Here is a 239,343-nt window from a genome sequence, read left to right as displayed (position 1 = left end):
GCTTTTGTATTCCCGGCGAAATAAAACTCATATAAGATTCTTCTCTACAAGTCTATGGTGAACAGAATTTCTTCTGAGTAAACGTGCTACATTCTAAGTCCTGACATAATTCTCCACCAGATGAGGCCAAGGGGCCATTTATAGACCCATTTGTACCAATAAAAAAAATTGTGAATGTCGTGGTAATGTTCATATAATATACGTTTACCACCTACCATTAGATTGAACATCAGCTTTTTAGCTATGCCAGTTGGTACATAAAAATAAATTCAATCATTTGAAAATTTTCCAATCGGCTCATGACGTGTTGTTACCTATACAACGCATCATCATTATTGTTAGAGCAATCTACATTGCACAACAATTAGTTACGTCTCAGGTATTAAGCATCGTGACGTCATTGTTTCATTGTCCGTCACACACAAATGTCTTATTTCCTCTTTATAATATTGGTTCGTGCCAGAGACCCGTATATTTTTTCATTTGCAACCTCTGACTTCTTATGATGTACTTGATAAAACAATAGTTAATCATCATCATTACATAGTATAAAACAAAGTCGCTGTTGCTGTCTATCCGTCCCTATGTATGCTTAAATCTTTAAAACTACGCAACGGATTTTGAAGCGGTTTTTTTTAATATATAGAGTGATTCTAGAGGAAGGTTTATATGTATAATACATGTACACCCGCGCGAAGCCGGGACGAGTACCTAGTAATTTATAAAAGGTAAGTAACACATTAGTATATAAATATAAAATATATGTGTGTATATCAACTATGTAATATATAAATAATATAAATATGTGCATACATATTTCCTTCCAGTGAAACACAATTAGCCCTAAGAAAACTTCTGTTGTATCAAATCGCAGCTGAAGTCAATATGTTAATAGTAAATAATAACCTCAGTAAAACAAATAAAGGATAAAAAACGATTCGAGAATAGAACCACACAATTTTAGATAAAGCTTACCACAATACATTAGTGAAAACCGCATCGAAATCGGTTTGCTTATTTCTGAGATTAGCGCGCACAAACACACATACAGACAAACATTCTAATAAATTATTGTTGTGTAGTATCTAACATTCATTTTGGGTTGTCTTACGTTTATAAAGTCTCTCAATAATATTATAGTTTTTCTCACATATATATACAGTTATATACCTAGATGACAAATAAAATTGGATTCTCGCGCGTTAATGCTTGGTAGGTGATAGGTATGTAATATTATGTTATCCGTGCTATAGGTTATAGGCATACGATCAATCACAAGAATTTAATACCTAGTTCTGTTTTATTTCATAGCATAGTTATTTATTTCATTATTTTAGAAATTAAAACAGGTTATAATAAAATCAGCGATGATTCAACAATTGATCTGGTCTTCTAAGTTCTCGATACTGTTATTTTACAGTCAAAGATGCTTTTTTTCGGACTACTCTATTGCCAAGAGCATTTTTATTTGTTATTGTTCTATGTATGTGTCACTCACGAACGACGTTCTAAAATAGTCTTATTTTCCTCCTTTCATGGAAAGCTAAAGATGGGGGTGTTTTCGGTCTACTCTAATGCTGTTGGCCTTTACAGCTTCACCGAACGCTAGGGAGTGAGTGCAGATGGCACTCCAAACCCGCGAGGACTTATGGAGTGGCTGAAGGCCAACTCCCGCCTGACGGATACGTGTTAAAGGTGATGTCAACTATAACTGGAGTTTTATGTGCCGTTCAACACACATAGTAAAACTTAATTATACTTGAAAACAATAAACCATTCATAATAGATACGAAGTTGTTAAACAATCTCTGCTTCATAAATGTCTGCTTCATATCCCGGCTCATTTGTCTGGTTTCGTCCACTATTCTTTCGCCGTTCAATATCAAACTTTGGAACGACTTACCCCTTGATATCAGAACCGCCACGAGTAGATTTTCTTTAAAACGTAAATTGCGAGAATATTATTCCAATATGTAACCTTTCTGTTATGTATATAATGGAATGTATATTATCTTATATATTGCTCGTTAGTGTGTACATTTTCTAAGTTATAACTGATCTTTTTTTTTTTCTTTCTTTCGTATCTATTTCCTATCTTTTGTTACGTTTACTCACACTTTTTCATTGTCAGACTATGTTATATGATATGTATATGGTATATTTGATTTATATATTTTATTTTATATTTATTTATAGATTGATATATATTATATGTATATATATATATATATGTATTTGTGTATGTATGTGCATGTGTTTACATGTATTTACTTTTAGTATATGTATAATTTTTTTTCTTTTTTTGACCTATTGTTTTTATTAATTATATTTGCACCGCCTACAGTTTTTCTCTGCACAGCCTATGGTTGAAGAAAATGCCTTAAGGCGTTAAGTCTATGTACTTTTACCTTGGTATTTTGTGCATTAAAGTTATATAAATAAATAAATAAATAAATAAATCTAGATTTTACCTCTAGTACTACCTACACTGACTGCCTACGTACACGCAGAACTGACTATTGAAGTTATTTGTATGTATTTTCTCAGTAAGCAAAGTCTATTAACAAATCTGACGAAAGTGTTTGGTTTTTATTTTTATTTCACTCTCTTAATAACTTCTTTCAGTAAAACTAATATATTTCAGTCAACAATGTTTCCTTTTATTACTTACCTTGAGATTAATCATATTTAATATTGTAGAATAAATTAGAAAGATATTAGTTTACTCCTTTGAAGTTGGGTAAATATATAAGGTAACATTGTTCGCCAAAAACACACTTCGTGAATATTTAGTTTTATATATTCTTAACTAGCGACCAGGAGGGGTCGCTAGTTAACAATATATAAAACTTTTCACGGATCATTACAAATCTTTAAATTTCTCGGCATATTCTATACTATAATATGCGTGTATTATACATATTAACCTTCTTCTTGAATCACTCTATCTATTGCTGAACTGCATTAAAATCTGTTGGGTAATTTAAAAGATATAAGCGAACACACTTCTTTATATACCACTATGCCCGCGGTTCCACTTGCAATATATTTAAATAAAAAATGTAACGTATATGTTATTCTGATGCATAAGCTGTATTACTGTAGTTTCATCAAAATCCGTTCAGTAGTTTTTGCGTGAAAGAGTAATAAACATACTTACAAACTCTCGCATTTATAATATTATTATTATTATATATTAGTATGTTAAGTTATTTTTTTTATTGTCAAGGAATCGAATATGGTATACATTACGTTCTAAACTGAAACCGTGTAATATTTAAAGTGCCTCCATTGTGCCGATATTCAAATGACGTGCGAGGCATGTACTTATGTTGAAATTGTATGTACTTCTTACTTCAGTTCAATTATACGTAGCGGAAAATTGCGAAGACCTCAGTTTCCTACAACTGCAAGGTTAGTTTTTACTTTTAAGCAATATCTCTTTACATGTTTATTATTGGCTAATATCGTTGCAAGTTAGCAAAATCTGTATGAACATTTGAAAATGATCATTTTAGTTCCAGTTCCACGCCAGTTCTTAGCCGACAATTTTTTTAACTACTATAAAAGATAAGACAGGACAGTAACCTACTAATACTTAATGGAAATAAATAAAAAATAACCCTGAACAATTAACAGAGCGTCATCTAGTCCCACGACAAGCAGAACTTGTGTTATGTGTACTAGACAACTGATATAAATATTTAGATATTTTTTTGTAAATGAATTGTAAATTTCTATGTATATTATGTAATACCTAGAAAATACCCAGATACTTGTACTTATGTTTGCATAAAACATGTAAATTGTTTTTCAGACTTAACAGTGTCACAACAAGAATTTGCAATCAACGTTGACATGTCGACAATAAAATCTGCGAGTATATATCAGAAATCTCATATATTTGATAATAAACTCGAAAAATTGTTAATAATAAATAAAAACTATATTAAAAAATTTATAAAACACGTCCACTAAAATATATATGTTACAAAGACATACATAATATGGAAGATGAATCAGCTTATCAGGACATCATCCGTCAACGTTATTACTAGGAAAGTCAATTTCGCTGGAGTGCCCCTTCCTCTCCAGAATACGGTTACTGATACAGCGAAAGGTGATTTCAATCAAATATAACTCTGGCGGAACGTTGCTTAGTCTAGATACAGCTATAATTTTGGTTGTATAGCTTATATCTTATAGTATTTGAATACAGGTACAGATGTAGACTACATAGAGGGCGCAGAATAGAAAAGAAGCCCATAGTCTCGAGTAGAGTAGAGCCAAACCGTATGTTTGTCATTCTCATTGTTAAAAATAAAGGTGACTGTAGAAGGCTGAAGTAGGTGTTATGAATTTTATTATAATACACATACTACATTCATAGACCTGTTATACAATAATCGATTCCCATTAGAGGATAAGACGGATATTTAAATCTAAATTTAAACGTGATATCGACATTTCGAGGCAATAATTATGTATTGATTGTTTTTTAATTACATATAATTATTTATGTAGATACAGTAAAACTGTTGGCCCTAGTGTGATGTGACTAATACTTGAGAAACGTGGTTCAAATTGCCTACTAGTGATTTATTGTTTTTCTGTTATCGATTTATAATTCTTGTACACTTAAAACAGGATATTTACAACAACCATGTTTGGAATATCTGTTTTTTTTTTATAATGGAATTTTGTGCACCAGTTCCGCCTGCGCTGACCTTATACGTTGGCAGGGCTCTAGTACAGGATGATAAGATGAGCATGAGGAGCAAGGAGTTTCCAGGGGGAACCATGTAAAGCTCAACCTGACATGGTACATTGTTAGCAATATCATCAATCCACATTACAACTTCAACTTCTACTGTTGGGTCGGTGGTGGCGTGGTGGACCGAGTCATTGGGCTCCTTAAAATATGGTCGAGCGCAGTGATGGCTGGCTCATCCGTCATAATCGTGAACGAGTGCTGCTTGTAAGGACTGGTCTGCTCTTATCACTACGACTGATTTATTCTTATTGTATATTTATATTTGACCCAAAAAAAATTGTGCTGGTTGGTAGTTTGTATTCACACGTTTCGACTTGTAAATGTAAACTTACAAGGATTATTTAAAATAGCAACATACAAGTTTCTTGTTCGTTCTTCTTGTGATGAGTCAGCTTTCCGAACGAGTGGTAGATAAAAAAATGTTATGACTATTCAAAAGTGCTTAAATTAAGTTAATTTGAATAAATTATTTTCTATTCTATTCTATTATATTCTACTAACAATTCCCTTCCCCCCAATTACCTGGAACACTAAACATACTAGTTATTACCAAGCAGCTTAATTTGTTGTGTTACGGTTAGAGGGTGAGATATGGCAGTAAAATTACAGGGTATAAAGGCATTGCAGGGTGACATCTATCAAAACATTAGAGAGGTACCGCGGATGTTTCATAATGACGTGATGTATGTAGTTATATATTAGGTATAGGTGGCCTGGGTGATCTAGTGGTTTAGCACACCGCTTTACCTCAGACGGAGGCGGTTTCGATTCCTCTCATATGAGTTTTTGCATTGGTCTTAGTGTTTTCTATTACATTATATATGATTGTACAAAAAAATACAAGTATTAGTGTCAGTTCTCTAGTACCCATATAACCACATATGCTTAACTAGGGACTAGATGGTGTAAATTGTCTAGGGTTGTTATTTTTTGAGACGGCAGCTGCCGCTTACCGTCAGGTGGGACGTCAGATTGTTTACCATTCCATTTATTTAAAATAAAGAACATTGTTTATCGAAAATTCAATACAGAGAATCCACAGTTCAGTAGTTGACCAAAATAATCAGTGAAAAGCTAACACAAGCCGTTACAATGGGTTCAAAGTACTTGTTCCAACCAACAGTATGTACCTGTAACCACTAAAACTATGCTGAACGAAGCAGCACTTGATGACTTAAGCATAATAAGTTCAATGTCAAGTGGACTGGTGGTTGGTATTTATATAATATGAACATATGTATATTGAATTATTTAATAAATGTATTTCTTAGAATAATTTATAATATTCCAAATGGGAGATTGACTTTGATTGATATTGAACTATCGGTGTTATTTTTAACCGAGTCCAAAAAAGGAGGATGATGTTCACAATTCGGGCGTATATTTTTAATATTTGTTACTCAAGTATGTTAAGTACAGTGAACTTTAAGGGGTCTGGTGGTTGGTATATAATAAAAACATATATTAAATTGTTTAGTAAATTTGTCTTACTTAGAATAATGTTTAATCTCCGAGAGAGGCCTTATGAACTGTAGGAGTTATTTTTAACAGACTGCAAAAGAGGAGGATTATGTTCACAAATCTGGCTAGTTTTTTTAAAATATTTGTTACTTCATAACTCCGGCATTTAGAAACCGATTTTTAATCGAAAGAGTCTGTTTGGTCCCATTTGGTTTTGAGTTTTCGGAGTCGCTTTTTTTAAGAAAATTATATTTCATAAATTCTTACGGGAGTTGGTATATAATAGTATACGACTATTAGAGAGACTATTGTAGTGAGCAATAAAGTACAAATAATAAAATATTCGTACCTACGTTACACTATTATAAATAACATAAGGCGTATTTTTTACGATACTTCATATTTTTGCAGATTGTATTTTAAGACAAAAGTACTTCCTATATCCTTTCTGCGTTACTTTTCTGCCAATCAATCAATATGTTATTTGTATTGTATGATATTTCTTTTAGGCATTACTTTGCATAAATGTGCCTAACAAAAGGCGGCTAGCCTTTTGTTTCTACAATGCTCTTATTGTAATATTTTATCAGTGCGTAATTATTTGTCCTCGTAGCGCAAACGACATTCTGGGCACTAATTTGCTATTTATTTAACTAATATATACATATTAGTTAAATACAATCGTCATTCTGAAGAAAATAATATAACATTTACGGTTACTGAGTCATTTCATTACCTCCTGATATTTAGGAAAACAAACACACATACAGGAAAACAGTCAAATACGTGCTACATATGACGTAGTAACAATGACGTTATATGTAAAGAATTTATACTCGAATAACAATGCTTTATTGTTTAGTCTCCGTGCTCTGTGAAACCGTTAGTGATTCTTACAACTGATTCTTGACTTGTGAATAATGATGCCTTCACACCTGAACAAGCGTAATGAACCTATTAAAATTCTTTAGAACGCTTATGCTTATATTTGGGTTTCTTATAGCCCCTATTATAAGAAACCGACTTATAAGCATATTCAGTTTCACACTGGCTATTATACATAAATTTATTGTTAGAACCTTTTGTTCATTTTTAGCTGGTTAATATTTTGAGAGTACGTCTATAATTCTACAATTTGGAATTCCTTAACATCATTATTAATTTAAAAAAATAAAAATCCGTTACTGTTATTTTTTTTATTACTGAAAATTCTAGCAAATTTGTAAATAGAACATACCATGAGCATGAAATCAATTATCGCAATGGCAACTTGATACAAAGGAATTTGAACCTTTTTTGATCCGTCAGGGATCAATTGAAAGGTATTCTTATGGGTTATGGTTTTTATCTCCTCAGGATTGAGTGTAAACTTTCCAAAGGAGATATTTAGTTTATGCAAGAGTCGGTTACAACCACATAGGATAGGTATGCAGTGGCGTTTTCTCTTCAGTTTGGCTAAATCTACAAGGTTATACCTTACATCCATCTTATTACTTATACCATCGTAACGAATTTATCAGAAATTAACCGCGACAGTTTCAACCTGAAACCTGACGCGGTATATTGTTAACAATGAATAATTATTCCCCATAATTAAAAATCCCCTTCTTCACCTAAATAACATTATGTAAATCAATAATTTGATTTATATAATAATACTTGTTTTAATATAGCCAACAGGCAAATTCATACATTCATACGTGCCTACAAAGAGAACGTGCATGCGTATACAATTTCATATCAGGCATATGGTATTTGTATGATGTATATGTACGTTTAAATACATTTGCAATATGATTGAAAGAACATTTGGTTGCTATTCATACGGTAAATACTTTACCAGCAGGGTCTGTAATAGTTTATAATCAAGTAGAAATATTTTTTTTAGTATGAATGATATAGTTAATTTTAAACTTTCGTGTTTAATATACAGTATTTAAATTATTAACCGGGTCTTAACACGAATAATTTTATGGCAAATAAAGGTATTTACCTCTTTGGACTAGGTTGCACTAGCCGTCGAAACGTCGCGAGAGGTAAATACCTTTATTTGCCATAAAATTATTCGTATAATATGAATGATATAGTTACAAGCTTACTTATTTCATAAAGTCACTTTAGTTTAAATATTATAGACAGTCAAATTAAATTTCAATTACTTTATTTTAAAGTATACCAGTATATTTTAACATAATTTAAATGGCAGACAAGCAACCATTAAATACTAAACCATTAAATACCATATCAAGCAACTACCGTCTAGAGGCAAAAATACATTCACCCGCATGAAATTTGTAGCATTATATTAGCATTAGATTACAGTTAAATTTCATCAAAATCCGTTCAGTAGTTTTTGCGTGAATGAGTAACAAACATCAATCCACGCATCTATCCATATTTACAAACTTTCGCATGTACAATATTAGTAAAATGACGCCCGTAATATACCTCTCATACATTGCCATTCCAAAGGACTAAGATATCATACCTCTTCTCCTGTAGTACCTAGTTCATTGTCTTCTCATACCTCTGAACTGAAACACATCTTAAAATGCTATCGAACTGGCGGCTGAACTTGGTGACATTGAGGTTTCCACGCAAAGTACTTATGATATAAAATACTTTAGTAAAGGTAGTACAATAAACACAGGTAAAAATACCTATGTTTATATAAAACATACCATATTACAATACATTAAGTGTTTTATTAGAATTATGTAAAAGCGGGAAGTATCATTCATAGTGGCCACATAACAATACAGTAATCCAATACAATATGCTCTACTTTGGCCAAATATATTAATTATAACAAATAATACTGCTTTGTTGTGTAACCGGTTTGTTTTAAACTGCCGCTGCGCCTTATCGCTAAGTACTCTTTTAAAAGAGGCCACTTGTATCGTTAGGCGTTGCCAGATGAATGTCTTGGTTTCCCTCCAAGTTTCCCTTAAATTTTCCCAAAATTTCTGAGACTGTAAAAAAATTGTATGTCTAAATTACCAATTTTCAATTTATTAGTACTACTCTCATTTTTTTTAATACACCAGCATCTTTCTCTCTATCTTGGCTGCGTACTTGATTCTTAAGCTTCATTAATAATAAAAAAAAAACTACAAACCTCCCCAACTTTCAGTTTACAAATTTTTTCACCTATCATCACTAAATCCCCCCAAATTTAGGGCCAAGCCCTATCTGGTATTACAGTTTTTATACAATGTAGTTTTTATTACCAAGTATAGACGATAAGAAGAGAACCATGAACATTTCATAGTACACCAAACCACTAACAAACTAAATTTGTTAAATAAAATTAGCAAAAAATAAGATTAAACACATATATTATGCCATAGCACTCATACAAAAAATAATCATCTACTTTATTAAGCGTATTCTTTCATCTTCGTCATTCTTTCATTAATATAGCACATCGCTTTAATACCGATGATCGATGATTCGATTCCTCGTACGGTGCAAACATTTCTATTCATGAGTACATTGTTTGTTGTTTGTTTGGTCTGGCTATTTTCTATGTATATTATGTATGTATTTACAAAAAAAAAACTAAGTATTATATATCAGTTGTCATATAGTACCTATAACACAAGCTCTATTTACCGTGGGATTAGACGGCACTGTGTTTATTGTCCAGCGTTATTTATTTTTTATTTATATATATCTTTAGAAGACAAAGTTATGTACTTCTCTCAAAAATATCCTTTCATTTTAGTCCGTGACAAGAGTAAGTAGCTTACTCTAAACAAGGCAAGCATAATGGATCTCCGAAGCACGCAATGCTAGGTTACCTTATATATAAACCTGGTATTATTAGTATTGGTGGGGGAAAATGCGATTTTTAGTAATATGGACAAATAAGCCTATTACTAGCAATGTACCATGTCAGATAAACCTCCATGAAGTTTCATTTGGAAACCACCGTGATAAGTTCCTGGTGATTTTGTCACGATGGGCTGCCTGAACTGACTCATCTTATCATGTCCACTTTTCCCCCGCCAGCGTAAGCCGTGTGCATACACAATACCAATTTTATCATCAATTAATATATATGTATATAGGTATAACATAATCATATAAACCTATTTCACTTTGCGGTCTTGAATCAACACTGACGTCATCGCACAAATAATTGCAACAATGGCGTCAATAATTTCTTATTCATCCTTGAGTCATTATACAATCAAGTTTCATTAGTGAATACTATGACGAATTGGCTTTTCTTTCTGTTCGTAATTGTCAAATCGGTACGTCATCAAACCATTAAATATTGTAATACACTTCAATGAATTGTATATCCCAGGTCTTGTTTAATAATTATTGTAGTTGACTTAAATATCACAAATATATCAAATTCACAGACACTATACACACATACATACATTATATGTATGTGTTTATAGTTTCTGTGAATTTGATAAACCCGCACGTCTATAATGTTCTTTTTGATGAGTAATGGAGGCTGCCTGAAAACCGGAGCAGTACAGGTATATCTCATTGAGATTGTGCTTATATCGGCAACAGCTGAGGCGGCTTCTATTGCCAACTTTGTACATTTTTTTCTTTTTATTTTATATGTTCGGTGTAATTTGTTCAATCATGACAATACATATTTTATGTATCTATATAAATGAATATATTGATACGTTATTTGTATATCATACCGCGGGTAAAGGGGGATTCATACTAGGGGGACTAGTGACCCCTTCGCAATGTATTATGTCATGTCCTTCTGGAAACCATCGTGACTAATTCCTGGAGAGTTTATCACGAAAGGCTAACTGTCTTGACCTCGTGCTCCTTTTATATTCATTTGATGCCCCGCCAGCATATACCTACCGTCAACGCCGGCTGGTGCACCTTTCGATTATAATCCACTGAAAAAAGTATTGCATACCTCCTTATTATTTTCATTTTTTTAATATAACATATCTAACATTCACAACTTATGACTTTACATTTAAAACATATTAATAATAGTTATTTTTAAACTTTCGTGTTTAACATATCTACATTATTTATATTATTAACCGGGTCTGATCTGATCCGGGCTAACCGGTAAGCTGAATAACAATTTTGATAGAAACTCAATGCAGCGCATCGCTAGTGGGCAAGGTAGTAGTAACTAACCGCACTAGTGAGACTCAATCTACCACATATGTACCACATATGTTACATGGCAAATTGGCGCAGCGTATAAGTTTATATGAGGATGGTTATATGAACTAAGGAAATTCTTATAATAAATGGACGTATCAGAGAGAATATTGCTAAAATGGAATAAATATTAGGAAGAATGCTAATAGAGACGATTGAAAAAGAAAAACCACGAGGAGGTAGAGGCAAGAAGATGATATAAGTGTAAGTGCCTACAACACTAACAAAAACTATTTTCCCTTAAGGTGACCTACGCCCTTCAACACAAACAAATAGGAAGTCATAACAACCGTCATAAAATAAATACGGTACACTACTCAAGTTGTGGAAGATCTGTAGACTTTATTGCAACGTAATAAAGTCGAAGATGTACTAAAGATATTTTATCTTCAACTTTATGCACATTGAATCTTAAACGCTCATTGTTCCAATCCCGAGTGGCTGAGTCATCAGCGTTACGACACTTCCTAGACGACATTATTCCAATTTGCACCTTTTGCTCTTGACATAAAGGTAGAATTCAGAGACTCATAAAATATCAAAGCATTATCAATTTGGTATACAATCATTCAAAATAATATCATAATTACTTTATAAATACATTTCAAGTTCAATCGTTGAATATAAAGAAGACAATTTAATATTCAAATAAAGAACCCGTATTTTTTTGTAACCGGTCTGTAGAAGTATGTGTAATATCGCAGATAACATAATATTACATAGTAATATTAAGAAGTTGATAATATCAGTAGTAGATAATTGTTTTATGTAATTAAAAAGGCAAATAACCTGACGACCCACCTGATAATAAGTGACAATTGTCGCGTAGAACAGCATCATGGACATTACATCATACGATGCTCGTGGTAGCCTTAGTAGTTCTAATTTCGAAGAACTGAGGAGACAAGCTTCTGTACCCTGTAATTTCACAGCCACATCTAAACTGACCTTTACAACTTCACTAGACGAAACTTGTGACGAGTACAGAAGACACTTTAAATCTGCAGAAGGACATATGAAGAAGCTAACTCATGCCAAAAGGGGGTGAAGAAGATTATAAATAATGTTGATTGTTATTCCATTGCGAGCAACGTATCACGTGCGTGAAGGTCAACGTATCAGGTTGACCTTCACGCAATTCCCCCCGGAAGCCAAGTGATATCATCACGATAGACTTAACTTTATGCTCGTCGTATCGTCCTCCACTCGTACCCTCCCTTCGCGCAGACGAGTGGACTATTCCATTAAAACACTCATGCCAAAAGCAAGTAGCCTATGATCACTGCTAGGGATTCGAACGTAGACTCAAGCTGTTGTAATGGCAATCTCAACCTGAATAGGACAGGACATACAGGTCAGTGGGGGCGTGATTGCTGATGTCTTAAAATTATTTAATAAATGTGTTATTATATTGCATATTGGATTGAGTGGTGATAGAGTTAGAAAAACTGTTGTTTTAGGCGTCTATAGGCTACGATAACCGCTTACTATCAGACCGGGTGTATCCATGTTTGGCCAACACCAATGTGGTATAAAAAATTGTTATAATTAGTTCTTGAAGTCAGCAGGATAATCCATCTACAGCATTCCCGTCATTCCTCCGATACACAACACACAACACCTTTTAAAAAAATAATTCGCTACTGATGCGATGTCTATCTCAGTTATTTTAGGAACGACAAAAAGAGATAGCTTGTGTAGCAACATAATGTATCTCGAATTGCGTAGACACGCTAGTTGTGTTTGGTACACTGGTTTTAATGAACGATATGACTGACATCCTCAGTACTGCCTGTTCTAGTGGGGACATTTTTAATGTTGTAAAATCGTCTTTCAATTCAATCTCCGTCGGCGGTTGTATATACCTATATACACATAATAAAAACATTACTGATCGCTGTCTGTGCAGGTAAGATATACGATTTGTGTACAAACAAAAAAGTTATATAGTACAAAGTTGTGGGATCATCTAGTTAACAATAAAATATTACTATATGTATATGGGTCATATCAGTGACGAAATGACACTTTCCATTAGCAATATTTATATTTAATTACTCCATCGCTAGCATACAAAGTGTTTGAAAAAACCAGCAATTTGGGTTAAACGATGACATGATGTCAGTGACAGCTTGTCTGCCATCATTAAAATAAAAAGTTACATTACATAAAAAGAAACCATCAATTTATCCAGAAAAAAGTATGCCTAACGTTCATCATCGTCTGCTTCTTCCTTATCCTTACGTTTATTAATCCAGGAAGTAAAGTATGCCTAACGTTCATCATCGTCTACTTCTTCCTTATCCCGTTTATTGAGGCTCCTTAGCTCACTTTTAAGGTATTAATCCAGGAAGTAAAGTATGCCTAACGTTCATCATCGTCTGCTTCTTCCTTATCCCGTTTATTGAGGCTCCTTAGCTCACTTTTAAGGTATTAATCCAGGAAGTAAAGTATGCCTAACGTTCGTCATCGTCTGCTTCTTCCTTATCCCGTTTATTAAGGCTCCTTAGCTCACTTTTAAGGTATTAATCCAGGAAGTAAAGTATGCTTAACGTTCATCATCGTCTGCTTCTTCCTTATCCTGTTTATTGAGGCTCCTTAGCTCACTTTTAAGGTATTAATCCAAGAAGTAAAGTATGCCTAACGTTCATCATCATCTGCTTTTCCTTATCCCATTCGTTTGAGGTCGTTAGCTCACTAATAAGGAATTTATCCAGGAAGTAAATATGCGTAACGTTATTCAGTTAATTATCCAATTACTACTGTACTATTCTTTTTATAATTTAATCAGGTTCCGTCTTCTATTTTCCACATAACTTACTCTCTATCATTGTATGCACAATGCGCTCCGGACATGCAAATACAAACTTTAAATATCCGTTTCATTTATTAAAAATAAACTTATTACTTACTGGAAATAATTTTATTGGCCAAATTGTGTAACAAAATACTACAAAGTATTTGATATCAAACAATAGTTAGATATACAGTGGTTTATTACATTTGACCGTGAACAGAATTACAAAATTATACGAGACTCTACCTACACATCGACAAAAACGAGTGGCACAGAAAAAGTATTTATGTGTTCTTTATGTGAATAGCAACAAGTTTATCAAAATAAAACTTATGCAAAATAATCTATAAAATTGAAGTGTCTGTTTGAAATTTCAAAATACTAAGCATTTTACTAAATAATACATATGAAAGTATATACGGTACTTACATCAATAATTTTATTTAAAAAATTGCCTGTTTGTTCTCGCTATTCTCTGAAACGGCTGGACTCGAATTTGGTGGGACTTAATACGCAGATAGTTAATGTTATAAGGAATAAGTTAACTAATTTTATTTTAGAAATTTTATGTATTTTAATTCCACGTGAATGAAGTCGTGGGTACAGGTAGTCAATAATAAAACATTAATTAATACATAATATACCATAGATAAATGTAGCACAGCTTGGACTACTAAATATTTACATCACTAGGCAACTGCTAGAAACATTTAAATATATATTTATATAAATACGTACATAAAAAACTTGCCGGTCTACAAACAGTCATAGTAATGAATTCAATGTTTGTACTGTGAGGGCATCGAACCCGCATCCATCGAAGGTGAAAATAAATCAATATGACGGAAGTTGTATCGTAATAGACTATAGACAAAACGTCGAATGGCGTGAGGTTATGGTGTACTGGTCAGACTTAGGTCGATAGATCAAATCGTACAGATTTTCTGTATTAATTAATACAGAAGTGAAGCGTAAACTTTACACACCTTTTTACGAAAATTACACGGACGGAGAATGAAATTTAGCACACTTGTACTTTATATAGAGAATGAGTGCAGAATGTTAATATAAATATTATTATAAATATACTAATACCACTAATTTTATTTATTTATTAATAAATATATACTATAAATATAAATAAAATTTAGTGGTCGCCCTGTGTGAGGGCGACCACTAATTTTATTTATTTCCTCTTTCATATACCACAAACAAAATAATATAAATCTATTAAGTAATAAAATGGACTTAATGGATTAAAGGCCTTATCTATTTAACTTTCGGACTATTTGGTGACATAAAACATCAAGCAATAAACCAAAACTAATCTTTAATGATATTAATAACTTTATATATTTTTTTTGACATTTATATTAGTGCATCGCCAACAATCTTGCTCTGTACGACTCATGGTTGACTGATAGATATCGCCGCTAGATGTTTAGTCCGCCATATGTACACTTTATTTTTGTGCATTGAAGTTAAATAAATAAATAAAATTAGTAACACAGACGACAGTAGACTTACTTTCCCCCGTATTGGATACAAATATTGCGTGTGAGGAATCGAACCCGAAAATTGGAAGTAAAGCGTTATGCCAAACCGCTAGACCACTGGGGCAGAAGATGTCAAACGATATCTCTGATTACCCTATATTAAATAACAGTCGTGATAATATACAACAGCTTCTTGCCGTAATGTATAAATAACAAACTCAAGTCAGCCATTTTCTTTACCATAATATATAATACAAACAAGAGTCAGCCATTTTTAGAATTTCTGGGAATTTATGTATCTAAATAGAAAATTCACGAGGAGCATTGTTGCCAAATATTTAATCTTCTAAGAAGAAATAAAAATCTGATAAAGTGCAGTTCATTATGGTCACCTTTTACTATCAGGTTAGTTTGTCATTCGAATTGCATAAATAAAATCAACCTAGTATGTGGTGGATAATATTATATATATGTATTGATATGTATTGATATTATGTTTGTATGTCGGTTTATGTGCAGAAAGCTATTGCATCTACTCGCTAACTATATAAAATAAATCGATGCAAAAAAAGGAGTAAAAAAAATCATATATTTTCGTATGACAAAACTAACAACTCTATTAAATTATACATCCTTTTTAAAGGTAAAAAAATGGCTTTTAAGTGGCCAGTAATAAACTATGAAGTCCAAACATACGAATTTGTACAAAATTGTGTGTCGTGATACCGAAGCCAAAACTCTCGTACTTGGACGAGGTCGTTCGTATAGTTGACATATATGTGTAGACCACCCATGAGGACAGAATTCGATTGGGGCTTCCCCGATTTCATTGCATCGTTATACCGTAGCTGTCTACCGGGTGAAGTGTCAAGATCAAATTATGTCATCACCACGACAATAGGGTACAAGGGCACGTTTCAGTGGCCAAGATCGAAGCTCGAAGCGATTCATTGCAGTGTCTCGACCTTGATGTCTCTTGAACGTGAACGTTCCAATACGACGCTACAATATTTTCCTCCTATGGTTCACGATTAATACAAATATTAAGAACAAGTAGCATGGTAATACAGAAAGTAATAATGCGTGTAGGCATTATATAAATAAATGTATCTTTCTACTCTACTTTCTACTTTATAAAATATCTATTATAAAGTATCACATTGCCCAAGAAATCAAGCGGTGATACTTTATAATAGGTTACCGAAGGAACTTAAATTATTGATCAAATTAAGTTTCTTTAAGAAAAAAAAACACTACTAATAGAGAAATGCCTACTCAATTGACGATTTTTGATATTTTTTATTATTAATAACATTCTTTATGACAATCTGTAAATTTATCAATCTATCATATCAACTTTCGAATACAATGTACATTGTTCATGAATAAATAAATGAAAATATCAAATATGTAATTGATAAACATACTGAATTTAGTGTTATGCAAATTGTTTTTTTATTTTCTCTTATTTTGTTGGTATCGAATTGGTAAACGTAGTATAGGGCGCTTTGCAGCTAGGTGGAGCGACGACATACGTAGGGTTGCGGGCAATAACTGGAAGAGAAGGGCTGAAGGTCATGCCCAGTGGCGTGCCTTGGAAAAGACCTATGTCCAGCAGTGGACTGCAATTAATGATAATGTTGATGATCTTGTAGGTACTGTTTCATTTTTTTGTTTAATTCGACAGCCTCGATGGTTATAACCGATTTAGCGCCTTACAATGGTCGCGGGTTCGATTCCTCATACGATAGAAATTTTTATATTAATGTATGATATTTTGTATCTGTCTGAGCGTTTTCTCAGTATTATGTATGGTATAAGGATTTACAAAAAAAACTATTTATTTATATTAGTTGTCTAGAATTCATAACACAATGCTTAGTTTGGGACTAGATGCCGATTGGTATACATTTCATTACTAAATCTGTATTAAAATATATAATCTCTAGGTCGACAACCAGATCTGTGTGTCATTACAACCTCATGTGACTGATTTGATTACATACGTGCGACCTCGAAATTTGGCACAAACTTGACTTTAACTAGCTTACAATGTTACTACATAAACTATGCAAGGTAATGGTTGCTTCGTCATCCTTAATTTGTATTTAATTCCTTTATCGAAGTTCATCTTAAGATTATTTTAAAATGTTGACGACTGTAATTCCGGTTGGAGTAGCCAAAACTGTTTTCAACTCTTGATGTCGAAGCAAACTAGTAATATAACGAAGTATTATATAAGTAATTTGCTTATTTACAGCGATGGTTCTGATATCTAAAAGGGGTGAACGTACCGTTATCTTTCGGATTGAAATAAAATAAAAAATGTTGTTTAATATTAATATACGACGGACTCGGTGGTCTAGCGGTTTACCACACCGCTTTACTTCCGATGGTCGTGGGTTCGATTTTTTACACTCTGCAAAAATGTTTGCATTTATGAGTGTGATTGCGTGTATCGGTCTGGATGTTTTCTATGTATATTATTTATGTATTTACAAAAAAAATGTATGTATTTATATCAGTTGTCAAGTATCTATAACACAAGCTCTGCTTAACATGGGGCTATATAGCGTTGTCTTAATTGTCCTGGGTTATTTATGATTATTAACATTATTTACTTATTTTTTAGTATTGGCTAGTTTTAAACACAGTAAACCACTGGATCGCGACTCATTTGTAGAACAAATAAACAAGTAAAATTGTAAACAAGATGTTTGAACTTTACTTTTAAACAAATCACTGTGTAGAGAATCATCAAACTTCACTACAAGGGCAACATAAAATGAAAGAATAGAATCATAAAATTTACGAGTATATATTGTCATTCTACAAAAATTGTCATAAAGCTAATACATATAAATTAAAAATTGGCAGTTATTCGATCTATGTACCTACCTAATACATGTAGATATAGCAATTTTAGCATTGTTCATGTACCCATTGTACAAAAATTACTAAACACTCTATAAATACTTGGTAGGTACCTCAATACGTTTATTTTTAATTGATAAAAATGTTTTACGTATTAGGTTACATATATCATAGAAAATAATTACTTATTTATCTTTACAATATGTAAACAATAACATGTAATCTATTAAATAGAATTTTGTGACAAAATTATCACACTAATAAATAGGTATAGCAATAATTATCAAAATAGCAATCTAAAAATCACAATTTAAATACAAACACACAACCTCGTTATTATTCCATATCTAACATTGTGGTATTTATGTTTCCACATTCATTTTCCAAAATTAAAGTGTACGTTCTTTAAAGGAAAATTATTGTACAAATTTTAAATTGTACTCAAAATACAATACACACTCAAAATGTAATTCATAAAACTAATTGAAGTTCGTTTTCATTTTAATTTCCTTATAATTTGGAATACATTCGCTAAATTAGAATTACAAAATAATACTAATTCAAATTACATTAAAAATATGATAACGCATCATATTTTATATTATTATTGCTGTAATTATAGTAATTATAATACCTTTATATTCTTAATAGCATCATTTTGTTATACCAGTTGTGACATCAAGTTAATTAAGTATATTAAAATATTTTTTATCACATCGCTACAACATATTTAGATCACTATCCAACTTTCAAGATTCAAGAGAAAACGTTAAAATACAGCCTTCAAATGTTGTCAATATCAACATTGCAATAAAAGTATTACATGTAATGAGCAAACGTATTCTTTATAAATTGTATAAGTTTGCACAGGTAGGTAAGTACTGTCTAAAATCTATAGAAATAATAATTGTCAATAGTTTGTATTGTAAATGCATGCTTTATCAAAGATCCTGCAGGTATGTCTCATGGGTCCGCTCGGGTAGGCTTGAATCCTGCGGAGGTTTTGTTAAAAGACATTGGCTACTTTTCAAGAACGAAAAGAGCATACTGCATGCGTTGTACCTACATCTTCGGTGCACCCTTTGTTATTTATGACATCCACACCTACGACTTTAGCCATCACTTTCCACCAGATGTTTTGTGCGATTTGTTATACGAACATATTTGTATTGTGACTGTTATTAATAAAATAACAAGTCAAGTTTTAAAGAATCATCATTCAATGCATTAAATTGATCGTTATATTAATACAAAAGTACCTATATATTTTTTTCTCTGAAAGTAGCTAATTACAATAATAGATTGTCAAATTTTTTTCTTATCAACGTACACTTCACAAATGTTGCAGGCTAATCCGAATCTCAAAAATAACATTTGTAATATCACTCATGTTTGAGTAAATTAAAATTTATTATTTTTCATGACCATATGCATACACTTAGTTGGCCTAAGTAACGAGTATTTCTTCAAAGTTTCTAATAATTCACTGTTCTTAACTTTACTTTTTTTATATCTATTGAAGACAAATTGAATCTTTCACTCCCAACATCGGCATCACCATTTATTTCACATCCGATTGGTGCAATTTTTTATATTGTGACATCACATTTTGGGTTGCATAGTTTAACACACGCTTTGAGTTGCATACTTTAACACACACTTTGAGTCTATCCTAATTATAACCTTACAATAAAATAAGTAGTAATAAAAAGTTTCACGTATTAATGCAAAAGAAATAATTCTACAGGAATTACAGAAAACAAGCTCACGGTTAGTTTATTTGGTATGTCAAAATTTTAAAATTTGCACTGATGATTTTACTTATATTGACGTTAATATTATCTATGTAAATCCACTGGATTAATTTCAGTCATATTTCTATTATTTAGGATATAATCAGACTTACGAATAAAACCCTAATATATTACGTATATAATTCAAGAAAACTGGTGTCTGTATACAGGTAAGAACATGGCCTGGACACGTTTAGTTTTAGTACGAAAAATATCACTGGATTAGAGTTGAAGATTTGATTGAAATCATTGGCATGATTTATATCTTAAATAATATCACCATTAATACTTTGGCAAGGTAGCTGTAGGCGCTGTTGGAGTGGCCAAGAGAGAGTCATCAGCAGCCGCATAAATTCCTTCTCGGATAGACATTGAATGCCTTAGGGACATCTTTCGTTTTTCTCTAATGGCGTGTGCTAAAAAGAACGTACAGAAGATGCCTGAACTCTGTAACAATAGAAACAATTTTTTTATGTCAGCGATAGTAATGGGACAACATTAAGTACCTCTTCTATAATTCTATACTAATTATTTATAATATATTGCTTATAATTTATACTTATTATTACCATAGAGCAAGAATAAAAGAAAGAAGAAAGTAAAAGTGAAGAAGAATAGAATAAAGAATAAGTTGCTCAGTCTGCAGGACAGAAATTGGCGATACAGAATAATAAAGTTCTGTATAAAGTCTGCCTCTGAGAAAAGAGAGCATTACAAATATTCTCAATTATATTCGTGAAAAAATATGTAGGTATTTTTGCTTTTGTTTTATTCGTTACAATTTTTTCATTAGTCTAATACTTTTCAACAGCTATACAGCACGTTTTGTACGTACTCATTCTTTTAGTGCAAATCCACCTTAATAAATCTCTAACCTGTTTCAATATTTTTATCTACTCACCTTATGCAATATCTCAGTTATCGACAAAAAAGGTATCAGCAAATAAAAACCACTCTCGCTAACTATTAAGCATATCATAAATCTACATTTATGGTCACTGACCATACCCAGTTCCTGTGCGCATCGGATCACCATTGATTATGACCCCACCAACGCCCCTTCTTTTGTATGAAACAAAGCCGATGTAAGGCCTATTAAATTGTTTTGAGAGGTCTCAATATGGTGATGTATACGTTGGTTTTACTTTCTATAATTGTATAACGAACAGTGAAGACTATAGTAGGAATAGTATTGTTAGCTTTCGAAAACAGACTAGAAAGTTCTATATTAACAGTGAAATATTAGTTGATCAAACAGAACAATACCAGTACGTTACGATTCGTGAATGTCAATTTATACGTTTTCGTGAATCTGTTAAAAATATCATTTCTTTCGTTTCGATTATTTGTCTTATTATACCTATGTTATTGTCACTAAATCTAACCAATTTTTTAATCATTTTACAAACCCAAATTCTGATTGTAAATCTAATCTTGTCGCTAAAAAAGCTCTTCTTTTACTGAAATGATAATTAAAAAAAATGTTACCGAATGAAGTAGAGCTCCTGAAGAGTCATAATCGGTCAGTTCTCGAATAGCTCGGGACAGTAACGCGAAAAAATAAATGCATATGTATTTATATGTTACGCTTCCATAAACAAATGACTACAAAATTATGATTCATGAAATAAAAAGTAATCACCGGTTTTTACGCTGTTCTGTTTTAAACAGACGTGCCACGTTATAGAACTGTGGCTAACTAAAAAAAAGTTAGTGTACTGTAGTTTAGTTTAGGTGGATAAGAAATGATTAATCCTGCATCTTTTTTTTTTCACACATTTAATGTATAGGTTGTTTAAGTATGTCATTTAAATAATTGTCAGGTCAAGTAAATAAACTCTACCTACCTAAAATTTCGTCGCAGTTACTTATAACTATGAAATATAAATTTATACAAGGAGGTTACTCAAAATAATTGAGTGACACATAATTATATAATTTTCTTTGACATTAATTGTTTTATGTTTCCTGTTAAATGTTAACAGGAAAACTAAACTAAATTATATATCAAGTAGTATATTTAGACTGAATAGGTACGAAATATATTATTATTTTGTATCAGTATTATGTACTCAAACGAGTGTTAATTTATTTCTTGTGATGAGAAGAACATTTATAAATAGATATTACGTAGTGCTATCTACACGGGATTTTAGTGTTATACCGAATAGCAAAATTTACACTCCTGTATTAATGATTCACTTCTATTTATTAAGAGGTAATATGCGTATACTTTGGCATTCCGTATTGTAGGGAATGTACTAACAAATGAGTTCGGAACAGCTCTAATTAATATAACTGCTATAGTTCACTTGAGTACTTTGAACCTACAGCAGAATATTATAACTTCATTTAAGTTTCAAGATGGATTGTAGAAGACTGCTAGATCGCTGACATACCCATCCATGGCGTTTGTTGTTAAAGTACGGGTTTTCTATATATAAAATATTAGTTGACCCGCGTAACTTCATTTGCATTACATTTCCCATGTTTGTCATTCATTTTTCATTGTATATCTGCTCTTATAGGTCGTAGTGAGATGTTATATAATCCTTAGCCTTAATCGATAATCTACCAAATCAAACAAGTATTTTCGAAATCGATTCAGTTGATCCAGACATTACCAATACAACTTCACAAACTTTACAATATTTATTAAAATAAATGTTAGATATTCCTTGCACAGTACAAACTATACAACAATATACAAACATTTGTATTATTATTAGCATAATTGTTTTATTTGGACTATTCGAGTCCAATGTATATTATGTATGTAATTATAAAAATGTATTTAAGTATTTATTTCAGCTATCTAGCACCCATAACATAAACTCTGCTTAGCTTGGAACTAGATGGCACTCTGTGACTTGCCTAGGATTATTATTATTAATTATAATTTTCCCCAGGGCGCCTGGTAAATATGATCGCAGCTGGATAAATGTAGCCATTCAATGTTAATTAATTTGATAATAAAATTATCATATTAAATCCCCAATGGCTAGTAGCCTTCGAACTATGTGTCACTGTAATTAATATTCAGGGAACAAAACATTGTAATGTGGAGGTCAATAAGGCCTAAAGGGATCAGACGTAACGCCATGCTTGTCTATAACTCACAATGGAGTAATAATTAGTTACGTATTGTATTTTGTGATGTAGATGGTGCATTTCATGGATATAGGCGATGGTTATAATTACATGGTCGTGACATATTTAACTCATTTGCATTAAAAAAAACTTATTACATGAGATCACGCATCTACGAGCTATATGTTTATTATGATTTTAAGTACCCATGCTCACTAAAATGTCCAGACATGACAGACGGCGTGGTGAGCTCCTTAAAATGTGCTCGAGCACAGTGGTGGCTGGCTCATATATCATACTCGTGAACATGTGCTGCTTGTAAGGACTGACTCCTCTATTCAATATGACTGACTTATTCTTATTGTGTATTCACACGTTTCGACTTAAGAATATAAAGTTACAACGATTATTAGATAGAGCAACACTAAAATTTCTTGCTCATTCTTCTTGTGATGAGATAGCTTTCCGAATGAGCGATAGATTAAAAGAAGGATAATTATGTATGACTATTCAAAAGTATTTAAATTAAGTTTATTTGAATAAATTATTTTATATTGCATTCTATTGTAGAATTAACTACCTGCTGATATATTCTCAAGAAACAACAGCCCTATGTTTTTCAAACAGAGTATATTAAGGCTTCTTAAGGTTCATAGATTACAGTAACCTTTACCTTTCACACCTTTACCTTTACCTTTTACAACAGATAGGCCGTATGCTTGATTACCATCAGATAGGCAAACATGGATTGGTAATCTCTCGAGAAAACCTCGGCAAGCAGTTCATTCCACAATTCAAGTGTACACAGGGGAAAACATCTCTGAAACCGCACTATCCGCGACCATTTAGCTTCCAGCGTGCGAGCATGAATTCCCTGTCGATGGCAAATGGTGCGATGGTAAAAGGTAGCCGTGGGCATCATGTCGAACAATTCTTCAGAACACAGTTCGTGTATAACCAGTAGAACACACACGCTATAGGCATTCTCTACCAGCCAACCTTCGGGAAGTGCAGATTTACTCGGTAGTGCCTTAATATTAAATATATAAATTACATATAAATATTAGGCGTTAAATAAAGTACACATGTTTGACATATATACCTAGGTTAGGTATATATAGTATGCCTTTTCCCATTACTGTCCATCAACCGCTTTCTGTTTTTACCTCTCTAGAGAGAATAGGTAGAGAATGCCACTCCAATTGTACATTATTATAGATAGTGCAATAAAGGATAAATAAATAAATAAATAAACATCTTTACATAGTATAAAATGCCTCAGCAATGTGTTCGCTTAGAGCTTCGCAACGGATTTTAATGCAGTTTTTACCTATTTATTGGTGATTCAAGAGGAAGGTTTATATGTATAATACATGTAGACCCGTAAGAAGTCGGAGCGAATAGTTATTAATATAATTTGTACACAACAATATATACATTATCTAAGGTTGCTATTGCCTTCATTACAATTTCATAGTCATATATCTTTATAGCCTTCCAAACTAACAGTTGTTTACAAAGATTCAGAATACACTTTACAAAACCAGCTGCTTAGCTACATGTGTGTTGCTCTGTTAAATAAAAAAAATGAGATAGAAGTACACAGACAACTATACAAAATCTATCTCGGTAAGAGTGAGTATAATCAATAATGTTAATGTTTGTATTGTGAGAGGAATCGAACTCGCAGCCATCGAAGTAGAGCGATGTATTAAACCCCTAGACCAACGAGAACATCAATTCTACAACCGGCCTATTCTTACCGAGATAGATTTTGTGTAGTTGTCTGTGTACTGTGTCATTTTTTTTATTTAACAGAGCAATCTGGGTATTTTTTATATATACATAAAAATGTATTTAAGTACTTCTATCACTTGTTTAGTACATATTATTGTATAATACATACTAAACAACTGCGCTGTTATGTACTAATCAGAGCTTAAGTTGAGAACAGATCGAGCAGTGTAAATGTTCTGGGTTATAAAAAAATTGCGAATTTAAAGTATAACGTCACAAACGGTGTGCCTGTGACATTAAAGAATGCCGTGTCACGTTCGTTCACGGTAATCTCTAAAACCGCTCAACTGATTTAATAGTATTTTATAAAGGTGTATTGTTTACTCGAAGTCTTGTTAAAAAAACTTTAAAAGTAAAGTAATTTTGATGTGGAACGTCTAATCAGTCGAGTATTGGAATGTCGACGCGTCTCTCTAGCGGACTCGCTACGCTGTGTTTTTTTTTTATTTAGCATAGAGGTCAAAACAGCTTGCAGCTCAGATAATTTTAAATCATTACTGCCGCCCATGAGCACCCGCAGCACCAGAGGAATTGCAAGTGAGTTGCCGGCTTTTTAAGAAGGAATAAGTTCTTTTCTTGAAATTATCAATATCGTATCGGTTCGAAAATATTATTACTGGAAGGTGATTCGTGGTAAAAAGTTTCTGGTAGGAAACATGAAACGAACATGAAAAAAATATGAAACGTATAATACAGGGTAGAATTGTAAGTCTCGTCTTTATTTTATGAATATTTCATACTAGTGGTCCCTGCGACTATATGTATGCGTGTACAGTTGTAATTATCCATCTATTGACAATAATTATAATCAAACGACATCAATAAAAATAAAATGGAGCATCTATAGAAACCATATTTTATTAATAAATTTAATGAATAAAATTGTAGCTGGCGTATTAATAATATTCATACAACGGCGTATTTAACAAACATTTCGAACATTATAAATTTTAATACATATACACCTTCGGTATTAATTTCCTCTATAAAACTATAGCAAAGTGATCCTATCGATAGAGCAAAGGATGTATGTACACTTTGCTCTATCGACAATAGTTTAGCATACGCGATATATTTTTTTTTTGTATTTTTAACAGGTTGGGTTATGTTAATTTTTCATACATCCATAACGTCATCAGGCATAATGTAGAAATCTAATTGTGAAACTATTTTTCAAATGGGTACAATAGTTTCCGAACCTATTCAATCCCAACATTCCCAACAAACAAGCAAATATTTTTTTTCTTTATAATATTCGTATAGCTTATTGCATTCACATATCTACATATTCCACATATGGGTGGGGGCTGTGTTTTTCTGAGGTTTATTTAGCCTATATATTTAATAATATTTAACATAATAATTTGTTGGTGTTGTGAAAATTTTATCCTAATTATGAAGCAGGAGTAATTGCTCCTGCCTTTTTCCAGACAAGGCAACGACAGGCAGTGACATTTGTCACGATGGACGAACTCACCTAACCTAACCATGTCAGGTTGACCTCCACGCGGTTCCCCCTGGAAACTATCGTGATAAATTACTGGTGAATTTGTCACGATGGGCTAACTGGCCTGACCTCACGCTCATCTTATCATCCTCCACTAGTGCCCCTCCAGCGTAAACCGTTAGCGCAGGCGGGTGTACCATTCCACTCTCATTCCCAAAAAAAACTGACCTGACCTCATGCTCATCTTATCTGGTGCCCCGCCAGCGGAAACCTTTAGCGCAGATAGGCCTACTATTCCATTGTCATCCATTAAAAAATGACAGGCAATTTTTGTCTCTTCAAGATTGTATAAATTTATTCTATGTAAAGATGAAGACTTTCTGTACGTAATAATTTCAACAGTTTTCATGTGCAGATGTCCAGTCATAAACCACTTTTTTTACTAACCTGCAATATGGACGCACACAGCGCCGTCATCGCTACAAGTACCAACTGTTCTTTTGCGTAGTCGTGCACCGGCTTCCCGCAACCTCTCTGGTACAGCGTTGAACAGTCAGATGCGTATGGTTTGTGGATCTCGTCTAATGGCCCCTGGCCACAGCACGAGAGTGGCACACGACCTAACGCTGTGTAGTCACTTGGACCATGCACCCCGCAGCATTCAAACTGAAAATTACAAAATATATAACAGTCAGATTTGTAATATTCTTTTTTTAAATAGTGAAACCGTTATTTGCTGTTAAACAGCAAAAAGATTTAAAGGAGTTGACCTCTCTCAGCGTCAGCATTCCCCTTCTCTTACAAGTTGTAGTTTATGATGACAGGAGAGTGAATAAGCACTATTTCATTTACCAGAGGTAGACTGGAAAGTCGTCTGCTTGGGGTACCATTTCAGCTATGAACATCTATTTCAGCCACCTAGCAGGTTGCTTTGAAAGCTGTGTTTCGATTGTAGGGTGCAGATTTGGAGGTGAAATTAAAGGATAAGAGACAAGACATCTTATCCTAATAATGATAATATTAGGACAATTCACACACACATACACTTTTGGACCCAAGTTAAATTAGCTAAAGCTTGTGTTATGTGTACTAGATAACTGATACTAATATATATTTTTTATAAATACTGTATGTATAATACATAGAAAACACTCAGACTGATACAAACAATCATACTCATGAATACAAACTTCTGATGGTTCGGTTCCGAACCCGCGACCATTAGAAGTAAGGCAGTGTGCTAAACAGCTAAACCACCAAGGCCGTCTATCCTATGGAATAGCAACTTATTAAAGATATCGTCGGTGTCACATGGCAACTTGATTTGTTTATAGAAAAACCTAGTAGAAGCTATTAGTGCCACCAATAATAAAAAATATAACTTCGGAAGTATAAATTAAAATGTACCTTAACATGTAAATTGTCCCATCTAATCGTAGCAGCAGAGTTGGGATCCTCTGTTGCAATGGACTCCGCGAAGTAGTTCGTCATGGTGCTCTTTATGTCGATTTCCATGTTATCCCAGACCACCATAGCCCACACGAAGCAGGAGAACTCTATTATCACCACGAGGACTACGAGGAGGCCAGTCTGAAAACGGAGATTTCAAGAAATTAGGACTATAGAAATAATAATTTTGAATAATTCACACAGCACCATCCAGTCCCAAGCTAAGCAGAGCTTATACTATGTACACTGAACAAGTGATAAAAATACTAAAATACATTTTTTTTACACACAAATTGGTACTAATTAATATAAATATTTGCATAGTACGAGGAATCAAACCAGCGGACATTGGAAGAAAGGCTGTGAGCTACCCGCCAGAAAAATTACCATCCTGATTATCTGGATGAATAACGGAGCGTTTTTCCAAAAAAAAATTCTATGCACAACCACAAATTGGAATCACTTTCCAGTGATGGTATTTTAGAACCGATATGATATTGAAACCTTCAAGAAAAGAGCTTATCCCTTCTTAAAAGGCCGGGAACGCACTTGCAATTCCCATGACGTTGCGGTTGCTCATTTACCATCTGGTGAGCAGCAAGATCGTCCCTTATGCTTTAAAAATAAAATCAATATGTGGAGTTTATCGAGGGAAACAAAAATATAGTGTTCTAGTGCTAGCTGTGCTCGTTATATTTAATGCATGAATGAAGATGGAATTATTTTTTTTTGTGCTTCATAATGAAATGGTGGCGCTAACAGTTCGCGGCAGCCCATCGTGACAAATTCACATAGAAATTTATCACGATGGTTTCCAGGAGGAGCCGCGTGGAGGTCGACCTAACATGATACATTGCTAACAATGGGTATTACTAGTGGCCCTTCCTTTCCCTTACCCTTCCCCCCTATGGAATGGATTACTTGTCTTATTTTCATTATCAGGTAGGTATTCCGAAATCCGTAGCCGAGTATCAGTTGAGGATGATACGATAATGATGATGCATTTCGGTATGTCAACTGTGGCTTATTTATTTAGCAGGAATTAACCAAGAAGGATTTCAGGGTTTCTTCTCTAAACTCAATACTAGTAGGATACATTGATAACAATGAATCTTGTCCGTTAGTTCCCATTATTTTGTACATATTGACTTTTTATTATGGCTAAAAAAGACTGTGTTTTTGTTATGTAATATTAATTGCTATAAAGTATAAATTATGTATAATTGCTATACGTGAGAATAACCAGGTAATTATAATTTTAATTTGAACAATCGGTATAAAAATTACTGATTAAGATGTTATTATATTACCAAAAATAATTGTACTTTTTATGTAATTGTAATGACAAACAAGCTACAGTCCAGCTGATGGTAGGCGATAACTATCGTATATTATAAAAGAATACTTCAGATATCACGTTATCGTTTGACGCCTTCTTTACCACTCATGCGTTGCCATTCCGGAGCACCAAAATGTCGTCTCTCTATCCTATCTTCATTGCCTAATCTCATCCTTCCACCGAAAAACAGATACCAAAGCAATGCTGCTTAGCAGCTCAAATGGATGAGACTGGGTACCCACGCCGACTACTTTTTGCAAAATCGAATATATAAAATTAATCTATTACTACATTTTTAAAAAACCAGGTCGACCTCGTAACTACCTCGGTGGTTTAGTGGTTTAGCACACCGCTTTACGTCCAATGGTCGCGGGTTCGATTCCTCGCACGGCACAATATTTGTATTCATGAGTATGATTGTTTGTGTCGGTCTGGGATTTTTCTATGTACATTATGTATGTATTTACGAAAAAATAAATATCTATGTATTTGTATCAGTTGTCTAGTACCCATAACACAAGCTTTAGCTAGCTTAACTTGGGTCTAGATGGCGCTGTGTGAATTGTCTTGAGATTATTATATTATATATGATATTATTATTATTATTTTTATTACTATTATCACAGATAAGATAATAGTACAAACTATTATATAGTTGTATAACATTTTGTATTGCTTAGTAATGATTTAGTTATATAAATTTGGTTTTACTCTGTATTGATGGACTAGTGGTTTAGCAAATCGCTTTAATAGATAATAAATTAATCATATCAGTTATAATATTATTTATCTACTGTTTTGTTGTTCATATATATATATAAGACTGTTGAATAATAAAAGAATCAACAATCATACTGAGGAGTACAATATCATAAATTTAAAATATGTTCAATCAGTTATATGGTTATAATAGAGTTCCCAACCGTCCTGTTTTCCCTGGACATGTCCTAGTTTTTGAAGTGTCCTGGGAAGTCCTGAATAGTTATTTGGCAGCGTCCTGGGTTTTTAAAATATGCGCGCCTCTTAATTATTGATTTTCAACAATATAATTTTATCAAACACGTTTTATTAAAAACCTGATTATATGAATTACTTGACTTTTATTACGTATACAACACTATTACTGCGTTTTTTAAACTGTCTGTTTTTAAATAGGATAATCCTGGTTTTTTGAACTTGCAATCGTGGTTTTTTAAATTTGGTCTTGGAAACCCTAGTTTATACCATTACACAGATTAAATAAAATCAAATTATCATTTAGTCACCCTCAATACTGTGATTGCTGATCGACTAATTTGAAGCTTAGCATACGTACTGTACTCTATTTAATCATATGATTAGAACGACAAAAACTAATTACTATTTTTTTATATAGAAATAAATAGATAACAATAGATTCTAGGAAACATAATAATGAATGTACATAGATATAAAATGATATTAAAATCATCAGAGCCGAACGGACGTCGTCTTACTCATTCTCATAGTCACTGATGGTAACGGTAAGCAATAACATACAAGGCTGATATTTCCTCATAAAATAGTATTAAATCGATAACCGCCCCGGCTTTAAATGGATGCACTGACATGCAGAAAAAGATTAATTGTAATCTATTAATCGATTTGATCATTCAGAATTAGTCAGATATTACACCGGCACACAATATTTCTACGAAATCATACATATAGTATAAATAATATGGTAGTTACTAATTAATTATTAGTATTTATGAGAATTGCTCTCAAAAAATTGCATAAAAATCATACATTTACAGTATTCAATAGTAAAGAATAAATTTGTGGAAATTGAATTCGTCACTATCCGATAGCACAGATAACATAATATTACATACCGATAGTAAGGTACTGTAAACACAAGTAAATACTTGTATTTACATGTTTTGTATTGGGTGGCCAATACATATATTTACTTGTTCGCGAGTATGTATGCACTTACAGATATATTTATTAATATTGATTGATCTCTGTATATTATATTCTATTTATACAAATTTATATAGAAATATATTTAGAACCCATAGGGCTGCTTAGTTTGCGACTAGATGGCGCTTTACGAGCAGTGTAGTGTAATAATAATTGATATCTCGTGAATATGAATAAATTTCGAATATTACTAGAAAGTTATATGTAGCGATACTTACTATTATAATATGGATCTGATGCAGCGACTTTGCCGTCCTCCAGCCTATCCAAGCAATAGAACATGTGATTATAGCCATCATGAGTAGCAGTATAACTGGGTATTCCACATTCACTCCTAGGAAGTGACGGTATACGAAAAGCCGATACAATAGAAAGCCGCTGACTCCAAACAGGACAACAGCCGACATCTGTCGAGAAAATACGGAAACTTTAATAGAAAAGCATTGACTATATTACCCGACCAGATGAAAACGCGCTCAACTTTTACTATTTTCTCAGTAAGAAAATGTCAACTCTATGTATTTCCTATTCTGTATGCTTAGAACTGCTAGCGCCATCGAATTCTGATGTGTGGCCAACAGAATTTAATTCTTTATACTTGAACGTTCAATGCACTCAATAGAAATCATCTAACTAAGAAATCTGACTCATAAAGTCAAAGCTAGTGTTAAAAGTTAAAGGTCATAAACTTCTAATGTTGTAGAAAAATATACACTTTATATTTTATTTACAAAGAGTTGTTATGACAACGGCGTTGAATAGCCACTGTTTTGAGAATAACTATCAAAATAATTATAATATTCAATGAAAACATAGAAAGTAATACTCACTGCGAACAAAATATTAAAGATTAAGACGAGATATTTCCAGCAATTTGTAGATATAGCCATTGTTGCGGTATTTCGTGTTCACATGTCCGAGAATTCGCATGAAACGAGTATCAAAACAAAGGAACGGTGTGGTAGGTGCTCGTTCTGTTCCACAACAGAGAATGTTTTGTGTGTTATGTCGTCTCGTTCGACCGCGTAAGTCTCCTCGCCACTGATGCAATATAGTAACCGCGGTACAGAATTAAACACTCGGCGACTTGTAGCATTCGACAATATTTTATCTATAATTGGACCACTTATCACTTTATCTTTTTGTTTTTTAAAAAATGACTAAATTTCGTGTGTGTACGTATTATAAATAATATGTTTCTTTCTAATTGGCTGAAACGAATTGTTTAGCTATCAGCTTATCATTTTTATCTTTGTATAGATAATGATAGGTATAGTGAGTATGTAACAAGAATCTAACCTACATAAGACGAGCGGTAAACAACAAGTACTATATTCTGATGCACTGTTCATGAGTAATAGAGTCGTAGAGTGAAAAATGATCTATTTATAGGACAGAGACACTTCTATTTGTGTGATACAGGTCCGTTTCGTAGTCACAACCTGTAACTAACTACTAGCAAATATAATTAGAAGTAAGAATTTAAACTTGCTAAGTATCTTCAGATCTATTTGACTCAAAGCGTACTAACTTAAAGTCGTCTCTTCGACCGCATGGAACCCGTTTTGCGGTAATTCCCAGAATCTTCTAATGAATATCTATAGCCACCTTCATTATAGTCATCACTATCACTGAGAAAGTAATCACTACGTTTAATAGTAATATCACTCCTCCATGCAGTTTTATCTCGCTAAAGGTTTTCGCCATCCCAAATTTTCCAGTATGAATTTATATACTTATAATTTCATTATCACATTATCACACATATTAACTACTATAAAATATACGTCTATAGAAGAACAAATATAAGTAATCACTACTGTATAATAATAATGCCACTCCTTGCAGTCCAATGTCACAAAAGTTTTTCGCCACCTTGAATTTAGCAGTAAGGTTTATTAAAATAATTAATGTAATTTATTAAAAGAATAATAATATTACTAATTTCTTCCTCATCCATTCACCATTTCATGATGCACCACTAGCGTACACCGATATTACCTACTATACCTAATATAACTATCCATTAAAAAAAATCTGTATTAATAACAATTTTCAGCATTTTGCATATGTGTTCTTAATTGAAATTTATTAAATTACGTAGTAAATATTATAATTAATTATTATTAGGCACTTTTAACGATATCACATTTATGAATATAATCTACATAATGAATTTTATATACTTAAATATAGGTAATTAAAGTTGAAATTTCAACTTTTGTGGGGTCAACATATAATTTCACTGACATATGATTTTTGAACCGAAATAATGTTTATAAAGCAAACTTCGTCATACTCATGAACGTGTGTGGGTTATGTATGGCCAGCGATTAAACTATTTGCTTTTGACAAAAATACATATAATTTTTTTTAGAAAGTTTCGCGAAATATTTGTAGTTTTCTTTAATGTTTACTATATATAATGCGGTAACTCAATATTCATAGTAAAGACAGGACAACATCCGTCGGGTCTACTAGTATAAGATACATAGATATTTAACAATTTTACAAAACACTGCTTCGTATGTTTATCTGTCTTTTAAGGAAAGAATATTAATTCATAAAATTTTAGGTTCCTAAACAGCTAAAATGTCCTACATGACTAAATAATTTTTGATTTGCTATATTCAACTAGTAAGAACTAATACGTAGATTTACTAACTAGGTATTTTATTTATATCGATTTGTTTTGTTTCTTTAAACAGTACTTAAAAAAAATTAATTAATTAATTCTCATATTAGTGAACAGAATATACTTGTATAAAACAGTAATTATTTTTTAATAGCGTCTTTTCGAAACAAAAAATATAATCTTATTTTATATAAGTTACCTATAATATATATATTTAAATAGTATAAAACAAAGTCGCCTTTGCTGTCTGTTCGGTTAATCTTTTAAACTTCGCAACGGATTTTAATGCAGTTTTTAGCAATAATTAGAGTATACTAAGTACACCCGTGCGAAGCCGGAGTGGGTAACAAGTATATATGTCTGTTAATTTTTTTGCGTGTATAAACATATATAGGTTACAATTGCATTATATTGCTCTATATGCAACTAATAACATCTAGGTAAACATCACAAGAAAGAGGTCGCGGATGCAGATATTCTATTAATAAACAACGAGAATGTACGAGTCTCACACATCGAGAAGTTCCGAATGAACTACTACTTTTTATTTTAATTTACTTAGGATTAAAATATTTATTGATGATGGGATATCAAAGTATACGCTATCAATAACGATTATATTAGATTTTTACTACTAACTTTGAAGGTAAGATTAGTAGTTGATGATAAGTAAAATAGTAAGCTAAAAATAAGAAATTTTGAAAAAGTAATCTCTTTAATCAAATGACACCTTACTATAGTACATTTATTTAAAAGTCCATATCAAACTTTGGGTTCTTTAAATAATTAAATATAGATATGCAAAAGATATGCATACACGAATGGACAAAGTGCTTCAATCAAAAATATTCACAGAAACAAATTTTTTTTTGCAATGCTTCTGGCAAAGTTTCTAATTTAGTAATCTCGATAACTTTATTCACTTCTTCTTGTATATCTGAACTGATAAACCCGACCTGCTTTGCAGTTCGCAACATAGCCCTAGCTTTGTCTAAATTCCTTTGGTACATTGCTAGTAGAGCCAAAACTGCCCAACCATCTGATAGCAGTGGTTCAAATTTCACAGCGGCTGAAGCCCAGCGCTCTGATAATATTTCCTCACCAAGTTTCATATATATTCGACTTATTATCAATCCAGAATGTGCACATGGGGCTATTTTATGAGCACGGGCAGCTCGTTGAAGAGATACCTTGAGGTCTATCTTAAAATTACCAATAGCTGCCCTTAAAAGGACAGCGGGACATAGCTCTGCACCAGCTTTTTCTGCCTCTAATAACGCTTTTTCACACTCACCATCCCACCCTCGTTTACAAGTCAAACATGAGAGACGCATCTGAGACAGTACAGCACTAGGTCCAAATCTCTTTATCCCCTCATTTGTAACTTCTAAAGCCTTGTCTAACTCATGCCTTAAGAGAAACGAAGCAGCTCGAATGTAATATAAGTCAGGGCTAATTATCGAGATCAGTCCAAATCGAGAACCACGGGTGGCACAGCCCATTTCAACACATTGTAAAAGTCGTTCACTAAACACGTAGCAACGTAAACAAAGAAACAAAGTTGCTGCAAGCAGCAAAGGATTATTTGGTGCTACCACCGCAGGTATCCAAAACACTTCTTCTTCTCCGCTAGTTTCCAGCCACCGCTGGAGAAATTTCTTCCATTCCCTTGGTAGTTCATATGACTTCCTCATTTTCTGTATTGCTACAAAGGCTGCATAAGGATTTTCATTAAAATGATAGAAAGTGTGTAATGCTGCCCATCCAATAGCATTTGTAGTACCTTCAGAAAAATCACCTTTTACAGCAAGTCTAAAAGCTGCAGCAGCCGCATTAGTAGCCTCAGGCCCTTTGTCAAATTCCTGAGCTCCAAAAAGCCATAACAAAAATCTATTCCTTGATTGGCCACTTAAAGCTTGAAGTATATAATTCCGAGCATCTGTATCATTTTTTTTCTCTAAACACCTTAAAGCCTTTGATAGTAGAGACCTGGGGTGAGATCCTGCTACTTTTAAATTCGTTTTCATGTGTTCATCTGCCATTGTATTGTCCCCTGCTAATCGACATCTCGCTGCAGCTACACGCGAGGGAAGTCGTAATGGTGGGGGCTGAGGCTCAAAAGAAGAAGTCACAGCACGTCTACATGCTGCATGTTGAGCTGTAACTGTATCTTGCCAATCTATATACGAACATTCACCAGGGGGAAACTGTTTAATCATTGCTCTCACTCGCATCAGCAAACGATTAGCTGCTGTTCTTTTAATACCTTGATTCATAGGGACTACACCTCTACATGCTAAGCCACTTAATTCTTTATGAACAGCTAATGCACCGCATTCTTTGCATACTCGTTTTACATCCACCATAGTATCTTCAGAAATTGCATTACATTCTAAATCATTCATTGGTACTAACGGACCTTCGGGAGGTATAAATCCAATACTTTCATATAGCCATGCAATCTTTGATTTAGGCGTAAGAGGTTCTATTAAATCAAATCTAAGTACAATGTATGCATTGTGGCCAAAGGCATCAATAACGATATCTGTTTCTCGAGCACTGATTTTGGCACTTGTTGGTGGTAATTCTAATAATGGACGAACATTTCCCGGGAGTTCATTTTCTTTAAAAAATAGTAGCTTAGCACAAATAGTAACACCACACTGACCTGGTTCTAGTAGTACCCTAGCGTCAATAAACCCCATATACCGGCCACGAACATCTACTTTTCCAGAACGAGGCACGCCAGCCACTTCGATTAGTAATGGCCTAGATAATCTTTCTCGTAATACCGAAGGATTTACAAGAACTCGTTTCATAGCATTCCAATACGCAGAATTACATTCTTCGTTATTCGATGCCTCAAAATCCGGAGGTATAAATTTGTCTTGATTTGAAATATTAAATAATGTGTTAGCTGCCTGGCCACCATTGCTAGCTGATGCCCACATAATTTTCGTAGCGGCAGAAGTGCTCAGCGATAAGCCAAAATTAACTGCTGATTGGTCTAGAAGACCATCTAGACCAATTGCTGCTACATAAACAGTACCATCTTTGGATATAGGGATACAATGTGCAGATATCAATGTAAGAATCAACGGAACTTTATGAATAGTTTCAATATTTCCTTTAACCTTAGCATGAACCTGTACTTTACAGCTTGTACTTTCTCCTGTTGTTAAGAAAACCAGTGGAACAGTAATGAATATTTCATCCTCTCCTAATATTAATGGGAACATATCCACTGTAGCACCTGCACGATTATCCAAGTTTAACAAAGGATCTGGATCTTTAGCTCCTTTTCCACTAACTGTACGAAGCAAAAGAACAAGAGGTTTATCCGCTGCAGTATCTTGAAAATAAGGATTATTGATATCTGCAAGAAAACTATCCGTTTCAAGAACTAGTCCATCACTCCATTTACATTCCAATACTATATGTCCATTATATATTGCTATAAAGGGCCAATCTCCTGGACCTGGACTCCCTCCTTCCAAAACTAAAGTGAGACTCACACTCCGAGGAGAAGTATCAATATCTTCAATCTCTCCATAAATACTTGACAAATTTTCCAATGTTGTTGGAGTTTTTTTTCCTTTTCTTGCATCTTTTGGAGGCATTTTTAAATAAACTTATTGCTATTCAACTTTATAACAAATTGTTAACATTTGACTCTATTTTTTAAGCTGTCAATTATATTTTTAATTACCAAATTACACATAGGTATACTCTGTAGTAACATCATAAAATTACTATCGAATTAGTGATGCAACGTATGCTATTTAAACTATTTAAAAAACACATCTTAATCATTCATATAGATCATTATAGCAATATTATAAGGACCTAGGTATGAACTTCCTGACCTGTCGGAATACTGAAGACACAAATTATTTTTCTAATGTAAATATTAATCAGTTTCTGCGTTCATGTAGATACGCTGTTCTCTTCAACGGCTTAACCAATGATGATTGTGATTTTCTCCAATATACTGATAGCTTTTCTGTAAAATTTTATGATGTTTCATTTTATTTTTATGTAACGGAAATGGAAAGCAAGCTGACGACCTACTCAATGGTAAGTAGCAATCGTCATATGCCTCCATACCCTGTGATATTACTATCATATCTCACGAAACTCGACTTACAAAGCAAACTGCTTGAGAAAAGAAATAAGGCATTCCAACCAATTTGAACTTACAATGAAAAAATACCGAGCATTAACATTCGTTGTTCTTTCAATAATCGTTTAGAGTGCAATACTAATAACATTACTTAACAAATATTTTGCATTAACTGAAAGATAGGCGCAAAATAGCATTCGATATTATTAATAAAATTTAATACCAAGCCCAGAAATTATCTTAATGTTAGAAATGCGAAATAGAATAACACATAGGCTAAATTTATTATGTAAATTGGGCTATATATATTGATAAGTGTGTTGCAGAAGCTCCACAGGTCAGCTAAAAGAATTATCAAAATCGTCCTATATAAAATTAACTAGCTACTCGGCCCGGCTTCGCACAGGTGTACAAGTATCATATATATAAACCTTTCTTTTGAATCACTCTTTCTGTTTAAAAAAACGGCTTGAAAATCCGTTGCGTAGTTTTAAAGATTTTAGCATACACAGGGACGGAGAGACAGCGACGACTTTGTTTTATACCATGTAATGATAATAAAATGTTAACGTAATAATTTCAATTTCATAACATAAAAATATTTCATTTGTAATAAATTATCCATTAAATTCAGTATGCAAAAAAGTCAATTTTAATTTTAATTTCAAATGTTTAATAACTGAGCAAGGTTTCACTACAATAAGTATCATACAGAGAGTATTCTTTTAGAAAGAGACATACTTCGCAATAAGTTTATCTCTTCCAGTTCGCTGTACTTCTATGTCATTAAGCTTTTCTATAGTACATGAAAGAACCGATTAGTCTATGGCTAACGACAACACAAATCACCGCTACGCGCCGCACCTGGGCGCCGGGGCAAAATTATGAAAAAAAGCCGAATAATATTGAGACATAACTCTTTGATGCTGGTATATACTCTGTGTACACCATAAGATCTGTGTTCGACGTCTGTACTCTATGGTAATATAATTAGAGATGTGCCAACACCAACCAGGTATCGATACCCACTTATACTAAATTTATTTAGAAAAAAGACCCCAAATACTTTTAAAATTATTTGAGTTAAATACTTGTGCTTTTGTTTATCGAATGACCATTTATTTTTATGTCATCAGAGCCTAAATTACATAATGCTGTTAAGAATAATTCTCAATGGTGATGGATTAAGTATAACAGGTTTAAGAGTTAAAGATACAGGGTAAGTTGTATAATTGCAAATGATTCTTGTAATACCTGTAAAAATATAGATTTTAATCCTCTTGAAATTATTAATATAAGTATGTATCATTGTACAACAATAAGGTCCCAGGTATACTATCTAAATAAATATAATACATCTATACATATAAATAAAATTGGAGTGTCTGTTTGTAATATTGAAATAACCGTTTTTTACTACATGCATATGAATATAAATACGGTACATATACCAAAATAACAATAACTTTTTACAATTTTTGTCTGTCTATCTGTCGGTCTGTTTGTTCTGGCTAATCTCTGAAATGGCTGGACCGATTTTGACGGGACTTTTTTTGGTAGGTAGCTGATGCAATAAGGAGTAACTTAGGCTACTTTTATTTTAGTATGTAATATTATCTTATCTGTGATTTTAGTCAAATTAAATTAAATTCCACGCGGACGAAGGCGCAGGAACAGCTAGGCTATAAAATTAATAAATCTATAAATACTTTAAATTCAATATAAGTACTTACGATTCGATACCAATACTTTTGTTTAGATACCAACAAAGTATATAAAGTAATAAACAAGGAATAAAGGATTGACTCGATAACAAAAGTTCTTGATATCGAACACGAAAGTATCGAATATGACTTATATCCGACATCCCTAGCTATACATATAATGTCAATAAATTGTGCTGATTTTCACTTTGTTTATTTTTATTTAAAAAAAATGTTATAAAATGTACACATTAGTTCATGGATTTTATAAGTATTTGATACAGAAAGACGAATACTGTGTATTAATTTTAGGTCTTGACAATGCAGGCAAAACGGTAAAAATACAATATTCCAACAATATAAAGTTGATGACAAAGTAAAAGTACTACAAAACATATATTTCTTTTAAATTTCAGACGTATTTGGAAGCAACTAAAACAAAATTTACTAAGAAATATAAAGCGATGAACCCTAACAGAATAACAACAACTGTTGGATTAAATATTGGCAAAATAGATGTTGACGGAGTCTTACTAAATTTTTGGGATCTGGGTGGACAACAAGAACTTCAATCCTTATGGGACAAAGTATAGTAACAAATTAATTATTATCACCTCATATTTATTTTAGTTTTCTACACTATCACAGATAACTTCAAATACGATTCATATTATATTTCTACAAAAGAAAGAACACCTTTTCACAAAACATAATATTTTTATACATAAACCGATCTTAGAAAAATTGGATAATTTAAATAATATTGTGATAATGAACGAAATATTTACTACATTTACCAAAATAATTCTACAAATAAGAACTGGCTGAAGTTATAGGTTTATTTATTTTTCTTTTATAGTAAAAAATCCACAGTTTATGTAATAATTATTAACATAAGTCATTTCAGAACAATAGTAATATGAAAAAAAAATTACCACTACCATCTTCACTATCCAAGTTGTGCTGGAAGAGATTAGTTATATGACAAGACCAGATTCTGCACCTTATTTCTGTAAATTTATTTTGTAATGTATTTCAAATGTAATAAGAGATAAATTTCTTAGCTGTCCATTGATGCACCGTGAGGAAGCTGCTGTACTTACATATATTATTATATACATTATCAAATAAACTGCTATTATTAAAAAAAATATGCAGTACATAAAATAATTTGGCATTTAAATTATTTTAACTAATTTTAGTGTAAAGATAGAGTATGGATGAACACAGATGTTATCTTTAATTTCAAAATGCATCAGCATGTCAAATTTCATAAGAGACTGAACATAAATCAATTTCCATAGGGGGTGATGGTGGGAGTCAACAATTTGGGAGGGATCCTAAATTTTATTATTTTATTTTAGACTTTGTAATTTCAATATCTAATATATCTAAGTATTACAACACAAAGTTTAAACTAACAAGAAAAATAGTTCAAATTTGAAAGTGTGATGTCATATGAGGGAGGAGTAATCTCATGAATCTGAACAACTATAACAAGGTTAGGGGAGGGGTCAAAAATGAATGACATGCATGAGAGATAAATGATGGATGATTACTAATGATCTGTTTTAGCCACAATTATGTAACAAACAGACAGTCACAATCTTACAGCTTACTAATATATACTACTTATAAACACAAAAGTTTGGATGGACATCCATCCATACTCACTATTGATGGATGTTTGTTACTTTTTCATGCAAAAACTACTGAACGGATTTTGACGAAACTTAACAATTTAAAAAGATATTATGTAAATTGTACTGAATATAATGATAAATGTCAAGTTAGTGTAGGTGTTCTCAAGTTCTGTGGATCAGCTAGTTTATAATATTTGTATAGATTTGCAATTATTTTTAAAAGTGACTGCATATGTTGCTTAAACAGTATATGTTTTTATTGCAGTACTATGCTGAGTGTCATGCTGTCATCTACATTGTCGATTCCTCAGACAGAGACCGAGTTTCAGAATCAAAAGAAACATTCGGTGAGGATATTTGGTCTTATAGTTCAGTGCACTCAATATCAGAAAATATTTTTGTGCTATAGGTAGCACTAAAAATATTTCCTGGTATTTCTAAGGTGCACAAAATAATAGATTGACTTAAAATTTACTATCTTCATATACTTTTAATAACTAAGCTTAAACAAATATTTGTTGACTTTTTAGAATTTATACCTCAATATTTAACTAAGATTAACAAAAATAATACCCAGATTAACCATGGATAATTTCAGACAGGATGATAGCATCTGAACACCTCTCTGGGGTACCACTGCTGGTACTGGCCAACAAACAAGACATTCCAGACTGCATGGGTGTGCACACTGTCAAGCCAATCTTCAACCAGAATGCACACCTTATTGGTGCACGAGACATCATGTTAATGGCAACATCAGCTTTAAATGGGTAAGTTATAAATTATATTAATATATTATTTTTAAGTTGTATAAAATATAAAAAAAGTATATTATATTTCATAAACAGTGTTGCCATTTGTAATCTCAAAAATCCCATACAATATAAGCAATAAAAATTATATGTAATAAAGTAAATATCAATGAATCAGGGTAGAGTTAATCCTTCTAATTGAGCAGCAAAAGTATGAGTACTGGTTATTGATAATGTTATTTGCCATAGAGATAACACTTGTTATTCTAACTAACGTGATTCAGTAAATTTATGTAATAGAGTAATTTTTAATTACAGTGACGGTGTGGATGAAGGCATTCGGTGGCTAGTGGACTGCATAAAAAGAAATAGCGTCGACCGACCGCCGCGAAATCACGAAGACAACTTATAGCCGACGGTACGAGCTATATGCACGTATCATACACTAAATACAATGAATAATAATGAGTTTTCCAATTTAGATAATGATGTGACACGTCCCATTGTTTGTACATACCATATTGACATTTAAAAATAAAATTTTATTTGAAACTGTGTTGCTGTCCTTTTTTACTGATAAATAATACCTTTTGATAAGAGATACGCAATTACTGGATATATTTGAGCTGGAGCCTACACCTGATAAAACACTTCTGATAACAGTCTAGTTTGTACCGTCGTGCAATGCTGTGGATTCAGTGTAAAATGTTTTTATGAACAATAATTAGTTTTTAAACGTGTAAAGTTATATTTCTTTATAATTATGGCATATCCAATGTATGAAGTGGATTGGAGTGTTTTGCCTCCAGAACAGAATAGAAGGTAGGTCGTAAATTAGTCATAGAACTAAAAACTAACGTGTAATATGCCCATATTTGAAACAAAAAAGAATTAATGATGCAAAACAAATTAAAACATATTTTAATACAGAAAATAGGAAAAGCGGATATTTCGAAATAAAACTTGTGTAAAATCCGTTCAGAAATTCGACTTGTTTTTTTTTCCACTACAATCAAAACAATTCTTTTTAACCTAATTTGATAAAAAAAGGAGTAATTTAAACAGTTAGATGTATAATGCTATTTATAAATTTACCTATTATTAAATTTGTTTAGACTATTCATGAACGAGACGTGAATAGATAAGAATTTGACTAAAATTTAGCAAACGTCACACAAGAGTTGTCGGCCATGTTGAATTTCCTGCAACGCACCACGGAAATGTCAGCTGGCGGCTGTCGTATTATTTCTTTATAAATTTGAGTTCTGTGATAAAATATTTATTGGACTAATTTACTGTGATACGTCAATAAATACGAAATTACACAAATATAATGTTTCCGTTTGAATCTGAAGTAAAAATATGACACAAGTTTTAAGAGGTGGTGTGCGATTTCTCTTAAATTTCTATGGTTTGTGACCAATAAAATGCCTTTAGACTTGGTTAAACACTTATAATTTTTCTTCAGTTCCTCCTGATATGATTTGAGTGTGATACCGTGATAAATAACTCGGTTTTAAGTGTTTTTTGTTCAATGGTTTTTGACCCTTCTACACCTGCCCCGATCAAGAACGTTTACCTGTAATCGTGTTGTCAAAAGGACATCTGTTCATATTAAAAAGGAATACTTTACGTGGACAAGATGAACGGCTCCGAATCCGGGTAACATATTCTTGACTTTTATTTACTTCATAAAATTAGATTGATAAACAAACTTCTGTGACCGTTACAAACCTTATAACATACATTTTGTTTAAATAATAGAACTCTAACTACTTCTTGCTGTTGTAATAAAAATCAACAACTTGTTTTATTAAACATTGTCAGCTCCATTTTTCATAACTTTGTCTATTTTAATTTACCCCTAATACTCGTTAATAGTTGAGCATCCATCTTCAAAATAATTATAATAGTTAGGTTTCCTAATCATTTATTTTAGATAAGTATCAACTTTAGTGATGATTTTATATAAGGAAAAAGTGTAAAACAGATTAGAGTTTTATGTTATTTCTTGAAAACCTTCTGTTATGCAATTTGACCTGAAAATGCAAATATAAAGAACTGGAAATACACTGTTATAATAGGCAAGTGTGATCATACCTACAAACAAGAGTTGTGTTTGTGGTTAGTGATTATTTTTACTATGTCTGTATGGCTTGTAGACAGCAAAGGTCATAGAACATACAGCTTATTTTTATTACTTCATGTTTGTAGAGATGTGCAAGGATTATAATATAATATATATATTATATAGATTAAGCAAAGGAATAACTTGAATTATGACATTATTTCCTTTAAAATATAGGAAATATAAATAAATAGTTTTTGCTAAGGCCATGTCAATTATTGATAATATGATATAGATTCAATTAAAAGAAATTACAAAAACATTACAGTAGTCACTACAATTTTCGGAAGATAAAAAAAACTAATGATATTTGTTACAAAAATCTACTGTGGATAATATAAAAGTTACTAAGTTAGTATCTACTTACATTTTTATCTAATCAGTGTTATCTTTTATCATATCATAAGATTACTCTCCATAAACACATATTTCTTAATAATACAGATGAAAGTGTTTGTTTATTTGTTTGTTTTACTTTTGATGTTCTTGCAATACGCTATTTTTAGGAAATTTTCAAATAAGGTTATTTCACTATTTCCTGATCATTCAAAATAATCAGGGAATAGTGAAATAATCTTATAATCTTAATTAATCTAGAAGATTCATTTCAAATCTGAATGATTTGTGTGTTACAGTAAACAAACAATATGATAATATATAGCAAGCTTCTAGAAAAGCAGTAAGATATTGTGTATGTGTGCGAGATAGCTTCAATATGAATGGAAATGTAATTATTTTAAAAGATAAAAAAAATATTCTGAACATGCTTTTGTGTCATTATTTGTTTTCTGTATCTGGTGCAATGAAGAATATAAATAAAAGAATAAAGAATGAGAAACAATAGAATCATAGTACAAATTATATACCAGTACCATCATATTTTCTCCTACTAGGTTCATTAAAGAATGTAATCATAAAATAATAATTATGGCATGCTACCAACATGGAAGACATTGTATTTACAAACATATACTTACTCCATAATAAAAGGAATATTTGATAGAATTTAATTCTTGATTAAATTGATTGTGATATTGTAATAAATGAATTTTGATTTATATTGAATAATAAAAATGATTTTTTATTTATGTTGAATGAATTGTTACGAACATTTAATTAAAATAAAAAATAATTTATTCATCTACAACATTTCAGCCGCTTATGAACATCAAGTTTTTTGTATTAATATTTTTTCACTAATGAATATGTTAAATAAGACTTTGATCAACTTGGAGTTATTTTTATAGTGCAATATATATTTAAACTAGCTACTTGCTCCAACTTCGCACGGGTATACATGTATAATATATATAAACCTTCCTCTTGAACCACTCGTTCTATTAAAAAAACTATCAAAATCCGTTGTATAGTTTTAAAGATACCTACTACACCAACTTTGTTTTATACTATGTACTGATGAAGAGTCATTAAGAACTCTAATAACTAAAGTATTTATGTGTGTACACACCTACATATTTAATTATTTATAATATTGTGTTTACTTAATACAATGATCAAATTATATTGATTTATTGTAGGGTGATCGTCATACACATAAGACTAGCATCAAGTTATGTGCCATACAAATCTAATGTACAAACAAAGCAAAATATTAAATTCCTTTTGTGATACTGTATAATGGCATGCTAATTGGTCATACAAGAACATTGGTATTGAAAATAAATTCATCAAATGATTATCTATTCTATGACAATCCAAAAATTTACTATTATTTAAAAAAAAAAACTCATGAAACATTTATAAGTAATAATAATATAATAATTTGCATAGTATTAACAATCCAAACAATGTAGATTTCTAAATTATGTGGTCCACATGATAGTGTGGTAAGTCAGCTAACACCTTATGACCTGTACCTTCACCACTTTATTTAGTTCTGGATGTCATCCTCATAAATCTTGTGATCTATCATATCCGTAATCTCTTCATCCCTTCATTCTATACATTTCCATGCCTTTACTTCTTCGTCCAGGGATGCTAATAATGGCAATACTCATACATAGTCCAGCGGGAACAGTGTGTAGTGTCCATTATTTTAGGAAAAATAAAAAACGCATTAGATAGGTATAAAAATTATCCTAGATAACACAGTATAATCAACTAAGATAGTAGATCATTTGTTTTATAATGTATGCATAAATAATATTGTTTTATATGAGTAATACCTATTAATGAAACTGATAAACAACCTGAAATCCACCTGCGGAGTAATGAATATAAGGCCACAATTAATGTGTTGTTTTAAGTAAGTGACAAAAGTAAACAATTTTGTTATGTAAGGAATGAAATAATATATACGTAGTTCAAATGGCCACAGGGTCACAATAAGGCCCTATAGATAAATATTGCCATAGATTAGATTTACCTAGAATAATGCAGTGAAATTATCGTATTATAAATAAATTTAGAATTTTAAATAATTGTATTTGAATGGTAAATTTCGAAATACTATTTTACCTTTCGAATAAATACATGATTTTAAAGTTACTGCATGTTTAACTTGTTGGGAAACAAGCATACGGCCTATCTGATGGTAAAAGGTTATTGTAGCCAATGGACGCCTAAGTCATGTGTCACATCACCAATTTGCTACACAAGCACTCTATAAGTAATATCCATATGTTACTACTTCGTTACTGAACAGTTTTAATAATTGAAATTTTAATATTTCTACTACTTTAACAGTTAAATTGTATATGTATAATGTATATCAGTGTATACATTTATCTGTGATTGAAGTTGATTTTATTGTTAAAGAAAAACTTCAATAAAGATGTGCTGAATTGATTAACTCCCCTAGAGATTTTTGTACCAGCGCTTTTTTAATTCCTCTTTGACAATATGGGATCAGCCAATTAGCTTTTATCAGATTTAATTGCTTTCGTTATCTATCGCTTAAGTTTACCACATCCAGTAATATAGTCCTCCCTTTATGTTAAATCGTGACTTGATTGAATTGAAGTGACCAGGGAATGGGCACCGGGACTTCCTTTTCTTTGTCATTATCTACTCTTCCTTTAACCCATACATCCTTATAAGAAAAGAATTCAGCCACCACAATAGAGAGAATAGGTAGCCCCCGTGTAAATCATTCCGAATTTTTATTCTCCTCTGAGAATTTCGATAATAATCTAATTTTATGTTACTAAAAATGAATGTCACTACAAACATCACGTGATAATATGAAATTGTGATGTCCATATAAATAATACGATGCCATTACGGAGGACTATGATATCATACATACATACACTGTAAATTGTCTTCAACCGAAAAATTTCTTACAATGACAGCTACTTGACGGCCGAAATGGTGACACAAAGATACCCACGCAGACGTCGTCTATATACAAAGTCTATTGTATTTGTATATCTAGTCGCAATTTATGATATCCTGGTATGAGGACTTAAGAACAATACCTATAATGTAATACTAGTAGCATCTTATGATACCCTGGTATGGAACATGATCTATAATAGTATTTTATAATATCCTGTTATGAGAAGCACTTAACAACATGATCCATAATGTTGCAATCTAGTAGCATCTTATGATATCCTGGTATGGAACATGACCTATAATGTGGTAATAAATCTTTGCAGGTTCAACCCAGCGTTTAATATTGCCACAATAAAACAGGTTGTAAATGAGGCCATCGAAAGAGGTGAGTAATATATTACATACTACTATTATACATAGTTAATAGTAATTAGAGTTCACACTTCACTTTGCAATTTTTAGCATCATTGTAATTTTGACAATTCACTCACACTATGTTTATATTTTGTATCGTTTATTATCTATACTTATATATAAAACTATCTGATAACAAATGTCATACACGTTTATAGTCTGTTAGAAGGAAGTTATAGCAACTGTAATGATAAATTGACATGATTCCTTGTACGATGATACTACTATTATTGTATTAAAAAGTAATAAACCTTTTTCACCTATCGAACAATAGGTAAATATGTATCCTTTGTCCATCGGGATCATAGTAGTAATCAGTCCACACACTAATACACAAGTCGAATAAATGCAGTACTCATTTGTTTATCCAAGGAATTTATAAGAAGTATAAATTCCATTTATTATTTGTATATAATGAATGTACACAATGCTATCTATGAGTATTAGGTATATGCTATATTTTATTTCGAAATATATGTTTATGTTATTAATGCAAAACATACTGGCAATTTCCTGTTTACTTACTATTTTTTTTAAATTCAATTATGTACATAACATGCCGCTACATAGCATTATAGTAATTACTGCTTGCAGGTAAAACTAGGTCATTAGAAAGTGACTAATATACATGTTAATTGTTCAAACTTAGAAATGCTTCAAAATGTATTTCCTAATTATTTTCCAATGCTAACTACTAATAATATAGACTTTGAACTAATACTCTGACGTCTATTTAAAATAACTCTTATTCGATGTATTTTCTTTAACACATTAGTATGTAGTGGCAAAAAGTAACGTATAGTTTTAATTTTTATATTGTTTTAACTTAACCTTCACTTTCACTATAATTTTCGAAACATTTGCACAACATATATTAAAATCATGAAATAATTATCAAATCAAATTTCCAAAAATTATAATTGAATATGTAAAGAAATTTCTTCTTCGAACTATTCTAATGCTCTTTGCCGCTGCTAACCTTTAAATCTTCACCGAACAATAGGAGACGAGTGCAAATGACACTCCAAACCCGCGGAAGGACTTATGGACCGCCTGGAGGCGAACTCTAGTCTTAGGGCACCGCTAGGGGCTCGAACCTTAAAGTCGACTTAATTTTGATACCCGTTAGAAATCGACGGGGCATGGATTGGAGATCTTTATCTAATTTTTAAAATTCATTACCACCCTTTGTACTGTCATAATGTAGTCTATGATACAACCTGCCACAAATACTAAAAGCCTAACGATACCTCACGCATTAAAATCCGCTTAAATGATGTTCTCTCTTATTAAGTAGTTTTAGCTACTGTTTATTAATCAAACTATTTTTTTTCTATGCACAACGCTCTTCTGAAGCGATATTTTTTTTAAATATCGTCACTATTTCCTACGCTTGTATTTCTATAATTTTTAATCTAGTCGCTTAGCTTTAAGTTGCTCACTCAAACAAATGCACTGATCTCTGCTTTCTATGTGTGTGTGCCGTCCGTAAACAGTCGCGCCGGTTTCAGTGCGGATGCCCACGCCTACCCGTCTCCGGGATCTCATTAGACAGATCAGGGCAGCTAGGACCGCTGCTGAAGAACGAAGTGTTGTCAACAAAGAGTGTGCCTACATACGGTCCACGTTCAGAGAAGAAGACAGCGTTTGGAGGTGAGTACTTTCTCTCTCTATGTTTTTAAACATAATGTGAGAAAGAATCTTTCATAAAATTAACAGATTACTAAAATATAAAGTGTTATCATATTATTATATTTCCACGTACCCTCAAATGGGTTGAATCTGAAAATCAGTTTTTATTGCCGGAAGAATCTCTGAGACTGAACTTACGACCTTTTTATGTTGCTGCGGATACTCACATAATTACTCCAACTTAAGTTAATGTTCTGTCGAACTGTATATTGTCCTCATTTATGTAAGTGCAATTGTGTGTAATTTGTATTAAATTAAAGATTTATCTGTCTAAACGATAAAGGAAATTTCATGCGGTTGAAGTCGCAGGTAACTGCTAGTCAATAATATAACAATATTCTTTTCTTTTTCTGATTACTCTAATGCTGTTAGCCGTAGCTTCACCTGACGATAAGGGGCAAGTGCAGATGGCGCTCCAAACCCGCGGAAAGAGTTATGGAGCGGTTAAAGGCCGACTCCAGCCTGACATATAACAATATGTGTATGATTGTAGTATTATTTAATTTAAAAAGTAATAGCTCCATGAACTTGCAGATGTCGCAACATTGCAAAACTGCTTTACATCCACATGCTGGGCTACCCGGCCCATTTCGGGCAGCTGGAGTGTCTCAAGTTGATCGCGAGTCCAAGATTCACGGACAAACGGGTCGGGTACTTGGGCGCCATGTTGCTACTCGATGAACGTCAGGATGTTCACCTTCTCATCACGAATTGTCTGAAAAAGTAAGTGCTTATTTGTAGTTTTATTATTATATTTAACTTTTGAAATATCTGACATATATAAATTTCCGAAACATGCTAAGTCAAGGAAGGTGACTTAGTAATAGGAACTGGTGACTATTGCTGGCAAAGACTTTTAGATCTAATAGTAATCTTTAGTCTGAGGGGTGCCCTCAGTGTTAGAGATTTCAACTTCGGCTCAGACCATCGTACTTTGGATCCCCGTTTGAATTAGACGGGTGATCGATCAGAGATCCTTCAATAGTTTTCCGCCAGCGTATGTATGAAACTTAATGCACAAGGCACTTAACCAAAACTGTAAAACAAACAATAATTTAATTTTAAGACTCGACCCCGATATGGACTGGTAATACAAAGCATGGTTCCGTAGTACTGAACTGAACGCCTATAACTGCCGTAATCCGGGCGTGACCCGCTATGGAACAAAAGATGGCACCTACTTTATGTATTTCTAAAGCTGTAAATGTCATTGTGCCGCCCAGAGCGAGCCTTCGGAACGGTTTGTTTTGTAATACATTTAAGTGTATATTATACTCCCCGTAATAATAGCCTAGGTGCTGGTGACACCTGACATTTTAGGATAAATTTATTGTACACAAGAAAAGTTACAAAATTAAATTCTAGATAGATGTACAAGGGCGAACTTGATGTAAATATATATATAACAATGATAACGATGTTATACGATAGGGTTTTTGACTAGAATTGAGATACATACGTGTACAATTTACATGAGTTTAATAGGATTTATGTAATAAAGTGAATTATTATTGTTATTTCCTATAATCTACCGATGACATTGATTATATCTTTTCCTACACTAACTATATAGCACAATTAAGAAATGGCTTAAAAGCGTAACAAACATAAAGTACACTTTCGTGAATATACACTGCAAAACATGAAATTTGTTAATTTAATATATATTGGAATAGCAAACAAGCTGGCAGTCCTAATAAAAGTAGTAAAAGGTCAAACTGAATGGCACAGATTAGAATTCGTTTAGAAGCAACTATGCCACGGACAGACAAACTTATAACAATTGAAGTCGCGGGTTACAGAAAGTCGATTGTTAAACACTGAAACTCCGTTATCAGCGGCAAGTAATAAATGCATAAGATACCTGCTTTTCGTGAATAGCAACAGCGAGGAGTAAACATAAAATGTAAGACTTTAACATAAATTAACCGATAAACTCGTACACTTGACATATTTATCGGTACTACTTCGCAATTAGCGATTCACTAATTTTAGTGTTTCGAATACTCGTATAAGTTGCAAAACTAAGTAACTGTAGAGAACTGTTTGCTACCTCATATAAAATCCCTTTAATTTTATAGTTGTATTTTTTTTGTTCAGATATTTTTATTACTTGTTACTTTTAGTAGTAAAATATTGCATTAATTTTTTTTAACTTCGAATAACCTCACATTTTGTCATTTATTGTCACAATCAGTACTTTCACTTGAGTAGTTTGGACTAAAATTAAAGTATTGGAACTTCTATTAAAAGTTCGTGCATAAATCCACAAATATTCTAACCACGCTTTTTTATAATCTTCCTAATATCATAGAGGCGAAAGTATGTGTGCATGGTTGGATGGATGGATGTTTGTTTTGTTACTCTTTCACGCAAATACTATTGAAGGTATTTAGATGAAATTTTACATTTACTTAACTCAACTTATAATTTAACCCATACATCAGATTAACACATAGGCTATAATTGAAAAATAAATTATATAAATTGGGCTAAATATAATGATAGTAAGTGTTGTTCAGTATATTACATAACTGATTTCAAAAAGATTTTTCTTATTATTCACATAAACAATCAGATTTTTCTTAATTAGACTGTTTCGGAGTACTTGCATCATTGTAATTTTTTCACTAAAGCATATAAACTTAACACTATAAACATAAATAGCACACGTCGAAAATTTCCTATACAGTATTTAATTGAAAATAAAATATGTCTATGGATGCATGGATATATATAATATTAAGCATATGTCTATTGAATTTACTTATATTATTTATGGTGTTACGTGCGTCATCTGCTCCTCTCAGATCTTTACATTCGTTCCCAAGGACACTTGGAAAAGATCGCTTAGAGATACGTCTTTTGTACTAGTTTACTTAAATCGTCCATATTATTACGTTGCCATATTCGTTGCAATAAAGGTATAATTAAATTAATAACATACATATTTCTTACACAGTGACCTCAACAGCAACACGCAATTCGTAGTCGGACTAGCATTATGCACTCTAGGAGCAATTGCGTCCCCTGAAATGGCGCGAGATTTAGCCTCAGAAGTGGAGCGTCTAATTAAATCACCAAACGCATATATCAAGAAGAAAGCGGCCTTGTGCGCGTTCCGAATCATAAGAAGAGTACCCGATCTTATGGAAATGTTTCTACCAGCCACGAGAAGCTTATTGACGGAGAAAAATCATGGTAAGTTTCTGTCAATATTAATATTACTTAATTAATAATTTTTATATTACTGGAAAGCCTATCTGATAACACTCATGCGGTGCCATATCTGAGGACTAAGATAGGCCTTGATACCCTATAATTTATTTCACCTTTTTAATCCGAAACAAAGATTTACAAATCAAGCTGCTTAGTATCAAAAACTGTTAATACAGAGCTACCCATCATTATCTGCTTCTTCCTTATCCCATTGATTTGGGATCGGCGTAATGTTTTCTCTCCCATTCATCCCTGTTCGCAGTCATCTCTTTATTTACTCCCCATTTTTGCCATATCATCTTTCAAACAGTCCACCCATCTCTTTTTCGGCCTTCTTCTGCCCTTCTAACCATCCACATTCATATGTAACCCCTTCCTTAAAATATTCTCTTCAACCTCTCCGACATCGGCGCCACGTTCACTACTACTACACTACTTCTAATGTATTTTTCTTTATCTTATCAAAATAAAGGTAAAGGCATCTTCTGTAAAAATAATCATAAAAGTAACTTGATTTGTCTGTATACAATTGTATATAACTTTTCTATTATCAGTAAAGGCACCATAGAGACATTAGGACCGGCAATTATATGTAGGTACATTTTTAGTATAATGCGTGTTTTAGTCTTTTAACCTGTGCCTTGCGTGACACACTCATTTCTATCGCATAACAAAGTTATTACAGCCCCGTCAATTGTATTATATTTATATATATATTCTGTAATATGTGCCTATACTTGTAATATTTCTGTCAACACTTAAGTCCCTTCCATTAGTACCTCTGCAGATAACATAGATTAATGTTAGTCTATGTCACGAATCCACGTCAAATATACACGTTACTAATAAGCCATATAGCACACTATCCAATAAACTTACTAATGCACAATAAATAGTACAATTATTACATCTGTGTACTCACATACTATAATAAACAAATAATTCATCAACATTTTATATTACTAATAGTTGTTATTGTACCAAATTCGAAACTAGAAATCTTTATGAAAACTAAGTACCATATATAACTTGCCTTTCTATAGGTAAAAGTTTTCTCAATATTGATTCAGTATATGTGAGATTACCATCTACAACCTCACAAACTTTACCTCTTTGTAATAAATGAATAAATAACCCTGCACAATTGCCACAGTTGTATCTAGTCCCACGGTAAGCAGAGCTAGTATTATGGGTACTAGACAACTGATATAAATACTTAGATACTTTTTTTAAATACATACATAATATACATAGAATACCTTTACATATTTATAATATTAGTAGATTAAAGGTAAAATGTTATGTGAACTGACTTACACAATTATTACAAATTTTCGTCACCATTCTCTCAAAACATGTAGCCTATACTGGAAGGTGTAATGATTTTATTGATTTATTCTTATCTAATCTATACATCAGGAGTTTGACTATGTAACACTTGCAATTGTATTTTTATGGTAAACAGAAATAAAATTAATGTTTAATATTATTAATGTATGATATTTATAGATATTAGTAGTATGGTTTGTTACTGCAACTGCTAAATGTTACATAATGATGACACATATTCCTTAAGGGACCTCGTTGGTCTAGCGGTTTAGCACATCGCCTTACCTCCGGTGGTCAGGGTTTCTATTGCTGAGACGGTACAAATATTTGTATTCATGAATATGATTGTTTGTATTAGTCTGGGTGTTTTCTATGTATATTATGTATGTATTTAAGAAAAAAATCTCTATGTCTTTACATTAGTTGTCTAGTACCTATAACACGAGCTGTGCTTGGCTTGAAAATATAGTGCGAATTGTACTGGGATATTATTATTATTATATTACTACCAACCTCCACGGTGCCCTGACATATATAGTTATCGCATGCAGATGCCAATATATTCAATATATCTTATTATTATTAAAAAAATAATGAAAGAGTTAGCACACAACTTTATACAGAGTCTTAAGTTAGAATAATAAATTAAATAAAATAAATTGTAGTCCAATAAATATATAATTTATCTTATGTCAACAGGTGTCCTTATCACGGGCGTGACACTCATCACCGAGATGTGTGAAAACAGTCCCGACACACTCAATCACTTCAAGAAGGTGAGTACTCCATCACGTTACAGTTCAAAAAATATCTCTGTGCATTAAGTGCTATGGTTCATTTTGGTGAACAAGATTTTCTAGGTTATGTATGATTAAACTGATTGCGTACGATAAGATTTTTAACAACTAATATGGTTTTCGTAGTGTACATAGAATACACAGTACGTGTAATGAATTGTCTGTTTATAAAGAGAAATATTACATTTATATATTTTTTCATAAAAACGATAATACTGTCTTTCTCTATCAAGCTCTTTTCCTCATTTGAAAGAATCTGATTACACTCCTAAAATGCATTTAGAAGTAGCTTTGATTTTTTTTTAATGAAAAATGATAAGTATTTGAATATTAACAATATTTACCAACGCCAAATGCCGAACGAACTAGTTATAAATATTCATAACCTAAGAATTACATATGTTTACAGCTACAAACAATTTAGTAACACCCTGTACATTATTTTTTTTTATCAGCATATTAAATAAAAATACGCATATAATGTCCTTATATTCATGAAGTCCTAAGAGATCTAAGAGACATCGCTATGGGTGTTATAATGCAGAAATGCAGGTAGCATTTCAATTTTATGCTGACATGCAAAACATTGCACGCAATTGACATGCAAAATTGCAATCATATTGTAACATTTTGCATTATTACCTATCATAATAGATCAGTATGGACATCATTCGATAAATGCGTCCTTTATTTTTCGCATGTGAATTTTTAAATCAATGAATTGCCAGCCGTGGCCAGCTCTAGTTATGGTATAATTATAGACACGAATAATTGGTGACTCATATTTCTACATGTAAATTATAAGTCGAAACAGATTCGTACACATCTTGATAACGTTGCCATCGACCAGTCGGCGAGTCGGGCAATGACCTCGTAGACGAAAATGTTGCCATGTAAAAAAAATGTTTACATATTGGATATTTACAATCTTAATACGTCACTATAAAGCTAGGAATTGTCAACATGAATGTTTTTTTTTATCGATGATAATGGAATAATACACCCGGCGAGGCGTCAGTAGAGGGTGATAAAATGATCGTGAAGTCAGGTCAGTTAGCCCATCTTGCCAAATGGCAATTTAACATATATATATATGATAATGTACATTGTATTGGCCTTCAGTTTAGAAAAAAAAAAGTTAGCGTCAAAGGCTAAACCGAAAGCCTGAGACTAACTACTTTTATGCAGTAGCGCAGTAGATATTAGATGATCTATTTGTTAACTAAAACGATCACACGATTTCACTGTCTATATGAAAGTTTGTAATGAAAGTAAGTTCAAAAACGACAATGAGTGCCGAACATCACCATAACGCCCTTAAAGGTGTGAAACAGGAAAATTCTCGTCTGAAACTGTTTTGTACAAATAATGCAATATAAATTATCTATTTATGAAACAATTTCCAAATGATTTTAATGTGTGGGTATTTTACGTGTCCATATATGAGATTATACGACCACGGTTATAGTCTGAACATAAATTTAATTAATATATATTCAATATAAACTACTTCTACTATTAATTTAATATAAATCAACATACAGAATATTATTTTATAATATTTTCTATATTAATTCTATACAGTACATATACGCGTAGAGTCGTAGACCCATGTAACAATATTCCGCGATGGAGTTTTTCGATAATCATTGTGTTTACATTTCTTATTTGTAGAGTAATGTTAAGTTTTGTTTCTTTTAAGAAATTACTCATATCAACTGTACTATTGTAATAATTGCACCATGAGATAGAGATTGTCTATATGTTAATTACTAGCTGTGCCCGCGGTTTCACCCGCATAAAATTTGTAACCGGTGTTATTCTGATGTAGACGCTATATTACTGTAAAGTTTCATAAATCCGTTCAGTAGTTTTTGCGTGAAAGAGTAACAAGCATCCTTTCTTCATACTCACAAACATTCAGATATATAATATTAGTAAGATTCTCCTAAACCTTATAATAGTATATCGAAACAACTTTAACGTCGTCGCCCTTTTAATTAATACTTTAGTAGTTTTTATCTTTTAATTCACAATACGTAGGCGTAATAAGATAGCAATAAATTGGTGAAACTATTTATTTATATTAATTAATCCGGAATCTGCATAGGGTTATAATTTATGAAGACTTCAACACAGATGACTTGTAGTCACCTTCTGACCCCTCACGCAAAAAGAGGGGTGTTAAATGTTTGACGGTCTATGTATTTGTGTACCTAGCCGTATCGAGTTCCTAAACGAACAGGCCGATTATGATGCGATTTTTATATTTGAAAGCAAACGTGATTGGTACGGATGTTCGCTATGATTTATTATACCTTATTTTTTCGGAGGTTAATTATTTCTTAAGGTATTTTAAGGTGTTATTTTTATTTAGGGTTTCACTCATGTAAATTTACGTGCATTGAATTACTTGTATTATTAAATTACTCTAATTATTTTAATAAGAGATTTTGATTTGTAGTAGTTATTAGTTTGATAACAATAAAAAAAATATTTTACGCAAAATTATCACTGTCATGTTTAATTTTTTCAAGGAAGGAAATCATCTTATCTGAAAGTAAACAAATTGATCCGTTCAAACGTGATCACAAATAATCGTCTTAATGTGTAATAAAAAATATTATTATTTCAACCTTTTATAAAGTTATTTACTTTCAACAATGTTAATGCACTATATTTTAAGTCGTATGATGTATAGTATATACATATAAAAACAACTCGAAAACTAATTATTTGTTTGTGTTGTCCCGTAGGAGAGCGGACAGCGCGAGGTAATCACATACCGCTGATCCAAGCACTTTATTATGCAGCCTGTTAACATTGTGTATATCTCGTATAGAATCTAAACAACATTACTGTGGATATTATGTTACTTTTAAGAAGTAATTGAAGTTTGCCACAGAATCGTAGGATTTTGTAATTCCTACTCAACGTATAAAAAAACACAAAAGTTTACGTTATTACTAAAAGTTTTATTTGTACTATGTCTATATACACACTAAAGGATTTATTTATTTAGGAACTTAGTGTCTTTGGATATGTAACTATATAATTTTATGTAATATTTGTAAACTAATTAAATAGTTCAAAGTAATGTTGTACTTGTAATTACGTATATTTATTTAACACAGTAATGAAACTAGAATGGATAATAAAATTTGATTTTCTGACCGCGTATGATGTCAACAGACTGCAAACGAGCATGAATGTAATGTAATGTGTTGGTTATACATTATTTATGTATAATATATTCGAGTGATTTTATAACAATCTCATACCCATAATGCATAAAAAACTATACAAATAGTCATATATTTAGTAATAGAAGAAAGGAAAGATACGGTATCCGATAATTGAGTATGGACCTACAAAAATAACTATAGACACCGCTCCTGTTTGACATAAGTTCGTCACAGTCTACGATAGAAGTACATGTATAGAGAGTCTAGTATCATTCGAACTCCTATAAATAATATAATTTGTTGAAGTCGATTGCCTTATACTCTGTCACTTATCTCGGCAAATAAAATAAATTTAAATAATGCAATTCAGTTTATAACTCCAATTGTGACACAGATTTGATTATGTATGGACAATTTAACAGTTTGTATTTGCAACTATAACAATTGTTAGTGTCATAAATCCCCAAAGCCTTTTTCAGTTACTGATATATAAAAATTTATCATATCTTTCCCATTTTTAAAGCAATATTTAAATGAAATTACTATTATGCTTTAGTTTATAAAGTCGAAAATTCTGTAATATGACTGTATTATGTGTATGAGATTTAGTGGTAACATTATTGGGGAGGTACGCAACACTCAGACTTAATTTATCATCTGAGTAGTAATAGTGCAGTATGTTTAGCGTGATATAGCACTTGGATTTCATACAATTGTCTTAGGTAGATAGTTCTATCATTTCCCAAAATTTCACACGAACTTAACTATTGTATGAACAGTTCACGAGGTTGAATAAGCACATTCTGTGACTAATCCGAGGTGGGGTTGCAAGCAGTTTTATTTTTATTTCACATTATATATACAGTGTTAGTTTTACAAGTATGGCAAGGCAAAAGTCATGTAGATTACTCATGAAACTGAACCTGAAAATAAGAAGAAAAGTGAAAATTTTAAATAAATTTTGAACTGCCAGAGATAAAAAAGTCTCACTTATTTAAGCCTCTTTGTAAGCTGTTTTGGTTGCACCCAGCATATAAGGCAGTGAAATTACAGGATGAGAGGCATGTCATCTTAGACTATTGGAATGACGGTACATGTAATGTTTTGGCGACGGTTGTTGCTTATCATGCCGTCAGCTTGTTTGCCATTACGAAAAAAAATACTATAAATTTATTATATTATACAGAGTTGTTATTATTATTGTATATGTATTAAAAAGTATATTTTTTTATTTTCACTTTACTTTTACAGGAAACTTGTTCAGTATCATGAATTCTATCACTGGCTTTTGGCTTAGTTTATACCCCTTATAACTAGCCCTGTATACCTTTTGAATTATCTTAAATATCATGTAATTGCTGTTGTATTCTTATCTGTTATATCGCCTTATAGGTTCATATTAAAAAGTATATAGAAAGTAAATTGAAATGCATATGTGCCTGAGGTTATTGTACAGTTGAGACGTTTATATTTCTCTATTATTTTTCTTTTGGCTTTGCAAATATATTTTGTGTGTGCATTTGGGCAACGTTTAACGAAATTTGTAATTTGTTGCGGTGCTTTAAAACAACATTTTGCTTGTAGATCGTTCCGAATTTGGTGAGAATATTGAAAAACCTTATACTGGCTGGATATTCGCCAGAGCATGACGTCAGCGGTGTATCCGATCCTTTCCTACAGGTAATAAATATTTTAATATAATGATTTTTTTAATGAATTCTATAAAATAAATAAATAAATCATAACTCTATTCTATTTATAAATATCGTATTTAATCAAGTTTAAGAGACCAGTTTATTTGTTATTTATGTCTCATTTTATAAATTGAACAGCTTTATCCCACATCATTCTGTGATTTGCGCTAGGTGTAATATACAATATCTTCTTGCATGGATAAAGCAGTAAATATCAAAAATACATATTATTAAAGCAAAGACATCAATTCATCAGTGCATATCCTTTTGGGGTAGGCCTAGATATTTTGATTCATATATCACTACCTAATTCGTAATCTCTAGATTTATCAGTCTATTCATACACACTCTCCAAATAAGTCTCTGCCGTTTCCACTAGTAAAAAATCTTATTCTGCATTCCAGGTGAAAATCCTTCGTCTCCTGAGAATACTAGGCAAGAATGATGCGGAAGCATCAGAAGCTATGAACGACATTCTCGCTCAAGTCGCTACCAACACGGAGACGAGTAAAAACGTTGGCAACACAATATTGTACGAAACTGTACTCTCCATCATGGACATTAAGTCTGAAAGTAGTTTGCGGGTGTTGGCCATTAATATTCTCGGCCGATTTCTGCTAAACAATGATAAAAATATAAGATACGTGGCACTGAATACTCTACTACGGACGGTGCACGTGGACACATCGGCCGTACAGAGGCATAGGACCACTATATTGGAATGTCTCAAGGTAAATAATATTTATAAAATAATCATTAAGGACTTATAAACATCATTCTCTTTCTCCCAAAATTTCTTTGCGTTTACATAAAAAAAATACACTACGTTACGGTCTTGAGTTTACTTTTACTGGCTCTACTTTTAGAACTCACGATCTTTTGTAGTCTGGTTAATAAACCACGGATATTATTATGTATTTTGATATTTATTTTTATTTAGAACATCAACAGACAATGCTACGTTATAAAGCTAGGAAATATTTGAAAAAAAATTATATTTCTTAACATAATTCATTCACTCATGTCATTTACCAGGACCCGGACGTGTCGATCCGGCGGCGAGCCATGGAGCTGTCGTTCGCGCTGGTGAACGGTCAGAACATCCGCAGCATGATGAAGGAACTGCTCACATTCTTGGAGCGGTCGGACGCGGAGTTCAAAGCGCACTGTTCCAGCGCCATGGTCCTCGCTGCAGAGAGATACGCTCCGTCCAACAAGTGGCATCTAGACACGCTATTCCGGGTATTCCTGAAGGTATAGTTTCGTTAATTTTTATATTTTTTTAAACTTCAAAGCGCAAATAAAGGTGCACAAACAATGGTAGACTTAACATTTGTGACATTCTCCCAATCAACCATAAGGCGAACATGTATGATACAGAGACAGGAGATGGACTGTTCTAACAACAAAATGATCGGGTGATATTGACAGTCCATATTTTTTTCTTCCTAATAATGTCGGAAAAAGATTGGATATTAATTGCCATGGATAGACAGGATTGGCAGAGGATGACGCTTTTACACATGAACCACATAACAAGAAAAAAGAAATAAACCAGAAATATTACAAATATATGTGATATGTGAAAGAATAAAGCTATAATAATAATAAAAAAACTGATAAATTTGTCCACAGGCGGGCAACTATCTCCGAGACGATACGGTGTCGTCCACCATCCAAATAGTATCGTCAGCACCGATGGAACGGCAGGCGTACGCTAGCATGCGCCTATGGACCGCGCTCGAACGGTCTGCAGTCTCCGGAGACGCCACTGAGAAACAACCACTCGTGCAGGTAAAGTAAATCAAATCTACTGTCAAGTCTGAACTTAGTAACAACCCCAACTATCGTTCCCCCACCCAATTCAATCTGGGATTGAAATTACGACACCCTGAGCCAAGATTCGAATCTCCTAGCGGTGCCTTTAGACTAAAGTCGTCTGTCGTCCATAGCCATTCAATGCACAGCTGGCCATGAGTCCTTTCAGCCGCTCCATGAGTCCTTCCGCGGGTTAGGAATGCATCTGCACTCAGTTATGTGGTGTAATATCGGGGGTGTTACTGCTGTATATTGTGTATTTATGAAAATTTAAGTGTAATAAGATAAATTATTAGTTTTAATAATTAGTTTAAGAATATTAGTGCCGCTTGGATCTAAACAAGGCCATGCCCGATTTTTAGATGCAAGTTCACCCTACTATTTAATTTTTATTATTACAGGTTGCCGCATGGACGATTGGAGAGTATGGAGATTTACTGGTATCAGAGGCCAGTAATGCCATATCAATGGTCGACGAAGATGGCGTCGGTATGTATTAATAAACCCAACGCATTCTGCATTGCGTTGTCTGGCCATAAATTCTGTTATCTGTATGGTTACGATAAAAAATATGACGTTTAAATTTCAAACATTGATTCTCATGAATGATTATCTATTTCATCATCATAACTTCAACATATTTCTGATACTCTACAAAAGTAAACCCCATATCTCATAAAGTTTGCACAATTTACATAACCATAATAAATGAAATGACACTAGATGATTAGATGTACGGTAATCAAATAAAGTTACGGTAGGTTTTAATAAACTATTTTAGTTGTCATTCATTATACTTGTTAGTTACCATTAAATACGATAAAAAATATTATATTTAAATTTAGAACATTCATTTTTACAGGAATATTATTTTCTATTATTTTTTTCTTCTCAATCTATGCTTTAGTAATTGTTCTGGTATCAAAGTTACAAAATATACAGATTATATAATGCTACTGACATGTAATACTTATATGAGCACAATGTACTATGCTGAGTGTTCAGAAGAATGTTAATATTTGTGATTAAGGTTAATCCCTTATTAAGGAACACATTCTCCTATGTAGTGTAATGAACATAGAGTAATTGGTATTAGTCTGTGGTAAACAGTAATCTACTCTGTATTGTTTTACTCTTCAATAAATAAACACATTCACTAGATACTGGTTTAATTTGTAATAGTAATAAATTGAAAGGTATATTTAATTTTGTTGTTGTTTCTATTCTATATTTATATAGTATTGAATTTTAAAAAATCGGATACCGAAAACAGTATTCTTATAATAGTATTAAAGTATATAGATATTTAGCCATATGTAATATATATGTATTAATGTTTTGATATCTAACGAACCTGTGCATTTCAGATGACTTCACTCGTCCATCTGAGGAGTATGTGATTGACATATACCAGAAGTTGCTTTGGTCTACCCAACTATCCATCACCACCAAGGAGTACTTGCTGCTGTCACTCGCCAAGCTCTCCACCAGATTCACCACGCAACCCAGTCAAGAGTAAGTACACAAACAATATTATTATAAGTATGCTTAATGCTTAAGTCGGGGGGGAAAGGGTGTCATTAGTAATGTGGACTGATGACCCCATTGCTAGCAATACACTATGTCAGGTTGATTCGTGAACCCTCCTGAAAACAATCGTGATAAATTCCTGGTGAATTTGTTATGATAGGCTAACTAACTTGACCTCATCATTCAACTTATCAACTTGACTTGAGCTGAGCTGAACTTGAGCTCATCTTATCAACTTCCATTGGTGCCCCGCAAGCGTAAACCGTTAACGCAGGCGGGCGCACCTTTTTATTATCATACATAAAAAAATGATCAAATGAAATGTTTTGTAACTTCTTTATATTTGCTAAACAATAGCTTCATATACTATTTCAATTCAAGATACGTATTTAGAATGATGTCCCAATACCCAGACTCTTCTATTTGTAATTGTAACTTTAAAGCGTTACAATAGACACAAATTCTTGTTTCATTGTGCCTGCAACTTGAGCAGAATGCAACAATGTAGTCTGAACTTGAAAATGTGTCATGTAAGTAAGAGTGAATTTAATGTGTTCCTATTTTATTTTCCAGCAAAATTCGCGTAATCATAGATACATTTGGATCTCATATCCACATAGAATTACAACAGCGAGGAGTAGAGCTTTCACAATTGTACAGGTAAGTTATTGACGTAAGTTATATAAACTGTTATTGCTAATATTAAATTAGCAATAACAGTCTATTCTATTATATTTTATTCTATTCATCATAATAACCTAGGACTGTTCCCACCGCTAAAGCTAATCCTACACAGAACTTATACTGTGATCATGATGTAGTATATGATTGCACTAAAGACCCAATAGAAACATTGATATATGTTCTTTTTTATTCACTGCATAACGAAACAAAGAGTGTTCGATAAAGAGACTAATAATTTACTTTTACACGACTATTATAAATATATACAAAAGTAAAATTTATTCTTTCACTTGTTTTCTCTGATATTCTAATTTAGTTACTCATTTTTCTACACTGATTCGGTTGAAATATTCTTGATTAAACCTAGGTACATTTGAAATGAAATGAAGTGAAAAAACTCCTTATTGTTCCTCTCGCACAAAAAAAAATACATTATGAAAAACAGCAGCAACAAATATAAAAAACATAATTTCAATAAGATACAGACGTAACAACGGGTGGCCTTATCGCTAAATAGCGATTTCTTCCAAGCAACTCTAGGCGACAAGTCATTTGATATCTAATTTTGAGGAACAACGACTAGACTGTATGCGCTATTGTCTGACACTTATTAAAAAGAGACATGTGTATGTATTATATTTTAAAAAAATGTAGGCAGCACGCACACCTGCGACCCGCGCTGCTGGAGCGAATGCCAGCATTGGAAGCACCGGGCCCCACGGGACGAGAAGACGACTCCGAACCCGGACATATCAGCCCCACCAGTCTCCCCGGCAGCCCCACGCGCCCCGTGCCTGATCAGGTAAAAATTACTGTCCCCATGTCTAGTGCACCATTTTCGCTAATCCAATCATCCGTTGCTTGTACCACGCAATCTTGGTAATCTAACCCAGGCGTCAGGTCACGTAGAAACCCGTTGCAAATCCTTCCGTAAAAAAGTAAAGAGTAAGAGTTTATTTTTAATATTTCATTCGTCAACTCTAACCGTTACCATTTTGACCGTAATTCCGAGGTTAGGTTTTTATTGTGTTATAGCAGACTGAATATGATAGTGTTGTAATAAAGATGAATGAAATGTTGACCCAACGAAGATATTTTTATTTAATACTAGCTGTACCTGTACCCGCGGTTTTACCAGCGGGAAATTGGTACCATATGTTTTATTCTGATGTAACTTTCGCGTTATATTATTAGTAAGATATATATTAGCGATATTAATTTGTATATATGGTTATTATAATGATAATGGTGTTTATACTTTAAGGATGCGCTGTTAGATCTTATCATAGGCTCCGAGTCTTTGACGAACGGCGACGTGGAGCACACGCCCGCGCAAGCGGCGCCCACAAACAACAACACCAGCAGCAACGTATGTATATACAGTGTGTTACATTAACAGATAAGATTAGATTAAGAACAAGAACAGTTTAATAAAAAAGAAAAGATTTAAGGGACTTGTTTTTAAGTAGCGCATATTAACTAAAAAATTTATAGTGAAATTTTATCATTTTTTTCTGCTAAACTAAAGGATTTCATAGATTATTTGATTGATAATGGAATGTACCTCCTGAGCTAACTGTTTACGCTAGCGGGACTTCAGTGGAGGATGGTATGATAAGAATGAGATGGTATGGTCAGTTAGAAAATTATTAAATTCTCTAGGAATTTTTAACGATGGAAACTGCATAGAGTCAACCTGATTTGGTAAATTGCTAGCAATAGGGTAATTAGCCCAAATTACGAACAAACCCTTCTCCCCTTCTCTATATATGTACCAACAATGAATCTATGTATTTAATAGTTGTCTAGTGTCCATATCACAAGCTCAGCTTAACTTGGGACTAGGTGACGGTGCGTGAATTGTCCTAAGTGTAAGTAAGTAAGTCCTAGTGATATTATATTATTGTTTTAGCATAACAACGTTGAACAATTGTTAAAATTATTGGTCGTTAGGACATCCTGGACTTACTAAGCGGTTTAGACCTGTCATCGCCTGCGCCTGCGCCTGCGCCTGCAGTCAGCATCGCCAACAATAACGCGCCACCGCCCGCCGCCAGTCTGCTTCTCGACGGACTCTTCTCAGCGCACCAACCAGAGCAGATACCACAAGGTACCGCCACATCTACCTTGTTGAACTCGATTCGTGGCAATTTACGCCCTAAACTATATATTAATACGTGAATCAAAAACTTTGTTCCACTTTTAACGAAAATCGAGTATGAAATTTCATACACTTATTGTTTATATAGAAGAGGAGAACAGAATGATAATAGTTTTTTTTTAATATGAATGTTCTACTCTCCTACATACATTAAATCAATAAAAAAACATTACACAACACCATGTATTTGATACACACGCACGCATATATACTCTTTTCTTTTCTGTATCTATCTCTAATCTATCGCTCATCTTTCTGATAAGCTATATTATTGTAATGTTTCATCAAAGTCAGTTCAGTAGTTTTGTGTGAAAGAGTAACAAACATCCATCCATACTAACAAACTTTCGCGTATACTAACGATTAGTAAGATTTCTGTGTATATTGACATCAGATCTCCCGTCGGTGCTGGCACTGGACAAGAACGGTCTCCGCATCTCGCTGGGAGTACAGCGGGCGGCCGGCGGCGACGCAGCGTTAACGATGCGTGCCGCCAACAGCACCGGCTCCACGCTCACAGACTTCCTCTTCCAGGCTGCAGTGCCTAGGGTAAGTAGTCTTCATAGTCATCAGCCCACTGCAGTCCACTGTTGGACATAGGCCTTTCTCACGTTACGCCATTGGGCACAATCTTCAGCATTTCTTATCCAGTTATTACCCGAAACTCTACGTATGTCGTCGCTCCACCTAGCTGCGGTGCGTCTTACACTATGATTGCCAATTCGCGGTCTCCAATTTAAAATACGTCTACTCAAGCGAGAATCGGTTCTGCGACGGATATGACAAGCCCACTGCCACTTCAACAAATACTAAGAGCTATGTCGGTGACCTTAGTTCTCTGGCGAATTACTTCGTTTCGAATTTGATCCCTCAGAGAAATTACTTCTTTCCTTAGCTCCTTGAGCGACTTTGAGTTTAAAAATATTGAATATAATTTATGTCAGTAGTCTAGTTCAAAGACTAGATGGCGCTGTGTGAATTGTCCTAATATATTACTATTGTTATATAACATACTCTTGTATTTGGGATCGTTCAAGTATTACGTAAGCAGATTTATTACAATTATTTACCCCCCCATCCCCCTTGTCAGCAAAAGTAAGCAAAGCTCTTACCCCCTACCCCCATGCTTACGTAAACATTTTGCAATTAATGTATTGTTTTTTTAAATATTGTAATTATTAGGTTATAATTATAATTTTAAAAATAAGAAAATAGATTTAGGATGTAGAGATTTTACTGATATGGTATTCAACATAGAGTAACAAAATTATTATAATCTTACGAACATAACAAACTTATGTTCAATTTTTGGTACACATATTAAATTCAAATTAACAGTCTTCAGTCCATGAAACCCGAATCCATGATTCTAAGTTTTCGATGACATTGGATTGCTTGGATTGCTGCTCAGTGTTGTAAGTCTGCTCACTTTCATCCGATTTTGGAATGTCTACGTCGTTCTCATCGAGCCATTCAACATCATGGTGCTCTAAATTTTGAATAATGCACATCAGTTCATTAGCACGACGAGCAGCGACTCTTACAGGTCTAACTTTCCTATCAGTGTGCGTGTTTACTTTTTTATGGATCTTCTCGATGTGACGATTTAGTGACTTGACGGAAGCATGATAAAGACCACACGTTTTGCATGTTCGACTTGATAGCCTCAATTTTACCGTTGGACAAAAATAATCGTAGGGCATTTGCAGGAAATCTTTGAGTGAAGCATTTAAGCGTAGAGCTAAATTGATTGAAAGATTAAGAAATTGTCCTCCTTCATCCAAAACCAAGTCATTAACTGTTTGTTTTACTTTTACAGGTGGTGGAAGAAACCTGTTGTCTAGTAATCTAAATAGGCCACTTCTTGGATGACAGCATTCTGTATTTTTACATTTTACAATTTGAAGCAAGTATTGGCTTTCACGTACATGTTCTGAATACCATTTAATGTCTGGAAAATCAGGAAGATCTTGTTCACCTGCCTCAACATATTTTGCAGTAACATTATAGCCATCAATTTCCATTGAACTCCATACTTCAGCTAATACATTTCCTGCGAATTCGAAATTAGATCTTTCTAAATGTTCATCAATTGTAACGCCACGTTCATCCAAATGAGACCCAAAATGGTCATGAGGCAAAATTAAACCAGCCAGTTCCCGACTAAGAGGAGCCATTCTGCGCTCTACTCTGTTATACGCACTTCTTCCAGGAGCATTGGTAGCTAAAAACAATGCATCGAGATTATGTCGCTTAAAGTGTTGTATAGCAAACCCTATGACTTTTTGATAACGCGGATTTTCATCTGGCCCTCCATCAACCGTCATGATTACCACTGGTTTTACTAGTCCATTGTCAGTTTTAGCTAATGGTCGAAACTCTTCAAGTTCGAGAGGCGTCTCGAAATCCTGAGCATGAGTATTAGCAGTAGATGAACTATGCTTTCCACTTCGAATAGCGATATATGTTGGTCCAGAATATCCAACGGCTTGCGGTTGTCCAAGCATACTGGAAGTGATTTTGATACCAGCATAAACAGATGGTATTAATTTATGACGCTCAGCGATTACCCAATCGTGATCAGGCAATTTGATTCTATATTCCATGTGCATTAGAAGAGGTGCTTGCTTATTTGCCGCAATTACGCCAATAGGGACTCGAGCTTTATCATCTTGAGATATGAAAAATACTTGATCTGGTCGAAGTATGGATGCTATGTTCTCTAAATAATGAATTGATGTTTCAGCGAACTTGCTATCTAAGTGGCTCTTGTGATGATCAGTTTGAGCCCGAATGAGCTTAACAGGGACTGTCGATACATGTCTTCGTCCCTCAGCAGAATCAGATTTTCTGGGAATCAAACGAAGATATGTCCCACTGCGACTAATATCAAATCCTATTTTACGTAATTCTTGTGTGAGTTCGTCAAGAGTTTTTACGCTGCGTATAGATTCCGTTCGTCTTCTATCATCTGCTGCACTCCCAAATAAAGCTATATCCGCAATTGTTTTCAATAGTGATGGTTGATTGCTTTCAAGATTAGGACGTCCCACTGAATCCCTCAGAGATAGTCTTTTTTTTATTTCTGGATTTTCATGACAAATATCTTCTAACTTTCTTTTCATACCATCCCTGTGTTTCTTCTGGGCAACTGCGTTTTGAACCTTCCTGTTTAAAGACTGTTTTGCTGTTTTTATTTCGTCGCGCAACTTAACGATCTGTTTATCAACTTCAGCACGGCTTGGCATAGTATCTCTGGCAGAAAACAAAGCATTCAGATTTTTTTCGAGTAAAGCAATCTTATTTTTCATAGCTTCCTGAGAAGGTTTTGCTCTCTGTTTATCTGCATTTTCATTATTTTCGCATTGCTGTTGTGATTCATTACCGGGTTTTATTTTATCTTCTTCCTGTTTTTTGATATTTGAAGCTGGCTGTATAATTTGTGTTTTTTCTGCAGGTTTACAGGTAGTCGTTGCCTAAAAATAAAAACTTTCTATTAATTTTCTTATTAAGCTGCATAAATATAAAGTATGAAATAAAAAACAGCATTTAAAGATTATTTAAAGACCTATGGCTTTAAATAATCTAATCGAATCGAACCCATCACATACAGAAAATTAACACCCTGTATTTTGTGACCAATTGACGGAATCAATCATAAGAAATAAATCTATACAATGAACATTACCTCTATACTTCGAGATAGGCCATAATATTTTCTAATCATAAAACGTCTAAATTATTGTTACAAAATGTAAAAAGAAACTTCTTGGCAACTTTTAATATTTCTAGTACTCAAAGGTACGTAAAATGATTTCGTCACTCACCTTAGAAAAAAAATGTAGTAGATTGGCTTTATTCTTAGTCGCCGCTTGCAATTCTTCTTCAATTCTCTTAGATACAATAATATCTAGTTCATTGTCGGACTTTGCTTGTAATTTATAATTTCGCCACACTTCGTTAACTAATTTTTGTACATTTTGTACTTTCGTACTTGTATGAGATTTCTTAAAACTTTCAAACAATTTTTGGTATAACTTGGATTTGTCTATTTGAAACGACATCTTATTTAAACATTAAACTTTGGCTAATGGAATCAACAGTAACACGAATGTTAACTTGCTTTGCTATGCTTACAATACGTCTACTCGCTATAGGATCCAAACGAAACAATACACTGACAGAGGAAATTTAGACAAGTGAATAGCGCGCGGTAATTCCCCTACTCGGTTCTAAAGCGAGTGCCTAACCGTATGCATTATTTGCGGGAATCCCCGAAAATGCGTTTCGATTTCAAGCAAAGACAATGTAAGGTTGCCATTCGGTAAAAAAATAAAAATACTACCTATGACGTAATCATCATCTAGACTCCCCTGCCCCCATGTCACCCAAAATAAGCAAATCAATAACCCCCCCGCCCCCCTATAGTGCTTACGTAATACTTGAACGGCCCCTTTAGTGGCGTAGGCATTACGTGTTTTACTTATTAGCCTAACCTACTGTCCATATACCCTTCAATTGAACCATTCTAGCAATCTATGAATGTAATAGCGTATATAAAGATATAGGCACTGAAAGTACCAATGATTATTATTGACAATTATTATTGCAGACTTTCCGATTAGACATGATGTCACCGTCAGCTACCGTGCTACCACCGCAGGGCGAAATCACACAAGTGTTGAAAATCAACAATCCCACAAGAGTAAGTTACATTTTACTTTATACTTAATAAAAAAAATTAATCGACACTTATCATAATTACGTACACTGTTGATGTAGTATATTTTGTTTACGTTTATCATGCACTGCCAACAATTATTCTATGCACCACCTATGGTTGACTGGTAGAAAATGCCGCATTGTGTTAAGTACGCTAAATGTACTGTACTATATATTGTATTGTGTACATTAAAGTTAAATAAATAAATAATAGAAAACTGATCTCTTATTCATAAGAACATTAAACATTTCATACTAATAAATGATTGAACTTATTGGTCCTTTTTGTTTGTTTGTTTGAGTAGTAATAGGTTTGTATATATAGATATTTTTTACAAAAACGAAGCTTATGTAAATATATAACAGAACATGTATGTGTTTAAATTAGCAAAATATCTGATTCAACTGTACTTTTATTGGATACTACAGCTTTGACTACACAGAATGGTCTTGATAATATGTTTTTGGAAAAGGCTTCCTCAAGGGTCTGCAACGTGCATGTGACCCCTAGTGTTTCAGGCGTCCATAGGCTAAGGTAACGGTTCATAATCAGATGGGCCGTATACTTATTTGACACCAACATAGTATATTAAAAAATATAACTTTAAATTATTATGTTTACAGTCGGCTCTCCGATTAAGGATACGCGTGTCGTACAACGTGGATGGGAACCCAGTACTGGAGCAGGCGGAGGTGAACAACTTCCCGGCGGATCTGTTCAACTGACGAGTGGCCAACCCGCCCGGCTACTGTCTGTAGCCACGTGACCAACGCGGCCAACAGTGACCCTACCAGCGGCTAGTACACGCCAATAGCTACCTTTACACGTACACTCTTACACGCGGGAATGAATAAACATGGAAATGTGCCGCGTACTGCGATCTTGCGTGCTTAAGCGCCTTTTTGTAAAAAATTATTCTCATTGCAAAAATACTAAACGTGTCTTTGGAAATTAAAATCTGTGGACTAAAAAATATAATTTTAAAAGAAAGAGATAGACTTGAATAATCACACGCGAAAGAGTAAACACAAAAAGTGATTAAATTCAATCCCTCACAGTTGCGTGCACTGGCCGTCCCACGCTACATCGCGCGCGCAAGAACGTGTCATGTAAAGGCAGCAATTGTGTCAATACAATGCGATTAAAATAATAATGGCCACGCCAATTATGACTTGTTAACCATCACTAGAAAATACTGTTTATTTGCTTTAACGTACATAACTTACTGATATAAGTTTTGATACTTTGCATCAATAGTGTAAATGTATTCAAAATTATAACCCCCAAATGTATGAAATGAACCACAGCGTCGTTTTGTCCAATTGAAAAATAAAACAAATAATACTATTTTAAAGAACAGCATTCAGGTTCAAAAGTCTTTTTGTCAATCTCAAAAGATTGCCAAGTATAAAAATATTACAGCACATTAAGTAAAAATATATATATCAAAGTTATATAATTACCTACTTGTTTCGACGGTTAATACGTCTCAATATGGCGAAGTCGGTCCTATTATTATTATGAGCGTATATTATTGAATAATCGCTACAATTGGCAAACGTCACTATCGTATTGATCATGGACTGGAACGGTAATATCGAATATCACTCGTGTTAATTATTTTCTACTTGACGATATATGTGTGAAGTATGGTACTGTTTATAAGAACCCTACGACTTAGATGACTGGAGTTTATGACTATGTCTGGATGACTATTGTCAATAGACTGATGAGGAACATGAGAATTATTAGTTATTAATAAAGTCTTGTTGGCTGCTTATATATTGATGAATTATAGAATATTCTTGGACATGACTCCAGCTGATTGACGGCTATACTTTTCTTTGCCTGATTATAAAGACTGACGATCGGTGACTCGTATTCTAACAGCAATAAGTCGCGAGTGGGGCATCCGTTGAGATGAACATGTATTAACCGGCGTAGATTGAGAGATTTGTAAACATTCCAATTTGTTAGATTCGTTGCTAATGAAATATTACAGACTTAAGCTATCGTGAGATGTATACCTGACCATAAAAATAAAAATACGCATCAAATATTGAAAATGTTCTAGAACATTTAATACAAGTAATTGTGTGCAATCTGTGAAATTACAATTCCAATGGACTTTTTGCTATAAAATTCCATTCGAATTGTATACATCAAAAATTTTACAACAATATCTTAGTAAAAATAGATCTAAGTCACTTTTCGTACTACAGAATAGTAATTAACAATATCTTTTTAGCGATAATTTTTGTCTGTTGCAACAGGGTTACCAAGTCACGATTGGGACTCTTAAAATATTTTTATCTCCTTTAGAACTTCCATATTTAGAGAAAAATGTTGAAAACTACTACTGTAAGGTACAGTGATCGACTTATGCTTTATTCTAAACTTTGGTAAACTGGTTGTGATTGATAGGGAAAAAAAGAGTTCAGTAGTAAAACGCCTTCAGTTAGTTTATATTATTATTAAGAAAGATGATCAAATCATAGGAAAGAATAAAAATATTCCGTATTTTTTATTTTTCTGGTCAGTTTAAAAATATTGTCTGATATGACCACAATATTAGTTAAATCCCATTAAAATAAAATATGTTATGTATTTATATTTCAAATAAATTAATGAAGTTTAGATCTTGGACCCTTAATCGAAATATCGTACAATATTCTATTATATTTTCTATTTTCTTAGCACATAGCTTTAAATGCAATACTGAACATTGAAAATCTAAAACCGACATTCTTTTTTTAACTATAATCAAATGTGGCCTTTATTAAACGCGGGATAGCTTATTTAAGAAATAAATACAATGAATCGCTCCATACGAGAATTATACTGATTTTATCAGTCGGGGTTTTAAAAATGTAAGCTAAATTATAAAAGTTTCGTGTTTTGTCGCTTGTAAATAAATTGAGAATGTGAATGTAAGATAACGATGTATAGGAAGACGCAAGGGCCTGTACGGAATGTACTTAATATGAATAAAATCACTATTATAATGTAATTGATGTGTGATAAACCACTAATGTGTGTCGAAAGTTTCTCTGTTGTATAAACTTTCGGTTGGGATATATAGATACCTGCCACTCGTCGCAAATGACCACAGTTGTATGCTGAGTCAGCAACATGCTTTAATTTTTCAAATATAAATGTATAATTTAAATTAGAAGTCTGTAAAATATTTCTAGTATGCTATTGGGTACACAATTCTTACTTATTTCTAATAATGTGGCTGACTCGGCATATAGTCAAGTGCTTGACTGGCAAACTCTATTTTAATTTATTAACGAAACCATTTCAATGTAATTCTAGTTTTATAGTAAACAATATTCCCTATGCATTTGGTTAAGAGTAGTTATTTATGTATTAATTGTTGACTATTACAAATATCAGGCACGTAGCTTATGATTTCTTTTAAGTCATCAGATTTTTGTATTGAGCATGTGTAAATAAATTCTTATATACAAGTGTATTCTAACGTTTTTACTCCAATTTTGATGTCTAAGACATTTTAACACTTAGGTATTAATTTTACTTTTATTTCGCTCTATTTATGTTTAGGTTACACTAACCGGCACATTGTAATGAATATAGACATGTAAATTAGATAGCATTGGAAACCACAGATGGATTAGCCACACAGCTCTTGCACTTTTTTTTTATATGATATATATACTGTGAGAACAGCGTTCATATAATCATGAATATATATATAATTTATATAAAGAGCTTGGCGATATATATAATAATTTGGTGCTTGTTTTATCATAAAATATCTGATTAAATAGAAGGCCCTCCACAATGTGAGATGTTATGATTTTGTGTATAACTAGCTATGAGAAAGATGTACATAATGATTATAATGATTTTATGTAAATTGGTTAATAAATATTTGAAAATGTTTATATAATCAATTGATTGTTTTATTTGTTTCATCATACTAATATTCATTACATTAATACAGGATACCATACATTATATATATATATAGATTGATATGTTGCGATATTAAAATAAAAGACTTGAAGAGTTACTTAAATATCTATTAGCTTACAATTTCTTATGACATTCTCGTACTTAGTTATAAGGAAAATATGCAATTACTCGATCATGGGTGTAGCAGGTGCTGGTCTGCCACTAACACTATTAAATAACCTATCCTTGATCATTTGTGCCATCAAACCGTGGATCACTTCTATGGTGGTTTTGCAAGCATCCTTGGTAGCCTTGCCAAGTTTATCTTCTGTACGTTTTTCATGGGGATCAGCACCAGCAACTATGAAACAGCCACGGCCTGTCGGTAATAGTATTCTTTCAACAAACGGTTATAATTGTCACAAGAGATTTAGCAAATAGGATCACAGCAGCTACCTTGATTATATGATGTCTTATCTTTTATATATTTCACAGTCTGGGTGATTTGCGATTTAGCACATAGCTTTACAATCAATGGTCGCGGGTTCGATTCCTCGCACGATAACAAACATTTGTATTCATGATTATGATTATTGGTAGCAATTGGATGTTTTCTATGTATATTATATAAGTATTATCAGTTATCTAGTACACAAAAGACGAGCTGTGCTTACCTGGGGACTAGAATAACGTTGTGTGATTTGTCCAGGGGTATTATTATGTTATACATTCATTTTACCTGTCACAAACTATTGAAACGAAATCAAGCCTATTTAAAAGGAAATCGGTATGTAAATTGCTTGTAAATTATAACTAAAAAGAAAATAATGTGTCTACTCACCCAATGACACCTCACTTTGTTCCAACTTATCAGAGAGATCAAAAATCTGTCCAGTGGTATAATCAGCATTTGTAATAAGACTAGAGCTGCTCAGAGTGTTCACCCAATATTTGTTCCATAGTGAATCCAATAGCCTCCTATCTAATGATGACTTGAAATAGGAGACTTCAAGAGAATAGTACTGTTTGCAGTGAACACCAAAGTCTTCTATCTTGTTTAGAGGTATGGTTTGGTATTCAGAAGGTTCCTCATTGGCTGGCTTGTAACCCTGAAAAATCCAAAATATACATATAAATAACTTTGTCCATGATAATTAAAAACTGTCCTATTGAGTACATACCCATTATAAATGTAGTTAAAAGAGGATTATTAAGGGATAAGGAAAAGGGGGTTATTAGTAATGTCGACTGACGATCTTATTGCTAGCAATGTACCTTGTCAGTTTAACTATTTAAAACCATTGTAATAAATTCTCGGTGAATTTGTCACGATGGGCTAACTGACATTATCTCATACTTGTCGTCTTTCACTGGTGCCACATCAGCATAAGCCATTAGCGCAGGCAGGTACACCATTCCATTATCGTCCATAAAAAAAACAGGTCTAAACACCTAGTTAAAATGTTAGGAGAGGTCAACACCTTATTTATATTATTAACTACATTAATAATGTGACTTTTTCATTACCTTAGGATATGTTCTGAAAGCTCCCAGGCAAACTTTTCCAGCCGAGATGGTTCTAACTGGATCTATGACAATTGCCACAAATGGCTCTTGGAAGTTCTGGTTAAGCATTTGTGTAGAGACATCAATTCCGGACAGCCAACAACCATAACCAGGATGGCTGTGGTACCAACCAATTGCATTCTCATGACGACCAACCTTCAAAATACAGTAATAAGTAGAAGTTTCATTGAATATACAAAATTTTAATCCTTTTTTCATAATTATTGGCATGGTGGTCTAGTGTTTTAGCATACTGCGTTAGTTACAATGAACCCGCAACATTCAATTCCACACTCAATGCAACATTTGTATTCATGAGTATGATTTTAAGGATTGGCCTGGGTGTTATCAATGTATATTATGATGTAATTACAAACATATATACATAATAATAAGTATTTCTATCAGTTGTCTAGTACCAGATTGGATGGCATTGTGTGAATTGTCTATAGAAAATTTGGTATCAATTCAAATACATAAAAGAATAACACACAGATGTGGCAATACAAGGATTATTAGAAATTGAGATAATATACAATTTAGTATATAGGGCTAGTCTAGTCAGTAGATAATTTAGAACATTACCAAATACCTATAGAACCCTATTTAAGATATGAAAACTACTGTAGTCTTAGTTACCTGCTTTGCTGCCTCAATATAAGCCGTCATATATTCATAAGCTTGGGCCTGTGCATTTACTCGAGTTTCAGTCCCTTCTACAGGCAAGGCGAAAGAATCCATTACAATCATTGTGTTTGCATCTACCTTTCCTAAAAATTAAAAAAAATATTAACCTAGAAATTTGTATAATTTATAAACAGGATCAGTTTAGTTGTAATTACATACCTAATAATAATCCCATAACTTCAAGAGTTCCACCAGAACGAGCGTGCATTACCATTTTCAGCAATGCTAATGCAGAAATTTTAATGTCTTTAAAGAAATGTGGACTGAAACAATTATTTTTGAATTAGCATAGAATGGAGATAATTACGAAATATAAAAACAAGTTTAATACTAACTCTTTCTCCCATGGTTTTGCCGCAAGGATGTCTTGTTGCTGTTTTTTATCGTATCGGTAAATATCATCAACACTGGAAACAGTTTCTATATTGTTTGCCATTGCCCATGTCTTTTGAGCTATTGTGGATTGTGAATCTGCACTCGTTGAAGCCATGATAAAAGGTATTATAATAATATTATTCGATATAAAAGAGTCGGTGTCTGGTATACAACTAATAATATTGAATTATTTATTTTCAATTTTCTCCTTGTTTCTTATATTCATAGAAAAAAATATTACAATACAATGCAATGTCAAAATCGAAAATACTTGTATTGACGACTGTCAGTCTTCAGTAGATTCCATGGAATTACTGTCAGTCCCACAACGATTTAGTTATCACTCATAATTGTTTCTTTTTAAAATCATCAGACTACGCAAAGAAAATAAAATTATACAGATATACCTACCTATTTCATATCAAACATCAATGTGGCTCTTAATTAAAAGTCACAGTTGAATCATTAAAATAGTTCATAATGTGAGTTCACCGGTATATTTTATAAGTATACCCTTCTTCGTTGGCTTGGGCAAAGAACAATATAGTATAATAATAGTGTTGTCTGTATAGTTTGTCAGACCTAAAAAAAACATAATTTTTTGCGTCGTTTTGAAAATTAACTTTTCATTTATTTAACAATAAGATAGCAAAGCCAAAATTTTGCGTTACTCACTATTTTTTTATTTACTTACAGAATCGTGCAGGCGCATAATCTAACGATATACGCTGGATTTATCTAATGATTAGATGAAGTTGAAAACAGATCAGTTAGAAGTAGCTGTGGTACTACCACAGCTACTTCTTCAACTAGATAATTTCCAGGGAATTGATGAAGATCATTTCCTCTATTTGGAGGTCGTCCTAATTAGTACATTATTCGGTAATAGTGTTACTAGTCCTTATTATTAATAATCCCCTCCCATATTACTACTTGTTTGATTTAATTGCACTGGTATAAGTGTAGCATAAAGAGTAGTAAATAAAAGATACCTAATTCCTTACATAGACTAAGTAGACTGTGATAGATGAACTTATAAGCACATGGTTCCCTCTGCCTATCCTGACTTAAAGTAGCTGATACTGCTTTATTTAATATAATTTCACCTCTACCCTTTAACAACAAGCAGAGTGTCTGAGGATGAGAAGAAATATTTAGAAATAGAGAAAATAGAAACTTCACTAAAACACTCAAAAGGATTTATGACACGGAGATTAAGCTCAAAACTAGGTAGGAAAGTATGATCACCTTGAACTGTGGCCTTTATAACCTACATAATAATATAAGTACCTATGTAAGTATGTATCGATCAATGTGCTGTCTTGTACATACCTAGGTATGTAGTATGTATTATATTCTAGTTAGTTACTTTTTCATTAGGAGATATCTATTTATTCAGACAAAATGTCACTTTTTTTTTGTAAAATTTGATTTCCAGAGAAAAACGATTATGTATGTAGATATTCATTTTGGAGAGGAGGTACAACGCACATTGCCAGTCATTTCGTGCTAATTTCTTATTCCTAAACGCTAAGGAGAGTTTTGATTTCGAATTAAATGATTAATAATAACAATCCTGGACAATTCACAGATATCTGATGTAATTACTTAGATTTTTTTGTCATATATGTAAAACACCCCGACCGATACAAACAATAATAATCAAGAATACCTAAAAATGTTTGCACCGTGTAAGGAATCGAACTCGTGGCCGTCGGAAGTAAAACGGTGTGTTAAACCACAAGAGGCCGTAAAATGGTATCGAAATTCGATGTATTTTTTTAATTTCCATAATGAAAGTTTTATTTTATTTTATATAAATAAAAATAAGAAAATACATCTAGTCAATCAAGCACATTTAATTTTATATGGTAATGATTTCATGGTCCAGTGTGCGGGTCAACCTACATTCTTGAGGTATTGATTCCTGATACGATAAACCTTGGTAGGTTGGCTTGGTAGGTGTCCTACATTAGTTCAATAACAAGGTCCATCTCAATAAATAAAAAAAAAATGTTTTCTAATATCTATATATCTAAATCACGCCAGTTTAGGTATTTTACAATATAGATAGAGAGTTACATCATTCTAATATTGAGACATCTGTTATAGATGTACTTATGTATAGGTACCTACCAATTGCACAAACTTTTAAATGAATGAGGCAATGTTTGACGTAATCAACTGGATAATAGTTTTCTAGCAATGACCTGCCTACTCTCAGAGTAAACCGATGAGTACAATAAATATGCTAACTACGCGTTTGAAATCGTTTCACATATTGCATCATTGTTTTTATTTTACTTACAAGCCGGTAGACAGTTAGGTATACCTGCCTTACTTTATCAAAGAGCAATTGACACACACCTGTGTTTCACACGGTTCATGAATTATAAATAGATGATGACTTATAGATTAATGCTTCATCGCTTTTTTAATATTACTTAATATATTATTTCGACAAAAATAACTTCCCATATACAGTAATTATTTAAAGCTGTACTGTACTCGTATTTTAGAACTGAGAAGCAATGAAATAATATTAAATGTATAAATATAACTTTAGGACTGCAACTTTATTTCTTTTCATTATTGATTCTTTTCATTCACAACGTCATTGGTAATCAACTTATGTTAAATTGATTTTCCCGCCATATTCAGTGAAGGGCAAGAAATGACGTCAATAGCCTGTCTTATTTTATCTCACCGCAATAGTATAGCTGGTCTTGTCTAACAGAGAAGGGGGGACTATCCGCCCAACATATTGATCCGCCAATCACATCGCACCACATACACCGTACGAGAAAAATTCTAGACCCTTCAATACGCAAGTTGTGCTTGATAATGTATAACGCAATCGTTTGTTATTCACTCGAGGAAATATATCGCAGTAAAACGCTTTAGCAAATGGTGGATACGGAAAATACAAAGTTAGCATGCGATCGTTAAGACACTAAAAACAGTCTTTCAAGTGATGTGTGGAGTGTTTATTTGTTTTTTAAAGTATTATCACGGATATCACTATGAGTGCGCCGATCATTATCACTGTCCCAAATAACTACTTGGCGGTGGAGGAGATGGACTCCGATGTTGTTGTCGACGTCAGCTCTGCTCCACCGTCCAGGAAGCGACGACTGGATCATTTAACATGGGAAGAGAAGATGCAGAGAAAGTGAGTCATGCTTGCGTCTTGGTTTTGTACACAATAACGGTACTAGAGTTCATGTTAGAATGGTTTTTATTGTAGTAGTTTGGTTGTTTAGCGTTCGTTGACCTATAGAGTTTAGGACAAAATAAAAATAAAATGTAACATACTGTGTTAATTTAAGTTATGGTGTTGGAATATCCAAAATTATTGTGTGGTAAATACTTGGAGCTACTAAATATCACATAATTATAATAAAACACAAAATAGGTACAGTCGGCTTCATAAAGCTCATAATGTTAACATTGGTCCACATTTTCTTTGGTGGCACAAATTCAGATTATGTAAATAAGTATTGTATCAGAATAACCATATTACTGTTAGTTATAAATTTTCAATAGGTAAACTGCTTACAATTCCTCTTACCTATTCAGTCGAAGAATTTTCAGTTAAAGAAGTAGATCTATCACTACCTATTCGTCAATACGTTGTTAATATTATTTAATACTAGTAATATATTTATGAAGCTGACTGTACTAACACAAACATTGTAATCCGCTGTATAAGGAAAATAACATACAAAATGTTATGTGCATGTTAATTATTTGTTATATCACATTTGATATAATTGTAACATTAAATTATAATCTATACTATAAATTAAAGTGAAGTGTCTGTTTGTTATATTGAAATAACAGTTTTTTACTACATGCATATATAATATAAATACGGTACATATACCAAAAACACATTTTTTTTTTTCATTTAATTTAATTAAAATTTAATTTTAGAAAAATAAAGTTAAATTCCACGCGGACGAAGTCGCGGGAACAACTAGTATGTATTAATAATAGAGCGTTATGGTCTACTTGCTTACTAACCCAACGAATTAGGCTGGAAGGTCAGGAGTTCAAATTTGGTGATGAAAATATTGATCAAATCAAAGTAATCCGAGAATCGGCGATAGACTCGCCGCCTGCTACGTTGAAAGAAAATGAAGTTAATAAATTACGGTTAATAAAAATGTATGTTATTATTTAAACAGGAAACTGAAGAACCGCGTGGCAGCACAAACGTCACGCGACAGGAAGAAAGCCAAAATGGACGAGATGGAACAGCGTCTACATGAATTTATGGAAATGAACAAGCGGTTGGCGAGCGAGGTGGAAAGTTTGAAGGCGTTGAATGAGCGTTTGCTCAGCGAGAACGCAACGTTACGCAGCGATGCCGCGGCGCGGACCGTCGCGGGGGCCCAAGGACCAGCAGAGTCTCCTCAGCAGAAGGACGGGCCCCCGCCGGCGATCCGCGCGGCGCGCCTGCTGCTGACGATGTGTCTCCTCTCGCAGACATCCTCGCACACTTCGACTCTGAAGAGTACCTCGACAGCCTCCATCAACTTGCAGACTCCTTATTACAAGAAATTGGCGCAAGTGTTGCAGGAGCGGCTGAACATGTAAGTTTAATACCATGTTTAGAGTTCGCCTATAATACGTCATTTATGTGAATATGACAATAATTGAAATCCTAACAAGAATTTGAACTGGGATAGAAATAATTATTTTTTACTTACAAACAAATCACTTGTTATCATTTTCATTCTATAATACCAAGTTCAAGTTGTGCATTATCCAAAACCAATCATTAAAGTCGAACCATCACATCAGTAACAGGCGTAAATTTTACGCCTGTTATCCCACTAGGATCAATATAACCTATACTAGTAGTACTAGACAGTATCAATATAAAATAGATCCAATCTAGCTATCTATTTTACATATAGCCAAGACGTACCTAAGTTTTAAAATCGCCAAATCTTATTAAATATCATTTTAATAAATAGTTGTTTGTCAACATTTAACTTGCCTCTTATTTTTATGAACTTAGAATATAGAAACTGATGGAAGTGTTTACATTGTTACAGGTCCCAGTCGGGAAAACTGCAGAATGCCCTAAAGGAACTGAAGTGGTGGGGACCGCAGCAGAGCAATTGGAATCCGGTGAAGGTGCAGTCGTAGACATCAAACACGATGTCGACAGAATACTGTCCCAGCACTCTTATGCTCATCCCTACACACCCGACATTGTCATAACAGAACCTAAAGAAACAGTACAAATAAAGGAAGAAAACGGAAATGATAAAGGAGATATATTCTATGCTAGTTTCGATGAAGCCAACGACTGCATCACCATCGAAGTGCCATGCGAAGACCAAGTGGAGGAGGTGACACCGATACAAGTTGATACCGACTTTAAGTTGACGACAGAAGAATTTAAATTAGATAACGAAATGAAAATGTTATCACCGATGAGTTTATCTCCCAGCTCGGCTGACGAGAACTTGTTAGGACTGTCGCCGACGCACACAAGTCTCAGTTCCGACTTAGGTTATGAGTCACATGCGTCGCCACTCAGTGAATCAGAATCGTTAGACCTATCAGATTTTTGGTGTGAATCATTTTCAGAATTGTTTCCTGGATTAGCTTAGGGCACATTCTGAACTTTCGCCAAAGACTGATTAGGCCTATATTTGAATCTAATAGAGTCATTTATGTTAAGTTGTACAGTTTATTTAGGTTAATTTTATGACTTGTCATTAGGGATGTACATAATAAGTAATTAATTCACATTGACTTAATATATTAAACAGTGTTCTGTCAATAAGTACACGTCTTTTCTTTCTTACCAGTCCCAAGGTTATATGAATTTGCATTATTATGAAACCCCGTTCTAGTTGACATTTAAATACAGATGTGTCCAGAATTGCTTGAAATTGAACTCCAAAACTAGCAGTGATTATAAAACTTAATGAATAATAATAATAGTTCCAATAGTTTTTGACCCGGCACTACATTTCCGCCTTACCCACGCGTAATTGCATGTACATGTGCGCTGTGGCCTACAATTTGTGTTCTATGATAACAAAATAGGCCAAAAATTTTCTCGCAGTCGTACCTCGTAGCCTCTTAGTCTTTTGGAGAAATAACTAAATAACCTATACAAATAAACAAAACTGAAGACTTGTTTATCAAATTAGCCGGTTTTCCCTAAATGTATATGAAAGTATATACCTACAGTACTTCATTAAAAAAATAAATATAAACATTTGTGTGTGCCTGTTCTTGCTAATCTCTTGAATTATCTGCTAAGTGCTGGATCGATTTTAACGAGACTCACTCCCAGATATCTAGTTATAATGAGAAACATAAGTTACATTTATCTTATGATTTTTATTTATTTTATTAAAAAATGGCAAAATTCACATGGACACTGTCGCGGGTACCAGCTAGTCAATAACATATATGCGTATTGGATTTCCCTGATTTGATAACGAATGATCGGAGAATTATTCCTATGAATTTTATCACAAGTAACTGTTCACTGAATTTAAAATACGATAATTTAGTAATTATCGATATACAATAGCGATAAGACATTCTAGATAGGTACGTCAATAACAAACAAACATTTTATACAAATAGTTAGTTAGGTACCTACCATTAGTTGTATATTATACATATTATATATATAATTATACATATATGTACATTATTGTCTGAAACGCAATCCGTTACCACCGTAACGCAAATGCCAAACATAGGTATTACAGAACTACAGAATCAAAATACATATTTGCTAGTACAATAAATACACGTGTTTTTCAAAGATAACAAGTTCGATTCCTTTTATTTTATTTTTTAAGCGAAATCTATAACTAAGAAATATCATAAATGATAAAACTACAAAATCAATATATCTATCAATAGTTGAATAAATATACTTACGTATTTTATTCAAATTAAACGTGCTCGACTCCTGTATAATAAAAAGAAATTTACTTTTTAGCGAAAACTGTATCTAAGCAATATCGCAAATGCTAAGATGGGAAGGTTCTATTGCAATATTAAAACTACCGAATAAAAAAACATTAAATATATTTGTTAAAATATTACAGATTCAATAAAATCATGTCTCTTATATATTAAATACATAATTTACTGGCTATCTACCATCATTTTGACTCGCGGTTAATGTAACCCACACTTGTTTCAACGTGTTATCAAGCCAACCAAGCGATAAACATGAAAACTGTTCACGGCCATCTGAACAAATAATGAGTACCGATACAACTATAAGTACCAAATGTACACATACGGGTTGCCAACTTTAACATTTTATTTCTTGTACAAATAAGCCGTAATAAGTAATACGGGCTCTCTAACTTCGTCATAAATTTATTTTTGTCACGGATAGGGCAAATAAAAAAAATAGGTACTTCCTACTGATTTTTTTTACAATTTATTGATTTCGCATTTATGCAACACTAACATTTTGGCTGCAGTAAGAAAACTATTCACGAACCGTAAGTGAGCACATCGATTCTTGTGTTGTAATGTATATTGTTGTTTTTTTTAATTGTTTCATCATAATACAACATAATTTAACACGATCTATTTCATCTACAAAACGTCCTCGTAATGATCAACAAAAATCTTGTACCCATAAGATAATCCGCGTACGTTTGGCAACCCTGGCGTATATTTACAATATAAGTACCAAATGTAGACATCAAAAATTCATATTGATTTACAATTCTACATTTGCCTGTGAACAGAAGTCAATCGTAGAACTCTGCCTTAAACTTTGGCACTAATACATAACGAGCTGACTGCAAGCGATAACTACAAAATAATTGGAGTAATAATATTTATATAACAATGTAGCAAATAACTGTACAGCGGGAACAATTAATCTAATGGAAGAATATAGTTCAACTTAACCATTAAATCGAGAATCTGAACGAAGCATACAGCAAGTCAAAAAGCTTATATCTTAATGGGGAACAATTTATGACCACAGAATAGTGGTCATAAATTTTTGAAGTTAAAATTAATGAATTTGTGTCTCCACATATAAACGAATATACATGTAAATGTATGCAATTCAATGTAGGTACTTTGTATGTAAATTGGTCCTAAATTAGACGTTGCATCCAATTATCTACAACAATATAAGTTTGCGTAATATAAAACAAATATAAATATATATAAAATAACTAAGTATATTTCGATTTTATGATAATATTTATTGAAAAACAAAAGTGAATAGATAAAACAAGTACTACAGATAGTATTTTAGTGAAGTAGTTTGTTGTCAATAGATTTCGTGACACAAAAGCAAGTACTTTATTTACGTTCAAATTTGCATGAAATAACGAATGTACTTGCGTCGTCTATCTCTATCCGTCTGTAACATTTCCATAATCTTCTATCTTGCTTACACTCTTATGACAGTAGCAGATAACAACAACTGTAAGTTGTTAGCAATTTTGTGTTAGCTTCTTATTGTAAATGAATTGCATACAAAACATAATAGTCACATTAGCAGATAGGGGTTTTATTCTCACAGTCATATTTGTAATATCTTAACCTTTTAACCTATCTTTTCCTATACAATATATAGCATTTGGAGGCTGAACTTTGCTACTTACTGATAAATGTGACGACATTGGATCTCTGTTTTCTAAATCCAAATAAAATTATTTTTTGACATATCTATATGTAGTAAAGCCGATATGATATCTAATTGTGGTGACGCATCCAGAAATACAAAGTAGGCTTCCGACGATAACAACTTTATATTACAATACACAAACATAATGATTTTAGAAATCTTACCAACTCTTAACAGCTACGTTTTAATTGTCTGCGACACTTAATACTAATTGCACATCACGTAATTCATTGAGAAAACTTCTCAGCTATCTAACCGTAGAACAATTTTAGTACAAACATTTTAATAATTAGTCCATCACATGCACTAGTTAGACATATTAAGTCACAGATAACTATGGGACCTCTAAATCGTCCCAAAGGCCTACTTGAGAAATCTTAACCTTTATAATAATTTATAGGGCTTAAAACTTGTATCATTCTATACATTTTTTGTAAACATAGACATACTTTTTTTTTAATCCAAGTTGCCTTTCTTACATAGACGCTGCGAAATTCTGGCCGTAAAGGTGCTTAATAAATTATTTATTCTTCAAGGTAAACAAAATAAACGTGGTACTAATACAATATTAAATATACGATATATTTCGCATGTCTCTATATCGTAACAGATAAAGCGCGGGGACCGTAGAAATCGCTTTGTCGTTAGGCTCATCCGGCACCGAGGACGAATAGTAATTTACTGCAGGATAGGAAATATAAATTGACAAAATCATATTATGTATTATACAAAGAATAAGAAACTAAAATAACTTAATATCAAAAATATAGAATTACAAAATAAAATACTAATGTCGTGCTATAAGAACGAATAAAACATAAGCGAAACATTATTATTACCTTTTCTAATGTGTCGGTAAAAAAAACTATTATAATGCGTTATAGCATGGGCGGGTATGGCAGGTTTCGTTTTGCCATTGTAGAAGCTTAATTGAGAATTATAATTTGTAAATGACAGCTCATAACTGAAATGATATAATTTTTTCTAAGCACTGAAGGGAAATGACGTTAAGGTGAGTAATAACCACAAATACCACCATAAATACTACACTTTACCCAAATTTTTGGTAGGAAAATGCTTTTAATTTGACTAACAACCAATGAATTTCGTATCTGGTATCCATTCCAACAAATTAATTTCCACAGTGAATCATTAATTTAAATTTAAAAATCATTTATTCATATAGGACAGTCACTTATCAAAATTGGGTATTTTGAATTAATATTTTTCTCTACCATCAATTTCAGTTCAGATTTAATTCAGAAGAACGGGCAACAAACTTAACTAAATAAGTTTTCATTGCAAATTACATTCATTATAATGACCTATAGATTTAATGGGAAAAAAATATTAATACATGACTTTCATAAATGACTAAAGTTCTATAAACATTTACTTAATTGGCAACCATTAATTAAGTAAACATTATTTACACCTGAACTTCTTTATTAATTAGGAAAAATCCCGAGACCTTACCACGTTTTATTTATTTTTATTGAGTTCCCGATATCGGGTTCTTGGAATAATAATTATTGTAAACATAGTGAATGTCTTGTTTATTAAAAAACAATAAAAATAAATCTACATGAATAAATGATATTTTATTTAATTTCATTGGTGTCCCTGTCATTTCACGCTATAACGTGCGGAGTATGTAATAAAAAGTAACTTAAATGATAACGCGACCTGTAATAATTATAGTTTCTAAGTAATAATATCGTTATTACTTACAAGTAATTACAGATACAGTAGACACGACTGTGATTACATGGTTGATAACAAGTAACGAAGCATCACGTAACAAAGACAACGTGAACAGATATAACTGATAAAATAAATTGATTTATCATATCAGTACTAAAATAAACATGACAACTGCTAATTGTATTTTAAATTTGTGTCACCTTTTATGTGTATTAAATTGATAAAGTATACTGCTAGTAATTACTTTATTCATAAAAAAACCTCTTATAAACCAATTTTAACTAACTCTTTAGTCAATTTCTTTCAAAGAATTTATTAGTTAAAATAGGTTTATTAGACGTCTGTCATTTTTATAAAATGTACTGCGTTATTTTTAAACAATGACAATTCAGGTTGTCTTTAAACGATAAAAAAATTCAAAATGGGGTTCTAGATAATAATAATTTGTGTAGTCTATAATTAAATATTTAGTCAATATTTCGATATTTATCAATCGATCGATTGTTTGTCAAATAGCGCCATCTCGTGTCAAATCAACACATTACTGAAAGTTTTATCCGAACAGCTTGTCAAAGCAAATGTGGCAGTATGGTTTGTCGTTTTGTTCCTTGAATGTCCCTTTATTAAGTTGTTTGAGACAAAATGCGCATACAAAATGTTCTGGATGGAACTTCCTGAACATGGCTGTGATGCACCGGCCCGCGATTGGTTTGTGACAACCGGCGCAGAGAGAGCCGCGCTTGCCGTGATAGTGGGTTTCGCAATAGGGCTGCCCTTCGTGCTCGAAGAATGAACCACCGTGGAATGGCTCCCGGCATTCCTGGAAAGATATTACGTATTTCAGTTACTTTTATAGTTACACTTTTATTTTTATTTCATTCAATTAGGAAATAACAAAATCTTTGTGGCAATATTTCTGACTGACTCAGCGGTGAAAGAAAGACTTATAATAAACTAAAAAGTATTCCAATGACAACAGGAGGCTCGGCCTCTGTCACTTTAGATTAAAATATACCGAAATGTAGGAAAGTATTGCTTTCACCATGAGATAATAAACCAAAAATTATTCAATGACGGCAGCAGACTCTGCCACTTTACATTAAAATATACAGAGTGAAATGTGGGCAAGTTAAGTATTGCGTGCACTATGTCGTCGACAGTCGACAATGACTTACTACCCCATTGGGCACAATAGTTGTTAAGGTATGTATGTTAGCACATACATATTTTTATTATTAATATATAATGATGGAATAGCTTCCATCATTATATATTAATAATAAAAATAATAAGATGTGAAAAAGAGACAATAACAATAATAATCTCAAGATAATTCACACAGCGCCATCTAGACCCAAGTTCAGCTAGCTAAACCTTGTGTTATGGGTACTAACTAGATAATTGATACATATCTCTATAATTGTTTTTCATAAATACATACATATTATATATAGAAAACACCCAGACTGATACAAACAATCATACTAATGAATACAAATGTTTGTGCCGCGCGAGGAATCGAAACCGCAACCATCGGAAGTAAGGCGATATGCTAAACCGCTAGACCACCGAGGCTGTCATTAATAAGAACTCAAGCATTTATATTAGTTTATTTTCTGCTAGTACACGATACGTGTATTTGTAGAAATTACTCCAGTATTCGAGTATTTGCAGAAATTACTCAACCGCAGAAGTAGATGGAAAGAAAAACTATCTGACTAATGTTACTAATGTGAAAGTGTGTAAGGTGTTGAGTTGTTTTGACGTTTGTTAGATTACGCGTAAACGAATCAAGGCAAGTGAATGAAATTTGGTGAACAGAAAATTTTAATTAATACAAATAAATTTTTTTTTCTCCGTCTACGGATTCTACTGTGTAGGTAGGCAAACGTATGGCCATCAGACAGGTTAGGACAGGTATACGTCTGTATATGTACGAAAAGGCCATATAAAAAGCAAACGTAACTGGCGGATTTGTATGAATGAGTAAGAGATATAAGAATAGTCTCGATAGAAGACAGGTGTAACGGTATGTATGTGTATTTTGTAATAATTCCAGTAGTATTTATTGGTCGCGTGACAACATTGTATTTATAGTGCATAGTGCGTCAAAAATAACGTTTAATACCCTGTCCCATAAACAAAGCGGCCTGATTTACGGCAGCCGGTGTGGCTACAGACGCCTGCGACGTCACTCCTACTCCTATTTATAGCGGCCGAGTTCGGGAGTCGCTCGGGAAACCCTATACGCCTAGCACTTGACCTCGTTTACGTTTTGGTTACGTTTTTTAGATCTGTCCTTCATGGAAACATAACAATGATATGATAAAAGGTCAATGCCACGGGGGTTATAGCGACCTTGACAGACTCCCGACGTCGGCTGACAGGTCCAGATGACCTGACGCGACTGTGTTTTGCTATATTTATTGTTTTTTTTGTTTGTTGTTGTTTTTTTTTATTTTATTTTTGTTCTCTTTATTATAAATCTTAGCATTACAATAATATTACAAAAATATATTACATACATTACTATACCTATTAATTAATCTATAATACGATGGTCGTGTATTGTGTCTGTGTGTGTTTTGTGTGTAGAATAACATCTGTGTGTATTGTATATATTTCATTCCTTGGTGGTATCATTCGACGGGCATTGCTGAAAAAGAATATGGGGAGGGCATCCATTTGTAGGGGGATTGAAGTAGCATTCCTTATTCATCTTCATCTACTCCCACGCATTTTGGGCATACTGGTTTTCCTTCCATAGCATAGAACGATTTGCCTTTGACAGGGTTTTGACAGTCCTGTGATCGAAACATCAAGTTATAGACATTTAAATCACATGAATGCTCAAAGGCTTTACTATTCAGCATTTAGGGTATACTTTACCTGGCGTACACGCTTTCCTAGATTAGGTAGTTTAAAACAAACCTTTTACCGGTGTTAGCCATCAGCTATCCGTTGTACAGAGACACCTTTGAAAATTCAATACTGACCTTGCATACGAAGCAATCTGGATGCCATTGTGTGTTGAGCGCTGATATATAATTCTCCATGATGGGCTTATTGCAGCCACCGCATTTTGGCGCGAACATGTCGAAGTAATCAGCACGGCAATAAGGCTTGCCGTCTCTTTCATGGAATCCGTCTTCGCCGAACTGCTGACCGCATTGGGCGCAGAAGAAATGCTCTGTATGCCATGTCTTCTCGAGAGCTGTTACACATTTCTGAAACAGAAAATGCACTTTAGAATTAAGTACACAAAATCCAAAATGCCAATGAACACTTTCCAAAACTAACATCGAGGATCGGGCCGTTGCAGTACGCGCATCTTGGCGAGAACAAGTTGTGGTAGTCCGGTTCACAGTAAGGTCTGCCTTCGCGCTCGAAGAAGTTCCTTGTGCCCAACTCCTGGTTGCAATGAGCGCAGGTGAAGTGCTCAGGATGCCAAGTGCGGCCCAAAGCGGTGATGACCTGCGCCAGAAAACCGTATATTTGTCACTTGCTTATAATGTAACACTTATTTATGAGACTCGATTTACACTTCAATCCAATTATCTTCGAATGTCGTGAAAACCCAGTTTCTACTCTAAACAAGGTCCATTTAACCACCTGTCCGACGATGGGCTTTTCGCACGCATTGCAGCATCCCTTTTGGGGGGTTTGTACTCCTTGACGGCTCATGTCTGCCCGGAGAGATCCGAGCATATGCTCGAGAGAGGCGGATTCGGGTTGCCGCGGGCTACTGCGGTAGTGTTCCTGCCACGCGCGTTTCTCCCGATATACGTGAGTTCCGCCTTCTCCACCAGTGCCGCTCACCTGAGAATTGTAAAAGAAATCTATAAATATGATGTCAATATTGCTTTACCATCATAAGTTTTGATGACAAAGCAATAATATCAAAGGAAGATTGATTCGCTTTGCATCTTTGACTCAAATCAAACAGCAGAAGCATTAAAGGCAAAGATCGTAAGTTGGAGCATAACGTACAGAAGGTACCACCGTCCGCTCGAGGTGGACTGAAGCGAATGCGGTCCGAGTAAAATGTTTGACTAAGTACTCTAATATTATAAGCTCGCGGCCCCACCACGCCTGTGATGTAACGCTTCGAACTATCTTTAGATATGGGTGTTGCCGTGAGTGCGAGGAAGACAACGATACCGCTGGAGTGATGCCTGTTTGCGTGGCTGGAAATAGCCGTGGACCAAGAAAGGAGACTAGTAAATATTATAATAAACGGAAAATGCTGTGGTGCAGTGTGCCGAGTGGCCGTGACAGCTGCCGTCCGATACTGGCCCTTAGGGTGGCTGATGACTCAGACCAGGTTAGGACACCACGTTATCTCGGACTCGTAAAATCGAGTAAAGCTACTCAGACCACCGAATTATAAATACGGCGGTTTATTCAGTAAATACGATTTTATGAATGAAGAAACACTTTAATGCAGGCCTGTGTATATGTAGTGTAAAACTCAGGTTTTATGTTGATAATATTATTAGGTCATGTACTTGGCATGATTATTTTCTTGTTATGTTTTGCAGGGAATTGCGTGTAAGTACGCGAAAACTGACAGACAAACGGACTAATAATATGTATTTTAATATTTAGCGCGATTTAGATGTTGAGTTTAGTAGCAAAATAAATAAACAATGGAGTCTTACTTTGAAATCAGATAGTGATGCCATCAAGTCATCGAGCTCTTTAGTAGCGTTGGAGGCGTGGTAGTGATGGCGAATAGGCGCCACAGTCGTCGGGGGTTGCTGCTGCGCTTGCGCAGGCTCCACCACCGTCTCCTGGACGGTGACTGTCACCTGTTTCGTGCCCGGCCGTGGTAGTGTTCCGGAAGATGGTGGAACTGGCGATGTTGATGAGCGACTGTAAAAAATTAAACATAAATAGCAATAAGGATCTCCAGGATCAACTCTCGGATACGGTGTATAGACTTATGACTTGTATCAATTGTAAGTAAAATATGGTATGAATGAAGTTATGACTTCTATTCACAGTCAAAACTATTGCCACACTCTTAGACCTCGCAGTTATTTGTGAAAGGTAGAGTTGAATAAATCTCTGTGATGGGATAACTTCGTACTATTTCCTAGTACCTATTGTACTAATTTATTTTTAATTTCCTATATGTATTGTATAGTGTTTTTTACTGTAGAATTAAGTACATATATTTGTACCGAGTTAGAATTTGTAGTAAAAAGTCGTCTGGGTGGGTACCGCAGTATCACCTATTTCAGCTGCCAAGAAGCTTGATTTTGAATATCAGCATTGCTGGCTTTGTGTCGGTTGAAGGGTTGAGCATGGCATTGAAATTACAAGATATAGATATGGAGCGTCAGCTTATTTGCCATTTCAGTAATAAAAATGTAATAACATACCTTTGCTCAGTGAATATATTATTATTTACTGAGCATAGATATGTTATTACATTTTTATCAAGGAAATGGTATACATATATATTGCTCAATAGTTTTTTTATTATTACGTACCACCACAAATAAATGGGCTAAGGAAGAAGCAGATGATGATGATGATGTTTGGTATACATAATAGCGAATAACCTATTCAGCACCTTTCGATTTCTACCTAAAGGTTAGCTGGTAGAGAATGTCATATGGCATTAAGCTCGTCTTTTGTACAATAAAGAATAAAAGAGAAACAATTACTAATCCAGTAGTAATTACAAATCACACTCGCACACACCTGGCTAGCCAAATAGTCAATGATTTTCTTATCGGAGTCTATAGCGAATATTATAATTTTCCTATGTTGAGAAACATTTGTCAAAATATTATTCACAAACGGATGATCGTTAATATAATACAAGGAACACATAATTAGTCTACCCTACGCAAGTATGCATATACATATATCGTTCTTACAAGCCAAGACAATTTATAAATGTCTTACAAATCTTTGTTCCTATACATACAGTTCAGGCCCTAATGTGTACAAACGCAATAAATCTTAACCGCCGAGTCGTCAAACAAATTAAACACAGACGTAAGTGACATAATTTCAAAACAGATACAGGTATAAATAAAGATTTATTATTCTGTTTAATTCTTGTCGAATTTTTTTTAGCAAGGTTCTTACGTCCTTTTTCTATGATATAGCTAAATTTGGGAAATATTGACGTATTGGAGTATTAATTTTGTTTGATTCTTCAATTAAAGTTAATTTCTTCTAAGTGCGTTATGTACGTTTTTAATTCTTAACTAAATATTAGAGACGTAAGAAGTTTAAATTGTCTGCGGGTCGGTAATATCATATTCACAGATCCAAACGTATGAGCCGATGATGAGGCACTTATTAAATCTTACGTGATCGTGATTCAGGCGTTTTACTATCATCTTGAAGGATTTTAACCACTTTTTCATGTCCGATTTTTTATTCTATTTTAATTTAATTGTATTTGTTGTTTACAACAATTGTAGACTTGTATTTGAGATGTGCGGGCAGGTGCTAGAATTATTCGTGAAGTACACTAATTACAGGGCGGAAACATGCGCAAACGCCGCTGGGCTATGCCAAGAACAATTATACTACGCGTTATGCATACACTGTTATTCATAACCAGGGCTGTATTTAACCCATCAGAGGCCCTGGGGACTTTAAGATAGTGGGGCTACACTACAAGGAACTATTACTGCCATAGTGCTACGAGTGGTAAAGTTTTAATAATCGTCTCATTAAACTTTTGGTTATAATAGAATAGAATAAAATAGAAAATTATTTAAACATATAAATTTAAGCACTTTTAAATGGTCATACAATTTTTTCGAAACTATCTCTCACAAGAAGAAAGAGCAAGATCAAGTATCTTGCTCGTTTTTCTTCTTCTTCGAGTTGCTATTTTAAATAATTGTTGTAACTTTACATATTTAGGTTGAAATGTGTGAATAATAAGCTACGTTAAAAACTATTTATATTAATTTACATTTAATATAGATGATTGTTAAAAAAATACTTTTAGAGAATATGTTAAATCTATTTTGTTGTATGGATGTATCCTTTAAGTCCAATCGCAAGAAAACGGTGACGTCATAGTGACGCAAAGACGATTAGTATGTCAGCAATATAGACGATGATAACAACCACATTTACTGTCTATACTGATGTATCTATGGCGCCTAAAAATAATGGCAACTGAAATGATGAGAATATTTTTTAAACCAACAACAACTTTTAGATAAACCATCGAGTAGTGTTTTTAGTTAGAAGAAAATTAGTCACTGTACTAGTTAATAAATCCAGCCTAAATGAGTTCTCTCAAAAACAATGTATCTCTACTTTCTGTATGGATTATGACATTTAAGAACTTTAAAATTAAAAAAGAAAAAAAAAACTAAACAGGATACCCTAAAACTCTTTTGTAATTAAATTAAAAATACGTACAATTCCAATACAATAATGATAAAAAAATAATGATTGTGATATATTTGAAACATCAAACTAAATCTTATGGAGTTTCAAATAAGATGATGGTGAAGTCTATATAAGCCACAGTAGGAAAAGGGAATTATTAGTAATGTGGACTGATGACCTCATTGCTACAAATATGCCATGTTAGGTTCACGTCTACGCGATTCCCCTGGAAACCAACGTGACAAATTCCTGGTTAATTCGTCACTAAGGGCTCACTGATCTGCCCTTAAGTTCATCTTATCATCCTCCACTGGTGTCCCAACAGCGTAAACAGCGCAGATGGATGCATCCTTATATTATCATCCATTAAAAATGAATTATAGGCCACTAAAGGATAGCAATATGTATCATTGTATTTTACCTCAAGAAACTAGGCTCTATCGCTACAGTGGAAAACAGAATGTGACAGGTCAAAATTGCAGATATACTGGTAGCCTTGTAAAGAATATATATTATGAGGAAACTATATGAAAAATATGTTAATATTTCTCTTCATTTCAATGTCCGATAAGAATTAGACCCAATTTTCTGGTTGCCAACAAAGTTTTTCGTTCGCTCACACACATCAATAAATAATCCAGTCATCGAGGGACAAACAACTATCAAGGAAATATGACGACAATAGTCAGAAAATTATTTTTGATCGGGAATGAACAGATTTATATCGTTGTATTCTAAGTAGCAAGTGGGGAAAGTGTTGTGTTGTTCTGTTCACGCGCAAGTATCCATGCTTTGATGGAAATATGACATTAATTTTGTGTGCATAGTTATGAACTACATAAGTACTACAGAGAATTTAACATTCATTGTTAATATTTGTGAAACTGGCCACTTGTGTTGAAGAAATGTGTATCTAACTGAAAATATTTTTTATTAAAAAAGTCACATAACTCTACATTTTCCATCAATATTAATGCATTATTTTTATACTAATTGTATCCTGCTGGCTTATCCGAATAAACCAGGTTAAAAAATTCTAGAAATAGTCTAGAAAGCCATCTGAATTAAAGAACAATATAAAAACAAAATGGGACATCAAGGGAATCTCTGTCACTTAGGTACTGTAATTATTGAAACAATATCTATACAAAAAACATAAACCACTATTTAGATTTCTATAGCATTCTTTATGTATATTTTATACACGAGTACATTTTTGTCTGTTATAAAAAAAAGCTAAGTTTTAATACTATATAAGATAAATAAAGTATAGGCTAGAATCTTCATTAGATAGATCCATATTTAGATTTCTGTACCATTATTTAAGTATATATTTTATGTACAAGTACATAAACAATTGTATACAAATGAAAGACAACTTTCATAAACAGACATAATTTCCAATGCTAAAATAACCAAAGGTTGATATCGGGACGTCCTGTATGCACAGTATAGTGTGGCAACACTATGTATAGGCGATTATTACAACAAAACTAACATAACTGACGTCGCGATCTATTTGCGTGCGCGCACAAAAATACGGCGTTTCACACGGCCCGCGCGGCCCACGGTGCCATAGGTACGGCGAGCGGTCACGCCAAAATATCTTTATGGACCACCCTAATGTATCAATTGTGTAAGACACAAGTGGATCAATATTTCGTTATTGTTATTTATATCTGATGAAAATATTTATTAGAGTTAGACTGATCAGTATCATACAAAACGGCTGCGTATACCTCTATCTCATCATTCCGAACTGGCGCTGGATTTGGCATATCGTAACAGTCTGTCATAGAATGAATAAAGTAAATATTTCGAATTTTGAGTCTCAGCTGATTCTGACATATAGCAGTTCTCTGTGGAAGCACGGAAGCTGTGTTCTAGAAAGGCAGAATATTGATATTGCAGAGTTACAGATTACAAGCAGAGTTACAGACACAAATTATCCTACAGATATAGCAATTAGTTATATCATTACAGATAGCACGGGTGTCACAATGTATATACAATACAATTGTAGTTATTAAAACAACAAGTAACGTTGTATTACTTGCGAAGGACTTTCTTATTTTGAAAGAAAATTACAAGACACTAAAAGATAATGACTAGAATGACATGTAGTATTCCTTTTTAGGCCCTTTAAAAATAGTAGCAGCTAGAACCCGCGATTTAACGTGCCTATTTGGGTGAAATAGGCTCGTGATCAATATCGAGTGATAATCTTCAAAATTATTTATTTACATGAATGCCTATTTACGTCCTTAAATTTACCACGTCAAATTTTATTAACATACATTCAGTTGTTGAATCGAAAGAGTAATAAACACAGACATACTGTCGAATTTTGAGTACAATGTTATTCTGTATATTTTATAGAGTTGTGTCTGAAATACTAACAAAAATTTGATTAAGTCTGACGCAGATGTTTTATAAGTAATATGTTTAATTGTTATGCTTTATATTGTACATTTATTAACAACATTGTGTTTTTGTTCTGTAATATTACGTTATTACAATTGTTTATTCCAGATACGGAGTTTATACAACATATATTTAATTATTAATTATTAAACTTTAATTACTATCGTATAATACTTATCCTTACATCGTATAAAATTAAGTCCTTTCCGCTGTCTGTTTGCTTAGATCTTTTAAACTCCGCCACGGATTATAATGCAGTTTTTAGCAATAGATAGAGAGATTCAAGAGAAAGTTTTATATGTATAGTATAATACAAGTACTCCCAAGCAAAGCCGGGGCGGGTAGTTAGTAATTTATAATTAATAAATATACAGTTCACTCTCAAATCTCGAAACATGTTAATTTAATAATGTAAATTATATGTTTTATTATTTCAAATGTTGGCAATGAAAGAATATTTGCTGTGTAAAATACTACTCCCTCAAACTTTGTTAAGAAATATAAATAATTTGTGATGTTTCTAAAAATATATATACAGAATTTAGGGGAAATAGCCCGCGACCTCGTCACTCACTCGACATTGGGCCTGTCATCAAGGCGATGAACTTCATTTAATGATCTATGTTATTATTTTCTATTTAAACTTATTATTTTCTTTTCCAATTTAAACCGTGTACTTAATATTATAAAGAATAGATTTTGTGAGTTTTGATATTCGGAGTAACTCCGGTATTACTGACCGATCCGAGAAAATTCTCTAATATTGGATATCCAATTTATCGAAGCTATATAAATATAACATCACGCTATGACCAATAGGAACAGAGTTGCAAAGACTAACGTTTCATACCCGAGATAATGTGACGCCGACTTTAGACTGAGTTTACTGCCATATATCATACTTCAAACTAAAACACAGCTTACAAAGAAAACTGTTTGCAAGCGACAGGAAAAGGGAAAGCAAAGGTATCACGACACTACTTAATACAAAGTTTATCTCGAGAAATTTTAGGCCATCTTAGCTTTGTAACACCGAAAGACCCAGAATAGTAATTTTTATTATTAAGACAGACATAAAATAAAGAGATACAAAACAATAATGCGTTACGGAAGCGGTATTAAAAAGCGTTGCCAACATCTGGACACTGGTGGCAACAAGAACATCTAATTCTAAATTTCATTTGATTTAAAGTAATAACAAAGTAGATAAATTGCTCTGCGGAATACTGAAGTGCTCGTTTGATCAATGTAATCAGGTTTATTATAGTGTGTACATCACGTTGCCTTATATAAATATGTGGACGAGTATGAATTCATCGTATCAATTTATATCTCTATTTACTACTAGTGTATGTTACAAATCAAAGATATTGTACCTACATTTTTTAATCAGGCATCGTATCGCTGTATTTATTACACAATCTACAGAGAAATGAAGTTACTTTATAATTACATATTCTACATTTTTTTGCTAACGATAGATAGACGATGACTAATTAAAAAAATATATAAATGTTGCTAAATTATTTAGTATTGTAACAACAAAGACAATATATTTACTAACTAACCCAAATGTTGATGAAAAGAGGGTAATGTGTGTGTGTTAATTACCATAAGGCTTAAACTTTATTTACTGTACGCAGTTTTTAATGATGCTATTATAAAGTATTTTTTAGGGGATCAAAACAGGTGTAAACTCGATGATTGACAAAATAATCATTAAAATCCATCTAGCCTAACATTATTCAAACAAAAATACAGTCGAACTGAGAAATCTGTCCGTTTCGTAGAGGGTTGCAAAAAAATAGACAGCGAATTTCTAATGGAATTATAAAAATGGTGCCTACACTAATGATATGAGCTTACGGGGCATTAATAGAGGATGACAGCATGAGCTAAGAGAAAGAGAAATAAGGTTAGTTAGCCTATCGTGGTGAATTCACCAGAAATTAAACACGATAATTGAGGTCACCTGAAACAGTGTATTGTTAGTAATGTGGGAAGGGACTTGTTGTAACTGGCTAATCAGATATGTATTTTAATATTAATATATTTTCTCCGTTTTACCAAGTCTTTTTTCTTATTACTACAACAGGACTGTTAGTACTAAATAATTACTAACAATCCCTTCCCTTCCAATATGTTGTATACGGGTGTAGAGGACCATTGCTAGCAATGTACCAAGTAACGTTGACCCTCACTAATTTCCCCTGGAAACCATTATGATTAATTCCTAGTGAATTTTACCATTAGCACAGGTGGGGAAACTCCATTATTATCCTTAAAAAATATATGCTGTGTATCAAATAACGTTGCGTAGTAGATACTCACCCATTGGGTATGTCTGTGCTAAGTTGATCGAGAAGCGAATCCACGGTCGGCCGGGACGAGGCGGGACTTGCGGCGCCATTGGTCCGTGCATAACCATCTATCACTGCAACAATACATCAGAAATATATATAAATAACATATTCAGGACTGTTATCCCAAAAGTGGTCAGAAGCATTGTCAATTGTGGACTTGCTCGATTTTATGTTGTGTTTCTAATTGAACCTATTTTTTTTTCGAACTATTCTAATGCTGTTAGCCGCACATAATTTTTACAGCTTCACCGAACTATAGGAGGCGAATGTAGATGGCACACCAAACCATCGGAAAGACTCATGGAGCGGCTGAAAGCCAACTCCTGCCTGACGAATACGTGTAATTGCCACACCAAGATTTGAAAGCGAAACAAGTCGCTTTAAAAAAAATCTGAACTAACAAATACTAGTATTTTATTGTACTTTTATTCCATTACATGGTCGTACTATTCCTTTTACATTTGCTTTAATTTTCAGAGTTAGTAGACACTCTCAGCGAAATCGGAGCAGGCAACTACTTTATATAACATTTAAATATATATATATCATATTAAAATAAACATTATATGTAATATTTAAATATATCTAAATAATGATACCATGATATACGTTAAATTTAACCAATTCAATTCAACTAAAGCGGTTTGGGGTAAAATTTCCCTCTTTTATTTTTTACAAGAGCCACTTTTGCCAGAGACAGTTTTAATAAAATCAGGCTATTAAAAATGTGTCTTATATACTCCTATTATTGAACGTGACTGTACAATACGATTGTAGAGTATTAAAGCTTTTAACGTGCCGACTTTGTCGTCTCTTTGACAAGGGCATTTTTTAGTGTAAATAATAATAATTCCTAGGAATAACGCGTATAATTATAAATGTAATTCATTGTGCCAAATAAATAAGTGGATAGTGCCATTAATTTATTTAATTGGCACAGAGAACATGACATGTACATTTACCCACATTACAATGCAAGAATGGAATTTTTCTTATTACAATATTGAGGCCATTTGAAATATTTTCAGGGAATTTTTATATATTGACGTTCCTGTTTCTTAATTTATCAATGGCAATAATTATAACAATTTATATAACACGTTGCACGCGGATTCGCCTGCATACATTTTTAATAGCTTATTTCACTTCCAGATGTTTTTCGTAACCACAGAGACAATTTATACATATATGTTACTTATGTTACTCCATAAGGTATTTATAATAAGAGTCCTTAATAGCTTGATCTAGATAAATAAATATAATAATTTTAATATAATCAGCGTAGTAACAATAATGTGAAGAAAAAAAAACAAAGGACGCACGATTGTCTTTTGTTTTTTCTTCTCGAAAATACACAGTTCACAGTTCTTTATTTGAAAATTAAAAATATAAAAATACTAAAAAGATTTAAAACATTATTTTTGTTGGAGTTTTGAACAGTAGTCTATAATCAATATGTTATAAAAAGTGGACTCTGTATTAAAGAGAATCTCTGTAATAAATGGAGATTTACCTAGCAATAGAACATTAATCAGCTTCAAGAACTAATAAGTAGCTTTCATCAATGTAGTGACACTCATGAGCAAGCCTTGAGGCGTATCACTGAATTGGAGCTTGAGTTAAAGCAGGCATATTCTAAAATCAATGATCTAGACACAAGATTGGAATCTCAACAAAATAATGAGATTAGTAATTTATATGAGGAACTTATTAGTGTTGACTGTGTGCCTCCTTCTACTACAGTTCCATGCACCCATCCTGTTGTAATTGACCTTACTAGTGATACATCACCTAAATTAGGCAACTATAACAGTAACATTTGTATGTTGAGTAATAATAAATTAAAAAAATATTTAAAACTAAAAAAGTTTATAATTAAGAATCGGAATATATTAAATAAGCGTTGCAAAAAGGGACAGTTATTGAAAAAAAACACTTTAAATAATTTAAAATTGCATGATTACATTAATATATGTAATAATAAGTTAGTGGAAAGCCAAAAGTTATATGACATTGATACAGACTACCTAACTTCAAAAATCAATAGTTTAGAATCTTCGCTTCATGATTTAAATACAAAGTATATTATCTCTCAGAAACAAATCCAGGAGCATATTTTAGCAATGGATGATCTGATTGATGTCAGTAAATACAATGCTGACCGTTTTGAGTCGTTGACTAAGCATTGTACATGTAATCACACAAATATATCAAATAATAATTCAGTTGTAACTGTGCTGGAAAATGAAGTTCAGGGTGTTTGTGCCAGTGACTGTAACCCTAAGAGTAGCACAATGGTGTTCTCTGACAGAATAGGCTGTAACTTTGGGTCTATTTTGAAGTATCATCTTAAGGGTGATTTATTAAACTACTGTATGCCAGAAGCATCATTTACACAAATAATAAATAAAATAAAGTCTACGAAAATGAACAATATGACCACAATTGTGTTATTTTTTGGTAATAGTATTCAATTAAATAGGCAGGATGTAATTAAAGGAATTGAATATTTATTACAATTAAATGTGTATAAGATTGTATTGTGCGCTTTTCCTTACACAAAAGGACATCTTCATAAAAAAATTAACAGTAAGGTACATTACCTGAACAACTTATTACATACATTGACATGTCGTCATAGTGACATTTTTACATTTTTTGATACTAATAGTTTTATTAGTGATTTTTATTTGACAAAAGATACAATGTATCTCTCTAAATTATCTAAAAATAAAATAGCCACTTTAGTGGCTTATAATATTGACTACATGAACAGTTTACATGGTAAACTTAAACATAAAAATACTGACATAACAAATAATTCTATTAATATTTGTGACATAAATACTATGACTGCAGATTTAAACTGCTCACAAAGACAAAGGGAAAGCAATCAGAATTAATAATTGTTCATCAGAACATACAAAGTTTTCCCGGCAGCGAGTTAATTATACAATTATTTTTAGAAAAGTATAATATTGATATTGTCTGTTTCACAGAACATTGGCTTAAAGAGAGCAATATGATGTTCAATTTAAATAATTATAACGTTGTCAGCTGCTTCAATAGAAAGTCAGTTAACAGAGGCGGGTCTATGATAATTGCAAGAAATAATATTAAAGTAAAGGAACGTGCTGACATTGTTAGACTTTCTATTGAGTGTTGTATAGAATTATCTTGTATAGAACTAGAAAATTATATCCTTATATGTGTGTACAGGCCTCCTAATAGTGATTACAATGTATTTGAAGGGGTGATGGAGGATATATTAAAAAAAAATATTTAATAGTATTAAAAAAATTATTGTATGTGGAGATTTTAACGTTGATATTCTTTGTAACACACCCACATGTACAAAAATTATTAGTTTATTTCAATCATTTGATTTAAGTCATGTCTTTCATGAACCCACTCGTGTAACTGTCACGTCTGCTACTTGTCTTGACAATGTTTTTTGTAACTGTGAGTATACAGAAAAATTCATAATAAATAAACTTCCTTCAGATCACTGTGGTCAAGTTGTTAAGTTTAACAGTCAGATCAATAAAGTCAACAATAATAAAAAATCAAAAAGACAAATAATGTTTACAATATTAACAAATACAAAAGCGCGATTAAAAATAAATTGGATTTGCTGTTACAATCTAGTAATAATCCTGATTATCTTTACACCAAGCTAATTACTATTCTATCAGGAGAATATGAACAATTTTTCAAGAAAAAAGAAGTTTATGTTAAATCTAAATTCACGGAATGGGCAACAGTAGGTATACTTAAAAGTAGAAATATTTTGTTTGATTTATACGATCAAAAAAAATATCGATTTGATGACAAATTCACCACTTATGTGAAAAATTATTCGAAAATTTTTAAAAAAGTTTGTATTACGGCTAAATCTAATTATATTAATAAACAAATTAACCAGTCTTCTGACAAAATTAAAACCATCTGGGGCATTATAAATAAAGAAACCGGAAGATCTAAATTAGCCTATAATCAATTTGCATTAAATTATGATAATAAATTAATAACAGCAACAAAAGATGTAGTTAATGTTTTTGAAGATTTTTTTGCTAACATTCCGATTAACATTACATCTTCTCTGGACTCATCTCCATCTCGAGCAAAAGTATTACTAGAGTCTAATATCGGTTGTTGTGCTTTAAGATTTAAATTTTCACATGTTAGCCCCGTTCATATCATAAAAATATTCAAACATCTAAATTTAAAAAATACAGAAGACCTTTGGGGCATGTCTGTAAAAGTAGTTAGTTCTTTCATAGATATTGTTGCTCCATATCTAGCTACTATTTTTAATAAATGTATTGATAATGGCATTTTTCCACAATTAATGAAATTTAGCAAATTAATCCCACTATTTAAATCAGGTGATAAATTTGAGCCAGGGAACTATAGACCTATGTCTATTTTGCCAGTTCTAAGTAAGGTGTTTGAAAAGATAATGTTAAATCAAATGTTACAACACTTTAGGGATAACCGACTGCTTCACAGTCAACAATATGGTTTCACCGCCGGCAAGTCTACCACTGACGCAGGTGTAGCGCTGATAACACATATTTTCCAATCATGGGAGAAGTCACAGGATGCACTCGGAGTTTTTTGTGACCTATCAAAGGCATTTGATTGCGTGGATCATAAAACACTTTTGTACAAGCTCGAACATTATGGTATAAAAGATAATGATCTAAAATTAATGAGAACTTATTTAGAGGATAGGGTTCAAACTGTAGATATTGACGGTATAAAATCTAAGGGAGCTAATATTGGGATGGGCGTTCCACAAGGGTCAATCTTAGGCCCCTTTCTCTTTTTAATTTACATAAATGACCTTCCCTTTATGGTAGAGAAAATTGCAGATATAGTGCTGTTTGCGGATGATACTTCGTTATTGTTTAAAATTGGACGTCAAACTAATCAATTAGACGATGTAAATTGTGCTATGTCTGCTATATTAAATTGGTTTACATGTAATAACCTATTATTAAATTCCAGCAAAACAAAGTGTATAAAATTTACACTTCCTAATGTAAGACCAATAAATACACAGTTATTGCTTAATGATGAAATAGTAAATTTTGTTAATGATACAGTTTTTTTAGGTATAACAGTGGACTCGAAATTACAATGGGGGCCCCATATTTCAAAATTGGCCAATAGACTCAGTTCAGCTGCATATGCAATTAGAAGAATTAGGCAATTAACAGACGTGGCGACGGCTAAACTTGTATACTTTAGTTATTTCCATAGCATTATGTCATATGGTATACTACTGTGGGGTAAAGCAGCCGATATAAATACTATATTTATTTTACAAAAGAGAGCCATACGTTCTATTTATGGTATGGGTTCAAGAGAGTCATTACGTCAGTGTTTTAAAGATTCAAATATCCTCACCGTTACTTCACAATACATTTATGAGAATATCATGTATACACGGAAGAATTTAGAGAGTTTTAGAAAACTTAAAGACTGTACAAATAGAAACTTACGCAATAAAAATAAGCTAATTTTACCTAAATGCCGCCTGCACAAAGTCAGTAATTCATTCTATGGTAATTGCGTAAGATTTTATAATAAACTGCCAGATTCTGCACTAAATCTGACAGAGAGGCAATTCAAATCTTATATTAAACAATTTTTGTGTAAGAAAGCCTATTACAGGATAGACGAATTCATAGACGACAACATATCAAGTAAATAACTAGTTTATTAGCATACAACGTTATAATTTAATTTTCTCATTGCTTTCTTGATTTAATTGATTGATTTTAGAAATATGAAAGCGTAGCGGTTTTTGTATTGATTGCCGCATGCATTCTTATGTAAAATGTGAATACTATAACTATCAGATAGCAATTGTAAGTAGCTTTGACGTAGTCTAGTGTTTTGAGTAGTCATGCTCACTAAAATGTCCAGACTTGTGGCGGCGTGGTGGGCCGGGTCATTGGGCTCCCTAAAATATGGTCGAGCGCAGTGATGGCTGGCTCATCCGTCATACTCGTGAACGGGTGCTGCTTGTAGGGACTGGTCTGCTCTAATCACTATGACTGATTTCCTCTTATTAATTGTTTAACCAGTTGGTTATATATTCAATATTATTTCTATTTGAGTATTTAATAGAATTAGTGCTAATTGGTGGTTTGTATTCACACACTTAAACTTAAAAATGTAAAGTAATAATAAATTATTTAAAAGAGCAACACGCAAGTTTCTTGCTCGTTCTTCTTGTGATGAGACAGCTTTCCGAACGAGTGGTAGATTAAAAAATGTAATGACTATTCAAAAGTGCTTCAATGTAAGTTTATTTGAATAAATGATTTTCTATTCTATTCTATTCTATTAATTGAATGTCGCTTTTGGTACTTTAAAACAAGTATCAGCCAAATTAGTTATTTCCACTAATTAGGACTGCAGCCAAATATAAATGAGGATTGTTCATATTTCCGACGTGGAAAATAAACTAAGGAGTCGAACAGGTGGTATCTGCACAGGGTTGCGTATTATCAAACAAAGATACTGACTAAATATTTATGAAATTAAATATACTGTGTCAAAGAACAATAGTTATCAATAATAGAAAGTCATACTATACCGTAGTCATATTAATTAAAGCTTATATGGATATGCTTTTTCTTGAAAGTTATTTTTTTTTATATTACTGTTGTTGAGTTTGTTCTTAGTATTTTATTCACATGGATATTGATAATTATTTTTTCAATTTGTTTCAACATTTATTCGATTTATTTTATATATTAGTAACTTTAAAAAACAATTCGTTAATTAAAAATAAAAATATACCGTAACATTACCATGTCATTTCAAAAAAATAAAAGACAATTATTGTTATCACATATACAATTTAAATTCAAATGAATTGACTTTAGTTTCACTGAAACTTGAGAACGTATGAACCGATATGTCTAAATTTGATTTTGATATATTTATAGAAGTCCAAGAAAGATTTGCAAAGTGAAAAATATGAACAAATTGAAGTAATATAGAAAAAATCACATATTTATATTCCCATACACCATTAAATTCTGAAATGGTATGAAGTTCGCCGGGTCAGCTAACAACCAATGAACTACAAACTAACTAACTATTGCCAAGTAACGTAAAAAGGAAAGCAACAACCCATTGAGACAATATCAATTAACTAGTAGGAATTTGTGGTAACCCTGAATGGGTTGACAGCTAAATTCCAACTGCGGTCCATTGTGAAACCAAGAACCATCAATGATGTAAACACGTGCCTCAATGTACTACTAGAGGATTAGTCTAATGAAAAATTATAGGCAAACATACATTTAGACTGAGTAACAGATGAAACTGGACTTGAGTAGGCGGTCTTAGATATAATAAATATTGAATTTATTAGATTATTTCAATTGTTTTGTTGATTTTCCATTGAATCTTTAATAGAGTCATTAACGCAATTTATATATGTATAATTAAATACATTATGTGACATTTCAAAAATAAAGTTTTTATTTAACTAGAAGAACTATATTTTAATTGGCCTCTATATTAATTACTATCATAAAGAAGAGATATTGAATTCATTGTTTGCATTAACAAGGCTCCGTAACAACTGGACTGAATCAAAAATTTATTAATGACTTTTCATAATTTCTTTGCTACGCATCGGTACGCATTTTTGAAGGACTTTATTTTAAATTCTGCTTCTCATGGCTTTTCCCCACGCTTCACTACGTTTTGAAGATGACAAAGAGTGAAGTCCACTCTTACTCCAACACTATTTGAAGAGAGAGATTGTAACATGTTTATACTACAGATATCTGCCTACTCATATGCGGGACTAAATCTCAAAGAAAAATACAAAATAAAGTCTGGAATAGTTAATGATTACTTATAGATAGTTATTGACATTTTAAAATGATCTGCCTGTGCTTTATCTAACAAATGTATTTTATCTGGAAATTAAACGACTGTAAGATTGATAAATCTTCTTAGTTAACTATGGAACACGTTACAGATAAGAGTAAAGCATACTCATTAATACAACTCTAGATGCATGAATACATCCATTTTGTATGAATTATAACTTTGATATGTACCAACACTATCCAATGTCAGACGAGTAAATACGTACATCAAAACTGTTGCCAGAGATCATTAACACATCAATAAATTTAAGAGTAGTGAAGTTAGCAATGTACTCATTAGACGAACACAAAGGAAATCATTTAAAACAGAAAAGAGTTTTGGGATTAGCGTGAAACCAGATTGAAAGAGATAGGTCTAAACGTTGTGGAATTAGTAAGGACGGATGTTGTGTATAAAAATAGGCAGATACGAATGCGTACTGTAGTAATAACATGTCACCAGTTACGAGAGGTAATAAATCATTATAAATTATTTAAAAACGCTCACGACAATGTTATTGAATGTATCTTTAGCATTGGACAGCGTACAGTTCATATGATAAAGAATTGTTCAGAATGTTTGGGAACATATCATGACAATTCCCAAATATCTTGCTTACAATTATTATTTAGATGTTAGAGATTCAAGCATTGTGCATGTCTATGTACCTACAACGTATCATGAACTGTACAAAAGATCGGAAATATCACAGAAAAGAGAACTAACATTTTTAGCTGTGATAGGAATTATATTATTTAAAAAAATATGTGATTTCTACATAAATTCGTATATTTCTAGATATTGTGTTATACTTGCCTCTTACAAACTTTTTACAGTTTTACATTGTTACAAAAATAAATTAAGAAAAAATATATTAATCAATTGATTGATAGCTGATATACTTTGGATAGACAAATTTACTATGGTTAATAGAATTAATTCACCAATATATAGAGATATATGTAAATGATCCAATATATAAAAATAGATATATATGCTATAAACTTTAGAGTATACTTTTGGTGAACGGTTACAGACTTCAAACTAGCAACATGAGGACTACCTTATCTTTGAGGGATCTCTGAGATACTCCACGATAACAAAGACCAGGGAAAAGTGAGGTTGGCTTTGCTGTCTGGCGCTGGCTATTCCTGAGGATCCATTCTCTACATTTGACGGACTTTAGAAAGAATGCTTCACAGGCCGTTAACGTTTCAGTTGGGTACGAGTTAAATGATCGTGATTGAAAAAAATCTGAGTTAGCTATTAACTTTTATGTTATTTTAAATTGTATTACTTAAAAAACTGAAGGATATTCAATGAAATACGATCTTAGGGTCTCCCAACTCCCAACATGAATAAACAAGCATTCCCCATGAGATGACATAGTTTTTCTTTTTATGAAAACTAGTGTAATCGCATTTAGGAAACCAAACAAACATAATGTGTATGTATTTACGACGATCTATTTCTGTGAGGTCGGGGGAAATGTCGGCCTTGCCAACGCTAACATTTGCCGATTATTTACCATTGCGATGAACACGCTATTTATCATAATATGAAGACGTCTTTTGTAACGTAAACACAATTATTTATTTCATTATATTATATATCATTTTCCTTATAAACTATAATGCAAAATAAATAATAGAGCAAACGTACTTCTTGTGTCGTAATGTATCTTTATATGAATATATTATTGACTAAAAAATAGTCATTAACTGATACCTAAATTAAATAATAATACAACAAAAGCATAAGTATATATATACGAATAGTAACCAATAGTCTTACTACCGATGGTCGTGGGTTCAATCGGATTCCTGCGTCTAAAGTTTTACCCCCGTCAACCCGAGACTGAATTTAAAGTCTTAAAAACTATTACTGAAAAAAACAGCTTTCTAGGTCCAACTGTTTAGATCGGCCGTTGATTAGTGACTGAGTAAGGCCTTGCCTTGTTATAGTTATATATAAGTACATAAAATTAGTCCTTAGAAAATGTATACCGAGGTAGACTGCGAAAAGTCATCTGCGTGAATACCTCAGTCTCAACTAAATCTGCAGTCAGGCAATATATCGGTTGAAGTGAGATAAGGAAATGAAATTATAAGATAAGAGGCATGACATCTTTGTCCTCCGAAATGGCAACGCATGCGTAGTATACCACAAGCGTCACATGATAACGTCATATCTGTATTGCTATTCAGTATAAAGGCTCGCTATCCACCTTATTTGTCATTTCAATTGCATAAAAAAATGCGTCATAATAAACTCTCTGGCGTTGGTTGTATTTATAAATATAACTTACATTTTTTTGGAAAAGTTACACACAGCGCCATCTAGTCTCAACCTAAGCAGACTAAGTTTGTGTTATGGATACTAGACAATTGATACAAATACTTAAATGCATTTATGTATGCATTTACAAAAAATGTATTTTTGTAAATGCATACATATTATACATAGAATAGCCCCTATTCTATGTATAATATGTATGCATTTAAGGAAGGGGATTGTTAGTAATGTAGACTAAAGACCTAAATTTTTCATAGAATTTCCAAAAGAATACACCCAGATCGATACTGCCAATCATACTGGATCCTGGATGCAAATGTTTGTACCGTGCGAGGAATCGAATTTGCATTTATAAGATATGAACAATGATTTACTTACCGGACTTTTCACTATACGGGGACGTTTTATCTCCGTAGTTTCCGTATCGGGCGTTACTGAGATCGTCGAGCAAGGTGTCCAACTCAGACATGTTGCCGCGGCCGCCCGTCGTCCGACCGTACCCGGGCGACTGTCCGACATTGTATCCGGGCGAATGTATGGTATTATAACCGGGTGATTGCCCGGCATTGTATCCGGGCGATTGGTTCCCGTAACTGGACTGTGAGCCGGTATACTTCACTGGGATCACCTTTTCGTGGACTGCACTTGCATTTTGATAGGTGGGCTGAGGACAAATGAATAATTACATTATTAATCTGAATATTACTGAATATTATTAACCATTAAGTCCCAAATTAAGAGAATTTGTACTTTATACCATAGACAACTAGAAAACTAACTTAAACTTCTTAAATATCTTAATACACATATATAATATATGTATATAGAAAATATCTATCTATCAATAAATAAAACTCATTTGTATAAAATAACTTTTTATAATAATCGAACCCGCAACCAATTGTAGGTGAGAAAGAGAGTGTTAAATTGCTAGACCATCAAGTTCATAAAAACACTTATTGTTTATTTCATACCAGATACTAGTAATCTAAATAGGAATTGCTTTCTAACAGGTGATATTATGATGAAAGAGCGGAGGGGATTGTTAGTAATACAGATTAAGAATGAAAGAAAGAAAATATGTTTTTTAGATTCACATAATTAATAAAAAAAACTAAAATAAAAAGATTATCAAATACAATTGGAGCACTAATATGTTGTATCGAAAAGGTCTCTAGTCATAAATTACTGGCCAATTTCTAGCAATATACCCTATGACATCGACCTCAATGCATGGCTAATTCCTATAAATTCGTCACGATGAGTTAACTATCTGATTTCATGCTAATTCTATCATCCTCCACAGGTCATGCCCGCGTGAACTTTATATACTTTTCTTTTGTACCTCAGTGGACTAGTGGTTTAGCACACCGTCTATCTACCGATAGTATTCATGAGTGTAATTGTTTATATAGATCTGGGTCTTTTCTATACATATATTATATATATCTTTACAAAAAGGTAAAAAATATTTGTATGATGATGATTGTGTTAGTTGTCTAATACCCATAACACAAGATCTGCTTAGTCTGGGACTTGTCCTAACAGTACTGTTGTTCTGTTTATCCTATTCATATATTTTAACATTCCACATCAATAGCGTGGTGACATCTGTAACACCAATCTGCTAACTTTATTGGACAAATAGATTTCGCGCCAAGACACGAATGTTCTAGTTTTTATGAATGTTATAAGATGGCGTTACTATAATATATAAATTCTGTACTGAATTATTTACTAAAACTTGTAGTGTAAATAGTTTTTTGTAATTTTACTTTTCTTTAAAGAACGCCATATCGTCTAACCACGGCAAAATTCATATATACTAGGGATATGGGACTAACAAAACATTTTGATGAAAATAAGAGTAAGTCAGTAAGGCACTTAACCCGACGCGTAAAGGTTTACAGTATTTTTGTCTTGTGTTTGTTACAAAGATATCGCCTTTGCTGATTTAGCAAAGGCTTATACTATATATATTTAAAAAGTGGGACAACAATAATATATTTGAACTACAACAGTGTCGTTTTAATCTAATAAATAAAATCAATATTTGTCTGTTTGTTCGTCACTTAGGTCGTTTGTCCTATTGTGATAAAACTTAGACAGCTTATTGTTTACACTTGTCTGAATCTTGGAGATATTCGTACAGTTGGTTTTGTAAGTGTTACGTGAAACGTATTCGATTGTAAATGTATTGTAATATAAGTGTGACTCCGTTCCCCGCATTTGGCGAGCTATGAGTGTAGAGCCGACTCTACTAAAGTAGTCAGACAAGCTCATTCCAGAAGTGTAGAAGCTTTCATAAAAAGAAAGAAAATATACATTTACAGGCTTCTCAGTGCGACCTCGCTGTTTCTAATATATGTGTACGATGTGAGCCACTGTTACGTACTTTACAATTACGTGGACAGTCGTTTATTCTGCTTCGATGCAGGCTTATCATAGAACAATATCCTATTGTATACAAGTGTTTAAGGAATAGTGGGTATTATCCCTATCATTATATTGGGGTTATTCTTATGTAGGCTTAAAGGTAGTTTTGTTAACCATTGAAATATAGATGATATATATTAGTAGAATAGTCGAGTTTATATGTATTTATTCTGTGTATATTTATCAATAGCTATACAAGGTAAATCGTAATACACGTACAGCAATAGTGATAGTAGGTATACATAAAACTGATCAACGTATCCCAAAACAGTGTATTAATTGGGTGGTAACATTTATCTGTTCTACTAAACACAAGTTCATTAAACAAACAAATGAGTAATGCTAAGACTTCATCAAGGATAACTAATTAAAGCGGCTAATGGTATCACTGACTCAATAATTAGATCTAGTCCAAGCTAATTTCATTATAGTCCGAGACCACGTTTTTGCGTGTGGGGATGAATTCCCTGTCGATGGTGAGCGGTGCGATGGTAAAAGGCATCTAGGAACTTCATTACCTGAGTTGGAATTAGCGATATACCAATCGAGGCACTACGACAATAGTTTTATTACAATACCGATTTTATAATGTCAACGTTGTTTTATTTACATTCAATAAGGAAAATATGTACTGTAAAATCATAATTATTCATTTATTAGGTTAAAATAATAGTCCTCAATTTATATACTACTACCTATGTTCCGGACTGCGTCCGCGTGGAATAGTGACCTTGGATAGCATTTTAAATTATTTAGGCTAATTATAAAAAGCCAAAGAAAAAAGTTTTATCGTTCTAGCTTCAAAAATAATGATTTTCTGTATATTTTCATCCCCTATTTTAATTTACCTCTTAAGGGTAAAATGTTTATAAACTTTGAACGACATATTTATTTATATTTAACCATCAGCCTAAAAATAAGTAAACATCTGTATTAATAAATGACGATATTACGTTAAAACAATAAAAAAAACCATTTTACACACTACCATGTATTTGATACAAACACACATATACTCTTTTTTTTATTGTTAAAGTCAGTGGTCAAACTGAGTCTAGATTGATATTGTTTGTCTAATCTTACCGAATGTTAAATTATGGTCGCCTATCAACCACTGGGCGACCACTAGTAATAATAAAAGCAATACAGTGACATCATTCATTGAAAAGTTTGAAGTATGAGGGAGATCCATCAACTGTAGTCCTGTGCTACACTCGAGTACATCTGTGAGGTCTTACCTCCTAACTTCCAGTAATGGATTGCGAACCTGGTTACCTACGATATAATCGAATGTGTCTGCTCTGAACTGTAAATTCTGCTCAAACTTCTGGACTATATATGATTTAAATACGATTATCGATATTAGTGCTACATTCGTATTTTTATATTCATTGTTACACTTTCATTGTTTCATTGTTAGACTAAACAAGTCTAGGATAGCAGTCTAAATTAGTATTCCCTCTTCCAATTCATCAACAAAGAATTTCGTTTCATGTTCGTTTTTATACTGTGGCTAAGTGATCTGGTTTATGCTCGTCAAATTTTACTGGTTGCTCCACTATAACGTAAGGTTTTAGTCAACCGCAGGCAATTCGAGTACCGAAACTATAACGACAATTAAGAAGACAATGTTTGACCCCGAACTCGACTTCATAATTTCGCCATAGACATCCACATACCTCACTAATATCAACATAAAAATATGCTGGAACTTACTGAAGAAGGCTTAATATAATCTGAGCTGATATTCCTCGATCCATTAATAGATCCATATCCGGTGGAAGTTGGTGAACTGAGGCTGCCGCCTGGCGAACTCAATCGTCCTGGGGAGCTCCTGCCGCCTGGTGAACTAGTCCTGCCAGGGGAAGCAGTACGCCCTCCTGGTGATCCAGTACGACCTCCCGGACTGCCCACTCGACCGCCAGAGTTACTGATAGAGTTCTGGAGATCAGCGAGTAGGGCATCTGTAATGAAGAAAACAATAAAGGTTAGACCTATAAGGATAAAAGGTAAGATTTTTGCAACGTCGTTCCTAAGATATTAAAATTTTACATCTATTATTAAATCTCGCATCATAAAGAAATCTCGCCCAATAAAGGGTAACAATACCATAAACAGAAAATCTATAGCATATTAAATTATTCAATTCATAGCACCACATAGCATATTCAATCTATCTATCTATATCTAGCATATTCTATATAATCGAACCGTTTTCGCAATCACACATCTAGCAGCTCTGAAAAAGAACATAAAGCTCATTGGGAAAGTAATTTCATTAGAATAAACCGCCAAAATATGATAAGCAATAATAAAATGTACATTATTATCTCTTACAACAGACCTTAATATATTTTTTTAAAGTTGAACAGATATCCTTCGACATCTTTACAACAACAACAACAATAACAATAGGTATATGTATTAATGAATAGAATATAGAGGTTACGTTTTAGACCACAAAAGCATTAGAGCGATGTATAAAATGAATATATTGAATATTGCAATTTTCCTTCAGCATGTCTCAGTTTACTCAATGACATCATGTGTATTTAATGTGTCGTTTTAATTGGCTGCAATAGAGGCGACGCCGGTATCATTCAATACGGCTTATATTTATTTAGTTATATATCATAATTTCCTTCAATGAACCTTCAGGGAATGAAAATAAAATTCATTTTAATGTATCGCATACTGCATAAACAATCACATAACCTCACGTTCAGTATTCCGAGAAAGCATTGACATGAGTCTGAACTCATTGATGATTTTGCTGTTTTGTCTATTGCATGCAGAATGAACATAGTATTGGCATTTTATTGGGTGTTACTACAAAATTGGTGTATTCAAATTCTCTATTCTATTCTCTAAAAGTCACCTAGTCTCTTTTAAAGGAAGAAATTACAATTTTTATGTAATCTATTTAGACAAGGTCTCTTATTGATAACGCTTGTGGTAGCAATATACGTAAGTATCTGGAGTACATAAGGTATACTTATTTCTTATTGAGCATTTCATGCAGGTAAACACATGTTATTAGCGAACTGACCAGCAAACGAACAATTTCAACATACCTATTAGATATTATTAGTCATAACAACCTACATTACAAAACGGCTCTAGGATATGACCACATGATAGGATTTTCCAAAAGTTGAGAACTTTCATTGACAAACTTCTTAGCTTTTGGGAACACCCAGAATTTTACATGATACAAACGTATGGTATGAAACTCTAAAAACTTCAAAGTGGAACACGCTATACACTTTTATTTCTTACAACCTTTTAGCTTAGATCTATAATAAAACGAATTAGCTATCAACCATCTTAGGTTATTATCATCCTTAATTCAATGGATTAGGCGTTATGAAACTATCAAGTTTAGAACACAGTCAGTAAAATATTCTCTCAAAATTTATCATTATTAGTAGCCAAGGCTTTCTAAATTATCATCGTGGAATACGGTATTAATAAACGTGTAAACATCAAGGTTCACAGATACTAAACAAACATTGAATTATGTTTTCAGATACGATTCATTTAGCTCCTTGCTAGAGCCTATCCGCAAATTCATTACGAATGAAACTCTACAAGAATATACCTGGCTCTAAAACTGGTTTAAGATTATTCAATGAACTTAAATGTATAATAACCGAATCTTATTTGAATTTGTATTACCTACCATCCTTGAATACATTTGTCAAAACTAGTTTCCTTTTTTGGAGGGTTCATTGACTTCCATTATTGGTGTTCATCCAGGTAGCAATTTTATCAGAATCTAAATGAACAGCGACTTCATTCACCATAGACAAAACACACTTATCGGTCATTAACATTGTTGACATAATAGACTAATACATGGATAAGATAATGTACCAAAGATATTTTATTTCATGGGATGTGATGAATTCATTTTATATAAAGTAATAAGATCCTATTTGTACTGTATACATGATAAGTTAATTGTCATTAAAAGTACAAAGGATGATTCACTTCGACACAGGTCTCATACAAAATAACCATATTAAGAAACAAAACAAAGAAGATGAAATTAAATTATTAACATGACTTTTACAATGTGACAATAAGAAATTTTGCAATATGATATATATATACGGGAAGACGAAATTAGATACAAACAAGAGTAAATACGAAATAAGTAAATCAAGGGCACAAAAATACCTAGTCCTTCAACAGCTTCATAAACATCTTCATAATCTGACTGCCGAGGCCGGCTCGAAACCTTAGGTGTTTTCAATATCTTCCCGTAAATAGCATCGTTCACTGTATAATGAGTTTTCGACAATCTTGACATATTGGTTTTCAATTGTAAATCACTACAATAATTATCCAAAATCGTTGAGTGTGCAAACTGGTTCGAAAGAGAGACTATAACCTCGAGCAATTCGCGAGAAACGCTTGTAAAAAAAAACAAGTCTCACTCAAGGGCGGAGGAAGGGATTCTAAATTTAAATATATTTTATCCTTTGAGGATAGGCGCGCGCGGCTCTGTTATGGACTAATACAGTACTGATTCGCCCGTAGAGAGCGCAGTCAAAACCGCACACAACCTAACTCATTGTTCACATAAATATTTGCGATTCTTTAAACGTATTTGTTTAAGTTAAAACATAACAGCGGTTAATGCGCTTAAAATATATAAATCATTATCCTTACTACTTTTATGCACAACTTAAATCTTAAACGATTCTAATATATAGCTTGCTTATATATTAGAATCGTTTAAGATTTAAGTAACATAAGATGCGCAAAATATTTCCATATTTAAAATTAAACAATATTCAAGTGAAGATGTTTAAATTTTATAATAATTAGATAGTGACAGTCGATTTAATGTAAATGTAATTACGTCACACGATGACTTTATTATCTTATGTAATTTCTCTCGATTGCTTTCTTATTCGTGTTCAATTACGATTTCGTAATTGAACACGAATAAGAAAGTAATCTAGAATAGATATATCTAGAATAGATAATAATCTAGACAGTACATTTGTACTAATTGGTAAATTTTACAGATGAAAGTCAAGGCTTTTGTAGTGAAACTAAAATAACGGAATCAACAAAAGATTGGAATCTCGTACACTGTGACATAACATAACATAACATGATGATTACCTACCATATTTGCATATATAATTTGTCTCGCTTACTGTCATTACAGTGAAATCAATAACATTACTTCTACGCGTACATCATTAAATAAATCAATAGACATAATTCTATAGCGTACATACTTGTGTTTTTAGGTTCATGTACAAAAGCTAGTTAATTTCAATAGCTAAAACTGTAGTTTAAGAGTTTCTTTATTGTCAATTTATTTATTTTTATGTATTTTGTAGTCTATATCAAATTTAATTCTGTTTACAGTACAAATATAATAAAGTTATACATGAAATAACCAAAGTGGGAATTATATATACATTGCGCCTACAAATTGTATGCTAGCAAAATCACGTTACAATGAGTAAATGCTATGAATATCACAGTAGGCGTTCATTGCTAAAGTAAAGCAATCAGGATGTCTAGAATTACCAAACAATAATAATTATGATGATCATGACAGCTAGTTTTCTAACATAATTGCTTTTATTTTGTTATGCAGTTCTTGTTATTTTTTTTTTATATAAATAAAAACAGTTTTCTTATTGTTTTAAATTTGGTTTCATATATAGTTGTTTATAATGAAATAGGAAATAATTATTAATGCATTAAATGCACAATATTAAATAACTTGAAAAATTAGTAGTTCACAGTGATAGAATTGTCGTCAGAATATATGTACATGCTTTCCACCGCCTTATACCTACTAAAATCTAAGTACGCTTTTTGTTACAGATAAAGTGCTATAAAGGTAATTTGGAGGATTCATGAATTGAAATAACTATTATTGCCACCAACAAATTGGACTTTCGTTTTTATACTATTAAGTAACATAGAATCAATAACCATAATTAATTACGTTGAACTCAGAAACCTCGTTATTTTGTAATTATGATAGTTCTGCTATATAGAAGCCTATAGTTCTACGGTTCAAACCGTAGAACTATAGGCTATTTTCATTGAACATTTTAATGGCCTACTAAGCTTAGAAGGCATTACGTAAGACAATTATTATTGGCAGAATTACTGGCGAGCATGAGTATGAGTGGTAACTGTAAATAATACAATGCTGTAACATTTTGCGGTTCCAACACGCAAGGTTATCTGTGAGGTGACACTGGGCTCTAATGATACGCAATAGGTATACTTCTGCAGATAGAACTAACGTATCTAGAAATAAAGCTAGTGATTTAAGGGCTGACTTGACTATTTACAAAAAAAAATTAGACTTCTATTTCGTAGGGATAAATATTTTTACTCTTTAACACGATCACTGGAAAATTTAATTATTAAGTTATATTGCAGTTTATAAATGATTATAGAAGCTATTAATTTTTGGCAAAGTAATTTAATTTCATCTAATGTATAAATATATACTTGAATATTCAACTTAGAAAATTTGTTATAATATCTAATTTTATGTAGAGTACAAAATGTATTTAAAATAATTTACATATTTATTCATAATTTGTAATTGTACGTAGCATTCTCTAAATTAAAGCATTTTAATAACAGTGGTCAATTGAGAACTGGGATAAAATAATTATTAAAACTGCACTATCTTCTAAACATTACGAATAGTAGATAAAGAACAGACGTGTGTGTCTTGAAAAAAAATATTATTTATTTAGCACTTTTTATATGTCTCTTATATAGGCAGTTGTGCGTGAACGTGTCTGTTTTAACTCTTAATGAGCATACATATCTAAATGGAGTCTGAATTGCATTAAGCATATTATCAAACAAAAAGCGTTACAGTAATACCATTACATGTAATTACGCAACATTTGTTTACGGACTCGTCTGGCGAATGCTCCACTAACACGAAACCGATATAGCGCAAGGCCACACAATAAAAGCTACTTGACTCATTCATGATGATCACAACTCCTGGACGCTACTCACCAAGGTATGCACTGAAGTCCGTGAAGTAGTTCCTCCAATCTGTGGAGGTCAGCTCCGGCGGATTCGAGGGTCCCCTATCGGCACTGTATTTACGTTCTAGAACGGGTGAGAACGACACAGTCTTAGGGGATGCGGAGCGCGTGCGCACGGACGCCATCCCTCTACACTGGGGTATATAAGGCGCAGCGGGTCAAATTCGCGGGCAGTCGTGGTTGTACCACGGCTGGGTGAAGACTGGTTATTTTCGGAGACGTGAGTTATCTACGGCACGAGCGACGACGGGTGATAGCGCGGTCACACTGGGACTAGCGGTTGAGTTACGCGACGTGCTATTCCCGTCAGGTGGTCATTTCCGCCGTTGTTTCCCAATAGATCGCGAACTGACTTCATTAACCTCATTACGTACATTGTGACAGTAGCAAGAAAAAATAAAACACAGGTGCTCGAGTGGATCCATAAAATAAATGGACTTTTAAGTTATATCACCAATATCCACTTTATTTTAGTACGTAGTAACTAATAATAAAAAAATCCCTGGACAATTCACACAGCGTCATCTAGTCACGCTAAGCAGGGTTTGTGTTACAGGTACTAGACAAATGATAGATATATTTAGATACATTTTTTTACAACTACTGTATATAGAAAACGCCCAGACCAATACAAATACTTATGAATACAAATGTTTGCGAAGATCGAACCAGCGATCATTAGAAGTAAAGCGCTGTGCTAAGCCGATAGACCACCGAGGCCGTATTATATCTGAAGCATAAACCGTGCGTATACGAAAAGTAAGGAGTCTTGATCAAATAAAATTCCCTATTTAGCAAAATAGTTACTGACTGCAAATATACGCAATTTACACCATCGATTAGTTACTGCATTAGCACGATTTGCACCATCTATTAACAACATAGTAGATAATCAATAGTTGAGTAGACAGCTTAAAATAGAATATAGGTACTACTGTTATTTTATTAATCTCTTACTAATATTATAAACACGAAAGTTTGTGAGTACGGATGGATGGATGTTTACGGTTACGGAAAAACCGTATGACTTTACGGTTTTTCATGATCCTTTACAGTAATATATTACTGTAAAGCTTAGACATCAGAATAACAGATACGCTATAAATTTTAAGCTGGTGAAACCGCGGGTACACCTAGTATTAAATATTATTAACAGAATATAAACTGAGAGTAATGTGTTAATAATATACATATATGGTTTGTCAGACAATGTATTTTTTTGCTACTAGCATGTATTTCTGATGCAGAATGGTATGGTAATGGTAATAGTGAAAATTAAAAAATAACTGTGGTAGTTGAAAGAGTTATGTCGTGACAGAGTCCGAATGATAAGGTAAGGAAGAAAGGCAAACCTCAAATGACATATTAGAAATTTGCTTATTGCCTTTTTATACTTTGTCAATTAAATTGAAATACATATTTCTAATGTATATAATGAGTACTCTAATGTATATGTATATAAATTATTTTATTTATTTTTGGAAAAGAGGCGCAAATAAAAAAGTATTTTAGTACTGAAGAAATTTTCTTTCAACACACACACTTAGCAGTGCAATACACGCGAAATAATGCAAAGTGTACACCTATAACTTTCGCGTAAGTAAAAAAGTATACAAGGTTTCATCACAATGGATTTAACTGTACTAAAGCTAATAAAATACGAATACATATTGAGTTTTATATTATACTAGCTGACACGTGCAACTTCGTCTCACACTTACTTGAACATTTATTATTACATATATCGCCCAATTCACATATTATTGTTACAAATACATAGGTATTCTAATGTATAAACTATATTACTGTAAAGTTCGTTCATCAAAATCCGTTCATTAGTTTTTGTATGAAAGAGTAACAAACATCTATTCATTCATCCACCCATACTCACAAATTTTCGCGTTTATAATATTAATAAGATGTAATAGCAAGAAATTTAGTGATAGGCACTCCACACGTGACTATATTAAACGATTGTTGCTACGTTGTCATCAAACTTATGCTTGTGTATATAACATTCTAAATTACATAAACCGACCCAAGTGTTAATGACGTGAAGAACCTACACGTGATAATGAATTGTTGGAACAAACGTTGGACGAGACACCTGCTCGACGTTACATAAGCGGCGCGGACGTGGGCGGGCGGCGCCCTACAGCCCAGCAAGTCATCATTATAGACTCACGCGGCTCTAAATAAAATTAATGTATTTGACGACAGATATACCTAATTTTGGTTTATAATTTTTCAGTAGAATGTATGAGAAACTTTGTAAATATATGAATGTTTGTTACACAATAATATACTTGAAGTAAAAAGTAGGATCACTGTAATGTAACTGTTTGTAAGTTGGATGCATGAACTAATTCTTTGTAATATATGAATGATAAATAAATGAGAATAGATATTACATTATCTTTTAAATCAAATCTAATTTATTTTGCTATAAACAATAGGGCTACATAAGTTATAATTGTGAAATATTTATTATGATTTACCTCAAGTTTAATCATAAGTACGCAAAATTTTAAAATTATTAAAAAATTAATTCATTATCCAGAACATTGTCGTCAGATCAATAGATACATACATCATCACATTATTAGGTACTTAAAAAGTCTTTAAGGAGTAGAAACATTTGTGCAGTAACCAATTATTTAATTAATTTATCAATTGTCCTCATGAAAGTTCCTTTATATCGTCAGGTATTTTTATTATAAATTCGTATCGTAAACAACAAGAAACTGAATATTAAAAAAAAAAAGGATTACATAAACAAATACTTTTTAAGTTCATATCCGTTAAATTTCAATACATTAAAACACTAACCAGTAGCAATAACATAAGATCGATCATAGTGTGATGGCATCTGTTTTTTGTTATCACTGCTCGGTGAGTAAAATGGTTAAGGGATGTTGTTTAGAATCGATTCTAAAAATTGGATCGAGGTTAATAGATAATAAAAAAATCATATAATTAAAGCACGTTGGTATCAGAAAATAGAACACCTTGAGTTACATGATATACGAAGCCTCTCGTTGCGTGTCTGTTTGCACGAGCTGATCTTGAAAACACTGAATGGGTAATGCATTCTTCCCATATTACTCATATTTTGCAGAATTATTTTTAAAGAATTGTTAGTACAAAATTTAGGTTGGCAATGGATTCGATCCCGGATACAGTACACTATCCCATCATGAGTCCCCACGACTCATTTATAAGTTATAATATTTCTTTTCTAAATATTCTTTAAAGAAATGATATTTTAGTATGAAAATGAAACCTTTCGAAAATTCTATAGTACGATTTGAAACAGCGAATGCATGGGTGTACCTTAGATAATACATACACAAAACCACATTGCGGTAGGGAAAAATATTCCTACCTCAATGTGGTTCAAATAATAGAGTCAATTGGATTCAAATGAAATTGAGAATGCTGATGCTGTCATAGAGTCAAAATAACCAAATATTCATTAGTCATAGTGCAAATTTATTATGTATGTATTTTATATAAAACAGAAGATACACGTGTCATATATGAAGAGATAATGGTGACTTCAGTTTATATGTTTTTTTTTAATATTCATATATCATAATATCTAATGTCAAATACTACTATTTTCTCTGCATACTGATGGCCTCGGTGCTCTAGCGATCTAGCCCACTGCTTTAACTCTGATGGTCGCGGGTTTGATTCCTTGCAAGATGCAAACATTTATATTAATGAGTAAGATTGTACATTATATATTATTGTATATTATATATTTACGAAAAAATGTATTTAGGTATTTCTATCAGCTGTCTATCACCCATACTTTGCTTACCTTGAGACTAGACAACGCTGCATGAATTATCCAGGGTTATAATTATTATTAGACCTAACGCAACTGACAAAGTTAAAGGTACACAAAATGGTTTCATTTATATGGTAAAGGTGTTAACCACATTCAAGCGAAGCCGCGGAAATGGCTAGTCTAGTTATATAATACATAATCTTAAATTCATGTTTTCCTTTGTTCTACATTCTTATTCTTGACATTGGTTGTAGGTGGCGATCATTTAGGTGGGTGGAACATGAGGCACCGACTAGGGCTGTCAAATATAATTTATAATAATATACCTCGCTTTAGATATTTTATTTAATGTCATATAATGCTTTTGTGATTAGATCACACATATTTTCATATTGTTGTATACTAAACAAACTTTACCTACAATAAAAATAAATACTTGCCTGTTATTATTATTAAAATCATTCTTTCAGCAGTCTCTTGTTTTTTTTTTAAATTTTACATGATATATTCTTGACTCGTTAACCAGTTACATTCACTTTTATTTGAAAGATACTAGATATGCCATAATAATTTTATTAGTTTACATTTTGTCAAAACAATTCATTGTCCAATTATAAACTTATAAATGTCAATTACAGACATATCCAAAATGCGAAAGTTTTGAACTGTCATTAGTCATTGGCTTGTAATACTAAAAACATAGAGAACATTAAATAAATTCAACTTACGCAAAATCCATAAAAAAATATTTTTAAAGTTGGTATTTATATTATATTTTAAAAGAAAAAGTAAAAGAATATGTGACATCCCTATTTGTGACAGAAGGTCACAATGGTGCTTAGTAGGTAGCTAAAATGGTAAACGATATCTGTGTAATCTAAATGTGTTTTTAATAAAAAAAAATCCATCATCGACACCAAAATCGCGTTCTTTACGCTTCAATAGCCTATAAATAAAATAAAATTATTATTCTCTAATTGTAGGTTCCTTATAACTTTGTGAGTATTGTATGTAGTGATTGAAGATATATATAATGTTAATATTACAATATAAATTGCTTATATTACTCGGAATCTTGCTTATATGAATCTGATATTGATTAATATACCTTTCAAACAATGAAAGAATTTCAAATCCGTTTTCTCTCTTAGCAATAATAATATGGATTTAATCAAAAATGGTTCAAATATTTTTGTTTTTATCTATAAAGTTTTAAGATTTTTTCACTTTTTAAGAGCTACAGATACCAAGAAACTAAATTGTCCTAAAATACAAACGAATAAACAGGACTTTTCTTCATTTGAAGTGAGTCAGAAAGGATTAGAAAATAAGAACCTCCGGCCAATATTGCTGCGCAAATATTTACCTACCAATTATTCATACATATTGATGATGGATTTATTTAACACATGGATCTATTATATTAAACACATCTGTGTTTACCATTCATAAAAGCGGCAAGTACTTTGTCGCTAGAACAAAATATATCCCATCTGACATTGACGGGAAATATTAAATTGATCACCTACCGGAAAGCAGATGGCACTGAAGTCACAGTTCAATAGACAAATAAAATACCAAACGCAAATGTAATAATGTAACTACTAATTAAATATACAAAGACTATTTTGCAATATCTCTTCACGAGGTTATGTACCCACAATGTACGAGTTGAAACATTGCATGTAGGTTTTAAATATTCTAAACTATTAACAGGGGTTACGCTGTCAACATTCAATGTTACAACTAGTTCCCGTAACTCTGTGAGATAATTTAACGAAGTGGTCTCTTGACGGAGTAAAAATTTAACATTTTATAACGCTCCTATTCTATTTTATAATATTAACCCGTATTGTTCAACTACTCAGAAAGGCAATACAATACAAAGTTATGATGAATAAGGCGTACCTCTACTTCTTATATTTAAAAAAAAGTATGATGAGTAAGGTACTCATCAAACCTTTTTTAATAACTATTTGATAAAGTATTTGGAAAATCAAAAGCAATACCTATTTGCCATAAACATTTGTAACATACACTAGCTGTTACCCCCCTAAGTTGCTCCATGCAACATTAGACCGAGTGAAAGTACTGTTATAATCGATCCAGTCCTTAGCAAGAACAAACAGACAGACAGAGAAACATTTTTAAAATTAAAATAACGATGTGAGTACCACATATATCTTCATTTGCATCTAATGAAAAAATGTTAATTAGAAATTACAAACATTCTTCAATTTGTATAGATTGAAGACATGATGGTGTAGTACGTAGAAGTATCAAAACTTGAATGTTTAGCTTAAGAGAGGGAATACTACAATGTACCTTTTTATACATACTTTGGAAAAAAACTTTTTTGTTTGACAAAGGAACAGTGCCTAACATTTAAATAATTATAAAACAATAAAGTTGTCGTTTCCAGATTACTTCTGACAGAACATATCAAATCTAAACTGAACATCCGGTTATGGTTATCTTCCTGATTATAACATCTTTTCATTAACCAGAAAGAGCTATATTATTTAACTTTGCTCCTAAGAATTAGTTTTTGTACAATGCTTGACTTTTACTTGACATTTCCAATCTATACTTACAAATTGTAAATCAAACTGACACATTTGTCAGTCACATACATAATCACTAATCTGTCAATCTCATTCTGTTGCAAACGAGAATTGTTAGCAGCGGCGTTACATAATGCAACTACATTTATTTATGTTACAATGTTTCGATTGCAACTGGTATGTTGATAACAATCTACATTTAGAAACATGTTTATTATAGGTACCACATATGTCACCGTAGTGAAGTTTGAATTCAATGATTGATTTCAAAATTACCTGTTTGACAGGTAGCGTATTTTCGATATGTACTGTATTTCTGGCAGGAACTGTCTATAGAGTTTGGATTGAGTATAGTGAAGGTTTAAAAAAAATAACTTTGTGTATTTTGGAATATTACAATATGATACAATTACTAGCTCTAAAAAGTGGGGTTGTCTTTAACGGCGAAGTTAAAGACGACCTCGATGGTCTAGCGGTTAAAACATCGTATTACGTCCGATGGTCGCGGGATCCAGTACGGTACATACATTTATATTCATGAGTATGATTGTTTATATCTGTGGGTGTTTTTTATGTATATTATGTTTGTATTTAAAAAAAATGTATATATATCAGTTGTTTAGTACCCATAACACAAGCTCTACTTAGCTTGGCGTGACGCTGTGTTAATTATACTGAGATATTATTGTTATTATTATTAAGTAGCGTTGATAAATCGTAAAGTTATTAAAAAAAATCTTAGTACATTTTAAAATAACTATTATCTATACCAGATTCTGTCCATGAGAGTTTTAATATCTAAATAATGTATTTTTAGAGCTGCCTCACAAACGGGGGTGTCTTATAATCTTGTTAAGGTAGAGTTAGCAGCGATCACTTCTTGTATCTTACTAATATTATAAACGCGAAAGTTTGTGAGTATGGATATGGATAGATGGATGGATGTTGGTTACACTGTCACGTAAAAGCTACAGAATGGCTTTTGATGAAACTTTTCAGTAAGGAAACTTACATATTAGAATAATACATAGGCTATAAATTTTATACGGGTGAAACCGCGGGTACAGCTAGTATTCAATATATACTCTTATAGGAGTACATTAGGATCATTCCTATATTCACTGATGGTAGAGTCAAACTATATTGACAAGTTTAGTATGTACCTCTTCATATGACAAAGTAATCGGTACAAAGATATGACGACACCATTTGTGACGAAACTAATACAAGCTATTTAGATCAAACTTTTAAATTATTTAGGTTAAAAAAACTTTAAACTCCGCCATACTGTGCCATCCAGACGGCAAACAGCGATTCTAAAATAGAAACTAGAAATGACAAAACAACGTCATTACAGTTTAAGAGTTAAAATTTTACGGCCAAATGAACAAAAGATCTTCGGAGGTATTTTGTGAAGCAACAAGGAGCGTTAATAAACCGTGGACCACAGCATTCACGCAAATGTTTGAAGACAAAAAATGTTGTTTTGCTAAGGCGCAAATTTTCTATGGGAAACATTACAACATCGCTGGGTCGAGTCGAGCGTTGTTAAGACCCTGTTAAATAACTTTTTGCGCATGCGTGCTGTTAAATATGTTGTGGTTAATAACTCTTGCACATTACACTGGTGAATTGTTTGCATATAATGGTAGGCCGTCTTTGAAGTTAGTTACAGGGTCATAAATAAAGACCTTTTCTCCTCAGTTTTTGTTTCGCTTATATGAGAAACATTGGAGAAAGTTGCATCGCGGTACTTACATTCTTGGTTTCATAGCGTTTATAGGCAGAAATATATATATAGACGAATGATGTCTGTTTACAATATCTAATAATATCACCTTAATTTTGCATAGATTGAAATTTTTCACATTTTGACATCTAGTGTTGTCTGAAACGCAATAGACAATAGGATATTATGAACACCGAAATGATCTCATCTGCTTGAACAACAGTTCACTTTTTTGCTTCACAACAAAGTATCCGTTATGAATTAAATAATCATTCTTGGTCTAGCCAATCATCTGCTATAAACATAAGCCTCCCTATAGTAACTTTTAATAAGAATTAAATAATAATAAAAAATAATTTAATGTCTCAGCACAATAGGTTCATAATAGGATTATCTGCCCACATCTACCACACAACTCTAACATAATGACTGCCTCTAATTAATCATAGTTTCATATTTTCTCCACAGTTTCGAGTTGACGTCTCTGATTGATATTTATTGTTTTCTATTTTGAACCACACGTCCAGAAAAGTAATTGTGTTTATTAATTTATTATTGTGTTACTTATTGGAGACTTCATCGCTATATAGAACACAGTATGACATCACGATACGAGGCCTAAATATCTCTATAATATACAAACTAACTGAACAGATAATATCCAATAATATTAATTTTAGCATCTGCGTTGTAATTATTATTCTATGCTTTTTTGAAGGATATATCACCTTGTGCATCGTTTTTTACTATATTAATATCATAAATAAGAAATCCAAACCGAGATGGTATTTAAATTGGTTTTCACTGAAAATATTCATATTTGTTATAAGTACGTATATATTTACAAAATGTTACATTTAGTTTAAATTTAATAAGCAACTACATACATATGTGAATTTTATTAAATACTTTCTACTAAGAAAAGCAACTCCACTTTTGACAAAATTAGTAGAGAAGGTATGATCTCTTAAAATAATTAAAAAAAAAACTTTATTTTCATTAAGTTCTAATATATTAAAATATATAACAATTTTTAAGTTCTATTATAATACATTAACTACTGGAGATTTACTATATTTAGAAGTCACTAAAAAGTAACACTGCTACTCAAATGAAGCTGAGTAAATACACTATGTGAAATAACATGGGGTGACATGTTCATTGCGCTCTGTCGCGCCGCCGCGACATGTTGTATCGAACACCATACATATTTCATGTGTGCCCGATATAGAACAAATTACATGTCAACAAGCATCTATTAGTTTAATGACAAATAATTCTATAGAAGGAATACTATGAAAAAAACTGACTGTCTATAATTTATTTACTTAACTTTAATTCATATATATACATACACGAGGCGGTCTCCACACACACACACACACACACCTAATTATATACTTTCTATAAAGAAAAGCAACTTCAATTTTGACATATCTTATTCGATAATGAAAAAATATGAAAATCAGTTCAGAGTGTTCAAAGCATCGCGTAACATAGCACGTTTATAAAACTAGTTTAAAATTAAGGAGCCAAGTATCCTTTGAAAAACTAAATAGTATCAAATTACAGACTTTTATTATAATAAGCAGATACTAGTGCACCTAATCCAACATTAATTTATTTTATTTAGGATATATTGTTGTCCGCTTTCGGTTTTGTTTTTATTTTATTAATTAATTATCACTGGTATAATATCGACAAGAGAAAAAGAGCCCATATCATTCTTTATAACAAGCATTATTAGACGAGTATGCCAAATTTCATATAATTTACACTATGAAAAGACACAAAAAAAAAACTCGCATTCATAATATTAATAAGGATTACACTACGTATATTTGAATAATAGTGAAGTCATAATAATACTAGCAGAATTACAGTACACTAAAAGCGGAAACCAAACTGTGTAGAGTAACCCGTTAATTTCAAAAGGCACCAATTTAAATAGATCTCTTTTAATTGGTGTGCAATTACAATTTATAGGGTTGCCGCCCCAGACCCAGTTACATTCGCAGCTCTACATAGTGTAGACAGTATATTGGCCCTGTTTTATTTATAGGCTATTAACACTGATGCCTTGCGGCGCCAACACTGGCTTCATGTTCTTTTGATTGACTGTGGACATTTTGTGACGCAGCTCAAGTGTTTCATCATGTCGCGACACGCTATACACTAAGATCGAAGCACTCTAATATAAACAATGTTACACAAACTATCCGCTGTCTAATTGAATTGAAATTCGAGATAAAATCAAATCAATATGTAAACACAACGTAAACGTCTCAAGTCAGTCGTGATGCTTATAAAAAAATACTGAAGCCGTATGAAGTAATTAATAAATTATTCATATTTATTTACGTAATTAATTACTAAAAACCACAAAGAGAATCACGTAAATAAGCCGCCCACAGTGTGACGCGCTAACGAACACAAATTGCCGGATTCGTCTCGCACCCGTACGAGGCTACCATCGTACACATACCGTAAAAAATCGATTCACAACGATGTCGCACTAAATCACTATCTAAATCGTATTTGTTTCGAATATGTATCGAGTTGAAATCGGGGATCGCTGCGCGCGCTGCAGCGGTTAGGTCGGATGGATGTCGTCGCGGCGACTGACAGCCTGGCCGCAACACCAGTGGGACGACTGTAATGACCATCGTCTTTGTGGTGAGGAATTGCGCGTTTAATGGGGACGTGTAGGCGGTAATCGTAACGAGCAGCATGCAGGGAAGCGGACTGGTGTCTAGCGGATCCGATGCTTCTGGGAAGCCTCGCCTCCACGGATGGGAATGCAGGACGCGGTCGACTACTTGTGGAATGCTGACCATTTGCATCAAGACGTTTCCTGAGTGTGATATATTCGCAGAGAATCATGAACTAACGTTATCTAGTTTACAACAAGCTTCACTACACGTCCAGATAAAAGGTTAGATATAGTTGAACTTATATTACTGTTAATAGAGGTGCATGAATCATTCAATCAACAAAAATAAAACTAGTCTTAATATAGGAGAAATGTTTTTAAACTACATAGTTAACAATCCTAATGGAGTCGTGTATGAAAGCCAAAAAAGTTAAAACTGATAATCTGGCACCACAAACCACGAGAACGTGGCCAAGGAAACCAAAACAACAAAGACAGCTAATGACGATGACGAACAACAAACCGTAACGAAACGCGTGGCCATTGCCGTACTCTTGTTCATCAGCCATGACGCCAAACTATAAGGTAATGTTATACTAAAAGCAGTAGAACAGGAGCTACTAATTGCATATCAGTGGATACGGATATCCACTAATGGACCATTTATACTGGCAAAGGCGCGGTTACCCTATATGCTATATCCAGCAAAGTGGCATTTGCTTGAAGCTCTATTCATTCCGTTCAAAACCTTCCAGTACACAACGTAATAATAGGCTATAATTACATAGCATGTAGGTTGTACAAATTCCTTTGTACTCCATTGAATTACGGAAAACAATATTTATTGTATATATACTGCAGTATACTTAGTAGTAAGAAATTGTGTTGTTTGTGTGTTAGAACGCGTGATTGAGAATATTGGAATGAATTAGAGCTGACCATTTGATAATAATTGCTAGTAATTGATGATATAACACTCATCTCACTCGTATTCACTCCCCAATGACAAAAAATCATTGAAGTGAACCCTTCAATGATACTCCTACCTCAACTTTACGAAAATATGATAGAAAAACAACAAGATTCTGCTCCTTTAGATCCCTTTAATTGCATTGGTTAAGAAAATTCAAAGTTAATAAATTAATCCCCTCGACTGTGAACGTAGCCCAATGCTCTCGTATTCTTGTATCGTATATAATAAATAATTAGGTATTATCTACACTTAATTAGAATATGAGCTTCCGGGTAGTTCATTTTAGTGGGCGAACACTATTTTTGGTAACTTGTATTAAGTTGGCTTCACTACCCGACATGTGGTCAATATATTCAACGCGAGTATACACGACGCCGTTAAAAATATAAAATAACAGTATAATAGTAACGTGGTAACGTTAATACTACTTATATATACTTTAAATCCTAGATTATTTAAATATTAAAAATAGGTTCTTCCATCTCTCTTCACAAACCCAATTTATACAAATTAATCAGCCATAAATGCAATTAGGTAAGCGCCATTTAAATCTCATAAAATACTATATCAAAAAGCACTTATGTTTTTAAAAGCATCAAGTCATAAAATGCATTTACGGTAAAGATAGTTAAAGTAAGCAAGCAAACGATAACACTAGTGCGAGAATATTTTGTAAAACAAAAATCAATCGACTCCCAATCAAGCCGTCTGATGAGTGGGTATATCTGTCTCGCCTATTAAAACATCCAGTACGTTACCGTTGCCGTGGCAGTAATATAAATTCTATCGATTGAAAAAAGATTTATTAAAAATCAGGCTTAACACAGATACCTACCGCGTTTATATATTAAAATATATGTCAAATTATCAACCTCCTAACCTCCTTACAAAATAGGTTCATAACTGATACAAAGACAACTAAACAACAAAAGTATAATCAGTCTATAAAACGCATTTTGATCGAAATACAAGTCTCCTAATAAAGAATACAATCGTTTGTTTACAGAAGACCGCCGTCTAATAATATGATTATTTTTTTATAGTATTCTATTACTGATGCAATTAACATTAAATTACCAGATGGAACTCTTCAAGAGGTCCTTCCCCTACGGTCGGAAAAGGAGCAAACCATTCCTTTTGTAAATACATTTAAGGTTTAATTGTATCAAAGTGAATTTACCTTTATTCCTTTATGGTTAGAAATGAGAAATGATTACTGATTGCGGAAAAGACAATAAAATGAAAAGAGACGTCCCCCTGCTTCATTCTTTTTGTCGATTGTGTAAAAGCATTGAAATAGAAATGTTAGTTATCTTGGTAGTTTAGTAATCCATAGGTCACCTTTATTATGTGTGGAAAAATGTCAATAGACTTACTTATGGTAGGACGTACGTTACACACTAGAACTTCTCAACGATTGGTACATTATTCGTATTTTTCGATAAATTGGCTACTTTTAACAACTGAAAACCTTGAGCAGTAATTAGATCCATTAATAAACGACAACCAATTCAGACATTAAGTCGTTAAATAATTAACCGTCTTTGTTCTACTCATTGTCTGACAACGGACATATTGCCAAACGCAGGCAGTATCTTTAGGAGTATGTTTTTTAGAAAAGCATTTCAACTGTTGCCTAGTAAGATATTTATTTGTTTGTCTATTTTGTGTGTATCTACAGGTATACGTCTAAAAGGAAAATTTAACACAGTAAATTATAATCAGAGATAAAAAAATTTGGTTTTTATTAAACCGTTAGGAGCGTTCATGAAAATTAATTGATTATTAATAATATAAATATAAAAACATATATATTATATACCATGTTCAACACTCTCTTTTGTCTTTTTTAACTCACTCTTTTTTTATCTAAACGTGCAGCAATTCCACTATTCGTGATCGTGATTTTATGTCAATATCTCGAAGTCAGGAGAAAAAATAATACAAGTGTAATTTAATGAGCAACCACACACACTAAAATTGTTTGTAAAACTGACCCTAAATGTGCGTAATACTTCATAGGAATGTTTTTTCTACTTATTGAACGAGAGCAGTCATACCAGTTAGTAGGCTACAAAATAAACAAAACACAATAAAAGTTTAATAGTACTATAAGTGAAACATTAACGTCGTTCCAACAACATACAAGCGTGCCAAATAGACCAAATACAGACAAAATCTGGGACAACGTGAGGTGAAATACTAGTGTTTACAAGGCTTGAGTACGAGTAAAAAGAAAATTACGACATTGTTTTCTTACATTTTTTAAATATTAATTGAAGATTATTTCTACCTCATGAATGTAAAAACAAAGAAGTTATGCTAAAAAACTAGTCTTGAAACCGAGACTTAAAAATGCCTCAGTTAATAGCAGTACATAATATACATATGTACTCTTTAAATAAAGCAAAAACGTTAAGGACGCTCAGTAAATAGGAAGTAGGTAATAAAATTGGAAATTAGAGAGATACGGCCTGAATGCCTATAGCAAGAAATCATAACGATGGGTGCTTATAAATATATATTTTTAATGACACACATTATTTAGTTTAGAAGTAGTTATTTCGTTATAATTTAAAAGAAATGATAATGAAAGGGGTACTTATAAACATTTATTTCTTAAACAATTAGATAAGGCGAGAATATGCAATCAGACTGTTCACTCTTATATACACATAAAACGCTCGGCACTTCTAATTCGCACCATACACGACAGGTACTATTTTCCCGCATAGGCATTTGGTACCAGCGCGGTCCAAACTTGGAGAGACAGTAGAGATCGTCAACTCGACACGAATGTCATAGTGATTGCTTAGATGTATGTACTCACTTATCAAAGGGCCCCCTGCCGCCAAGAGTTGTCTAATGCCGCCTATTGCTACAGGCAATTAAACTTTCCGTATATTGGATTTTACTTTTTATGCCGATTAATGTCTATATTATCATTAATTAATGTTTACAAACTGGTTTTAAAAGCGAATAATATACTAATTTTAGAATATAAAATACAAGTTTCTTCTTTGTCGTTACATAATATGGCTATTTACTTTTTATATCACCGTATCACTCATGTTAATTTTCTTGCTTTATCTACCAAGATACAGGCATAACCTGGAGTCGATTGATAGATAGATATACATATATTAAGTTAGGTTAATGCATAAAGTTATTATTATTATGTTCCTAAAACTGATGTTTCTCTTCGTTTGAATTGTCTAACACATTCCTATAACAATTCGTGGAAACGTGTCCGATAGCCAATATTTGTAATATTCATTAATATGTCAAGGTTTTCTATATATACATCCGTCTAATTATAAAACTATAAATATGTATGTAAACAAAAAAAATCGAAATATATTTTAACATCACTTATTTTAGGTCAGCACTAAAGGAAGAGTCTGAACTCCTTACACCATAATTGAGGTAAAAAGAACTTTAAAAACAGGCAACAAATAAAGCCAAGAAACTTATTCCCTCGCTATCCGTTTTCAATAACTAGTATCAGAAATTTGTTATAACAAAAAATAATAGAAATTGGTTAATAATTGGTAGATAACGCTGTATGCTAATTTGATATCTTTATGTAACAAATAGTTTTTTATGACATAATAATATACATTATCAACGCCGATCAACACCTGCAACACCAGAGGAAATGGAGACCTTTTTCTGACAGAAAATATGCTTTTTTCCTTAAGATTGTTGTATGTTAGCTCCACTGGTTGAGAAATATTTCTTCTGAGAATGGGGGCGTCTATTAACTACAAAATTATAAACAACTTTATTTAGTTAGTGTCGGTTTTAGTTTTAGCCACGAAAATAACAAATAGATGTAAATACATACTTGCTTATTTTAGTAAACATATCGTAGTTTACAAAATTGGAAGCAACAAAAGAAGGAAATTTCAACTATCCAATTTTGGAACTACTAAACATGTTAGCCACTTATTTAGGTACCTGATACAAAACAGGCTCGCCTCAAACACTAATAAGAGCAACCACCACTGAAACACATTAGGAATATGATATCTATAGCTGTCGTAAATCTACTTATATTACTATATCTGTTAGATACTCACCAGTCATTTTAGGAGTTGATCACACTAATATAGAAAACAGTTCGAAACGCGTTCCTGAACGGGTATCACAGCAAAACTGAGTGGTTATTCCAGAATGTGAGTTGGATTGGAATGCGCGCTCCCGACATATGTTTCTTATTGAGTTCAGATTACTAGTACCTATTGGCAAACGATTGCTTCTGTACTGTACGGAGAATTCTCGATACTTACAAGATATCTAATGTAGTTTCTATTTCTTCTATCAAAAACGCTTCTGTTACAACAACTTATACTTCAATGTTTTGTATTAATCTGTTTACGCGGCAAGTGATTACGATGCTAGTATTCCCAAAACACACCGGTACCGCCAAAATAGCACAGAACACTTAAAATTGCATTAATCTATTTAGTAAATAAATCTATCTAAAGTTTACAAGTAGCAGTGCAATACTGACGCCAGCAAATATTCGTGGTTCAAGGACTGCGGTGAAGTGACATTGGCAATTTCCCGAGACGTGGGCGGGCGGGTGCGATTGCAGCGGTTAATGCACCCGTGACGTCATGGTATGCAATACAGACATCGATCGGGGTTTTGGGGGATGAGGGATAATAATTACACCAATCTTCCGAATAATATAAAATTAATTAGTACTAAAAAACATAGGGAGACTATTTGAAAAAAAAAAATTAAAAACATATTTTAATGTATACATATTTATAAATCCTTAAAATGGGTAAATGAAAAAATAATAATAATATTTTCAGCGCCATCTATGAGCTGTACGCAGTAGTTGCAGACTGTCACAGACACGTATGAAGGTCGGCAGTTCGCGCTCACTTCGTGTTAAAAGAACGACTCGATAGATGGCACTGTATTCGTATAAATGGTTAAAGAAATACATACAAATGGTTTTCAGTAATTACTGTAAATGTAATAAAAAAATAATCAGAATTTTAGCTAAGATAATTAATTATTTAAATATATATATAATGAACCGACATACGAACGGATGACAGCACTGCATCTAAAACTTTTCTAAAAACTTCAGGTAGGTGAGGTACTGTTAAATAGTGCTACGTATATAGCGATGATACATTTAATTAAGAAAAAAGTACCTAATAACAAAATAAAAGTCTCTTTTTGTTCACAAAAAACCGTAGATAATAAACATGTTTAAATCGTAAAGTATAATATAAAATACAAACTTAAATAAAAAAGTGATTCATCAAAGAAAATACTTATAGAAAACAGTAAAAAGTCTAGAATATGATAAATTGTGTTTTTTATAATTTTAATACGATACGTGGGCATTCAACTAATGCTTCGCGACCAAAATAAAGGTTAGAGTGGAATAATATTTGGCTTCAGAGCGAATCTTAATGAGGCCGTTCACCGAATTGGAGCATCACTTTACAAGATTTTACACTGTTGTTATAAAAAGAAAGTGCCTTGATGATAACAAGAATCTGAAATTATCATGTCACAAATAATTTAAAATACACTTTTATGCACTTTTTTTTAAGAAATTTTAATATTGTCTAAACTAAATATTTTCTTTTCTTTTTTCGTTCTTTAAATATTCGCATTTAATTAAAAAATATATAGCTTTAAATGTTAGATGGCGCATTGAAAAAATATATAACTATTGACATAAGCATTTTAATTAAAATTATATATATTTATAAATTAATACAAACTTGAACAAACTATAACTATTGACGGCCTCGGTGGTTTAGGTCTAGATTAGATTAGTCGCACGGTACAAATATTTTGTATTCAAGAGTATGATTGTTTGTATCAGTTTGGATATTTTCTATGTATGATTATGTATGTATTTATACATAGAAACTTAGTATTTATATAAATTTCCAGTAGTCATAACACAAGTTCTGCTTACCGTGGGACTAGATGGCGCTGTGTCAATTCTGTATGGTTATTTATTTGTAATAAGGCCATTTTTACACCTTTGAGTTCAAAATTATACATATTTATAAATTAATACAAATGCGCGCGCTGCAGACAAAATTCTTTATAGTCAATACAAATAATGGTGTGGAAATAAAGGGATATGACATTCCAAATGTTACATGTACCATCATAGAGTGACCACGCAAAACCTTCGCGTGTCATATTCAGATTAGCCTGTTATTACTAATAACAGGCCAAGGTGACGGTGACGAACAGATGGACACTGAAAGCTCGCATTGCTTGAATTATGTGAAGCAGGCTGATTTAATTTGATTCGATGGCCCTTTTATATGTATAATGTTTTATACCATTTTTATAATATTACTATACGAAATAATTATTCGAATATGTAAATTCAATTTAAATTTATCTTGAGTTACCGATATAATACCTATTATGATGTAGGTACTAGTTAACCACCGCGGTCTTATATATGGAATTATTATATAAGATATATTATAGAAAAACAATTATTGTGATTACCGTATTAAAATCTATTACTTAACTTAGATGGAATAAGCAGAAAAACAGAGACAAATAAAGAGTAAAAATTACGATGTTTTCTATTTTATATGTTATGAAGATATTCCTTCACTGATTGCAAACTACACAATCATATTCTATCGCAAGTTATCCCAAGCAGCTATGTTTTAGAATATAGTGAAGTTACTAATCCGGAAGTCTCTGTTCACACATGTCATACTTATCTTCGTATACATCCGTTCTTTACATTGAGGGCATTGTATTGCGAAACCAACACAACAAATCTTAAGCAACTTGCGGATTTTTTCCGCAAATTATACAGAACTTTATACGTTGCGGAAAAAATCGTTATTAAGTGTTGCGGGTAAATTATACGAACTTGTTGATCGAGACGATGTATATTACAGATGATAATAGACTGATATTTTATGTACATATTGTCTTACATAAAATATTGATCTTATATACTAAATGACACTAGGAAAATGTAAGGTGTGTCTAAACTGTGTCACCCCACTGTTTAGACACGGCAGTGCTTAGTAGACAATATTGGATTTGTCATGCTAGCCATTATTAAATGCAATTATTATTTCTATGTAACTGTATCCCGTAGATATTCCCCCTTGAGAGAAAAAAATTATTACATACACAAAAAAATGAAATTATAAAAGTTAACTTGTAATGTTTCTTGTTTCTTTCATCCCTTGGCTCGTTATCTGATAACCAAGAAAATCTAACTCATTTTTTAAATACTCACATTTGCTCATATTAATTGTAGTTTAATTTTCATTTATACGAGTAAATTAGTTTTAGGCCTGGCCCATGGACTTCTTGATGTGCTGCTTCTACCAATTTCTATTATGTCCGGAAATTCGTTTTTCGCGTCATTTTTTTCTCTGGAGAAAAAGGACGAGCTCGAGCGCATAAAGGAAATCCTTTTGTTACAATGTGATGTTTGACTTTATGTTGTATGGGGATATTCATCGATGTAGGCATTGCGATTTTTTCATATTTTTCCAAAAGTTGCCTTATAGAGTTAGGCAGTTCGGAGTCAATGGAGCGAACAGAGGGAATGTTAGCTAATGTCGAAAAAATTTAAACCTGGTCCGATTTCGATTTTTTCGTCCGGTTAGCTAAGTTTTGGTATTGTTATTGTCTATAGTCAATGATCATTTTTACACCAAAATACACAAACGGACTGTCAGGTTGTTAGCTATATTCAGTAATCGAATAGACTTTCCAGGTACTACACATAGAGTTTGGTCTAATAAGTTTTATTTAGGCTGTAATCATTGCAGATTAGAATTCAAATACAATGCAATATTACAGAAATGGCCAACAGTATAACAGAATGAAGAGGGCGAAGAGAGGATACAGACATTAGGATTAATATATTACGAACATTGACATGTTTGCTTGTGTTGTTGTCACCGTTTACTGTGTTTTTGGTTGATGGGTTTCTTTATTGTTTGCTTAACATGATGGCGTACGTGATCAAACTGAAACGATGCGGTACCGGATGTAAGGGCCCGTGACTTATTATGGAATTGAATATTAAGTTCATACTGTTTTACCGTTAAATTTAGTAACAAGATATTTAATATAATTAGCGATCTATATTCAAATTATAAAATAAGCTATTGTTTTAATTCTATTAAAAATATTTGTGATTATGTCACAATCAACAATTTCAAATTCAGTTACAAAATCGGTTATTGTTACTAGAATACATTATAAAAAATTACAGAAATCAGATTTAATTCTATTTTTTCTTATACGACTTCGAAACTCTCACGTGTAAGTTACACATGTTTATTTTTATTGACTAACGTATTTCTTATCAAAGAAACCTGTTTAATGTCTGGGAAAATATTAGAGAAAGTCTAATTAAACTCCCGACTAATGTTATACATAAAGTGGCGTGCATCTTTAGATTCATTAGAAAAATGCTTGTGATTGTTCTACAGGCTCATCTATATCCTAGATAGATTTTCACACGCTTTCCCCACTTCAACAATACTAGGAAACCATTAATGGTTTTAGCACAATGCACTTTAGAGAGTGCCTGCAATTTTTGCTCTTCATGCAATCTGAGACCATTTTACGAGCCTCTGAAAATGCAGACACGATTTTTCTACAAGTGCAGTTTAGTTTACCTTGTTCTTGTATTGTTCAAACTAAACCTAGTTGTCTCTATGTGCTAGATCTTATTCTGTTTTGACTCTATTTCGGTCTAATTACACCTTAAGACTAACTGCACCAGCATTGTTCGCATTGATACGAAAATAAAGTAATTCTATACGACATTCCTTTATATATCTGGGTTTTATAATTTCTAATTTTTTTTCTTAGCATAAACCTGCCTGCGGGTCACCTGATGAAAGCAGGAATTACGGTAACATTTCTATAAGTGATAAATTCACAAATTATCTTTGATTTTTTTTACAAGTTAAAGAAATTTTCTTTAATTTCGTAGGTTCTTTCTGTAACTCCAAAACCTTAAGGTACAATTCAATCAAATTTAATACGAACATTTATCCAGACAGACACGAAAATATACGTATGCGTAAGATTCTTCATACACATACGTCATTAAATACGTCATCTCTATTTATAGACGCAGTTAATTTAGAAAAGAAAATACAATTGCTTCGGTAATCGAGATGTCAAAAATGTAATCTGTGTTTGTTTGTTTACAGACGCTGTTCGCAGAAACTATACCTCGTACAAATTTTAATTCAGGCATAGTTGTAGTAAGCGATTACTCACACTTTAAATCAAATCAAATCAAATTTATTTGCACTAAACATAGGTTTACATTGGTTGTTATTGTAATATAATGTCCCATTATGTTTTGCCTCATTAGGCATGCAAAATATATAAATTTTAAATATTATTTAATTATTAAATCAATTGTCATCAGAATTATAAATACATTATTATTACATTATTATTAATTTAAAAACTCGTTTACGGAGTAAAAACATTTGTCGAGTAACCAACTATTTAATTTATATGTCAATCGTCCTCGTGGAAGTGTCTTTATATCATCTGGTATTTTATTATAAATTTTTATCGCCATATGGAAGACATTATTTTTGACCATACTTAATTTCGTTCCATGTATGTACAGCTTCGTTCCTACTCTCGGTCTTTGACTTCTTTGGCTCATTTCTTTATTTTTAGGAAATATATCTGGATTTTGAATTACAAATAACACTATTTGTTTAATGTACATTCCAGTTAAGGTCATTAATCTATGTTTTTTAAATAGTGGTTTGCACGAGTCCCTATAGTGGAGTCCGCACATAGCCCTAATGCATTTTTTCTGAATTTTAAAGACTTTATCTGTGTTTGTTCCATTTCCCCATAGCATCAGACCATACTGTAGTGTTGATGTGACATACCCGTAATACGCATTTAACGCTACTTCCAGTGATGCAACTTCTTTAAGACGTCGTAAGGCAAAAACGAAACGATTTAATTTATTACATACTTTATTAATATGTATCTCCCAATTAAAATTTTGATCCAACCATACGCCAAGGAATTTAATAGATAACACTTCTTCTATCTGTTTATCATTGAATTTAATATCTAATTTTAGAGGGATGGCTTTAGTGGTACGAAATTGCATATATTTTGTTTTCTCAAAATTGACAGTCATATTGTTTTCATTTAGCCATGCTACAATTGTCTTTATTGTATTATTAATTTCTAATTCGAAAGTTTCTTTATTATGTCCCTTAATTATAATTGTCGTGTCGTCAGCAAAAAGTATTGATTCATGCAGTGTATTATCTGGTAAGTCATTTATGTATATTGAAAATAATAATGGAGCTAAGATGCTGCCTTGAGGTACCCCATTTTCATTTTTCCTGTAAGCTGATTTGAATTTTATTTTATTTGTATTATTAATAATTTTTGTTATTTCTGTACATTGATATCTATCCTTTAAGTAAGTTTTGAACCATTCATTTGTCGTACCTCTGATTCCGTATTTGCATAATTTGTTCAACAATTTATCATGACTTACAAAATCGAAAGCCTTGCTCAAATCAAAAAATAGCACAACCACTGGAACACTCGTGTCTAAACCTCTTGTTACTGATTTGATCAGCTTAAATATTGCCAGAGTAGTCGATTTATTTTTCCTAAACCCGTTTTGCTCTGGTTTTATAACGTCAAATTTGTTTAGAAATTGGTCAATTCGTTTGTACATTGCTCGTTCAAAAATTTTAGAAAAAATAGGTAAAAGTGCTACAGGTCTGTAGTTATCTATTAATAATTTATCTCCCTTTTTGTGAAGTGGTTTAATAATTGAATATTTCAACTTCTCTGGAAATATACCTTGCGAAAAAGAAAGGTTGATTATGTGGCTTAATATACCTGATATGTATTTCGCGCTTTTCTTAACTATATCTGTTGTAACGTTATCGTAACCTGGTGATTTAGAATTTTTCAGTGCCATAATTATCTGAAAAATTTCATCCGGTATTGTTGGTCTTAAAAAGATGCTTGGTAGTATGCTATCGAACTTTATAACATTGGAGAAATTTTGTGTTTTGCCAGCTGTTTTTTCTATAAATTGGTTGTTGAATACTGCTGCAATTTTATTTGGTTCTGTTATTGTAAACCCATCACTGAGAATACTTCCAATACAATTTTCTTCTGTTTGTTGAGCCTGATGTGATTGAATTAATTTCCATGTAGCTTTACACTTGTTCCTGAATTTATATATGTATCTTCCGTTACCAATTATTTGTGATTGTAAAATACATCTTTTTAATGTTTTAGTGTATTTTTTGTATTTCTCTATAACCAAGCGTCTATTTACAGCAGATCTTTGCTGTTGCAAATATAATCGTCTTTTTATGACACATGATTTTCTGATACCCCTAGTTATCCATCTAGTTCTATTGGATTTTATGGAAACCTTCGTTTTAAATTTAGGAAAACATAAATTAAAAAATAGCTGAAATAAGTCGTGGAATGCCGTGAATGCTTTATTTGTATCTGGCTCGTTGTATATTTCAGAGTACGATAGAGCGGATAAGCAGTTTAAGAATTTTGAAACATTAGAGCTGCAAGTATCTCTATTACTTTCAAACCAAAACTTAATAGATTTTTTAAATTTTAAGGGTAACTCAAGTATTTGTCCAGTATCATGATCGCTGAGTGCCAGAGTATGTACTGATCCCAGAGCAGATGGTATATTACTAGCAATGTGATCTATACAAGATTTTTTTCTGGTTGGTAATTTAATGTGTAGTTTCATATTATGATTTCGTAATATATCTTGTAAGTCTTGAGAGTAGATATTATTTTTTAATGTATCAATATTTAAATCTCCTGCAAGTATAATTTTATTATTATTATTTATGGTCAACTTGTGTAATAGGGCATTTAGCTTAGTCATAAATATATCTATATTAGAGTTAGGTGTGCGGTAAACACAGACTATGAAAATTCTGTTGTCAGTTATCTCAATACCACAACATTCAAAATTCTTAGGACTAGCGAAATCGTTAAGCATATAATTTATACAACGACATTTTAAGTTATTGTCAGTTAGAATACAAGTTCCTCCTCGTTTTTCGTTCTGTCTTGAGAAAAACGAAGTCAGACAGTAGTTCTTCAGAGCTAGGTTTATTTCGTCTCCAGATTTAATGAAAGTTTCTGTTAAACAAATAATATTCACAATTTTATTTTCCCTGCTTAAGTCTGATAACGCTAATTCCAAATTGTCCTGTTTGTTTAATGCTCCGGCTATATTTTGATGTAGTATTGTGAGCTTATTTATATTTTGGTCGAAAAAAATTTATTGTTTGATTTGCTGAATTTATATTTTCCGTTAGTTTGGTTACTGTTTCTTTATTTGTAATTGAAGGGGACTTGTTCAGTTTTGTAAAATAATAAGGGATTGTACCTTTTTTAAATTGTATACATTTAATATTTTTATTTTGTGGAACAGTCACAGTTCTCCTGTAACGAGTTCTTAAACATAGCAACACGAATTCTTTTAATATTTAAAAATTGTGCTTTGTATTCTTCATAATCTATACAATAGTTTATAGCATGACATATATTATCCAAGTAAGAAACATTTTGGTAATACCTATTCTGAAATTGAATTACTTTACAGTTTTTATGATTTCTGGCCAATAGTTTTAATATAAATAGTTTTAAATAGATATAAGATATCTAATGTGGCCTTGAATTAAATTTACAGTAATAACTTTTATGACAGTGGACCGATTTTGATGTATCAGAAAATGATTTATAAGTATTTTTATAACAACATATTTTATTTGATATATAACAATTTTTTCGACCTATATTTTAGCCTTTCTGAAAACATAACTGTTTACATAAAAACAAGACATAACTGTAAGTATAATTGTTTATTTGTTTGCCCATATTTTTTAAATATTTTTTCTTTCTTTCTTCTTCCTACAATATTTTCATTTCCTTTAAGTAGAACCTAATGTGAGACCCAAATTAACTCATATTTAAAGTTAAATGTATGTATCAGGCAGGCTTAATGCAATTAATATTTAACGTGATCCCATTACGTAAAACCTGTAATGACATTGTTATAATAAATTACTAAATAAATAATAAAAATTCTAATTTATGTATATATGAAGGCTAAAAGGATTCGAAAGTAATTTAGACCACACATAGAGCATATTCTATTATAGTTTAACATGTAGGCAGTTTTTTACCCGAATTAACATACAGTTAGTAGTTAAATAAAATCTCTTTACATTTAGATAAAAATAGTCGTGTTTGGATACCTTGTATCGTAACAACGGATATAAACACGATTAATGATACGGTCGTTTCTGAGGCTGACGTTTGAAAACAAAATGCAGCACGTTCCTGTCCCATTGAAACTGGAACGACTAATATAAAAGGCACTATAAATTTAATAAATCCAGTAAATACGAGTCGATGTGACTGTAAGTATAATAGAATCCCATACAAAATTTATTGTTGATTAATTCGATTACTTGCTTAGTGTCGTTTCCTTAATGTCAAAATACACTGTTTTCCTGGTATTAAAGTAAAAAATGAAGAGACCGAAATCAATCGTCAATAATTATGTACTTTGATCTTTTTTTTATTTGTTACATAATGTCAAAAGATTTAAGCGTTGTGTGAGACGAAATTAGATATTTAAGAGTTTGTCTGTCAATTCTGAATTTGATAATTTTCAAATAGAGAAATATGAAACATATAAATTTAAATACATGTCCCATCTGTTTGTGTTGTAATTCCCAATGTTTTAAATAAAAGGTATTACATTAATCAGTACTCGGTAGCAAATTAATAAGCTTAGTTATAAGTTATACCAATATACGTGTTTTATGTAAGATAAGCAAATGAACAATTGAAATGACAAATTCAATGGCATACTGAAGTAGATGAAGTAGACTATGTACAAAGTCGTCTGCGTGGGCAGTGACTTTAGTTCTTCGGAAAGACAACGCATGAGGCTATCACATGACTTCAGATAAAGTTTTGGTACATATTCGAGCCGAGTGACTCGCGTCATCTTTTATATGCACGGCCAAAGAGTGGAACACGTTTCCAGCTTACGTGTTCTCGCCAAAAACAACCCCGGAGTTTTCAAGTCTATGCTGAATAGATTTCATCTGGGTAAGCGCGCTACATTCTAGGTCTCGCCACCATTTTCCATCAGATGAGGTAAGACCAAACACAAACCCATTCTTAATAATAAAAAATAATGTCCGTGCCACTGTTCATATTTATGTGATGGTTGCCACTTTCCAACTGGTGGGCCATCAGCCCGTTTGTCATTCCAATTGTATAAAAACAAACGGCGAAGTTACACAGGTAGGTTTTATTTCCAAACGGATTAAATTCTAAAACATCTTTTCACTAAATACATATCAAGTACATAAAGTATTTCAGGTATATATACCTGAAATACTGTACTGTACTGTATACAGTACTTACTACAATAAAATTCTTTGTAATCTCTGAAACGGGTGGAACTTTTATAACGGGACTTTCACAGGCAAATAGCTAATGTTATAAGGATTAACATAGGCTACTTTTATTTCAGAAATTTTAAATATTTATTCGACGCGGACGAAGTCACGTGTAACAGTTTAGTTCTACTTTTATGTAAAACCAATGGCGAAAAATGTTTAGAGGATTGATACTAAGAACTAAATAATACTCGGTGTTAACCAAATGTGGCAATGAATCGTCAGACGCTTTTGATCTTAATGATTCACTATGATCTAAGTGCCCAATATAGAGATGGTTCATAATAGAGGCATGTCAGGGAGAAGGGGATTGTTAGTAAATTGCGGACTAATGATCCAAAGCAAAGTACCATTTCTAGTTGACCTTCACGCGGTTTCCCAATGGAAACCATCGGGATAGATTACTGATGATTTTGACATTACGGGCTAACTGAACTGACCTGATCTTGAACTTATAATTCTCCAATGATGCCCCGCTAGCGAGAACAGTTACCACAGGCGGAAGTACCATTCCATTATCATTCATTAAAAAGAAACAGAGATAAGTCTATATCCTTACTATTTATGAAATGAAAGTGGGTTCATAATGTCCTACAACTACAAATGTGTACGCTGATAGACATTTGTGATGATGAGGAAATAGTGAACTATGAGGGTTAAATCCTGATGAATTTGCTAAAGAACCTGGATTTGTCCTCATCCTATTATCTACCACTGGTTCCCAGCTATAACATACCGTAAAAAAACAATCCTTTCCCTATCCGATATGCGCGATATATCATTCTCCTCAATTCGCACAATTTTAATGATTATATTCCTTCACGTGTTAATATAATCTTAGTAATAATTATATCAATATGCGTATGAAAAACTATGTACACCTTTTTACTAAAATGGGGTACAAACTTTATATAGAGAATGAGTGCAGGATGCTAATATATTTTAAACTAGCTGTACCCGCGACTTCGTCCGCGTGGATACTTAATTTTTTTTAAATAAAATAATGTTTCTAAAATAAAAGTAGCCTAAGTTACTCCCTATTACATCAGCTACCTGCCAAAAAAAGTCCCGTTAAAATCGGTTCAGCCGTTTCAGAGATTAGCCGGAACAAACAGAACGACAGACAGACAAAAATTTTAAAAAGTGGTTTTTTGGTGTATATTTTGTATTTATATTCATATGCATGCAGTAAAAAACGGTTATTTCAATATTACAAACAGACACTCCAATTTTATTTATATGTATAGATTATGATAAATAAAATTTTGACATACATGCCTAGAAGTCTTTGACATTAGAGCCTTAATAATTTAAATTAATTATCGTCGAATTTCGACTATTGGGCGACCAATAGTATTTTGTCAATTATTCTCCTTGAAACGGAGTAAGGAGAAGTAATGTCAAATCCGTACCGAGTAGAGAGGCCGATGTTAATGAAGTACCATATATGGTGGTTGGTCTGGGTCGCTTTCCTGCGTACGGGCGCCAGGCGAATCGACCTTCCGCGGACCCATGAATCATCGTCATAGACCTGTCTCTCATACAAAAGGTTGAATGAATTATTACATTTCACAGAACCGGTACATTGTCACTGACTGTTAGTCATTTTCGTTCCATATGGAATTTACATATATATTTTATATGTTTCCCCAATGCAATCCTGTAAATTAAACTGTATAACATACAGGTTTATAGTATTACATTTTATGTAGACGTTCTATATATAATATCTTCATAGAATTATTACAATAATATGTATATAGTTATATACCATTACATAACCTACAATATATAGTTATTATTATATTAATACACCTTGATCTCGGCAGTATACTGGTACTACACTGCCTCACTGTAGCTTGGTGGTAGATACGATTCTCGTACGATACATGTAAATATTTATGAGCATCCTCTTTGTTGAAATTACAGGTTTTCTAAGTAGTTATACTATCTATCTATTTCCAAGAGATTTAATGTTGACAGTTGACTAATAAAAAAAATTACTGAGGAAATTGTAAAACATATGCAAACATATAATTTTTATTCCTCCTAATTAAAGAAGCTTATTATAATATATATGTAAACAAGTGTCTGTTTGTAATTTAAAATTTACAGCTTTTACTAAATGCATATTAGTGTACGTGTAGTAAGTATGTACCTGATACTTTCATGAAAAAATAATTTAAGTTGTTGAATCGTCTTTGTCTTGTTAAACTCTGAAAGGTGGACCAATTTAATGGAACTTTCACTATCAGGTATATATTTTATAACAGAAATTTTTATTAAATTATAATAAAAAAAAATTAAATTATAAGCGAACGAAGTCGCAGGTCCCAGCTGGTATTAGGTAAATCTTTGAACTACATGCTTTAACCGTAAATATATATTTAAGCATCTAAAACATTTATTGGTGAATTCAATAGATAAAGTAAACATAATATAATTAAGTACATTAGAACATTTATAGATAAATTCGACATCATCAAACATCCGTTGACCATATGGCACAAATAACTAAATACGCACAAACGTCAAGAACAGTCAACTTTAACCAGAAGTCTTATTTTAGGATGATGATTCAAATATATAACATATTGGAGTTCAGATGACGTCACCATGACCTATGACACGGGAACGCCGTATTAGCAAACGATAAACGGTCTCTACGCTTTCGAAACCCCGTTTGCAGTCGATCTAAATGACAGTCATAAAATGGACTAGGCTACGTGAATTGTGACTTAGTTGAATTAGAAAATGTGGTTGTCAATCAAATCACCGTCACAGCGTTTATACCACCGACCGGTCTACTCTTGAACCTGAATACGATGCTATTCCATATCTATATCCAAGTTTTATGGATTCTCTCTTATATTTTTGTAAGGTACATTTATTAAATGGTTTCACCCGCGTTAAATGTCAATAAAAAATATACCCTATGTTATTCTGATGCATAAGCTATATTACAGTACAGTTTCATCAAAATCCGTTCAGTACTTTTTGCGTGAAAGAGTAACAAACATCTATACTTACAAACTTTCGGGTTTATAATATTATTAGGATTAAGATAGTATAGGATATGTTGATATTTAATAATAGATAAAATAATTTTGAGTTCAACATTCACAATTATAATACTGTGAGATTTTGTCCTTTCAGGGCGTCAAAAAATAATTGTAACAACTTAAAGGGGAAAGAGATTGTTAGTACGGTGGACTAATAACTGCATTGTTAGCAATGTGTCAGGTTGACCTCCACGTGGTTACCCTTATATCGTGATAAATTCTTGGTGAATTTACCACAGTGGTCTAACTAACTTCATCTGACCATACTCAATTGGTTCCCCGCCAGCATAAACCGTTAGCGCAGGTGACTGCACCATTCCATTATCATCCATAAGAAAAACACACTCTGTATGCAAGTGCTTTATATTTTTGTGATAACACAATAAATAGATATTATCTGACTCTTTTATTGACGAATCTAGTTACTATAAACTTCATTGTGACATTTTAGACCGAACTACTGAAATGATTTCGATAAAATTTCTATGTAAACAATCTGTAATTATATCCTTTCAAATAAGAAATGAGTTTTTCATATTGATTCATAAATGGAAAAAAGTCTTATAAAAAAACACAACTGAATGCAGAACTTTCTCCTTTTTGAAGTTATATAGTTTAGTGCGCGCTCCTTTTACAATTCATAGCATAGGCTTCGCAAAGCCCTTAACAGCACAAATCATATGTGTTGGTTGCAAAACATTAACGATAACCAACTTTGGTATGGTTTATTCATGGAAATGAGTATCAATTAGCATAAATATTTATATTATAATAATTGAAATTCCCAATAGACCGGCCGCATGGCAGTCATGCGTGACATACGTGCTACGTTTAAAATTTGAATAAACAAATCAATTATAATAATCTTTACTAATTTTAAGAATAAATATAAAATTGTTCTTATATATGATTAAAATGCCAAACAAGCTGAAGACCTACTTGATGGTAAGTGGTAACCGTCGCCTATATACATGAATAGCAGTGCAGACAGCACAATCAATTGTCATTCCAGAGAACTAAGATGTTTTGCATGTTATTCTGTTATTTCAGACAGGTTACAGAACATGATGCAAAACATCATTTATCCTCTTCAAACTCTCTCTCACACACACACACACATATACATACATACACATACAAAACATACACGCACACTACAAGTAAGTGATGGTCTGTTAAGTTTAATACCTATTTTAATTTTCTTTTTATGTTTTCGTTGTAATTCCAATAATTGAAAATTGTAATAGAAAGAAACTAGTACTTCAGATATAATACAGGTTCCTACTTAGTTTAGTTACCAGGGAACAATGTAAAATATAAATATTGAATGAAAATTAAAATTATTATTTTTATGCATACATTTTATATTATCGAATTTCTTCGGTGTTATAGGTTAGAGTTGCGGGTTTTTTTTTTTAAAGAATGATAATGGAATGGTGGACCCACCTGCGCTAACGGTTTACGCTGGCGGGTCACACTGACCAAGTAATTATAGTATGTTTAATTATTGATTATTATTATTAAAACATCGTTTATAACAAAAGTTGCTTGGAGGCAAAAAAGGTTCTTACAAAGTCGTTTATTTTTTCTTTATCTCTTGGCACATTATCGGTTGTACATATTTGGTCTAGAGAAAACATTGGCTAATGTTATTTTTAAATTACGTGAGAATTACGTCAAATTATATGAAACAACAGTATTTTTTAAAAAAGCATACGAAATATTTACTATAAATAATAATAACAATAATATCCCTGGACAATACACAGAGCTAGTGTTATGTTACTAGGCAACTGATAGATATATGTACTGAGTTTTTTTAAATAGATATATGATATGCAGATATATATAACACACAGACCAATAAGAACAATTATAATCATGAATACAAACGAGTCTTCGTGCGGGGAATCGAATCCGCAACCATCTGAAGTAAAGCGCTGCGGTAAATCGGTAAACCACTTTGGACTTTGTAATAGCTGCGTTATAAAAAAAATAACATCATACCTACCTAATATTTATCTATTTAAATATATGCGTCATATATTGATAAAGTTCAGACTCTGATTTTCGAGATAATATTTTTTGTGACAGTTATTTTCTAAGACCAAGATATTCAGAGGATATTGCCATATAAGTCAATATAACAGGTTTATTATAGATTTTTATTGCAGTAACATCTATGCAGTCATAAAGTTTATAAGAAATAAACAAGCTCTACGGTCTACGTTTATGTCTAAGTTTAAAAGAATATAATAAATTTAACACATTCATCGCCATTAATTGAAGTAAAAAATATGACTATCCATATGGCATTCAGTTCGGTTCAACAGTTTAGAAGAACTGGTCAATAACTTCCTAACTGGACACCTCATTCCAGAAACTGAATATGGATTTTAAGGGAATTTCCTACATCTGTATAATATGTATGTATACATGGGTATAGTATAAATAAGTAAGGTACTGCTAGAGGCATCAGGCAAGCTATTACAAATTTTATGAAAATTATTAAATGTAGTAGTTATTGTGAATATCCTTAACAGTATCATAAATATGAAAGTGTCTCTGTCTGTTTGTCATATCACGCCACAGAAATAGGGTATCTTCATATAAATAAACATACAAAATCCGATAACCGCTAGTACCTAAGTATACGGTTTAGGACACCGCCTTACTTCCCATGGTTGCGGGTTCGATTTCTCGCATGGCACCAACCATGGTTTTAATCGATCTGGGTGTTTTCTATGTATATAATAATAATAATAATCTCATGACAATTCACACAGCGCCATCTAGTCCCAAGTTAAGCTAGCTAAAGCTTGTGTTATGGGTACTAGACAACTGATACAAATACATAGATATTTTTTTTTTGTAAATACATACGTATTATACACAGAAAACACCCAGACCGATACAAACAATCATACTCATGAATACAAATGTTTGTGCCGTGCGAGGAATCGAACCCACGACCATCGCTCGTAAAGCGGTGTGCGAGACCGCTAGACCACCGAGGTCTTGAAGTCAATATTATATATGTATTTAAAAAAAAATATCCATAAATAAATATCAATATTTTTGTATAACTTGTCTAGTACTTATAACCCAATTTCTGCTTAGTTTGAGACTAGATGGCGCTGTGTGATTGTACTGAGATATTATTATTACATAAATTTTAAATCCTTACTAATATTATAAATGCGAAAGTAACTCTGTCTGTCTGTCTGTCTGTCTGTCTGTCTGTCTCGCTTTCACGCCAAAACTACTGAACCGATTTAAATGAAATTTAGTACGCAGATAGTCTAGACGCAGAGGAAGGACATAGGCTACTTTTTAATGCGTAAAAAGGGTTGTAAGGGGTTCAAAATGGAAATACAAGGTTATCTTTATGCGGTTGAATCCTTATTCGTCATCTTTTCATTTCACTAGCTAACAACCAATCAACACATCGCGTGCGTTTGCGCCATTCGCCATTTTTTCATTTCACTAGCTAACAACCAATCAACACATCGCGTGCGTTTGCGCCAATAAGGTATCCATCACAGAGAACAAAACCACAGATAACATAATGTAAAACGAAAGATCTTGCCGGAAACATGACGTTGACGTTTAGTGAAACTATTGTTTTTTGACACTTTTTTATGATAAAATCGTATATCGTGTGTATGTGTTTTTTCTTTAAACCTGAAATTGGCCGATTGCGAGACAAGTTTGGCGATTTTTTTTATTAATTTGTTTTACGGCTCTGGATACAAGCCCAGTTTAGCCCAACTTAAAGTTTTACAATATAAATTACAAAAATTAAAGTCAATGTCTAATGTTACATAATAATAAATGTCAAACGTTGTTTCTCTGTTCTGACGAACTTATTAAAAAAAAACTTAATAACAATCACAATTTCTTCACATTCTATTATTTACATTTTTTAAATAATGTTGTGGTGTGGCACTATACGAAATTAAATTATTTACCCATTTTTGTAGGTTATAAAGAAATAATGTGTGGGTGTTTATTTAAAAAACATTAACACAAAGTTAATAAAGTATAGGTATTAATAAATATATGGTTGTTGTATCAAAATAGAATTTTCTTATTTTTCACTAAAATAAAAACTAACTGTCTTTTTTATAAAATAAATGACCTTTTCATTGTGTCATATATTATGAAAGTATTTAAATTATTTAGCTGATTGTAAGAAACAAAATGTTGGTTTGTAGATTAATACTGTAAAATTACTATTTGTATGGAAACGATAAAAATATATTTTTGTGCTGCGACAAAAACTAATATTATAAATGCGAAAGTAACTCTGTCTGTCTGTCTCGCTTTCACGCCAAAACTACTGAACCGATTTGAATGAAATTTGGTATACAGATAGTCTAGACCCTGAGAACGGACATAGGCTACTTTTTAATGCGAAAAAAGGGTTGTAAAGGGTTAAAAGGGGGGTGAAAGATTGTATGGAAGAATCGTCATTTTTGAAGCTAGAAGCTTGAAACTTATTTTTGAGGCTGTTGATTAAATATAAATAAAAATGACATTCAATGTTTGTAAAAAATTACCCTTAAGGGGGTAAAATAAAATAGGGGATGCAAATTTTTATGTAAATTCGACATTTTTTAAGCTAGAGGCTTGAAACTTATTTTTGAGGCTGTTGATTAAATATAAATAAATATGACATTCATTGTTTGTAAAAAAATTACCCTTAAGGGGGCAAAATAAAATAGGGGATGATAGTTATTATGTAAATTCGTAATTTTTGAAACTAGAACGATGAAACTATTTTCATTGGTTCTTTTGGGGTAGATTTTTAAATACCCCACTAATGTTATAACTGTGAAAGTAAGTCTGTTTGTCTTTCTGTCAGTCTTACGCTCCAAAATAAAACAAAAATTTAAATGAAATTTAAAAAATTTAAACAGTTAGTTTACACCCGGACAAAGAATATAGGGTACTTTTGAATGTGAAAAAAGGATTGTAAGGGGGTTGCAATGGTATGCTGTATGGAAGAATCGTCATTTTTTAAAACTAGAAGTTTGAGACTCATTTTTAGACATTCAATGTTTGTAAAATTTTTACTCTTAGGGGGAGGGGGGGTAGTAAAATAAAATAGGGAATGAAAGTTATTGTGGAAATTTGCTGTTTGTGTGGTTGTGGAAGCTAGAACGATTAAACTTTTTTCTTTGTCTTTTTAGAGTTAGTTTATTAAATACCCTACTGATATTATACATGTGAAAGTAACTTTGTCTGTCTGTTTGTATCGCTTACACGCCAAAAATATTGAACCGATTTAAATTGAAATTTGAAACAGACATAGATAGACTAGATCCTGAGAAAGGACATAGGTTACTTTTTAATGTGAAAAAGGGTTGCAAGAGGATTGAAAGGGTAGATCCAAGGTCATATAGATGTATCGTCATGTTTAAAGCTAGAAGCTTGAAATTTATTTTTTAGCCTATTGATTAAATATTTATTTTTATTTTTTATCATTTTTTAAGCTAAAATGACGAAACTTATTTATTTGACTTATATTGTGTTAATTGAGTTAAATATTTTTTCATTATTTACGCGGACGAAGTCGCGGGTACAGCTAGTATAACTATAAATGTATATTTATACCTATGAAATACTACTTGTATAGATCAAGTTTACTTTAAAGGAAGGACACAAGAAACAGAAGACCATATGTCGTCTGTACATACAGGATAATCAGGTAATCATAATCTGACATTGTACAATGCGGACGGACGTTATCTCATGTGGCCTCGCTAAGGTCGGATTTACACATTGAATGTAATTTAAGGCGATCCTGTCTTGTTTTTCATTGAAAACTGGTTTTCCGACTCACGTAATTTTACGTTGATAAATTTGCGACTATCTTGTATTACACGGTAATAATATATATATAAATTTATTTTATTATCTTTATATATAAAATTCTCGTGTCACAATGTTGGTTACCATATTCCACCAAACGGATTGAACATTTTTATGAAATTTTACTACCTTAATCATTTTAACGAATAGGTATGCATAATATTCGGTAGGTCTAAGAATCGGCTATCTATTTTTCATAGCCCTAAGTGATAAGGTGTCGTAAAGTCTACTGTTATATGATATTATACAAGTATCATTACATAGTATAAAACAAAGTCGTTGTCGTTGTCTGTCCGCCACTATGTATGCTTAAACCTTTAAAACTACGCAACGGATTTTGTAACGGTTTTTTTTAGATAGACTGATTCAAGAAGAAGGTTTATATATATAATACATGTACACACAACCGAAGCCGGGACGAGAAGCTAGTTATGAAATAAAATAAACAATTTGTTCACGGTTGGCTCATGTAAGATAATTAACATATTTTTTTTAAACTAAAGAAATATTTTCTTCTTCTTATTCATACAAAATCTGTGATATATTAGAATTACAAAGAGGTAAAGAATCAGAGTTTGTATGTTCCGGATAAACTCCGGTGCCTACTACGGAACTGGTTTTGAAAATTCTTTTAGAAAGAAAGAAAAATATTTTATTCAGAGCAATGTATTATTTTAGTGTTGGATAGCGCATTTATCAAGGAAGACTAATAGGCTATAAAATAACGCTACGATGCAATGATGCGAGAACTGTAACGAAAAATGTAGCAAAAACAAGCGACATGTGATGCAGATGAAGTTACGCGGGTCAGCTAGTAATAAATAAAACAAACCTTTATGGTAAATAAACCTTAATGTTCAATACACCTATTTTAGCTGTTTAAACTTTTCACCTTTTCTGCTGAGATAGGTTTTAATTTTATCTATGAAATAAAATTAGCATACATTGAATTTGAAGAATTAATAATAACGCCTATTCCAACATAAATAATAGTTAACGAACAGTTCTTAGATTATGTGCAGTGTAATACGTCCTTGTGTCGACTCCATATGAGGTGACACCAAAAACAATAAACAGACACAAACGCATCACACAGTATTACATAATCATCACTCAATGATGCCATAAGAACAAATACAATCAATAAATACATTAAAAATAAAAGAGGTTCTATTTTTAAAAAAAACTCATCACATCTATATAAATGGCTACTTGATGAATTTGCCGAGTTCATTTATCATAATTATATGGTTATTAAAAATTAAAATATACTTCTTATTAAGTATAATATAAATAATTTTAATATGACGATGAACTATTGTAAATTTATAATTGAAATTAGTAAAGAAAGCGTATTTAACATAAATTAATTTTATTACATAGACCTAAAAGAGTCAGCATAATTGTAATGACTTATTGTTTTAGTAATTATATTTTATTATTGCAATAAAAATTGTAGAATACATTTATAGACAGGGATTTTTTTCATAATTAAGGATTATTTAATAAAGTCGCACAATATGCACGGCACATGATGTGGGTATATGTATATACAAATAATAAGATAAATAATAGAGATAAACCGAAAAACATTACAAACGCTCTACATCATGACAAATGTGACACAAGGATCAACATAATACTAAAACCATTGAATACTACACAATAAATTAATTATATGTTATTTAATATATATGCGCAATGTTATACTTTCTTAATTATTTTGTTTATAGATGAATTTTACAAGGTGGCTGATGTCAATTATACTAGCACGTTCATAATAACAAGGAAAGGTGTTACTTGTACCGATACCTCAATAGCAGTTCATACAAATTTCTCTTTCAGAATAGACTATAAAGCAGTTAATGGGACAGTAAAAGTCAGTACACGATTTGGTCCCCACCCACGGGGCCTTCCAGGAATAGAAGCGGCCGTCATAAAAGAAGCACAGAAACAAAACCGCAAACTCGTCTAGCTCATGTTAATGAAACCAAATTAACATGTTGAACAACAATCACTATGACTACACACAATTAATACCACTTAAACATCTCACAAGTTTTACTCTATAACAAACAAACTCAACTTTCGGCAAAGACAAGTTGATACGGAGATATTTCAAATGTGTTGACACATTAAGCCAACGCTCACACTAAACACTCCGAAAATAACAGGCTGGCATCCATCGCGTGAGTTACAAAAGAGTTGTGCAGACATATTATTAACAGTAACACTTCACGCAATCACGGTTGTAAATAAACATGCATTGAAAACACCGGAATCTGCGATGCACTCGAACGCATCTAATAAAAACAAATAGACTAAACAGATAAATGAAATAGAAGGTAGCGTGGGCGGCGGCAATCATATGATTCTAACACGTAACGAAGATGGACAGTTTGTAAACAAACACACGAGGATATACGTGAATAAAAATTATCAATCGGTGGATGGTAATAATTAATATAACAAATTAATACTCACAGCCCGGCGATATTCCGTTCTCCTTCATAGCGCAGCGGAACGGGTAATAAGTGCCTGGTAGCACCTTGCCGTACATTGTCCGATCCATCTTCGACCAATCGTGAGGCTGTTTATTAGAAATAAAACACCCACCGAGTCCACACTGTGCTCAGAGCACCATAATCACCACCTACACACCCAATGAGTAAACAGCGGCCTACGTGACGCGAAAATGCAGTAATCACTTGCAATTACTACGGGTACTTGAATATAAATGCAAAATTAGCATACACATGTATAATCTCAAGGATATAAAGTAGGTGAATACAGTCTATATCCGATTGTGGTCATATCTCCGAATCCGTTTGGTTATCGACGAAACTAGTGATAAGTGATAAAGATAAGGCCGCAGGGGCCGAGGCCGAGGTCGCGCGCGACGTCTCTGCTACGAGTAGAGCATTCGTCAACACGTCCCAGTCACAACTAAAGTCTAGTGGTAATGGTAAAGCGCCAACGGCACCGGCGCCGACGCACGCCACTCCAGCCTCACCGGCTGGATATTATTTATTTATACACGGCTTAACATTTGTCTAAATCTATTGTTCCGGCGTCAACTGACTTACGAGCTAACTGTACGCTTAAATTCCTAATTATCTGTCTTACTTTTCTCTAATTATACAAATTACTGCAATGAGAACTATGATCAGAAGTTGAATAAAATAACGGATTATTCACTTAAGTAGTGTTTACGATAGTATCGAAAGAAATCAAAAGTTGACCAATAAAATTTTTCATTAGGGGAATATTTTAAATATTTGGTCCGACGATTTCGTACACACAAGAGACATGGCATGAGGAAGGGCGTTAAGGCACGTCCTCGGGCAATGAATTCTAATTTAGCTGTCGGTTACCGCCAAAATTTCTCTCCCACAGCATCCGGCCGCAATACTATGCGCCTGAGCATCTCTTGACATAAAACTTCCGGCTCATCATTTTCACTCCATCACATCTCAGATTTACGATTGTAATTAGAAAGAAAAGTGGGGGCCCTCGCTTTGATCTATCGTTTTCATATCGTTTGGGCGACGGGTTTCTTGTGAACTTCACAATTTTATCATTATATACTACTAGAATTACGGCCATTAATAATTTTACCGTCTTTTCCTGGTAAATCTGTTGTCATTTGATATTTAGATTAACAGCTTTTCGTTTATAATTATGAATGAAAGACTAAATTAAAATACTGCTTTGTTGTTCACAGTTGCAACAGATTTGATAAATGGCTTAACAGTAAGGGACCATCCGATAAATAAATTAGTTTAAGTAAAAAAAATACAAATGACGTCAATAAAAAAATTACAAAAAAATATTGATATAGTAAACATGAACAACCATATTTGAAAAGATTACGAGCTGAGTTTCTTGTCAAGTTCTTCTCATCTCGAAATCATTCCGAACTGACGGTAGATTTGACATATAAGAGTCTGTAATAGACCTACATAAATAAAGATAATTTTGATACATAATCAACGAAGACACGTGTAACATTAAAGGATTAGGTAAAAAGATACACTATATTTGAGACTGTCTCGATGAATAAGAAGGTTGAAAACAAGAATTAAGTACATTCCAATAGAAACAACTGTTGGGCGTTATTTAATTACAAATTTAGTGTTTAGCACTCATTAGAGAACAAGTTTCATTTAACACGATGTCTGTTTACGATCGGCAACAGTGCTATTGTTCCTAGCTTGGCTCCGGCAGAACACTAATAAGGAAGTAAATATTTGAACTGGTCTCGCTAACTCACCTACTTACATACAGTAGAGATGAGGGAATATCAGACAGAAGATTAGAGTTACAATACAATTCGTCTATAAAACCGAATTTTGCAAAAGTTACGAGTGAAGAAAAAGAAAAACTAAAAGTAGGAATGCCGCGCCGTAAGAAAATAACTGAAAATAGAAAATAAAATAAAGGAATACATGAAAGAATGTAACATAATATACAAAAAAAATATTATACGAAATAAAAATTTTCTCCAAATATAAATACAATAAAATTTTCTAATATCATACCTTGTCTTTATTCCATTACTTGGAGTCGACGAAGTATATAATATTATAATGAATACTAGCAGTACAGGCGACTTCGTCCTCGTGGAATTTAACTTAATTTTTCTAAAATAAAAGTAGCTTAAGCTACTCCTTATTACATCAGCTACCTGTCAATAAAAGTCCCGTCAAAATTGGTCCAGCCATTTCAGAGATTAGCCGGAACAAACAGACAGAGTAGTAGAAAACGGTTATTTCAATATTACAAAAAGACACTACAAATTTAAAATTGTATATATATATATATATATATATATATATATATATACATAGATTACTATGTTTACATATAAAGAAAATAGATTGTTTAAAATATTCGATCAGAAAGTTCTGCTTACGAGTCCGATTCAATTATTACCGATTTTTTTGATCGAGAAATCAAACTTAAGATCTTATTAACAAAACTACATAATTGTTCCTCGCAACTCATCATAACTTGGTAAATATGCGTTCGTGTTGTAACGATAAAGGTCCATACATCGTGGGCCGCTTGAAACCGCGCCAAAACCAATCAGGTCCAACAGCCAAGGGTGAAATTACAAGCAACATCAATAGCCGAACGATATTGAATGTTTATAAACATAATATTTTTATAGACAGCAATAAATAAAACAGATAACATTAATTTACAGATAATGTATCGATTTTCCAGTGGTATCTCAATGTTGGTACCGCGTGTGCGTTCTAAATATTATTTTTCAATTTCGGAATTCTTTTTTTTTTAATTTACCTATTCACGAAAAAAATGTCACGATCTGTGAGCACACGTGTCTACACAGCGTACGCGTACAACTGAGGATTGTAGGGGACGCGATACGTGGCTCCACCGCTGGCCCGTGGCCCGTGACGTGATAATGACGTCACCGATCGTCATAAAATGATAAGTCCGCCGGCATAGACCAACAATCCCTTTAACACGGTTAGATAGAAAACTATCAACAGCAAATTTTAAAATAATTATTGTTATTTATCTTAAACAAAATGTTATTTATATTCAAGGGGTTTTATACGTTATGAAGTTATATCGAAAGTCCTGATGAATATCCTATCTTGTCTAAACCGAGACCTATATATTTTTTAAATATATTTGTGGTGAACGATAACGTATAGCGCCAATGCAAAGTAATGGGATGAAAGAAGCGGTACGCTAAAGGGCAGTAGCTAAGTATACGACGAGCATGAGGTAAGTTCAGTTCAAGTAGTTAATTATGACTAATTCACAAAAAAATAACCATAACTGTTCCTATGGGGCGACCGCGTGGAAGTCAACCTGAGGATGTTGCTAGCAATTGAGTCACAACTTTCCATTACTAAAGCCCCCAAATCTATATTATATGATTGACAGTTATACTTACTTTGATCATACACGTGAGCAATGATTGCTCTCTTTATTATTCGAGACGAGACGAACATGGATCACAAAATTATTATACCCCGTACTTACATCATTGATGAAATTGATGTGTCCCCTTATACAAGAAGTTTTTACAACTAGCTGATCCGACAGACGTCCTGTCTTGACTATGAATCGTACATAGAAAAAACATAAAAAAAATTAATAACCATATTAAATTTTCTAATGTTCTGTGCCACTTTTTTATTTATTTTTTTATATGAACCTTCTCCTGGCTCCTTTCAGTCTTTTACACGTGATACCATTACCATGGGAAATAAGGATTTATTTATATACGTATTTGTCACACAGAATGTGTTACATCCTTTACTTGCAAGCATAAAAAAGTTAATAGGTCGATCCACCGTTAAGTATGACGGTCACTCAATTGACCTCATTGATCCACATAGGCCAGTGAGCGCAGTTTTACTTCTTTTGAAGTTTCATAGACATTAAATATTTTTTTAATATAATTGGAATGTTAATAAAAGGATGATGTCATGTCTCTTATTCTATAATTTTATTGCTTTATCTTAACCGACCAACTATCAAAGCAGGCTGCTTTAAGCTGCTTTAAACTCTGGCGGCTGCAATAGGAGACTGAGGTACTAGACTACGTAAAAACAGCAGATTTTTAGTCTACCTCTGGTAGTAGTTTGCTCTATGAATGCGTTACAGTAGGCGTGTCCCTCTGTCCTCACGTATCGATTACGAAATTATAAGCACGTTAAATAATTACGTTAATTAAACCAAAGGAGCGGGAAACTAAACATAGAGGTGGGTGTGTGCCCATTGCGTGTTGATGAAGCTATTTGTAATGTAAATTAAAACTGAGGTAATATATTACATATATGTACGTATGTTTATACCATCATATATATGAATAGATATGTCTAACTAGCTATCCACCCGACTTCATTGTGGCAATAATAAGAGTTCTCTTTTTTTTTTAAATAAAATACAGTCATTTTTGTTGCTGATAAATGATAATATAGCTTCTTCTACATCAGACTATTTTTTTTAAAAATTAACTCGTTTTTAATAATTTTATTTTCTACTCAAATCTTTCTTTTTTACAGTTTTATTGTACACTTATGTACAATAAAATTATAAAAAAGAAACGATAGCTTAATAAAGTAACCTATGGCAACATTGTATTACTCCTAATTTTCATAATTATATTTATATGCAACCAGAGTGAAAATTCATACAAATTTATCTGTGTGAATATCTTTGTCTCAACTAATCCTGCACCTTCTTCATTGTAATAAGATGAAATAAACTTTTTCAGTATAGTATAGGACAAGTATTCATAAATCTTATCCACTCATATCGTAAACCATTTGTCTAAACAGTAATGAGCGTTCCTATTCGAGGCATTCGAACACGTCGCGTTCCCTGCATCCTCTGACTGCGATAAATCAAACTGATACATCTATAACATGTTACTTCTAAAAATACAACAGCAACATTCAAATTCTAACAAACGCCGATCATTCATTCGAGAGGATTACGGCGCTCGGTATGCAGAACTGCGCAGTGTCAGCGAGGGTGAACTTATGTGGAGTGACAGTCGGTCTGAAATGGCTGGAATTTTTGTGAAAATATATACTTGTTATTAGTGGTATTTTTAACACTACATCAATCACTCGTATACGAGTAACATCAGATAATATATACCAATTGCTATTTTGTGTAAAGTGTACCTTTAGATCCTAAAATATGACTACATGTGTGCACTATAAGTATATTGTTGATAAAATAAACTTAACCGATTATTTCACTAATAACAAATCCCAGTTCCATTTAACGACTTACCTGGGATAATTTTTTACAACAAAAATGTGCGAATTTTCCAGGGTTGTTATTACTATTATTATTATTATATTGGTACCTACTATATTCTATCGCAGTAGTGTTTATGTCTGTCTCACAATTTGAGCCGCCAAACAGTGCGCTTATGAATTTACGGGGTACTCGACAGAACACCTTAGTCCTTCAGAATGGCAACGTATCAGTCCTGTGATATCAAAGATGCTACCATTACGAAGTGATGTCCGTGGTGCTGTTCAAGTATATAGACGACGGTAGCCTCTTATCATCAGGTGGGTAGTCAGCTTGTATGCCATTAAAAAAAAATCAACTTATATCTGCAGGTTGTGCTCCTAGATATTTCGAAAGGGCATTTGATTGTGGGCATCCGGTACTGTCCTACTTTACGCCAATGCGTAAACGGTTGTAATGGCCCTTGATGGCTCCCTGTTGTCGGGTGATTAATGACTCCTATCGAGGTCGATTCCCTACCTTCAATCATGTAATAGCTACGAACACTCCCAGTTTAGCACAAGATTATTGCCGCATCATACAACTTATTAAAACTGTTATTAATTCTTAGATATTTTATACTGACGTTTTATAAATTAAAAATATAAGATATTAGAATGTAAAATACGTGAGCATTGATATATAAAAATGCTAAACGAAACAGCGTTATGGTAACACGAGAAGTATGACGTAAACATATCTACTTGTCAACTAATGTTAATCAACAGTTTGTTATCGCAATTATGGTCAACCCTGCTTACATCATTGCAGTATATATAATAGCTGTCTGAATTTGAGTGTCGTCTTATGATAGTTGTTTATTTTTATTTGTCACTGAAATGACAAACAAGTTCATTAACAGCATTACAGGCGTTATGTCACCCGTTATACCGCTCATGTGTTGCCAATAAGGACTACTTGGATATTTTGTCCATTTACTCAGTAATTTCACTCATGTATCGACACATAACGACTGTATATAAAGTCTACCTAGATAAAATCAGTGTTGTATTGACAAACAAAGTGTTGGAATCGATAATATTGTGTCACACAAAAACAGCAAACTATAAAGCTTGGCGACTGAATTAGGTGAGATTGTATTACGTATTTCAGTCGCCAAGTAGGTTGCTATATATTTACAAAAACAACACTTTGTACAAAGTGTTTTTTGTGTCTGCGTAGGTGAAAATTGTGTTGTATTGACAAACAAAATATTGAAATCTAAAATACTGTGTCACGCAAAAACCAGCAAACTATAATGCTTTATGAATTAGTTGAGACTATCTCGCGTATTTCAGCCGCCGAGTACGTTACTTTCAGGCAGACAACTTTATGCAAAGTCAGCGTAAGCAAAATTTAAAATCGGTGTTGTGTTCACAGAATGTTGGAATCGAAAATATTGTGTCACATGACAAATAGCAAACTATAAACTGGTCGCGTGAAAGCAATGACATGTCTTTGAAAATACGCAGTTTATGTACAAACACCATAAAATGTCAATAGATGTTAGTAGTAATTAGCAGCAATGCCGTGCAGGCAATGCAGTATACACAGAGTTACACAACTACATGCTTTTATACAGTGACAACCTCAATGGTGGGTATTTTGGAAATTTGTGGAGAAGTTTTATGTTCAGTAGTAGAAGAATGGCTGAAATAATGAGACGTAAAGTTGACGTAACGTGACCTAAACGTAAATATGTTCACGACTGTGAATCGTAGTGTTAGGTGTATAAACGGCCTCCTCACCGATTACGTTTTTTATAATAGTTGTTGTCAAATATAGATTGACATCAGTGTAAATAAATTATAAAAAAGGACAATAGAATTATTCTGCAAACATACATATTATTTATTATTTAAACACATCTCAACAAAAAGAACCCCACCACAACACGTAGTGAAAGCAACACTTGACGTCCTCATTTCGTATAGTATATTTGAAGACAACGTGGAGAGTCTACCACATGTAGTACCTTCTCATCTTTATCTTTAAATATCATAAATAGGTAAAAAATTTTCTAGCAGAAGAAGAACTTTCTTCAATTTAGACGAAATGGATGGTAAGGATAGTGATAAAAAAATATGACGTGCACAGGCAGCCGAAAAGTCTCATGTGATTAAATTATTTTAAGTTGAAATATGTGCGTTAATATCTGGAGGAATTAGGTTGAAATTTGCACAGCACATGTTGTTAAATATATGACATGAAACAAATATGCTGACCATACCCTGAAAATACCCTGAAGGGATGAAAGAATTATAGGTACTTATTATATTATCATTTAATATTTTAATAAGGAATTAATAAATGGTATCTAATACACGTTATATTTATGTTTTTGGTTATCAGCAATAGATAGTATGAACAAAGGAACAAATTCGCAAGCAATCTGGGGAAAAAAATTTTTTTGGCAAAGTTTTATCCAGGGAAAGACTGAGCATAAAGATTTTAGCAAGTGTGTACTACTGTCTTATCTATTCCTGCCACAAAGAAAATTCTCTTCTAGAAAGAGAATTTTCTCCTGCTTGAACTGTGTGATATAGGTGTTAAATTACAGTTCTTCAGTTCAGAATTTTCAAGTCAGGAGTTAAAATGACTCTCTATTTATAGAGAATTATTTTATACTAGCTGTGCCTGCGGTTTTACCTGCATGAAATTTATAGCCTATGTTATTCTGATGTATAAGCTATATTACTATAAAGTTTCATCAAAGTCCATTCAGTACACTTTGCGTTAAAGAGTAATAAACATCCATACTCACATACTTTCGCATTTATAATATTATTAAGTTAATTTAGTGATATAAAAATAGTGAATATACTATACATTCTTTGTAGCAGCATATTTTGATTTCTTTAATAAAATAAAATTTGTAATACCTATCTATATTCATAATAAATAGTAGCATGTATTGTCTTCAAATATGATATAATTATTTTAATTAATCCAATTATCTTAATTTTTGGTGATAATTATAATTACATTCATACAATTGGTATAAATGCAAAAGTGTGTTTGTCAGTTTGTACCGTTTCAACAATAAAAGGCTAAACAGGTCTTAATTAACTTTTATAAAAAAAGTTTGTATCACAAGGATGAAAATAGACTATACTTTACATATAAGAAATCACTGGTAAGAGTATAAAATATACAATTAACACTAAATTAATAAAGGAAAACTTATAAGTACATAGATTTTTATTGCTATAAAATCAAATAATGGCAAATGAATACTCTTTCAGAGTATTTTCTATTCTACTTAACAAGTGTAGTAACAATATCCAGAAAGTATCTAGTCATTATTTGTAGCATTTATATAGATTAATAGAACATATAAAAGTATATGTTTTAAGAATAAAAATATATAATGTACCATATTAAAATACAACTATAACATTACTATGTATGCATACATTTATCAATTTATTTCAATATTTTATTTAATACACCAATGGGAAATGGGAATCAGTATTTATTATAGTTTTACTTGAGCATATTAGTTGTTTATATTGAGTTTTTTCTTATTGTTTAAAAATGGTATCAATATTTTATTTTAATTAGTAATATTTTTTATGACCAATAAGATCCCAAGTGGTGAAGTACACACACACACACACAATAAAATTAAAGTGGATATGTCCGTACAAGAAATTGCTACAATGTGACTCACAGAAAGCCCTATCAATTCAATGTAAGAAGTGCATATAAAAATTCTGGTTAATATGGTTGCTAGTATTCATAACACATAATTTGCATTATAAGTATTCTGTTACGCATGTTTTTACATATACGTAGTTCACTATCAATATTTATCTAAGGATTTACAGGAAATTACATTTAGAAAATAGTTTATAAATTATATTGTATGTTCATTCATAATTTAATGCCATAAATAAGTAAGAACTTTTTGTAACTTTTGAAGGTGTGTGAAATTTGACCATGCTATTTTGATAAAACACGTCATTGCAATCAGAACAAGCCAAACAGGTTAAGATAACAGAAGAAAACTTACCTAAATCGTCCATGACAAGAATTAAGAATCCTTTCTCTTCAAATTATATGAGTTGTCCTTGTGAAAATCACTATTATTTGTCTTAAAAATTACACAAATAGTCTGCAAATCAAATAAACCGCAAATTACATTTATTAACACTACAATAAAAAAAAATGCCAATATAAATATGCAAACTGCAATACAAATTACAATTTGTCTTAATTTATGTTGGTACGACTGAAGAAACTGCCACTGTCAACTGTCAACAATGTTGTGATGTCAAAATATTTGGTAATTTCTGAACGATTTTACATGTTTTATAGCAGCAGCGTGATTGTGCCCATACAACCATAATTTTATCATACAAAAATTACACAATGGTATTCAATTAGACGTTTTAATAAATCTGTAATAATAATACTTCACATTTAACATTTTAAATTTATTTTTATTACATATTTGCAAATTTTTCTCCAAAGGAGGCTTTAAATTATAATTTCTTAAGTGGTCACACTGTACTATTGATTCATTCATATTTCCAGAACTATAGATTGTCTTGAGTACGAATCTTTCAGATTTCTGTACTATTTTCTAGTTTTACTTGTTTAGAATTACGCCCATTTTTGTTTTTAGTGTTAGTGATAAACAGATTAAAATATGAGCAGTTCAGGTGAACAGTTAACATTAGCAAGAGACATCAAAAGAGCTATTGAGCTACTGGAAAAGCTGCAGCAAAGTGGAGAGGTACCAGCCACGAAACTAGCAGCTCTTCAGAAGGTATTGCAAAGTGATTTCCTGAATGCCGTGAGAGAAGTTTACGAGCATGTGTACGAAACTGTCGATATTCAAGGCTCCGCTGATATTCGGGCTTCGGCCACTGCCAAAGCAACGGTGGCTGCGTTTGCTGCGGCCGAAGGACACGCTCACCCTAGAGTCGTTGAACTGCCAAAGACCGAGGAAGGTCTAGGCTTTAACGTGATGGGAGGGAAGGAACAGAATTCGCCTATTTATATATCCAGAATTATCCCTGGGGGTGTGGCAGACCGTCATGGAGGATTAAAAAGAGGTGATCAGCTGCTTTCTGTGAATGGAGTATCAGTGGAAGGCGAAAACCATGAGAAAGCTGTAGAGCTATTAAAGCAAGCTGTTGGATCAGTGAAGCTTGTCGTTCGGTATACTCCCAAGGTTTTAGAAGAGATGGAAATGAGATTTGACAAGCAGCGCACAGGACGGCGACGTCAGAACTACAACTAAGTACCCAAATAGTAAAACTGTGTTCAGTTTGTGAATATTTTAATAGAATGTTATGTTTTAATTGCCTGGCTGAGAAGCATGGTTGAAATTTTGACTTGTCTCCTGTTTTTGGGTGATTGACCTAATTGTTTATATTTTATTTTAAAGTTTATGAGGGATTTACATTATTATTATATAATTACATTCTTTCTAAATAACAGCACATATACAACTACAAAATGTGTGCATTGTGCGATTGGATTATATATATAAATATATGAATTAGTAATTTCAATATGAACTTTTCCCATACTCCATCTCATTAAGGCCTTTGAGCCGAGGCTATTATGGTAATAAACCAAATATTTGAAGTGAAGAAGCTGACAAGTTTTGTAACATATATAATAGACTAGGATTTCCAAAAAATTGGTTGATGCTTGGGGCAAGTGCCAAACCTGTGAATCCACATTATATTTTGCGTTGTACCATTTAAATAGTTGTTTATGATTATTATTAAGTAATTACTATATAAAACATCAATACCATAACCCTACACATTGTAGTGTTATTTTGAGTTACTGCACTTTTGCTCCAAAATGTAGTTCTCTATAAATCTTTGATATTTGTATGACTAAGGACTATGTTCATTAAGTATTATTTATGTATAATTTATGCTATACATTTTTAATAAAAATTATTTATTGCAAATTAATTATAATCATCTGTATCCATACATAATAATACTGTGTTGACTCCACCATAATGTATTTATTTGAAATGAAATGAATTTATTTACAAAATACAATTAGTTGGTACTTATATTTGTACATTATAGTATTTAAGTTAAAATGAAGCACTTTATGTCTGTAAATAAATTTAATAGACAAAATAAATCATTTTTATATAGGTACTTTAAAATACACTTAAGTCATATATGACTAAGTGGTCAAACCTGATCAAGCATTAGGACTTTATGCACTTAAATTTTTAAACTCCATAATATTGATCTTTATAGGACTGATAATGAAGGAGTTCTTCACACAGAACTAGATTAGAAATGTACTTAATCACTTTATTATTAATTATAATCTTATGCAAAATGTCAGTATTCTAGTTGGTATCATAACAATTAAAAATATTAAATGATATATACATGTTTTATTATTCTCTACATAAACTACCATGAGTCAAAGCTTCCAAATTTATAATTAGGATCTTTTTTAGGTTTCTTCATTGGTACATCCTGAGTTTTAACTGTTTTGCTGGATGTTGGCACTTCTTGTAAATTTAAGTACTTTCCAACACCATCTCTGAATACTTTGAGAGGCTGTTTTGTTGCTTTTTTAGGTTTTACACCAGGGCCATCTGCTTCAGCCTGTCTTTTCAACTCTTCTGCTCTTTCTATAGCTAACTGTAAAATAAAATTATTTATATAATAAAATCCACAAAAGCAATATCTTTTTTTGTATTATAATTGTGACTTTATTGTTAAATAATAGATTACAGTGAGTGAGTTTGGACAGTGAAATTATATAGTATAGTGGCATAACTTAAGAAACATTTGAATTTGAAACAAAGATCTACAACAGTCTATCCTATTGTGTTGTTCATGTATTTAGATGATGGTTATTATTTCCTACAGGTTTGTTATAAGCTAAGATGTTCCAGATTAATAAAAAAAGAGGTAGATTTCCAAAAGATTGTATACATGGGTAACTTTATTTACATATTTCATTCAACAAGCTTGCATTGTAAGGTGTGTTCCGGAGTTAAAGGAAAATCCGTCAAATTACAGGATAATATAGGTATAATACCTTAGTCTTTATAAATAGAAGTCTTAAGCATCACATGTTTAAATATATTGGTGACATTTACCAATTACAATCAGATAGGCATTAGTTTGTTTTTAATTACAATTAAATAAAAAACATATTTACCTGTTCTTCAGCTTCACTGAATGGGTCCACAAATACTTGGGCTACTTCAATAACAATGTCTTGAATCGGCCTATCCTTATTATCAACTTCTATTTGCTCCATTGCATTCAATGTGTCCAGTCCACCAACCAGTTTGCCAAATATTGTATGCTTGCCGTCTAATTGTTTGCAGGAGCGAAATGTTATGAAACTAAAAATATAACGATTAGTCATTAATTACATCTAAAATATCCTAAAAACCAACTTTAATTAATTTGACTGTTTTTTACAAATGAACATAAAAACTATAAAGATAAACACAAAGTAATTAAATAACTAAAATATTGTTATATCTATTAGGCGTATGGTGTTATTTATCAAAATGCGGGTAGTAGAATGAAAGTATACACTTACAACTGTGATCCATTAGTGTTAGGTCCAGAATTGGCCATAGAAAGAACTCCGCGTCCGGTATGATGTAGATTTGGTCTGATTTCATCCTCAAATGGTTTATTCCAGATTGATTCGCCACCTACTCCTGTGCCTGTGGGGTCGCCACCTTGTATCTAAAATTATTGATATAAAAATTAAACTCATTTTACAATGAACAAATAATATAATTGGAATACAAATGAAGTTGCATCTCAGCACCAGGCTTAGTACACATTGGTTTCTGATTCAATCTCATTTGCATTTGTAAGTTTATGCAGGTACACTTATCAAGGCGTCCCGCCAGCGCCAGTCCCGTTAGCGCAAGTGGGTGCACTATTCCATTAATTATTTATTTATTTTATTTCTTCAAACATTAATGCAGAAATATAAATGCATATGGCGGACTTAACACCTTGAGGTAAGAATTAAGACCATTATCATTCGTTAGAAAAATATTCACCATGAAGTTTCGTATCGATCTGTGAAACTTAGTGCCATTGTAGTATCCATTATGGCAGTGCTTTATGAAATTGTCAGATGCCTTTGGTGTGGCGTCACAGTACAGCTCAAAATTAAGTGGACCCACATTCGTCACCAGCCTCACATATCCTGTAATTAATAAAAAATAATAATATGTGTATACAGTATTAATTTAAAATGATTAACAATTTCAATATAGTTCTTTATTTCAAAGTGTATAATAATAATAATCATCATCATTATATGTCTCAAATAAAAACTAATACAATTATTGCTTATAGAACAATACAATTAGAAAGTAATGAACCAGACAAATGGTTTGTAACCTAGAGGAGCAGAGAGTCCACCCGCTCTGCTGTTCTGTTATAGCTTTTATTAGTAAATTAATACAAAAAGAGATCGACAATGATGATAGTACTTAAGTTCTAAACTACTATTACATTATAAACTAATAAAATTGGACAATAAGAAACTTAAAAATTATTCCGGATTAATTACAAAATTAAAATATACTGCCACACATAATATGTGTGGCAGTATTTATAAGTATGTAAACTTGATTCACCAGTCAAAATTTGATTTGAGATGGATAGATTGTAATTCAATGAAAATTAATACATTGTATTACTATAATATGTAAGTAGTATGCAGTATACTCCACAATTAATTAGTTAAACAATTGAATAAATACCTTTTTTCTTCACTCTCTCATATTTGACTTCATCTTCACAAACTATTGCAGCTTCATGAACAGTCTCAGGTACCATAGCAGTAGATGTGAAGCTGGCAGCCACCATTCCAGTGGAATAATGTGCGGCATTGAATTTGTCTGCAACCTGTGTAACAATACCTGATAACGGCAAACCTATGGCCTTGTTGGTCTAGCTAGCCTAGGTTTCACTAGGCACACAACTTTACTTCCGATGGTTAAATTATCCAATCCATATTGCTTATTGTACATATTAATTTTACATGTATTTACTCCAACTTAGCAACTGTTAGTTCAGGACAGGACAGGACCCATGACCAGGATAATTGTAGGTGTCGAATTATATCTTAAAGAGTATATTATATCATGTAATTATACTTTTTATATAATGTTTTCATTAATTGAAGATAGACTTTGTCATGTTACATAGGATTTTTGTAATTTTAAATCTTAAGTATCTATGAACAACTTTATACCTCTTTCTTTTTTTCCTGTTTTTCTGGTGCTTTATACTCCTTTTCTAGTTCATTTAAAATGTCTTTAGTTTCAGCAGATACCGTTTTCAATCTGGCATGAGGATCCTTTTTCATTGCAATTTCCTCTGCAAAAAATATGTATAAATTAATGGAATACAAAAAATTCCATTGCCAAAAGTTTTCTTAATTCAAAATATTATTAGACTGGGTCATAAACAACTATATTTACATATAAATAAAATCATGAACACCCAAAAATTCTCTGTTTATCTATTTGTGTATTAATGTTTAGCATAAAAATGGCTGAAATTGATTTTTCTTACAAAATGTTGTTAAATATGTGTCAACATATATATCCTAGAGTAATATTAGGAAAATACCCCTAAATGGATATACTAGTAATTATTTATAAATATAATAACAATTATTGTTAATTTTTTAAAACAAAATTTAAGGTGTCATAAAATATTCTATTTAGTTTTGTAATATTTATATTCAATACAATGCATGGCATGTACAAATGTACATGCAGATGAAGTTGCAGACATGACTAGTTTGTAAATATAGAAAAGAAAATATAGGTCCTTTGAAATATAGAATAGTGGTTGAAATTTGAATATATATTAAATTTTATTAATTAAACATGTTCTAGTGTTGAAGATAAAATGAATCTGTGAATGTGTGTATCATTAGTGTATCATTTTTATGCATATAGAAAAATCTTATGTTCTGTAACTGTGTAAAATGTCTAATTTTCATCAATAGGTACTAAGGTGTTTTCCTTCACATAATATGTAAACATTGAAAAAACATATATCAAACATATAGAAGTGTATAGTTTTTATGCATATTAAAAACCTCCATATTAAAATCCATAACTGTGCAAAATCTCATGTTACTTCCTCTATGCAATTTTCATGAAAATATGTGAAGGAAAACCTTTGTACCCCTCAAAGGTTTTCCTTCACATATTATATGTAAACACTAAAGAAAGTCATACCTTCTGTCTCTACTCTCAAATTGTTCTTGACATGATGAAATTTTGATATGTTAAATTTGTTCAGGTTGTTTGGGTCCTGTATTGTGATAATGTCACTTCTTGCAAATGGAGTATCATTAATGAGGTCCTTCCAATTCTTGCCTTTGATATTAAGCTGTTCCACAGCTTCATAGGAGAACACATTGCCACTTGTGCCAATTGCCACAATGTGTGAGTTTTTAGTAAATGGTTTAAATAAAACTGGACAATGGTAGTCACCTTGAGCATTTTTGAAGAAGTTCAATTTTATCAGTGATTTAATGTCAAATTTCTGTAAAATAGACAAGATTTAAAATCAATTACGGGAGTATTTATGTTAAAAAAATATTTCTATTATGATATTATTATTTTTCCTACTATAATAAAACTGCTATTTAATGTTTTACAGAATAATATTTCTATACACATATACTAATACTAAAAACAAACTTTAAAAAGTAGTTAAACATCCTAAAATATTTTAACTATATAAAAATTTGGATGTAATACTTAAAATAACTAAGTAGTACAAAGAGTTTTATTTGGTCATGACCAAGCACTAAAATGAAATTAACTATGCCCGTTATATGAAAACTGAGTTATGCTAAGTACAAATTAGAAAATAATATTTACTTACCTTACCAGTCACAGGGTTCACTTTAAACTTCTTCAAGAACTCAATAATAGCTTGTAGTTCGAAAATATTACCATCTGCATCACAATACGGATCATCGAAAGTCTGCAGACAGAGGCAACAATGATCATATGGGAGCCTCTTAAAAGTAGTATCCTCCTCAACAGACGTGCCTGATCTTTTTCCACCATATAGAGTAGTCCATTCGGTGTATGTTATATACCTAAACATTTACAGAAAATATGATATAAGACTATTTTATTTCTGATGTATTTACATCAAGTTATACTGAGTGTTATTTATGTACAAACATTTTATCCTTCTGGTGTTGGCGTTTACCCATTTTGTAATTGCTTTGAACGAAGACGAACTATTAAATCAAATAATTTCTGCAATTAAATCAAAGATTAAGAACAAATAAAAATATGAGGAATTTAAGAATTTTAATAACAATTCTAAATCCACAATTACCACAATATCAAATCAATCAAGTTATAATTATATGTCACAACTGTCAAGTCAAATTTGACTGATTCCCACTGGCAGTGACTGACACTCTCATGGAGCTGCAGATAATATTGCTAGAAAAAATAACTTTTCACTAATTATAAGTTATTTCGACTATTTGTAATAACAATTTGCGACAATTCGTTACAAGATTGCGTAATCTTTCGTATAATATATCTATCCAACTTTATATAAGTAATATCAAGCCACGTGTACAAAACCTTAGTGATTATTTAAAATTCAAAAACACTAAAATAAATATTATTCAATAAAAAATATTAATTTGCTTAGCAGTAATAAACCACTGTGTGTAATACAAACTCAACAAAAATTCTTTAGACTGTCTAAGGAGCACAAAATATTGATTTTCTCATTTCATTGTATTTTCATTCAGTAGTAATCATAGTGAAAACAGGGTTTATTGTTTGCATCGTCGAAATAAGATTGGCAACTACTACAACTTTTTTTTTATTAAAAAGTTAAAAAATGTCCGAAAGTGGTTGTGTACGATTTTGTGAATTTAATCTTTAAAATATTTAGATTTACTTATATTTGTTTATTAAAATTATCTAATTTCTATAGATCCCGGTCTTAGACTAAAATTGTTTATAAATTAATTATTAAAAATCAATTACTTGTTTTCTTATGTCGTGAACGTTTGCGCATTTCATAAAATTCTGTCCGTGGTTGTTTGTGTGTTGGTGAGCGTGATGGACAAATAGATGAAATGTATTGAAGTGTATTGAAGCTTTGAAATTCGCCGGTACACTGCAAAATATCAAGTTTAATATTTATAAAGGTATATTTTGTCTGCAAATCTAATTTTCAGGCGGTTTTTACATTTTTATCAAGTCATGGGAAAGTAACAGTCTAAATATTTGCGGTTTCCAGTGCGGATGCGGAGCACATACCGAGGAGTTTGAGTTGATATCGTAACCCAAAATTTATACATAATCTGGACGAATTTATTTATATTCTATATATCGCGTGTTTGGAGAAGGCTATTTCTTGAATTGGGTCACTGGTGAATTGAAAAATTGTAAATTATCGGATAACGCCAGCCCACAAGATGGCCGACTGTTATTCGTAAGGTACAAATTAATCTTTTTACATTACATATCACGACGTTACATTGATCTTTATTCATTAACATGTTCTAGTGAAATTTAACTATAGTTGCTTAAATTAGTTTTTCCCTTTAATATCTAAAAATAAACGCGTGTGAAAGTCTTTGTTCTTAATTTGACCGTGCTTCAAATAAAAAAAATGCAGTTCACCTTTTGCACTCTAAATACTGTTTTGATAGAAAACAATTTAATTTTTATGCGATAGATACTTGTGTGATCTATAGTTGTGCAACTGTTCAGGTATTGACTATACCTTAATCATGCACTTGACATAGTATTTTCTTTTGTATGCAAACTTTGCGTAATTACTTTCACGTGTAAACGTTGTGCCATTATATTTTATTCCGCTAACTATTGATTCGCTTTTGTCCACTTTCATTTTTATTTTAGCATGTTCATATATTTTATAATTTACGTATAATTGTACTAGAATACATTATTTTTTTTTTCTCATAACCTTCTAAATAATTTTGTTAAGTTGACTATATCATCCAAGTTTGTTACTTTTAGATAATGTCCGGTGCGTCTGGTTCATCAGGAAGTGGAACAGGACGCGGCCGAGGCGGTGCAGGGTCAAGTGGAGCTATAACTGATAACAAACCAGATTCTAAAGAGAACAAACCCAATCCAAAAATGTCTAAAGCACTTGGTACATCTGCAAAGAGGATCCAAAAGGAACTAGCAGAGATTACTCTAGACCCGCCTCCCAATTGCAGTGCGGGACCCAAAGGGGACAATCTTTATGAATGGGTGTCTACCATTCTAGGGCCACCTGGTTCGGTATATGAAGGTGGTGTGTTTTTCCTAGACATTCACTTCTCACCAGAGTATCCATTTAAGCCTCCTAAGGTATGTATAATTGTCTATTTCTTAATATTTTCTTTATTCACCTTTCTTAAGTAACTATTGTTGTGTTAGAAAATAGACTTTCTGGTTTTATCCTTACTAAGCTTTCTGTGATGCCTAGCATGCACTATTTTTAAATATTATCTGAATGAATTCAATTGGAGTACTAAGAAAAGTTTTGAAATGTAATCATGATGACTAAACAATCCAATTATAATGTTAATTCCAACAATCACACAATATAAAATAAACTACAATAGTACCAGTATGTAATGTAAGTATACAAAGGTGTAATACATTACAGTTTAAATACTCTTGTATTTTTTTTTAATTTATTTAAGTACTCTGATTAGTTTTGTTAGTAGACTAAGGAGTATATGCCATTCATATGTGCCTTTTACTGCTTAGTAGGGTTCTCCCATTCAACTGTATGTGCACCCATAGGTTATTATGAAAAGGAGTTTAGACATTGTTGGATGTAGAGGAAGCAAAGACATATGTATGTATGTTTGAACATTTGGTGTTCTTTAGTCACCCTATATTTGAGTCTGTAATTAACAAAATCTGCAAGAGAGTTCTCCCTTAATAAATAAATGTAAAATAACAAGACAACAAATAACAACACTAAAGTATACTAAATCTACGGAAAGTGTATATTATCGTATGTGTGATTAATCGTTATTGTTATAATAGTTTTGTGATTAATATATCAGTTTATCTAATACCTGACATTGTTGGATAAGCGTTATGTAGATCCTGATTTATCAATCCTCACATCAAGAAACGTAAAAATGATCAAAGACATATGTATGTATGTTTGAACATTTGAACAGTGTTCTTTAGTCACATAAAGACCAGCTATATTTGACAGTCAAAATGAAACACATAAAGAAATTGCCACAATTCAACAAAATTTACTGCAAACAAGATGAATGTACAAAAAAATTTGAAAAAATGTCTAATACAATCAAAAGTGTCGACTGCTTATCAATAATCTAAAATTACAAAATCGGCAAAATGACACAAGATAGTAATATATTGTAGGTGTATATAAAATATAAAAGACAGTGTCATAAAAATTGTAAAAAGACTCGGTATGGATATTCAAGCAAGTGACGTTTTGCAAGTTTAGAATCACTCTAAAACTGTTCCAGAGTATTGTTCCAAGTTACTTAAAGACAACATCATTAAAGACTACAAAAGATATCGATTTACAATTTTTATTAATGAACACCTCAAAAGTTATTAAAAAAATCTAAAATAAAAAATATCAGTTTGTGTGGATAAAAAATGGCAATTTTCATACGAAAGGACGATACTGCACATGCAATTCAAATTTTTACCGAGTTTAAAAAAGATCAGTGCATAACAATAAACAGTTATAATACTTCCTATTTATTAGTGATTCAAATATTTACTATTATTACCTAACATTATTATTCCACAATACACAAGTAATATCGATGATTACAGTAAAATCAATAATGTTTTTATTAAAAATATTTGTTCATAATACAGTCTGTGTATGCTGGCTTAACCAAATACAATCCACAAATAATTTTGAATTATTGGCGATATATATTATAAATCTTCTATCTCTGTGTACACTACATAACACATATATATACTTTACACTTATAGTATATCATCATTACATGAACTTAACTTGTGTTGATATTGCAATCAAACTATAATTTCTTATTATAACAAACATAAATTATTGTTGTATAAAAAAAGATTAACAATATTATTTAAAATATATTTTTGTACTAATAAAATTATTAACTCCAGGAACTGTGACTATGATAAACAGTTGCATGTATTTGAATGGAATGGCAACCAACCAAGTAATGGCTTGGAACACTTATTCATTATATTATCATTATATATCACAGATGAGAAAATGTTGCATGTGTTACAATTTTGCGATGGATACTTAATAATACACAAAATCATAATCATTACTATATATAGTATGGTTGAACGAGTTGTTTTTATGCCTGATGCAAGTTTACAAAACTTTAATAGCAATATTAAACAGCGCTGTTTGTATGTTTGTGCATACTATCGTAATGGTGGGTTTTAAGCTTTCATTTTATTTATTGTATATAATTATATACAAATAGTGTTAATTATTGATATTTTCTTGAGTTTATGATTTTGATCACAGTATTATATTTAAGTTTCTACATTATAAATTCAATATAAAAATCTATAAATTATGTGTCCGTCATGATATAAACTAGTAATAAAAATGGATTATTCATATATATTCGATAATCAGCTGTTCAACACTCTGTATAGATTACTTTTTAAATGTGTGTGTCACTACACAGTAATTGTTAACTCTCATATATACATATATAAATCATGTCATTATACTCATACAAATAATTTACTTTTAAATAAATATTATTGGAGTATTAGTCTATCACAGTGTTGAGTTCAAAAAGCAAAAAACCAAAAAAATTTGAGATATTCTACCAGAATACTCGCGGGATTCGTACTAAATGCCTACAACTACGACAACAAATCTTATGTAATGAATATGACATTATTATCACATATTAATATGATGTCCATCTTACTGGCATGTATATAACAGGTGATGGTTACCACTTACTATTAGGATGGTTGTAAGCTTGTTTGCCATTCTAGTTACATTAAAACTAATCTGGATAAATGTATCTTTGTAAAACAAAATGCTGTCAGATTTTTTAAATTAGTTTTTAGTGTTATCAAATATTCAGAGAAACAATGGATTGCAAAATTTTCACTCTCAATTTGAAACATTATTTTGTATATTCAATATATTGATGTATAATTTGTTTCAATGTTATAATTGATCAATGTAATTTGCAATTTATATTTGAATGTTTTATTCTGTTAAATAAATACAAATATATGGTTTATGTTTCAGGTGACATTCCGAACTAGGATATACCATTGTAACATCAACAGCCAGGGTGTGATATGTCTAGATATACTCAAAGATAATTGGTCACCAGCATTGACAATATCTAAGGTCCTACTATCTATATGCTCATTGCTAACTGACTGTAATCCAGGTAAGTTTTCACTTTAAGTTTCAGAGCCTGGTTTTCTATTTGAGGATAGTTGCCTTAACAATTCATTCTGAGCCCATTGTTTTGTAACTGGCTAATGAAGAAATGTTTTTATTAACTATTTTATTATTTAGTAGGGTTCTAATTCAAATTGAGAATCCTGCTTGTGTGACATAATGTTGAATATAATACTGTAACATTTGTATTGTATGGTACAACTGCAACACTTTGTATGGTAATCATGTTTTAGTCATTTTCGTTGGTGACTTAGTGCTTCTAGTGCAATTGGAAGCTCAATACTGCAATGAAAATAGTTTATACTTGATCGGCTGAATTGGTATCCGAATAAGGAGTTTCAAATTTTATTAAAGACTACAAATGCAAATAACTAAATGGCCGTTTTGTTTGCAGCGGATCCACTAGTGGGCAGTATTGCAACACAATACATGCAGAATAGAGAGGAGCACGATCGTATCGCGCGCCTCTGGACCAAGCGTTATGCGACATGATTGCCCTGCCCCCCCACATCCGTTGCGGAACAACTTAATACTATCATACTCAACACCATTCTGTTCTAAATCCATCCTGTACACGTAAATGTAAGCTTACAATGTTAACAAAGTATCCAATCAATTAGTACACACTACTTGCATCATATTCATTAATTTTACAAATGTTTTAGATCAAATGTAGTTATATGAATATGATGCAAAATGTGCATGTTCATGACGGCTTATTAATATTTAGTTGCAATTAATGTGATGTCAACATGCTTGAGAAGAAGGTCTGATGTGTATAACTTTAAGGGACGTAAAATTTTTAGTTACAAAATGGATGATTTTCTGTTAATTTTATAGTTGTGTTAAATGCGGCGACAATCCCGTTTTAGTTCAAAAGTGAATTTGGTAATGACTAGTCATGGTTTTGTTCCATTCTGGTAGTGAATGTAAGATAATACTTTTCCATATATATGTATACATATTCTGGAATTATTACTGAATTGAATTTTGTGTAATGGGACGTGAATTTCTAATGATTTACAAATAGTAGGTTAAATCAGTGAATTGAGTCAATTTTGCCGCGGAATCGCGATGATCTCAAACACTTTTAACTAATTGTAGCAGTCTCGTGTGGTCATGAATAGAGAGATCTACATATCGAATAAAAATTGGAATTAATAGCACTTCCTATATCTTTGTTTTTATTTGCAGAAACCAATATGCACGGAACTTTCTCTGCTCTATTGCCAGTTTATTTTTACACTTTATTAAATACAATTAAAAACTATAAAAATCTCTAATAAACATAATCTCTCATGAACAGTCATTAACCGTAGAAAATATTTGTTAATTTGCGGATAATGAATAGGAAATAATATAACTGTCTAATTATAAAACAATACATTTTAGGCATGCACTTTATAACTAGTTTCATTGGTACATTCATATATAAAATAAATGCTATTATGATCTGTATAAAAACGTGTTTATAATCCCTGCGCATACGATGTACGGAGCATAGTCCCATTATTCTACAGCTGTAGAACTATCTGTATCAGAAATATAGTAGATCTCTTCTAGGACCGTGTTCATTAGGAATCAACACGATATCCATTGATACGAAAATGTAATAAGTATATGTATTAATTGACTCTACTCCATAAAATAAGACTCCATAACATAGATTCAAATGTACTATTTAATCACTAAGAAAATGTACTTCTTGAAATGTAGGTACATAATTGTAACAATACTCTTCCATGTCTTCAACGCTGTTCCCTTACCTAAGCCTTATTATATGAAAAATTTTGTAGATTTTCTACTTTGTCCATTTAATTTAAGACTTAGATAGTCAAATTATTTAAATATTTTGCCGTTGAAACTTTCTTTCGCATAATATAAGTGCAATTATTACGAGATTTCTAAAATACGGCGCATTTTAGTACACAATTTTGAAATGAAAGTACCTACATAAGGTCGAGGATATAAAACCTATTTATTTTTTATAGTAAAGGGCTTGTGGATGTGTTACAAGATGTGATCATGCTAGGTCTAACGTGATGGATCGTATTATGATGAAATTCTAATTATTGTAATGTAATACCGTCAAGTGACTTGACAATATTGGTAGGAGCCAGTTTTATTGTTCCCAAAAATTGTTTACAAAAATGACATATCAATTGCGTCTTCTAGAATTGTTGGCGATTGATTTGTAATTCCTTTCCTTAGGGTCAAATTGCACTATCAAATTTATAGGATCATATCTGTGTATTGATACTTTTAAATCATATGGTAGAGAAAAGTAAAAGATCTACTGGATTACAGTATAGCATGTAGCCAGGTCATTTATTCATCGCGTTTTTTACTAAGATAAAGATACATGTGGTCCTATATATATGATAATGGAATATCCCATAACTATCAAATCTGCTACCGTAACATGCGCGCTGACCAATACGTGCCAAATATTACCGGGCACACTTGGCCTCTGCTCCAGTCGAACGTTATTCGATCTTTTCTATATTCCGTTTAGATTGTAAACAGTTATTAGATGTAAGTTATTCTATTATCTAGGTATTGTATAATGTATGTCTTAACCTTAGTAATAAATAGATTTAGTATTGTAATGATTTTAGCGAAAAGCGTATGTCGCGCGTATATGAATGTTTTGGTGATATTGTAATGATGAAGTTCATTATATTTTTAATTGATGAATTTGGTGATTTAATTAGTGGTGCTGTGAGGTTCAAATGCTTGCGACATACAAGGAGGTGAATACTACGATTGTATTCCGGACTGGGTATATTTGGTCAATGTGATTTTTTTAGTTATTTTTACAACTATGTTGCTTGCATAAGACAACAACTGTATTTAATTGACGCGACTGAATGTTCCTTAAAACTTGATGTATAAACTCTGACCCCTTGTAATCATCCTATGTTACAATTTATATTATGGTATAAAATAGGAGAATAAAATGTGTGTAACTAGGACACTGAATGCTGTTTTATTGTATACGAACCTAATAAATAAAAAAAAAACTGATGCTGGATAATGAGATTTTATTATAAATAGCACATATACATTTCCAGAGACACTATAAAACACCAATCTAATTACGTAATGAGAGATATAAAACAACTATATTTGTATATAATATAATAGTAATAATAGATGTTCTAACACCGATAAGATTGTACTTATTACTATAGTGAGACATTTATGAAACGCATATTTTCAATTTGATTAATCAATACAAAGATTTGCATAACACAAATTAAAATTACTAGATTCATATTGGCATTTAGGAATAATTTATTCGAAAAATCAGTCTTACACTGAGCACTCGTGATTTTATGTGAAACAAGTCTCAAATACTGTGCACTGTGCGGGTCACACAATTCTAACAAAACTGACAAGGTATGCTTAAAATGTAAATAAAAGATATATTCTATTAATGCTATTCGAGGTAACAAAATTATAACTATAAAGTTCTCAAAAAATGTATCAGACAAAAATAAATAGAAAACGAATAAAATCTTAAATTCCAACAAAGTTTCTTTACGTATACATATGAACTGAATTGTACTTAAGTAAAAAATAACATGTTTAAAAAATATAATTATACATTATATACTAAGGTTCTACAGACACCGAGATTGTTTTGACTTGTTCCAATTTAAACTGTTTCGTACTGGCTGCGGATCGATCTAGCGAGGCAGCAAGCGAATATAACACCCAGAAGCTGAAAAATGGTAATGTTATTTAAAAAAAAAATGTACTTCAAATTATTAATAATAGTATTCTCATCACAATATGATTTTAAAAAGTCTTATATGAATTGAATAGTTATAATAGTTTTTTAGTTAAAAAAATAGTATGTTTAGCGACCTCATGATATAATCCTTCACATCAAATTTCATTAACATTAACTTGTTCGTCAGATGCAAAAAGGTTACAAACTGACAGACACGTGGATTTATAATATGGGTATGTATAAATAAGAATTGCCTTACCTGCACAATAGCAATGCCTACGCCGACGCCACCGAGGATCGCAGCGATATCTTGCAAATGTTCAACGACTTTATTCAGACAGCCATCGGTGCGGAGGGTCGGCGAATCGATGGTACAATCTGAGGAACTGCCGCTAGTTATAGAGTGGGGCAGACCCGCGCAGCAGGTATTTGGAATTTTAATTCCATTGTTACTCCAGTCTTTGGGTCCGTTGATGCCGCAGCAGTTCAACTAAACATAAAAAAAAAAAAACTATAAAATACAGTTAATGCTCCAAATAATAAAATAACCAGATATTACTATTGATTACCACGACTGTTAAGAAAAAATGGTAAAATATTGAATATATCTTCATTAAGATTAGTTATTGTTAGGAGTATGAGTTGTAGATATACGACCTAATTGTCTGTGTATCGATGACGATGTCGTTGCTTAGCATCTTGTTGATTGTAATATATTTTTATTCTGCTTATTATACGTATTCAATAATTAATATTGTTTTTTGTTCTCAACTTTAATAGTCATTAAAAGATAATAAGTAGATATACTTTCGCAAGATATACTCTAGAAAGAGACCCTAGAGCTTTATTAAAGGTAGCCCTGTTCCGTCTCATTTGACATCCTTTGTAACTTATTTTGCCGTTTTATTTTTAACATCATTCTTAGAAGCACTGCCTTGAGGTATATTCCCGAAATTGTATAGGCTTAATGCATAAACGGAGAAATCAGAATATCTGAAATATCCCTAAATTTAAGAGTGGATTCATTGAAAACATTCTTTTGCTACGAACAAACATTGCAACAATTAAAAAAAATATGTAAAAAGTGTGGCTGGCTGGCTCCAAAAGCTAACAAAAATCCTAGCAATCGACTAACTAGTAATCGTCTATCAATGTAGTGGAACCGAATCCGGTTATTTGCGGCTCTATTGTACTTGTGTACTCTAATAGAGACAAGCGTGACATCGCACCTCCGCTTAAGTAGCGCCGAATATTTTCGTTGTACTATACTCACTGTTGCCAGCGAATTACTAGGTACTTTGAGTAGTTTAATTTTCATTATTATAATTCTCCACAGAAACAAACATCACTCCTATTTTAGTTTTCCAGATTATTTTTTGACATAAAATATAGCTTCTCTGTTCAGGTCAAAATTCATTACAATCCGTTTACCAATTTACTTGTGAAGAGCTAACAAACAAGACATTTTCGCATTTATAATATTTGTATGGCTTTTGCGTTCCAATTTGAGGTAGATTTCTTTTGTAATACTACTTGAAACTTACATCGATCCCCGTGCAATTCAAACGTGGTTTAAACCTCTAGCGGTGCATGCAGACTAATGTCGTATTCGTCAGGCAGGAGTTGGCCTTCAGCCGCTCCATACATCCTTCCGCGCGTTTGGAGTGCAATCTGTACTCGCTTCCGTCTCGTATAGTCCGGTGAAGCTATAAAGGCCAGCTACGACCAACAGCATTATAGTCCGAAAAAAAAACTTACGTCAGTCTGGATGATGTCAAATGTCCGTTGAACGTCGGCATTCGTCGGGTATTCTTTGATCGTTTCGTTCAGGTGGCGCTTGATGCTGTTCTCCAAGTCCTTATGCTTCACGTAGCCCGCGATGCCAATCGCCAGCTCAGCCAAGAAGATGATCAACAAGAACACCGAGAACTGGAACATTAATTGTAAGAATTATACTATAAGTCCTTCCGTATAAATAGGTAGGAGTATAGAGTGTCTCCTGTACTTGACCGTTGTGAAGTTGTAAAAGCTAGAAACAGCATTAGAATAACCACCAACCTCGCAGTTATACTGGCTGAAACTTGCGGGTTATGCAAGCTGATAAGGACGCGTTCTCTTAACCTTACAAATTATTTTCTACTTTTTGCGCTTTGTCTCCTTCTGGGGCAGCGGACGACACAGTAACAGTTTTAGTGGCAACATTGGAATATTTTCAACATTTGTTATTTACAAACTTTGTTTCGGTTATAGGGTGACATTAGGTAAAGAAATTATATTAAGACATTAGGTTAAGAATAGGACAAGAGGCATGACATCTTAGTCCTCAGGGCAACGCGCATACGGTATCACTCTCATGATTATAAATTCCAATAACAAAAAACGTAATTCAAAGATTAGCTGCTGACAAAAGACGATGTTATCGTTAATGTAAACATCAGAGCATTATCCTACAGAGCCTAAATTAGAAATATTTGGTTTGAAAACTCGTGATCGTGTCAATTTAGAAGACAGTAATATTGGGCAAATTAAATGCATGAATCGGAATAGTGAATTTCAAATGCTTGAATGAGAGTAATTGATGTCACAACAGAACTGCCAATTACTCAAGTTGCGATGAAGTCAGAAGCTATGACCTCCGACACGCGCCGCCTGTTCATACGCTAAATGGACACTTCCCGTCTATTTAATTTGTAACTACCTATTACTGTACCCTTAGAATGAAGAATAAGGAAATGTGTTTTATAAGATGCTTTCTCAGCGTCTAATGGGTAATACAAATATCCAGGCCAACTGTAGTTAGTCGTAATCTTTGCCTTACACATGATAGGCTTAGACTAAGAGGGCATGTTTCAGTGCCCTGTTATTTGTCAACTGCACTTTCTTATTTGTGACCCTACAACCCATATTACAACATTATTTAACAAACATATCTTAAAAAACAAGCTGGTTAGCCGCTGAAATATGTAGATGCCCATGTAACACTTTATACAAAACCTAAGCTAATTTTGTCAACTTACTTGACACGGGTTATTAGTGTAGTATTTTTAAGTAGAGTATAAAAACTGAGATTAGAACGTGTTTTTGTCGCACGCCAGAAGCTTATATTCAAAACAAAGGCTGATTGTTCTAAATATATTAAGGCTATTTTAGTTTCGAGTGGCGGGTCGATATCTCCATGATATTATTGGATGGCCTAATTCGATTGGAATGGTTTAAGTCGAGTGTGAAGTACCAAAAGGCCTAATAAGCAATCACTATTTTTATGAATAATCATGGAAAGGTGACCACGCATGCGATTTTGGTATATTCTGCAGTTTTCTACGGTTAGATTTTTTACATAACTACAAAATAAATCTAGTTGTTTGGTTACAGTTCGCATACAGCTCGGCTTAATTTTAGACTTGAAAGCGTAAAGCAAAGCGTAAGAGGCCGAAAGGTATATGACTGTAAATATAAACGTATAAATAAAATGAGATTTTACTGAGTTAATGAACTGAACTATTTGTAACAATAATACTATTAACGTGGGGATATACAATAGAAAACCAATAAAGTACCGGTACTTTAGATACGGGTAGTACTATATGAGTATACAAAATAAACTAAATATGTTATTATATTCTCAGAGTTAGGACCTTTGCCCGCATTTATAGCTAAAATTTTTACCACACAAAGTGTTAAATTTGTTATGCTTGTACGTCATCTATTGTGACGCAGAAGAGTTGTATCAACTTGACAATAGATGATTAAGAATTAAAAATAATACTACATATTGATATTTGGTTATTTTTTGTCGTAGCCTTGAAAAAGTTCAATAAATATTTTTTTATTCTTTTAGTTTCAAATTAATAACAGTTTTCACAGATGTAGACTTTGTAGAAAGTCGTCTGTGTGATATCTCAGTTTCACCTATTATTGTTTTAATGGATGATAATAGTATGGTGCACCCATGGTCACTACATTTCCTATGTGGTTGTAGCCCACTCATGCATAAGCGAAATATCTCCTTTGGAAAGTATACACTATACTCTGAGGAGATATAAACCGTTGCTCCTAAGAATATTCTTCAATTTTTGTCTCTAACAGGCCTAGGTAGCAAACTTTGAATAAAAGGGCGAGCACAATACATCTATGTAGGTCGCAGTGCTACAAGTCCTAACATTTGAATTTTTTTTTTTCATTGAGGTATTTGGCTTATTATTAAAAAAATGGTGCACCTACCTGCACTATCGGTATACAAGGGCGGGCATTAGTGGAGAGTGATAGAATGAACATGAAGTCAGGTCAGCGCATAGTGGCGAATTTGCTAGACGTTTCTAGTAGGACAGTATGAAGTTCGGTTCGGTTGTAGACAGTGAAATTACTGGGTAAGAAGCATGACATCTTATTACATGACCTCTAGAATGGTAACGTGTTGTAACATGAATGTCAAGTGCAAGCTTATAAGCTATAGGCTGTCGTCTTCTTAGCTATTCTATATGCAGTACAGTAGTAAATGTAACATAGTGACGGACAGGAGGTCATTACTGATTAGTAATGTGCACTTTATTGTAGTTAGGTTCAGTACCTATAAACAAGAAATAATAATAATAGCAATACCAGCCTTTCCCCTTTTAAGGTAAGTATACTAATATACAAACTTTCCTGTTTGTTTCAATGTGCAAGTAAAATATTTAATGGCTTTACTATATTTTTTACTACATACTATTACTACTATTTTTACTACATTCTATGTAACTTACTAAATATTTAAAAAAATCTGTTTAAGTATAGTATTAAGTAATCTAAATATATATAACTCAAAGGTGACTGACATAGTGATCTATCAACGCACAGCCCAAAACCACTTGACGGATTGGGCCGAAATTTGATTAATTCTACCCTTGAAGGGATAAAACAGGGGATGAAAGTTTGTATGAAATTTTATCAATTTTAAACCGATTGGGCTGCATGCATAAGGCTACTATGACGTAGGCATCCCCTAAGACAGGATTTTGATAAATTTCACCCCAAAGGGGATCAATTAACACGAGCGAAGCCGCGGGCAAAAGCTAGTTAGTCATATGTGCAGTAGTAAAATGACTTTAGTTTGAGATTCAAGATAATATTTATGAATACAATATACTGTGTGCTGGGATTGAAGTAGAGAGCATAGTGAAAACAGTGTGTTAAACCACTAATCAACCAAGGGAAACATTCCATTTACTATAAAATTAGAGGATAGTTATAGTTGGCTGTAGAATGGTAGTACTTACCGTAATGATCATGCAGTGATTCTCCTTGACAGCACCACAGCATCCAAAGAAGGCAACCACAAATACAATGATGCCCACAATGATCATCACAACAGGCCCAGAGGTGTAGAATTGTTCATCTGTCAAGTCGATGTAGGGAGATGATTTGATTTCTGATGTAATACCAACTATGAGAATGATCAAGCCAGTAATCTGGAAAAAGAATGAATAATTATTAATATGATCATTGATATAATATAATGTGTTCTTTAATATTGTCATATTTGTAATAGAATAAAAAAAAACGTTACAAATGTTTTGTACACTAGTGATGTTTAATGTGTATAAATTAAAAAAAAAAAATGATGTTTGATGTTTTATTTTATTTTATTTATACATATATGTAGGTATATTTGCCTATGTTCTGACAAAAATAGTAGTGAAAACAAAGGTTGTGTGTTACAATGCATAGTCTGTTCTTTTTTAATATAATCATCTGTCATCATCATGTCTCTTATCGCTTATGCGTCATACTCATGAACGGGTGCTTCTCGGATGAATCTTTCGTTTTGATATGGCTGGTTTCATCACTGGAGATTTAGAGATATAAATTCACATACAGTTATTTATGTGTCGACTAGATTTTAAATTACGATATTTTGCTTCTAAATCGGCGTAACTAGACTCGACCTCTACAACCACAAGAATAAGCGTTTTCATTAATCTAGCTGTATTGGTTTATTGCTAATTCGCCTCCTAAAATCTGTAATATTCCACCAACTCTGATTTTCAAAAATTAATTATTAATAATAAATTATTTTTATTTTTTAGAAAATTAAACCTAATTATACCCACAATAATAGTAGCATAAAAAATACTTAGTGAGTCGCCAACTATTGAATGGGTACATGCTACAGTCAAATTTATGAATAATTTGACTAGATAAAGTGGTTATTGACCCTACTGAGAGACTATAACATGAAAGACATCAGTTTATTCAAGAGTTACGCTCAAACTGAATATCATTATTTGCTTTCAGCTTAAGTCTTACATAATAAATACAATATTTGATGAATAGTTGGTAATACTTAACAAAATGTACAGATTTCTCAGACCTCCTAAATATATACATACAAGTTTCCTACTTTCCTTTGAATCAGTCAAGTTAATTTGGAGGAGTTTTGTTACAAACTCTGTAACATAAGAATTTTATATATTAGATGTGTATATAAAACGCAAGTTCAGAGTATTGTACATAGCTCAATAAACAAAGAAATTGTTTTTGAATGGCTGGCATTTTTAGATAGAATTCTGAAGTAGTTTCTTAGTTACAAAATTTCAGAAACAAATTTAAAAAGTTATTTAGTCATGTTGAGTGTGCATCAATGTTTTTTAAGTACCACATCTAATAATGCCACTCTAATAGTGCCAGCACTCTGGAACAGTCTATGAACCAACAAAGGAAAGGATATTTTAATCTTATATTTTTCTAAGGTTTCTTACTTATTTGCATTTCTTCTAAATCTACTTTAAACATTAACAGTAGAAAATAATATATTTTTTCAAAAAGTATTCCCTTTTCGTAACATGAAGAGGGGGGTACATATAGGTAATCTTTAACAACACCCAGGAAATTGTGATTATGAACTACAGTTAATGAAACACTACTAATAATTTTACTACAAAACATATTCATAATACAAAGAAATCAATGACAAATATAATTACAACACATTCAAAACACATAACAACAATGAGACAGATATATAACTATTGTCATTACATATACTTATATAGAGTGTTTTCATGAGTCACATTTAACAGGGTAGTGATAAAATCATGTGTAATACTTGTTCTAGATAAGTTACAGCTATTTATGGTAGGCATCTAACCCAAGCCAGATATTTTCATTCATTATGTATGTTTTTATGTTTAAATATAATTCTTCTTGTATATGCGAGATGGTAAATATACTTTACCATTTTCCATAAAATTATAGTATTTATTGGCAAATGTTCGATCTTTCGTAATTAGTTACAAAAATGTGGGTAGATGCATGGTGGAAACATTAAATTTATTATTCCCAGACGTGCAATTATGCATTTCTACATGATTTCGTACAATAAGGACGAGTGTGGAAATTGTGTCTATTATGAAATTTATTGATTCTACTTACCGCAAACAGAAGATTAAAGAGGAAAAGCAGGTATTTCACACAAGACATACCACCGCCCAGTGCCATTGTGGTTATTGGTTGATTCTAGTCCAAATTAAATATTACAATCTGAAAAAAAACTACATTTGTAATTCGAGTCAAATTGCGTTGCATCGATTTGCGTTGCACAGAATAGACAGATGGAGGAAAAATGTTCAGAAATATTATGTAGAAAAATAATCGTTATTCGTCTATATCAGTTATGTTGTTTTTATTTAATATTTATATTTAAAAAACAATAGTAATAAATGCTTTGTCTATATTTACTTACATTATATATGATCACTTTTAACAAATACAAAACACGCAACCCGTCGCGATCGAGCCAAACGAAAACATAATAGTATAAAGTTGCCAGGATCCAAAAGAAAAATATTACAATACACTGCAATGTAATATTTTGATATGGTACTATTATATAAATTCGTAAATATATTTTTAAATAAAAATAAATACAATTATTGTTTACGTTTGTATTATTAAATAGGATAGTTAGTTATTCATAGTTTTATTATGCGACGTCAAAATCACTTCCGAAGGATTAAATATTACAATTACATAATATATATATATAAGGGGTATTTAATAACGTAGTAGATATAGTGATAATGTTTTTTATAAAAAATCGTTATTCTTGAAAAGACGCTTGTTACCTGGAGTGCCATAATTTACGCAAAACGTAAAAGATGGTAACTACATGGCAACATTGTAATGTGTGCGACTGAGATAGACTGAGAGGGGTTGACTTGAGAGCAAAAAAGTGAGGTCAAATCAGATCAAAGTATAAAATACAAAACTAAGATCAATGTTATTACCTACTATTAGTTAACAATAAAATAGATATAATTAATAACTTTGTAACCCAAACTGACCTTTTGAATGAACCTAAACGTACCATTAAACAGCACGGAATGTGGGGTAGATCTCGATTATTTGAATTATTTATTTCTTATTACTAATTGAAAAAATAGGTTTTTTAATGGATGTTAATAGAATACTGCAGCCGCTTGCGCTAACGGTTTACACTGGCGGGGCACGAGTGGAGGATGATAAGATGAGCATGAGGTCAGGTCAGATAGCCCATAGTGAAAAATTCATCACAAACTTCTATTATTTTCAGGGGGAACCACGTAGGTCAATCACGTATTCATTCTGTTTTAAATCGGAATTGATTGCAGTTACGTTACACTCTAAAAATGAGGATCACAGAGTTTTCTCAAATTTCTATTACATTGCTTTGCTCAGTGGCACATGCGCCTTAGCAAATTTTCAGAGCAATCTTTTAAAATGTATCATACTATCGGATATACCTAATTATCTCAGTGTTAAGGTTATGTCTGCTGAGTTAAATGTTTTCTTTAGTTACAACAGTATAATTGTATACACTGCACGCTGTATTATTGTAACATTTGTAACTAAGTACTATCTAAGTATCTAATACAAATATAATATAAATAATAATATCCCTGGATTATTCACACAACGCGATCTAGTCCTAAGGTAAAAAGAACTTGTGTTATGGGTAATAAACAACTTATATAAATAGTTAGATATATTTTTTTGTAAATACATACATAATATACAAAGAAAATACCTAGACCGATACTAACAATCATACTCATGAATACAAATGTTTGTACAGGAGTTTGCAAACGTGTGGGGATCGAACCCGCGACCATCGAAAGTAAAGCGGTATGCTAAACCGTATGCGAGGCCGTCAAATATAATATAGTAGCTATATATTCCACGGCTTCGGTGGTATAATATATTCACTTGTATTATGGTATCAACTTTACCATTCGGGCTGTATGTTTTCTATGAAATACCACGAGATGTCGCCTCTAGCCACTGGCGTCAAGTTTAGCCTCCACGTCTTGGCAAGCCTTGACAATTCAAGAAGAACACAGTTCGTTCTGTTTCCGTTCATCAGTATCTTCCATATGAGGAGGACAAGTACCTACAACGGGACAAAGACGTTTGTCATTTGGGGTGGACGTAAAGTTTTTCTCTTTCATGCATCTCGTTTGCAGTGATCCTATGATTGACTCCCTTTCTGGCCATATCTTTTTTTACAGTCTGTTCGGACATCGTCGGCTCGCCGGACTGGAGTCCGCGAGCGGTGCTGCGGGGCGCGGCTCGAAGGGGGTGCGAATAGCACCGGACCGACCGGCCGCTCGCGGACTCCTGTCCGGCGAGCCGACGATGTCCGAACACAGTCCATGTAACATTTTAGGTCGTCCTTTACCGCTGTAATCATGGACATCCATACTCATTATTTCACTTCTCGTTCTTTTCTTCAGTCCTGCGAATTACATGCATTCTATCTTATCTCACTTATATTCTGTATATTTATTTATTATCTTGCTTATAGCATAGAATAGAATAATCGACGGCGTCATTGGTCTAGTGGTTTATCACGCCACCTTGCCATGCTACCTCCGATGGTCGCGGGTTTGATTCCTAGCAAGATAGAAACATTTGTACTCATGAGCATATTTGCTGGAATTGGTTTGGTTTAGGATGTTTTCTATGTATTACGTATGTGTTTACATATATATGTATTTGAGTATTTCTATCACTTGTGGGATTAGATGGCGTTGTATGAATTTACTGGGATTAAAAAAAAATATTTACGTAATAATAATTAGTCCATGTTTAATACTTATATGATATAAATACATGTAATATATATGCCTTTTTACAATTAGTGTGTCTACTTTCTTATTTATTTGTCAGACATGTTAGTTTGTATGTAGTATATATTTATTTGGTTCACTTTTATACCTTTTTAACATGCGATAAAATCAAGATATCCACGGATCTGTCAAGATAAACTGTGATATTGAATGATAACAGAGTCCCAGCTTCAATTTCAGTTAGTTATAAATTTTATTTATGTATGTTGGTTATTGGTGACAAGCAAAATGAAATTCAAAGTGCCTAAATTATTAAAATCAGTAAGGTATTCGTTAGGGGCGATAAATGGATTATTTTTGGTAATTATTATTGTTTATTTATGAACTTTGAACATAGACATGTAAAATATGAAAACAATTTTTTAATCTCCATAGTGAGTCACATGACCGCATAATTTGTAAAAAGCTCTTCTTTGGAGTTGTGATTGCTTGGAGAAAATTGTAAAAATATATAATATAATAACAATAAAATCATTTCTAGTTTCTAAAGTTGTAGTATATTACACTTAACATGACTATTTTTGATGGAAAATTTTAATATAATTAGTTAGGACAAACCTACCGCTTTTTCTCAGATTTCATTGATGTTTTGTTTGGGGTCGATATTAGTTAGGACGAACCTACCGCTCTTTCTCAGATTTCACTGGTGCTTTGTTTGGGGTGTCGACCAATTTAACTGAATTATTTTTGAGTTATCGTAGTAGTTTTTAGTACTCAGTAAGAAGTAAATACATGCAGGTATATTTTTTCTACAGTAATAGGTAGTAATGTTAGTAGTATTTATTCATTATAGCTTGTAATTTAAATGTGTTTTTTATTTTAAGTTAAGTTTAAGTTTCTCACGCTTCTTTGGGTGCAAGTTTTCGTACTGAACAACTATTAACATGAGTATAAATTCTTTTAGGCTTATTTTTTATCAGTACCTACTTGAGTGTATTTATAACAATTTAGAATAAATCAAAACAAAATACATCTGAAAGACAATTATTTTTTAAATGCATAGGATACCGCCCCGAAAATATTATCATCATACAAGCGCTTTGTTATGAAATTAGAATTGATTATAAGTGGAAATTCTTTTTACGAAATGTATACGCAAATATCATAGATATCATAGAGAGCATACAACACACTTAGAATAGATTAAGGATGTTGTTTGGGCTCCGTCGGTTCTGTAGCGCATCAGAGATGTTTGCAACATTGCATATATGTGGTTTTCAAGGCATAATGCGGACCAGAACTGCCTCACTGATGTGTAGAATTTGGGGGAGTGCAAAAAGCCTCCTAAACTTTATAACAAATATGTCGGATTGTCCTCTCTAGAGACATTATTGCACTGGACGGACCTAGTGCATTTGGATATGGATATAGTTATATGAATTGAAATAATAAAGATATACTATATATGGAATTTTTATAACATAGTATATAAGTTGTATAATATGGATATATATCTCCTTTGGAAAGTTTACACTCTATCTTGAGGAAATAAAAACCGTCGCTCCTAAGAATATCCTTCAATTCTTGTTCCTGGTCGGTCTAGGTAGTGAACTCTGAAAAAGGGCGAGCACAATAGATCTATGTTGGTTGCAGTGCTACAGATACAAGATACAGATATTGTCAGGTAATAGCCCAAACATCCCAATAAAATAAAATAAAAACAACATAACATTGGACGGATATCCAAAATAAATGAAGAAATAACCTCTAACGATTTCTATTGTAAATACTTACGTATTTTACAGGTGACAGGGATAATAATGCTGATTACTGGAGTTGCAATTTTGGTTCAATACCTGCATTATGAGTTGTTGATTACTGACAAGTTCTTCAGCCTACCACGATTTGCTGTGAGCATTGGCGTTATCATCATTCTGGTGTCCATTCTCGGCTTTTACGGTGCTGTATCGGAGAGCTTCTATTTCATAGCAGCGGTTAGTATGAACAACACTTATCCATTTTTATATATTTTTTTTTTCAATATTTGTTGTGTAACGACACTTTCGTAACTTTGAACACTTCTATAATTTTACCACATTCTGAAGCAGTAATGCGCAGGGAGTACCCTGCTAGTATTATATTAATATCAGCCAATATTGCTACTAATACCACAGATAAGATAATATTATATATGAATATATAGTTGCAAAAATTTATGACCAAATCTAGGTATATCTATTTATGTAGGTAACTGTAATAGCAAACAATCAGATACCTCAACTAGGACTGTGGTGTTATAACCACGTGTCCTGTAATTTTATTGCTATTGTTTAGTCTTTTAGTCATAATAATATCTAATAAATAAAAGTCTTGTGTCACGGTGTTTGTTACCAAAATCTTCCGAAACGTCTTTACAGATTTCTATGAAAGTTTGTGTAAATATCGGGTAGTTCTGAAAATCGGCCAATATATTTTTCATACCCCTCAATGATAAGGGTGACCCTTCCTTAAATTTTCTTTTTTCATTATTTGACTATTTTTTTGTATTTTATTTTATTATAATTTACCATTGAAAATATATACAATTTCAAGTTTTCACGCTTTTACCATGAAACCCTATTTTTTATGCAATATATATACAATATACTTTAATTTTTATGGCAAAACGATTGTCGGGACAACTAGTAATAAATTATAATTCATTATTTTACTGAATTTAGTATGTTGATCTTCTGCATTCTTTTCTGCACAACTCGATTAAGAGACAGGCTGACCAATCTCTATGTATACCAATAAGTTTGTTTGTTTTGTTACGTTTGTTTAAGCTTCAAGTGTAACACGTTCTTGTTCGTTTTTGTTACAGCCCATCCACTTCTGTCCTGATTTTTAAATCACAAATATGTGTTATTAATTCTTTTGACAAGACCTCTATTCTCTATAATAACCTAACGAACTAAAGGGTGCAGATCTTGCTGCGAAGTAGTTCTTGTAGTTAATTTCTCTTTTCTAAGAATATCCAATTCAATTCTTGTCCCTGAAAAAGGGTGAGCACAATACATCAATGCAGGTCGCAGTGCTACAGGTCTTAACACCTGACAGTAGCCCAAAACCCTTAATAACAGTAAATAGTTTCTCTTTGGAAGCGTTCTTCTGTACGAATTCATTTGCATTCACTGCATTACCCGTCATCCGAAATACAGATTACAAAGCAAACTGCTTGGCGCTTGGCTTGTAATAGGTAAGATATACATACCCACAACGACGAAAGACTACTTTATACAAAGTGTACCTTGAAAAATTAAGTACAATGTATTTTAATATCAACTTATAATAGAGGGCTATTATTACGACTTTAAGTATTAATACTTTCTGGCAATTTGTTTATCATCTGTTCTTTGTGTGATTCAACATATTGTGATAAGGAATTCTATAGTAGTATTTTATTTGTGTCGTAAACTAAGTTTTGCCTTTGGTCGAAAGTCAACATTACATACCTACTTATAATTTTACCTACCAATAATCTGTTATAATCTCCAAAATCATTAATTACTTTAACTGTACCAAAATGTATATTTTACTGACTGGTAGAGAGATCCATCAAGCATTATGCCCGCCATTTATACAATTTTGTGTGCAAAAGAATAAATAAGTAAATACATTTTTTTAAAATACATACATAATATACATGGTAAATACCCAGATGGAGGGGAAAAGGGGATTGTTAGTAATGTGGATTGATGATCTTATTTCTAGCAATGTCAGGTTGACCTCCACGCGGTTCCCCTGGGAACCATCTTGATAAATTCTTGGTGAATTTGTTACGATGGGCTAACTGACCTGACCTCATGCTCATCTTATCACCCTTCACTGGTGACTCGCCAGCGTAAACCGTTAGCGCAGGCGGGAGCACCATTCCATTATCATTAATAAAAAAATACCCAGATCGATACAAGCCATCATAGTCATGTATACAATATTTGTACCGTGCGAGGAATCGAACCTGCGACCATTGGAAGTAAGGTGGTGTGCTGAACCTCTAGACCACCGTGGTGTCATATTATACTATTAAAAGATGTGTACTGTTACATGAAAATGATATGTCAACGTGTGTTTTGTTTCAGTATGTGGTGTTATTGATTATCGTGCTAATTTTCGAGATGTCAGTAGTCATAGTCAGCTATGGTCTTAAAAATAACGCAGCTTCAGAGATAAGGGCGACAATGGAAGAAAGTAGGCAGCTATATGGTTCTCGAAGGGAGATTACAATAATATGGGATGATATGCAAATGAATGTGAGTAAGAAATATTTGTATTAATAGACAGATCTCTCATTACTCAAAACTGTAATTTACGAAAAAGAATACACAAACGAAAATAAATATTTTAACATATGAATAGTATATTTTTTTTATAATAGATAATTTCTGGTACCCCTATGTTTATTATATGGGTTTTTTTTTTGCATTTATCATAACAAAGTGTATTTAATTGATATTGATTTAGTTTAGAGGTTAATAAAACCTGAGCACTTGGCGCTCTCTAGAAACCTGCGCCCGGGTGCGGCTGCATGATCTCCCGGGTAAAAACGCCTCTGAAATAAATCTTAAATATAAAATTCTCCTATCACTGTTTTAGTTACTATATACCCCCGAAACGGCTTAACCGATATTTATGAAATTTTATATGCATATTCAGTACGTCTGAGAATCAGCTACTGTCTATTTTTCATACCCTTAAGTGATAACGGTAGTCTACCCCAAACATTTATTTTTTATTATTTGAATTTGTTTAAATGTCAAATATGAAGACAGTCAAATGTTGTGTAATTTACTTATTAGAATGTATAGGTATATTTTGTACTTATAATAATAATAATAATAATCTCAGGACAATTCACACAGCGCCATCTAGTCCCAAGTTAAGCTAGCTAAAGCTTGTGTTATGGGTACTAGATAACTGATATAAATACATAGATTTTTTTTTTCGTAAATACATACATATTATACATAGAAAATACCCAGACCGATACAAACAATCATACTCGTGAATACAAATGTTTGTGCCGTGCGAGGAATCGAACCCGCGACCATTGGACATAAAGCGGTGTGCTGGACCGCTATACCACCAAGGTCGTCAAATGTGGCATTAAAAATACATATAACCAATTTTTCCCCCTTTGTTAATACTCATACTAGTATTAACATCGACATACAGCTATGACGCGCTCGTCATCCTACTGCGGCTGCGCGCCCGCCGCGCATAATTATGCATTTGTGGAGCATTACGTTTTACGCGTGAAAATGGAAAAACAACAAAATGGCTTCTTCTGCAGAAATACTGATTAATTGTTGTGCTCTTCATTATTAATTATTTTATACTATTTATGTCCTAAATTTACTTTTATTATAATAAAATACCTATATATACACAACAAACCTGAATGTAAATACAGCCTCTAGTAACGTACCTAACACCTACCCTACCTATTTTTTAACAACGATTTTAATGTAAAACAACGTTTTCGGGGTCAGATAGTAATATATATAAATGCGACAGTTGCTCACACTAAGGTGGGTTGTCAGTTTGTTTGTCATTCACATAAAAAAATCCTTTAAATTTCTTTCCAGTTCGAATGCTGCGGTGTAGCCGGTCGGCATGACTGGAGTAATAGTCAAGTTCCAGTGAGTTGTTGTTACATCGAATACGGCACTGTATCCCCTTTTGAATGCGGTTTGTCGAATGCGTATACTACAGGCTGCGCTGCCGCCCTCGGCGAATGGCTGAGCTACAAGGCTCGTGCTCTGGCCATTACTTCGTTGATTGTTACCTGTTTACAGGTTCGAATTTTTTAATCTTAATCTTAATAATATAATAATAATTTTTATTTCATACAACATGATCCATTGTGTTAGTAACAGCTTAATGACATAACTTATCCTATGTTAGTAATAAAATATATAATAAAATAAAAATGTAACTTTTAACATATTACCTGTCCTACCCAGTGTCTTAGAATGGGACAGTCTACTTTACAAGCAATTGTCTTCAGGACACTGTTGGAACTCGCCCGCACTCTGCCTAATAGGGACGTTATTCACTTCCGCCGTATAGCATAGAAATCGTCTGTGCGCTCTTGCGCAAACATATGTGACGCGCTGCAGTGGCGGGGCAGCCCCAACAGTGCCCGAAAGGCATTGTTATATTGAACGCGAAGAGCATTGTAGGTTTTTTGAGTATAGTTGACCGCATTATAAACGCAAAAGTTTGTGAGTATGCGTAGTTACTTTTTCCGCAAAATCTACTGAACGGATTTTAATGAAACTTTACAGTAACATAACTTATACATCAGAATAACATATAGGTTATAATTTTAATAAACATTATGTACAATGGGCGAAATATAATGATAAATGTCATCATGATCATCGTTTAAATGTCATGTATGAGAGTAATTGTGATGCAGACGAAGTCGCGCGGATCAGCTAAAAATGTATTCCTTTATAGACTTTCTACAAAGTGGTCAGTGTAGATACACCAATTTTAATAACAATTTCCTCTAACGGGCCCTATGCTAGGGCCCGCTTGGCCTGCGCAATGGTTTATGAAGCATGATAAGATGAAACCCATTTTCATCTCATTGTGCTTCACTGGTGCCCCGGTAGTGGTTAAGGCAGTTAGCCCATTTTTACATATTCACTAGGAATTTGTCACGATGGTTTCCAGAGAGAACCGTATGGTGGTCAACCTGACATGTTATATTACTAGCAATGGGGTCATCTGTCCACATTACTAATTATTCTTTTATCCCGGAGAATATGAGTACCTATTGTATTGTGTGTTGGAGTTGTTGAACTGTATTTTCGTATTTATATCGTTTGGGTCATTGTGGAAGAGGAGTACCTATCCCATGGGGCGAGACACGAGGTGTATCGTCTCTCGACGGCGCGATATCTGTTGTTCATGTATTATATTTATACATATTGATAACCATTTTTTTTTCTTGGCCAATTCACTCGCGCTGTATATTACCAAGCAACTTGCGTTATGGGTTCTAAACAATTGATATAAATATATAGATTATTTTTGTAAAGACAAGCATAATATACATATAAAACTTCCAGATTCAATCATCATCATGTTCATGAATACAAATATTTATACTGTGCGAGGATGCGATCCTTCGGAAGTAAAAGCAGTATGCTAAACAGTTGGACCACCGAAGCCGTCGACTTACCTTATTTGCCATCGCAGTTACATAATAAAAAATGTAGAGTTTCAGACTTCAGACACTCAGAGATTCCTATACGACGTTTGATAGTGGCGGGTTCAATACAATACATTTTGTATTCATAACTGTGATTGTTCGTATTGTTCTGATTACTTTATATGTGTATATTATATATGTATTAAAACATTTCAATCAATTGTTTAGTACCCATAGTATAATAATTCTTTACTAAAACACTATTTTGCTGTTTTACTGGGAAAAGAGTAAAAAGATCCTACGGACACAGCTGCAGTAAGGAGGTAGTAAAATATCCGTATTGTATAATTGTTTCAGGTGTTAATAACAGCAGCTGCAGCATGGCTCGCCTACAGATCTAAGTACTCAGGGGTTGAATTAGAATCATAAAATAAGTACTAACTATTTCTACTACTGTTTTTATCGATGTTTGCATGCTTTAGGATGATAGGACAGCGTTTTGATAATTCTAGGATCAACAAGATGTCATGTGTAGCGAAATAGTCACGTTATAAGTGTTTAAGTGAACTTATGTTGTAAAAGGAAAGAATTTCTTTGTTTGTTCTCGACAGATTCCACTTCCTTGAACTATTTTAAATATTCTTTTTATACAATTTCAATAGTCATCCGGAATGGTAATCCGCGTGTGTCACATGATGACATGATGTCTTTGTTGTTCTTGTAATAGCAATGCCTGTCATTTACTGTCAGGTGTGACATCAACTTGTTTGCCATTAACCAAATGGCAATCAAGATACTTGACCCACCAACAAAGGTTTCAAAATGAAATAGTTTACACATTTTTTAATGTAATATATTAAAGAATATATTTGTAGATTTCATTTTACAGAGGTTCTAACTTATACCTCTACAATAGTTAAGTAAAGCTGATTTAGTTGGTATTATATTTATATATATACTTATTATTTATGACTCCGTGTCTTGATATGTCTACTATAGCTATAAAGTAAATATAATTTATGAATAAATAAGGTATAATTTAATTGTATTTTTATTTACCTATCTCTTAATTAAAAAATATTTTACTACGAATGAAATGGCATAAATGAATTTTCTAAAATTTCCTTACAGACCTTAATGCTTAATTATTTACTTGTAAATTTAAACTAATTAGAAATATTAAATAATAAATATATTATATTTAATGATAATATCCCTATCTATCCTATTAAATATGAAACACACTCGCAATCTGCACGTACAAACTTACTCAGAATGGAAATAGACTAATAAAGATGATAAATATAGATAAAAAGATAACATATTTACGAATAAAATACTGATAGGTAAGTATCCAATCAATCCAATGACTCGTTTATAAAAAAACATTGTAGAAATAGAAATCACGTCACCGAACATTCTTGTGAATGTAAAGAGATTAAATTTTAATATAATTTAATTGGTATTTAATAAAATTTCATAGCAATGTCATTGAGTCATGTAATGCTACAGGAGCCCTGGGCGAGATAACACATTTGTTTTCTTATCAAGATTAATGTATAGTGATAAAAATATCTAGCTGAAACAAAACGGCGCAGCGCTCGTGCGTGTTCAACGTATCATTAGAGCAATATTACTGAATATTAAAAATGTGGTCCAAAATATTTGGTACAGTGAAATATATGTTAGTTGGTATAAATTTTCTATTCCTGGTAAGTATATTTATATCGTATCACAAATCTGAAGGTAATGCATACATTTGTTGAACGTGTATTGAAAATTACTTCATGTGACTGGTTTTCAGATAACGGGTATAATAGTATTGTCTGTGGGTAGTTCTGTGCAGACAGCATACAATGATTACCATCCATTCCTAGCTGACAGATTCTTCTCATTACCAGCGTTTTGCATCGCAACTGGCATCATTATAATATTAATAGGATTCATCGGTTTCTATGGAGCTTACACGGAAGACTCTAGAGTCATTCTCACGGTGAGTTTTTCTTAGGTTAAGATTATGTTTGACGTAAAATCTTTCCTCTCGAATCCACTGTATTATCATACATTGACTGCAAGAAATCTCTTTCAGAGATAACTAAACGTTTATCCCCTTTATCATTAATTAACGTCATTACTTTGAGTGCAAAAAAGACTATATCACATAATGTGTACACAAATATAGTATGGAATTATCACAGGAATAAACAATATATTTATAACAAAGAAGTGTTATCGAAATGCGTAATAAGCGAAGATGTCTCCAAAATTATAGTATGAACCATTTATTATGTCAAGGCTGGCAGAGATTTATTAAGTATGTTTACTTAAAATAAAAAAAAACTGTCGAATTTTTTTCTCTCTATCCTTATATCAAAAGTTAAAATACATTTTAAGGTAGCATTTTGATGCATTCGATATAATACTATTGTGTTATCTGTGCTAATACTTTCAACATGGATAACTTCAGTGCTCCACGTGTCCCTACGTGGAGCATTAGTATGATGAAGGATATAGTATCGTAACCCACCAAATAGTCTATAGCGTACTCCTACCATCTATGATATGCCTGTGGATTCAATTTTAGACGACACTAGAATATGATTAACTTAAATTTTGACCTAAATCTCCGGTGTTACAAATATCGACTATAAAGTAATGAACTTAAGTGTGGCCAATTAACGGTAGTTATTTAAAAGAATAGCTGTTATTCTTTCAAGTAATTAGAAGTATAAATAAGTTTATAATTTAGGTAATTAAATCTGATAATAGTACAAATTCACTAACTTTTCAGTTGAGTAGTTATCAGGTATAATGGTTTAGCAGCATTCACTTGCTTAGTTCTACCTGTTCTACCTAGCTGTGGTTATGTGGCTAGTATTTACATTTTGTACCAAAAAGGTTCTAAACGAAAGTCCAGAAGATTTAAATATTGTGGTCATAATTCTCTTAGAAATAATGAACTCATCATGAGTTGTTTCTAAGAGAAATAAGACTATATATATATATTTGTATTAGTTTTAAATTTGAATGGAGTAATTGACGTAACAAACTTGTACATAACTTGTACTGCAGTGACTAATGGTTTGAGAAAGAAATTACGAGTAGGTGCAGCTGATAACCATGAACAATTATAATCCTGTACATTGTCAATAACAGTGTTTTTAGTATACTTTTAAGAAATAATTTTGTTGGTTGGTTTACGCAATTAAATAAGAATGAATTGAATTTTAATTAAAATTTATTTAACGTAAGTTATGGTTATGTAACAACGTCGTTCGTTTACTTATAAGTCGCATAGTATCGGAAATTTTTCATGCGCTGTTGTAATTATTCCATAATCTTGAAAGGACATTAAGAAGCAACTGTATTAGATAGATAGTTATGAGAAAATGACCTGGATTTGCTCTTTCAAAGATCTGCGTAGTCTAACTCCCAAATTTACTTTCATAAAAGTAGGTATGTTGAATAGTTGACAGAGATTCAGGAGTTAGTTTATTTGTCATTGTGTTATATTCAATGATTAATATACGTACTATGACATATACAGTTATGTAAACATTATTTTTCAACGTGTGCCTAAATTAGGTAATCTATATTTATATTAGTCCATATATCTTTTAACAAAATTTTGATTAAACCGAGAACTAATTCGAGGAACTCCTATCCTCGAATTAGTTGTACACCTACTTATTTGATAACGAGGGAGAGATAATAGAATAATATTGAAAAAACTTACTCAGTACTTAAGTTTATTTATTTGCTTATTTATTAAATAAACTTAAATTTAAGTAGTTTTGATCACAAGTGAGTCACACTTCATTTTCTTTTCTACCATTCATTCGGAAAGCAGTTTCAGCACGAGAAATTTCTGTTAGGAAGAGGGAATACAAGAGTTGCTCTCTTGGCTTTATACACAAGATGAAACGTTAAATCATCAGTTGTTATTAATAACAATAATATAACTTCTCTACTATATTAAGTCTCTACCTTTTGAGTGAGTCTCTAGCCTACTATCATGATTTGTCGTCCAATATGTGTCAATTTATTTCTGCCTTAGACTGGTAATAATCTAAATTAATTCCAAAAACGCTAGTAATCCAATGTGAGAGATGTAACCTACATCTCTCACGTTGGATTCAAATATCCTTTATCAGGAGAATTGTTGGGCTGTAAAGTGTCCATCAGGCCATCGACAAATAATAATGCCACTACTACTCCATCTTTGGAATTATTGCCGGATATATTATTATTTCCATATTTTTTGTGAGGGGTACATAGGTACTCCCATCGTAATATGTGAATCGTTTCATAGACTAGTTAAACATAGACGACATTACGTCGCTATTAACGAGTTGACGTTAATTTTAGCCATCATTGTGCAATACGTATGTGTCTGTAGTCATAACAAACTTTAAAATAAACGAATTTAAATTTTACCCGGTCGATATAAGACATAAATTTATACATACACTGTCTTGTGAACGATGTTTACTATTCGTGTTGTGACGGCATATTTTAGGGTTATAAAACACTGGGCTTTGATGTAGTGTATTGAAGATAAATGGTACACAAGCCTAAGGTAAATTTGTTTTATAAAAATCCGACATCAATCGTGACTATATTTGAGTAACATGGAAGTAAGACTTACAGAAAAAGGTATAAAAAGAAAAAGAATATTCGAATTCCGATTAAAATTCATAAAGATACAGACTTATTGAAATCAGTTTTAGAATTACACGTTACTGAAAAACCAGATTTTCACGACAAAAAAGAACCATCTTTAGCTCCTTCACATAAGAACCATAAAGATGGTTCTTCTTTCTCTCCTTCACATGAACAATTCAAGACAGTAGGAAAATTTTAAAAAATATGCTAGGCATTGGAATTTTGACAAATTTTCAGAATAATGAAAAAATGCTTTTATTTTACTATATTTAATAATAAATCGAGTAGAGCAGAACGTAAATATTTAGGGCAAAATTTCGATGTAAAGTATTGGTATCACGCTTGGTTGAGTGGAGATGCAAGGTCTCTGAATAGAGATAGAACGAATACAAAAATGCAATCAGACCTCAATAGCAACGCATGAGATAACCATTTGTGAGCCATGTTACTCATGAGTGTTACAAGATGAGGAGGTGGTGATGGTTCAAATATTTTTATTTATGTACTACCTGTACCCGTGGTTTCACCCGTGTGATATTTATAGTCTATATGTTATTCTAATGTATAAGCTATATTACTGTGAAGTTCATTAAAATCCGTTCAGTAGTTTTTGCGTGAAAGAGTAACAAACATCCATCCATGCTTACAAACTTTCGATTAAAACTTCAATACACAAATAAAAGTGCACATGGCGGACTTAACACCCAGATATTCTCATAGTTAACCATAGGGCAAACAAAAAATTATGTAGATAGATAAATATTTTAATTTGATTTTTTAATTTGGAATCTTCAGCGCGCATAATAGAAATTAAAAACATAATAAAAACAGTAGCCTGTAACAATAATGAACGTGGACGGTGGAATTATCTTTAGTATGTTAAATAAAGATACTATGGATCTGATTAAATATACATACATATGTGATAATGTTTATGCATCATATATATAATACATATTTAATAAATAATTACACATTTACACAATATTTTATAAATATACCAATCGAAATCAAAGAAAATAAAATATATTTATTTGAGATACAAAAGAATCATAGCATCATAAGAAGCAAACATATAACGAGACATATATAATATTATAAATGTATATATTGTTTATAGGATCGGCAACGCACACGTGACACCCCAGGTGTTTTAGGCCTTCATAGACTACGGTAACCGTTTACCATCAGATAAGCCGTATGCTTGTTTGTGATGTACGTGGTATAAAAAGAACTACTAATTAATCTTTTAACAAATACAATTGTAACCAAATTGTTTACTATTTAGCTTTGTGTCTAGGCTGTAATGCCCAAACGCTGATTTTCAGTTGTCCTAGCGGGAGTAGTACATGGCTTTATGTAATGAATAAATATGAGACTGTTTGTTACTTTAGCTACGACGTCGACAGTTGATAATGTTGTTGATATCCTAACTGGGATTACAGTCGTGATGATATAAAACATATATACATACACATAGATAATATACATATATTATTAATATAGTAAGACTTTATGAGTTACCACTAGGTAGACTGACAGTTTGTTTGACATTCTAGTAGGCACATAAAAACACTATGGGAGTATTGAACAAAATATTTGAAAACCCTTATCAGGGATTACAGTACTGTAACAAATATAAATATGTAGGCGTATATGTGTCTAGGTACATACATATACATAAATACTGATTGGAATTCATATTTTTTTAATATTCGGAAGTACATATGAGTATGTCACACGATATCTTTTTTTATTGTCTTTGATATATAGAAAAGAATAATATACTATTTAATCTAATAAATGATTAGCTTATAATTAAAATAACTTCACTATCATTTAAATCCTATTTTATATAAAAAAAAACTATACGTCTGTGTTTGTCAAAGAGATTTTTATGGTTGATCAAATGTGTTGTTGCCATATAACTCAATATCGCTATTAAAAAATAAAGGTTGGTGATAGAAGGGTGAAAATTTGGGGTTGTATGTATTTTCAAAATGCTACATTATAAAAAAAAAAATTGTCCTAAAAATTAAAAATAACAAAGAGGTGGACAACCCTTATCACTTAGGGACATGAAAATTAGATAGTAGCCGTTACTTCGTTCCTTTAGACCGAGAGAAATACTTTAAAAGATATTTTTCACCAATCATACTGGATAATACAAATGATTGTGTCGTGCAAGAAGTCGAACCCAGAACCATAGAAAGTAAGCCGGTGTGCTGCTATAGCATACCGAAACCATTAATATATAGCGTGCTTGTACATAATCAACGACATGCATGCATGGCATGCTGAAGGTATACTGTGTCTAAATTACGATGCATCAAAAACCCAGAAACACATGTACGTGTAAACACTCAAAAAGTCCTCTTTTTTTATTAAGTCTGGTAAAAAAGGTGTAATTTTTAATTTTCAGTATGTAGTCTTGCTGATTCTCATGTTCGTGTTCCAACTATCGGCATGTATAGCTGGCTATGCACTAAGAGGTAATACTTTAGCTCTGGTGCATCGGCAACTGTTTGATACCTTAGAGCTGTATGCTGCAGATGACGTCGTTATACAGAAGGTGTGGGACGAAGTGCAGGCCGATGTAAGTCATCACACTTCATTTATGTATAATAAAATATTAAAACTTTGAATTTCGAACTATATAGTTATTTATTTTCTAGCATTTATGTTAAGATATCTTTTATTGTCTTCTTTATTTTACTATACAAATTGCCTTGTAATACACTGCACCGAAATAGCAAAATACGCAGGCAACACGTCATAATTCTTGAAATTGGTGAGGAATGCCTACCAGGAGTGGTGTGATTTTAGGTCTTGCAATATTCCACCAAGTAGGTCGACAAATTGTATGCCATTTTAGTTATATAAAATATCATTTTCTACTCTTACAGTTGAATAGAGTAACTTAATAGAGGAATCTTTATTAGGTTATTTACAGCCCTGACCAATTTTATAGCCAATGGTCCGATATGGGTATAATTTTAAGAAATGGGAACAATACTGTATATACATCGAATGTATAAGGTTATTTAGGCGTTCTAGGCTACGGTAATCGTTTGCCATCAGATGGGCCGTATGCTTGTTAGCCACCATTGTAGTATATAAAAATAGAAACCGTTTACAAAGGCATACCTTACATACGTGCAGATGTTTGATTACGCTTTCTTTTGTTTAAGATATTTCTGATAATTATTAACTTTTAAATTATTATTATTATTATTATTATGCTCTATAAATGGTATTTTATTGTATCCCTAGTTTTCGTGCTGTGGTGTAAGCAACGCCACCGATTGGTTGATACCCCTCAAAACAAATGAAACTGGTGGTTTGCCGGTCAGTTGCTGCCCTCATGTGTACGGTACAGTCCAGAACATCAACTGCACCATACATTCGAATGAATCTTATAAAGTTGGATGCTCAGATGCTTTTGGTAACTGGGTGAAGGCGCACGCAGGATCTATAGGAGTGGCTGGTATATTCTTAGTATTATTACAGGTAAGAGCACCTACATATTCTTAGCATTTAAGTAAAGCATTTATTGTTACAGAGTAATTACATGTGTTCTATACAATGGCAATAAACAATACCTACGATTCGAAAACTTAGTTACATAAACAAATTTTGGTGCATAAATACGCCATAATTTTTTTAGACGATATACATATATCGTCTAAAAAAATTGTTTCATGGTGAATCTACTTGAGTGTGTGAGTGAATGATTAATGGTCTCTTCCCAACCTTCATAAGTCACCAGCATGAGTACCTCTGTCTCACCTATCTCTGCTGCTAAGCAGCTTTCATAGTAAGCTGAGTTTTGAGGAAGCTGAAGGAGTAGATATGTCTGTCTGTAAATTATTTTTTAATTCATTTTATGGTAATTGCGTAAGATTCTATAATAAACTGCCAGAATCTACGCTAATCTGACAGAGAGGCAATTCAAATTTTATATTAAACAAATGTTATGTGAAAAAGCCTATTATAGGATAGATTAATATATAATTGCAACATAAAATTAAATGACGAATCTCTCGAATTTATAGAATCTACTGTCTTTCTAGGAATCACATTAGATAATAAAACACAATGGGGTGCACAAATTCAAAGTCTTGCAGCGAAACTGAGTTCAGCAGCTTTTGCCGTGCGTGAGGTTAGACAGTACACTGATACTGATACTGCTAGATTGGTCTATTTCAGTTATTTTCATAGTTTACTCTCTTATGGAATATTATTATGGGGAAAAGCGGCAGATATTAAAAATATATTCATATTACAAAAACGTGCCATTCGAGCGATCTACTGTATGAAGAGTCGTGACTCATTAAGAGAGAAATTCAAAGAGGCAAATATTCTCACCGTTGCTTCTCAATTTATATATTCAAATATCCTATATGTTCATAAAAATCTTGACTTATTTCCAAAAAACAGCTATATTCATAATATTAATATTAGATTTAAAGACAAACTTGCTGTCCCCAAGTATCGTTTAGAAAAAGTCAATAGGTCTTTTATGGGAATAGGTATAAAATTTTACAATAAGATACCAAAGGATATATTGGAATTACCCTTAAATAAATTTAAAACATCTGTTAAATCATATTTACTGAGCAAGGCCTATTACTCACTAAACGATTACTTGAATGACGAGCGTGCATGGCAATAGTTTTCATGTTCGGGATTTTCATTTAATGTTAGACATAGACACCTACATAAATACCTATGCATTGTAAATAAACTGGATTTAAAAAAAAAGTAATTCAATTGAATTTCTTGCCAGTTCTTCTCAATTGGATCTATATGCCGAACTGGACGGTAGGGAAAAAAATTCTAATGTAAAAACTTGACGTTCATAAGCGGCTAAAATGTCCTACATGAATAAATGATTTTTGAACTTGAATTTGAATATAGATAATAGCAATATATAGCAAGAATAAGTTTAAATAAATTATAAGTTTGCGGATAACGTTATAATTTATTTTTCATACTGCTTTCTTGATATATGATAGCGTAGCGGCTTTTGTATGGATTGCTGCATGCATCCTCATGTAAAGTGCGAATACTGTAACTATCATATAGTAATTTTTGTAGCTGTGACGTGGTCGAGTGGAATGAGTAGTCATGCTCACTAAAATATCCAGACATGTGGCGGCGTGGTGGGCCGGGTCATTGGGCTCTCTAAAATATGGTCGAGCGCAGTGATGGCTGGCTCATCCGTCATATTCGTGAACGAGTGCTGCTTATAAGGACTGGTCTGCTCTTATCACTAAGACTGATTTAATCTTATTTTATATTTATATTAAACCCAAAAAAATTGTGCTGGTTGGTAGTTTGTATTCACACGTTTCGACTTGTAAATGTAAACTTACAAGGATTATTTAAAAGAGCAACACACAAGTTTCTTGCTCGTTCTTTTTGTGACGAGACAGCTTTCCGAACGAGTGGTAGATAAAAAACAAATTGCTATGACTATTCAAAAGTGCTTAAATTAAGTTTATTTGAATAAATGATTTTCTATTCTATTATATTTATTTTAAATTTGAACGTGGATGAATGGAAAGAGAAAGGACGACGAAAAAAAGATGTATGGATTGTGTGAAAGATGATTTGTATAAAAGAAAAGCATTTATTGACTCTCCTTTCATACAAATCAATGAGAGGCAATAAAAGAAAACTATATACTGCGCCGACCCCAAATAATGGAATAAAGGCAAGGTAATGATGATGAATGTTTAAAATTGACGTAGTCATTATAATCTTTGTAATTAATTACACACGAGGGGTAAAGACCGTTATAACATGGTAACGTCTATGACATAGTCACTTCCCATCTAGTGGGAACATAAAAGAAATGACGTTTTGACTAAGTTACATAGTCGTTACCTACATTACATATACTTTACTATATACATGTAGTAGTTACATAGTCACGGGTAGACTAAACAACGATTACAGAATTGTATAATACGAATAATGCAATTTCTGGCAATATTTTGAGGAGTATATTGTCTAAATTACCAATTATAATAGAAAGTGAAATATATAATGTATTACGGTCATTAATGAAAATGTTTGGATAGAAGAATGTTAATAGTGGATGGTTTTGGGTAAACTTTTGTAAGTCTGTTAATATATATACTCGATAGTTTCTAATAAAATTTCGTGCACTCCGAAATAATATCCTGGATACTTTTTACCTGAAATTACGTGATCAATGTGGGATACAGGCAGTTCTAATAATTTATATGTATTTTGTAGGCGGTCGTGGTGGGAGCAGCTTGTTGGATGGCGAAGGTAGCTCGCGAAGACCAGTCGGCATATCCGTAAAGACCCCGTGAAGCTGATCACTGCCAGGCCGACCACTCTGCCCGACCCGACTGAGAAGGGAACGCGAAGGGTTTTTTAATTTAACGATTGAAAATTTTGTGTTGTATATAATAACTGCTAATTACTATGTATGATTTAAGTATAATAACATTGTTTAAGTAAATCACAGTTAATGCTAATATATACCTTGTATTATATTTATATACTTGGGCAGATTAATATAAATATATTGGCATCGTGTTTCAGTGGGATATTGCTATAAATATAATATTAATCTTTTTTACTACAAAATTGAACAGTGTGTCCCAACCTTTTTTGTGAAATGCCCCACATTAGCCTTTCTAAAAATATTATGCCCCCCTCCCCTCCCAATCTAAATACCTCAATATGTAATATTTGTTTTTTTTAAAATGAATTGTTCAGTTAAGGAACAAGTAAGTAAGTAAATTTTCAAAACCTATAATGAAAAACTGAATTTAGAATTATAAATAATTTTAATAAAGGTATTTTCTACATTAGTATTTTAAAAATTGGCACCGGAATCTAATATTGCATTTATATGGCCCGCAGCAAATGTATTAAATTCGTGTCGAGTCCATTTTCGAATTGCCCTCATGTGGGACGTAGACCCTACGTTGTGAATCACTGTTCTAGAGTCTATGCAAAATATATGGATGAAAAAAGTATATTTTATGAAAAACAAATACAAGAAGAGAATTACATTCCTTAGCTGTGTTTCTGCAATAAAGAAACACAAAGCGGTGAAAATTAAATGTTTACAACATTAATTTAATTTAATAGTGTAATGGAAATGTTACTAGACTATCTTGTTCATTACTTTTAGTATTAAGGATTACTGTAATTATTTGAAGCAGGAATAGAGTCTTGTAAATATTTATAATTATACTTAATTATAGCTTGATAGAGTGCTGAAAAATCAATAAACCTTAAGTCATCAAAATTTATTCACAATTATTGCATATGTACAGACAAATAAAAAACACAAAGCTAAATAATAAATTTATTTTATTACTTATTCAATAAATCAATTACGCAAATGTTACTTGAATAAAAGTCATCGACGTATTAATAGTCCTACTTACGACTACTAATTATCAATAAAAAAAACGTTTTATTTCAATTAAATTATTTTATTGTACAAGAATAGAATCACTATGAATATCAATTCTTTAGTAATGTATTGTTTAATATTTTTAACACACTGTAATAGATTTATATATCGAAAGTGTAATAGAGAGACCTATTTTGTTAGAACAGTTGCTGACAATTCATCGCTGATGCTGATTGTAATAGATAGGTGTACGATTTGAGAATTACAAATACCGTAAACATCTCTCAATCATAATGCAATTGCGGTGAAAATATATAATCGTAAGTAGGTAAATGCTTGAATATACCTATAAGATCCTGACGAATATTCAAGAGACAAGCAATTCACTATGACGATCATGTTCTAGAATTTCGATGACGTGAAACAAAGTAAGTACGATTACGATAAACAAAATCTAATATCACAGTGTATAAACACCGAAGTGATTAAGCGGTATAGACTTAGGTATTTGAAGAAGAAATTAGAGAGAGAATAGTAAGACTATCTAAAGAGTATGTACACACCGAGCGCGATACCAAGCAGTTTAGGATTTTGTAGTTATTATGTCTAATATCAAGATTAATAATAATAATTAAACTGCGCCATCTAGTTCCAAGCTAAGCAGAGCTTGTGTTATGGATACTAGATAGCTAATATAAATACTCGGATACTTTTTTTGTAAATAGATAATAAAATATAAATTGATCACTGTGGTCACGACACTGACGGCGGCAAGCTGCCACGGTAGTGCTGATATATTATACTACCCCCTTCGATTAGTAGTCCTAATTTATGAAAGTGGGCAGCAAGTTGGGGTTCGGGCCAGAAACGCCTTGTAACTTATGTTGTGTCTAGACTCCAGCTGCATCACCCTCAAAGTCAGATTACTACTTGTCAGTATATAGTCGACAATATCCTGCAAAACCTAACACTTTTAAGAGTTCATTATTGAAAATGTACCTAGTTAGGTACGTGTTGTTGATAACGTACTTATTGACGTTGCGTTATCTAGTCATTGGATGACATGTAGCGCGATAACGCTGCCAGGTATTATTAAGTCGGTCATATATTATAACCCAATTCTTTAGCATAGCATAGCTAAAATGCAGAAAATATTAACTAATCAAAATGTTTTAATCATAATCACTGAATACTCTTTAGGTAGGTGGGTTTTCTAAATTATGGGTTTGTAGGCTGGGATATTTTTTATATCAATACGTACATAAGACAACAATGTATCAATTAAGTGACTTCAGTTTCTTGCCATTTCTTCTCAACTGAAGTACTTGGCTAGGAGATGATGTAATCCCGGCCGATTTCGGCCACGGCGACTATCTTCAGTTCCGATTTTGTCGTTGATGTGCTCGCATGTGACTTATGTAGCCTATTTTGTGTGTAAAAATCCTCGCACATTGCGGGCATGAGAGCACACCGCTCATATAATTATAGCTGATAGCCGCAGATGGTCGGGCTTTCAGCTTGTCACGTCTGGCATCCAGCTCAAGGAGCCGCCGGTTTTCAAAAGCTTTGACGCTAGAATTAACAAGCGCTCTCCACTCCGGTCGTTCGGCAGCATGCTGCTCCCACATCGAAGGATTGATGTCGCACTGCTTCACACAAGCACTGGTACAAAGATGTGCTGAAGCGACACATGTCGCTTCAGCACATCTTTGTACCTGAGGAGTTGTCCGCCATGCTTCCGCTTGCATTCCTCAAGTTCTGAGTAAAAGATGCACTTAGCCGTTCTTTCCTCCATCATACGCTTCACATGCCCGCACCACCGAAGCTGACGCCGCATAAGATAAGACTCAATACCACCGACATTGGCCCTACGCAGCACTTCAGTATTCCGTACGCAGTCAGACCATCGGATATGAAGTATTTTCCGTAAGCACTTGAGGTGGAATCGGTCTAGCATACGGATGTGACGGCGATATACTGTCCACGTTTCGGCAGAGTATAAGATGTTGGGCAGCACGACTGCCATGTAGACATTGATCTTCGTTGCCAACCTAAAGTCGTGCGAGTTAAAGACCTTAGAGTCCAGCTTACCAAAGGCCGCTGCAGCAGCACCGATTCTGCTGTTGATCTCTGCATCATGATCACACTTCGATGATACTGTGCTACCTGGGTAGCGAAACTTGTCCACCTGCTTTAGCTCATCCCCTCCGAGTGTAATATTCAGTGACTCGCGACCATGAGTATCCAAAGACATCACCTCCGTCTTTTTGACACTGATTTTTAAGCCAAATTTTTGGCACGACTCGTGGAAATCGGACATTAGCTGTTGCAGGCCCCCTGGGGATTCTGCTACGAAGCACAGGTCATCAGCGTACATCAAATCAGTGATCACGGCATGCGACACTTTGCTGCGGGCTTTCAGTCTGGCTAGATTAAAAATATTGCCGTCCGTGCGAAATCGAATGCGAACACCTTCAGAAGTTGTTTGTGAGACCTCTTGGACTACGACTGAAAAGTATAACGCGAACAATGTGGGTGGGTGTGGGTAGAACGCACCCCTGTTTTACCCCACAGGTGACGGGGAAAAAATTGGACTGTTCGTCGTTAACAGTGACGCAGCACTGCATGTCGTCGTGCAGGAGTCTTAGAAGTCTCACGAACTTCTCTGTACATCCGATTTTGTGAAGTACAAGCCAGAGGGCTTCGCGAGGCACACTATCGAAGGCCTTCTCAAGGTCAACAAAACAGAGATATAAAGGACGACCTTGCTCTCTGCTCTTCTCCTGTAGTTGTCTCACTGAGAATATAGCCTCACACGTACCTCGTTCTGGCCGGAAGCCGAACTGGGTTTCGGGAAGAAGTTTTTCGGAAAGCGTCATAAGGCGGTTCAGCAACACTCGTGCAAAGACTTTTCCAGGGACTGATAGTAGCGAAATACCACGGTATGAATTACAATCGGACCGGTCACCCTTGTTCTTATATAGGGCCCTGATAAGTGATACTTTAAAAGTAGATGGGACTTGTTCCTCTTGCCACATACGAACAAAATGTTCCCATATAGCCGAATGCAATTCATCACCGTCGTATTTAGACAGTTCTCCCGGTATAGAGTCAATGCCCACCGCATGCTTATTTTGCTGTTGTTTGATGGCGAGTGCAATCTCCTCACGAGTGAGTGTCTCGTCCAGCTCAGTAGCGACAGGGAGTTGCGGAATCGAACGAATGTGTTCTAGGTCAGCAGCCCGGTCCACGTTTAGCAGAGTGCTGAAGTGTTCTGCCCATCGTGCAAGTACTTCCTCTTTGCTCTTAAGTAAACCTACTCCAGACAGCGGATTTAACGGTATTTTAGCAATAGAGGTTGTGCCAATTAATTTCCGAACCTCGCTGTAAAATTCTCCGAGCTGATTCGTGACAACGAGCCACTGAATCTGTTGAGCCTTCTCTCGCCACCACTTGTCTTTGGCCTCTCTAGATGATCGCCTCAGCTGCAGGTTACTTTGTCTGATCTCCGCAACGCTCACATTTTGGTCAGCTCCGCGGTGTTGTCGGAGGAGACGGCGATGCTTGTCAATTGCTTCCGTCAATACTTCATCATTCTCATCAAACCAGTCGTCGTTCTTACGGACTCTACTACCCAAAGAAGTTGTGGCCGTGTTCAGTATGTGAGAAGACAGAGCACTCCAGTCGCAATCCACAATGCCGCCGTCTTTATTGATGGATGGCAAACCAGAGACCAAAGATCGAGCATATTCTTTCCTCATCTCAATATCTTGAAGCTCATCTACGTTAAGACTCGCATTGGGCTTTGATCTACCAGATCTTCGAGGACGATAGAGGCGAAGACGTAACTTAGTAACAATAAGCCTATGGTCAGTCCAGCAGTGCGCACCACGCATGACGCGGGTGACGAGGACTTGGGAGACGTCACGTTGCCGAACGATTGCGTAGTCAATTAGATGCCAGTGTTTGGACCTTGGGTGCATCCATGTATTCTTGTATTTAGGCAAGCGGGAAGCCTAAACAAGGTACTCGTTATTGCAAGATGGAATTGTGCACATAAACTGAGTAAAAGCTGGCCGTTGCTGTTCATGGAACCAACTCCATGCCTACCCAACAACATTGGGCCATGCATCGTAATTCCGTCCTACTCTGGCATTAAAATCACCCAACAGAAGAATCTGCTCTTTAGGTCTTACGCTTTCGATACAGCTTGAAAGCTCTTCATAAAACTGATCCTTAATGTCATCAGACTTATCCATAGTCGGCGCATAGATACCGATGCCATTAAGAAAGTTGTCTTTGTCCAGGTGTAGGCGCAGTGTGGTAACGCGGTCCGAAATATGAACCGGACACTCTTGTAGCTGGTTAACAAGTCTATTCTTAATCGCAAATTTAACACCTGACCGACGTGTCTCAGAGGCAGCGAGTCCCTTCCAAAAGAAAGTATACTCGCCACCGCGTTCCACCAGCTCCCCTTCATCAGCTAGGTGTGTTTCGCTGAGCTGAGCAGCCACATCTATATCATAGCGACGAAGTTCACGGGCAACAATGGCGGTTTTCCATTTCCAACGGAAAACGTTCGGGGCAGATATTTTCATCGCGATCAAGCAGGGTACGTACATTCCACGCGCCGAATGTCATAATAGGGATTTTATTATTTGTATACTTTCTGTGGCGTCGACCGCGAGTTTAACGATGCGGAGGCAGCCGCAGTTGCTACCGTCCTAAAGTGTTGGGGTGAGCAATTTTTAGGACATCTTTTCTAGCCCCCTCCCTGGCTGAGCAGGGAAAGCAGTGCTTCCCTGAATAGGGCTGCTTTGCCACTCCAGGTGCTGCCGAGCCCTCTCTGTCCCCCCTGATCAGAGAAGGAACGACCACGGTATTCTAGGAACACCCCCAGAGCCGCCCGCGTGCAGGTCTCAGACAAAGCCCAATATGCATTAAATCGGACCTCTCTACCTCGACCCATCGCCACGGGACTTTCCGTCAAATCGGAGTCCATATTCGGAAGCAGTCAGTTGCGCAGGAGATATTTAGGTGCACAAGCGTACGCGCAAACACATGTGCACACCCTCGTCTTCTCCCATCTTGATCCAGTGGAGCGGAGAGACCGATACGACTGGAGACAGGTTCAGATGATGTGTCTGGCCAATGATAACTCTGTCCTCTATCATTGCCTTAAGCCGTCCACCAGGCCTTGCTATCCCGTCGGGTCCGCCAAACTTGTTGCATATCTGCGATGAGTCGCCTTTATACCACCGGGATAGACTTCGTGCACTAAGCGGGAGGTATCCGCTGTACAACCTGCCTCAACGGCAGGCCCCCTCGAAGGCTAGGAGAACTACAAGTTTGGTACAGTAATAAAATATGATGAAGTTAGTAGTCAGTTGGACTTTGATTTTGACTAGGAGCGCTCCCTTAAAGCGTTATTTACATAGCTCCGGTATATAAGTGCTTCACGGGGACCAAGAAAATACTGAATGTGGTATATTTTGTATGAACTTGTTCACGCTGGCTCATGTATGTAAGATTAGAGTTTTAAGAGTGAGTAGCTTGGTATCTAGAGCATGCTCTATGGTATACGTATGGTATTATAGAGATGCTATATGTACGGTAGTGCCAACCATTAAACAATTTTATAAGCTACAAGGACGATATTATGCCATATATATTTTTATAATCTAATCTGTGATTTTGTATCCCAAAATAAACACATAGAGACTGATAATTCCCAATGTTGTCCAATGAATAATGCCTTTATAATTTACTATACATTGCATATTGATATTGATGATGAATAAATCGGCAACACACTTCGGAACGGCTTAAAAATACCGGAGTACACCGATAGAGATCTCCATCATACGTATGAATATGACTCCAGGCCAAATATCTAATCAGAATTTACCACTCATTATTTATGTGACGGTCATTTATTTTAATGCAATAATTGCAATTACATTAATTGCAAACAAGATGACGACCCATCAGATTACAGGTGTTTGAAACTTATCCGTTGCTATTTCGTAGTACTTATGTTATCAATGGTAGTACAAAGATGTTATTTACGACTCTTCTCTTACAAATTCACTACCATATTACCCTTCAACCGATACACTACAAAGCAAGCTGCTTGGATGAATTTGGTAGACAGAGCTATAATGTTATAATATGCATACAATTCCGTCCTTATTTGATAAAGAAGAAATAGTGAATATTGTATATCAGCCTTTCTGTATTCAATATAGGTATATAAGGTATACCAGTATACCTTATATACCTATATTTAATATCCAGATATTTATGTAGTCCAGATATAAATAAAGACGACAACAAATATTATTATTGCGGTTCTTAGTACTGATAGCTCATATAAGCTGTTCTGCTGTTGATGTTAGTTTGCCTTTTTTTACACACTTCGCCTCATATATACATTTTTTTAAACACATATGTAATACACATAGATTAGATAACAGCCAAACCGATTCTCATACTCATAAATTCAAATTTTCGTACCGTGCGAGGAATCGAACCAGCCATCGGAAGTAAGGCTCAATCGCTAGATCATCGAGGTCGCTGAAAGGTCGTATGTTAATAAATAATATTGAGTTTGAATTTGAGTTTACGGGGTAACCTGGCTCGGAGTCGAACTTGTGTTACTTACCGTTATCACGATAAGTCGTGTATTATTATTAAACTCTACTGATACTGCATTTACATTAAAATTTTATACTTATAGTCCATGCTCTACACGGAGAAAGAGTTTATTAACCGCTTTGTTAGATTTATTTTCATTGAAAATATCGTAGGTATCGAGTATGACGAAGCAAGCAGCAAAGAAAAAGATAAGAAAACCAACACATATCAAGTGGGATATGTGTTTGTCATTCTTTGTATTTCTATTATCTTGCTTAACATATTTACTATATTTAATTATTTTGTTTTATACATGTATCGCAGAAATGTAAAATAGTAACACAGGCAAATAAGATTTGAAAAACATTTTCAACCTTATTATCAACAACGTAGAACCTTGAACGTTCTAACTTTACCAGTGCGGAAACGCGAAGTGACGTGGTATGTTTGCAGCGACATTACCTACGTAGAACTAGTTAATTGGTCGTACTGAAAGAACAATATTCTATGTACCTACCTATATAGTAGGTATCGACTATGTTAGTTCATCGCTATCTTGCGAATAGTAGTGTTGTACGCGGTTTTTCCTAGTTCGTCCTTCACACTCTAATAGTCTAATTTTGTGTTGAATGCGCAATAATAGGTACATCAGTGTTTTGTTATATTTTATATACATATGAAATAAGGTATCTGCAACGCATTTATATATATATATATAAATGCGTTGCAGATACCTTATTTCCTAAAATCCGTGATACGCTTATCAAACTGATAAGCGGATTAAGTTGTCTGCAAATAGCACTTTCAGTTAGTCTAATATCATACATGATCCGGTAAAGTGTGTTTTATATTTAATTTTTATTTTGTGAAACAGCAAACATGGTCCAAAGGCATAAAGATGTTGGAATTAATTGTATTAAATATATGTTGTTATTTATAACAGCTATATTTGTGGTAAGTTAATTTATGTACTTACCTATGTGTTGAAATTGATATTCAGTGAGGCTTATCAATGCTTTGTGTCGCAATTTTGTTATGAGATTATCTACCTTATTAGCACTTATGTGGAAATGTAATATTTATTATTGATAAATTTATAATATATATTTACTTTTTGATAATTTACTAATTTTTATTGTTTTGTTATTGCTTTACTTCCGTGTTGGTTTACATGACTTCAATTCAAAGGAACTTTGTGTCTGTGCTAAAAACTATATAATTATGTATGTACTTATCATTTCTTAGCTTAAATAAAAACAAAATATCGCATGCATTAGTTAATAAATAAATAAGTTAAGGCTTCTTCTAAAGGTTGTTTAATAAATGGTAATGGAATGATACTCCCAGTTCGCTAATAAATACCTACTGGCGAAACACTATTGGATGATGGTAGTAATAAGTATATTGAAGTTTACTAGTAAGAGGAATATATCAAAATGGCTTCCAGGGGAAACTGCATAATAGTTGATGTTAATACTTGTTAAGGCGTCTTAATTATTGCCATTCCCCTTCTTTCAAGAAGTTAGGAGAGATGTTATGTCTGTACTTCCACTTACAGGATATCATGAAATTCGATGTTTTTTTATTGACTATTTGTTATTTTATGATTCATTTTTATATAGTTCTTTATCTGTGTAAGATATGATAACAATATCTATTGCGATAATGAGAATCGAATATCAGAATCAATTTTAGGTTGAGATATGGAACTTTTATTGTTTACTAGCTGTTACTTGCGGCTGCGTCTGCTTTATAAGACACTAGCTACTGTTCCGGCTTCGCACGAGTATACATGTATTATATATATATATAATTCTTCCTTTTGAATCAATCTATCCACTTCAGAAACCTGCTTCAAAATCCGTTGCGTTAGTTTAAAGATTTGAGCATAGGGACAGACAGCGACAGCAACTTTGTTTTATACTATGCAATCATGATCAAAGACAGACGGTATCTCCTTCCTAGTGAACAAACTAACATTATGTTAAATTTCGTTTAGTTTTGAAACGGTAATAAAAACAGACAAAAACACTTTCGCATTTATAAATATTACCTACCATTTTGAGATTGAGATTTTAATTGAGAATTCATTATTTTATGTACAATATAGAGTAGCCTATATGCTTATCAGTTCTAACCATGAAATTATGACTAAGGCTTTATAGTTTCAAGTTAGAAATAAATAGTAGGCAAGTTTAACGACTACGTATTTTACCGCTTTTTTCATACAAGAGAATAAAAAAACTATGCCCAACCGCCTGGCCACCGCTGTAGTAGGTGTGTCGAATCTACTGATAGCGCGCGCAACACCGTTGCCTGGTAACCTTCCATGCTTAACTATCAACAAACCTGACATTGCGAACCGAGTTTCTTCTATACTCTTCTTTTAATATTAAAAGAAGACGTTTTTTATTTAATTTATGTACAAAATGTTTGGAAAATAGAAGGTAAGAGAGGGAGGGGAAGAAAAAGACAATTACATCTAGCAAATTAAAGACAAAAATGGAATCGTGTCGTATAAACATTTAAAGACGATGGAAGGTCGTGGAAAATAGCAGAGCTCCACTGACAAGAGTGTGGCTTTTAAATTACGACTGAATTAATAATATATCTAAATTAATTATTTAGTACACATGTTATACTCGTCGTATGTAAATATTCTTATCTGTAAATTGCCGTGTTTATTTTAATTTCTTCGCTTGCCTTTTCTTGGTGCTACTGCGACAAAGAACACAAATATAACAGGCATCTTAGCCTAAGCGTAAGTAGGTATAGAAATAGAAATAATCTTTGTTGAAATAAACTCAATACAAACACTTTTGAATAGTCATATTTTTTTATTCTACCACTCATTCGGAATGTAGACTCATCACAAGAAGAATGAGCAAGAAACTTGTGTTCCTTTTTTTGAATAGATGTTATAAATATAATAAATAATTAATAATTACACAATAACGAGCAAGAGGCATGCGATGCGATAAATCAACATAAAAACCGTTACGCTCATACTAATTTTTAGCGCAATCTGATAATATTCTCAGTGCTATGAATTTTAAGTTTTTTCTAGAAAAACATTATTATCGTTTACAAAGTCTTAGTTTGTAAACGATTATAATGTTTAATATATAATAATGATTAATTAAAAATAATAATGTTTTTCTAGAAATTTTATAATAAGCTATTTCACAAACTACAAATAGTAGAATAAATCCTTCTGTAATAAGAAAAGGCCTGTATCCAACATTGAGATAATAATAGGATGTTGATCATGACTCGACATTCGCATATATGACGTCATAATCTTACCGCTTTACTGTAAATAAGAAGAGGGGGGAGGAGGGGAATGTTAGTATTGATGACTAGCAATCTAATTGTCAGTAATCTACCCTATTAGTTCGACTTCTTTGCGGTTCCCCTTGGCAGCTATTTTTGTTTACTTCCTGGTAAATACGCCACTATCGGCCAACGGAACTCAATTCGTACTCATCCAGACAAGCATCGTACATCAGAGTAGGCGAGAGCAAAATTCCATTGCTATCCATTAAACATATACAATAATAATAACAGCGCCATCTAGTACCAGGCAATGAGAGCTTGTGGGTATTAGAGAACTGATATAAATTAAATACGTTTTGCTTTGTAATGTATTTGTTGTTTTTATTTGTAATAATGTATTTAGATACATATACAATATATATAGAAACCACCTATTATAGACTAATACAAACCATCACGAACATGTATACAAATGTTTGGACCGTGACAGGAAGTGAACCCGCTAAAGATGTGTGCAAACCTGATAGACCACTGAGGACGTCAATATAAATCAATAGATACAATATTAATAAGTTAGCTATATTATACAGTGGGCATTATTGTCCGTCTCACAAACTGAATCACTGATGTTTTTTTAATGAGTATTAATGACTGCTATTGTGCGTCAACCTTGATAACAATCTAATATTAAATATGTTGGTAGTCATAGTCATCGTATTAAGATTTCACATATTTTTATAGTTAGATACTTTAAGTATAATATATTACTTGCACTTAGATTTAAAACAATTAAAAAAAAATGTTAAAAGAACTAAACATAACATAAGGGTAAGTTAATTAAAAATATTATACATAAATGGAAAAAATATTTAAGGAAATCAAATTAATCTGTATGTTTTAGTAACTATATTATTTATGTATTTAACCTCACCTTCGGGTCGCCTGTCAACAAAAACTTTTGTATTCACGAGTCTGACTCACTTTGTACTAGACACAAATTTATATAAATAGACAAACTCATAAGTATGTCTTACATGTATGTAAAACTGTAAAAAAAAAGTATTTAATCTCTGCTTTGGATACTTTACAGTATAAAAGTGCTTTTATACTGCTTGTAAAATTTTCTATGTTATTTCATTACAATTATAATAGCTGACCCGCACAACTTCGTCTGCGTCTGCAATATGTTGGTTGTAATGGGCTATCTAAGAGGAAAAGATTTTTTCAATATGAAGTAGAAATCAGTTCCTGAGATTAACGCTTTTGACCAAACAAACAAACTGTTCAGATTAGTAGATAGGCTCTTTGCTTTATCTAATCGAGAGTGCCAGTTTTGTGAACACAACCTAGAAGCGTATATTATTAGTTTCAATTAGCAGCAACGCCATCTAGTAAGTAGAGCTTATGTTATGGGCACTAGACAAGTTATAGAAATACTTAAATAAAATTTTGTTGTATTTTCATTCTGTCAATTCGTTCATCGTTTTTTATTGGATTTTTAATACTTTGTAGAAGGTACAGGAAAATGTCTGTCGGGTAACTAGCCTTATATAAAATTTGACAAATTCATTACAATTTTATTTGGAAAATGCCATAGAGTGTATTTTATGCCGGCTAATCAATTGGGTATCAATTAGATGAATTCCATAGAGACAAGTTATAATTAATTGTTATTTCTTTTATTTTCAGATAACCTCCGCGTTGATTATATCTGTGGGCACGACGATATACGCCATCTACCATGATGTCGCATTCTTCCTCTACGACAACTTCTTCTCGCCAGCCATGCTGGTCATCGTCATTGGCATCATCATGCTGTTTGTCTCGCTGTTCGGATGCATCGGTGCGTTGAAGGAAAGCACCTGCATGGTCAACATTGTAAGTATACAGACAATATTTCTCCCTAGAAACTTTTTTTTGACGTAACTGTATTGGGAAGCAAGTTGGTGGCCTCATGGAAAGTATTATATTTAAGTAATATTCCTACATATGACAGCGTTATAGCTTAATGGTTTAACGTGCAACATACTTCAACAGATCGTGACTGTATATCTAGTCATAAAGAAGTTAGTGGCCAAAAATGATACACCTGACTAACTCTTCTGTGATGAAAACTATTATAACAAACCAAATTTATCCCAGAGATAACGGAAGCAAAATGTAGGCCTGATACTTTCATCACGACGAGTACATTTAACAATGTCTCTGATTACCCCATCGGGGATAACAGTCGTAACGGCATTTTATTATCATATATCATTAAATGTTACTTCACATTTCCCTAAACGTGATACTACGCCAAGTATTTCTTATTATTAAAAATCATGATAATTCCTCAGTTCGCAGTATTCCTCAGCATTGTACTGATCTTGGAGCTGGCTGCTGCGATAGCAGCGTACAGTCTCCGATCTCAGATCGGGGACATGTTGGACGATAAACTGACACTCTCGATACCATACTATTACGAGAGCGATGAAGTACAGGACTCGTTCGACTTCATTCAGAGCAGGGTGAGTATATCTCGTTAGAATCCTGACTTTCATTTAACCCTATTTGGCTATATAGACTAATCAATACTACTATAAGAATGAAAATCATTGTAAAAATTAAATCTATGTAACATCCTATAACTAATTAAAAAAAATTTGCTCACACAGAGTTTCTTGCAAAAATTGAACTAAATAAGCTATGGTTCTGCAAACGATGTCTTAAAACATAATCTATTCTTTCAAAAATTGTTTTCTGCGTTTGGTATAACAAATATCTAGACACGCGGCAGCGTGTCAAGCCGAGTTTCAAGTAAACTGGCTTGCAGCACCGTGTGTATATTTACACGAACCATTTGGAGCCACTTTTGACCCCCTCATAACTCAAAAACTCTTTCACACAAACCTGTCAAATTTGGTTCATATATTGAGACTTGCGAGATAAATATGTGTTCCAAATTTCATAAACATATCTCAAACGGTTATTTAGATATTAATGTCCAAAAATCGTCATTTTTATCACTGATCAACTATAGATCAAAATTATAACCCACTTCCAGATGACCTAGGAAGTTCAAATTTGGTATGCAGATAGGTAATTAGGTGAATATAAAGGAAAAAATCTGAAACTGGTAAATTGTTATCATTTTACTACAATTTTTCACTTTAATTGATTCTATTTCAACTTATACTGGACGAATACTAAAATTCTATGAAAACGTCGATAGCCACCAATTGACATTGATCCCTGGCGAAAAATCTCATCTTGTACTGGACCGTAAGTAATATTGTATGAAAACGTCGATCATTACCAATTTACGTTGACCCCTTCACATCAGTGTCGATAACTAGCAAACTTCAAATATTGCATTGAGCGGTAAACACTAGTTGCTATAATTTAGATTCTGTCTAAAATATACTCGTACTTATAACTAGGAGTATAGTCGAATTTCGTATTTATTATGTTATTAACTGAGATTTGGTATTAATTATTGTTTCAATATTTAGCGCACATCGATAGTGTCAAATCATTATTTTTATAAATAATTATTAAATAATAGGCATTTCGGTATAGGGCGCCGCGGTGGCGCCGTGTGGGAGCGGTGCGATAAAACTCAATGTTTTGTTTCTGGATATCTAACCTATAAGGTTGCGATTTATGCTACGAAATTTATAGCTTTCTTAAATTATACTTATATATTTGTGATTATATTATTATTACATTATTTTAGTAAATACGTATGGTATAGACAATAGTTTAAACCAAAAATTAATAACAATTTTAGTATAGTTATAAGTAGGAATGTACAGTTAACTCGAGAATGAGAACTTATTGGTAACAAATTGTTTTCTTGAGAATTCAATAGATAACAGTCAATTTGTTACATAATCGTCTTTACGAACTATAACGTGTCAATACGAAGTTTCAGATATTAAATAATGTAGATATATGTTGATAGAGAACAATTCCGTATTTGCTTAACATATGCTAATTACTATCCACAAATCACAAGGCCTTAGTTTTGGCAGTCCTCTTCTCAACATAGCCTCCTCTATATTTAATAAAGGGCAGGTTTACGTTGGACTCTCCAGAGTTAAAACCTTAGATGGAGTACGTCTTAACAATTTAGATCCAAGTCACGAGAGCTCTATTGTAGAGTACAACCATCTGTGGACGTTATACCGCCCCGATTTGCCCAAAAATTCCTGATACTGAATTGGCATTGCACTTGAACATTTAAAAGTTACAAGAAAATATAGAAAATAACACAAAAAAAAGACAATTATACCCCGTAAATATACGAAAATACAGTAATTTATCAAAAATAATTTGGTATTAATTTAGTTATAAATAAGTACCTCGTATAATTTATGTACAAAAAGTAATGATATCCCATCAAAAACATAAATGTGAAATGATAGCCGAGTTTAATATTATGATATATGGCTCGATTGTTGACTTCTACGACAAAAGAGATGAGATCTAAATGGGTGCCAAGTTCAATGGTCTGTCCTGAAATGTATTTATAACAATATAAAATATCATTTCTTCTTATAACTTAGGATAATATACTGTAGCCTAAGGTCTAACTTGGCTAGTTTTCATATACGAAATATACTGTAGCCTTCGCAAGTTCTAAACATGTTACTTGTCGGTTCCTATTTTAATATTAATAGTAACTAGCAATCGAAAGTAATAATTGGTATATGAGAACTGGCCAAGTTAGACCTTAGGCTACAGTATATTATCCTAAGTTATAAGAAGAAATGATATTTTATATTGTTATAAATACATTTCAGGACAGACCATTGAACTTGGCACCCATTTAGATCTCATCTCTTTTGTCGTAGAAGTCAACAATCGAGCCATATATCATAATATTAAACTCGGCTATCATTTCACATTTATGTTTTTGATGGGATTTCGTTCTAAATTAAATCATTATGAAGAATAAATAGAATAAGTAAGTTAAATATAGAGTATTTAAGTACTTATTCTTCATAATGATTTAATTTAGAACGAAATATTTGTGTGTAGGACAGTTCATTCTCTTTACATTCTATATTTGAATTAGTTTTTTTATTAGTAAATACTTCTGCGACTGACAAAAATTGTTTAAACTGTAAATTAGGATATTTTGGGCCCGTTTCATATTCTTGAACAATTGTTTTTAATTTCCACTTAGCACTGTTTAGGTAGGTATATGTGATATTAGTTGTAATACATATAACCAAGATAGTGACTTTCTAAGTTGTATACAATCATAGAACAAAGAAGAGTTATTTCGCTGTTCTGTCAATAGAACAATATTTTACGCATGTTTATAGTTACACTTGTAGTAGTAGTAAATGTTTATTATCTTAGGGGGTTTTAAAGTATCTGATATATTATTGAACAGTTGAACTGCTGCGGAGTGGACAGCTACCTCGACTGGGGCGACGTGGAGTCCCCAGCAGGTGTATCAGGTATCAAGATTGACAACATGACAGTCCCCAACTCTTGCTGCGCCATGACTCGCACCGAATTAGTTGGAGATCTTGAAGTTGAACAATGCACAAAACTTTATGCAAATGGATGCTTGCCGAGAGTGTACTACTTGATATATCAGAGTGCTGGCCTGTTAGGAGCTGGAGCAATGACTATTGCTTTGATTCAGGTACGTGTTATAATATTCATAGCTGCTGCTAATATACCATGTTGACAAGTAAAAGTTTGTCAGCATTGATGTATGGACATTCTCTTGCGTAAATTTTACTGAATACATTTGAATTACATTTGTATCAACATCAAATTAGTACGGGACTAATTTGGGATGAACTTAAAGAAAATTGCATAATGCATTATAATTATGCATTTTATAATGTTAAAAATGGATAAAAACAGTATTTTTTATATAATTGGAAAGGCAAAGGAGATAATAATATAGGTATAAGCAAAAGATATAACTAAGATTTCATGCGTAAGATATCGTACCTAGTAACTTAACTACTATATTACCCTTTAATCAAAATACAGCTTACAATGCAGCTAAACCAAGTTTACACCACGAGGACATTGTACAGTCTATCTCGGAACATACATTTTCAGAAGTACTTTTATTATCTTATTATTCAATTCATACTGTAATAATTTATATATGTTTGTGGATATATTTCATTGTGACGTATGTACTATATATTGTACCTTTTTCCACCACTTCACAATTCCTCTCAGTCACTCCAACGTTGACTGGAAAAAACCTTCTTTTGGTATAAGTCCGTCATTGAACGCATTTGTTCTTAAGTCAATTGTTTCCTTTTATTTATAATTTTATTGTACCTATATATCATTATTTTCAGTTCATCGGTATCGTGTTCTCCTTCTCTTTGGCAAGATCTATTCGAAGGGCCAAATCTGAACGTCAACGCAGACTATGGGAAATCCAGGAGCGTGTACTCAATAGCGAACATTCCGCAAAATTGGGTCATGAAAAAATTGTTCCCGTTGTCTATGTACCGTACCATGGACAAAGTAATGCATAAACAAATATATTTTTTAATTAAAATATAGGCAAGACCATATTACATACACGATTGTTTTAACTAACTAAGCCGACAGTGAAATACAAGTAATAATATAACAAGATTTGTTTGTAACAAGATGTTTTAGGTCATGGCGATTCTAGGTATTCGATTCTAGGTCATGTAGTGTCGGAGATGATGCTGTTTATGATGATATAAATTGGCTACTACTAAATAAATTACATAAAATATATAATTTAATAATAATAAATTCTTTTATAGAATTCAAGCCATTTATGGAAATATTCGTAGTATAAGATTGTTCGTGGAAGGTAACCTCAGAAATTAAAGTAAACACAGTATTATATTACAACCATACTGGAAAATATGGTCAGCCTAAAAAAAAATCTTAATAAAGAGTATATGTTTTGTGTGAATATAGAGATATGTGAAGATAATTTGTTACTTTAAGCTATCTACTTAAAAAACTATTTAATTATATATTTTAAATATGAATAAATCGATGCCAGGGACTTAATTTTGAAATAATAGTGAAAATTGAATACGAAAGAAACAGCAGAATTTTGTTGTCCGAAATAATTTAAAATTTTGTCAACCGCCTGTATTGTAAATATTGGTATCTACAATAAAGTAATTAAAAAACTTACCTGTATATACATATAAAATTATCATTTTAAAAACTATGGTTTATGCAAGTGAACACCGACTTCAGAGATAAACTATTTGATCATGAAGTACATTTTCATGCGATGAGATTTTATTTAAAAACATGAAAAACTATATTACTCCCTCATAAGTATTATGATATAATCTAACTTTCTTACTGAGAAACTTTTAAAAGTAAAACATTCCTTATCCATTTATTGAATTTATATATTTTGAAAATTGGATAATCACTGACCTGATTAAAATTATATTATGCTGTATCAGTGTATGACAGATAGTAATATCTTTTGTATGTATGTCCTCACGTAGAAGAAAATACATCCCGCTAATGAAAATGAGTAATTTAATTTATTTGAAATGATAAGTGCCTGTTTTGAAGCCCGATTTTGTCGGAGATTCGATCGGTCTTTTCCCTACCCTCAATTTTTTTCTAATAAATGTTTTCTGCCTTCTTTAATTTCCTTGGGTAGTGATGGGCGGCAACAATAACTTATTATAATATTGTTAGGTGTAACTTCCTGTGGTGGCGCCACCGTCGTGCGGTGGGTCTATAAAAGGCTGCGAAACCCGGTGTGCGGCCTCTTTTGGTCGACAGACGTGCTCTCGAACGAATCTCCGTATCATACCGTGTTTGCTTTATAAGTTCTTTTACTGATTTTGTTAAAATTAATTATACGATTTGTTATCAGTTTCTTTTATTAAATTAAATTTAGAGGATACTCCTAACATCAGAAGTGGGATTCGAGGCCATTTTTGGTCGCGAATAACATTTTTGACTAAGGATTGATTACTTGTCGAGTAGAAAAACGCCCATCGTTACGAGAGCACGCGTCTCCGTTCTCCACCTATCAAATATAGGTGAACTAGGAGCGTTAATGGACGTAAGTCTCAACAACTGGTGTCGCTGGAACAACGTGCGGTCGCTCAGCGAAACAGGGGTTCGCATATAGCTGCCGACGTAGATGCTGACGACGTGCCTGCGCCGGCACCGGCCCCGCCGCGCTGTCGCCGCCCGCGCAGACAGTCGGCGCGCCAGCCAGACCCGCCAACACGGCGCCAACGAGCGCACCCGGTGCGGTGGCGCGATCGGTTGCTACCTCAACAGACATTACGAAATGTCTTATCGACGCTTAATGTCATGAATCTGGTGAGATCTTTCCATTTTTATTTCATACTTTTAAGTATGCGCAACATTGACGAATAGTTGCGATGAAGTACATAGATCGTGGTCATTCAGTGAACTGACAGACGGTGTCAGATTTGTCGTTAAAAGGTGAAGCAAGTGCGTAGTAACGTGAGTGAGCTAGTGATGATCATACTTGGTCATATATGATAGCAAACTACGTAGTATAGAAGTAGATTCTTAAATACGGTGCTATAGTTGCAATATAGTCGAGTAGTATAGAAGTAAATTTAGTTCTTTTGAAAAATAACCTACGGACAAAATCGTATATGCGTTTTGTAAGAAGATAGGTCATACTGAATACGCTTACTTTACAAAGAAATAATCTGAATTAGGCTAACGCAAGTTTTCGCCGTGACTTGGACTAGTGATAATGCACATCGCGACGAAATTATCACGCCGTAATATGCGGGTACCCACAGATGTTTAGTACGATAGTGGTTCAACAACTTTTAAATCAAAATGATCGTTTTCGTGTTGTAAGATGCACATATTATGCTGTTTAGACGGAACGGATATGCGGTCTGATTATACCCACAAATGTTTAGTACGATAGTAGTTCAACTTCTTTTAAATCAAATGATCGTTTTCGTGTTGTAAGATGCACATATTATGCTGTTTAGACGGAACGGATATGCGGTCTGATTATACCCACAAATGTTTAGTACGATAGTAGTTCAACTTCTTTTAAATCAAAATGATCGTTTTGTGTTGTAAGGTGCACATATTATGCTGTTTAGACGAAACGGATATGCGGTCCGATTATACCCACAAATGTTTAGTACGATAGTGGTTCAATAACTTCTTTTAAATCAAATGATCGTTTTCGTGTTGTAAGGTGCACATATTATGCTGTTTAGACGAAACGGATATGCGGTCTGATTATTTTCTTACTTTATCTGCAAAATTCATAACATCTCACAAGAAGTAACTTCTTAGTACCTTGTGATTATCTTAAGACGTCGGTACTCATTGGTAATGATATTTTTAATATTGAAAAGACATTGCGTATACGAAATAACGATTTTTAGCGTATTTTTAGAAACCGCTCTTTTGAAAATAATATAGCGCGTAGTGAATCGATAGCGCGACTTCAATTGATAAATACACCGTTCCGTGGTGATGAAAAAGAAAATTTGTAGTCTTAATGAATAAACATTCTGAATACTTTTTAGTGGCTCAGTCACAGCTATGGTCAATACCGTATAGAGATACACATTCGACTACTTGTTAACGAAGTAGCGTTATGTAGGTACGACGGTTAATTACCGAATCGACCATATAAATTATTTTACAGTTATAAATTAAGCATGCGTGTGAAAATCCAGGTTTACAATTCATTTCCGCTAAGTGTAATTACCTCGCTCCTGAGGTTGTGTATCCTAGGAGACTGGAACTATTTGTAAGAGTCAGGTCAGGCCGAACGTATCCAAAAAGAAATGATGGATTCTTCGTTCAAACAAATTTCAATTTGAGCATCTCATTCATTCATCAAGTAATACTTATTTTTGAATCTTCCGCGTGAACTATCTTATCGTATAAGGAACGAGCGAGGAAGACTAAGTCTGTTGCTTTTTTGAACACTTGTGGTAACTGTACATTTTAAGTTCAAATGTGTGAATACAAACTGCGAATTAGTACTAAATCATTAAAATCTAAATATTAAATACGCAATCAATTGGTTGATTAAGTAAATAAGATTAAAGCGGTGTTAGAGTAGGAAAGTCTCTACAAGCAGTCCTCGTTCATGTGTATGACGGACAGAGAAAATAAACGCCGTAGTAGTTTTGGATACCAAAAACTGTCGAAGCTGCTTGTTGCGGAATACGATGTTGTCGGTTGAGACGATGTATAATAAAAATGAACTGATCAAATGCAAACAATAACATTTAAGGAGAGCTGACATGGTTTGTGCAATATTTAGTTGATATTATTTAGTGATACTGGTCAGCTATCTTATTCGGTATATCCCGTGATACACCCAAATCGCCTCTTGAAATTTTAACGGGGAAAAGAATAGAAACTAGAGAGATGAGATCATCTCTATATTGGCTAGTCAATCCGCGTTGCTTATCTTTGACCATTTACGGACTGAAGTCCATACGGATGCAAGTGCACTAGGTTACGGTACTAATTCAAATAGGAAAAGATGGACGTATACACGCAGTAGCTTTACAATATGTGCAGATCCAAGGTACTACTCCTGAGCTCGAGATACTTGCTGTTGTCAAGGCATTGCAACATCGTCATCTCATCGGAAAACATTTTAGGGTAGTAACTAACTGCAACGCCCTGAAAATTATAAGAGGATCTCTTGCCTAGGGTAGTGCGCTGGTGAATGTGCCTACAGGATCGTGATTTGACGTTTGAATATCGTAAAGGTTAGTTCATATCTCACGCATCGAAATCCTTTTAATAACCTCACGAATCGTAGTAGCATATGCTGCTGATGATGAAACTACTTGTACAAGGGCAGTTGAATAGTTTGCGATATATAAAGAAAATAAATCTTAAAGAAAATAATTATTAACATATCTCTATAGGAAAAAGTCGCGATTATTGTTATATTTCTAAAGACTACGTGTTGACCATATTGACGTGGAAACGTTGTCGAGTTCAAATTAGTTGACGGTTTCAAAGTAGGGTCCATCTTGTAAAGAAATACTATAGAGCACGGAATTGTTTGTTTAATGTGTAAACATGTTACCTTATACTTTATATCACGTTCCTCTCCACCCAATGTCCAGGTCCACTATACTTTCAATACCTTATGATGCAGTACATAAAATGTAACGAATACAAATATATTCTCGTACACTCAAATGCTTTCTCTATTGTACTAATCTATACAGAGTCAAAATAGAGTAGAGTCAAAAAGGAATTTGAGTTTTTCTAATGTAATTTGTATTTTTGAGATAAATTTTATCGTAAGGTATTTAGGTAACACCTCGTGTAAGGCTTTGTGCAGCGTCGAGTGTGTAATAGGTAAGCACCTCATATAAGGCTTTGTGCAGCATCGAGGGTGCTATAGGATACACCTCGTATAAGGCTTTGTGCAGCATCGAGCGTGTTATAGGATACACCTCGTGTAAGGCTTTGTGCAGCGTCGAGTGTGTATTAGGTAGCACCACGCATAAGGCTTTGTGCAGCATCGAGGGTGCTAAAGGATACACCTCGTATAAGGCTTTGTGCAGCATCGAGTGTGTTATAAGATACACCTCGTGTAAGGCTTTGTGCAGCATCGAGTGTGTTATAAGATACATCTCGTGTAAGGCTTTGTGCAGCATCGAGTGTGTTATAAGATACACCTCGTGTAAGGCTTTGTGCAGCATCGAGTGTGTTATAAGATACATCTCGTGTAAGGCTTTGTGCAGCATCGAGTGTGTTATAAGATACATCTCGTGTAAGGCTTTGTGCAGCATCGAGTGTGTTATAAGATACATCTCGTGTAAGGCTCTGTGTAGCGTAAAGTGTGTTATAGGTTACCTCTCGTATAAAGCTTTGTGTGGCGTCTATGTATACAAGCTTAGATCAGATTTAAATTAGTCCTTGTGAGGCAACGTGATCCTACTTCCAAAAATAAAATGCTTACCACAAACTTATGGTTCACAGGTTGTGAAGAGTCACTGTTGACTCGTCTCCGAGCAATAGCCCTGAGAATACTTTCAGCCTGGACAGAGCGCATAAGATTAGCAGTCGGACCAGACGACGCGCCGTGACCAGAAAGCATCGGGGACGATGCTCCGTCAGGAGAGGCCGTGTTAGGTGTAACTTCCTGTGGTGGCGCCACCGTCGTGCGGTGGGTCTATAAAAGGCTGCGAAACCCGGTGTGCGGCCTCTTTTGGTCGACAGACGTGCTCTCGAACGAATCTCCGTATCATACCGTGTTTGCTTTATAAGTTCTTTTACTGATTTTGTTAAAATTAATTATACGATTTGTTATCAGTTTCTTTTATTTAAATTAAATTTAGAGGATACTCCTAACAATATTGTTTCTATTTATTGACTGGTCTAAATACATCTAACAACATATATTTCTACTCCTCTTCATTCTTGGAATGTCGCCGCACATCAGTGTACGAGAAGATAAACTTCATATAACAACCTATACTGAAAACCTTGTCTAACTGTGCAAATAGCCTACATTATTCTACAATTTGTATAAGAGAAACCAAGCGTGGGTTGTTCATACAGTATTGCAAAATAATGGTATAGCTATTATATTTTTAATACGTTGTTTAATGTGATGTTTGAAAAACTTATTAGTTGGCTATTGTCTAGTTTTTTTCAATATAAATTGGATGTCTATGAATACTCACGAGAGTGTGATAATGAGCTCACTTCATCTTATTTATTGTCAAAAATAGATATAGTAGTTAGACAATATATTTAAACACTATTCGTGTTTAATCTTCTTATAACTCATATAGTAGTTTCAGTTCGTTTAGTGTAGTAGTGACTTCGTTTGCGTGGCCTTGATTGAAAAGAAACCTAAGCTAAGGAAAAATCCTTACCAATTTTTATAATATTAATAAGTAAGGCTACTAAAGCGAGAAAGTGAAATAAACAAATTTACTTTCGAATTACAAACACTAATTATGTTTTTTTAGAACTTTTCTAATGCTGTACAGCAGCCGCAGCTGGCCTTTGCAACTTCAACGAACGATAGGTAGCGAGTGCAGATGGCACTTTAATCCCGAGGAAGTGCTTACGGAGCTGCTGAAGCCCAACTTCTTCCTGACCTATACGACTTTAGTCTGAGGGCACCGCTAGGGATTCGAACCTCGGCTGAGGGTATTATAATTTCGATCCTCGTTTGAATTGGACGGGTGATTGATCGCAAGGGCTATACTTAGGGTTAAGTCGTGTAAACATACTTTGTACATTAATATTTGGTATACTATTATTACTGCCTACCTCAATGGATATCTGGCGTTATATAGTCATAAATTAAAGTTTAGTGTTTTCTGAAATTTCCATGACATTATAATGTTTGTTCTGATAGTGAGCGACTACAGTGATAAGATAGTACGTTCAACGCTGCAGATAATAGATATTAATCAATGTCACCACCTCATTCTCTGAAGTTAGCATAATGTGTTTTTATACAATTTGAAATGGCAATTGGGAAACTATCTGTTGGAGCACTTGATACCAGAGGTAGTCTTTATACAAATTCATCTGCGTAGGTCTCTGTCATTTCAATCAGCTCGAAATATTTTTTATGGAAGGTTTGGGCTATTGTCAGCTGCTTGGACCTGCAGCACTGCGACCTATATAGATCTATTGTGCTCGCCCTTTTTCAGAGTTCACTAGCTAGGGACAAGAATTGAAGGATATTCTTTGGAGTGATGGTTTTTATCTTCTCAGGATAGAGGTAAACTTTCCAAAAGAGATATAGTTTATGCATGGGTGAGCTACAACCACATAGAATGTGTATTACCGTTTCGTCTTCAGTTGGCAAAATCTGCAGATTAGGCGCGAAATAGGTGAGAGCTGTTTCGGTTTTGGGGGAGGGAGGGGGACGGGGAGAAATGTTAATGAAATTAATTAAAAATAACTGTAATTTCATTAACATTTCTTCATCATTACCTATCTTCTTCTTTGAATTTACAAATGATCTGTATTTTTGTAAACATGTACAAGCTTGTTTGAAAAGAATAAAAGCTGAGTTTCTTGTCAGTTCTTGGTAGCTCGAAAGCACTCCGAACTTATGGTAGATTTGACATATCATAAGAGTCTGTAAAAGACCGACATGAATAAAGATATTACGATTTGATTTAACGGGAGAGCCTACTGTTGTCTGATTAATCTGGTTTTGTTATCGTACCTCCATTATTGGAGAGCTAGTGAGAAATAAAAATTAACACACAAAGTTCCGTATTTGTTCAATACACCAGGTCTTGGGGTAGCATAAAAACAAACCATTAAAACATGACGCTCACTAGAATTTTATTTCTGAAAGTCAATTCATTTACAAAAGAAGAAGATATTTGAGAGACGCGGTTGTTTAGAGGTCTAGCCCATTTACTTCTGATGGTCGCGGGTTCGATTCCTCGCACGGCACAAACATTTTGTAGTCATGAACATGACTGTCTTTATCGGTCTTGATGTTTTCTATGTATTTATGCATTTACGAGAAAAACCATTTATATCAGATGTCTAGTGACCATAACACTAGCTCTCCTTCATTTGGGACTAGATGGCGCCACGTGAATTGTCCTGAGATATTATTATTACTATTTCGGTTACGGTAGTTATTAATATTTATATAATACTATACGTATTATATAATTGCCGGCGCTGTTAGATTGCGACTAGATGGCGCTGTATGATGTTCAACATCACACAGCGCCATCTAATCGCACCGCATCCATGTTATTTCCTTTTTATATATAATTGCAATGGTAAACAAATTGGTTTATCTGATGGTTAGTGGTAACGGTTGCCTTTATACATGAATAGCACTATAGTAACACTGTAGTCTACCCACATGAAGTCATACATTTAAATATATAATAAGTCAGTACAATGAATTTATCTTTTCTAGAAATCGATGACATTTAAACCGGAAAACCAGTGATTAGTCAGTTGTTTACACATTAATTTCATAACTTTAAATAAATAAAATCTTATCTATCTTTATTTTATCTTCGTACTCTGTCATTTCACAAACTTCCTTACAACCCGGAACGAAGCTTACAAATCAATCTTCGCGGCACTGACAAATGAGACAGAAATATTCAAGCAAACGACTTTGAATAAACTCTACCTACTACGTTTAATATATATTTTATCTATACTATTGTATTTATTATAAAACAAACTGTAATAATAAAAACTACTTACTGAATGAATTTTCAGACAATTTCCAATTATCAACAGAATGAGGTTTAGGCGAAGCAGGACAAGAAAATATGTTAAAACGTAGGTATAATATTAAAACAAAAATTTTAAAAGTACTTTCATACTTATTTATCTATCTTCTTATCTATGCTTTCGTCTGTACCACCTATAGCAAAAATATGTTCATTTTATTATGTGAAGATAAAGGCTATATACTCGTAATACAAGGCTAGTCGAGTTAATAGCAAAACGAGTACATAGGTAAATAAATACTCGGCTGATTAGTCAGAATACGACTGTAATTGCTGAGTAAAATTTCACATATATGTATGTCGAACTAGCTGTGCCCGCGACTTCGTCCGCGTGTTATAGTACCAAATAAAGAAAAAATATTCAATAATCTAACCCAAAAAAACGAAAGAAAAAAGTTACATAAATCTACCTTCAAAAATGACGATTTTCCGTACAAACTATTATCCCCTATTTTATTTTACCCTCTTAAGGGATCAATAGCCTAAAAAATAGTTTCAAGCTCCTAACCTTAAAAATGATGATACTTCCATACAAACTTTTATCTACTTTTTCAACCTCTTACAACCCTTTATTCGGGGGGGGGAAGGGGATTGTTAGTAATGTGGACTAATGATCCCATTGTTAGCAATGTACCATATCAGATCGACCTCCACGCGGTTCCCCCTGGAAACCATCGTGATAAATTCCCGGTGAATTTGTCACGTTGGGCTAACTGATCTGACTTCATGTTCATCTTATCATCCTCCACTGGTGCCTCGCCAACGTAAACCGCTAGCGCAGGCAAAAGCACCATTCCATTATCATCCTTTAAAAAAAAAATCCTTTATTCGCATTAAAAATAGCCTATGTCCAAATTTCATTTAAATCGGTTTAGTAGTGTTGGCGTGAAAGCGAGACAGACAGACAGACACAGTTACTTTCGCATTTATAATATTAGAAAGGATGAATAAACAATGTCCCTTATCTTAGTTTGACGTAATTCGAAAACACTAAATGAATTATTATTTAGAGCTTGTGGTGGCGGGGAAAGATTTATATATTTATCAAAATTACCACTCCTAATGAATTTCAGAAGGTTAAGGTCCATTTAGGGTGACTTAATTATTAATTTAATTTGGATCCACCTATGTACAGGGCACGACTCTGTGACTCAGGCAAGGTTACTCGAACCACGTACCACTAGGTCACCACAGGCCTGCCTACGCAGGTGGGGAGAGCTTATGAAGAATTTCCACACGATAAGAAAAGGGTCTACACCTTAGACTTGAGGAGTCACAACGCAGAAGGAGTATCACCAGTGCCATATGTTGATGTGATATGCGTTGTCTTGTTTACAAATAGCAATGGTTGTCACTTTCCATTACCTTGTTTGCATTTCTAATTACGTAACAATAACATATACATGATTCAAGCATCAAACAAGTATTATATATTTTTAATGGTTGGTTTACACGGCTGCGCTAACAGTGTGGCACTTGTTACTTAAAATAATACATCAATATTAAAAATAATGTAATGTGATCAAGGGTGGGCTTATCTCTAAACGACAAAAGCCTACCTTTTATAAAACATATAAGCATGAGGTCAAATCTGTTATTAAATAGTGACAAATTCACTAGGAATTTATTACGATGGTTTGACATAGTACATTGTTAGCAATGGGCTCATTAGTCTACATTACTAACAATTTCCTTCCAAAAATACGTTTCTTCTCCTTATTCGATACGCTCTTGACAGAACGGTCGTGGTCCTTATGTAATGGAGTGAGATGCAGATTTCACCCGTCTTACGACAGCTCGCCATTTCTCCTTACTGGCTGCCATTCTGGTACACTTGTGGAGTGGACTGCCTACCGCTGCTTTGACTTGGTCGGTTCATCGCATGAGTGATCGTCCACGGGGTCTAGTACTGTCAACCCTAT

The 239,343-nt window shown here is 32.9% G+C and overlaps 14 protein-coding genes across 21 annotated transcripts; 8 read left to right on the top strand and 6 right to left on the bottom strand.

Annotated features, from left to right (window-relative positions):
* Nucleotides 1-20,206: 20,206 nt before the first annotated feature.
* LOC131853699 (23 kDa integral membrane protein-like) lies at nt 20,207-32,881 on the bottom strand. Its single transcript, XM_059204706.1, has 5 exons — nt 32,261-32,881; nt 31,649-31,837; nt 28,106-28,288; nt 27,146-27,364; nt 20,207-20,811 (listed from the first exon to the last, which is right to left on the bottom strand). Exons 1-5 carry the CDS (start codon nt 32,318-32,320, stop codon nt 20,647-20,649), a joined length of 816 nt encoding a protein of 271 aa, XP_059060689.1. The 5' UTR covers nt 32,321-32,881; the 3' UTR covers nt 20,207-20,646.
* A 1,919-nt stretch (nt 32,882-34,800) lies between these two features.
* On the bottom strand, nt 34,801-37,685 carry LOC131853710 (uncharacterized). Its single transcript, XM_059204718.1, has one exon. It carries the CDS (start codon nt 37,683-37,685, stop codon nt 34,905-34,907), a length of 2,781 nt encoding a protein of 926 aa, XP_059060701.1. The 3' UTR covers nt 34,801-34,904.
* Nucleotides 37,686-40,062: 2,377 nt separating this feature from the next.
* Nucleotides 40,063-42,842, top strand: LOC131853708 (ADP-ribosylation factor-related protein 1). Its single transcript, XM_059204716.1, has 5 exons — nt 40,063-40,226; nt 40,308-40,478; nt 41,800-41,881; nt 42,133-42,304; nt 42,605-42,842. The coding sequence occupies exons 1-5, from the start codon at nt 40,134-40,136 to the stop codon at nt 42,696-42,698; spliced, it is 612 nt and encodes a 203-aa protein (XP_059060699.1). The 5' UTR covers nt 40,063-40,133; the 3' UTR covers nt 42,699-42,842.
* Nucleotides 42,843-43,037: 195 nt separating this feature from the next.
* LOC131853720 (AP-1 complex subunit gamma-1) lies at nt 43,038-71,892 on the top strand. Its single transcript, XM_059204730.1, has 19 exons — nt 43,038-43,108; nt 48,038-48,099; nt 49,640-49,781; nt 50,355-50,543; nt 52,783-53,021; nt 55,068-55,144; nt 59,935-60,030; nt 60,449-60,775; nt 61,080-61,298; nt 61,680-61,838; nt 62,264-62,351; nt 63,230-63,377; nt 63,966-64,052; nt 64,731-64,878; nt 65,341-65,445; nt 66,030-66,186; nt 66,632-66,786; nt 70,850-70,942; nt 71,584-71,892. The coding sequence occupies exons 1-19, from the start codon at nt 43,050-43,052 to the stop codon at nt 71,683-71,685; spliced, it is 2,652 nt and encodes an 883-aa protein (XP_059060713.1). The 5' UTR covers nt 43,038-43,049; the 3' UTR covers nt 71,686-71,892.
* Nucleotides 71,893-74,993: 3,101 nt separating this feature from the next.
* LOC131853719 (COP9 signalosome complex subunit 5) lies at nt 74,994-77,794 on the bottom strand. Of its 2 annotated transcripts, none has more exons than XM_059204729.1 (6): nt 77,470-77,794; nt 77,294-77,397; nt 77,087-77,217; nt 76,409-76,603; nt 75,723-75,990; nt 74,994-75,242 (listed from the first exon to the last, which is right to left on the bottom strand). In XM_059204729.1, the coding sequence occupies exons 1-6, from the start codon at nt 77,622-77,624 to the stop codon at nt 75,067-75,069; spliced, it is 1,029 nt and encodes a 342-aa protein (XP_059060712.1). In that variant the 5' UTR covers nt 77,625-77,794; the 3' UTR covers nt 74,994-75,066. The 2 variants fall into 2 exon arrangements, with proteins under 2 accessions (XP_059060712.1, XP_059060711.1); XM_059204728.1 differs by having other exon boundaries at nt 74,994-75,260; nt 77,470-77,792.
* A 2,508-nt stretch (nt 77,795-80,302) lies between these two features.
* LOC131853706 (X-box-binding protein 1) lies at nt 80,303-82,829 on the top strand. Its single transcript, XM_059204713.1, has 3 exons — nt 80,303-80,681; nt 81,700-82,107; nt 82,576-82,829. The coding sequence occupies exons 1-3, from the start codon at nt 80,533-80,535 to the stop codon at nt 82,667-82,669; spliced, it is 651 nt and encodes a 216-aa protein (XP_059060696.1). The 5' UTR covers nt 80,303-80,532; the 3' UTR covers nt 82,670-82,829.
* A 4,813-nt stretch (nt 82,830-87,642) lies between these two features.
* On the bottom strand, nt 87,643-166,918 carry LOC131853690 (leupaxin). Of its 6 annotated transcripts, none has more exons than XM_059204690.1 (10): nt 130,308-130,431; nt 119,702-119,962; nt 114,389-114,636; nt 110,615-110,900; nt 100,002-100,104; nt 92,531-92,744; nt 91,482-91,688; nt 91,170-91,343; nt 90,866-91,096; nt 87,643-88,689 (listed from the first exon to the last, which is right to left on the bottom strand). In XM_059204690.1, the coding sequence occupies exons 2-10, from the start codon at nt 119,856-119,858 to the stop codon at nt 88,423-88,425; spliced, it is 1,887 nt and encodes a 628-aa protein (XP_059060673.1). In that variant the 5' UTR covers nt 119,859-119,962; nt 130,308-130,431; the 3' UTR covers nt 87,643-88,422. The 6 variants fall into 6 exon arrangements, with proteins under 6 accessions (XP_059060673.1, XP_059060674.1, XP_059060677.1 ...); XM_059204691.1 differs by having other exon boundaries at nt 119,702-119,935; XM_059204695.1 differs by lacking the exon at nt 87,643-88,689 and adding an exon at nt 90,238-90,673.
* A 313-nt stretch (nt 166,919-167,231) lies between these two features.
* Nucleotides 167,232-167,967, top strand: LOC131853692 (protein lin-7 homolog C). Its single transcript, XM_059204697.1, has one exon. It carries the CDS (start codon nt 167,370-167,372, stop codon nt 167,964-167,966), a length of 597 nt encoding a protein of 198 aa, XP_059060680.1. The 5' UTR covers nt 167,232-167,369; the 3' UTR covers nt 167,967.
* A 1,139-nt stretch (nt 167,968-169,106) lies between these two features.
* Nucleotides 169,107-174,102, bottom strand: LOC131853691 (RING-type E3 ubiquitin-protein ligase PPIL2). Its single transcript, XM_059204696.1, has 10 exons — nt 174,082-174,102; nt 173,922-173,999; nt 173,614-173,833; nt 172,959-173,268; nt 171,959-172,083; nt 171,465-171,609; nt 170,754-170,902; nt 170,276-170,427; nt 169,883-170,072; nt 169,107-169,356 (listed from the first exon to the last, which is right to left on the bottom strand). The coding sequence occupies exons 2-10, from the start codon at nt 173,951-173,953 to the stop codon at nt 169,123-169,125; spliced, it is 1,557 nt and encodes a 518-aa protein (XP_059060679.1). The 5' UTR covers nt 173,954-173,999; nt 174,082-174,102; the 3' UTR covers nt 169,107-169,122.
* A 496-nt stretch (nt 174,103-174,598) lies between these two features.
* Nucleotides 174,599-182,154, top strand: LOC131853722 (ubiquitin-conjugating enzyme E2-24 kDa). 2 transcript variants are annotated; one of them, XM_059204732.1, is made up of 5 exons: nt 174,599-174,916; nt 175,009-175,208; nt 175,755-176,093; nt 179,011-179,158; nt 179,567-182,154. In XM_059204732.1, exons 3-5 carry the CDS (start codon nt 175,758-175,760, stop codon nt 179,662-179,664), a joined length of 582 nt encoding a protein of 193 aa, XP_059060715.1. In that variant the 5' UTR covers nt 174,599-174,916; nt 175,009-175,208; nt 175,755-175,757; the 3' UTR covers nt 179,665-182,154. The 2 variants fall into 2 exon arrangements, with proteins under 2 accessions (XP_059060715.1, XP_059060717.1); XM_059204734.1 differs by lacking the exon at nt 175,009-175,208.
* LOC131853721 (CD63 antigen-like) lies at nt 181,732-190,717 on the bottom strand. The gene is made up of 6 exons (XM_059204731.1): nt 190,632-190,717; nt 190,322-190,429; nt 188,167-188,358; nt 184,670-184,840; nt 183,171-183,401; nt 181,732-182,899 (listed from the first exon to the last, which is right to left on the bottom strand). Exons 2-6 carry the CDS (start codon nt 190,385-190,387, stop codon nt 182,834-182,836), a joined length of 726 nt encoding a protein of 241 aa, XP_059060714.1. The 5' UTR covers nt 190,388-190,429; nt 190,632-190,717; the 3' UTR covers nt 181,732-182,833.
* Nucleotides 190,718-193,278: 2,561 nt separating this feature from the next.
* LOC131853712 (leukocyte surface antigen CD53-like) lies at nt 193,279-200,949 on the top strand. The gene is made up of 5 exons (XM_059204721.1): nt 193,279-193,356; nt 194,802-194,990; nt 197,118-197,288; nt 198,624-198,833; nt 200,558-200,949. Exons 1-5 carry the CDS (start codon nt 193,285-193,287, stop codon nt 200,627-200,629), a joined length of 714 nt encoding a protein of 237 aa, XP_059060704.1. The 5' UTR covers nt 193,279-193,284; the 3' UTR covers nt 200,630-200,949.
* An 844-nt stretch (nt 200,950-201,793) lies between these two features.
* Nucleotides 201,794-212,271, top strand: LOC131853709 (CD63 antigen-like). Its single transcript, XM_059204717.1, has 5 exons — nt 201,794-201,912; nt 202,005-202,193; nt 207,288-207,461; nt 208,139-208,375; nt 211,133-212,271. The coding sequence occupies exons 1-5, from the start codon at nt 201,850-201,852 to the stop codon at nt 211,199-211,201; spliced, it is 732 nt and encodes a 243-aa protein (XP_059060700.1). The 5' UTR covers nt 201,794-201,849; the 3' UTR covers nt 211,202-212,271.
* Nucleotides 212,272-219,694: 7,423 nt separating this feature from the next.
* On the top strand, nt 219,695-228,717 carry LOC131853705 (CD63 antigen-like). Its single transcript, XM_059204711.1, has 5 exons — nt 219,695-219,863; nt 223,875-224,063; nt 224,525-224,695; nt 227,572-227,829; nt 228,512-228,717. Exons 1-5 carry the CDS (start codon nt 219,789-219,791, stop codon nt 228,692-228,694), a joined length of 876 nt encoding a protein of 291 aa, XP_059060694.1. The 5' UTR covers nt 219,695-219,788; the 3' UTR covers nt 228,695-228,717.
* Nucleotides 228,718-239,343: the final 10,626 nt, after the last annotated feature.

The sequence above is a fragment of the Achroia grisella genome, unplaced genomic scaffold (assembly GCF_030625045.1).
Source record: "Achroia grisella isolate CSIRO2021 unplaced genomic scaffold, CSIRO_AGI_Agris_v1 utg905, whole genome shotgun sequence".
Lineage (NCBI taxonomy): Eukaryota > Metazoa > Arthropoda > Insecta > Lepidoptera > Pyralidae > Achroia > Achroia grisella.
Note: the sequence above shows the minus strand (reverse complement) of the source record. Positions and strands in the feature narration are given on the sequence as shown.

Excerpts from the sequence above, each read along its gene's own strand:
- LOC131853708 (XM_059204716.1), top strand. The coding sequence starts at position 40,134 with ATGTACACATTAGTTCATGGATTTTATAAGTATTTGATACAGAAAGAC. Across the intron at positions 40,227-40,307 it reads TTGACAATGCAGGCAAAACG|ACGTATTTGGAAGCAACTAA; the intron begins GTAAAAATACAA and ends TTTAAATTTCAG. Across the intron at positions 42,305-42,604 it reads GCAACATCAGCTTTAAATGG|TGACGGTGTGGATGAAGGCA; the intron begins GTAAGTTATAAA and ends TTTTAATTACAG.
- LOC131853692 (XM_059204697.1), top strand. The coding sequence starts at position 167,370 with ATGAGCAGTTCAGGTGAACAGTTAACATTAGCAAGAGACATCAAAAGA.
- LOC131853690 (XM_059204690.1), bottom strand. The coding sequence starts at position 119,858 with ATGGCGTCCGTGCGCACGCGCTCCGCATCCCCTAAGACTGTGTCGTTC. Across the intron at positions 114,637-119,701 it reads GGACTTCAGTGCATACCTTG|ATGCCCTACTCGCTGATCTC; the intron begins GTGAGTAGCGTC and ends TCTTCATTACAG. Across the intron at positions 92,745-100,001 it reads AGCACAGACATACCCAATGG|TCGCTCATCAACATCGCCAG; the intron begins GTGAGTATCTAC and ends AATTTTTTACAG.
- LOC131853709 (XM_059204717.1), top strand. The coding sequence starts at position 201,850 with ATGTGGTCCAAAATATTTGGTACAGTGAAATATATGTTAGTTGGTATA. Across the intron at positions 202,194-207,287 it reads ACTCTAGAGTCATTCTCACG|TATGTAGTCTTGCTGATTCT; the intron begins GTGAGTTTTTCT and ends TTTAATTTTCAG. Across the intron at positions 207,462-208,138 it reads GGGACGAAGTGCAGGCCGAT|TTTTCGTGCTGTGGTGTAAG; the intron begins GTAAGTCATCAC and ends TTGTATCCCTAG.
- LOC131853705 (XM_059204711.1), top strand. The coding sequence starts at position 219,789 with ATGGTCCAAAGGCATAAAGATGTTGGAATTAATTGTATTAAATATATG. Across the intron at positions 219,864-223,874 it reads TTATAACAGCTATATTTGTG|ATAACCTCCGCGTTGATTAT; the intron begins GTAAGTTAATTT and ends TTTTATTTTCAG. Across the intron at positions 227,830-228,511 it reads TGACTATTGCTTTGATTCAG|TTCATCGGTATCGTGTTCTC; the intron begins GTACGTGTTATA and ends CATTATTTTCAG.
- LOC131853699 (XM_059204706.1), bottom strand. The coding sequence starts at position 32,320 with ATGGCTATATCTACAAATTGCTGGAAATATCTCGTCTTAATCTTTAAT. Across the intron at positions 28,289-31,648 it reads ATCAGATCCATATTATAATA|ACTGGCCTCCTCGTAGTCCT; the intron begins GTAAGTATCGCT and ends CTCCGTTTTCAG. Across the intron at positions 20,812-27,145 it reads TGTGTGCGTCCATATTGCAG|AGTTCAGGCATCTTCTGTAC; the intron begins GTTAGTAAAAAA and ends CTATTGTTACAG.
- LOC131853706 (XM_059204713.1), top strand. The coding sequence starts at position 80,533 with ATGAGTGCGCCGATCATTATCACTGTCCCAAATAACTACTTGGCGGTG. Across the intron at positions 80,682-81,699 it reads GAAGAGAAGATGCAGAGAAA|GAAACTGAAGAACCGCGTGG; the intron begins GTGAGTCATGCT and ends TTATTTAAACAG. Across the intron at positions 82,108-82,575 it reads TTGCAGGAGCGGCTGAACAT|GTCCCAGTCGGGAAAACTGC; the intron begins GTAAGTTTAATA and ends ACATTGTTACAG.
- LOC131853720 (XM_059204730.1), top strand. The coding sequence starts at position 43,050 with ATGGCATATCCAATGTATGAAGTGGATTGGAGTGTTTTGCCTCCAGAA. Across the intron at positions 60,776-61,079 it reads CTATATTGGAATGTCTCAAG|GACCCGGACGTGTCGATCCG; the intron begins GTAAATAATATT and ends GTCATTTACCAG. Across the intron at positions 62,352-63,229 it reads GGTCGACGAAGATGGCGTCG|ATGACTTCACTCGTCCATCT; the intron begins GTATGTATTAAT and ends TGTGCATTTCAG.
- LOC131853719 (XM_059204728.1), bottom strand. The coding sequence starts at position 77,624 with ATGGCTTCAACGAGTGCAGATTCACAATCCACAATAGCTCAAAAGACA. Across the intron at positions 77,398-77,469 it reads GCAAAACCATGGGAGAAAGA|TCCACATTTCTTTAAAGACA; the intron begins GTTAGTATTAAA and ends TAATTGTTTCAG. Across the intron at positions 77,218-77,293 it reads AGTTATGGGATTATTATTAG|GAAAGGTAGATGCAAACACA; the intron begins GTATGTAATTAC and ends TTTAATTTTTAG.
- LOC131853712 (XM_059204721.1), top strand. The coding sequence starts at position 193,285 with ATGAAATTCAAAGTGCCTAAATTATTAAAATCAGTAAGGTATTCGTTA. Across the intron at positions 197,289-198,623 it reads GGGATGATATGCAAATGAAT|TTCGAATGCTGCGGTGTAGC; the intron begins GTGAGTAAGAAA and ends ATTTCTTTCCAG. Across the intron at positions 198,834-200,557 it reads TGATTGTTACCTGTTTACAG|GTGTTAATAACAGCAGCTGC; the intron begins GTTCGAATTTTT and ends TAATTGTTTCAG.
- LOC131853691 (XM_059204696.1), bottom strand. The coding sequence starts at position 173,953 with ATGGGTAAACGCCAACACCAGAAGGATAAAAT. Across the intron at positions 173,269-173,613 it reads TGAACCCTGTGACTGGTAAG|AAATTTGACATTAAATCACT; the intron begins GTAAGTAAATAT and ends TCTATTTTACAG. Across the intron at positions 170,428-170,753 it reads GATCGATACGAAACTTCATG|ATACAAGGTGGCGACCCCAC; the intron begins GTGAATATTTTT and ends CAATAATTTTAG.
- LOC131853721 (XM_059204731.1), bottom strand. The coding sequence starts at position 190,387 with ATGGCACTGGGCGGTGGTATGTCTTGTGTGAAATACCTGCTTTTCCTC. Across the intron at positions 184,841-188,166 it reads ATCACTGCATGATCATTACG|TTCTCGGTGTTCTTGTTGAT; the intron begins GTAAGTACTACC and ends TTAATGTTCCAG. Across the intron at positions 183,402-184,669 it reads TTGACATCATCCAGACTGAC|TTGAACTGCTGCGGCATCAA; the intron begins GTAAGTTTTTTT and ends TTTTATGTTTAG.
- LOC131853722 (XM_059204734.1), top strand. The coding sequence starts at position 175,758 with ATGTCCGGTGCGTCTGGTTCATCAGGAAGTGGAACAGGACGCGGCCGA. Across the intron at positions 176,094-179,010 it reads ATCCATTTAAGCCTCCTAAG|GTGACATTCCGAACTAGGAT; the intron begins GTATGTATAATT and ends TTTATGTTTCAG. Across the intron at positions 179,159-179,566 it reads GCTAACTGACTGTAATCCAG|CGGATCCACTAGTGGGCAGT; the intron begins GTAAGTTTTCAC and ends TTTTGTTTGCAG.
- LOC131853710 (XM_059204718.1), bottom strand. The coding sequence starts at position 37,685 with ATGCCTCCAAAAGATGCAAGAAAAGGAAAAAAAACTCCAACAACATTG.